This window comes from Ahaetulla prasina, chromosome 1, assembly GCF_028640845.1.
Source record: "Ahaetulla prasina isolate Xishuangbanna chromosome 1, ASM2864084v1, whole genome shotgun sequence".
Classification (NCBI taxonomy): Eukaryota; Metazoa; Chordata; class Lepidosauria; order Squamata; family Colubridae; genus Ahaetulla; species Ahaetulla prasina.
Window position 1 is genome coordinate 257,566,540 of NC_080539.1, and position 217,260 is coordinate 257,783,799.

A 217,260-nucleotide genomic window follows, 5' to 3' on the forward strand; every position below is an offset into this window, starting at 1 on the left:
TGCTTTACCTTCTTGCTATTTCTATAAATTACAATACTTCTTATTTAATTACTTTTTTAAATACTACATTCTACAGGATTACTTATATATAATGTTTTCTTCTTATACTGTTCTGCCTTAATTCCTCTGTCTGGAATATCTTCTGGTTTTTTTCTTCTGCGTTATTGGCCAGCATATAGAGTACTTGCAACTTTCTTTGCTGTGTGTTTCTTTTCCTTTGGATTATTCAGCTCCTTTTAAGGAAAAACAACTTCTTTTATTCAGCTGCTTTACTCTTTACTCTTTGTTGGTGGTTGCAGAGCTTCCCAAACACACATCTCCTTCTACAGCTGTTTCAAGGTTGCAGTTTTATTGGCAACTTTGCCATCAGGAAGGGGAGGAATTTGAACTCTGCTCAGATGGGAGGGGAAGAAGATAGTATAGGTGACTGCATCTTTTTTAAGCAGTCTGCTCTTCCAGGGGGAAAGAGCTCTAAATTGTTGAATGGTAAATTGATTATCATATGAACCATCAACTGGTGTCATCTCTTTAATGACTATGTACAGTAGATGCACCTCAAAGATGATCTGTCTCCAGTCTGATCCTTCAAGTTTATCAATGAAGTATACATCAGTACTGTAATGGAGGCCATCCACCTTGTTGCTGGATATCCTGTTTTTCTCTTTCCTGCCATTCTCAGTACTACAGACTTCTCCAGAGAGCTAAGTCTACACATAACATGCCCAAAATATAATAATTTGAGCCAAATTATTTGTGTCTTAAATCAGAATCCTGAATTTGATTTCTTGTACGATCTACCTGTTTAATTTCTAGGCAATTCATGATATTTTCAAGAGTCTTCTCTAAAAATAATGTTCAGAGGTGTCAATATTCTTTCTATCCTCTTCTTCAAAGTCCAATTTTCATTTCCATAAAATGTCACAGGGAAAATCGTCTGTACATTTCTGCTTTTGGTAGATATAGACATACCCTGACTTCTAAATAGCTTTCCCAAGGCCACTATTGCTCTCAACATCTACTGGAAATCATTGAGTAAGATTATCCACCAAACACCCTATTACAGTATATCTTTCAACCCCAGGCCAAAATGATAGCTCTATATAATTTTTCAAGCAAATCTATAGTGAATAATAATAGATACCTTTCCTGCACTCACCTTGTTTAGGGTAAATAAGTCGGTGCAGGGAGGTGGTGTCCCTCTGCCCGCCCGCCCCCCAAACCCTCTAAAACGTGATTCAGTTATGACACAGAAAATAAAATCTCCCAGTTGGAGAATGAATATGACTGATATCACAGCAGCACCTGTGGGGGATGGAGTGGGTCTGTCAAAATGGGAAAGGTGGCAGAGTATCAAAATGCTAGCAACAAGCTATTTTTTCTTCCCTGCTGACAAACAGCTGATTATGCCACCAAAGTTGGCTATTTGGCAGCTTGCTCCACAGATTTGAACAGGAGCAACTAGGAACAACCCAAAACCACCCCCTTCTGAGAAGAGGAATCTTGAAAATTGCAATTCTCAGTAAAGAGTGATTGGAGGATTGGACTTTTATCCTTTCTTTTCAACTGTTTGTTATTTTTAAACATACTTTGATTTAGACTGCACTTTTAAAAGTTTTACTTTTTGATTTATACTTTAATCAACTGGTTGAATGCTGACCTATCCTATAATCCTTTGCTGGATTTTAACATAAACTTTCTTTTGTTTTCTTACTGTTTACTTTGGAGTTCTAAATTACTTTCACTTTTGCTCCTCCGTGAGAGAATTCACCCCTGGAGAAGAATTAAAAGGGGAAAAAATTGAAATTTTCAAGATCCCTCTACTCAAAAAGTACACGATCCTCTGAGGATTGTCTTGGATTGTTCCTAGTTGCTCCTGTTCAGATCTGGGGAGCAAGCCACCTAAAAGCCATCTTTGGTGGCATAATCTTCTGTTTGTCAGCAGGGAAGGAAAATCCCTTTTTTGCTCTGCCTCCATCTTTGGGGAAGTCCCAGGATTGTGGTTATTTATTTATTTATCGAATTTATATTGCCATCTATTTGCACATGGCGATTGTGATCTCTGAAGGGAGGATATTTCATACAGCAGATAGATAGTGAAAGCTAACTAACTTGATTTATGCTTATGCTGGATTTTATTACAAGGACTTTGGTTTTACTAGCTTTTCTTTAAAAAAAACCTCGGGTCTTCTTTCTTTTCAACTTCTGATGGGAAAAATCCCTCTTTAATTACTTTTTATTCTGGGAAACTTTATCTCAACTTTTTTCTCTGGTTATTTTGTTATGGCCTCTGGTGGCTCAACAGACTAAGCAGTCTGTTATTAACACAGCTGCTTGCAATTACTGCAAGTTCAAGTTCCACCAGGCCCAAGGTTGACTCAGCCTTCCATCCTTTATAAGGTAGGTAAAATGAGGACCCAGATTGTTGGGGGCAATAAAAGTTGACTTTGTATATAATATACAAATGGATGAAGACTATTGCTTAACCCAATGTAAGCCACCCTGAGTCTTCGGAGAAGGGCGGGATATAAATTCAAATAAAAAAAATGGTATATCTGTTTCTTTTTTTCTTGAAAAAAACTGTTTGTGCTGTTGTCATATTTGGACTATATTAAAATGCAAACAACAACAAACTAAGGACTTTGAATACTATACATTTTATATCCTTTACAATGTCTACAAAAAAAGATAAAGCCCTTTGGGAAGCCTTCAAAAAAAAGAATGCTTATTAACACACAAACTCTATTTGAAAACTTCAGTAAAAGGTTTGATAGGTTAACAATGGTTTTGAATCAATCCCAGGATGACAGATGGCAGATCTGAAGAAAAAAGAGTTTGGTCTGAGAATTGCAGGCTTGATGGAGAAGGCTAAAAGGGGCACAAATACAAGAAACTCTGAGATGATGGAATTGATGATTGGTGGATTGGGCTTTTTGGGGAAAATGGATAGACTTTGGAGAATGGATTTATTATATTTAAACAAAAAACATTTGACAAGAAATACTGTTGTTGTTTTTTTTACAGAGAGACTCTCTAGACAATGGGCACTGCAAAGATATTTACAACAGAGCAGGGGTGAAATGCTACTGGTTCGGACCAGTTCGGATGAATGGTAGCACAGATTGGGGCTGGTTCGCAGAACTGGTAGCTATGGCTGGCTGGCTACGCCCCCGAACTGGTCCACGGCCCACAGTCCTGCCATGCTTGCCTGCGTTCCATGCTGCCTTCCTGGTGTCCCAGTGGCCAGCTTGCAAAGGCAGGCAAGCGGAAGGCCACATGGAAGGCAGGCAAGCATGGAAGGGCTGCGGGGAAGGAGCTAGCAGCTTACTCCCTTCCCCGCAGCCCTGCCATGCTTGCCTGCCTTCCATGCTGCCTTCCCAGTGGTCCCCCATGCCCACTTGCCTTCCGAGGTCAGTGTTCAGCTAACCCTAACACCCATGCCTTTGGGGGAGATGCAGCGGCTCTACCTTTGCCCGAAATGCCTCTCATGTCTTTTGGAAGCAATTGGGAGAAGTGGGAGGGGGGAGAGCAGCCAGCAAAGGCCAGGAAGACCCAGACGCCCCCTCCCTCCCTCCTCTCCCCCCCTTTCTTCAGTCTGGCTGGAAAGAAACAGGGCGTAGACAGCCGCTGCTGCGTTATTCTACCTCCTCTGCAAAACTGCTCCGCTCACCTCCAGCGCCCCAATGCAACACCCAAGGCTTGCACAGGGCAGACCATGGCAGCTGCAAGGCTGAGATGCTGACCATGCAAGGGGGGGGGAGAATGAAGACATCACACCAAGCAGCCCTCTTCCTCCTCTTCTCCTCTGCCAGCTTTGAGGCTGGGCAGGGCTCGGAGTGACAAGAAGGAAGACAAGGCAACCACAAGTTTCTCCTCCTCCTCCTCGAGGGGTTCATTGAGTTAGTTTTGCAAGCTTGCCCGAGGTTTGCAATTTTGCACGGCTTTTGGGGGTTTTTTGCAGCAAGCCCCCTTCTTCCTCCTCCTCCTCCGCAGCTCTAACGTGGATTTTTAATTCATGAGGAAGGAATAGAAACCCTTCCCATCCTACCTCAGGACCGATTAGTTTTTCTTGTCGCTCACAACAGGAATCCAACCTTTGCATAGAAGTAATCCTTAGAAGTAATCCAACTGGATGAGAAACATTGTAAAGGCATAATGGAATAGCAGTCTATCTCTCTTTCTCCAACTTATCAATTAAAATCCCTCTTCAAAAACAAAGGAAAACAAAAAAAGACGACAAAACTTTGCACATTAACTCCTCCTTTCTTTGTAAGGGTGTAGATAGGCCACATGTAGGCTAGATATTACCTGGGATGGAATGAGTCTGACATATTGTGAGATGCCACATTACCTTGGCATTACATTTGACTGAACATTACGCTTTAAAAGACATTGTTGCAATTTAAAACAAAAGATTTCCACCTGTAATAATATCCACCCATAATAATCTCAGAAAGCTGGCTGTAACTACTATTACTCTATGAAGGCTGCCCTTACATTGTGTTACTTGTTGAGAGAGTACAACCTGCCTCATTTGAGGCCAGTCTGCACACTCTGACACAAATGGGTGGATATATGCTGCATTGTTACTGAATGTCTGCACCCCATTCCACTTAACAAACTATATATGTTGGTGAAAATACCCTCCCCAGGTGTCAGAAGAAGTATGGCACAAGACATGGAATATAGAGAGTTGTTACATGATCTAGCACACCAGTGGTGGGTTGCTACCGGTTCGCACTGGTTCAGGAGAACCAGTAGTAAAAAAATTTAGTCGCTCGCAAAATCGGTAGTAATAGCTGGCTGGCCAGGCCCCCGAACCAGTCGCCGGTCACTCACCCCGGCTGCCATGTTCATTGCCACCATGTTCTTCACGCACGCGCATCCCATTGCCTTGCAAGTCCAATAGGATGCACATGTGCAAAGAACATGGCGGTGACGGCAGCAACTTTTTCTGCTGGTACTTTTTGGCGACATGTGGAGAAAGCAGCTTTCCAGCAGCAGCCGAAAACTCTGGTCACCTTGCCTTCCCGACTCTGGACCAGCCACTGAGGAAGGTAAGCAACTGAACAAAAAGACGGTGGGGGGGGGGGAAGAAGGCAGGTAAGGGGCCTGCCATGGGACCACTGGGAAGGACGCGTGAAAGACAGAAAAGCAATTAAATCCCCTGGCCATCGGAAAGGCAGCTAGTAGCCTATTCCCTTCCCTGCAGCCCTGCCATGCTTGTCCGCTGTCAATGCCTGCCACAGCAAAAGCCGTGCTGGAAAACTCCCTGAAAGTTCTGGGACAGCCCATCGTGGCTGCTACTAACTGCTGCGGCAAAAGCCGTGCAGGAAACATTCCTGGGACACCCCCCAGCCACTGCTACTGCCGACGCTGGGACACCCTGCTGCCACTACCACCGCTACTGCTGCTGCTGCTACTACCACCTTAGCCGCCACCACCGCTGCTGCCACTGCCGCCTCCACTGCCACTGGGCAGGAAAAATCCCCAGGAGCCGGGACACCCTGCCACTGATGCTGCCACTGCCACTGCTTGCTGCAGCAAAAGCTGCCCAGGAAAACTCCCTGGGAGTTCCAGGACAGCCCGTTGTGCCCGGCTGCTACCTGCTGCAGCAAAAGCCGTGCAGGAAAAGTTCACGGGACGCCCCCCCCTCTGCCACTACTGCCGCCGCTGCCAGGATGCCCCGCCACCGCTGCCACCGTTACTACCACCACTGCTGCCACTGCCACCACCATCACCTTAGTCACCGCTGCCGCTACCACTGCTGCTGCTGCCTCTACTGCCACCACTGCCAGACAAGAAAAGTCCCTGGGAGCCGGGAGACCCTGCTGCCGCTGCCACTGCCACCATGCAGGAAAAGTCCCCAGGAGCTGGGATGCCCTGCTGCCGCTGCTGCTGCCGCCGCTTGCCACAGCAAAAGCTACACAGCCTGAAGTTCCCATTTCGGTGGCTGCTGCTGCCGCCACCTAAAGCTCCCATTTTGGCCCCTGCCTGAAGTTCCCATTCTGGGTGCTGCCACCGCTGCTAGGCACTTTCTCTTGGGCCTCCTAGTCTCAGTCTCCTAGACTTTGAAGGAGAGAGGAAGGGAGAGGGAGAGAGAGAGACAGACAGAGAGAGAGAGAGAGAGAAAGAGAAAGAGAGAAAGAGAGAAGGAAAGAAAGAAAAAGAGAGAAAGAAAATGAGTGAAAGAGAAAAAAGAAAGAAAGAGGGAGAGACAAGAAAGAAAGAGAAAGAAAGAAAGAAAGAGGAAGGGAGAGAGAGAGAGAGAAAAGAATGAAAGAAAAAGAGACAAAGAAAAAGAGGAAGAGGAAGGGAGAGACAAGAAAGAGATAAAGAAAAAAGAAAGAGAAAGGAAGGGAGAGAGAGTAAGAAGAGGAAGGAAGGACCACAAACCTTGGCACTAGACGTGACTTCAAAAGACGCTTTGAAACAGGACAGCAGCCAAGGGCTGGAAGGGACCTTAGAGGCCATCTAATCCAGGCCCCTGCTCCAGCAGGAAACCTTACATCGTCTGGATTATTTTGGTGCTTCTAACAGAAAGTAAAATTGCCAGAAAGGAGGAGTTTACTAGGACAAGGCTGCCATGCAAAGGAAGGCAGAGATAGTCCTTGACTTATGACCAAAATTTTGGTTGCTAAGCAAGAGCATCGTTAAGTGAGTTTCACCACATTTTACTCAATCCATGATCTCTCCTGGCTCTAACAGTTATGTGCAAGTTAGGGAAGAAGATCTGAAGGTGTGTGTAATGTGTGTAAACTAAACAGAAGTTATAGTTAAATGTGTGGCAGAAAGTGGACTCTAGGTATGTTTTTCCAAATGTAGTAAGTGAGGTTGAATGTGTGTAGTTTTAGAAGAGGTGTGTGTGTGTGTACATACAGTATATATATATATATATATATAGTAGTAGGTAATGTATCTTTTTGTGTGCCTATACACGCTATACTATGTAATATGTATGTACACATATGGCATATATACGTAGGATTTAATAGTATATTTTGGATGTTCAGTAGTAGTAAATAAATAGACAGGGAAATTATAACTCGTTGAGACCTTTGAGGCAAGGAGAGGCCAGGCACCCTAACCTTTGACGTGAGTGACAGCAAGTTGGCCACACCCACCCAGTCACATGCCCACCAAGCCATGCCCACCCAGTCACATGCCCACCAAGCCACGCCCATAAAATAAGTCACACCCACAGAACTGGTTGTAAAAAAAATTAGAACCCATCCCTGCAGCAAACCCATTATTTGGCCCAAGTAACCCCTACAAAAAGATTGAAATCAAGAAGGATCATTTTAGATTATGCTAATGAGAATGTTACTACACTTCAAACAGAATAATCAAAAAGATGGAAACTTCAAATTAAATATCTTCATAATTGGATAGAAAAACTTGCATGGAGGTTCAGAGTAGGAATGGACATTTGGAAATGTTAAAATAGATTGTGACTGGTTTGGCTAGAACTGAAGACCACATGGAAAAATTAAGGTTTCTCCCAGAGAACAAGCATATTTACTGAGAATGTGGCAGTATTCAAACAATTATCCATCTTATATAATGCCCCCTGGGACTGACATGCACATAGAATAACTTGCTGATTGGGAAAATCCCTGCCATCAATGTGGCCAAGCATTGGGCTAAAAGTATATACATTTATGGTTTATTAACATTTTTAATCTTTTTAATTTAAACTAATAATTTTCCACTTTCTAGTTCCTGCATTTCTGACACGAGATTGTACTGGTGCATCCTAAAAGTAAACAGAAGAAGTCATAAAAAAGAATATTCTCCTCTACATTTCTAGGCAACAGTAAATTTCAGGTTCACAAAAGAGGTTCTCCCCCACCCCGCATCCTCAGGTAAGTGTCTTTAAGATTTGTTGCCTCACTCTTTTTTTAAAAAAAAACTCTTAAACCACAATCTGCAGTAAATGTAACTATTACAGAAAAGTGAAGACCCTTGTATCATGCTGGCCACATGACCATGGAAGCATCTTTAGACAATGCTGGCTTCCTCAGCTAAGAAACAGAGATGAGCAGTGTGTCAAGGTTCCAGAAAAACCTCTTCTGCATAAAAAAAACTCAGAAGCCATTGTCTTTCAGAGTTCTTTACTAGCATAAGGAAACTGGCACACGATGAGTGAAAATCCAAAACTGAACTTCTGGATTCTTTTTCCAGTTATACAAACCCCAAGAGTCCCACCCCCCTAACCCCTTTGCTGGTCACATGGTCCCACGTTCTCCCAGTTCATTCGAATATCTTCCCGCCACTCCTCCTGCAGATGTGAACACCATCCGACCTTGACCGCTTGAAGAATGTTACCATACCCCTCAACCTCCCTTCTTCCCCTCAGGGGAAAAATGTGGCAGCGTCTGGAACCCTAAAGCCTAGTATGGTTTCCAGGCCTGACACAGTGCCCCTTAAAATCAGACACGACTGGGCAGGGAAATCTTTATCTTTACCTATGCCTCATTTTTTCCCCCAAATTCCTAAACCACTATCTGGAATAAATGTAACCATAACAAAAATGTGAAGAGACACATGTATCACATTTTACTTGACCCAGTTTTAGAAGAAAGAACTTTTTCTTACATCTGGAATTTCTCCAAGCAGGGAACAAATCCTGTCATAGTTTTGTATATTTTATATTTTTGAAAACCCTAAGAGTTTCAGGCTCTCCATCAGCCTCTGCAAGGAAAGTTGGCAAACATACTAAAGGTAATGAGGGAAAAGACTACTGCAGAGTAGATTGGCTTCATGAGTTTTCCACCTCATTCTAGAACTACTCCCTCATCTATGCTTTACATCTACAAATCCAAACCAACTTTACCAGACATGATCAATTCATGCTGCCAATTCTGAATGGCAGAAATTTTCTCTCTACTGTGAGTAATTGGGCAGTAGGGATTATCTTCCTGTATTACCTAACATAATCTTCCTTTCTGAATTAGGTGGAGCAGTGGTTGTGTGGGTTCCTCTCAGGGTTTTTTGTATGGGGAGTGTTCAGCATTCACTACTCAGTCAGGATGGGAGTTCGCACCTGTCCCAACTAGTATTTGTCTTTATGCAAGCAGTAGGTCATACTCACCCTTCAGCTTTAGATAAGCCATGGGGATGACAATATGAGACTCTGTGGGGGTGGAAGATCTGTTAAAATATCTATCTCAATTTCCTAATAGAACTTAATGGATTCTAGAATGCACTTACAAATTTTGTTGCCTTATTTTTTGGTAAGATTTCTGAAATTGTATCCAATTTATGGAACACAGAAACTACCTAGTTGGTTGACCATTATTCCTAAATGCCCACTTTGGCACTCACAGAATCAAATCAGCATCTTGATTTACCATATTTTTTGGAGTATAAGACACACCTTTTTCCTCCTAAAAGTGGGTGAAAAATTAAGTGCATCTTATAGACCAAATACGGGCGTCCAAATGCTATGGATGGCCCATTTTGGGGCTCCCATGCCCTCAGCACATCACATTTTCACCCTCCCCGGCCCCAGAAGCACTGGGACTATTTTGGTAAAAATGGGCTGTGCAAAGCACTGCAGTGTGCTTCTGGGGGCCTGGAAGGGTGAGAACATGACACGTGGAAGGCCAAAAATGAGTGCATTTTTGGCAAAACCGGGCCCAAAACTATTTTTGTCTTGTTTTCCTCCTGTAAATTTAGGTGCATCTTATAGTCCGGTACATCTTAGTCCGAAAAATATGGTAATAGGAAATTGAAAGCAATGAGGTGGGTGAATGATCATTTGAGTATTACTTGAGGAAATCTCAAAACAAATCAGGATGAGGACAAAATAGAGTCTCTATTTTTCTGCCTCTACCATATTTTCATAGAGCAGGTCATGGCTGTTGTTTTATACTATTTGTCAGTTTATCACCCAGATAGGAGGAACCAGAAGAGTTGGTGATCTGCAGTGAGGAATTTGCATCAATTTTTATTGGTAAAATCAGTCAGATCCATATAAAATGTAACTTTTGTACAACAATAGAGTGGGATATGATGACATAATTTTGGTAACTGTATGTCCTTTTATGTTAAATTCCTTCTAGTTATGAAACATTAAATAACAAATAACACATTGATATTCATTCATTGTCCTATTTGCTGATTAAATAAGCCACTTTGGGATTGACTGCATGGTTAAGTAATTCATGCTACTTTGCATGCCATGATTCCCTTTCTTAAGAGGGAAAGCTATAAGAACATTCCTTTGACTTGGGAAAGCTAAAGATACCTGTAATTGTCCATTGTCATTACTCATAGTGATTGAGCAGATAGAATCCTTGCAAGTCTATTCAACCCTGGAAGATACTATCTGAATTGCTTTCAATTGAATCTGAGACTTCATATGGGACTAGAGTAGCCTGAATTGTCTTGATGGTTATCTTACCTTGAGTGGTGCTGCTCATTCTCTTGGATCTCTCAGTGGTTCTTAACATTCACTTACCATGATAACACTTGGATCAACTGACATCCCCTTTTCCTTCTATAGATCCTGAAGGTGGAATTGAGGGAATGTTCTTTGACATCTCAGGTGTTGCCCAATGCTGTTAAATTATAAGGCTCCATTTAGTTTTATTTCCTATTTAATATTAGCAATAGGACTTAGATTTATATACAGCTTCACAGTGCTTTACAGCCCTCTCTAAGCGGTTTACAGAGGCAACATATTGCCCCCAACAATCTGGGCCCTCATTTTACCGACCTCGGAAGGATGGAAGGCTGAGTCAACCTTGAGCCTGGTGAGATTCAAACTGCCAAATTGCAGGCAGCTGGCAGGCAGCAGAAGTAGCGCCACCACAGCTCCTAATATCTACCTCAAATTGTTGAGAATTGAAACTTGATTATGTTATTCCAATCAAATTTAACATTCCTTGGACAAAAGTGAACAAGGTGAAGTTAAATGCAGATACAGTAGTATACCAATACTTGTTAATTCATTCTGGAAGGCATGATAAGTACCAAACAATTTTTTCCCATAAGCGTTGTAGGAAATTAGCACCCATCCCCACCCCTAGAAAAAATGAAATATTCTAGGAAAGATTAAAAAGGCAGAATATTATATTTCCCTGGATGACAAATGGAGAAACATGCTTTTAAGGCAGGAATCAGATTCATTCTTAATAGCCCCCACCATTCTCAAAACCCACAGCAGATGTCAGCACTTAAGAGATAAAGAAACAGCTAGGTCTAATTCATAGGCAAATGCCCTCACCCATGATCCAACAAAGGTAGGATTAGCCCTAACTCACCACATGGCACCTGGAAAGATTACATCACCCAGCTCAAGCAAGCTTGGGACTCAGAAAAGCCTACAGAGTTGCCCCTGCATGGTCCCATGGGAGTCTGACAACCAATCAGAATACATGCTCAAATTCAAAAGCCCAGAGAGGATGTATAACTCAGGCATCTCTGCCCCCCCCCCTTTTTTTTTTCCTCTAACATCTTCAAGGCAGGTGATCCTGTCCAACATTAAAACCATCTTTCCAAACAACCTCCATGTTTCCAGTGTCTTTCTCCCCACTTGGAACTGAATCCAGATGGACATTTCTTCCAACAGCATGACCCTTTGTTTTGGCTGGAAAAGTCATGAGGCAATTGATGAGGCAAGCTCTAGCTTGTGCATTAAGTATCAAGCAAACAATGAGTTACAGAGACAAAATTTTCATGTCAAAATGCACCATGATGAGTTTCAAAGTAGTTGAGTACCAAGATATGACTGTATATAGATTGGGACTCAGTCTGGTGAGAGTAGTAAGGGTGGGGCTGTCCCTCAAATCACAACATATCACTGTCTATAGAAGATCTTCACTTTTCTATACATTCAACCTCTCTTAGTTCTTCAAATATCTCCAGTTCTTTTGGTGAGCTTTACTCAGTTACATGTTTGTTAGATTTATATGGTGCCTGCAAGAGCTCAAGATATCCAAGCAGCTTTTCAACTTTCAATTTTACTCCAAGAATTAATTTGTGAGCAAGATACACTAAGCAAGAAAAACTGATCTAAAGTCACCCAGTGAGTTTCCTTGGCTGAGAATTAGACTTGAACCTGAACCTCCCCAATAGCAATAGCACTTAGACAGTGCTTTACAGCCCTCTCTAAGTGGTTTATAGAGTCAGCATATTGCCCCCAACAATTTGGGTTCTCATTTTACCGATCTCGGGAGGATGGAAGGCTGAGTCAATCTTAAGCCTGGTGAGAATTGAACTGCTGAATTGCTGGCAGCCGGCAATCAGCAGAAGTAGTCTGCAGTACTGCGTTCTAACCACTGTACTACCACAGCTCTGTTTAACATCCAAGGTGCTACACCTCATTAGCTCAATACTCTCACTGGCTTATACTTTTTGTCCTGCCTCATCTATATGCTTCTAGCAAAAATAATCAGTGGGGAAAAAAGACTTAGAGATTTTTTTTTAAAAAAAAAAGAGAGGGAGGACATAATCTTTTTAGAAGGATTTTTATCATTCCAGATCTGAACTATATTAATAATTGAAACTGAAAAAATGCTGCAAGAACATTCTCACGATGGACTCATAATCTTTTATTGCTTATAACTTTGCTAGATATATTGTATCTATGTTTGGATGTACAGTTTAATTCCTAAGTTTAATTCCTAAATTGAGCACATTGAAAGTTTTCCTTAAGCAGACATACCATATTCACCTAACTAGGGCTAGGCTCATTTTGCCTAAGATCTTTCACAGATACTGCCTACACATAGGCTTTCTCAGACTTCTGGTTTTCTCTATTGACCCAACCCTTACCCTGCTTATGCCTTGGGCTATTGGTTGTGGCTTGCCTAATTGCATCCAGAGTTGTTTGGATTGTTATTTTATTGTGGATTAAATTGGTGGATTAAAGCAATTGCAGCCTGTCAAAGGTGTTTGGAAAGATGGCATTAAAAGTGATTCTGAGGGATTTAAAATTGGCCTTTGGGAAACATTTCAGAGAAGACTAATGAATTTGAAATTCCAAAGAAGAAGAGCAATGTTAAGTCGATGCAGCGAAAGATGTTGCATTCAATTTACAAAAATGAAGAGCTTAGTTGCCAGATATGAAATAAACATACAAAATTATTTCACTATATAAATAGAAACACACTGGAGTATATATATCTACTCACAACTTACTAATACTCTTGGGGTTTCCACATACATTTTTTCCCCTGATAAAAACAATCACTTGCACTCAGCTCATGTTTTCTTATGGGGGGGGGGGTTAGGTTTTCTCAGTTTATTTGGGGATAATTATTCAGGGGAGATACCAAAAATAGCTCCCCAAGGAAGTCAGACAGAAAGACATACTTGCTGACCACAGCCAATACAGGTGAACAGGCTTCTGGGTTTATTATTTTGTTCTAAGGGCTTGTCCTATTCAGGCATGGTTTTCTGTGAATGTTTCTTAATATCTTGGGAAGACACCTCCCCCTAGTGTAAAAAAGTATAATTTCAAGTCCTTGATGCTCTCTGAGCTTGCCTGTTTTCTTGCAGACTTTTCATCACCAAACTAGGTAACATCATCACTGGTAGAAGAGAGGGAGCCAGTAAGAACACTCCCACTAACACTGTATGTTAAACAGAGGCCAAACCCCTTTCCCATCTAGCACTGAGGATGTTACCTAGTTGGCTAATGAAATGTCTGCAAGAAAAACCCAAAAGTCCAGTTGCCTCTTGAAAAAAGCGCCTTTGCAACAACCATGACCAGGATGACTGAGAATCTCCATAGGTGTCTGCAAGAAATCCAAGCTCAGAGAGCACCAAGGACCCCCACAGTTCAATTCTGTGGGAATATATACAAATATTCTCTTCTATAAGTTCAGTGGTGGAGATTGAAAAACTGGGCACGCTGGGAAAGAGATAAAAAGAGGAAGTCTTGTATCACTTTTTAATATTAGGCCAGATATGATGCAAGGTGTGATGGATATTTCTAGGAATGCAGCCTGCGGAGGATAGCGAGTCCTAGAAAAGAGGTGGATATTTTTCTGCTCTGCTGAGGTACTGTTCCATAAAAGAGCATTATCTTCTTTTTAAGAGAATGTTGAAAGTGCAAGAACGAAGATGTCAATTTTCCCTCTCCTCCACATGAGAATTCAGAGTCAAAGTCAGTAATATTGAGGTCTAATTATCCCAAATAATTAACGTAGCAACCTCTGACACAGGAGAAAGAGGGCTAAGTAAATCAGTTCTGACTCAAGGCAAATTAGAGAATCAAGATTTGGAGCTAATTTGATTCAAGCTGTGAGGTGACAGCCAACAGAATTAAATCAAGATACTGTCAAGAGATAGAGATGCTGTTTAGTTATATATTATACTAGCTGGATACATATGCTTCGCTACTTATCACCATTTTTCACACTTACAGTCATTGTAGCATCCTCATAGTCTTGACAGACTCTCATTGCCATCATCACCAACAAAGTATATTTCGAGGATGAAGGCTGCTGCTGAGGCCCCGCCATGATAATCCCTATTCTGTGATAGACCTGCCCCTACATTTTGAATGTTGGCATAAAATTTCCATCCTTCACCTCTATGGCTCCAAAGGACCTCATTTTGAAGCATCCGTTGTACTTCCAGGCAGCAGAAAGGCAGTCTTTTCCCTTTAACTGGTGTTACAGTAGAAGGAACAGATTTGTCCGAACTGAGGAGGTCAGTGTAAGAAGTGATTTGGGGCTGGGACACTATGCAAGAGAAATTCGATTCACAATCCATTGGCTCAGTGGTGATCGGTGATTGAAACTCATAAGGGAATATCTCTCCCACCGCCTTGAGTTCGGAAGCAGTTCCAAAGGTGGAAGGTGTAGACATTTTGGTGAGGTTTAGTACTGTAAGGAGTCCCAGACCACTCCTGAGTGAAGGAGTGGAATGTCTGCCTGTTTGACCTGAGGTAATGGAATGTGAGGCATGTGGCAGTTGGAACTTTTCAGGTGGGGAGGGAGAGTAGCATGTCTAACTCCTTAGCATCAGAGTGTGTTAATATACTGTATATGATTATACTGTATATGAAATACTAACGATCTGATGGTCATTTCAAAAAATCCTTTCTTAGCGAACACCTAGAAGCCAACAGGAATGTACATGCCAAATTTCAAGTTTGTAGGCTTTACCATTCTGGAGATTTCGTGATGAATAAGTGGATTTTACTTTTTTATATATAGATAATCCCACTGTAACCCCAAACTTTTTAAAAAAAGGTCTGTTGGCTATAATGGAAAAGCTTTAAAACATCTGCAGTTGCTTCATTTTTCAGCAATACGGGATGAAAGATTCAGGAATGATAGACCATTCAAAAAACAGTAACCTTGCCATATATCTTTCAGGGTCATATATCTTTCAGGGTTTCATTGCAGTAAATTTTTGAAATATTCTCACACTGTATATCTTTCCCAGGATTGAGGAAAGGAAAAGGAGCTGCCAAATTTTCCAATGTACTGAACCAAGGCAGAAAGCATTCCAATTCAAGTTTTTAAAATCCCTCTTATATGTTTTTTATTTATTTATTAATTAAATGTATATGCTATCCATCTCACTGTCGAGCAACTTGTGGGGGGTGGCTTAGCTACTATTTGCTCATCTGTAGTAATATGTTGGCATGATAGGACAGTAGGGTTTGCTGGCTTCAATCAGTGATTATCTGGGTCAGTGGTGAAATATTATTACTGGTTCTCACTTTGTTACTATTTGTTACTACCGGGCGTGGCTTGGGGTGGGGTTAATGTGAATGGGTGGGCATAGCCAACTTTTTTTTTTTACTTTTAAAAGCATTTTTTCTACAACCTTTTCGGCCAAAGAGGTTGTAAAAAAATGCTTTTAAAAGGCTCTGCCGATCCCAGCTGAGTTGCCTGATCGTCAGAGGCTTTTGCTTTAAAAACTTTTTTTTTTGCCTTTAAAAGAAAAAAAAAAGCCTCTGACACTCAGGCAACTCAGCTGGGATCGTCACAGCCTTTTAAAAGCATTTTTACCACCTCTTCAGCCAAAGAGGTTGTAGAAAAAATGCTTTTTAAAGCCTCTGACGATCCCAGCTGAGCCACGCGATCATCAGAAGCTTTTTTTTTTAACTTTTAAAAGCATTTTTTCGGCCAAAGGAAACATAGTTCAGCTGGGCATGGGGGGGGGGGGGCGGGCAGGAATTTTTGCTACCGGTTCTCCGAGCCACCCGCCGCCACCGCTACCAGATCAGGTGATCCGGTCCAAACCGGGAGCATTTCACCCCTGATCTGGGTGACAGAAGGGCTGTTCACATTCTTGACTATTCATGAAGAGACAAGAAAGCAACCATCTTGCCATTAAGAGCAATGTAGTTGTACTGTCTCTGATTACTAGGTTTTATAAGATGTTTGGAGGGTTGACAGATTAAGAATCTGAAAGGGAAATGAAGCTTGGCTCATCATCACTGGCAAGACACATCACTGTGTCAGAAATATGGTTTGCGGGCAATACCCAAAGCTAGTTAGTTAGCTAGCAAAATACAATGAAATACACTGCTCCTGAGATAAAAGGGCCAAAATAAATTAGGCTGACCCAGAAAAAAAATAGTATTTGTGGTTTTACCACTTCTATTTTTAAAAACTGTAAACTTTTACTGTAAGACAGCACCTGCAGATGTTTGGCTAGTGTTTACTCAAGCATGGTCAAGAAACTTAATTCTGCCCCAACATGCAGAATTTTGAAGTAAGGTTTTATCAAAGAATGTAGAGCCTTACCCATTAAGACAGCCGACAGACAGCCTGAATTTCCAGTATATTGGTGACATTTGCACAGGAATATGTTATCTTATTATCATCCATGTTTTCCCAAAACAAGTTTCCTGGGAAATTTAATGAGGTGATACAACTCATTGGCTGGCTTCCCATGTCACTATCACAGATTTCAACATACCACTCATGACACACCTCTTCCACCCAGATTCATTATTTCTGAAAATGAATTTGTAACACTATCTTGTTTAAAATAACTTCTGGAATAATAGAAAGGGCTGCAAAGTGCTTCAAAAAACTGTCAAATCCATTGCAGTTTCCAGACTACTCCAAGTGGGCCTTTGATTTGATTCATGACATGTGGAGAGTGTGTGTGTGTGTACGTGTGTGTGTGTGTGTGTGTGTGTGTGTGTGTGTGAGAGAGAGAGAGAGAGAGAGAGAGAGAGAGAGAGAGAGAGAGAGAGAGAAACTGGCAAGATGATGATGGATGGGTCATTGTGATGCAAGCTTTTTGTATTTGCTTGTTTATAATGTTCTGTCTGCCATGTTGCAATTTTGACACACTCTTCCCTGAACACTCCTGATTTATGAATGTGATTTGCTAGGGTGATTCACCTAAAATTTGTTAATAATATTTTCAAAAATACAGCCTTAATGAGGAAAATACTGCAGAAAGAAAAAAAATCCAAGTATTTCTAAAAAGCACTAATGCTTACAATATAAGATGTGAATTATTTCCACACTGAGTTCCCCAACCAAGAAAGGAAATAAATGTATAGTCTTACATAACAATCTGAGGATTATTTTTGGAAGGCCTTGAGTTAAGGTTAAGTGAACTTGTTGGAGGTCATTTACAGTATTCGGTTTTTGGGGTTTCTTAAGATGTTGGCTATTTTTTGGTCTGTGCAGAAGGCTGTCTTGATGTTGTGTTTGTGGAGAATTTTGCTGATTTTATCTGTGGTGCCTTTGATGTACGGGAGGAGGCCGATGCCTTTGTCTTGTTCTGTGTCTTGGTTCTTGGGTGGTGTCTTTCTTTGTATTAGGTTGGTAATTGTGTTTCTTTGGAATCCATTGGAGATTAATACGTTTGTGAGAGTGTGTAATTCACTATGGAAATAGAAGGTAACAACCAACTCCCCTTTCTGGACATCCTAATCTACAAAAAACCCAATGGCTCCCTAGGACACACCATCTACCAGAAAAAAATACACACCAACCGCTACTTTCCTATCCCCAGGATTACGTCAACTTCCCGACCTCCGAACCTTCCACCGCGAGCTTAAGACACATCTATTTATCAGTGCAGGGCTGGCCTAGGGTTTGATTTTTTATAAATTTAATTTTAATGGGGTTTTGTATTTTAACTATAGTTTTAAATTTGGCCTAATGGAATAAGTTTTTTAAATGTTGTTTTAACATGTATATTATATTTATATTATATTTTATGTTTTATAAGGCTGTAAACCGCCCTGAGTCCTTTGGGAGATAGGGCGGTATAAAAGTTTGAATAATAAATAAAAATAAAATAAAATAAATACTTAAACACACAATCACATCACACCCTGCACAGATCAACTCCATAGCCAAGACTCTCATCTCCAGAACCAAATGCCTAGCTGACAAAGACCACCTGAAAACTGAATTACATACTCACAAATGCTGGCATCACCGGCTGCTGTGCTCTCCTCCAATCCCCACACAAAGCAAGCTGACACACACCAGGACCACATGACAAGACCTCGGACTCAGAGCCAAACCAAAACCTGGGATGCTGCATCATAGCCATCTGCTCAGGACATCACATCACAGAACTCCAGGGGCCACAACACCAAAGCTCAGGACATTACAACACAACCTACTACCCAGGATGTTACAGCACAAGACTCAGGAGGTCACATTCCCAGAACTCAAGACATTTCCAGGAAGCCCATTACCACTACAGGAGGTCACATTCCCAGAACTCAGGATGTTTCCACACAGCCCATTAACCAGGTTGTTACAACACAGACTAGGACCACACCCACACAGGATGCTACGAAACAGCCGACTAATCTGCAAACATCCACTCCACCTACTAATCCAAGATGCAACCACACAGCCAACCAACCCGCTTACAGCAACAAAGCCAACACTCCCCACCTCCCCACCAGTATTTATAGAGAGACGGCAGTTCTGACCACACTTTGCTTGCACAAGCACGAAGCCATAAGCACTAGCCTGAAGATGATGAGTGAGAGCTCGTCGAAACGTCGCCAAGATACTCTCAACCTTACACGGGAAAAGACCCGAATACGCCAAGACCTATACACACACAAACACACACATTCCTCCTCACACTGATGCTAATTTATATCATATAGAATAGAATAGAATAGAATAGAATAGAATTTTATTGGCCAAGTGTGATTGGACACACAAGGAATTTGTCTTGGTGCATATGCTCTCAGTGTACATAAAAGAAAAGATACGTTCATCAAGGTACAACATTTACAACACAATTGATGATCAATATATCAATATAAATCATAAGGATTGCCAGCAACAAGTTATAGTCATACAGTCATAAGTGGAAAGAGATTGGTGATGGGAACTATGAAACGATTAATAGTAGTGCAGATTCAGTAAATAGTCTGACAGTGTTGAGGGAATTATTTGTTTAGCAGAGTATCTCAGGGTACAAGATTTTGCATGATTTCCATCTCCCCTCAGGATCTGTGTGAATTTCCCTATTTTTACATAGTTATATCCTGTGTGCTGTTTTTATTTGTATAACCCACTAAGACATAGTTCTGACCTGTATTGGAATTTTCAGACTTTTTAGAAGTAGGCTTGATAGGATTGCTATCTGTGGTGAAAAAAAATGAAGGGTAAATACATCATGTGGCAATACTGCAACAGCTGTAAGTGCAAGAGCTGATTGTAAGTAATTTTTTTCAGCACTGTCGTAAATTCAAATAGTTGTTAAAGGAAGGTCATAAGTGGAGGACTGCCTGTAGAATTCTTTGACTTAAATTAAAAAGTCCCTTATCAGGTAAGGAAAACAAAATGATAGATCTGCTCATTTAGCTATCTGCTAAATGATAGCTTCAGTTAATTGCTTGGAACACTCTGTACAAAGAACCTTACAAGGGTAAGGGTAGATGGGTAGAAGGGTAGATGGGGTAAGGACAATAAGGGATTAACACAGTGGTGGGATTCTGCCGGTTCTAGGCGGTTCGGCCAAACCGTTTGTTAAATTGCCAGTTCGCCCCGTCTCTTGCCCCTCCCCTCCCCACCATTACTTACCAGTGTCTGTCAGCAGCCGTGTGGCGCTTGGATCGGGTGGCCAGCGAGGTGCTTTAATCGCTGGCTAGAGAGACGCTTGGATGCAGTCAGGCTTCGGTCAGTGGGCGCTTTAATTGCGTGGCGCTTGGATTGGGTGGACAGTGAGGTGCATGGATCCGATCCGACAGAAGCCTGACTGCATCCAAGCATCTCTCTAGCCAGCGATTAAAGCGCCTCACTGGCCACGTGGCCCTTCCTTTGCTCCTCCTCCTCCTCTTCTGCACCAATCGTGAGCAGAATTCCTGGGCTCACGTGATCCTTACTCGACTGAGGGGGGGGTAGGTGGGGGGGGCGTCTCTCCGCGCGCCGTGGTAGCCCCGGCCTCCCTCCCTTCCTCCCTGTCACGTGGTTTTTTGCAGCGTTACCGGTTTCCGGAACACATCACGGGGCGCGGGCCTGACACCTCCTGTGTCTTGCCCGTTTGAAACTTCGTTTCGAAACCAAAGCCAACCAAACCAACCGCACCGGGGGGGGAGTCACTGGGGGCCTGCAGGAGGAGGGGGCCAGTGAGTGATTTCCCCCCCACCAGGACTGTTGGGGAGGGGAGGGGGGATTTGGGAATGAGAGGCGGAGGGTGGGGCCTGGGAGTCTGCGGAGAGGGGCCTTTAAACCCGGAGATGTTTCTATGGGGATGAAGGGTGCTGGCTGTGGGGCTTCTGTGAGGGGGGAAGAAGCCCTTCCCCTGCATTTGCTTTGCCGGTTGTCACTTCAAAGGCGCTCAGTCTCCCTCATGTGGCTGGTGGCCTGCTAATCCTCCTTCCCCGGTCTGCCTGCATCCAAGCGACTCTCTAGCCAGCGATTAAAGCGCGGCCAGCGAGGAGCTTGGATCGGGTGGGCACCCACGCAGCGCCAGCCTACCCTACCCCATCTGGAGAAAGAGTGATGGAGAGAAAGAGGGGGCAGAAAATGATGAAGGAGAGAAAGAGAGATGAAGGATAGAAGGGGGAGAAAGATGAAGAAGAGAAAGGGGGAAGAAAGAGAAGGAGGGAGAAAGAGAGATTAAGGCGAGAAAGATGGAGAGAAAGATGAAGGAGAGAAAGAGATGAAGGATAGAAGGGGGAGAAAAGAGGACGAAGAGAAGGAAGAAAGATGGAGAGAAAGGGAAGGAGGAGAAAGAGAGATTAAGAGAGAAAGATGAAGGAAAGAAAGAGATGAAGGATAGAAGGGGAGAAAGATGAAGAAGAGAAAGGGGAGAAGAGAAGGAGGGAGAAAGAGATTAAGGAGAGAAAGATTGAGAGAGGGGAGAAAGATGAAGGAGAGAGAAAGAGGGAGGGAGAAAGAGATTAAAGAGAGAAAGAGAGAAAGGGGGAGAAAGAGATGGAGAGAAAGAGGGAGGGAGAATGGATTTGTTCTGGTAATTGGTTTAACAAGCATGGCACTGAAAAAGTGACTTATAACCGTTTTTCACACTTACGAACATTGTAGCAAACTGTCATTAGGGCAAAGAAGCTATGTTACATGACTACCTGGCCTCGCCCACCTGGTCACATGAAGCACCGCAGTTGTGACATGAGTGACATGGATATTAAAAATGCCGCAACAGGCATAAATGATGACCGGTCGTAAGTGTGAGGACTAGTCAAAAGTGTGAGAACCTGTCAGAAATCACTTTTTTCAGTCCTCTGGGAGAGGGCTGTAAAAAGTGATTTCTGATAGGTTCTGACACTTTTGAACAGACCTCGCATTTATGACCATCTTCACATTTATGCCTGTTGCAGCATTCTTAACCATGTCACTCATTTCACAACTGCTTCTCTTCACTACGGTTACAAGATAGGGTGCAAAATGTAAAATGTGAGGACAGTCGTAAGTGCGAGGACTGGTCAAAAGTGCAAGGACAGGTCAAAAATAACTTTTTCAGCTCTCTGAGTTGTCCCTTGCACATAGGGACTACCCAGAGGGCTGAAAAAAGTGATTTCTGGCAGGTTCTTGCACTTTTGACCAGTCCTCACACTTATGACCGGTCATCATTTATGCCTGTTTGCAGCATTTTGTGCATAGGAGGGCTGAAAAAGTTATTTTTGACCTGTCCTCATACTTTTGACCGGTCCTCACACCTACGACTGTCCTCACATTTTACATTTTGCACCCTATCTTGTAACCGTGGTGAAGAGAAGCAGTTGTGAAATGAGTGACATGGTTGCTAAAAATGCTGCAATGGGCATTAATGTGAGGATGGTCATAAGTGCGAGGACCGGTCAAAAGTGTGAGGACTGGTCAAAAGTGCGAGGATTGGTCAGAAATGACTTTTTTTAGCCCTCTGAGTAGTTTCTATGCCCATAGCCATGGCCACCCGGTCACATGACCAGCCAGCCACGCCCACCCAGTCACATGACCAGCCAGCCACGCCCACCCAGTCACATGACCAGCCAGCCACGCCCACCCAGTCACATGACCAGCTAGCCACACCCCAAAATAAGCCACACCCACAGAACCGGTTGTTAAAAAAATTGAACCCCACCACTGGATTAACATATAGGACTGGGAACTCAGTGGTTATTGAGATAGTAGAGCAATATTTCTCAGCCATGGCATCTTTAAGATATGTAGACTTCAATTCCCAGAATTCTCCAGCCAGCACACTATGAGTTGCAATTCTGGGAGTTGAAGTTCATGCATCTTAAAGTTTCCAAGAGTGAGAAACACTGGGCTAAAGAAATGTTGCAGCTTTAGATACAGTTTCTTTGAATCTTAAACTCAAGAGTGCCATTGCATCCATACCCATTATCACTTGTTTCACTTTATTGCCATGCATATTAGCATACATATATGGTAAATTAATCAAAATCTAATTAAATGTATATGCATATTAAATTATATTACAATTTCCCTAAATCTATAAAGAGAGAGTGCATCTGCTCTCCTTTGTAGACTTCTCCTTGCCTCCAGCACTGAACAATAAGACAATTTATGCTTCCTTGAAGATGTGCTGATGTTCACTTTAAAGAAACTTAAAAATAGTCCCACAATTGCATTTCCTTTTCCAATTTTCCCAACTATAGTCCTTTGACATAGGTTAAAAGAAAGTGATTCGTCTAAAGTCAACCAGTGAGCTTCCATGACAGAAAAGAGATTTAACTCTGGTTCTTATCCAACACCTTACCTACTGCCAGGTACAAGCAAGTAGACCACTTCCCTGAATAGCTAAAGCAATTCCTTTATTGTCGAAGACCTATTTACAAGGTCACCAAACTGACCGCCTTACCTTGGGAAATAGCAGAGGGTTTTTTGAGAGAATGGAGTTTGGAGTTCTTCTGCATGAGGTCAATTATTTGAAAAGCAGAGTCATATTCTGTCTTGAACTTCTACTCTGAAGTCTATCCTCACTCCTTCAATCTCTCTTCCTAAGTTATCTAACCATATACTTCAGCTATTAATTCAGAATAAAAGTGAAAAAACTAAGACATTCAGAACTATATGTCTTAAGTCAATTTGGGTGTATGTCAACTCATTTTGAAGTTGAAAGGAACTCTATAATATGATTGATTATAAGTCATCAAGTTGGTATTGATTCTTAGTAATAGTACAGATTCATCTTTAGCTGTACGTACTAACTGTTTCAATGGAAGGCAATTGTATCTTTTTACAATGGACTCTATGAAACTCATGACATTTCTTCCTATGCTAACTTTTTAATTTTTTTTCTATTTCAAAATAATAGCAATAGCACTTAGACTTATATACCACTTCATGGTGCTTTACAGACTTCTCTAAGTGGTTTACAGAGTCAGCATATTTCCCCCAACAATTTGGGTCCTCATTTTACTGACCTTGGAAGGATGGATGCAGAGTCAATCTTGAGCCGCTCAGAACTGAATTCCTGGAGTGAACAATGAGTTAGCCCTGCAGTATACTATTAATACCATAGTAGTTTTAACCGTTCAATAATATCTGATTCTTGGTGACAAGTGCTCTCCATACTATCCTGAAAAACACAGTTTCTTTCAGTTGCTAGATGTTCTTCTTTGTATCAGCTATGATAATATCAAGCCCAAGAGTTCTTTGCTTGCTGCTTCTTCTTGATCCACTAACATCAAAGCATTACTGATTCTTAGCAACCACATAGATTTCTTCACAACAATCTGTCCCTAACTTAGAATCTTTTAGGTCTTCTAATGGGGCACCCATCACACTGAAACCGAGTCCATCCACCTTGTTGCTCATCACCCTCTGGTTAGATCCTTCTCCAGAGAGCTAGATCTTCACATAATGTGTCTGAAGTAGGAAATTTTCAGATTGCAGAGATGGTCCGTATCATGCATGTTTCAACAATCCTTGACTCTGCTTCTGGAAGCTACTTTTTCTTTGCCTGTGCCTTAATCACATTTCTCATCTAAGACTCCATATTAATAGAATTTTTGCCAAATGATTTTTGTCTAACAAGATATTCACGTTTCCAGACCTTTACCAGCTCATCTACCTCCCCTTCTCTATCTCTGTGGGATAGAACAAACCCAAACCCTTATGAGGTATATACAAATTATCATTTTTGAGATGGACATCCCAAGAGCTCTGGAGCATCAACATCCCTGCCAATCAGTGGGCCAATTCAAGTCATTTTGAGGCAGAAAGCACCTGAAAATTAGTGTATATCTGAAACACATATTGAAGCATTTAGCACAATTATGACTACAGCTTGCAAGTAAAATGAGCAATGATTTTGGAGTCCCAATTTTCTTGGGTTTATTTCATTTATTTACCTGCTGGTCCTCCCCCCCACAATGTTTCATTTGTCTCCCTTTATGTCCCATGTGTTATTTTGTGTGCATAGTATTTGTTTACATATAGTAAAACATCAGGTGATTGTTTCAAGGATTCCACAAGGATTTTGTAGTACAGCTTGCCCAGCAGTAAGGACAAAGTGGGCTGTAATCCCATTAAAAAGTTTTCAGGAATTGCAGTTTTCAATATAAGAAAATAATGCCAGGTCCTGGTCTTAATTTAACTCAAAATGAATACTTGTTCTGTTAATAATAATGTTTTGTTTGACTATGGATGGGTTGCATATAGACCTGATGTGCAATCTGAGTCCCCATATACTGTATTCCTAGCAGACAGCCCTCCAGTCTCTGTTTAATCAACTCAAGTAAAGGACATTTCCCAAGACAATGAGTTCCACGCTTGAAGAGTATTTAAAATTTAGTTGGGTCAGAGAAAAATTTCCTTCTGTCCAATTAAATTCACTTTCTTTGCAAGTGAAACACTTTATTTCCCATCCAATCTTTTGAACAGTTCTACCAGACCTTTCATACAATAGGTGTTCAGATATGTGAAAACACCTGTCATGATTTCTCCATGCTTTTTAATACTATTTCTCATACATTTTTCCTTCTTTGACCTTTATCATTTTGGTTGGCCTCCTGTAGATCCACTCTAGTTTTTCAACATCCTTCCTAAGCTTTGTGCTTTTATTTGTTCATTTGTTGTTTTTCTTGGTTTGCTCTTCTTTTTCTCAGACTATTGCCTACATGCCACGTTGCTAAATTCAGCTGGAATCCATACATTTTACCCACAATATGTCTATGTCCTTCCTAAAATGTCCAGAGCTGGATACAATATTTAAGTGGATACAATATTTAGACCACTAAAAAATAGGGAAGTGGATGTCTTCATATATACAGTATTACTATGTATACGTCTACAAGTAATAAAGGAGAAATATGCAATATATTATTATGGTGCATATTATTTAATTACAGGTAGGCTCTGACTTACAACTATTTACTTAGCAACCACTGAGAAAAGTTACTTACAATCGATCCTCACACTTATGACCATCACAACATTCTTATGATCACAGATCAAAATTTGGGACCTTGGCAACCAGCATGTTTTTACACCTTTGCAGCATTCTAGGGTAAACTGACAAACATATCACTTAAATCAAAAAGAGCACAAGTATCTTTCATATTGCATTCCTACTGTGTTTTCCCAAAATAAGATCCTGTCTTATATTTTTTGAACCCCGAAATAAGTGCTTGGCCTTATTTTTGGGGGAGATCTTATTATTTTGAGGCGCATGGAGCAAGACAGGTTTTCTTGCTGTCTTATCTAATTTCCACCTCTGTCTCCCTAACCCTAACCTGAGGAAATGGCAGGGATCGGCTGTACATGCGCTTAAATATTTTCGGGGAGGGCTTATTTTCAAGGAGGGCTTATTTTCAGGGAGGGCTTATTTTAGCACATGTGCTCAAAAGCACGATTGGGCTTTTTTATTTTCGGGGAAACAGGGTATTAGCAGCTATGGAACTTATTAGGACTGGCTTCTCTATAATAAAGCAGCTTTCAATAATTCCATATCTTCCTTTTTCCCATTGTGAATTTAAGTTGCATGCAAAGTATTTTTCAGAACAAACCAATCTAATGGCTTACTAACAATTAATAAACTTGTCTATCAATCAGGAAATAGAAAACAGATTTTTTCTTCTTCTATCCATACCTCCCTTTTCATCAGGAAGTACCCCAAACCTAATGAATTGAGGAAAATCAAGGCAGTAGCAAGACAGTCTGATTATTTCTAAGATTGCTGCTTCCCATGCTTCCTGTACTATGTCAAATATTTGCATGGGTACAATGGGTGAATGCAGAAGCTGTCACTCTGCTGGTCCTGTGATGACTAAAATTCTTAGCTGCTTATACGAAGTGATCATCCCACATCATAGTGCTTCTGCTGATCGATGGCCAGAATGTTACCTAGAAACTGGATCATTACCTCCAAAGCCTGTCCTATCCTATCCATATGATCAGCTGTTGTCATTCCCCAAATCTGTTTCACATGAACCATGTTCTAAAGCATAGGGTGTAGCAACTATACATTCCAGGTAGGCAACACCTGGTTAACCAGAGTTCCTAATCAGATTTAGCAGTATCCTCGTACCTCCATCCTGGTCAAAGTAAGATAACATTCCTGTGGAGTAGAGAAAAAAATTCCTGTTTTTTCCCCAGATAGAGTCATAGCTCCAATGTGAGAAGCTAATTAGCTCCTCTGAGAAAAAATCTTATATTCTTCTAGCCAATTTCATTTCAAAGGAAGTGATTAAAGGTTATTTCAGTAAGAAGAAAACTGGGGGGTGGGGGGTGGAATCTAACACAAACTCAAAAAATAATGTCATCATTGCAATAAATATTAAAGTATACTTTGAAAATGCCAATTAAAAACTAAAATAGCTTCTGAGACCTTAAGGGCTTTAAATTTCTTAGCCAAGCATTCTGCTTTCTCCTTTATATGTGCATGCTAAAACAAGTTAAAAGAATGAACTGTTACAATTCATCATACACAATAATTGTCACTCTTGGGGCTTTGTATAACTTGCTTTGCAACCTTTAGGACAGGAAGTTGGATTATGTAATTCTCAACAGAAACAAGGAGATTAAAAACAATCAAGATTTGATCAAGGATACAGAAGTCATATTTAGACAATCAGGTATCTGACTGTCTGACTGTTACAAACACATTCTGATTGTGACTGTTATTACACCCTACTCCTATTTTTACACACACACCCTCAAAAAAAATCAATGAAACCTGTTACATCGAAGCAAGGAAGAGACAAGCGGTAGCTTTCAGCACTTTATTCAGCAGCAGGCAGAATATGAACCACTCGGCAGCAGCCGAGCCCGGCTCTTTATAGAGCGTGCATGAAAGCCAGCCACTGACAGTGCTTTAAATTTCCCACCGCTGAAACAACCAATCAACGGCAGATATGCAAATATCACCATGTACCTCCATACGTAACACAACCAGTGCAAGAGCCAGTTTAATTTAGTAGTTAAGATGTGGTGTATAAACCAAGAGGTGGTGACTTATAGTCACTCCTTAAGCAAATCAGCTTGATAATTTTGAACCAATCATTTTCTCTCAGCCAAACTCTCTTCACAGGGTGGTGTTGTGGGAAAAATAGGAAGAGGAAAGAGTAGTGGGTATGCTCTTCACTGACTTATTTATGGAAAAAACAGTAAAAGTGAGATTAAAAAAATATAAACAAAATCTTGCTGAAGAACTCACTCTTGTTGATAATCAAGACCATGTTAACTCACCTATAGATTGACCCTTAGGTAGCCTGTTCCATTAGCAGCTTTCCCTAGTTGACTGTCCAGTTGGGACCTTGTCCCTGGAATTGGAACAGGAAGAGGTAGGTCCTGGAGAGAATTTCTGGGAAATGTAGTCCTCATCAGTGGAAGTTAAATCAGAGTGCTGGGGAGTAGGGTGACAATATTGAGCAGCTCGGGGGGGGGGGAAGGACTGAGAGGGAATGAAAAGAATGAAACTCCTATGAGGAAAAGAGGCTGGACTCCTTCGGAAAGAGAGAGACATTGCCACCCCTAGGGAAGAGGATGGCTGTATGGCCTGGAGACTGTATGCTAGCTGCCATGAGAGATAGACTCGATAGTCCTCACAATGAACCTGCAGAGGACATGTTTATGAGGCAACAGAATTGGTGAAGGACCAAAAACGACAATCTCTGGGACATTTTTAGCTTGAGCAACAATGCTCATTGTAAGGTTTAATGTTTTATTTTACTTATGTTGCTTAATCTGATTTTATCTTAATGGCCATTATTTTTAATTAAAGCCGATAACTCCCTCCAAGGAGTATTGGTGTACCTGGGTCAGGTCAGGCTCATCACTGTGAAAGGGATAGAAGGACCCGATTGCCAATGACCCTTTCAGGGGAAGCACTACAAGTGGAGGCCCATCCAGGATTATTTCTACCCCTTTCCCAAGAGTGATGACCACACCCAGAGAAATGAGCCAGATAAGCAAAATGGACCACATCACTGTTACTAAATGGTATTAGAAACAAAATGTCCAGGTGGAATCGAGTGTAGCGATTGAATCGCTAGGGATGCCTGGATGGAAGAACAGATCCTCCAAGTGATGACGTTGGTTCCAGATCAGCAATTGTTCATATTGAACATGAAAATGGACCAAGATACCTCTCACTCTTTTGCACTATTAGAGTGGAGAGGAAAAATCCCAGCCTGTTTCTAGGACAGGAGCCTTCATCTAATGAATGTCAACCAGGGATGAAATCTAAATTTTTTTGCTACCTGTTCTGTGGGTGTGGCTTGGTGGGTGGGTGTGTCCTGTGACTAAGTGGGCGTGGCCAACTCAATGTTCCTCACAGCCATGCCCACTCAGTCACAACCCCCCCACCAAGCCACGCCCACAGAATCCAGTAGGAAAAAATATTATTATTATTATTATTATTATTATTATTATTATTATTATTATTATTATTATTATTATTATTATTATTAATTAAATTTCTATACCACCCTTCTCCCGAAGGACTCAGGGCGGTTTACAGCCAACATAAAACAGTATTTATAAATAAAATTAAAAGACAATATAAAAATCTAATTCAAATTGGCTAGCACCTATTAAAATTATTCAAAGAACAATAATAAAACCCCACTTAAAACAGTAGTACATTAGGCCAACCCTGCGCGATGAAATAAAAAAGTCTTGAGCTCGCGTCGGAAGGTCCGGAGGTCGGGGAGTAATCATAACCCCAGAGGAAGCTCATTCCAGAGGGTAGGTGCCCCCACAGAGAAGGCTCTCCCCCTGGGGGTCACCAGCCGGCATTGTTTGGCTGACGGCACCCTGAGGAGACCCTCCCTGTGGGAGCGCACAGGTCGATGGGAGGCCATCGGTGGCAGCAGGCGGTCCCGTAAATAGCCCGGTCCTGTGCCATGGAGCGCTTTAAAGGTGGTTATCAACACCTTGAATTGCACCCGGAAGACAACCGGCAACCAGTGTAGCCTACGCAGGAGGGGTGTTATATAGGAGCCATGAGTAGCTCCCTCTATCACCCGCGCAGCCGCATTCTGGGCCAGTTGGAGCCTCCGGGTGCCCTTCAAGGGGAGCCCCATGTAGAGAGCATTACAGTAGTCCAGGCGGGAAGTGACGAGGGCATGAGTGACCGTGCATAAGGAATCCCGGTCTATGAAGGGGCGCAGCTGGCGTATCAGGTGCACCTGATAAAAAGCTCCCCTGGCAACGGCCATCATGTGTTCTTCTAACTACAGCCGAGCATCCAGGAGAACGTCCAAGTTGCAGACCCTCTCCATAGGGGCCAATGACTCGGCTCCAACAGTCATTGATGGAACCAGCTGATTGTACCGGGACGCCGGCATCCACAGCCACTCAGTCTTGGAGGGATTGAGTCGGAGCCCGTTTCTCCCCATCCAAATTTCTATTCTGCCTTTTCCCTTTTTGTGAGATGCCTGCAGCTGCAGCCTCTCTGCCCGCTTGCCACCCACTCGCCACCTGTTCTCCCTTCATCTTGGGTCAGGGGCCGGGGCCCAGGGATGCGCCATTCCCCAAGGCCCTGGAGCCGCCACCTGCCTCAACGGGGTCGGGGAATGCACCATTCCCCAACTCTGGCCTTTCTCCGGAGCTGCTGCCCACTCACCACCCACTCGCCGCCTGCTCGCCTTCGCCTTTGGTCAGGGCGGGGCCCAGGGATGCGCCATTCCCCAAGGCCCTGGAGCCGCCACCTGCCTCAACGGGGTCGGGGAATGCACCATTCCCCAACTCTGGCCTTTCTCCGGAGCTGCTGCCCACTCACCACCCACTCGCCGCCTGCTCGCCCTTCGCCTTTGGTCAGGGGCCGGGGCCCAGGGATGCCCCATTCCCTGAGGCCACAGAGTCACCACCTGCTCGCCGCCTGCCTCAACCGGGTCGGGGAATGCACCATTCCCCGACACCAGCCTTGTCCCGGAGCTGCCGCCCGCTCTTCCTTCACCACACGGCATATACTTACTTTCCTCCAGCGGCTGGCTGCCAGGAAAGGCAAGCGTCCAAAAGTTACTGGAGTTGCTCTCCTTGAATATGCCACCTTGTTCTATGAGCTGGCTGCGCAAGCGCACACCCAACCTGCAGCTGATAAATAAATGAAATAAACGGTGTGCGCTTGCGCAGCCGGTGCATGGAACACGCAGCAATGGTGGCGGCATATTCAAGGAGAGGGATTCCAGTAACTTTTGGATGCTTGCCTTTCCTGGCAGCCAGCCGCTGGAAGAAAGTAAGTATACGCCACATGGCGAAGGAAGAGCGGGCGGCGGCTCCAAGGCAAGACTGGTGTTGGGGAATGGTGCATTCCCTCACCCGGTTGAGGCAGGCAGCAAGCAGGTGGTGGCTCCGGGGTCTCGGGGAATGAGGCATCCCTGGGCCCTGGGCGAACGGCGAAGGGCGAACGGATAGCAAGCGGGCAGTGAGTGGGCAGCAGCTCCGGGGAAAGGCCGGAGTCGGGGAATGGTGCATCATACTTCCATGCTTCAATTTAGAAGAGGTTCTTCAAAAAGCAGCACTTCATTAACTATGTCATAGAAAAAAGGCTGGCTCTTATATTTTCTGAAGCATGTTTTCAGAATTGATCCTGAAACACAACCCAGCCCTAATCTATACCTCTTCTACCACTATCAACTGTGCTATTACTATCAAGACACTAAGAGCTACAATTTGAAGGCCAACAATGGGGCAGCTCCCACTGCATTCAGATTGACGCTCCAACTCCTCCAATCCACATAACAGCTCATGACTAACCAGAACATTATAGTTCAAATGCTTCATTTAATTTTAAATGATGCAAAACTTAGGACAGTTCCTCCTTGATTCTCATGCTCACTGCACCATGATCAATCACAATCAGAATAGAGCTGGAAGGGACCTTGGAGGTCTTCTAGTACAACAACCTGCTCAAGCAGGAGGCCCTATAACATTTCAGACCAGTGACTGTCCAGTCTCTTCTTAAAAATTTCCAGTGATGAAGCACCCACAATAATTGAAGGCAAGCTGTTCCACTGGTTAATTGTCCTCACTGTTAGAAAGTTTCTCCTTAATTCCAGTTGCTTCTTTTCTTGATTAGTTTCCATACATTGTTTATTGTCCAGCTTCTCAAATGGAGGTTTCAGAGGCTGAAAAAAAGATCAGAAACAAAGTTTCAGAAAAAAAGCCCCCAAACAGAGCTTCAGAAAAAAAAGCCCCCAAACAGAGCTTCAGAAAAAAAAGCCCCAAACAGAGCTTCAGAGGCTTTTTTTCTGAAGCTGTTTTGGAAGCTTTCAGAGGCAGAAAAAAAAGCAAAAAAAAAAACACCAAGGCACAGAGCTCTCAACCAAAATTCACTTCTGGGAACAGCTGATTGGTGATATTCTGGGAGGCTAATCCACCTGCCAATCAGCTTTTTTCTTATTTTCCTCCCCAAAAATTAAGGCGCATCTTATACTCTGGCGCGTTTTATACTCAGAAAAATATGGTACTAGAATATTGCTGTGCTATAATGTCCCCCCCAATCCTTCTTTTCTCTAGACTAGCCAAACCCAAATCCTTCAACTGTTCTTCATATGTTTTAGTTCTGATTGTGTGGTTGAAAAACACACCTTTAAAAAACTAACTTTTATTGCTTATATTGTCTGTTGCTAAATATTAAAATCTCATGTCTGAAAAATTATTGCCTAGTGCAGACATTGTTGCAATACCCTAGTTGTGATGATGGCATAGTACATAAATTCACAAAAGTAAATCATTTATCAATAACCTTAATCCCAATCCATCTGGCAGAAAAAAAGCACAGGTCTGCCAAGCTAAGTAGACACAATCAATTGGTGTGTGAAATTGAGGGAGTGGAGACGTAAAACATTTTGGCTGGCAAAAACGAACATGACCTGTTTTATCCTAGTTTACTCTTGTATCAGGACAAAGTTGCTACTGCATTTTTGGGTATTCTTTATGCATTCAAAAGCTTATTCCTCACTCATCTACCCAGCTTCTCCAAAAGAGTCTTTAGAATGGTGGTTCCCAACGTGGGGCCCATGTCCCACGGGGGGGAGGGACAATTTGATTTTTAATGGGAGCAATTAAAAAATGAGCTATTAACTTAATTTTTGAAAGCCCACTAAATGTTCTTAAATATTTGTGATGAAACAGCTGTGTTTCATTTACCTATTGTTGTCTTCATTAAAATGCATTTCCTAGGGACTGGTCTGAAAAGCATATCCCAGCTGGGAGTAGGAGGGAGCAACTGCCAGCCAATTAGATATATTCCCACTAAAGATCCTGGGACTAACAGAGTCTCTCTCTCTCTCTCTCTCTCTCTCTCTCTCTCTCTCTCTCTCTCTCTCTCTCCTGTGGGCTTTGCTGCTGGGTGGTTGCAGTGAGAGCTGCTCTGTGGGGAGACAGAGTGGATGGCTGCTGGGGGAAGCCCAGCAGTGAAAATACAGAACCAAGACCCAAGTTTAAGTAAGAAATTGTTAGACTTACAGTTATTTTTAGTCTATGTTTTCCCAGGCGGTGGTTTACAAGGCTTTTCCTCTCATAGCAATCTGGGGCCTTGCCAAGCTTGTGTGATTCACCTCCACCTATTGAACTACCAAAGCATTTCCCCACTAAGCTGCAGATTCAAACCGAGTGAGTGAGTAGGTTAGAACCCCACTTTAGTTCATAACAATCTTATTATTCATAAATGAAGCTAAGAATGTTTTTTAAAATTTCCCTCTTTCTGCACCATCTTCTTTTTATAATTTCTTTTAGTAATTTGCATCATTTCATAAGTTTTTCTCACATTTATTTCTTTTAGTCACAACCCCTATGCATAAAATGAGTAGTGCAAGCAAGAAAAAAGTTTGCCAGTATTCACAAGAATATTTAAAACTTGGCTTCATACCCTCTATCTATGATGAATGGTCACTTTTCTGCCTCTTATGCCAACAACGCTTGACCAACAAATCAATGAAACGAGGTCATCTTGAGGTGCATTTGAAGGTGAAACACTGTGTGTACATACATTCAGATTAAAATTATTTCAAGTCTTTAAAGGAGAAGTTTGAAAAAAGATCAACAATAAAGACTGTTCACTGCACAAACTGTTATTGTCAGTTGTACTCTTGAGGCTAGTTATAACATTTCTTTATTCATTGCTAAATTTGAAAAAATCATACTATAGGGGAGGATTTAATTAAACCATCAATATCAGCATTTCTTAAAACAGTTCTGGAAAAAAATCACAAATATGTGAAAGCCATGCCACTCAGGAACAATACTGTTAGCAGAAGAATAGATGAAATGAGTGAAGATATTGAAACACAACTTCTTGAAAAGCTGAAATCAAGAAAATTCTCAGTACAAATGGATGAATCATCTCTGAGAGAAAATGAGGCCATATTGCTAACCTATGCAAGATATATTGATAAAGGTGAATTTGCTGAAGAAATGTTATTCTGAAAATCATTACAGAGCACCACATCCGCTACTGGTATATATAATAAGCTAAAAAATTACTTAGATGTCAATAATATATCAATGGAAAACATAAGATCTTGTGCTGCAGATGGTAGTCCTGTTATGATGGACAAGAAAAATGGCTGCTTAAAATTGATGAAAGATGAGAATCCAGAAATGCTTCTTGTGCACTGTGTTATTCATAGAGAGAACTTAGTGTCCAAAAATATTTCTCTGGTTTTTAATGAGGTACTAAAATCAGTTATCAATGCTATCAAAGCTAATGCCAAATAGAATAGAATAGAATAGAATTTTTCATTGGCCAAGTGTGATTGGACACACAAAGAATTTGTTTTGGTGCATATGCTCTCAGTGTACATAAAAGAAAAGAAAAAGAAAAAAAAATACCTTCATCAAAGGTACAACATTTACAACACAAATGATGGTCATAGGTTGCAATTCTTCTTCTAATGCCAAATGTGAGCGTCTTTTCAAGCAATTTTGTGAAGATAAAAATGCTGACCATGTGAGGCTTGTACTTCACAGTGAGGTAAGGTGTCAATCTCAAAGGGAAATTGTTTGAAAAGATTCATGGAACTGTTTGATGTTCTTAGTGACTTTTTAAGTGACAAGCCTGAAATGAAGCACCTGCTAACCTTTGATGGTAAAGCATTTGTATGTTATTTAGCAGATATCTTTGAAAAACTGAATATGTTGAATAAACAACTTCAACGAACAAATAAAACTCTTGTTGATGCAAAGGCTAAGATATTTGGCTTCATTACATTTATAAAGTTATGTCAAAACTTTGACATTTTTCATTGGCTAAAAAAATGTGAGGTGACTGATACTGCTGTACTTGTCATTGTGGATCATCTGAAAATATTGGCCAAAATATTGAGTGGTGAAATCTGAACTGGTTTGCTATCGCTGGCCATGCATGCGTGCCAAACGTGTGCTATGTGCACATGCACAGTCCACACCAAATGTGCACTATGCATGCATGACAGCATACACAGTACATGCCAAGAGGCTTGGGAAGGTAAGTAGAAGCGGGGGGAGGGGGGAAACAGTTGTGGCACATGATTTAGCTTCGCTAGAAAGCAAGATTTCCTGCTAAACCCCGCTGCACAGTTGATCCCCCTGCTTTTCTACTTACCTTCCCAAGCCTCCTTTTGACGCATGCTGCATGTGCACATGCGCAGTACATACCAAAAGGAGGCTTGGGAAGGTAACTAGAACAGCGAGGGGGGGATCAGCTGTGCTGTGCAATTTAGCTTTCCTAGAAAGCAGGATTTCCTGCTTTCTAGCAAAGCTAAACCCCTCACCACAGCTGATCTTCAGAAATACTGGTTTGGAGGAACTGGTAGCTTTTTTTAACTACCAGTTCACCCAAACTGTTATTTTTTATCACTACTGGTTCGCCAGAACCAGAGCGAACTGGTAGCCTTTCACCCCTGCTCTGATTTGAAAGAAAGATTTTCTGATTTAAAACAAATTGATTTTCCAACATGGGTAGTACAGCCAGTGCTGGTGGATCTATCTGATGTTTCAATGCAGTACCAAGAAGAACTCTTGGAAATGCAAAATGATGAGTCACTTAAAACCTTATTCAGTGTAAAAGGAGCGATGGCATGGCTTTGTGATGAGACAGAAACTAAATACCCAAATTCAACCTACTTTGCAAGAAAACTGCTATTACTGTTCCCATCTTCATATTTAGCCTAATGTGGCTTTAGTGCTGAATTTGCTACTGAAGAAAAGTGATTTGCTACTGAAGAAAAGAAATCAACTGGATGTCACTGACTGAGGAGACTTGAGAATGAAACTGATTAAATTGGAGTTTAATATAAAACCTCTCTGCAGCAGGCATCAAGCACTAGAATCTCACTAACGTAAGTAGATTAAAGCTGCAATGCTACATCAGTTTCCCGGGAGTAAGCCCCATTGAAGACAATGGTACTTACTTCTGAGTAGAAATGCATAGGATTGCATTGTAAATAAGATCTTGAGGTGAGCTCAGATCTTATTTTGAATATGTTAGGTACCTTTATTTTAATATGTATAGTAATTAATACAATCAAAGTATTACAGAAAAAGCTTTCATTAAAATTATTTTATATTTATGCATTTCAGTTCTCTATTATATGTTTTGAAACTTTATTTGCTGTTTTTTCATATCGCTTCATACTATTATTTTTTAACTTCCTCAGTACTTCTACTGTCTTTCGTTCTTTTATTTTTCTCTTTCATGGATGCCATGTTCTTTGGAACCTTGTTTAAACCAAGTTAATGGCCTTTTAGGCTTCCACTGCGTGAGTAGGAGTTCACTTTTTGAATAGTAAGAATTATATGTCATCGGTGGTGGTTGGCATCAGGATTTTAAAAATGCTTAGGTGGGGCATGGCCAAAAAAACATTGGGAGCCATTGGTTTAGAAAAATGGTAAACGTGGAGCATTAGCATTATTTTGCTTCATGTCACTTTTATGGAGGAGACAAAGGGATTTGTGTGTGTGTGTGTGTATGAATTCATAGAATTATTGGGTTGGAAGGGACTTAGGGGTCATTGAGTGCAACCCCCTGCTCAGCAAAGGATCCACTTGAACGTTCCTGAGCATCTAGCCTACATTAAAATGTTTCTAGTGAATAATTCACTACTTCACATGTCAACCTGTTCTACTGACTGAAAAGTTCTTCTTGATTTCTTGCCTGAACCTTCCTTCCTCATAATTTTAGTTCTGGTTCTGCTCTCTTCTGTGTGACAGCCCTTCAAATACAAGAAGAGTTACAAGAAGAGTTCTCCACTCCTCTGAATACAACAAAATACCTTATGCCACCAGACTTGAAATCTTGGGTTTAGAAAACTTAGAACTCCACCGCCTTCGACAGGACCTGTGTTTAACTCATAGAATCATCTATTGCAATGTCCTTCTTGTTGAAGACTACTTCAGCTTCAATCACAACAATACAAGAGCAAACAATAGATTTAAACTTAATGTTAACCGTTTCAATCTTGACTGCAGAAAATATGACTTCTGTAACAGAGTTATTAATACTTGGAACACACTACCTGACTCTGTGGTCTCTTCTCAAAATCCCCAAATCTTCAACCAAAAACTGTCTACTATTGACTTCACCCCATTCCTAAGAGGTCTGTAAGAGGCGTGCATAAGAGCACAAACGTGCCTACTGTTCCTGTCCTATTGTTTCCTTTCATTATATCCAATTAATATAGTTATTACATACTTATGCTTATATATACTACTATATTCTACTAAATATAGTTATTACATACTTATGCTTATATATACTACTAGATAAAGTAGAAAAATGTGGGTTAGACAGCATCACCACCAGATGGATTCATAACTGGCTGACCAACCGCACTCAATGTGTAGTCCTCAATGGAACTACATCCACATGGAGGGAAGTATGCAGTGGAGTACCCCAAGGCTCTGTTTTAGGCCCAGTACTCTTCAACATCTTCATCAATGACTTGGACGAGGGGATAGATGCAGAACTCATCAAATTTACAGATGACACCAAGCTGGCAGGAATAGCCAACACTCCAGAAGATAGGCTCAAGATACAGAAAGATCTTGACAGACTTGAACATTGGGCACTATCTAACAAAATGAAATTCAGCAGTGAAAAAAGTAAGGTTCTACATTTAGGCCAAAAAAAACAAAATGCACAGGTACCGGATATGTGGTACCTTGTTCAATAGTAGTAACTGTGAGAGGGATCTTGGAGTCCTAGTGGACAACCATTTAGATAAGGGCCAGCAGTGTGCAGCTGCTGCCAAAAAAGCCAACACAGTTCTGGGCTGCATAAACAGAGGGATAGAATCAAGATCACGTGAAGTGTTAATACCACTTTATAATGCCTTGGTAAGGCTACACTTGGAATATTGCATTCAGTTTTGGTGGCCATGATGTAAAAAGGATGTTGAGACTCTAGAAAGAGTGCAGAGAAGAGCAACAAAGATGATTAGGGGACTGGAGGCTAAAACATATGAAGAACGGTTGCAGGAACTCGGTATGCCTAGTTTAATGAAAAGAAGGACTAGGGGAGACATGATAGCAGTGTTCCAATATCTCAGGGGTTGCCACAAAGAAGAGGGAGTCAAACTATTCTCCAAAGCACCTGAGGGTAGAACAAGAAGCAATGGGTGGAAACTGATCAAAGTAAGAAGCAACTTAGAACTAAGGAGAAATTTCCTGACAGTTAGAACAATTAATCAGTGGAACAACTTGCCTGCAGAAGTTGTAAATGCTCCAACACTACACAGGCATCTGTTGTATAATCTGAGTTACATCTGTATTTGCAATAAAACACATTGCAATCTGTTCACCTAACAATTAAAACCAATGAATTGCAGTTAGTGCTCATATAATAGCTCAGAATCCGCAGATCAACTTATCTTGTAAGATAAGATCTGAAAATAACAAAGGAATGGTATGAATAGGTGTTGAAAATCATGATAATGCACATAAATGCTAGAGTTGCTATTTTGGATGTCCATCTATTAGGATGCAGACTTGAAGATTAGCTAAACAGTTCTATTTCTGTACAAATTTAGTTTAATATATTCAGAATAGACAAATATGAGAAAACAGTATGATGAAGATCTAGAAAAGAATATCTTGGGCTACACTAACTGAAGTATTGTGTCACATCAGAAAGTAATGATTTCAAAGTACCACATTTCAGTTATAGTCCTCTTCCCTTGATGGATGTAATTGCTAAGATTTTAACAGTGATTTGAGTCCATGGTTTACAGGTTGCTTTTTCAAAATTGTGCACCCAACTCAGGCTGGATTCATATGGTGCCATCAAAACGCCACAAGAGGACTCTTAACTCTAACTAAGCATTCATTATAATTCAAAATAAACAGAATTTAGATGTTATTATTTATTTCAATGCTGAGAAAAGTTTTAGTATGGTTATGTATAGATTTCTGGAACAGACTACTATTGCTCTAAATTTTCCAAAAGGTTGTACATTCTACACTATTTCCAGATCATGAATGTTTATGGATGTGTGTTGTCTCTTTGTCATGGGAAATACAACACCATAAGATTCTGCTTTCCATTCATAAACTCCTTTTACTTATATATTAAATTCATGTTTACAAATGTGTATTTATTACTAATCATAATCACTATGTGTACCCGCGTGCCTACCGTCCCTGTTCCTTTTTTTTACTTACTCTTTTCATGTATCCAAATTATGTTTATACTTTTACCTGTTATCTTATATGTGATTGACAAAATAATAAATAAATTTGAAAAAAATTACCATAGACACCTGCTTATTTTCCATCGCACATGTCTCCTTGGAACATATACACTATTAGAAAAATGATTAATAGATATGGTATAACATACTTATGAATTCAGGCCTCTGTTCTCTCTAAAATGAAGGGCTAAGATACTAATCAATGATGTTGAGCATATTATTTTGTGTTATGTACTATTTATCTCTGTTCTCTATATGTGTATCCAAATACTTCTCTGACATTTAATTAAATGGTCTTTGGGGGGGAAAGCCACATACAGCTTTGTAATGAGAAAAACATCTCTTAATTGGCTTCACACAGAGAAATCTATGGACGACAAAAGAGAGGATTGGTAGAACAGTGGCCTCATTTTCTGATTCCACAATCAGAAAGATTACAAATTGGGTGGCTCTAAATTGGGTGGTTGTACTAGATGATGCAATATATTTTCTACTGGATGCCATGTCCTCATATCATTCTCAAACATTAATCACCACAACGTATGCAAATTATATGTAATGAGAGAACAAGCAGAAGAACAAGCCACAGATGACAAGCACCTGGGTTTTCTTACCTCTTCTTTGTTCAATAGTCATGTTAGGATTCAATTTCTGATTATCTTCTTTAAAATCCACACACAAGCAAGAAAATATGCCCACATTGTTCCCCATAAAAGAGACTAAAATTCTTTATTGGGGAAGATTTGTCTCTTACTAAAATCTCTGTGGGCCAAATATTTTTCACTGTCATCTCAGCAAGCACATAGAAATCTGTAACAGAATCTCCCACTTTGTGTTGTCTCAGGACTTTTCCTGATTTGCACTTAGCTACAGCACAAACTTGCTTTGACATCATCTTTCTTCTGCTATGTCTGCTTGCTCTGCAGCCCATGAATGAAGCAACCACAAGTCACATGCCAGTCTTTTTTTTAAAAAAAGGTTTTGGGGTTTTATTTTTAAAATATACATCAATATCAATATATAAACAGTGCGACATCTGGGTATCATTCATAGAATAGAATAGAATAGAATTTTTATTGGCCAAGTGTGATTGGACACACAAGGAATTTGTCTTGGTGCATATGTTCTCAGTGTACATAAAAGAAAAGATACGTTCATCAAGGTACAACATTTACACACAATTGATGGTCAATATATCAATATAAATCATAAGGATTGCCAGCAACAAGTTATAGTCATACAGTCATAAATGGAAAGAGATTGGTGATGGGAACTATGAGAAGATTAATAGTAGTGCACTTGTCATTTTGGGACAAGTGGCAATAATGATATTAATAATACTTGTTACATTAATCAAATTTATGAAATCCTATTAATATACATGTTTGTTTTAAGGTAGTTGTTCAATATTTCAATGTTCCATTTTAATGCCAATCACAATATAATTTGAGCTTACATCAGTCACTATTATCTTTATTATCTTCTCCTTCTCATCTTCTTGCTTTATTTGCTGGTTTTTCTGTTCTGTCTTTTCTTTCATTTTTTTCCGTTGACTCCTCTCTTTTCTGAATTTTTGTTCTTCATTCATTATTAGTTGCAGGGTCTTTTTTATTTTCCCATTTATGCCATGCAATAGGTTCTTTATCTCCCTGTAATTCTTTGTCATAGTGTCCTTAATGCTTTGGAACATCAACCCCATTTCTTTTAAGATTTCACTTATTTCCTCCTGATGGATCATCTTGTCTTATTTTAGTAAGTCCTGCTTTTTCTCAATAGTCCAAATATATATTCAAGTCCAATGTTGCTCACCCAGGAAGTAAAATACTCATAGTTCTTTATATTCCAAGCTTATTCAGTCAGTTCCATTTAGATATCCCAGGAAGCTTTCCAAAAATCAAAAGTCACTTGACTTGACTTAAGAGTCTTCCTTATTCCCACATTTGAGTCTCCAGTAATCATAAAGTAGATAATTATAGAACAATAGGATTATAGATGACCACAGTCCTTCAGATGGATCTGGTTTATTTCTCTTATCACAAACTTTCCCAGGCTTGTAGGATTATGGTATATTTTCCATTCATCAGTAGGTGGCACCCTCAGCTTAGGTTTCAGCATTGGATAAATGTAACAAATAATTTAATCCAATTTTAATTAAATTTGTAGAAGCGAAGTCAGTTATTCAAGTAGGTAGTTCCAGCATTTTAAAATACCTTTCCAAAACAACGCCTACCCAGTTTGAAAGTCCAATTTTCTATGTTTTAAAAAGTCTTTAGTTTTTCTCCCCTTAGTTCTTTTCTTTCCGGTCTAAGGGTTTTCTCTATATAATTGTTTGCCGCTTTAACAAACAGTTCAAAGAGTCTCTTTTCCTGGATTTTCTCTTTTTTTTTCCTTTTTAAATTTAGGGTAAATAAAAAAGGAATCTTCTCACCCAGCTCCAGTCACTGTCCATCTTCACCACTTCTGCACTTTCTTTGCTGCCTCTGCTGTCCCAGCTTCTCGGCAGCCATAATGGTGCACCCGCGCAGGCACGATGCAAACCGGTAGTAAAGGTAAGTAGAACCCACCCCTGATTTACATCCTCCAAAATCCTTTAAACTTACTCTGACATAACAATTAATTAAAACTCATTTTAAATTGTAAAAAAACTACATCAAATTTAATTTACACTATGTAAACTTAATGATAACACTTATAGTTTAAAGGAAGCAATTCCATCATCGCTTGATTTAATCAACTCTTTTTCCAGGTCAATAAGAATGCTAAAAATGAACAAGGAAAAACAGTTAAGAGACCGATTTAGAATTCTATAAATATTGTTACAAGAACTTTCCCTATTTTGTAGTCTACTTTCCAGAGATTTTGACTTTCTGGAAAATAAACTTCCTCCTTTCAAGTAGCATCATCAGGGTCTTTTTCTTTTGCCGCTTCAAATCCAGACCAGATTTTACTTCCAACATACATTGCAAAACTTCAACTACCCCGCCTGGCCGGAAGCTGCTGCCACCTAGGAATCTTTAACCATCTACCCAGCCCTTCAAAGCAGCATAAGGCTTCCATAATCTGGAAAACCTCAGTCGCCCATCTGGCCAAGCAACACTTACAACTGCAGGGATGCTACAACTTCCCTCACCCAACTATCTCCCCCAATCTATTTGGCCACCCTGCCCACTAGCACTCAGTGATGGCAGCATCATGACAGTATAATGAATTAAGATGGCAAACCCTTCTGAAATTACATCAGTAAAAACCTCATCTTAATTTCCTTCCTTGTCCTACATGTTTCTTAAATCAGATATTGTATGCATTAAACTAAATAGCAGTTCTCTAGCTCTTTGCTGACCTCTTGTGTTCAATATAAAGATTCGATGAGAACAAAGAGCTAAATTGCTACTGCTGTTCCAATACTAGATCTCATATTTTTAAACTCTCAAAGAGCTACGTAGATTAAAAAAATATAGATCAGGTTTCAAAATTATAAATGTCAGATGGTTGCCAAGCACCTGAAATGAAATCACATGACCACAAGAGGGTGGTGCAACATTTTACCATGATTAGAAGTTCTGCACTGGCAGTAACTTTAACAATCATTAAGCGACTAGGCATAAATCAAGGACTCCACTCTCCAAACTCTTTTGGTTCAGAACTAAACCCCATGAAGTTGCACTGTAATTATTATTTAAGATATCTTCTATAGTACTGCACTCATCAGATGTTTGGGATTTTAACTCCCATAATCATCATGGCACAACATAGGAAAACAAACCCATCAGAACTAGATTCAGCAGTCCATCTGCATTTAAAAGACAAAGACCACTCTTTTGAAGACAGCAAAGTCCACATTTTGGACAGAGAGGACTGCTGGTTTGAAAGAGGGGTCAAAGAGTCCATCTATGTCAAAATTGAACAGCTCTCTCTCAACAGAGGAGGAGGGATATGACATAATCTATCTCCAATCTACAAAATGCAATGCTCGTGTGCCCCCATGCATGCACCCCACTCTCACATACATGTGCATATGGTGTCCCGCAGGCATCCTGCCCCATACGTATGCGTGCGTGGGGGCCCCACATGCACCCCCCCCCGCATGCATGCGTGGCCCAGGGGTGGGTTCTATTTACCTTTACTACCAGTTCACAACGGGAGTGCATGCACAGATCATTCATGATGACGTCCGGGGTGGGTGGACGGAGCCTCCCACCACTTTTACTACCAATTTGCAAAAAACGAACCAAACCAGGAACAACCTACCACGGGTGTAGCCCCCACGTATGCGACCTGCCCCGTGCATGCGTGGCAGAGACCTAAAGACCAGCTGGCCAGCGAGAGGTGCAAGCACATGCACAGCAGAGCTGAGCTGGGGTGACAGCTTGCATGCCCACAGAGTGGGCACTGTGTGGCACCTCTGGCACGTGTACCATAGGTTCGCCATCAGTCTTAGGCAGTGGTGGGATTCAGCCAGTTCGCACCACTTCAGGAGAAGCGGTTGTTAACTTTCTGAGCAGTTTGGCAAACTGGTTTTTGAAAGAAATCATTAGGGCAGAGAACCGGTTGTTAAATTACTTGAATCCCACCACTGGTCTTAGGAAATATATTTAGAATTGCAAACTTCATTGAATTGTGCTACTTTTGAATAAATATATAGGACTGTGCATTTAACTATTTCTGATTGTCCATTTTAATAACTGTTTTTTAATTTCAGTTTTTTGTTTTAATTTCATTTTTGTATTCCAGATGGATACACAAAATGCAAATTTTGTGTCTCTTTTTGGTCTCTTACTTTAGTGATTTAGTCTTAATCCAAAGTGAATTATTCACCCTACCATTACTTTTCAGATTAGGTTGATTTCACTTTTTTTTTCTTCTAATTTACCATTTTTTCTAGTTCTGGCTGGACATTTAAAAACAACAATAATCCTGTATTTATTATAAGCCTTTAAATACCAAGATTATATCTTGCATCTGCTGTTGGACATATCCCAGCCATATCACGATGCCAGCTGTGAAGCAGTACTGGAATATCAGCACGTTACAAATACCGAAAAACACCACTTCCTCTGCACTCTCATAAAACCAGCTTCTTTTTCTGTTTTCAGCACCAACTTGGAATACACACTTCTCCTGTGTGCTGGGTTTCCATCAACAACCTGCTTGCACTGTCCCCATTTCTCAGCTTGTATTTATGTCACCCTGCCAGTCCAAGAACAAGATCCTAGAATGAAGAAAAGCACAAAAATATAGACGTGCATGGTCACCTTAGTGATATTATTTGTTTGGTGGTGCAATATACTTTTTCATTTCTTGATTTCTCCCAGTATTGGAAGCCCTGGGTGAGAGAAACATCAGGTAAATAATATGGAATCTCCAAATGTTGAAAACAAAGTAGAAGAAATATGGATTTGTTTCTTAGCTGCGTTTTGTATCTGCTGATGCAGTTATATCTCATATCAGAATCCATTGCAACAGCTATTAAATTTATTTTCATGACCATTGCAAAACAGAGGTCAAGTGTAAAAAGCAGAAACAGAGCAATTCAACGAAAAGTATTAAGAAACTTTATTTATTTATGATACATCCAAGATCCAGAAGCAGAAAAGGAAAAAAATGTGTTGCTTGCAATGTTTATATTCATTAGGAAACATGCCAAAAGTTGAGCTGAGGCTCTTCAACATTCTGCTTCATTTACAAATTACTTTTAAGTTTTCTATGCCAGAAGCCTGTCAGGTCCATCTCAGATCTATCTTGTCTCTTCAACCTTCTTCCCTTGTTGAAGGCAGATTTTAGGATTTTGTGTTTTCTGTTCAAGATGATAAGCTTTGAACCAGATTTCACCCGCAACCTTCAAGGAACTGAAACAGAAAGTAACAGAAAGTAAGATTCTCTTCATTACCATGAGAGTTAAGTCTTACTTAGAAAAAGCATGCCTCAGATTCAAGCAGAGAAGTGAATTCAAGTGCAGTAATTTTTTTTTATTTGCATTTATATCCTGCCCTTCTCCGAAGACTCAGGGCGGCTTACACTATGTTAGCAATAGTCTTCATCCTATTTGTATATTTATATACAAAGTCAACTTATTGCCCCCAACAATCTGGGTCCTCATTTTACCTACCTTATAAAGGATGGAAGGCTGAGTCAGCCTTGGGCCTGGTGGGACTAGAACCTGCAGTAATTGCAAGCAGCTGTGTTAATAACAGACTGTCTTACCAGTCTGAGCCACAGAGGCCCAGACAAATTGAGGACAGAGAGAGTAGCGCAAAAATCTCTCAGTGAGTGATACTTCTCCTTTTAGGTATTTGACATGTCTTGGCAGTTATCTCTAGCTTGCGTTGATGCTTTATATGGACTTATACCATTATCATAAAGTAGCACTTTATCCAAGCACCCAAATTTCATAGTCATAGTGATAGGGAGAGAGCAAAGTCTGCCTACCTTTAGGAGGCCACCTGGGTGTGTAATTTTCATGCAAGCAAAATAGCCATTGCCTGTTTCTAGATTATTTTTGCAGTTTAACAATCTAGCTTGCATCCTTTTCTTGATGGCTTCTATCAAAATATTACCAACTTAGATGCTGCTTAACTTTTTTCAAGATCACCCAAGTACAGCTGAGTGCTGCCATCTGTGAAAGGTTCTTTGATGTTAACTGATAACCAATTATTTAATACTAACTAACTTTATGAAAGATGCAAAGGCCGGTGAATGGCGCAGGCTGGTAAGGCCTGTTATTAAGAACAGCCTGTTATTAAGAACACAAAGCCTGCAATTACTGCAGGTTCGAGCCCGGCCCAAGGTTGACTCAGCCTTCCATCCTTTATAAGGTAGGTAAAATGAGGACCCAGATTGTTGGGGGGGCAATAAGTTGACTTTGTAAAAATATACAAATAGAATGAGACTATTGCCTTATACACTGTAAGCCGCCCTGAGTCTTCGGAGAAGGGTGGGATATAAATGTAAACAAAAAAAACAAAAAAAAAATGCATGAGGTAGAACACATGCTTAATGACTAGCATCTCTCTCTTTCTGATATTAGGCTTATTTTTTATTCTTTTAAAGGATCTACATCCAAAATCTTTGTTCACAATAACTTTGCACACCAGATCTCTTTTGAAGCCTCTACCCAATGGACTTAGTGTTCAGTTGACATATTCACATGTATATAAGTATGTCTATATCATTGCATGTTCACCTTTCCCATGGCCTTACGAGCAAAACCATGTAGCTCCTTCATTTGATTTGCTGTTTGGCTAACTTTATATATTGAATGTCTCCTAGATCCCCAACTCCTCCTGATAGTCTTTGCAGTCTGATACTTACTGCACAATGTCAGCAAAGCCAGTGGAGAGAGGTTTTGACTGATATTCAATACCATGTTTGGCACACATTAATTTCACCAAAGGAGCCACCTTCCAAAAGTTGTGCCGAGGCATCGTAGGAAAGAGACTATAGGCAGAAAGGAAGGCAAAGAAGTTGTGATCCTTTACTATTTTTTTTTTACTACGAAGCAGTTTCGCACTGATAGCTTAAAATCTTATTGTCCTAAACAGTGGTGGGATTCAAGTAATTTAACAACCGGTTCTCTGCCCTAATGATTTCTTCCAACAACCAGCTTGCCAAACTGTTCAGAAAGTTAACAACCGGTTCTCCCGAAGTGGTGCGAACTGGCTGAATCCCACCACTGATCCTAAATCAATACTCACTGGTGCTCAATTTGAAAATTCAGGTGCCCTGTTACCCAGTCATTGAAGAAAGATTGATTCACATTGCATGTTGCCTGAAGCTGGGAGAAGAGAGAAAGACAAGTTTTAGTCCAGACATACTGTGAATGAAGGAAAAACAAGTAAATGTTCATGATTTATATTTATATTTGTCCATCATTTATATTCATATTCATGTTGGTTGGTTTGTATGTATGTATCGCAGGGGCAGGTTTCAAAACCTGTCATTACCGGTTCGCACCTGGGCACACACTCGCTTGCTCACATGTGCGATGCTTCTGCACATGCGCAGAAGCTTTTGCGCATGCACAGAAGCGTCATGATGGGTTGGCGGAGCCTCTCGCCACCGCCGCTACCGGTTCTCCCAATCCAGGGCAAATCGGTAGCAACCCATCACTGATATATTGGTATATAACTAGCATTTCTAGACAAATATATTGAATTTTGGAAATCTTAAATTATATTACCCTAATAGTAGAGTTTAAATACTCATTTGGTATCAACTCTGATAGTCATCAGTGTACAGTTTTGAAAACAGGGAGAATTAAAATGTAATTCTAGTAATATATTTATTTTTCATTTTGTGAAACATTTCTTTTCAACAGTTACTTTCAAATCTTCCCCTTACTTATTCCAAACTGAACCAAGTTGTCTGGTATGATTTGAACTCACAGGCCTCCTTTTCTTAAAAGAATGTCCTGATCTGAATGAAAACCTCATGCTGGGAATGGAAAAGAGAGAAATGATTCCTACACTACCCTGTTTCTCTTTTGGTTAGTGCTATTATCTTAAAATGAGGCCAAAGGATATTTGTTCCGCTCATCTCATTTCCATTTTTATAAAGTCCAAACAAAAGCAAGGAAAATCATAATCAATAGAAAATGCATGGAATTTCTAAACACACTTCAAACTTTTCTATGATAGGAAAAAAACTGTAAAAAAAATAATAATAGGTAAAAATAACTTCCAAAAAGTAATTCAGTTTTCATATATGCAAATTATAGTTGATCCTGTGGTAACTGGATTATTATGGATCTGTGAGTTATTGACATATAATAAAATTACACAGACGAGCTAAAGTTTAATCATGTACAGCCTACAATTTGATCTTTGAGTTCTCTGTTACCTGTGTAGAGAACCAATCCATGTTTTTATCACGATCAATGTGCATAGGAATATGACTCATCTGCGATATCCATGTAAATAGGATACTCTCAAGAACACTGAGAGACAGAAATGAGGCAAAGTCAGGCAAATGAGGCAAAGTGAAACTATATACAAATAAACCATTAAGTAGAATAGTGGAACAAATTTATTGGTTGGTTTGTTAGGCTTAGAATGCAAGTCATTTACTAGGCCTTTCTATGGAAACCAATACATTTCTAACACTCCCCCAGTGACAATGAATCCCTTCCAAACCAAAGATCAGGAACCCCAATCTTTCTGAGTTAGTGCACAAATTTGGAAGGTTGACTAGTTACCATGGAAACTGATCCCAAATGGAAATTACAGGGTGGCTTGGCTATATCCCAGATAGCTATATAATGACGTATGGTGACATATGACCCTCTTAGAAGAAGGCAAATTGATGAGGTTGTTCTTACTACTTTCTCCAGCCCTTCACGATACTCTTTATCATTTTTAAATGACTGTATAAACTCAACTTAAAGAAATAAAAGAGAATAGAAAGAATAAAAAGTGCAAGAAAAGTAAGAATATAATGAAAAGAAAAGAAATACATAAAGAGGTTACTTCCAACCTTCATCACAAAGTATAAACAAATTTAATAACTCTTCACCTTTTGTAAAATTAAAAACTTTTATCTCTTCATTCCATATCTTATCTATAAACAAATTGATAAAATATTATCCTTTTCAGTCCAGTGTCAGCAGAAAGTCCAAAAAGGATAGCTAATCTTATAATTTATCTTATTTTAACATTGATCAAATAAATCAACTTTATATTCCTTCCTTTTACTTAATATTTAGCTCAAAGTTCCCCAAACTTTCTGGCTTTGTGGACCGGCAGGGGGTCCTGCATGAGTGACCAGCAGGCTCATGCATGCCCTCATCCACTGCTCGCACAAGTGGGGATGCAATGCATGCATGAACACTTGCCTACCACTTCCACAGCCCACTTCCGAACAGCACAAGGTTCAGATGAAGACTCCTGCTTTAGCTCATTCAAATATTAGAATAAAATTTTATTTCTCTTCGTTTCTTTTTGTCCTGTCACACAAAATTATTCAAGGTTTTAACAAGACTCATCTTAAATTCCAGCTGGAAAAATTTATCCAGTTCATTATCTTTGTTTGTCATTTGTATTTCATTTTTTAAATGTAAAACCACTATCGGTTTCTTTTGAAGATCCAGTGCAACTTCCTTTTCTAAATTATTCTCTTAGCCTATCAGTTATGAATCCAGTTTCAATACTGTCTCCATCTTGTCAAAATTTGTTCTGAACGTGGCATTTCTTTGATAACATCCTTTGAATATAGTCTCTCCATTAAACCATAATCATTACTGATATTATTGATATCAATAGTAGTTGAGCTTGTCGATCGAAAGGTTGGCAGCTCGGCGGTTGGGATCCCTAGTGCTGCCATGTAACAGGGTGAGCTCCCGTTACTTGTCCCAGCTTCTGCCAACCTAGCAGTTTCAAAAGCACGTAAAAATGCAAGTAAAAAAAATAAGGACCACCTTTGGTGGGTAACAGCGTTCCGTGTGCCTTTAGTGTTGAGTCATGCCGGCCACATGACCATGGAGACGTCTTCAGACAGCGCTGGCTCTTCGGCTTTGAAACGGAGATGAGCACCGCCCCCTAGAGTCGGCAACAACTAGCACGTATGTGCAAGGGGAACCTTTACTTTCTAATTCAGTTCTACAAAAATCTCCTTCAGTGTTTTTATTTTCATGACATTTTTTACTATCTTGCAGGCCTTTACTGTATATCTTCCCTCTACTTAAAGTCTTTAGTCCCCTCTTCTGTCGAGTTTTTGAAATCATGAAATTATTTATCTATGTTATGTTCTGTAAAACCAAAACAGGGTCTATTTCTCATAAGAAGCTGTTTTTACTAACTTTATAATTAATTCCAAAATATTAGAGAAAAAGTTATAATATTCCAATTTTATCTGGACCATTAGTCCATCTGTAACTTTCTAAGATCAAAATCATTTTTAACTTTTGGCTGATTATTTTAGATTCTTTAAATTCTTAAGCTTATAATTAAAACTTTCTTCTGTACAGTATGAAAGGCAAATTTATCTAGCATTTTCAAACTTGTAATTCGAATAGCTTAGAATTAGTAAAATCAGCAATTTCTGAAAGCGATTAGAAAGTACTGTTTGCAAACTTAGTATTCTTTGAAAATCTCTGCTGCTATTGGGAGAAAGTTGGATAGTCCCTATTGTCTCCCTGTACTCAGACCTGTAGAAACCACTATCCTGTGAGGCAGGCAATTCCATATGGCACTTAGAACTGATGACTGCTTCACCTCATGGAGCTACATCAAGGCGGCAATTCATCTAAGGTTCACTCAGAATGAAGGACCTCTTTGATGCTTTGCATATATGTGGTGGTTGAATCACATAGGCAGATTGTAAAATGATCTATGCTGCAGTCAATAAGTGATGAATGCAAGTGCACCAGTCCTCAACAGAAGAAAATGAGTTAGGGTGTCCTAAAAATGAGGGGAACTTTTGGGGGTAAGTTCAGAACAGCCTTCCACAGCCTGGGCATTCAACTCAACTCCCAGAATTCCCCAGCCAACAAAACCATTACTGCCAATGGTAGAGTTGAAGCCCACACATAATGGAAGTGGACAAGTTTGAGAAAGGATAATCTAGAGAATAGTCAGGGTCTGTGAATTAATAGTGAATACACAAAGAAAATAGTACATATGATGAACAGTACTTCAAAAGAAAGAGGAATCCCAAAACACCCTTGAATCCCAATATGGGGTTGAAGGCAATAAAGAATCGGATAAAATATGCCAGAGTCCATGCCATTTCCTGTAGAATAGAAGAAAAGGAATGGAGATTAGAATAGCATCTTTCCTTGCTCCAAGTAGGCACCCTACATGGAATCTTATTGAGAACCAGATGTATATTTTCTGGAAACTCTACTCTGTTTACTGCCCATTTTTACAGAACCATTTTCTACCTTGGCTGCTTAAACAGATTTAACTGATTGAAAAGAGCTATAGAAAAATTAGATAAGACTGAGTTTGCTTGTTTTTTAAAAAAACTACAATATTTTGAGCTCACATCATTCCAGATAGTGATGGAGAAGGAGAGACGTTTCTTTGCATGTTGTTATAAGAGTTTTAATTAATTAATTAATTAATCAGGGAAGACAAGCTTTTTATATAGTGATTATCAATACACGAGACCATATGTGGTTGTAAGCACCAGTGTTGCTGTGTAAGTGGATCTGTTTGAGTTCATAAAAAAACATTATTTTCAGTAACTGATACATTTCTGTGATATCAGGGGAGAATGTTGAGATTTTGTTAGCTTTGATTATCTCACAAAATTTGAGCCATTTTTAATTAGAGCGCTTGACAATAGTGTATGCCAAATGTCCACTTTAAATAAGGCTGGAAAAGTCTCTTCTCCCATCTTCTTTATTAGAAAAAAATAAGTCCAACCCCCTTTCCAATCCCTCTAGATCAGTGATGAAATCCATTTTTTTTTACTACCAGTTCTGTGGGCATGGCTTGTTGGGCGTGGTGTAGCTTGATGGGTGTGGCAGGGGAAAGATACTGCAAAATCTCCATCCCCACCCCACTCTGGGGCCAGCCAGAGGTAGTATTTGCTGGTTCTCCGAACTGCTAAAAATTTCTGATACTGGTTCTCCAGAACCTGTCAGAACCTGCTGGATTTCACCCCTGCTCTGGATCAGCGGTCACCAACTGGTGGTCCGTGGACCACCGGTGGTTCCTGAGAAAATTTTGGTGGTCTGCAGAAAAATTATTTGCATTGTTTAATACTGCACTAAATCAGGGGTCCTCAAACTATGGCCCCTGGGCCAGATACATGCAATGAATGTTTGGGTTACTGCAGAAAGTCTCCCCCTTCGGGGACTTTTTGTGTGGGTCAGAGGGGGGCAGAAATTCCAACTTGGGGTCTGTTTCAGCCTCCTAGTGCAGGACTTTGGGCTAAGGCTGGAGGGAAGTGCCACTGGTGGCAAAGAGCCGGAGGGTCTTGTTGCAGTGGGACTGCCTCATGGCCAGGAACTAGCTGACCATTGCAGTCCGCTGAGCCTCCAAACACCGGTACCTGGCCTTGCACTCCCGCAGGTCTGCCCTCTGCTTGGAAAGCCTATGCTTGTAGTCCTGATTGAGGTGATTCTGCTGAGCCTCCTTCTTGGTCAGATCCAATTTGAACTGAGTCAGCTGTTATGCCAACTCTTTCTCATGGTGGCTGCTTAGCTCCAACAACTGCTTCCTGTTTGGGCCCTAAGGAGCCTGGGCAGGGAAGTGAGGAGTGGCTGGCAGGGAAGGGCTGAGTAGAGGCCAGTGAGGTGCCTTTCGATGTGAGTGACATCAAGTTGGCCATGCCCAGCCAGTCACATGACCACCTAGCCACGCCCACCCAGCTGGTCATTAGGCAGATCATAGTAGTGGTCCGTGGGATTTAAAATTATAAATTTAGTGGTCCCTGAGGTCCGAAAGGTTGGGGACCCCTGTTCTAGATCTTTTTAAAAAAGAAAGATGAACCATAGTTGTTCATCTTATATTATATTATAGTTGTATTCAAGCCACCATAAATCATTTTTGAATCAAAGCCCTCAAAATCATTACTTGAGAAAACTTGATTGTAATTCTTGTACATTCTTAGTTCAACCGACGTCATTGTCCAATTGCCCCTAAGTTTCCCCATCATGCCTTCTACATGTTTGTTTTCCCAGATAAAAATCTAATGCCTTTTTCATAAAAGGCCTTTTGATAGCCAGTAATAGTGATCTGGAAGCATTTTGGAATTGGGTGGCAATGACTTTCCCATTAACAATATCTCCATGCCAAGTTTTATATATGCCTAAAAATGGTCTGGTCTTTTCATATCCTCTTAAGGAAATAAAATTCTAAACCTAGAAACATACCATGGGGCAGGGATCTCAGTATTTTAATATTTGGCATGGATTATTTGTGTACTCACCCTCCAGAGTTTGCGCTGGAGTATAAAAAACAATGAGTAAACTTGAAAAGTTGGCACTACAATCAGTGGCAATGCTGTAGAAAGAAGAAAACAAGATGCATATAGCCATTAACTGTCCTTTCTAAACATAAAAGAAGCATCAACCACACTCCTCAAATGTTTCGTATTTAACATTTCATTTAACCATTATAATTGCACTTGAGAATCTCATCATCAAAAATAGATCAACCCCAAAACGTGTTCATGGTAGACGCTGCCTGGATTGTGCCACTCAAACTATTTGTGTTGGCTCCATTAGAACCAATTGACTAAAATACACTTGAATGAGCTAAAGGAAGCTCTGTTATTCCTCATGATAAATGGACAATACTATCTTAATCTATTCAGGTTTATTTAGAATAAACTCCTGGTAAATCCAGTGAGACCAGCTTTCAAGTGTTTATGTATTCATTTATAAGAGACAGCTTGTTAAACTGACCGTCTTGTAAAATACAACTCTGGGTGACTTACAACAATATAAAACCTAAAACTAGAGACTGGGCAAGCTATTAGTATACATAAAGAGAGCAAACTCCACTACCTTCTAGCACAGATGATGTTACCTAATTGGGTAATGAAATATCTGCAAGTAAACTACTGACCTCAGGGAGCACCAAGGACCCTCCACAGTTCTACCCTAAACTACAAATACTCTCTTCTATTGGAATCACCTGCATAAAAGGCATTTTTCCTTCAAAAGTGGGGAGGGGTTAATAGTCCAGAGTAAAAGAAGTCGTGGGGTTTTTTTACACTAGAAAAAGTTCATTTGCAGTTTAACAAGAGGTGGGGGGGAATAGATACTCACTGAAGAAAAAATACTTGTGCTGATAATTATAAGGCATGTATTTCTTTTTCTGCAAACCCAACTGTAAAAGAAAGTAAGTCATGAAAAAAACAAGTAATTTTCACTAGGTTATTATAACTTAAGGCTCCATTTCTATAACACCCTTTTCAGCTGCTCTGTAAAATAAATACTCAGGCAGGAAAAAAGAAAAAATCAGATGCACACACAGTAGTCACAATAATAGATTGTAATTGTGGTAGTTAGAATAGACTGCAGTCTTTATTTTCAGATGCACATGGCAGAGTGAGATAGCTTTTGAACTAAGCCCTGCAATATAAATATGGAAAGAGCATTCTTAAACATAGGTTTTTTTAGCCAGGAAAGGAAGCTGTCTCTTTTGGTAGCAGAAACACTAGATAAACTTTTATTATTCTTTCCATTAGCAGAAGGCCCCAAAGGAAAGCATTACTGATGGACCTGGATCTGACCTTTTCCCAATATCAGCACTTCAGCCACATCATCCTATAGCTGCCACAATTTATGTCCTGACTGGTTTCAGTAGGGGTGAATTAACAACAAAAGGGGAATCCAGAATCTCAGCTAAATAGGCAGCTTCTTCATTTTGAGATTTTTACTGACTGCCACATCCTCAGAACCTCACAACCATCAGAGATAAAACATTTTCTACCAGTATTTCTGCTTGTGAGGCATAAGTAATTCTATATTTTCTTTGTTTTAAGAAAGAGCCAAGGCAGAATATCCTTAGCAAATCTGAAACAATCCACTGAGATAATTCACACAATAATCAGCCCAATTCATAACATTAACCAGAGAAAGAGGAAACTGGAACAAACAAATAGATGCTTAAACTCCATACTACCCTCCATCTTCTATCCTACCTGAGCTGCCAGGATTTTTGGACAGGGAGAGAATTTGTTACTTTGCTTCCCCAACACACTTTCTTAGGATTGCATTTATGGCCATAAAACTTGCTGCTTTCCTCAGAATCCTTTTGTACATGATTGTTAAGTCACTCCAGTGAGATAATTCACCTAGTAATCCAATCCATAATATTTATCTATAGCTATGAGCTACAACAGGAGATCCAGTTAAGGCATCAGGCTAGAAACTGCAAGATCATGAGTTCCAGTCTCTCCTTAGATAAAGCCACCCTGACCTCAGCCTTAAAAAGGAAGGGTCCATATAGGGAAATACTCTTTCGTTGTGGCCACCTTGGGTGAATATTCTGTCCAGCCCTACTAATCTACTATCTCTATGAGATTTGTTTTATCAAATACTGCTAATAAATATAAATAATAAATCCAGAAGAATTATATTGTGTTCAACTCTAACCATTGACAATGAAATGGCTTAACAGTTTCTGCTCTGAATACTGATCTGAAAGGAGAGTGGCCAGGGTTCAGTAAAATATGTTGCCATCTAAGCAGTTGCTTCTTACCTCCACAGAAAGAGGTTCCCCTAATGACAAAACAACCGGATGGAATGAAACGTCTGGGTCCTTCTGGAAACAGTTGGGTTTAGCATGATGCTGGGAATGGTGCAAAGACCACCAATTAGCTGAAAGTCCCTGTAGAGGAATAATGAAAGAAAACATTCAGGCTCTTTTAAAAGATTACTTGACTGTTTTCTACCACAGCATTCTGCTTTGAAGGAGTAATATAGAGGAGATTCCATTGAACATTTGAATCAGATTTTCAAATAGGTTTGAGGTGTTGAATCAGCTGACTCTGAATTATCTTGGAGAGGTTCAAAACAGTTTGAAGATTAAGTGCCCTTTCTAGCTTTGAAGAATCTCAAGCAGTCATTGCATATATGGACAAAACTGGGGGGAATTTGAGTATTGTAATGAGTTCTCTGATATTAACATGAGTAGGTGACAAATGAGTTTTATCACCTTTCAGCACCCTGCCTGTCAAAGCACTGGAAGAGATGCTGCTCTGCTATTTGTGTATTTAGAGAGATTCATCTGTGGGGAGAAACAAAACAAAATAGAGACCTACATTTATTCTGCTCTGTCTCTCTCTTAACAAGTTTTGCTTTTTCTTGCCTCCAACCATTTTATTCTTATTTTTCTTTGACTCACCTGTAGTACAGTCCCTGTTAGTTTTGGGTCCGGTATTTTCCTTCCTTGTCACTGGTATTTAATCAGGCTTATTGATAAGGGAATTTTATCACTGGCATTTAATCAGACAAAGTTGTACCAAAAGCAGGTGAAAATAACACCTGGTATGCTCGTCTAATTTCACTGATAATGTTGATACGAAGATTTTAATAGCAGTGTTAGGAAATAGATTATAGCATTTGTTATTAAGAATGATCAAGCAGAGTGGAAAAAAAACTAGGCATGCAACAGATAATATAGGATTCATTGTAGATATAATAGACTTAAAATAAAAGTCAACTTGTAATCTCATTATTAGATGCTGAAAAACTTTTGATAAACTACACAAACAATACATGTTTATTATATTAAACAGATTTGAAAAATCCTTGGAATTCATTAAATGGATTAAGAATATCTACTTCTAAAGTAAATTTTAACAATGTTTTCTCCTACTTTCCCACTATTTAGAGAAACTAGACACAGATGTTCAGTTTTACCCTTGCTTTTTAATATCTACATTAATTAATACTTCAGTGTAATTATTGATATTTAATAACTTTTGGTTTGTGCTATTAGACAACATCGAAATATCTATGGAGTACTACATAACTCTGTTGAATACAAATGCCCACATTCTTTTGTTTATTTCTAAACCTCATACTGTTATTTTAGTATTGATGCAAAATAACAGAATATTCTATTGTCCAAATCAGAATTGATGCTAATAGGTAAAAAGTGGGTCACCCATTCACTAAATATCAATTCTATATTTGCATCAAATCCATTAAATAATTGGCATATGTATATACCAAAGGATACAACTTGTAATATAAATAAAATTGTGGGAGGGATGTTTCTTCAGATATCAATAGATGGGGGTCATTAAACCTTACCCTTTGGGGAAAAGGTGAACGCTCTCAAAATGTATGTTATTCCCAGATAAATTTATATTCTGAGAGGAATTCCAGTTTTAAAATCTGGGAAATATTTTCAGAAAATAAATTCCTTCTTTACAACATTTCTATGGAGTTCTTTGATTCTGAGAATATATTTACAGGAAATCCAAATTCTAATTAATGAGGCAGGATTCAGTTTTAAGAATCTGAAACTATCATGCTTACCTATTGTCAAATATTAAATAGTGAAAGTTAATAACTGGGGTCAATTTTCCAACTTGGGCAACCTTGGAATATACATATACAGCATATTTGGTTGGATGGACAGTATTAGGATATACTGCAAATATATAAAACTCTGGTACCTCTGAAAACAATTACATTATTTAGAAACTTATGGAATGAAATGTCTAATTTTAAAACACTATTTTTTCCATGCCATATTGACCTCTAATAGAATTCAAGGATGGCTGGACTTGGACTGCTTGTGGGAACATAATGGCTCCAGAATGATTCCTCTATTGACTCCACCCACCCCCAAACTCTAACTCTCTTTCTCATACAAAAACATTCTTCAGTCTTCTTTTTAAGTAGTCATAATAACACATACCGTATATACTCGAATATAAGCCGATCCGAGTATAAGCCGAGGTCCCCAATTTTACCCCAAAAACTGGGGTAAACTGGGGACTCGAGTATAAGCCGAGGGTGGGAAATGAGGCACCTACCGGTTGGGGAAACCCTCCCTCCCTCAGCTGAGAAGGCTGGCGGCTCCCCCGCCCCGCCCTCTCACTGCACCGGCAGGGCTTCCGTCCGGTAAAATGTGAAAAAAAGAAAAAAAAAAAACCTCGAGTATAAGCCGTATATACTCGAGTATAAGCCGAGGAGCTTTAAAAAAAAAAAAACTCGAGTATAAGCCGTATAGACCCGAGTATAAGCCGAGGGGAAGTTTTTCAGCACAAAAAACGTGCTGAAAAACTCGGCTTATACTCGAGTATATACGGTAACCTACTTTTTCTAATTAAATTTGACTAGTGTGTTTTCTGTTTTACTTCAGTATGACTGCTGTATAGACTCTTTGTTGGACAACTAAGAGACTGTGCTGCTCTTTTTTTCTTTCTTATTATTTCTGCCTTAAAACAGTAGAAGAGGAATGTTTCAAAATTTATATCAGAATTCTACAGAACTCTTTCAGTTTATTCATTCAAACTTTGCAGTGTTGATACCCTCAAAGTAGGGGTGAAATCCAGCAGGTTCTGACAGGTTCTGGAGAACCGGTAGTGGAAATTTTGAGTAGTTCAGAGAACCAGCAAATACCACCTCTGGCTGGTCTCAGAGTGGGGTGGGAATGGAAATTTTGTAATGTTCTTCCCACAGGAGTGGGGAGGGAATGGGGATTTTGCAGTGTCCTTCCCCTGGAGTGGGGTGGAAATGGAGATACAGTATCCTTCCCCTGCCATGCCCACCAAGCAACACCCACCAAGCAATACCACGCCCACCAAGCAACAACCACAGAACCTGTACTATAAAAATCTGAATTTCACCACTGCCTCAAAGGTATCTGTTATGTTATTTTCATTTTATTCTGTACCCCAAATGAAACAGTTATAGGCATTTTGATTCTTTCCCATTCAAGTCATAACTTTCTTGAATTTATTTAACATGATCTTGATCTCAGATCTCCTATATGAATCAGGTCTTGCCATCTTCAGATCTTAAATTGGAATTGGTTTTTGGTTAATTTGCACGTTCATCTTATTTATTACAAGTGAAATTTCATTTTTGGTCTGCAGTTAATAATGAGATGGACAAACAAATAGTTTGATTTAACATAAGAGAACTCTTTGTATTCTTTGAGTGGGAATGGGAAAATGAAAATCCCATTTGACACTTTTATTATAAATAACACAACACATTTGATATTTACTCATGAAATGTTTTCATGTATATTTGCAATATTCTATATTCTCTCCCTTCAATTCCATGGAAAATTCTAAGAACAATATACCTTACTTACCTTTAAATGGCACATCACAAATTCATGAAAAAGGTGGTTCCATTTTGAAGTGCTGAAGACTGAAAGATGTCCCAAATCATGTTGTAGCCAGCCTGCTTGAGACTAAAAGAAAAGGATGATTCACAACAGAAGGACCACCTTTTGTGTCACTCCTACAACTTATATCCAATGGTATTTGTAATAGCTATGCAAGAACTGCTGGGATAGATAAAATAAAGGTTCATTCATGCTAGGATTTTTTTTATTCAGTCAAAGGTTCAGCCGCCCAGAGAAACATTCCAAACAGGATAGGCACAAGAAAGCAATTCTACAATATAACCACAGATATATTCCAAGAACTTATTTGATATTTTGTGATAGACAGTGAGAAGACATGGTTGCTTTTTAATGCTCTGTTCTTGTTTCATTACTTACTGTCCTTCAGAATGGAAGGTTTGAGATATATGATGACATGGCATAACAGAACATAGAACAACAGAGTTGGAAGGGATCTTGCAGGTCTTCTAAGATAAATGGCTGTCTAGTCTCTTCCTAATAGCCTCCAATATCCTTCTTTTCCACAGAATCATTTGTTGGGCAAAACAGAAGTGGCTTTTTATGTAACTGAATTGCTTAGCCTTCTTCAACCTTTATTCCTCCAAACAATTGAATGCCACCTTCTGAAGGCCTGTGATAATTCAATATGTGTTATTTTCCTTATAAAGAAATTATTTTAATTTGGCTGAAAGACATTCTGCTGTAGAAAGCCAATCTAATGACAAATGCAATTTTGCCTAAAAATAAAGGCGAGAATATTACCTGAGCAAAAGTCAGCAACACTGTGGCAATAAGAAAAGACGTTATAGATATCCCAAAATACCACAACACAAACCAGCCAGCAGCATCCAGCAGTAAAATATGCAACAACATCAGGAAAAAGAAGAATTGGTTTGGCTTGAAGAGTCCCATCATTTTAACAGTGGACAGTAGTTCCCGAAAATCTTCTACTAATAATTTCTATGGGGAGAAAAATCAGAAAATTTGCAGATGTATTGATTTTATGGATACAGCATAGTTAGACAGTTAACATCAAGAACTCTTAGAGGAATTGCTCTCCAAAATTTTCTTTCCAAAATTTTTATAGGGGAATGAAGAGGAAAGCATGTGACCCCAACATTTGACAAATATTCTTTTAAAAATAGTAAATTGTAAATTGTAAATAGTAAAAATAGTGGAAGAAAGCAAATGAAAAATTGTTGCATAAATAAACTATTTTTCTTCTTAGTGACTGCTAGACAACTTACAGCTCATGTTTGGGACACTAGAAATCAATGTCTCTATCTGAATTTAATAATCTTGGCAAAAAGCACTAATGGGGAAACTGACAGAGAGAGAAATATGGCTGAAGATGATTTTATGGTATAGCTTGGTATAGTTTGGTGTAGCTTTATTGAATGTCCATAAGGTGGCACCACTTTATATACTCCTCCAATGCACATACTAATCTATGGTTGGAGAGTTATTAGTTTAAACAAAACCACTGAGTGTTGTGTTATTCAGTACTATTTTTATTTATATATTTATTGTAATATATTTGCACATTAAATTCATTTATAGAATACATTTGTACTATATTCCAACTTCATTAATATTTACTTAAATGTAATATTTTATTACTGTTATAAAATATGTAATTAATATGAATTAGTATTAATTATTATTCTGATTAAATATTTATGGAACTGTTATTGGGCTCTATTTACCTACTTTAATCACTTTATACAGCTGCCCTCTCAATGACTTTCATGAGGTTACATCATTAGATACCCATTAACCAGAAGTCCCACCACAGGTCATTCCCAAGCATGATCAATGCTGTTTCAGTGCTGTGCCCAGGTCTGAAACCTGACTGAAAAAGATCCAGATAAACCGTTTTCTCCAGACTCATTACAACCACCTGCTTAATAATCTTGAGAAGACAGGCTGGGATTAAGTGGAGGCTGAGGAAGGCAGCCTGAAAGAACTGAGCTTACTTGTCCAATCTTATGGCCCAGCTGCATTTTTAAAAGTACCTTGGATCTTGTTTGGCAAAATCAGATGGAAAATCATCTGATAGGACATAAAATGAGTTTGCTCTACATCTGGAGAATGAAAAGGGTAAAACTGTATATATTCACCCTACATTGGACACTAGCTGGATATGTCTTGTTGAAATGACAGAAGTTTCATCTTGTGGGGTTATTTGGGTTCAGTTTGAATCTGTGGAGCCTAAAGAACCAAACAGGGTTCTCTCCATGTTATGCTCACCTGTGGATTCAAGTCCTGCTTGCTTAGTGGAAGCAGACAGAAAGATGAGAGGAGGCTGAGTGTGAGTGATCACTCACACTCAGCCTCCTCTCATCTTTCTGTCTGCTTCCACTAAGCAAGCAGGACTCGAATCCACAGGTGAGCATAACATGGAGAGAACCCTGGGAACAATCAAGTGGGGCTTCAGGGCAATGAGGTGGGGAGTGGATTGGAATGGAATGGAGTGGCAGATATCAAGATCACTTCATAATTAAAAGTCTGCTGAAGGAAATGGACTTTTACTTTTTTTATAAATGCCAAGAGATTGGAGTGAAATACAAGGACAATGAAAAAAGACTGAGGAGCATCTTATAAAATCTCTTTTGTTGACCTTAATAATGAAAAAGGTGATCACTGAGTCAAGCCCTATAATATTTAAGATCTCAAAGGTTAGCACAATAAGCCACTTGTCAGGGTTCCAAGGAACATCCCCAACACCCTCTTTTCTGCTAAAGAGGTCTTAATTTTCTATCTCCAAACTTACATTTTTATCAGGCTCAAAGCTGGGCTGATCAGGTGCCAATTCCCCAATCAAAAGTGGTGCCATGTGCTTCCTTACTAGAGTCTTGTCAACATGAAATGCTGTGAACGGATCCTAATGCCAAAACATAAAGAAAAAAGATAATGAAATATTATAAGAATCAGCTTAAAGGCAACCTGGTAGAATACATGTTTTGGTTGATAGATAATATTTGATTTTTATCTTTCTTCTCTCTAATTCAAAGCATGACGGACATAATTCCCAGGAGGTGTTTGACCAAAGATATTGAGATATTTGCACTTTTATTTCAGAAATTGTCTCTGAGGTTTAGGATTAATTCTAAACTGTAATTATTCACAAAATGATTTTGGCTTCAAATTAAGTCTGGAATAACCGATGACAAAGAAACTGCAGTGTTTTGCAGAAAACATCAAAGACAGAAAAATATCACATAATTTAATTGTTTAATACTTTCTTTCTAAAAAGTAGCATCTGTAGTTTTCCTCAGCAATATGAACCAGTTTTACTGCTTTACTCTGCAGATAGAATTCTTGCTTTTCTGCTCTTATTTCAGTTTATTTATAGGTGGAACATGCACAACTTGCTTAGTTCTGCATTAACTTTTATTTAATTTTAAAAGTTGAGAAAAATTTATACTGCTTTTAAAAGATATTTATAGTAAGTATAAACCTAAAGAATGTAAAACTTTCAAAAATATAATATGTGGACCAACTAAACAAAAGACATTGAAAAAGCTGCTTAAGACTTTGAAAAATAAAGGAGAAATACAAAAAATAAATCAAAATAATGATCTGGATAATGACCTCTACAAAAGAGGTCTGCTAAAGACTTGAAGGAGCCTCTAGGATACAACAAGAACAAGCCTTCCTATAACTAAAGCCTGTTTACTGAGTCCCACTTAAGATGTTTCTTCTCTAGGCTAAACAGTTCAGTTTAACAATTCCTTCAACAACCACATCACTTTGTGGCTCCTGTTCCAACACGTTTGGATCTATCATAAAGTGTAGCTCCACAAACTGAACAAAGAGCAGAATAAATGGAATGCTTTGCAAACAACTGAGAAAGCCAAAGACTAGCAAAAAGGAGTCAATATGTGCTTCATATATTATAGAAAGACTTTTGAAAAGTGTTCAGAAAAATGGGAACCCCAGAATCTCATTGTCCTCATGAGAAACTTACATAGGAGTCAGGAAACCACAGTACAGGCAGAACATGGTAAAACAGACTGACTCTAGGTTAACAAAGAGGTACAAGGCTGTGTACTGCAGGAAGAAACATGAATAACCTATATTATGCAGATAGCCCTACCCTGAAGCTGAATATACAGAAAATCTGCAAGTTTTAAAAGAATAAAAGAATTTCTTTTAATAAAAGAAACTGTGATCACCCGAGTCTTCGCCTCGTCATCTGCCGCGCGCCTTACCGTGGCGTCCTGCCCTGCGTAGGAGCCGATGGTCCGAGAGCCCCCCGGGTGCCTCCTGTAGAACCGGCTGATGTCATAGACTTTCCTGTCAATCACCAGCCAGCGCTCCTGTGGCGGGTCTCCCTGGCCAGTGCGCAGCCCGATCTCTTCCCAGGTAAACCACCGCGAAGGGCAGGATAGCTCGGCCGCGGGATCAGCTTCCCTCCTCCTCCTCCTGACCGCGGTTTCGCTTTGTTGGGAAGCCATCTCCCCCGCCCCGACTGAGGCTTCAGGAACTTGGCACTGTCCTTTTCAGCACCATCGGGAGGGCGGACTGGGCGAATCCGAGCGAGGGAGTTTCCCACCTCTTCGCCTTCGATTGGCCGACAAGAGTTTCACTGGCGCTGCTCTCGTGGGACAAACGCAGACTGAGAAACTCCGAAAAAGGAACTCGGCCGAGCCGAAAATGTTCGGCTTTTCGAGTAGGAAGGAGAAGCTGGCTTCCGGCCGATGTGAGTCATAGTTTGAAAAATTGCTCTCCCCAGCTGGTAGTCATGGGACGGAAATCAGCTGTGCCAGTAATTGTTTATTTTGGAGAACAACTGAGGTGGGATTCTAAGAGTCATTATAGACTAGATGGCTTAGTGGCTAAGCTTGTCGATCAGAAAGGTCGGCAGTTCGGCGGTTCAAATCCCTAGTACAGGTCTGCGTGAGGAGGGGGTTGGACTAGATAACCTCCAAGGTCCCTTCCAACTCTGTTACTGTTACTATCTGCCTTCTCCCCACCCCTGGAATACCACAGGTTGAGAATTTCTACTCGTTATACAGAAAGGAGACTGACACAATCTGAAACAGCTTTCATTCGTTTAAGCATTATAGTGGCAAACAAAACACACATCTTACTGGTAGTCTGCAGGGAGTGGTGGGTGGGGTGAGCTGACGGAGAGGTATCACTAATAAACTACATTCCAATTTGATGGCATATAATCAGTACTCAATGTTTCTAAATCTTGATGCACAATGAACTTTCCCACAGCTTCCTTCTCTAAAAATCTGCTTTTTGGCAACCAGGTGGTTCATATGCAATAAGGCAACAATAAGTTGATACTGGTAAAGAATTGAGAGGATTCACTGCTTTGGCTTGAGAATGAAAATCTGACATCAGGACTTCCACAGTACCACTATCCCTGGGAATAGTGGTTCTCTGTGCTTTGGGAGACCTTAAACGTTTGCAGTATAATTAAATAAATAAAGCCTTACTTACTCCCTAAGTAAGAGATATTTACAAGCAATGGTTACTGAGTATTTTACTCCCATTTCCTTACCTGTCTTCCATTGGAAGGTAATAAATGGGCTGTTTGTAAAGGAAAAGAGAGCAGAAAAGAGGAAAGTCTGGAGACAACTGAGGTTTGTCAGGAAAGCTTTTCTAAGAGTAGGTTAAAAATCAACTCTTATAAAAAACCCTTGATAAAATAACAAGTTTATCCCAGACAGCCTATTTAAAAATATCAAAAAGTGAGTTTTCTCAAAGTGTATTTTCTAATTACTATTGTTTTATTTCTCATAATTACTTATTTCCGCATGGAAGACATCTGGTTTATTTGGATGTCTCATATGAGCCATATCCCTGCTCAAGTGAGAACAACTAGCCTTGTTGTGCAACCAAAACAATCTGGAACTGAACACACTCAAAACCGTAGAAATGGTGGTAGACTTTAGGAGAAACCCTTCCATACTTCCACCTCTCACAATACTAGACAACACAGTATCAACAGTAGAAACCTTTAAATTTCTAGGTTCTATCATATCGCAAGATCTAAAATGGACAGCTAACATCAAAAACATCATCAAAAAAAGACAACAAAGAATGTTCTTTCTGCGCCGACTCAGTAAGCTCAAACTGCCCAAGGAGCTGCTGATTCAGTTCTACAGAGGAATTATTGAGTCTGTCATTTGCACCTCTATAACTGGTTTGGTTCTGCAACCCAACAAGAAAGACACAGACTAATTAGAACTGCAGAAAAAATAATTGCTACCAACCTGCCTTCCATTGAGGACCTGTATACTGCACGAATCAAGAAGAGGGCCATGAAAATATTTACAGATCCCTCACAGGACATAAACTATTTCAACTCCTACCCTCAAAACGACGCTATAGAGCACTGCACACCAGAACAACTAGACACAAGAACAGTTTTTTCCCGAGGGCCATCACTCTGCTAAACAAATAATTCCCTCAACACTGTCAAACTATTTACTAAATCTGCACTACTATTAATCTTTTCATCGTTCCCATCACCAATCTCTTTCCACTTATGACTGTACGACTGTAACTTTGTTGCTGGCAATCCTTATGATTTATATTGATATATTGACCATCATTTGTGTTGTAAATGTTGTACCTTGATGAACGTATCTTTTCTTTTATGTACACTGAGAGCATATGCACCAAGACAAATTCCTTGTGTGTCCAATCACACTTGGCCAATAAAAAATTCTATTCTATTCTATTCTATTCTATTCTAATCTATTCTATTCTATTTCCATTTTTCTGCTTAGAGGCACCATCTTTCACTTAATCCATTAATGCTCGGGTCTTTAAATACAGCATTTTCATGACTGCCAACTAAGTTGTCTGGTCACCAAAACCATTGGGAAAGAGCCCTGATTCTTTGCCTGGATTAGCTCATTGCCTTACCAGCTAGAAAATGGGATTCTGTTGCAAAGGAAAAAGAAGGAGGAAGAAGGATTGAAGCAAATAATCCATGCAAGAAATTATTAAGGCATAGAAGAGATTCTTCAAGAAATGAAAAAAAAAATGAAGTACACTGAAAGATTTCAGCAGGAGGATGCTGAAGCTGATGCAGAACATAATGATGGGCTCATTAAAGCCTGACTTTGACTATGTCAGCAGCTTCTGATCTGATGCTAAAGCAGAAACATGAGTACCCAGCAGCAGTATAGTGCTTTGGTGTATTCATGGTGCTTCCACATACATAAAAGAATAGCCAGCATAACTAAGCTCACATGACAGGACGTATTAATTTGCCTAAAGCTATTGCCTAAATTAATACTAAATGCCAAGATTTTAGTAACACATTTCATCTTCCTGAGAACAAATTCCTTTGAAATCAGTGGGGGTCACTGCTAGGACCCCACTTTTCTGGGAATTCAAATTTAGCAGGCGCCCTTTGTTAGAGGGTTTGCTCAGCATTTACAGACTATTTGCATATATGCAAATATGCAGGTTGCTATTTATATAGCAGAATGATATTCTTCTCAATATCATTGTCTTGGATGCATAGTGCACGTTTAGCCCAACTATCAAAAATACCAGCTGTTCAGTTTCAGTTTATAGATTGAGGTCCATTGAGGACCTGTATACTGCACGAATCAAGAAGAGGGCCGTGAAAATATTTGCAGATCCCTCGCATCCTGGACATAAACTGTTTCAACTCCTACCCTCAAAACGACGCTATAGAGCACTGCACACTAGAACAACTAGACACAAGAACAATTTTTTCCCGAGGGCCATCACTCTGCTAAACAATAATTCCCTCAACACTGTCAGACTATTTACTGAATCTGCACTACTATTAATCTTCTCATAGTTCCCATCACCAATCTCTTTCCACTTATGACTGTATGACTATAACTTGTTGCTGGCAATCCTTATGATTTATATTGATATATTGATCATCAATTGTGTTGTAAATGTTGTACCTTGATGAACGTATCTTTTCTTTTAGGTACACTGAGAGCATATGCACCAAGACAAATTCCTTGTGTGTCCAATCACACTTGGCCAATAAAAAATTCTATTCTATTCTATTCTATTATCTATTTGTCATCATTTGCCAAAAGATGGCAAAAGGACAAAAGGCTGTTAGGTGAAAAGAAAGAGTGCAGTTGCCAATAACACTTTTGAGTGACATGCATACTTGGAAACTGAGTGATGTGCTGGAAGTTTCATCTTAAAAAACGTATGTAGGGATCAGACAAAAGCTACAATTTATTTCATTTCATTTACATTTACAAGTAGTCCTTGGGTTACAAGTGTAATGGCACCTGCCCTCTACGGTGGAAGGTCGAGAGATTAAATGAACTGCCTCAAACAATGACCAGTCATTACTGCTTTCTCCAGTGCATTTGCTAAACAAAGGAATGGAGTTATTAAGTGAAGCTGAGGGGTGGGGAGATCCTAGCGCAGGCACAAGCCCATTTGTTTCAAGCCTCTCAAGGCCTAACACACCCTGCATGCAGACCCACCACACAGTTGCCTGTTTTTCTAGGGGAAAACAATGGGGAAGGAAAGCCCTGCTTTCTGAACTGATCAGCTGGCCCCCTACCAACTGGCCATAAGGAGACGGCAAAGCGCAAAGCTGTCCTGCTTTTTGCCCGGCTTTGAGAAGTCAGCCCTTGCATAAAAGGCAGCTTCAGAATGAAATTCCCCAAATCTTTCCCTTGTTTAATTGCCTCCCTCCATCCGCCCCCCAAAGAAAGCTACATTTCTTTCCCCCAAAAAACTGGGAGGGGCAGACTTCCCTCCCTCTCCATTACCCCAATAAGGTGCTATAACTAAATTCTACTTCTGCATCTATACACCTTTTAAAAACCTTGCCTTGACTCCAGAGTGAAGAATAAAGGAATGCAGCAAGCAAGGAAATACTTCTGTAGCTTTTCCCCCTGAACTAATAAAAAGGTCATCTCCAAAAATTGTGCAACGAAATGCAAGCTTTGGCTGTTTGTCCAACTGCCTGTAGAAGGAGTCTACAGTCTGGCCTTTAAGGGCTCTAGGATTAAGTGTTACTTGTTACAGAAACTCCCTATGATAGGAAGCAATCATGGTTGGAAAGAAAGGGACTGATAGGAGGGCTTCTCCTGCTGTCTCTTTCTCCCTTAGCTCTCAACAACGAACAATGTTGATCATTCCTGATTCAATGACTGGTTCACTGGGCACCTGAACTTCAGATTGAGCATCAGTGAATATGAGCTAGAGAAGAAGCAAGGCCATAGAAATGTGTGTGGGAGGGGGAGGCCTTCAGGACAGTCATATATCACACATTGCTTATGTTAAGTAGGTCTGCCATGTTTTGGACCTAGCAAAACTTCTGGTATAGTCACCTGACACCCTCTTTTCTTCTTGCAGCCTTTTCCCCACCAGGCCTCGACACAATTACTACAAGGTGACTCCTCTGGTGGGATCTCTTTGTGTCAAGCATGGTGTTCACTACGAGTGCAAGCCCATCCTCACAGCTTTTGCAGATGCAGTAAGTTCACAGCTGAGGGAGGGTCCTCTTAGGCACTGGCTTACGAGAGTATGCTGCAGCCAGAAAGAGCACAAAAAGATTGCCTGATGAAGATGTTCTCACTGCCACCAATCCCCTTCTCTTTTCTCTTTCTGTAGCCACCTGAAAGAGTCTGGGCATCACTGGCAGGGGAAGGTAAAAGGGTGAAAGTTAGGTTAAAATTAAGAGAATAACTGGTGGCAAAAGGATAAAGTTGTCAGTGGTTCTCTTATTTACAATGATTAGACAGATATAAAGTAGACACAAGAATGTGTGGTTATGAACATTGTAAGACTAAATTTAAAACAGAACTATATATAAATGATAAAACACATTATTGCTAAAATGTATAAAATCTTATTCAAATTTAAAACAGAAAAAGAACAAGTGAATGAATGTATGACACTATGGGCTAAAAATAGATTTTAATATACAATGGGAACTATAGGAAAATATGTGGGTAAAAGTATTGAAATTTGCACTATGTTATAATCTTAAAGAGAATATTTATAAAAAGATGTATTATTGGTACATGTCACAAGAAAAATTATCTAGAAAGTATATAGGCACTTCAAATTTATATTGGAAATGTGAACAAGAAGAAGGAATATTTTGTCATGTTTTGGATTTATGAAGAAGCTAGAAAAAAAAGGGCCGTGGTGGCTCAAGGCTGTAAGAAGCCTGTTATTAAAACCAGCTGCCTGCAATTACTGCAGGTTCAAGCCCCACCAGGCCCAAGGTTGACTCAGCCTTCCATCCTTTATAAGGTAGGTAAAATGAGGACCCAGATTGTTGGGGGGGCAATAAGTTGACTTTGTAAATATACAAATAGAATGAGACTATTGCCTTACACACTGTAAGCCGCCCTGAGTCTTCGGAGAAGGGCGGGATATAAATGTAAACAAAAAAAACAAAAAAAAAATTCTAGATTCAAATACATGCACTGATTCAGAAAATTTTAAAGATTAATATACAATTAAGACCAGAGGTTATTCTTTTGGGACTGGTCGACAAACAACTGGGGAAAAAAGTTATTTATTTTTATTTTCATATATATGATAATTGCAGTGAGATTATTGTATGCACAAAGGTGGAAATATTCGACACTGCCCACAATGGAAAAATGATTGTTAAAGATGATGAAACTTTCCTAGATGGCTAAAATGGTTTTTTTGATTAGAGAAAACACGGCATGTAAATTTATTGCTGACTAGAAACCCATTATAGGATTATTATTTTTTGCACAAAACAGAAAAAAACAAACTTATGATTTACAATTTTGATGGTTAGACAGGATAGACAGGATAGGCAGATTAAAAAGAAGAGAGTGATGTAAATATAGAGTAAGGAGTACATTTATAATTACAGTTTGTACAGCTGTAAAATAGATCAGAAGGTAGAGTACTTCTTTGTATCTTTTTTCTTTTCTATTTTTCTTTTCTTTTTTCCCTTTTTTCCATTTTTCACTTGATTTTTCCTTTTTCTCTTCTTCCTTTATATAGTTTGTATTTTATAAACTAAAATATCATTTTTAGAAACTTTTAATAAAATTGTGTTTATGTATACTGACACAAACACACACATACTTTATGTCTTCATTCCCACCTGCCTACATTGCAACTTAAAGGGGAGGGGGAGGGGGGAGGAAGAGAAGATTTGTGGTATTATGGGTAGGGGGTACAAAAGAAGTTTGCTCCCCCCAGCAAGGACCCAAACTAAAGGATGTCCATTGGGAAATGCAAAAGTGAATGGAGCAATGAGCATCCAGAAGGGCTGAAGAAATACCTTGAGGGAAATGCCTTGACTTAATGGGCCATTGTTGGATCGACTGCAAGATAATACTCTATAAAAGGCCAATTGCTGACCAGCAGTGAGCATAGGAATTTGACAACCCAGGATGAAATGGCTGCACAGGACAGAGACCAGCTTCTGAAAGAAAGGGGCCGAACCAAGAGCTATAGGTTGGGGTTTTCCCTAAACTAGAATGAAAAGCTGCCCACCATTTGTTCAGAATGGTTTAAAACAGCTTGGGACAGAAAACAGGCAGTTTTATAGCAGAGCTTCAAACCCCAATGGAGGTGCATTTATAATGAATTGGGAATGAGGAGAAAATGTCATCATCTTTTATTGCATTCAAGAAGAGGACCGATGGCCCCTACTTTTGATGCACCAGGCAGCAAATGTGGATCTCCCTTAAAAAGTGAAATATCCTTCAGGTCCAGTTTAGCAATCATATGGAGGTTAGTTGCTGTTGTCTTCCTATTTAGGATGGGTGTGAAGGGACATCCCAGTCTATAACCTTGGGCTTCCCAGGTAATTCTCCTCTAACTACTAACCAGTTTTGACCATGTTTGCCTTGTCAAATCAGTCAAGGCCAGCTAAATACTACTACTCTCTCTAGTAACTAATAAATCAGCACAGAAAGACCTTATCGTGTCTTACTTTTTTCTTCTTCCTATTATTGCCTTCCTCCGTTATTGCCATAGCATCAGTATTTAACTTATAAATTCCTCAGGAAGCAACCTCATCTTTGCTCATTCTTTCTGAGCACGTTGTTTCATTGCCATTGTCTCTGTGCATGTCTATGGATATTCTTAATCATCCAGGTCATGGTTGCTTTAAAGGCATGCTTTTCTAAAAGACAACTGAACTTTCTTGGTGGTTGTTTTTTCTTTGAAAACATTCTTTGCAATCATCTGATTGGTAGCACTCTAAAGCTTGGTCAGTAGCTCTCTGAGAGATGGAACTGAGGCGAGTCTGTGAATGGAAGAATATAAATCCTTCTATTCCACCCCATTTGGTCAGAACTGACGAAGCTTCTTGAATGAGAAGTGAAACATTTTCAAGGAAAGAACCAAGAAACCCCAGTTGTCTTTTAAGGAAGCAATTTGAGACATTTCTGTGGGCACATTAGTTCAGAAAAACCCTAATGTGCAATATTAAATATATATATACTGAGTTGGCTTTATTAAAGTGCTGATTTTGCTTAATAGAAAATGCCATAGCTTCTTTAAAAAAAAGTTCAGAAATATTTCAGATCTGTTCTATGTATAGTTCCTGTCAAACAAGTCAAACTTGTCAAGTGATGGAATACAATGCTGTGTGTGTTTTCTGCTATAATGGTAACATAGTGTTATAGTCCTACTAGACTTGAAGGGGAGGAGGTCAGGGAGAGGGGTAGAGCTGCGGAGTTTTAGGGATAACAGACCTGGAGCAGGTGATTTTGGTTGTATTGAAGATCAGAACCAGCAAAAATCCAGACCTGCATCCTGCATCCATTGACAGCCTGTAAAGGACTTCAGCCTCTGAAGAAGTTCAGCCACTCTACCCGAAGCAGTGGCAGGTTTTAAAAGCATAACAGCAGAGTCTACACAAGCATAGTTCCCTTAGCTGTTCATTCATATGATTTAGCTTCCAGACATCCTCTTCATCTTTATTGTTCTTCTCTGCACTCTTTCTAGGGTCTCAGCATCTTCTTTGTATTGTGGTGCCCCGAACTGCATGAGGTATTCCAACTATGGCCTCACTAGTGTAATATAGTGTAGTATAGTATGAACTTGATGTATAGTTGATGCAGCCATTAGGGGTTGTTGTTTTTTTGGCAGCTGCAACACATTGCTGACTTATACTTAAACAATAGTCTAGGACACTTAGATCCCTCTCACAGGTACTACTGTTGAGCCAGGTACTGCCTATTCTGTACCTGTGTGTTTGGTTTTTCCTGCCTAAGTGCAGGACCTTACTTTTCCCACCACTGAATTGGATTTGTTGAATAAGGCCCAATGCTCAAGATGTCAAGATCCTTCTGAATCTTAAGACTATCTTCCAAAGTGTTAGTAATTCCCCCTACCTTGATTTGATGAGGCACCTTCAATCCCCTCAGATTCATTTCTTTCATAAGCCATGGTGTCGCAATAGTTAGAATGCCATATTGCAAGCTAATTCTGCCCATAGCCAAGAGTTAAATCCTGACCTGCTCAAGATAGACTCAGTTTTCCATCCTTCTGAGGTTGGTAAAATGAGGGCCCAGATTGTTGGAGACAATATGCTGACCTTTGTAAACCATTCAGAGAATGTTGTAAAGCACTACGGAGTGGAATGTAAGTTTAAGAACTATTGCTATTGCTATTCATTGGTTCCAAGGTCACAACTGCCAGCTCCTTCAGTACCCCGATATATACCCTGAGATCTCAACTTGTCCAAAGTGGATGGATATCTCTTATCAATTCCTTGCTTATTTTGATCTACAGTTCTGTTCTGTCTTCCACGGTGCTGGTTTTGATAGGTTGTACTATTTTTCTTTTTGCATAAAGACAGCTAGAGAGAAGGAACTCAGCAGTTCTGTTTTCTTTCTACTCCTTCTTGCCGTCTTCTCTGATTAGTGGACTGATTATTTCCCTGACTTTCTTCTTGTTCCTTACATAGTGAAAGAAACTTTTTTTTGGTTATTTTTTTAGCATTTGTTGCAAGTCTTCGCTTATTCCTTGCAGATTCGGATTATTTGCTAATATTCTGTTCTAGTTATGCGTCCCTCTTTCCATTTTTTATACTTGTCCTTTTTGTCCCTCAGTTTTTCAGAAAGCTCTTCATATAGCCATGCTGGTTTCATCTGGAATCTCTTGGGGTTTTTGTCTCTGTGGTATTGTTTTTGCTTGGGCCTTTATTATCTCATTTTTATTGTATCTCAAGAATCCTGGACTATTTTTCCCCTAGGATTTCTATCCATGGATTCTTCCCTATTTTCTCTCTTAGTTTGTTGAAGTCTAACTTGGTTTGGTCACCTGTGCCTGCATTATGGTTAATTCAAGTATGATATGTTCACTCTTCCACAAAGTTCTCATAACTTCCACTCCCTCAACCATTTCATCACTGTTAGTAAGAATCAAATCCAATGCAGCTGATCCTCTAGCTCCCTCCTCCATCTTTTGGATGATGAAGTTGTCAGCTAGCTAGGCATGTCAGAAGTCTGTTTGATCTCACCAGAAAGTTTGTTTCCCAGTCAATGTCAAGGTAATTAAAGTCCCCCATTACTGCAGTGGCATATTTCCTGCACACTGAACTGATTAGCAAAAAGTTCATCTATTTCCTTTGCTTGCTTGAATGGATGGCCTGTAGTACACACATATAGCAATGCCAGTTTTTTTCCTCTAGTATTCACCCAAATACTATACAAATCCTATAGGTAAAAGGGATTCCTCACTTCTAAAACATCTGTCTGAGTTTGCATATCTCTGGACAGTGGCAGTCATCCAATTAACTATCTTGCCTGCTGGCAACCAGCAGTGCTAGCACATAAAAAATATTTATATTGCAGCAGTGACAGATTGCTCAAACTAAGCAGCAATTAAATGGCATTTCCAAACAAGTTTGTAAAACATATGATAGACATTTAAACTATGACTTTGGAAAAGATTTCAAAATTGTTTTGAAATTCACGGAACAAATTGCTGAAGTAACTTAGAGCAGAAACTGTAACACCACAAGATCAAAGCAATGCAAAGTCACAGGAATTCACAGAACTCAGCTGTCAAACAAGCAAGAATACATCATGAGAATCTGGGGACCTCCACCCAAATCTTTCTGCTGCACGATCAGTATTTCTGCTGGCAGTTTGAGTGAGGATATCAGGAACCAATGCAGAGCAAAGTATGAAGCTATTCTTAATGCAGAATCCACTTGAGGATATCTGACATCTCATCCTTCATTTGAATACTTCTGGTGAAAAACTCACCACTTCATATAACAAGCTTTCTATTGACTAAGTCTACACAGCTGGAAAAATTCTTCTTGACAGCATATATGAACTTCCTTCCATGTAATTTTAACCTATCAGTTCTGGTCCTGGTCTCTGGGGCAATAGGACATGTCCACTCTTCTTCTGTATGACAGCCCTTCAAATACTTGGAGAGCTATCACATCTTCTGTAAGTTATCTTTTTTCCAGGCTGAAGATAGATATTCCTTTTACACATTTTCCCGTAGTGCTTGGTTTCCTGATCCTTCCCTACTTTGGTAGCCCTTCTCTGCACTTGCTTCAATTCTTATTGTCCTTTTTAAATTGAATTACCCAGAACTGGACACAATATTCCTAACATGATTATGTTTGTTTAGCTTCAAGGCAGTGAAGTAATTGACAACTGTACTACAGGGGTAATCTGTGTAATCCCCATATAAAGTGTTGCAATAAAACCCAGTACAATCCATCCATTTAACAACCGAAACAATATTTCCCTCAGTGCTCATTTAGTAGTATGGATCATTTAGTAGTATGGATCATTTAGTAGTGTGGATCAATTTATGCTACAATGTGCCCTACATGGGGCTATCCTTACAGAGTATCTGGAAGCTGCAGCTGGTGCGGTGCAGAATGCTAGCATGTAAGCTGTTCTGGGTGGCCCAAGGACTGTGTTATAACACCTCTGCTGCGTGAATGGAATTTGTTGTCAGTTTGCTTTCAGTTCAAGGTGTTGGTTATTATCTTTAAAGCCACTCATGGCATGGGACCAGTTACTCGAGAAGCTCTTTTACCCAAATTACCTCAGCTCATATTATCTCATCATGCTGAGAGGGTATTTTATGATCCCTTCAGTTAAAGAAATATGATTGGTGGGATCTAGGACGACAGCCTTCTCTGCCATTGCCCTACCCTATGGAACATTTTGCCCCTAGAGGTGATATTGATCCCCATTTTTCTGAGGAAGAGCATGAAGGGTTGGCTTTGTCAACTTGCATGAGAATCAAAGAGCAGCATACAACTTTGGGGGTGGTTGGTAGCCATTCTGGCTCAGGAATTCTGGGAGTTGAAGTCAAGAAGTCATAAAGTTTAAAGGTTTAGCCCTTCTGGAGAACAAAGTTGAATTCAGGCATAGAAAGTGGCCATAATAAATAAGCAATACCGAAAGATTTGTTTTAATTCTTCTCTTGCACCTCCAAAATGTAACAGCAGATTTGCCCAAAGACTAACAGCATTTATTTGCACTAATAATCAATAATGGCCATCAACATTCATTAGTCTCCTTTCACTAACTTGTCTTATACCCTTATAGAAGAGGCATGTGGATAATTATATTATGTTCTTTATCTTTTTATGTAAAGTACATCCAGGAATGTCAGGGATCCTCTTTTCCTCCCCATAGTTAAGCTTGCCTAACTATTCTCTAGTGCTTGTGAATTACATCCAGGAACTGACTGATTTCTATTAAAATAAATCATTGATTTATTTCCTTCATGTGCTGCTTTCGATCAAGGTTCTCAGCTCCTGTAATTTCCTTTGTTTCTTCCTTCTCCAAACTTCTCCAGTGCTAAGCTATGGCCCAGTTTGAATCTCTCCTACCAGGAGTTTCTATTCCCAGCTCGTGAATTTCTCTTTCCAGATTCTCTCCTTTCAACTGCTTCCACAAAACAGGCTCTTGTACTCCACAATGAATAGGCAACTAAGGTAGTGTTGTTGTTATTTTCTGCTAAATACCAAGTTTAGTGAAGTGGCAGTGAAAGCTGCTTTCTGATGCTGAAGGCTGGAGAATATGCATTTTTGAACAAACTTTCAGGTCAGCAGACAGAAAGGAGAGATGGTAGATGCACAAGTTAAAAAGGAAAACATGAGAATGTTTGGCACAGCAACACCAGGTTTCAGAATTCAGTTCACAAGGGTAATCTTCCCCTACTCAACCAGGCACTTGCTTTCTTCAATTGCAGAGGTGACGAGGATAGGAAAAACTGTCCCACAAGGGATGGTGTTTGGCTTCTACTTGTGCAAATAGGCATCCAACCAGAGTTGCCCCGATTCCTTGAGAGAGCTAGAAGAAAGAGTAGAAAAGAGGTAAAGCCAGCTCAGGCACTATGAAGAAGAAAGCAGCATTAACAGTGGAGCAAGTAAATGTGGGGTTTAAAACAATGAACAAATGTGAATGGTAAGATAAGAAATATAAGGATTCATCCAAGATGGAAGAACATGGACTGCAGAGAATTAAATTACAGGGATTAAGGCAGTACTATCTGCTGGAGAGAGCCACGGACTTATTTATGTACATAAACTCATCATGAAATGATACACAGCTAGTCCTCAACTTACAACAGCAATTGGGATCAGAATTTCTATCACCAAACAATATGGTTGTAAAGCACAACATTATCTAATTGCATCATTTGCCATGACAATCCTGGCAGTCCCCACTGCCTTCATTAAGTGAAGATTGCAGGTCATTAAGCAAGGATCTCGTGTGACTATAACTTGCGATTTCCTGCCAGCTTCCAACAAGTGAAGTAATGGGGAAACTGGTAGGAAATCCAAAGTCTCAGGCAGCTTGCAAGCAGGCCGGCAAGCAGATGGGTGTTATGGAGTGCAGCCGGGTGAGTGAGGGGACAGTACAGCATTGTGCAAGCAAGTGTGGCTGGGTGGGGGAAGGATGCTGTGACACCATGCAAGCACAGCCGGGTGAAGGGGGTTGCTACACAATTTGGGCAGGGAACACTGTAGGCAGTTGCGTGCTATAAAGTATAAGATCCCTGAGATCTCACTCTCTGTAGCAGGTTCCTCAGGAAAAAAAAGCAACAGAAAAAAGCAACAGAAGCAACTCGCAACCTTCCCTCCTAGGAATGATCACATGACTGTCAGATGCTGCAACTGTTATAAATGTGGACTGGTTGCCAAATGCCCAAATGACAATCACATGACCTGATGGTGGCGGGGGGTAGTGGGAGTTGCTGCAATGCTCAGAATTTCAAAGACTGTTTAAGTACTACGGTATTCGTTCAGCACAATCAGAGTTTTGAACATTTGCTAAATGAAGGATCATTAATCGAGGACTATCTGTACAGTGAAATAGAGGCTCGCATGTGCAAATAAACCATTCAGTGAATAAGCCATAACAGTGTTTTCATCACATTTTGAGGCTATAATTTTCAATAGTACAAGGGGAAAGATTTATACGATCTGAAGAGAAACCAGAGTATAAAGCTATACTTTTCAGTAGATTGAGTTCACACATTTGTTTGTGACTTGCGGGAACCATATGAGATTTCTTCATGTGCTTACATCGATTTGCATGCCATTCACCAGCCAAATATGCACGGGGTATCTTAGAACACCTTCATTTCCTTTCAATATGCTACCCCTACCAGTGCCATCTCAGAACTCTAAGACTTCCTCACAGACAATTGGAGGACCAAAGGTGGTGACAAATTAGCAGCTCCTATAACAAGCTCCTGACCTGTGACTGTCCTTATCCCTCTGACTCAGTCCTATAGCCTAAAAATGCCATCCGGAGAACCTGGACCAGCCCCAGTAATGATACTGGGGTCCAATACCTCCAATAAGGAGACAAACAGATGAAGGTTGACTATCTCCCCACCGCAGAGACAACACAAAACATGAGTAATGGATGTACAGTTTTAGGATCTCCTGAATCCCTCCTCAGCCTTCCAAAGCTACGGCCCAAGTACCCTCCAGAGAGGGAAGTAAGGGAGACAACCTCCTGAACAAGTCACATGCATTTCCCACAACCATATTACTCAACCTTTCCATGAGGTCTGTCTTTTGTCTGCAGAAATCTTCATAGTGCAAAATTTAAATCATACTGCAATTCAAGGCAGACAGCTTCCAACAAGCCCTTGATTTGCAAATCCTCTATGACAATCAGAGGGTTAAAATGGCAGCAGAAGCTGGCCCCGTGGGCATTTTGGCAACCTGTCCTACAATGTTAACAGGGCATCTAGAAGCAGCTAACTACTGCTGTGTTATAAAAAAGCAACTCCTCCTAGAACTTCATCCTATGGCAGACTCATCATATCCAACCTATCAGAGTCTTTAAGAATAAGGTAGCCTGTGACCTCATTACTGGAAAGTAACAAATGGTCCTGACTCTGTCATAAGAGCCATAAATATTTATGCAGCAGTAAATCTGCAGGCAGGTGTATGCCAGTAAATCTATGAGCCGTGTCAAGAGTGAAGAGCCAAAACACACTTTAAGAGAGGAAGTTAAATCTATAAAAATACAGAACACATTTTGAGAAACCTGAGAAAAAAACTAGCAGACATCAGAACAACAATTCTAACACACACACACACACACACACACACACAGAGTGCTGGTAGCAATATAGATGTCCAGCACCAACATCTGCCCTATTAAACTGCTTACCTTCTAAACCATCTCACGTTTGAGTCTCTTGTTTGACTCATACAAGAAAAAGCTGTCAGCACACTTCCTAACTAATAACAGTGAAAGTGACCCTGGCCCTGATTCAGGGGTGAAATCTACTTACCTTCCCTACCAGTTCGGAAGTGCACGCGCCACGCATGCACAGAGGATAAAAAACAGGTTACTTCCCACCGCCATCTCTACTGGTTCAGCCGAACTGGTCCGAACTGGTAGCATTTCACCCCTGCCCTGATTCCTTTGAGAGTTCCACACCAGCAGTAGTCAAAGAATCCAGATAACTTCAAGTCATGCCAAAAGAAACTGTCTTGTAAGCAAAATAAACTCCAGATTAGCAGGAGTTCATACTTCATAGAAAGTATGCTCTCATCTGCTTCCCAATCTGAGGGGACTTTCCTGCATTAAGAGAACCCGAAGCACAAAAGAAACAGCACACTTCACCTTTTCTTTCACTGGACAAGCCAAAGGACACTTCTGCTAAAGATCCTTGATTGCCAGATCCACATTTTGCTATCCATGCTGCAATAATTCTTCTATGTGTTGCACTAATTGCATCTAGCTACGACAAACAGACACTCTGCCTCCCCAGGGGATACTTAGCCAATGGGGGACCATCACACTATAGGTGGTTGATAGATTAGTAATGCATTCCACCACCACCTGCTCATCCTACTCTCTCCCTCCCATCTTTTAGTTATAGCTGATAATTTGTTTCTGTGTTGTTTGATTCTTTTTAACATTGTAAGCCACCCAGAGTCACCTCATAGTGAGATTAGTGGCAAACAAAGTTAATAAATAAATATAAATAAACAACACTTATCGTATCTAAACCGCCTCCCCTCAGTTCTCCTTGAAGGCTGATACAGGAAGTTTCCTAACCCAGTGAGACCATGTTCCTGTGACTCTGGACACACTGAAACAATAGAACATGTGCTGTTCCAGTGCCCATGTTACAGAGACATCTTACCATAATTGCATAAATGCCAGGTCACACAAGACAATTTATATCTGTGACCAACCTGTTTTATGACTGTCATGACTTGCGATTGTGATGAGTAGGCTACATTATGTTCATAAGTCAATTTACTTCCTCCTCTTCCTCTTCCTCTTCCTCTTCCTTATGGTTAAATGAATCAAGGCGACATCTGCCCGAGCTGATTCTGAATGTTATTTCATTTCTCTAGATTGAGTTTCAACTTCCTTTGTCTAGATAATAGTTCTTACATATTTCTGTCAATGTTATTTTCCTTAGTCTTTCCAAAAATGCATTCTCATCAGTGAAATTGCTTTGTCAAAAAAAGGTTTGATGTCGATGGAGATTTTCTATCATCCAGGTTATGGTTGTTACAAAGGTGCTTTTCCAAAAACCAATTGCATTTTCTGTTTTTTTTCTTTGAAAACGTTTCATTTCTCATCCAAGAAGCTGAAGAAGCTGAGAACTGAAGAAACTTCTTGGATGAGAAGTGAAACGTTTTCAAGGAAAAAAACAAGAAAGTCCAGTTGCTTTTTGGGAAAGCATCTTTGGGACAAAAAAGGTTCAACTTTGTTATAACAGCCAATGCTTACCATACAACATCTGCAAAGGCTGTGAATAAAGGCTTAGATTGATACTGGATGCCATGCTTCTCACAAATGGACTTCACCAAGGGGGTCACCTTGCAGTAATTATGTCGAGGCATGGTGGGAAAAAGGCTACATGAAAGAAAAGAGAGAGAGAGAGACCTGTAAGATGTCATGCAGTCTAGAGCTCCCCTTCTTATAACAATGAGATTAGCATACTTTCAAGCCCAACAACCTCTTCCCAATGGAGCTGAACAGAAAGGTTTAGAAGAAGCACCTAAGCAGAGTTCTGGCATCTCTTGCCTAGCTTGATTGAGTTCTTAAGCAAAAGAGGCAGAGATATATCTAAGATTGATTGCATACTGAGTTTTCCTTCTACGGCTATGTCTTGCCATTTTTTTCCCTTAACCATCTCCACAGATTATTGTAATGGGTCTTGTCAGGGTACAATGGCTGAAATATTGAACTATCTGAATGGAAAGCCTAGAATGAGGAGATCATAGCAAGCATCTATCATTGGCACAAGGAGGGTTAGAGGAAATCCGTCTCCTCTCCAAAAAGGGTGGATCGCACGACAGTGTGAAATATTCAAAATCTGAATGGTTATAAATTATGAGAGTTGATCTGCATGAACAACTTGCTACAGTGCAGAAAGGTCCAGAACTGTTTCCTCTCAATGAGAAATAATTAAGTATCTGTCATAACATCTGTTTCCTGCAATAGAAAAAAATGTGATTTCTAACCACGTTCATCTCTGTTGGAGCCTGGCAAGTCTGTATGTCTACTGACTGAGTCATATACAATTTTTATAAACCAGCCATTCATACTACTTCAAAACACTGAAGAGAAGAGCAGGAGAGGGTGCTGTATGTGAGGAAAGATCGTGTTGACAGAAGGCCTACCTGGTGAGAGAGGAGAAGGGCAGAAGGAAAGTATTGTCCCACTGAAGTATTCAGTTTTGTTGAGAGTAAACTGGTTATGATTTTAGGTCTGGGATATTAGGAAGAGTGAAAGATGGGGGAGTGGCAGTTTGATTTTACCTCAGGGAAAAATAAGGATGAATATTTGAAGAATAAGCAGGCAAAGGGTGATGGGACTTAAGGGTTAAAGAACAAAAAACAGGCTTTGTAGGAGAAAGTAGGAGGATTCACGTTAAGTTTTCAAGAAAGAGGGTAGAGGCAAGTTGTTCTAGGTAAAGCAACAATGAAAGATGTGAACGTCAACTAGATAGTCCTTGGATTGAGTCCGATGAATTATTAAAACACAGAATAATAGGGTTTGAAGATTTTTATTCTGTATAATACTTATGTTCCTCTTCATTTGGGATCCTATGTGAAACTTCAGAAAAGCTAATATGTGAAACTTCAGAAGACAAATATGGTGAGAACAACAGTGAAAGATGTAGCAAACACAATTATCAAGCAATATCCCCTTTATTTTCTAGGGTCTGGGTTATTTGAGACTGTGTCACCTTCTCCCCAAATTTCCATTTCCCCTAAGACAAATGTACTTACTGATGCTCAATTTGGAAGTTGAGGTGACCTGTAAACCAGTCGTTGAATAGGGACTGGTTTACGTTGCATGTTGCCTGAAGCTGAAAAGGGAAGAAAGAGAGGAATAAGCTCTAAGAATATATTGATTTTGTTTCTAGCTGGACATTTCCTGCAGCTCTCTCAATCTGTACTCTAAACAAGAAGAGAATTTTGTACTTTGAACTTAGAAATTCTTAGAACTCACTGACCTGCAAACAAGGTGTAATAGCATGGTTCACTTTATAAATATTCTGCTTATAATAGACTCTTAATTTGGCCATCAATTGCTCCCACAAGGAAAAGACAAGCTGAACAATTTACACCCATGGATGCTATCAAAACTATTACAAAACAAATATGCTTTCTCATTTGCAATCTGAACTGCAGAAAACCAATATGACTTCCAGGTTATGTCTGCAATGACTCTGATCATCTTATCCCTGGCAAAAAAACAAACAAACAAACAAAAAACAAATCCAAACATACAGCTTATTCCTTAAATGGTAAATCGTATTTCTTAATACAGCCTCTATAAGAGAATAGCAGGAAATCTCAACCAGACCTCAACCCCAAAAAACCTTCAAGGATATCTGCAGCTACCTAACTAGTCTTGTCCAATGTTTTAATCCCAGGGAACATCTTGATCTGCATGTCCAAATATTTGGAGGAGGAGGATTTTAAGGGGCAAAATCTATTTCATCATACCTCATATCTAAAAACTATCAAAGCTTGAGATCAGACAGTTCTTGCCTCACACCAGTCTTCTTCCTCAGAAGGAGAATTTCATTTTTGCCTTCTTCCACTCCATCTATTATATCACATTTATATATGAATAAGATATGTCACCTGAAATAAGGGTTGGGGAAGATGGGCAGCTCACCTGCATTGAAAGCCAGTCCATGTTCTTATCATAATCAATGGCCATTGGGATGTGGTTCATTTGTGTCACCCAGACAAACCAGTGACTTTCTATGATTCTATGCAGCAAAAATAAAAGTAGATTACAATTTTTGTAACCTACACAAAAGTACAAATCAAGCAGTTTGGAAGTAGCAAAGAAACACCAGAAGAAGAGCAGAATTAGGGGAAAATGCAACTAGAAGAAAATTAAACAAAAGCCAAATATGATATATATATATTTTTCTAGGAAAAAAATGAGCTACTGAAGAATTCATGATCATTATTATTCAGAGTAAAAGTGGCATATTAAGAACTTCTACTATTATTAATAATAATTATAACAATAATGTTGATTGTTAACAACTAGCAATAACCCTAACAATAATTTCCCATCTTTATTTTGTACAACTCAAAATGGTGAATGTGATGTTTCTCCTCTTATTTTTCCTACAATATCAACCCTGAAAGGTGAGTTGGGCTGAGAGAAAGTGATTGGTCCAAAGTCACCCAGCTGGCTTTCATGCCTAAGGGGGACCTGGAACTCACAATCTCTAGCTCAGCACCTTAATCATCACACCAAATTGGTTCTTTTTTTGATAGGAGAGAAAGAATTCCAGTTTTGGAGTTGTAGATTTCCCTGTAAACTATTCTCATGGAGAAAATCTATGTCGTCACAAGAATCAAAAACCACTTGAGGGCACATAATCCATCAACCTTCATGGTAAAAGTAGACTTGGGGTGTAGCCTATTTAGCATTTGTTCTCCACTGAGAAAATGTCACTATAATGGCTAGGAAAGTGTGAAGAGAAAACCCTGACCGTAACTCTGATTAAAAGAAAAAGAAAGGAGAAGACATATTCTTGTTGAGTTCAACTCTATATGAGTGTATACATGCCACATTTTGGTGATTTGATAAAAGGGATTTGACATTCTCTTCTTCCAGAAAGATTTTAAAACTTCCCGGTCTAACCAACAATTCTGAAACTTCCAGAGAAGTCTCCAATCCAAGTACTATAACCATGGCCAAAGCTGCTCGGAATCTTGGCCATTCCAAGATCAACTAAGGTTGACTAGATGTTGCCATCTGCTGAAAAGCAACTCTGAGAAGACTACAGATGCAAAAAAGCATTGTACATGAACATGCTCCATCCCGCAACATCCCCTCAGGGAAGGCTGAGGTATTGCATTCCTGGTCTGAATCAGAGTACTCAAGCAAGAGAGAAAGCAAAATTCTGGTTTTGGCTCTGAATATTGATGTATGTATTTGTTCAATTTGCCCCAATTGGTGTCCTCCCAACTGCGTGAGAATCAACGCTTAGACTGTCTTGGGAATTGCAGACCTTGAAAGCCAATACACATGGCTGCATAAGGCAGAAAGCTTTGCCTACAAGGACATTACATGGCAACCCAAAGAAATCAGGAAAAGTGTGGGATCAAATGGAACTCACCTGAGCAGGAGAAAGAGACCCAAGAGGCTCTTGAGATCTAGTAGAAATGAGTATGTTATGAAGAACCGAAGATAGAAGGTCACCATCCAAGCCAAATCCTGCCACAAAAAAAACAGAGAAATATTCTGTCAAATAGTATGGTGTAATCCCATATCAAAATGCATCTGCAGAATCCTAAAAACGCACCTACATTTTTGCTGTGGCTCCCTTTATTTTGCTACTATAGAAATGCAACCTCCTTTTGGGACCATAGTGGAAATACTACTTACCACCCAATTTTTGCGCTGAACAACGAAGTAGAAAACATACCACTGCAGGTAGAAAGGCACCAAAGCTGGTGGACCAACTAAGGAAGAATGCAAAGTTACATGTCTAAGTAAAATCAGCTCAAAGCAAAGTAGAATACTTGTAGCTCAAGGTTAAAGGGAGGGGTCCTTTGTGCTTTCTAAGCTTTGTTGTTTTCTTGCAGACATTTCATTATTCAAACTAGGTAACATCAGCAGTGCTGAGCTATAAATATTCTCCTGTATAGATATTCAATGATATAATTTTCTCTATTCCCTACCTACTGAATAAGAGGAGGGGGACTTTGTTAAGATTCCGATGTAATGGTCTCTTTCTTGCAAGCCAGAGGAGAATTACGCACTCACTCATTGGCTCTATCAGGAAGACCTAAGAACTGTTTTAATGGATCAAACCTCAGAGTCTCACATGCCCAACAGACGTAAAATAATGCTAATATTTTCCCCACAATAAGTAAGATGTCTGTAGCAATAGCACTTAGATTTATTTAACACTCCATAGTGCTTTACAGCACTCTCTAAGTGGTTTGCAAATGTCATTATATTGCCACAACAATCTAGGTTCTCATTTTACCAACCTCAAAAGGATAGAAGGCTGAAACAACATTGAGCCCCTCAGGATCAAACTCCTGGCTGCGGGCAGAGTTAGCTTGCAATACTGCATTCTAACCACTGTGCCACCAAGCTCCTGTAACCATGGAAATTCCATTTGGTTCACTATGGCTCAGTTCCATCATCATATGCATCTGCATCTACCATATTTTCAATTATTAAAAGGGGATATAGATAGTATTGAGCCAGGTGAACCAGGTCTGTGTTAACTCTGAGATACAAAGCTTCATTTGTCAGGTATGGTACTGTTTGCCATAGAGTATTAAAAATAATTTGATGGGTAGAGACAGTTGAGATTATAATAGGGTGACATGAAACAGCTATAATAATATTGTACACAGGCTGCAAAAAAGGTTTCCTAATGATACTTGACAGGAATATAACTAGATGACATTTTTTTTTACTGGAAAAGGTTATCCCCATATTTCCCAGATAAATAGGATTTCATTCTTCCTTCCAACCAATGGCAGCAAAACCACACCACACCCAAAAATATCTGGTTTCTTTAGTATCCTATGTGCCCTTAATAAGAATATGAATATCTCAGAAAGAAAATGATACTCACGGAGAAAGAAATATTTGTGCTGGTGGTTGTATGGCATGAACTTCTTTTTCTTTATGCCAAGCTGTGAATGGGGAGAAAGGTTCATAGCAAGTCAACGTTCAACAAATCATACCAGATAAATGCACAAACTTGACCTGGCAAAAATAAGTCCATCAATGACTCTCTACCATCCGTGCCAAGATTATTTCAGCCAAGGTTAAGGATATCTTAGCAGCAGCCCTGACCTATAAAAGATTGTACATATACAGTACATCAACACAACACAAATGAGATTCAAACCCACTATAAAAGCAATTGCAGTTTCTTCAGTAAATCCATCAGTTTTAAAAACCCAGATGCAATATGGTTTAGCAGTTGCTAATACATAGTACACCACTGGCTGAAGAGTAGAGGTAGGTAGAGAATACAAGAAGCTGTAATCTCTTGGTATACAAGAGGAGCTGGATCCTGTGTATCTGCACTCAGCCTGTATGACAAAGCCACACTCCCAGGAAAAGGAAGGAGCAACCAGATTAGCAAGCTGTCTCACAGGAAGGCAGCATGCAAAAGAATTGCATTGGCAACTTCCCCTATTGCCTTGGGAGCTCATGATTACTAAATATATATGTGGCTCCCAATAGGTGATATGTAGAAGATGGAAGAATATACACAAAAGAAAAAAAGAAAGGAGAGCAATCGTCAGCTTGGAAGGAAATGAGAATGGTTTATGGTTCTAGGTGGAAACAGTTAAAACCACATGATGAGTGAAACAGGAAACTAAGGGGGAAAATTGTTTTCTATCATGTTTAAGTCCCTCTTCTCTTCTCTTCTCTTCTCTTGTCTTCTCTTCTTTTCTCTTCTCTTCTCTTCCTCCTTGCCTTTATATTTCCATAAAGAGCACTGCAAAGATGTCATTAGTCTCCAAATGTTTTCCACCCAAAAGAAACTAAAACCAGTAAACTGTCCTGGTATTTTTCACCATTTGAAGAAAAGGGAAACACACCATAATCTTCAACTTTGCTTTATTTCTAATAAGGCTTATCCTGGCAAATAAGGTGACAGCTAACAACCAATGAGGTTCTTCTATGAAATCTGGCTAGCAAAAAAAAATTAATGGATGAAAGGAATCCCCAAGACAAAGAAAGAGTTCAAACTACTCTTGCATACCTAAGTAATCAAAGCAGTATGAGCCTAAAAGGAGGTACTGTGTGTGACTTTGTATGATTTCTTTCATCCATAATCTAGCCACTAAAAGAACTGGAATCCTTTAATAGGTTTTTGTTGCTGCTGCAACTGCTACTGTAGCTGTCGTCAAGGAAATTATGAATAATTCATTCAAGACAACACATTAAAAAGTGTAGTAACAAATCTATTCATACTTACTTGGGGATAAACACATACAGTGAAAACTTAAGAATAGTCCTTAAGTGGTTCATCTTACTCCAGCAGTTTGTTTCCGGCCAAGCAGATTTTTCTGAGGTGCCTCCAAGCAGCACATGGAGCTGGTCACTGCACCTGGTATGCCCCCACCCCACAACTGAGTGATAGCAAAAGCACCTAGACACCGCTTCATAGTGCTTTTACAGCCCTCTCTAAGCAGTTTACAGAGTCAGCATATTGCCTCCAACAATCTGGGTCCTCACATTCACTCTTCAATAAATTCGATCTTCAATACTAACAGACTAGTCTTCCATGAATGTAATCAATTCCCTTTTAAATCAAGGCTGTTAGTGTTGTGGCCTGCCAGCAGCCAGCAGAACTGGCAGCAAAGTCAGAAAATAAGGAAGTTGGGGAGGAACGTAGGCCAGTCCTGGAATCTGGGTAAGGTTCGGATGAGGGCTCTAACAGAGGCAGAGAGGGGGCCAAGGCCATCTAGTAGTTCTTTGGTGCCTCCGGAGTCTCCGAGACTGACATTAGCGGGGCAGAAGAACAGTGTGAGCCTGTTCCCAGTGTGCACATGTGCAGAACTGCCAGAAGACAGGAACAATTAAGAAAACAGGGTCAACTTGGGAGTAAGGCTTGGAGATGATTGGCCCCTCCCATAAGACATAAAAGAGAAGCGAAAAAGTTTGGCCTTGCCCTGCATTTGCCAATTAGTTTTCCGGCAGCATTCCAAGGGAGATAAGGTGAGTCTTTGTAAACACTCTCCTGATAAGACTGTTTGAGAAGCCTTTCAGACTGGGAATGACAATAATTTACAGCTGTTTGAATTAAAGAGGTTTGCTGGGATGAAAATTGTGCTGTTTACTTTCTAAGGAAGTCTAGGTCAGAACAGTCAGCTGCCATTATGCAGCCTTGTGATAGAAACTCTACAAGTTAATTATGAATTGTTCAAGGAAGTGCTTCTTTTGTCTGTTTTAAGCTTCCTTTCAAACAACATTACAGAATGACTGCTGGTCTTATTTTTTCAGAGAAGAAGAACATTTCTCTCTGTCTACATTCTCTCCACATTACACATGATTTTATATGTTCAGGCATGTTCCTTTTCAGTTGCCTTTTTCTAAGATAAGGTGTCCCCAACACAGGGGTGAAATGCTCCCAGCTCAGACCGGATCGCCTGATCCGATAGTGATGATGGGTGGTTTGGAGAACCGGTAGCAAAAATCCCTCCCTCCCCACATGCCCGGCTGAGTTGCGCGATCATCAGAGGTTTTTTTTTTTTACTTTTAAAAGCATTTTTTCTTTGGCTGAAAAAATGCTTTTAAAAGTAAAAAAAAAAGCCTCTGATGATCGCGCGGCTCAGCTGGAATAGTCAGAGACCTTTAAAAGCATTTTTTAACAACCTCTTCAGCCGAAGAGGTTGTAGAAAAAATGCTTTTAAAAGAAAAAAAAAGTTAGCCATGCCCACCCAGTCACATTACCACCACCATCAAGCCATGCCCACAGAACCGTTATTAACAAATTTTACATTTCACTACTGCCCCAACACTTTTGGTTTTTATTACCCTGTACAATTTAGAATAATGTGCAGCCTTGGCCATCTCACTACTTTCTGATTTTTAACCAATGATCAATCCAGCAAAAGAAAAGTCCTCTTATCTATAGCTGCTAGATTTGCCTCAAGGGGGCCTCTGTGGCTCAGGCTGCTAAGACAGTCTGTTATTAACACAGCTGCTTGCAATTACTGCAGGTTCTAGTCCCACCAGGCCCAAGGTTGACTCAGCCTTCCATCCTTTATAAGGTAGGTAAAATGAGGACCCAGATTGTTGGGGGCAATAAGTTGACTTTGTATATAAATATACAATAGAATGAAGACTATTGCTAACATAGTGTAAGCCGCCCTGAGTCTTCGGAGAAGGGCGGGATATAAATGCAAATTTTTTAAAAAAAGACTCTCTGATGAGAAATTTTCTTAAAGGGCTTTTTGCAAATCCAGGTTAATATCATGCTGACATTCTCAAAAAAATTCTAGAAGGTCAGGGAGGCAGGATTTACTCCCCCAGACGATTATTCTCAATATGAGAAGATACAGATGCATCTGTCTAAGAATTAGGTCCCCTTTCTGGGAACATTTCTTTGAAATGGTATCCTCCTTCCACAAGCCCTTCTTTCTTTGTCCCTGAAAGAAAAGAAGCTTTCCTCCTGGGAGTGAAGTGAGCCATTGCATTCCAAAAGGTCCTGTGTATGTACCTCTACAACTTTCATTTCAAAATTGCTCTCTGTGCACATAAAAACTCATGGCTCTGAAAATAAACCCATAACTTAAGCTCAAAGTACAAACAGTCATACGTCTGACTCTTTATGAAGTAATCTAGAAAGTACCTTCACCTCTGTGGTGTTCTATTTTTCTACCGAACTTTGACCTGAAGCAAAAAAAAATCATCCCGTTTGCCACTCAGATTTCTCAATATTTTCATTTATTTAAAGTCAGCTAGCCTTACTTCCATGAGATTTAAAACCTAGCCATTTAAAAAACATTTGAAGTCAACACACACTGTTAGTCTTTTTATTGTTTTAAAGCTGTAGTTTTGGCCAATATCAATTAGTATACTTAATCTTATCCACTATGTTTTTATGTCAAATATATACAAAAAAGGCCAGTGTTCACATAAATCTAGATAACTGTGCTTTTTTATTTGAAATTGTACGAAAATTTCTGAATCAATCTAAATGACAAAATAAGCCTCAACATCATTTAACCATGAACTCATGTAAAGAGGCCCAGGACAAAACTGAGTTTTTGAAGATTTCATTTTCCTTTCTAATTCATGTCACTATTGTCAGTTTTGGAAGACATTTTTGTTTTTTGCTTCTTAACTGCCACATATTTTAGCTGGGGAAGTTGGGAGGGGGTTGTTGTTGGAGCAGTAGAAAATTAGTCATAACAATATTCTGTATTCAAGGACATCCTGCATCTGATGGAGACTGCCTGAAGATTGTATCCAATTGAGTGTGAAGAGTTGATTGGATAATATGATGAACTTATGGGTGTGGGGCAGGGCTGTGAACTGTCAATTGGGTGTGGAAAACCTGGAAGCTTTCAGATTCGAGTTTTCCCAGCTGTGCCAACATGACATCTCTAATAAATTGGAACTCTGAGGAACCTCAACCTCAGAGCTTTATTTTGTTGGGGGTGTTCCTTGGAACCCTGACAACTATCCCAATGATGTAATTGATAATTTCCCCATTCCGTTAGATTCAAAAATACACAGTGGTAACAATTTCTGAAGATTTAAAAGTATGTGGGGGCTCCATTCAAGGATTGATGCTTCAGGATGCATGCAAAATTTCCCTCTTCACACAACATTCCCCAAATCTTCACAAGCCTCACCTCTACAGAGAGTATCTTTCCCAGGGCAAATAACAAAGGATGCATGTTGAGATCAGGATCCTTGCGAAAGCAGTTAGGCTTTGCATGATGCTGGAAATGCCAGTGATTCCACCAGCTGGCTGGTGCTCCCTGCAAAACAAGGCAAATGCAAGAGGCCTCTTCAGATATTTATTTCCTGACTAGGCACAGCAAAATCTGAGTGCAAGGGGCCCAATCGTTCTTGAGCCTCAATGCCATCACATGGCTAAGAGCAAAGCCCATTTTCATGAAACTCACCTTCAAATGTCCAATCACAAACTTGTGAATCCAATGGTTCCATTTAGACTTGCCAAAGACAGAAAGATGTCCAAAATCATGCTGCAGCCAACCGGCTTGGGCCTGGAAAACATTGTCATAGCTAGCATGACCACAATGCCATGACCGCACACAATACTTTACCATGTAACCTGTGAAGTCTTTGCTCCCAGAAGATTACACAGAGAGAAGGTTGAGGGGGGAGGAGAGAAAGAGAAGAGATCTGAGTAAAACAATAAACAAATTTAACAGGCAGATGGACTTAGATCTGAGGAGTTAAATCAGAGGTGTCAAATTCACATCGTCACCATTGCGTCATGTGATGTATCGGGACCTTTTCGCTAAACTGCTGTGGGCGTAGCCAGCACATGACGCATCTGGTTCGCAGGCCGGGAGTTTGCCAGCCCTGAGTTAAATCAAGTTTCATGAAAATGTAGATTCCAAAGGAAAAAAAAATACTAACATACTTGGAGGGAGCTTTCTTTGCATAGACAAGCATAGGATAATGGGCACAATTGTCCAAAATGGGAAGCCAAGGATGATCAAATGAAAAGAGCTATGATTACCATATTCGTTTATCTCGAGCAAGAAGCTGAATTAGAGATTAAGGATAATGCAAATAGATACCTCTCCTGACAGAGGTCAAAAGTTACCACAGCTCTTCAGGGGTTTTTTGAAGCTTCAAGCCTGGCTCTGTTTCATCTGATAACCAATTACCTGGACAGTCCCAAGTAGCAAAGCGGTGATGAGGAATGGCACCAAGGATGTTCCAAAATACCACATATTGAACCAGGCTGATACATCCAGCAGCAAGATGTGTAGAAGGGACAGGAGGAAGAAGAGATGATTGGAGTTCAGTAGTCCCAACTTTTCAACAGTGGCACGGAGCTCACGGAAGTCCTCCACAAGTTCTTTCTGTGAAAAACCATTATGTGATACTTCCTTTGTTCTGAAGGCAACTTTTTATTCAGAACTGGACAACCTAACACCTTTGGCTGTGGGCACCTCTAAAGACCACAATAGTACTCTGAAGCCTTTAAAGTCTTCCAAAAATTATGACCAAAATATAACAATAAAAGCCATACAAAGGGAAAATATTCAATATATGTTTGGCAAGCAATTGAATTGACTTTTACGTTAATAAAATTAAAGACAAATTTTGCTTTTGTCCTGGTGCTACTCGATATAGCTTAGAGTGATGCCACCCCTATTCCAGTTTCATAACAAAAGACTGTAATGCAGAGTCTGTGGCTATCTGTATGTTCATCTACGTACACTTTTTAGAAAGCCCATTCCTACTGAGATATCATTCCAAGTTAAATTTCTTTGCTCTGAAAGTCAGCACATGAATATATGTAACATTTTACATCTTAGACATTTAATATTTTTCACTCCAAACATCTCCTAGATCTTGTCCCCCTTTTGAGACTCTAACTGATCATTTTTGTTTTGTTCTGGTACTACACAATCTGTTCTCACCTGAAAACTGCCTCTTAACATATCCCACTTCTCCTTACAGTATATTTCTGTATTTCCCTTTTTTGGGCAGGCCACCAAAGGAAGGTATCTTTGACCTTGTTCCCAATTTTTTCCCCGCAGTTTCCTCATAGCATTAGCAAAGATCTCTTGCTCAAGGCAGTTCCCAGAAAAGCTTACATTTTTGTTGGGTTCAAAACTGGGCTGATCTGCTGCAAGCTCCCCAATGAATAAAGGCTTCAAGTATGTTCTCACTAGATTCTTGTCCAAATGGAATGCTGTGAAAGGATCCTGCAAAACCAAAACAGAACAAGGCAAAAATAATACGGCTGTGGGTCCGCGCAAAATGATCAGCAAGACAAGCTTTTGGTTTTCGTTTCAGAAGATCTCTCCTTTTTATTAAAGGAATCTAACCATAAACCTGGGGAAAAACGAAACTGAAGGAATCCATCCAACTCTTAAATCTGGAGCATATTTTATTATCTCTTGTTGAGTCAGTTGAATAAACATGGTTGTGGTGGTTAAAGATTTCCATTTTATTAGTTTCATTTAAGAAGCATACTATTTTTTCCTATTATAAATTGGCATTGTCCCCAAATGATTCACATGGTTGTCCAAACAGTTTCTCCTATAACCTTCACCTAAGTTCAAGTTTTAAAATTACCCAAAAAACCCACCAAAAACAATCTGGTTCTCCCTCCCTGCTATGCCTCATTTAATTTAAATTCTGTCTTGGTTTAATCATTTTAAGCATCTAGTCTTAAGCACTAGTTTCCAGCCAGCACATTGGTTCCAATGGCTTCTCCTTTTGATTTGAAATCATTTGCATTCATTTTGGCAGTTCCTGAAAGGAATCTGAATGGAAGCCAAGACAATTAAATCCCTAAGTTACACTGTTTGCTTTCGGCCGCTAGATGCTGCTATAGAAACCTGTTTTCCTGGATTATTGTATGTTGTATAAAGTGTCTATTCTCAAACAAAAGAACTTCAGACAGATAAAACACCTGCATAACAACTGATCAAATGAGTCAGTTTTATCACAAGCATCATGAATCAATAACATGATTTCATTATTTTTATGTAGATCCAAATATAGGCATACATACATAGATACATACATACATACATGAGGCATTGTTATTTTATGTCAAGGCTGATAGCCATCCAGTGCCTTTGACAATGAGTAAAACAAATGTATCTTCCTGCAACAATTAGCTTACTGACGACAGGAAACTTTAGTTATCATCAAGAATATATTCTGAATAACACTTTTTTTCTGACCACTGTATTCACAACACCTCCACCACTATCAAACTCTCTTATATTTGCAATAAATTGTCTCCTTCATCATTACTTCCTGGGCAATTCTTTCTACAAGTGAATGATAGAAATGAACTGAAAGGTGGGCTACACAAAAAATATTCCATGCTTTATGAAGTAGTATTGAGTCCATGAATATATGGGCCAGAATAATTTTTTTTTAATGTTTGAGAGTTTCATTGTTGCTGACAGCATTCCAAAACAACCCAACTCCAATTAAAAACTCTGAGACAAGCTTCATCTCAAAATCTTCATTTATTGGAATAGGTATACTGGCATATCTGGGGAAACCCAAATCTGAGAGTTCTGGGTTTTCCCTCAATAAACCAAAACCCCATATCCAGCCCCATATCCAGAGGCACCCATCAGTCCATCCCATGGCCCAATCACCATCTGTCCCAACTTGACACCACTGCAACCACTCCTCCTCCAGATGCAGGAGCACCATGACCTTGACCAAAAAGAAGAATGCTGTTATGTCTAACAAAACCCTCTATCAAATCCCCCCTCCTACTTTCCCAAGCACAAGAAGGTAGCAGCGTGGAAGCTTCCAAAGTTAATATGGCTTCCAAAGCTGACAGTTGCATTTGTACTCTCTCTAAGCTGCCAACATCCTACTGTACCATAGAGTAGATTTCTCTAGATATGTACCAAAGCCCAGAAAGGGCAGCTCAGGGCATGCTGACCTGCTGTTGTACATATTGGGCAATATTAGTCCTTTAATTGGTGTGGTGCCAAGAAAGGGCTTTAATCCTATTGTTGATACTGCAGCTCGGATCCCATCAGAGAAAAAAAAAACATCAAACCTTCCCTGGTAAAACTTATCTGAAGGGAGCGAGAGTGAGAGAGTGAGAAGACTGTCATTTCCTGGTCAGTTTTTTTAACTGGAAATGGAAAAGTGGGTGGGTCACAGCCAGAGCTGAAGACTGTGGTACCATAAGTTTCAACCAATCATTACAATGGTGGATGTAAAACCTGGTAATAATGTCTGAAATGAAGAGGAAGGAAGCAATGATGGGCAGATCATTTCCACAGCACTTTTTTTAGAATCACAGTGCTTTGTGTATTGGCAAGACACAAATGAGGGTCTGATGGTATACATTTTTTTCTTTTAAAAATAAGCTTGCTTTCTTTTCTTAGCATGCCAGTGAAAAAGGTCTTTTTTTTAAAAAAATGGAATTATTCCAATATTTGCTTTCTTTACATGAGCAGCTTTGTTTATTTATTTATTTATTTATTTATTTAATCATATTTATATACCGCCCTATCTCCCGAAGGACTCAGGGCGGTTCACAGGCGCTTAAAAACACATAAATACAGAGTAAAAACAATTAAAAAACTTATTTTAAAGCCCGTTAATTAAAATATACAAATAAAACCCAATTAAAACCCATAAATTTAAAATCTAGCTCAGTCCTGCACAATTAAATAAGTATGTTTTAAGCCCGCGGCGGAAGGTCCGAAGGTCCGGAAGCTGACGGAGTCCGGGGGGTAGTTCGTTCCAAAGGGTGGGAGCCCCCACAGAGAAGGCCCTTCCCCTGGGCGTCGCCAGACGACATTGCCTCGCTGACGGCACCCTGAGGAGACCCTCTCTGTGAGAGCGCACGGGTCGGTGAGAGGTATTCGGTAGCAGTAGGCGGTCCCGTAAATAACCCGGCCCAATGCCATGGAGCGCTTTAAAGGTGGTCACCAAGACCTTGAAGCGCACCCGGAAGGCCACAGGTAGCCAGTGCAGTCTGCGCAGGATGGGTGTTATACGGGAGCCACGAGGGGCTCCATCTATCACCCGCGCAGCCGCATTCTGGACTAACTGCAGCCTCCGGATGCCCTTCAAGGGGAGGCCCATGTAGAGAGCATTGCAGTAATCCAGGCGAGGCGTCACGAGTGCGTGGTGACCGTGCATAGGGCATCCCGGTCCAGAAAGGCGCAACTGGCGTACCAGGCGAACCTGGTAGAACGCTCTCCTGGAGACGGCCGTCAAATGGTCTTCTAGAGCCGGCCGTTCATCAGGGGGGACGCCTAAGTTGCGGACCCTCTCCATCGGGGCCAATGACTCGCCACCGATGGTCAGCCGCGGATTAAGCTGACTGTACCGGGATGCCGGCATCCACAGCCACTCTGTCTTGGCGGGATTGAGCTTGAGCCTGTTTCTCCCCATCCAGACCCGTCGGCCTCCAGACACCGGGACAGCACTTGATAACCGTTGGGGTGGTCCGGTGTAGAAAAGTACAGCTGGGTGTCATCCGCATACAGCTGGTACTTCACACGAAACCACTGATGATCTCACCCAGCGGCTTCATGTAGATGTTAAACAGAAGGCGAGAGGATCGACCCCGCGGCACCCCACAAGTGAGGCGCCTCGGGCCGACCTCTGCCCCTGTCAACACAGACTGCGACCGGTCGGAGAGATAGGAGGAGAACCACCGATAAACGGTGCCTCCCACTCCCAATCCCTCCAACGGCGCAGCAGGATACCATGGTCGATGGTATCGAAAGCCGCTGAGAGGTCTAATAGGACCAGGGCAGAGGAGCAACCCCTATCCTGGCCTCAGAGATCATCCACCAACGCGACCAAAGCCGTCTCCGTGCTGTAACCGGCCGGAAACCGGACTGGAGCAGGTCTAGATAGACAGTTTCATCCAGGTGCAAGGGAAACTGATATGCCACCATACTCTCTACAACCTTCGCCGCAGCGAAGGTTGGAGACCGGACGATAGTTACCTAAAACAGCGGGTCAGGAAGGCTTCTTAAGGAGGGCCTCACCACCGCCTCTTTCAGGGCGGCCGGGAAGACACCCTCCACCAAAGAAGCGATCGTAATCGCCTGGAGCCAGCCTCGTGTGACCTCCCGAGTGGCCAGCACCAGCCAGGAGGGGCACGGGTCCAGTAAACATGTGGTGGCATTCAGCCTCCCCAGCAACCTGTCCATGTCCTCAGGAGCCACAGGGTCAAACTCATCCCAAACAATATCGCCAAGACCACCCTCGAGCATCTCACCCGCATCACCGCAATCTTGGTCCAACCCATCCCGAAGCTGAACGATTTTATCGTATAGATAACCGTTAAACTCCTCAGCACGTCCCTGCAGCGGGTCATCCCGCTCCCCTGGTGTAGGAGGGAGCGAGTCACCCAAACAGGGCGGCTGGGCGGTTATCTGCCGATGCAATGAGGGAGGAGGCGAGCTACGCCTCGCTTCCTCAATGCCACTAGGTAAGTCCTAGTATAGGACTTCACTAGTGTCCGATCAGCTTCCGAACGGCTAGACCTCCAGGAACTCTCTAGGCGTCTTCTCCGGCGCTTCATCCCTCTCAGCTCCTCGGAGAACCAAGGAGCCGGTTGGGACCTGCGCCGGGTCAGAGGCCGCAAAGGCACGACACGGTCTAAGGCCCCCGTCGCGGCCCGCTCCCAGGCCGCCACAAGTTCCTCAGCCGAGCCGTGAGCCAGACCCTCAGGAAACGGCCCAAGCTCCGTCCGGAACCCGTCAGGGTCCATCAGGCGCCTGGGGCGGAACCAACGTGTCGGCTCCGCCTCCCTGCGGTGGTGAATGGCGGTCAGAAAGTCTAGGCGAAGAAGAGAGTGATCTGACCATGACAAAGGTTCGATGACTATTTCCTTTAAGTCCAGATCTCTCAACCACTGACCAGAGAGAAAAATCAGGTCCAGAGTGCCACCCCCAATGTGAGTAGGGCCATCAACTACTTGGGTCAGATCCAAGGCCGTCATGGAAGCCGTGAACTCCCGAGCTGCCGTCGATGATGAGCCGGAAGATGGCAAGTTAAAGTCCCCCATGACTAAAAGTCTGGGGGTCTCAACTGCCACCCCAGCCAGCATCTCCAGGAGCTCGGGCAGGGCAGCTGTCACGCAGCAAGGAGCCAGGTACGTGATCAGCAAGCCCATCTGACACCTACGACCCCATCTCACAAAGAGGGATTCACACCTGGCAATCTGAGGTACAGTGGTCTCCTCGGCTCTAGACTCTCTAATCACAACCGCCACCCCCACCCCTACCCTGGGCCTCGGCTGATGGAATGCACGGAAACCCGGCGGCACATCTCAATAAGGGGCACGCCCCCTTCAGTGCCCAACCAGGTCTCCGTAATGCCCATAAGGTCCGCGGAACCCCCCTGTATAAGATCACAAACAAGGGGGGCTTTGTTCACCACGGACCGAGCATTGCACAACATCAACCGAAGGCCCAGGCTCTGAGGATCCTGACCATCCGCGGAACGGGAGAAGTCCAAGGGGTCGGAGCGTGATCGCTTTGAGACATCGAGCACGCGCTCCCGGAACTTGATATGACCCCTCGCTTCCGCCATACCTGCCCCTCCCACTTACCGTGTCGATAGGACCACCCTCACAGATAGGAACAAACTCCTCCCCCATAACCTCCGAACCTGATAGTAAAAAACCGCCGCGAGCATGTGCAGGAACTGGCCCCCTACCCGACGGGTTACCCCCATTACCCGCCCCTACCCTCCCACCCCTTAAAAATTCCCTCTCTAAAAAACCCCACAAGCTCTTCTTTTTCGCATGCCACCTCTGTGGGTCCCAAGACCCGTCATGGAGGCCGGCCCTCGATAATGAGGAGGGCCATTCCTGCGAGGCGGGGGCACCTCGCAGGCGCAAGAGTTCACAAGCAGTATAATGCGTAGCAGCTGAGACTAAGAATCGGCAAAGTAGAGGCTCCATCTCCGAATGGCAAGATGATGACAGATGGTACTAGTCCAGAATGAAGGCAAACAAAGAATGGAACAGCAGTTAGCACCGAATGACAGTCTAGGTGGTATTCTGTCCGGTGCATAGTCCAAACATCCTGGAACCGGGGGTGAGGGGAAATGGCATTCCAGGCGCTGGCCACGTCTTCCTCCGTCCTCCTCTGTCCCCAAATAACTCCCTTGTCCCCCCCCAAGGGGTCCTAATAGGACCAAAAACGGCCATGGAAGTCTCAAAAAGGCCGAGGGGGGCATGGGTGATGTTAAAATAGTCACAGTCACAGACTGGTTGCAGGGGGCAACTCCGGGGTGCCTCCATCATCTCCCCGCAGTCCTCCAACAACCACCTCCAGACATGGCCAGGGGAAGAATCCTAACCACTCCAGAAGCCGGGTCTCCCCAGACCTCCCCCTCCAAGAGGCAAAGCCCATAAAAAAGGCTAAACCTCTCCGAGAGGCTGGGGGGTATGAAGGTTGCCAAGTCCACAGTCCGGCAGCAGGGAGAAAGCCAAGGAACCATGGCAGCAGGCAGATGGCAATAGGGGTGGATGAAATACCTCCGCAATCATCCAGGTTGTCCACATTGCAGAGGCTGAAGCCCAAAGGCTACACCCGAAAAGTCCGGAGTCCGCAGTCAGAAGAGGGCCGGGAGACGAGCCAGAGGCTAGAGGCCTGCCGGCCAGACGAATCGGCCGAAAAACGGCCGGAAAAAACGCCGACTCATCGCCCCACCTCCGAGCCTAAAGCATGGCCGCCAGAATCCACCGCTTGCCTACCCGGCCTCGTTCTCGGCAGCCACATGTGCGAGAGAGTCCAGAGACCTCTCATATGGCTGCCCGAGGTAAGATCTACCGGGCCGGGGGCAGCAAGCGGCTAAACGCGCGGCCGAGGCTTCGCCAACATCGGAGGGGCCTCTCGTCGCCGGAGCCGAGTCTTCAGAGCCGCGCCATCTTGCGCATGCGCAGAGCTGTTGCAAAGCTCATTTGTGGAACACACAATGTTTCAGATTACCCAAAAAGCATCGTGCTCCAGCTACGTTAAGACTAAAGTAGCTATTTCTCTCTAGTAAAATAAATTGTCTTAGATTATTAAGACAATTTGTGCACCTCTGAACAACATGGTTCGAGAGACTCGTATAGGCTTAGCTTTTGCTATGCTTGTGATGAATTAGGCCCATGAAGTGTTTCTCAGAAATACAGAGAGATGCTTTGCCTTAATATTTCTCAGAAATTCTGAGTGGTTGAAAAATTGTTGCAATGCAAAATCACAAGGACTTGGTTTTGATAATAGATTCACTGTGTGCACAAAAAAGTCTGAGTATCTCCAAGAGTCCAATTAAACATTAAATATTAAATGAAGACATGATTCTCCTCAGTTAGTAGGATTAAGGAAAATTGTAGATAGAGGTTTAAAATTAAATTTGAGCGAAAGATCCTACCAGTGAAGAGAAGACATCTAAATTAAGATGTGAATGAGAGCTCAGCACTGACTACTATCCTTAGCAAAATAGTTGGATTTTAAGTGCACATTAAAGTGAATGAAAATTTTAGCTTCCATTCTCAGAGGCAACAGTGAAATAAAAATCAATCCATACAGCATTCTAAAAATCAGTTATTCGTAGTTTTTTTATCTTCTGCACCATGAGCCAAATCCCCCTTACACAGCTACAAAATCTCTCCAACAGGTCACAACAAAAAACTGTTTTTCACTGTCATGTTTAGCCACAAAAGTATCAGAAAAGCTCAGAATGTTGCCAAGAAAATACACCAGCATTTACAAAGTTGTTCTCAAAGCTTTAAAAAAAGTGAAAATTATATCCTGTTTACTAATATAAAATACTACATCCAGACTTTCTACCAGGAATATCATGTTAATATATCCAGCCTGTTAATTAAAGAACCATTTACAGTACATGCCTGAACATGTCAAATATTCAAATAATATAACCTTCTGGAGATAGAATCCACACTGACCATTTTTGAGAAGAGCAAGGGGCCTTGATTTATAGTGAATGAGCCTATATGTATATATGGATACATATAAGGGCTGAGAAGTGGCTCACCAGGCTAATGCAGCCTGTTATTAACACACAGCTGCCTGCAATTACAATTACTGCAGGCTCAAGTCCCACCAGGCCCAAGGTTGACTCAGCCTTCCATCCTTTATAAGGTAGGTAAAATGAGGACCCAGATTGTTGCGGGGGGGCAATAAGTTGACTTTGTATATAAATATACAAATAGAATGAGACTATTGCCTTACACAATGTAAGCCGCCCTGAGTCTTCGGAGAAGGGCGGGATATAAATTCAAATTTTTAAAAAATGGATGTGGTCAAGATTTGGGGAGCTTTTTCCCAAGTTTAGGAAGTTTGATCTAGTGGTTAGTCCCACCTTAGGCATGAAAGCCAGCAGGTTGGCTTTGGGCAGATGACTCTCTCTCAGCCCAACCCACCTCATGGGATGGTTGCTGCTGGGGGGGGGGGAATAGGAGAAGGAAGGTGTGTTCAATATGTTTGTCACCTTATTTGTAAAAAAAAAAAAATAAAGATGAGATACAAATAAAAAATATAATAATTTTCCATTTGGTCTTTTTGAAGCATTGGGTGTATTGTAGGGCTTTGGTGTTTTCCGGCTCAAAATAATAAAAAGCCAAGTCACTCTTTTTCACAGTTGTGGTTCAATGGCCTCAGATCCCAGCAAAAAATAGGCTTGGTGAACTCATTTAGTCCTTTCCACATCTTGTGTGCAAACTTACAATGGCTTGTTTCACAAGCCCTGCATTCAAGAATCCTGATTGAGCATTATGTGGCAACCTGAAAGTGGGGAAGCAAAGCCAAAGACATTTTTGCAGAGACTTTTTGGGGGTGGAGAGGAGGAATAGAAGAGCACTGCTCAACGGTTAAAGCAATATGTCAGATCTGGATGCCATCTTTTGTTGGATCTTCAGGCCTGCCACAATTACTACTGTGGGAAACTGGGAGGGGGGATTGTATGGAGCAGGGTGATATATAGTCATAATAACATTCCTTTCTCAGAGAGTCAAGGACATCTCACCCTGCACCTGGATGGCTGGAACTGGGAGGCATCTCCAGTTGGGATGGTGCTTGGATTGAACCATGTGATGGATATGTGGGTGTTGGGCAGGGACTTGAACTTTCCTTTGGGTGGGGAAAACCTGGAAGCTTTCAGATTCGGGTTTTCCCAGATGTGCCAATATGACATCTCTAATAAAATGGAACTTTGAGGAAACTCAAGCCTCAGAGTTTTCTTTCATTGAGGGTGTTATTTGGAACCTTGACACAATGTTCGGCATGGAGGGCAACCTAAATTCAGATCTTGGAACCAGTCAATCCTAGAAGATCCCCACTGGAGAATTACTGCTGCCATTCTATTTGATAAAGTTGAGTTAGAAGGATCAGTGCTTTGCTTTAGGAAAAGGAGGAGCTTGTTAGGTGCCATTGCATAGATGAAAGACAACAAAGCTACCACTTGAAAACTTAGTCTCGCTCCTGGTAGTTGCTTTTTTCCTTAGTAAATCAAGGAAAAGGATTGCCTTTAGCTCATCCCAGACACATTCAGGCTTTTTTTATTGGCAAGAGGCCTTTTTTCAAGAGGAGACATACAAGGGTACAAGTTATTGCCTGCAGTCTGAAATGATACACCACAACCCAAGATCTTCTTCCTGATTATAAGGCACAGTTTGGTCCTTAGAAACAGAATGTTATGCACTTAGAACTATTAAAATTAGTTCCAGAGGCAACTGTTAGGGCTTCAAACAATTATGGGGTGTTTTGGGGTTTTTTGGCCTCTTAAGTGGCCAGCATTAGCCCGAGTATTACATATTAGCTTCCTATTAATTATTGTAAAATTACATGATAACTAAGCTTTTCCAAAATATCAGATGAGAAAAAATGTCAAATGGGGAAATATTCCTAGAAACAGTAACATCCAGATCAGAGGTGGGTTTTAGCGGGTTCTGACCAGTTCTGGAAAAGCGGTAGTGGAAATTCTGAGTAGTCCGGAGAACTGGTAGTAAAAATTCTGACTGGCCCCGCCCCCATCTATTCGCAGCCTCCCAAGTCCCAGCTGATTGGGAGGAAATGGGGATTTTGCAGTTCTTCACCCGCCAAGCCATGCCACGCCCACCAAGCCACACCCACAGAACCGGTGGTAAAAAAAATTGAAACCCACCACTGATCCAGATGCCCAAGCATAGAATGGGATGAATCTCCTTAAATATGATTCACTGGGGGAGAGGGGTGACCATTGTCTTGGTCTTATGAAGGCTAGTTGTTCGAAGAGTATGTGTGAGCCAGAGAAAATATTCTTGCTTTGCATGGCTAGGTTGAAAGTTTTCCACCTTATAATTTCTATATGTAAAGATGACAAAGCCTTCCTTGGACATATGTTCTAAAGCAGGGGTGTCAAACTCGATTTCATTGAGGGCCACATCAGGATTGTGTTTGACCTCAGAGGGCCAGGGTGGGTGTGGCCAGGGGTGGGTGTGGTCATGATGGGCGTGGTCATGGTGGGCACTTGACACAGGTTCAAAATGCGCTTTTTCCTTTCTCTTCTTTCTTTCCACAGTTCTTTACTATAACCATTTCCCTATCTCTTCTACCAGATATTATGGCCAAACATTTACTACTTATTCTTCATATTCCACTAAATTTTTTATTTCTAAACTTACCATATTTTTCAGACTATAAGACACTCCGGACTATAAGATGCACCTAGGTTTTGGGGAGGAAAACAAAGGAAAAAATCTGCCTCTGCCTCCCAGCAATTTTCCTCCTTGCAGCCAACAGCCTGGTCAGCTTCAGCACAGCTTGATTTAGCATGAGCAGCTGACTGGCAGTTGGATCGGCCTCCCGGAATACCACCTATCAGCTGTTCCAGGCAGCGGGGATCGACAACACCTTTCGCCGCCTCCATGTGCCCCATTTTTGGCCTCCATGCACCCCACTTTCAGCCTCCACATGCTCCATCTTTGACCTCTGCATGTACCATTTTCAGCTCGTTCCAGGAGGTGGGGATCGGGTCCACCACTACTTATCCCTGCCCCCTGGAATGGGCCAAAAATGGGGTGTGCAGACGCCAAAAATGGAGCGCATGGAGGCAACGATAGGCGGCGATGGCAATTCCCACAGCCTGGAACAGCCGATAGGCTGTATTCCGGAGGCAGATCCAACCACCAATCAGCTGCTAGTGCTAAATCAGGCTGTGCTGAAGCTGACCAGGCTGTTTGCTGTTTGCTGCAAGGAGGCAAATTTCTGGGAGGCAGAGGCTGAAGAGTGGGGGCTGGCAGGTGGGTGGGGCTTCGGCAACATTTGCTCTATAAGACACACAGACATTTCCATCCACTTTTGGGGGGGGAGTGCGTCTTATACACCAAAAAATACGGTATACCCTATTGTTTAATAGTAAATTGCTTTTCCAGGCAGAAAAGCTATTTATACTATTGTATTTTTATTATTCAACTAATAATAAAAATACAATAGCATAAATAACATGATAATACAAGACCTAACAGCAGAGGTACATTTCCAGGATAGTAAATAGAAATTATAGATACAGAATAGAATACAGAATATAGAACACAGAATAGATAGTTGATTGTACATTAAATGGACCTACAGTATGTAAAATCTGGCATTAAACTGAAATATTAACATAGGATTTTGCTTGTTTTCTATCCAGACCAGGCACTTACTTGAAGCCACATAATTGTAATCTAGCCTCCAGAAGCACTCTATCAGCCAAAAATGGGTTGTGTCGAGGCCCTGGGAGGCCTTCGTGCAGCCTGTTTTTGGCTGGCAGAGTACTGCTGGAGGTCATGGAGGCAAAAAAACAGGCCATGTGGGGGCTGCATGTGCCCCCCCTCCCCTGCAGCCCTTTTTGGCCAGCAGAGGCACCATGGGCTGGTCCTTTGATATTTCCAGGCCAGCCCCACAGGCCAGATTTAAGCACCCCGCGGGCCAGGTCTGGCCCATGGGCCTTGAGTTTGACACCCCTGCTCTAAAGCCTGGGTTCAAATATTTTTATTAGTTTATCAAAATATAAAATACAGAAATACAAAGGAAAATGAAAACAATGGGAAAATAGGGAGGAAGGGAAAAAGGAAAAAGGATAGAGTAAAGGGGAGGAAAAAAAGAAAAATCTTTTCTTTAATCAAAAAGTCAATTTAACCATTTCTGCTAACTCCATTCAAATTTTGCAGCTATTCATCCATTGTGGGAATTAAAGTACCCTGCCATTTTTATGCATACAGTATTCCTGCTGCTGTCACCATAGTATATAACATCAAAGTTCCATTTGTTCTTGGACATATATTCTAATACCTATGGTACCTATGGATGCTAACATGTGTGCTAACTCCTCCCCGGCATTTACCAGCAATATGTACTACTATTTTTTTCCTCATTGTTTTCATTTCATAACAGTTAGATGCTTTAAATTGTCAGGGTCAAGCATTATCTTTATTTCTAGGAATGACTCTGAGGCCACAAAACCCCCAGGCATTCCAAGAAAATAATAATGTGGGTGACCACAGTTGTTTCACCCTGTACCCAGAGAAAAGGTAGCTATCATAATAGATAGCATCTTGAGTGGTGGCAGGAAAAACCTCAGCATGTTACCTACTGATAATATGACTGACCACGCCCTCCATAGTAGTAGCCACTTTTGTGGAAGGGCCAATGCTACATTCTCTGAATTCTCAGTATTTCCACTGGCTGAAAATTGAATGGAGGTTCCTGGTCTAAGATGTTTGGGTGTTCTTAGAAAGAGCTAGAGATATCTTTATAGTCCTATTGCTCTACTTCTCTCAGTGAACATAGCCCAAGTGATTCATGCTTCAGCTACCTTGAAGGCTTGTAGGTGACAATAAGACTCCCTGCACATGGTCAGAGATCTACCACATTCAGAGAGCTACAACAGATCTGGGGCAAATTCCAGCAAAAATGTAGCTTCCAAACTGAACATCTTCCAGAAGTGATGGAATGAGGAGTGGAGGGGGAAAAACATAAAAGTCCTTTCAGGACCTTTACTATGTTGGTCAGTGTCTACTCAGTCATTTGTGTGGTTGCAAAAAATTATTTACTGTACCTCTGATCCAGGGATTGAGTTTTTGCTTTTGGCATAAGGAGGTAAATTTCTACATTCCACACATACACAGTCTTCTTTGTTCTTGTCCTTCTCATCTTACTTTTGATCATAAACATTCTACAGTGGAGGGAACATTCTAGCAATGATTTTCTTGGATTAGGGTCTATGGGAGTGAAAATATAGTACTGTACAAGCTTTCCTCAAGTCCAGGAAAACTCATGCCACATTAAAAAGTTTCCCTTACATGAACTTTTAAACAAGTTCTTTCATCCTGGTAATCATTCTATAACCCCGAATTTTTAGAAAGTCTCCAGTCTATTACCTTCCTTTGGATCACTGCTCACCTCAGAACTCGGTCATTAAGCCATTGTTCTTCTGAACATGTGCAGAGTGCTCTTTCTTTCACCACACAGAAGCTGCCATCAGCTCTTCTGCACTTGTTGCCAGAACAGAGGCTTACTGTGGCCCCTTCTCTAATTTTGATCCAAATAACAAATAGATCATAACACTTCATTTGTTAGGAGAGCAGGACAGCTCTGCCATACAAAGGACTTCAGCCTGGCTGGGTGGAGCCTTCCAACGTAATTCAAGGAAAGTGCAGACCACAGTGCTCTTCCTGGGAACACCTGTGCAGCATGGAGATAATTTCTAAGAATGCATAATGTGGACTGTGATACATTTAGCTCATTCATTTAGCTTCAGATACTCTGCTCTGCAGGTCCCAAAACATCTTGTCCCTGAAGCATCTCTCCATCCATGCTTCCAATCGAGCTCTCTGCAAGTGCTCTCCCAGCCTCCATCATCAAACCGGAGGATGCTCACAAAGGATCTCTGCTGCCCCGCCTCTCACGTTCCCTCCCAGGTCCCCGACAGCTCAGAGGGATCTCCTCCAGGCAGTCGTCCATCCTTCCTTCCTTCCTTCCCTCCCTCCCTCTCTTTCTCTTTCCTCCCTCTCACCGTGGCGTCTTGTCCAGCATAATGGCTGATCACGCGGGAACCCCCCGGATGCCTTTTGTGGAACTGGCTGATGTCGTAGACCTTCCTGTCAATCACCAGCCACCGCTCCGGCGCCCGGCTCGAGTAAGACTTGATCTCGTCCCACCTGAAGAACCGCGGAGAGGGATCCATCCCAGCAACATCAGCCTCAAAGGACCGAGAATGGTTCTCTCTCCCGCAGCCAGTGGTCCGGGCGGACTGAGCGCCGTCCCCTACCGAACGATCAGCCTGGGCCGGCCTCCAAGCCCGCCCCTCCGAGGCCCGATTGGACGGCCGCTTTCTCGGCCTTCGCACCGAAAAGGCCGCCAGATTTTGCCCCTGGAAGGCATCCCCCGCGGTAGCCGGGTGACTGCGCTCTGGGGGCTGGTTGCTTCGGTGGAACTACGCAGTGGCTTTTGTTTTCCCTGCTGCAGCGCTTCATTTCTCGTGAGACTACCGTAATATCTTCGTGGTCCTTTAAACAAAAAAAGTCGAATTTGGGCGCCTCCCCACATCCCCAACAGGTTCTCTTTTTAGGAAACGCCTTGCCTTCCATTTGATGCTTTTGTTTTTAGGAGGAAGAAAGTTGGCGCGGCCTTCCGAATTTAAGGCACGTTCTCCACCTGGTGCCTTTCAGGTCTGTTGGATGAGCCGTCCTATAATTCCCCAGCAGACAAGACCATTGATTAATGGTTCTTATTTCTGTTTTTCCCGAAAGCTCATCTACACCAAATGCCTATTTGACTATATTGTATATAGAGCATCTGTGCGGCCACTGTTAGACAACTAATTAGCCCCCACCACCCACCACCAAATCTGTGCATGGAAGCCAAGGCACTTCCAAGAGAGAATTAATATATATTATTAATGGAGAGATTATAACATGAATATGTGAACATACCTGGGGGCTTCCATTTCATTTTAGGGTATATGTGTATTGGGGTTGTATTATGTACATTGTTATATCATTATATATTACATTGTGTATTATGTACATTATACATAATACATTGTATGATGTATAGTGTACATAACACACAATGTACATGTGTATTGTGTACATCACAATAGTGTTGTGATACTGAGGCAATCCTCTCAAAACCACACATGTTGAAATAAATCACCCTGAAATCTACCCAAATTTCCACATAGATTCCTGGGCCTCTGTGGAAACGTTCCATTGGAATTGTGCAGTGTGTGAAACAAAGAGATCCTGATTTGTTATTGTCTGACAGTTCTCACTCACATCAATGTATACTCTTGATCTGAATGGAATCTTTTGTGGTGATGTTCAAACAGTAACAACACGTGGCATTTGTTCTCCGATGTCTATTGATGTCTTCATAGTTTTGCAGTAAAAAAAAAAATCTTTGAAATAAATACCATTCACCCGTTGACAAGATGATGTCATGCTGACAAAGATTTGGGGGGGGGGGAGTCCACTGCCAAATCGACAGTATCTGGTATTCTTCCCTGTGCAGTTACAATGAAGTTGGTTCAAAGTAGAGAGCGTGGTTTCTACTTATTAAAAAGGCTTATGTTTTTCCCCTTCAATTATGAGCACCACAGACACACACACCCATCATGTTGCTTATTTTCTGGGTAAACAAAAGTAAGTACATAAAGCAGAGAAAAGGGAACATAATAAGGAGGTGAGAAGAACTATTTGAATGGGTGGCTGGAAATGGCAAGTCTGTGTTTATGCCTAGACAGTCAAAGACAACTTGATACTAATTAAGAAAGCCTGCATGCAGAAAACAAAATCAAGATCCAAACTTGCTTTGGGATTTTAAATTAGAATAAGTAAATGAGTGTAGAGCCTGGAGGCGGAGTCAAAAGAGGAATCAGCCTAGAGTCTCTACGTTCCCACAAGTGGTCTAAGTCCAGAGATGAAATCCAGCAGGTTCTGACAGGTTCTGGAGAACCGGTAGCAGAAATTTTGAGTAGTTCAGAGAATCAGTAGCAGAAATTTTGAGTAATTTGGAAACCGGCAAATACTCTGGCTGGTCTCAGAGTGGGATGGGAATGGAGATTTTGCAATATCCTTCCCCCAGGAGTGGGGTGAAAATGGAGATTTTGCAGTATCCTTTCCCTGCCATGCCCACCAAAGCCACACCACGCCTACCAAGTCATACCCTCAGAACCGGTAGTAAAAAAAAATTGAAGTTCACCACTGTCTAAGTCCAACCCCTCTTGAATTCCATTAACCTTATCTAGCACCAAAATAGTGCTGACCATTAGTTGACTAGATTCTTGTGCATGGACATGAGCAATAAATCAGTTTAATTGGAACTTAATGTATGACTCTGGTCTTTTGCGCCTGACATTACAGTCTAAATTAGTAATCCAGATTCACTTTTAAAATATAGGGGGAAACCCCCAAAAGATGGTGGATAGCTCAAAGATCACATTAAACCCATTGGGAAGATAGCTTTGTAAAAAGAAGAGAAGTTAAAGAAGAAGATACAAATGATTGCATGGATGATGCACAGTACATTTTGAATGAATGAATGAATTATGCAAAGTTTGTTTGGAGCAACTCCATGCCAAACAATTGTTACAGTGCAAAGCTTTATGAACTATTTTAACTATCCGACTCTCTGCCAAGATATAATCACCCCAGAGAAAGGGCAAAACTCCCATATCTTTATAAGGAACAAGAATTCCACATTAACACCTGGAAACCCAGAAAGTTTTGCCTATGCAAAAGGTACATGAAGGGCTGTCAAAATGAAAAAGGGTAGGGATTTATTTCTGCCCTGCCTGAAGATACAGCAAGAACCACAGTATGTAAACTTTACACACAGAGATTCAAACTAAAAAAAAAAGGATAAATTCCTGAGTGGGAGAATTACAGTAGTTCTCATCTTACAGCATTTCTTTCAGTGACCATTCAAAGTTACAATGACACTAAGAAAAGGGACTTACAACCATTTTTCACACTTAACAACCGCTGCAGCATTCCCATGGTCACATGATCAAAATTTGGATGCTTGGCAACTGGTTCGTATTTATGATGGTTGCAGTGTCCCAAGGTCATGTAGATCACCTTTTGCAAGCTTCTGGCAAGCAAAGTCAATGGGGAAACCAGATTCACTTAACAACCGTGTTACTAACTTGACAGCTGCAATGATTCACTTAACAACTGTGCCAAGAAAACTTGTGAAATGAACTTTAAAAGCCAGAGGAGTTGTAACATTGATATCAGATAGGGTGTATTTCGAAAAACATCAGGTAATTTTGGATGAGGATGGAAGATATGTAATAATTGTGGGAAATCTTAATGAGGAAAAAGTGACATTTGTTAATTTATATTTACCGAATGAGAAACAAAGAGAATTTTTTGAAAAAATAACAAAAATTTTGGAGAATGAAAGTGTAGGGAAAGTAATTGTGGCTGGGGATTTTAACTTAATCAGAGATAAAATAGATAGTATTAACCCCACTCGCTGTGGAGGAGCAAATAAAATGGGGATTTTAAATAAGTGGATGCTTCGAAACGGTGTAGTGGATGTGCGGAGAGAGGTTAAAAGAACTGAAAGAGTATATACTTTTTTCTCTAAGATATATAATACATATTCCAGAACTGATTATATTTTTCTCTCTAAAGATTTGCTGAATAATGCGGATAAGTTAGATGTGGGAATCTTTAAAGATTCTGATTATGTAGAAGTTATGGTGGATTTAGATTTTAATTTTGAGAAAAAAAGAAATTATTGGAGATATGAAGAAAATGATATTTGAAATGATGGGGAAAGTAATAACATTGAGAGTGGAAACTAAATTATTGTTGGTAATTAAGGAAATAGAATTAACAAAATATGAAAAAGAATTGATTAGAATCATAATAGTTAGATATTGGAAATTAGATGTGATTTTTAGAATAGAAGAGTGGAATTCTGAAATGTGGAAATTAGCTCTAAATGATAAAATGACATGTGGTATTAAAATTAGAAGCGGTGTGTATAAAGAAGATATCTTCTGGAAAATTTGGAAACCATTTGTGGACTATGCGCTTGGAAAATTGGATGCCTCAGTACCTGTACCTTGAAACCGTGGATTTTGACAATTATGAGGACATATCCGAAGACCCAAATCTTCCTTTTTTTTTTTTTATGTATAGCACAAGGGTGGAATAAATGTATTTTCTTTTTTGTTTGTAACGTTATAAAAAAGTAATAATAAAAAAAAATTAATTAATTAAAAAAAAACTTGTGAAATGAGGCAAAACTCACTTAAAAATGCCTTACTTAGCAACAGAAAGTTTGGGCTCAATTGTGGTCGTAAGTTGAGGACTATCTGTATTAAGGGCAGTCTGCCTCCTGGAGTGGTGAGCCTCCACCATTAAAAATTCTCAAGCCAAGCCTAGACCAAGCTATTGGTTGACCAAGCAAAGCTGGCTGAGGAACTCTGGGAGTTGAAGTCCACAAGTCTTAAAAGAGCCAAGTTTGCAGGCCCCTGGTCTAGGACAATCTGAGAATTCCTTCTATGGGAAAGAGGTTGGACTAGAACAGGGGTCCCCAATCTTTCGGACCTCAGGGACCACTAATTTCATAATTTTAAAACTCTCAGACACTAATATGATCTGCCTAATGACTGGCTGAGTGGGTGTGGCTAGGTGGTCATGTGACTGGGTGGGCGTGGTCAACTTGCTGTCACTTGCATCGAGGGGCACCTCGCCGGTCTCTATTCACCCCTCCCCTCCCAGCCACTCCTCACCTGCCAGCTCGAGGTCCTTAGGGCCCCAACAGGAAGCAGTTGCTGGAGCTAAGCAGCCATCATGAGAAAAAGTTGGCAAAACAGCTGGCTCAGTTCAAATTGAACCTGGCTGAGAAAGAGGCTCAGTAGAAGCACCTCACTGAGTACTACGAGCATAGGCTTTCCAAGCAGAGGGAAGACTTGTGGGAGAGCAAGGCCAGGGGGCTGAGATGGTCAGCCAGTTCCAGGCCATGATACAGTCCCATTGGAACTAGGCCCACCTAGCTCTTCACCACCAGCAGTGCTTCCCTCCAGCCTTCGCCCAAAGTCCTACACCAGGAGACCCCAGGTCAGAATTTCTGCCCCACTCTGACCTGCACAAAAAGACCCTGAAGGGGGAGACTCTCTGCAGCAACACAAACGTTCATTGCACATATCTGGCCCAGGGATCGTAGTTTGAGGACCCCTGATTTAGTGCAAAATAAAAAAAATGCAAATAATTTTTCTGTGGACTACCAAAATTTTCTCACAAACCACCAGTTGGTGAGCACTGGACTAGAAGACCTCCAAGGTTTCTTCCAACCCAATGATTCTGTGCTTCTATATGATTCCATGTCTATAAAATAGAAATCTAATTTCCATTTAAATTCTATTTAAATTTCATTTCAGATTCCTGGAAAGATTGTTGCACCAAGCAAGGCAGGACAGTCTTTCTCTCACATTTCACTTCCACCTTGTAACTAAAAATAGTTACACCAGCCTCCACATGAGAATTTCTATAATAATCCCTTCTTTCAGCTAATTTCTAAAGGGAATCCTCTTCCAATAAATAGAAAACTGGTAGGTAAAAAATGCAGAAGAACTAGCACCTGGGAAAACTTCTGTATCACCTTGTTTCAGTCTGAAAGGAACAGGATCTGATGAGGAAAGGAGGCATGAAATTAGCCAAAGAGCTGGTTGAATTCTCCCCTCTTGGGTGGGATTATTCTTCAGCCATATTTAACTGGTTATGCAACATATAAAATTGTTCAATGTCCTTAAACCTTTTTGGAGGGTCTAGAGCAGGAGTCTCCAACCTTGACAACTTTAAGACTTGTGGACTTCAACTCCCAGAATGTAGCTTTGCTGGCTGAGGAATTCTGGGAGTTGAAATCCACAAGTCTTAAAGTTGTCAAGGTTGGAGACTCCTGGTTTAGAGCATGGATGCAAACTCGTTCACATAACGTGATGTATCGTGATGTATCTCAGTGTTTTTTGCCTTTGTGGAGCCAGGGTGGGCGTGGCCTGCATGTGACACATTTGGCCTGCGGGCTGCCAGTTTGACAGGCCTGGTCAAGTGCCCTGTGAGAGCCAGTTTAGTATAGTGGTTAAGGCACCAAGTTAAAAACTTAGGAGACCATAAATTCTAGTCCTAGCTTAGGCAGAACCCTGTTAGGTTCGGGAAGTAATGAGGCTGGAGACCAGGGTAGTGACAACAGCTCTTTAATGTAGGGTGAACCCAGCAACAGGCTGGGGGAAAAACCTCTCCTTTTATACAGTTCTGCTGGAGGTTTCGACCAATCAGCAACGTGCTGATTTCCCGCTCAAATATTTAAAGGTACAACACTAATACATAACACTCCTCCCCTCCCAGAAAACACTTGCCTCTATTTACATAAATATTTACATGTTATTTTTCGACGTAGTCACGCAAATAACCTGGGCGTCTCCTAGTCCTTTCTGACCTGCGCGGTTCAGTTCTGGGTGGTGTTTTGAGCTGGTCGGAGGGGCTGTTTTCTCCTCCCAGCACTTTCTCTGGGCCAACGGGCTCCGGATTATTGGCCGACTCTTTTTCTTGGCCATCGGGCCTTGGATTACTTTTTTCAATTTCCCTGCCGCTTCCCTCGGGAACCTGATGGCGTCGCTGGAACTCTGGGATCTCAGCTAAGTCTTGCGCCTCCCCCGGGTCATTGTTGGCTGTGGAATCAAATTGGTATTGATCATGATATGTGTCGTTTGGTTCAGTTTGGTCGGTTATTCGTTTCCTTAACTGGTCTATGTGGCGCCTCCACACTCTGTTGTCGGGTAGCTCTACCACGTATGATTTTGGGCCAGTTACTTTAATTATTTGTCCTGTGAGCCAACTAGGGCCGTCCCCATAGTTCCGAGCCCACACCGGGTCGCCTATGTTCATTTCCCTGGTCTTTTCTAGTTTTCCCTTGTAACCCTCTGGTGTGTAATGGGGATTCAAACGGTCCAGTGGGCACCGGAGTTTCCGTCCCATTAGCAATTCGGCTGGGCTTTTCCCGGTGGCCGTGCTTGGGGTTCTGTGCTGGATGGCTAGGAAAAAGTCTATTTTTGTTTGCCAGTCACCTGGCTTTAGCCTGGACAATGCCTCCTTAGCGCTCCGGACGGAACGCTCTGCAAGGCCATTCGACGCAGGGTGAAAAGGCGCAGAGAGGGCATGTCGGATGCCTTCCTCTGCCAGGTATTCTTCAAACTGGGCTGCCGTGAATTGAGGCCCATTGTCGGACACCAGAGTGTCCGGCAATCCGTGAGTTGCGAATAGGTGGCGCAGGGTTGCGATTACTGCTTCGGCCGTAGTGGATTTCATGAGTATGACCTCCAACCATTTAGAAAATGCATCCACAACTATTAGGAATGTTTGGCCGTGAAAGGGGCCAGCAAAATCAATGTGGATTCTTGACCAGGGCCCTTGGGGCTTTTCCCATTCTCTGACTGGGGCCGTTGGGGGTAGAGGTCTGGATTCTTGGCAAGCCTGACATTTCCCTACCCTCTCAGCAATCTCTGCGTCCATAAGTGGCCACCATACATAGCTTCTGGCTAACCCCTTCATCCTTACGATCCCTGGGTGACCCTCGTGGAGGAGGTCCAATACCTTTCCCCTTAACTTTTCAGGAATTATTACACGATCACCCCATAACAGACACCCCCCTTGAGCTGAGAGCTCATCTCGTTTTTTGACAAATTCTTTGAACCTTTCGCCCGGCGCAGCGGGCCACCCTCTCTGTACCCAACCGAGTACAGTCCTTAACACAATGTCCCGGTATGATGCCCGAGCCACTTCCTTAGATGTGACTGGGCCAGAGTCCAATGAGTCAATAAGTAGGATGGGTGTCCCTGGAGTGGGGTCTTCGGTCGCCCCAGGTAGTGGGCATCGGCTTAACGCGTCTGCGTGCCCCACTTCTTTTCCTGGTCGATGTTGCAGCTTGTACGAATAAGCGGCTAAGAATATAGTCCATCGGGTCAATCGCGGCGAAAGTGCCACAGGCGTTGGGCGTCGCCAGCCAGTATTCTAATAGCGGCCTGTGGTCAGTCACGATTTCGAAATTCCGCCCAAATACATACTCGTGGAATTTCTTGACCCCTGACACAATGGCTAGTGCTTCTTTGTCTAACTGGCTGTAGTTCCTCTCTGGGGAGGACATCGTTCTCGAATAGAACGCTATAGGGGCTTCTGTGCCGTTTGAAGTCTATGGCTGAGTACAGCCCCACCCCATAAGGAGGCGCAAACCAACACTAGGGGTAATGAGTCGTGATATTGGATGAGCAGGCTATCACTTGAGAGCAGGTTCTTTACTGCTTCAAAAGCCCTATTTTCTGACTTTCCCAAGACCAAACAGTATTTTTCCTAAGAGCCTATGCAGCGGTTCCATAGCAGTTGCTTTGTTCTTTAAAAGACCGTAAAAATTAACCAATCCAGGAATGCCTGCAGCTCTGCTTTGTTTTTGGGCGCTGGAGCCTTCTAATTGCCTTAACCTTGCTCTCAGTAGGGTGAATTCCTTTCTTGTCTATCCGTAGCCCAAGAAGTCGACGGATTCGACCCCGATCTGGCATTTGTTTGTCTTGACTTTTAACCCGGCTGTCCGGAAAATGCTCAAGACCTTTCTTAACCGCTCCCCCAGTTCCTCCATGTTTTCCCCTGAAATTAGGACATCATCGAAGTAAGGAACTACCCCTGGGAGCCCCTGCAGTAGTCGTTCCATCAGGTTTTGGAACAGCCCTGGTGCCACACTGACCCCAAATTGTAATCGGGTGCACTTGAAGGCACCCCTGTGCGTCTGTCGTTTGGGCTTTGGCTGTGCGGGCGTCTACTGGCAGTTGTTGGTAGGCTTGGGCCAAGTCTAACTTTGCAAAGACTTGCCCTTGCCCCAACGAGTGCAATAAGTGTTGCACTACGGGAACCGGGTAAGCGCTTTTCTGTAAGGCTTTGTTAAGCGTCGCCTTGTAGTCAGCGCAAATTCTAATTGACCCGTCCGGTTTTATGGGGGTGACGATTGGCGTCTCCCACCTTGCGTGATCGACTGGCACCAAGATCCCTTGATTAATGAGCTTATCCAGCTCCTTATCAATTTTTGGTTTTAGGGCAAAGGACTCTCCTCGCCTTAAGCCTAATGGGGGCTACCTGGGGGTCTAAGTTGAAGGAAATAGGGGTCCCTTTGTACTTGCCCAGGCAGTCCTTGAAGACATCTTCGAACTCGTTAAAGAGAATGTCTTTCAGGTTACAGTCACTTCGGTAGATGCCAGTCACTCCCATGCCCAGGGCACGAAACCAGTCTAGTCCCAACAGACTGGGCAGAGTTCCTTCGACGATCGTGATGGGCAGGGTCTTTTATGTGGACCATACTGACTCGGACGGAGGTGGTCCCTCGAACAGGGATGCGATTTCCCTGGTAGTCGTGCACTCGTAGCCGTTGTGCTTGCAGGTGGCGTTTCGCGACGGACGGCAGCGACCTCGCCAGAGTGTCCCAGGACATGATGGTGATCGCTGATCCCGTGTCTACTTCAAGCCTGCACCGCACTCCCTCTATCTTGGGCTTTGTGAAGATCTTCTTTTCCACTTTGGTTGAGGCGCGGCCTATAATGACAGTCGTTTGGTTAGACTTCGCGCCTTTCTTGTTTGAACCAATCGCGGGCCGCCTTTCCGGTTCCGCGTTCTGATTGGCCGATTTGAATTTTCGGCGGGAAGGTTGGGCCGCTCTGCAGACCTGAGCTAGGTGCCCTTTCTTCCCACACCGCCGGCATGTTGCGTCTTTAAACCTGCAGCGTTGGCGCTGGTGCTGCCCTCCGCAGCTTCCGCACTCGTCACGGTCCTCAATGTCGCGTTTCTCGGTCCGGCAGACCCCTTCCTCATCCTCGCCCTCACCGTCGGATTCGGACTGAATCTCCTCCTGGTGTACTGGCGTTGGCTTTGCGCTCGCCTTGGATTGAAGAGGCTTTTGCAGGGTCTCTGCTGCTTTAGTAGACATTTCGTGTGCTCTGGCTTCGTCCAGAGCGTTGGCTAGTGTCAGGTTGCTCTTGGCTAGCAGCCGTCGCCGTAGACGGATGTCCTTGACCCCTCGGACGAGTTGCTCGAGTAGCACCTCGTCTAGGTCTCGGTAGCCGCAGTCCTTGGACGCTCTTCTTAAAGCGGCCATGTAGTCACCGATGGACTCGCCCTCCATCTGTCTACGTTCTCCGAATTCAAACCGCTGCACGTATTTGGACGGCGTCGGTGCGAAATGGTTTTTCAGCAAAGTCTGCAGAGTCGGCCACGATACCGATTGTATCGGCGTTGGCTCTGCCAGGGCTTCCGCAATCTCGATGACCTCCGGCCCACAATGGCTTAAGAAGTAAGCCCGTTTGCGGTTATCAGGGATCCCCTGTAGTTCGTTGGCTTCTAGAAAGCTTTCGAAACGGGTCATATACGTTCCCCATTTCTCCTTGACCGGGTTGTACGGTGCGGGTGGCGTGTTTGCCATTTCTGCGTTTCTGCCCTGAGTTTGCTGGGTTCGGAACTATCGCGCTTCAGCTCGGTTCTGGTTCTCCTTAGCCTCGATATCCCACCCTCGTCGCCAATGTTAGGTTCGGGAAGTAATGAGGCTGGAGACCAGGGTAGTGACAACAGCTCTTTAATGTAGGGTGAACCCAGCAACAGGCTGGGGGAAAAACCTCTCCTTTTATACAGTTCTGCTGGAGGTTTCGACCAATCAGCAACGTGCTGATTTCCCGCTCAAATATTTAAAGGTACAACACTAATACATAACAAACCCTATCTAAATAACCTTGCACCAGTCATTTTCTCATCTGTAGGAAGAAGACAAATCAACTAGCTATAGCCATAGCACTTAGACTTGTATACCGCTTCATAGTGCTTTACAGCCCTCTTTAAGCAGTTTACAGAATCAGCCAATTGCCCCCAACAATCTGGGTCCTCATTTTACTGCCCTCAAAAGGATGGAAGGCTGAGTCAACCATGACCAGCTCAGAATTGAACTCCTGGAGTGAGCAGTGAGTAAGCCCTGCAGGACTGCATTCTAACCACTGTGTCACCACAGCTCTTACTATAGGGACCAGTCCAGGCAGCCATCACGAATCAACAGTTGCTCAAAGGAGGAAGAGGAGGAGGAGGTCTTCCATTTGCCATGTGCTTCTTTTAATGGCCATGTGCTTTTCAAATTGTTAAAGAGAAGTAAAAGAGTTACTCTGTCTTTTTTTAAATAGACTTTTTCTGTTCTTTGCAAAACTTCCCTTACAGTTTTTAATGAAATTAGCACCATTTGTTGACTATTTTAATTCTTCCAAATAAAGGAAATGATATCTTAAATTATATAGATAACTCTGAATTTCTGCAGGAGGCTTGAGCTGCAGGGGATTCTCTGTATTTTAAAAAAACAGCAAACCTGCCAGCATCTCTTTTCCTCATTCTTTTATCTTTTTGTTTCTTTTCAGTTTCTGCCCTACACTTTTTTATCCCTTTTCCTATTTGTAATTCTCATCTTATTTCTCCCACACACCACCCTCTCAGTTTCCATCTCTCCCCTTCTCTCCAGGATACAGAGCATTTATTTAAGCAGAGCAACTCCAGTCTGCACTGATTTCCCAAGCTGTTGCTACAATGTGTAACCTTTTGCCTAATTGCCACTGGCATCATGTTTAAAAGAAAATAGGGTGAATTAATTGGTATTCCCTTCTGTAGCCAAAGTTGAATGCCTCACAGAAAGATGTTATTTGGGATGCAACCAAAGCTGAAACTCAACTAAATGAGGTGAACTGGTCTTCTGCATGGTAATGCTCATAGCCTAAGAATACCTTTAAGCAATGGCAGGTTAGAGAGGTATAGGGTCATGAAGCACCAAAGTATCTGCTCTTGGTACAATCTGGCAATCATTGTGAGCTTTATGGCTAAATTCAATAGCAATAGCAATAGCACTTAAACTTGTATACTGCTTTACAGTGCTTTTACAGCCCTCTCTAAGCAGTTTACAGAGTCAGCATATTGCCCCCAACAATCTGGCTCTTCATTTTACCTACCTCGGAAGGATGGAAGGCTAAGGCAATCTTGAGCCTGCTGAGATTCGATCTGCCAAACTGCTGGCAGCTGGTGATCAGCAGAAGTAGCCTGCAGTACTGCACTCTAACCACTACACCACCGCGGTTCATTTCAACATAACTATCCTGGCATCCAATCTAGATGTTATTTTCAAGTTGGAAATCATTCTCCTAAATCTGGTGACATTGTTAACAAGGGTAAAAGATTTGCCTTTTCATCATGAATTATTGCTTGAATCACTGATTCCCAAACTCTGATTAGTTTCCCCCCCAACCCTTAAGAGTGTTGAAACAATAACTGCTCACCCTGTTATGCGGCATTAGGGATTCGAACCACTGAACTGCCTACCTTTCGATTGACAAGAACAATGTCTTAGCCATTGAGCCACTGTGTCCCCCCAGCAAATAAAAGCCTATAGTAATAACTGGGGGTGAGGGTGGGGGTGGAATGATGTTTGGTCTGCTATTAGGAAAAAAGGGCTTTATTATTATTTATACAAAATGACAGTATACACAGCAAACGAGATAACTATGCTGGATTTCGTATCACAGATCACTAGTCGAACACTTCCCAAGTGTTTAGGACTGCGTGATGTATCGGCAAATTATGCGAGCAGATCCCAGTAAGTTGTTGTTGTTGTTGTTGTTGTTGTTGTTGTTATTCATTGCACACTCAGCCAGATGGTCAGATTGGATCTGGCATTTTTGTCTGGCTACTGAGTCCTTCCCAAGGACCTGAGAGAGACATATGTGGATGTTTGATGGTGTTACAGATATGACTGAAGGATGTAAGCTGTTCCAAGTAAACCTGCCTTTTGCAATTGACTGATGGTGACTTGTAAATGCCAAAAGCGTCCCAAGTGGTGCTCCAATTGTTCAATTATTATTATAATTATTTATTATTGTATATAGAAGCATAGAATATTTATTTTAGTAATAAAAGCGATGCCAAAGTTGCCTTTTTATTGCACAATGTAAGAATCATATAGAAATCAATTGGCATTCTTGTAATGGGAGAAGGAAGAGGAACTAAAGTTCCCTAAACAGCAAATATCATAGACCTGTTCATATAAAGAATAACAACTGCTTAAATATTTCTTTCATTCTCTACTGTAGGTTCTAAGTGGCACGCATAAAGTTCCTGGCAGTCTTTCTCCAGATTCTTTATCCATCCCAAATCTCTTAAGCTTCACAAAGTGCCTCAGATTATATTCTGCACCTAAAACTGGCTGCATAATGCATATAATTGTTTATAATTTACAAAAGAGAAACAAAACAGAGAGATATAGGAAATAGATGAGCATAACTTTCAAGAACAGTGATTTTTGCATATTATTTTACTAAAATGGGATCTCTCTCTCGCTCTCTTTCTGACACCTGTGCATAGAAGAATAAAAGCTGATTATGGACAAGTATATTTCCTACGGGTCCTTGTATATTTGAATGGGAAACAAAGATTGTATTATATTGGGGAAAATGAAAAGACTATTTAGGAGCAGGAAAGGGTGAATCAGTTTCTTTGGCACGCATCTTTTCTGCAGTTATAAAAGATACATTTCAGAACAAGCAAATATAAGAATAAATTGTTGAAGCATTGAGCTATGATGAAGTAAGCCTACGTTCAAATCACTGAATGGCTAGTCACTTTCTTTCAGCTCAGTCTGCCAGGCAGCATAACTGTGAGGAGAAAATGAAAATTTGCTTATAGTAGCCACTTTGAGTTGGTGGAGGAAGCTTTCTATCCAGTCATCCAGTCATCTGTTCAGGCTGTGGGCTTTCTAGATGATGCTGAATTACAACTTCCAGACATCCACCGTGAGTGAAAGCAAGAGATTCTGGGACATAAGAGTGCAGTAAAAGCTGAAGGGTTGCTGATCCCCACCCCCTCTCTCTGACACACACACCAGTCTTGCAAACAAGCTGAAGCCTAGCCTAGGAAAAGACTCACTCATGATTATACAAACTTCTGTTCCAATAGCCATTGTGACTACAGATGTTTAAGGATGGGTCTCAGATGGCAGCTACCCTGTTCTATGTGCCAAATACCAGAAGAAACCCAGGTGTACAGGGGTTGCAGCAGCTGTTTACATCCTCCCAGCTTTGTGGATGGCATGCAGCTCAAAGGTCAGGAAATGTCTGCGCGACAAGAATAAAAATCCTGGCCAAGGGATACCCAATTTTCTTATTACAGCTATATGTGCTGTTCTGGGACCTGTCAGTCTCTCTCTATCTCTTTCTCTCTCTCTCTCTCTCCCTCTCCCTCCCTCCCTCCCTGCCTATCATTTCAAATTATATATCAAAAACATAATTATATGAACAAGCTAATTACTGTAAAGTTTGGATCAGTTAGCTAAAAGGATGACAGTTTTAGTTTAGTTTACTTTGTCATTGCACCTCGTACAACGACATTAAATGCCATCTTCAGTGTACATTGTAACTATAAAAATAAAACACAAACACACCTCCTTCACATTCTATACAATTGAATTAAAAATCCCTGATATTGCATTAATATTCCACTATACAGTAGAATTCAATATAGAATAGAATAGAATAGAATTTTATTGGCCAAGTGTGATTGGACACACAAGGAATTTGTCTTGGTGCATATGCTCTCAGTGTACATAAAAGAAAAGATACGTTCATCAAGGTACAACATTTAGTTCCTGCTCTGGGATAGAAGCTGACAGATGAGGTGGACAGAGAAAGCAGAAGATGTCTGCATCACAGCACCCCAAAGCAGCCTAAATGAACAGCTGATGACTTCACCATCTTCCACCTTTGGGAAATGTTGATTATCTCATATCCATCCCATCCCACAATCCCATCCTCATTTTTCCTTATCAAGAAATGAAACCGATCCTTCCCTCCCAAGGTTCAGGTGATGGAATCTTAGATAAGAAACTGATGTCATTGAATGATGCCTTGTTTTTAGTTGAAATCATGTGATGCTCATGGTTCTTTTTCATAAAAAACAACAATAACATCCTGTGACATTTGGGTAGCTGGCACCTGTGCAGAATACAACTGAATTAAGAATTGAAAAATGTCACCAGGGACACTGTGCTCTTACTCCAGATTTGCATCGTTTGGGTAAGGGCAAAATGAAAATCTCTACCATTAAAGCCTGCTGGCAAATTTGGGATCATTAGCCATTTAAAATAGGATCTGGCAATATTTTGTGGATTCACTCATACTTATAGGCTCTAAAACTCCTTCACAAACAAGGAAGGCGACCGGGTGGGACTTTTAAGTAAACTGGCATTTGGGAGGGAGTATTCGGCTCACCCAAAAATCCGATGAAGCTCAGTCCTGGCCGCGAAGCTGCCGGTTTGTTTTGGGGTGGGGTTTTTGTGTGTGTGGCTCCTCTGGCATTCGCTTAAGCATTCCGGGGAGATCGCTCAGTAATCTTAGAAATGAAATGAAATGTTCATTTCGTTTCCATTGCGTTTCATTTCATAGAAAATGAGAGGGCAGTAAAACGAGAGCATCAACGAGAGGGGGATGGGGGAAAGGCATCCTTTATATATATGGGAGAAACAAGCCGGGACTTCAAAGACGGCGTCAAATCTCTCTCCTCCTGCCGAAAAGAGCCTGACGGCACCCACCGCGCAGCATCTATTGGAAGGCAGCTCGGCCAATGCCGGATCGCGTCGCCCCATCTCGCTTCGTCTTCAAATGTAAGCCGAAGTTGGCCGGCCTTCACCTTCGAAAGATGGTCGCCAGCCAATGGCAGACCATCCGTTTGCCGGGGGAGAGCGGGGATTGGCGCGCCAGCTCTGCTGATACACCCTGGAAAGCTCCTTGATGTTTCCTGGAGCGGGGATGGAGAGGCGGAGGTGGCCCCGGCTGGCGTGGGGATTATAGGCGAAGGAAAATCCTCCGCCGCAGCCTAGGGGGCACTCCGAGCTGGCGGCGGAGCCGGGGAATCTCACATGCTTGGGAAGCAGGCAAGGTGGGGGAGAGGGAGAAAGAGACAAAGAGGGAGGAGGCGCAGAATTACGTCGGGGGGTTGGTGTGGTGGGGGAGAGGGAGGCTTAGAGCAGCCTTTTCTCTTTTCGGCCAGGCAGCTCCCCCGCAGGATCCAGAGAAAGACGGACGAGACGGACAAAGAGACCGAATCGCCCATGGGGAAAGGCGGGGAGCAAGGCGAAGAATGCGGCGGCGGCGAACGGGAGGCGCCGATCCCCTCCTATACTTGGGAGGAGATCCAGAAGCATAACCTGCGCACGGACAAGTGGTTGGTGATCGAACGGAAGGTGTACAATATCACCCAGTGGGTTAAAAGGCACCCGGGAGGAATCCGCGTGATCAGTCACTACGCCGGCGAAGATGCCACGGTAAGCGCTCGAGGAGGAGGCGGAGGAGGCTTCTTGCCTGGAGCAAATGGCTGCTGCCGCTGCCGCTGCTGTCCCTCGCCGGGGCTCCCTCTCTTTCTCTCACCTGCTGCTCTTAGAAACGCAGCCGCGGGGCTGGGAAATCGGTCGCGCCGGCTGGCGTGCTGTGTGGGGGACACGCCGGATGGGATTGCCCCAAACTGCGGGTGGGTGGGTGGAAGCTGCTTTGCTCTGCTGAGGGTTTGGAGTGGCCCGGAGTTTTTCGCCCCAAGAGTCCGGTAGCGCTGAGGGACAAAAGCGGCCGCTGGTAAAACCCATTTGGTCGCCCATTTCTTGCATCTTTTCTGCATCGAAGTGTTTAGTCCCGGGGTGACGCGAGGTCAGCACTACAAGTCGGCTTGCCTTTTCTGGGCCGGCAGTTGCTCCGGACTGGCTTGTTGCCTTGGATACCTTGGATTCCCACCCCCACCACCCAAATAACCCCCCCCCCGCGACTCCTTGCAATAATAGTAGCAGAGTTCTCTTCTTATAAAACCCAACCAAATTTTGGCAAAGTCTTTGCGAACCCGTTTGATTTCTAAAGCCACAAAAGCGCAGCCTAACCGGGCCTTGATCCAGGATCAAATGGAATCCGTGCTTTGTAGACCAAAGTCTGCAGAACAGCAGAGGCGCCCGACTGCTAAGGTAATCCAGCCAAGCCCCATTTTTGCAGGGTTCTTGTGACATTCCTTGAGGGCCCACCAAGGCACCAACTAACCAGGAGGAAAGGTAGAAGGGCTCATGGCTAACAGTAGAGCCGTCTCTAAGGGGGGTGAGGTGAAGGACAGGATCTCTGCATATGCTCAGAAGCATTGTTTTAATTTCACCTCCTATATCCTGAAACTAAATCCTGAGGATGTCTGAGAGGGGAACACCGTTAACATTCAGTAGTCCTGGATATGAAAGGCATTGACCCATTGCTATTTCTCAGTTCCTAAATATATTAGAGCTGACTTTTTTATTTAAGAGAGGCACTCTAGACAATGATCCTGTTCATTTGTGTCATCCTTTTTATGGTCTACAGCAAAGCCTGAGTAGCCAGAACATGCTTGTAGCTTAGTGAGTGGACTCATGCATTCATTTTACCACAACCATCACCTTTCCTTCTTCCTCTTCCTCCTCCTCCCTCCCTCCCTCCTCCTCCTCCTCCATATAGAGACCATTCCATTCCCAAACAGCTCCTTTTAAGTTTTTCCTCTACTTTCTCAACAAAGGAGCACATGTCTGAGCATGCTTTAAAGAATTAAGAAAACTTTTAGCCAGAAATGTGCTGTCAGCATTGGGATTTAGATTTGCCCACCATAAAGTTTTTGTGGAATGTTGTGTTGTTCCAGAACCCCATATCTTTTCAAAACAGTTGAATCTTCAAAGACTAAAATGATGGTGAGGAGAAGGGAGGATTTCAGAAGATGGAATCAAGGTCTTGTCAATTATCCCCTCCCCACAGTTTGCAATGGTGTCATATTAAATATATTGGTCCAGATAATCCACCAATCTGTAACTGTAGTTATCAAATTGCTTATACTACTTTATAGTTGTTCCACTTGTCTGTGGTATCAGCCTATGAAACACAGAGATTGGTTCTATTGTCTCTGTTGTTTCAAGCTACAGTGAAGGCTTCCTAAGGCAACATTTTTAAAAACTTGAAACACTGTGAGCTAAAAGGTCTGAGCTATGGAATTCTGTAGAACAAAAGGATTTTTTTTAAAAAACATACCGTCATTGCTTTCTATGGGATTCTAATTTGGGATGGAGAAGGAAGCAATTTTTCATCACTAGATGTCTCTAATAGACAACCCTTTGGGGCCTGGTCAGGATAAGAGTTTTAAAAATATTTTGCCCTTCAGAAGCCATAAGAGTTAATGTCCAATGATGCAAAGATGTCACTGGATGAGCATAAGCTAACAATTTAGGCCTGGGGATTGTGTGTTGAGGGGGAATCAAAGGATTCTTGGTTTTTTGTTTTTTGTTTTTGAAAGTGATAAGGGTAGAAATTGCTGCTGTTCTCTTACAGAATGATATTGCATCAAATGCTTTTGCAGGAAAAAAGCAAAACATGAATTATGGAAAACCAGTCTTTTGGGTATGTGATGGAGTCCACAAAATGTGGGCTTTTTAAGGCCAATGGTTCCACTCATAAACTATGGGGCAGTTGCTAATCCTATTTTCCCAATGATTTAGCAATCTCAAAGGGACAACTTTCACCTGCCTTTTGTCCTCTTTTTAAAGCAAACTCTACCCTATTGATACATTAAAATCTTCCTGCTTCTCTATCACACACAAATTCTAGAATCTAAGAACTATGCCATGCTTATATTTGTTAGAAAGAGATAAAATAGCTTTTAACTCCGTTTGAACCTTTTGTTAAGGAAAGTAAAATGAGCCTTGGCCTTTCTGCCTTCTACTCTTTTTCAAATGAAACTTTAACAACTTCATCATATTTATTTGTAAACACAAGTCACTCGTAAATAAGCCCCACTAATCCAATACTATAAGGCTTTTTATTAATTAAGTATGCTCAGAATTTCAGGCTAAAAATTGCTTCCAATTGGGAAGGGAAAGATTCTTCCCCACTCTTGCAGTTCTGACTCCAGTGTAACCATTTAGAACCCATTAGGAGTTGGGATGGAGGCTGCCAGAAGAGGATGACTGAAAATTGCCACCTTCTTCCTTCAGTTGGAAGATGCTTTCTAACAACGAACTGAATATTAATTAAAGCAGCCAATGGTACCCACACTTTTTCTGTAACTGTAGTTCTATCAAATCACCTTTGAGCTTCAGTGTCCTAAAATTAAAACAGCACTTTCCTGACATCAGATTTATTTCCTTTTTCCTCCTTGATGTTCAGGGGTCTCCTACTCACAAAAACAAATAGTCAAAGAAAGAAATGTGAGAGTTGACTCAAGGATAATCCAAATAATAACAGTGAATCTTAGCCGGATGTGTGAAAATGAGTAAGACATACAGTGAGCTTAGGGCCCATAATCAAGGTTGATTGGTAGCAGTGGAAATGCAAGCTGAAGTGCACAGGGAGAGTGTGACTCATTAAATATAATGGGAGGAGTCTCTTAGACAGGTGAGGAAGCAACAGACTTCTACTGATATTCAGCATTTAATAGAATCTGTATGACTGGTGCTAGTCATCTTTAAGGTCTAGGAGTACTAAGTATACCCTGCAGGCAACTTTATCAGCATGTGCTTGCAATATGGCTTGTCATAAACATGAAGTGTATGTAGTAGCAACAGCAGCTGCATGTTCTTAAATGGATTATGAAATACTAATAACGTTGCTTGCTTGTCACTTAAACTATGTGTGTAATCCAGGGATCCAAAGCTTAAAACAGATCCTTTGTATTCAGTGTTTTACAGTAGAAGTGGATTGTGGAAAAAACTGTTTTCCTTTTTAATGGGATTTAAAGAAAATAATCAAATGTGTAGGATTGGAACAATAATTCCTTTAAGCCCTGTTAGAAGCAAATTATGGTATATGCAAGTGCTAAAAAGCAGCAGAAATAGAGAATGCATTGGCTGAAGTTCCTAGAATAAATTCCTATCAATCTTCACAAACTCTTTAGTCCAGGGGTCTCCAACCTTGACAACTTTAAGACTTGTGGACTTAAACCTCCAGAATTCTGGAAGTTAATGTCCACAAGTCTTAAAGTTGCCAAGATTGGAGACCCCTGCTTTAGTCCACTAGCAAAAGATCCAGGTATTAGGCCCTAATGCTTACTTTTCAGGAACCTCATATTTTCTCTGGCTCTAAATGATGCTGTCCAGTAATCTTTTGCAAAGGCCATTCTGATCTGCTAAAGACTTGTTTCTTTTGCTGCTTGCCTGAGAATCTTTTATGTGAAGTTGCTGTGAACAATTCTCTGACTCAGCAGTGGGCCTCCACAGCTTCTTTCTGCCAAACTTCCAGTTTCCAGACAAGCTGTCCTGACATCTGTTTAAATGAAGAAGGGTCTATTCTGATTATACTAATCTTAGAAGAAAAAAGATTTTTTAAAAAGAAAATCTAAATGGAAGTGGGAGGGGCGATGTCTTGAAGAGAATATCTGTTTTGCACTTACTTACACTTCCAACATAATCCTTTCGCAGTTGAAATACGAATTCAGCCATGCAAATGACAAATCCAACTTTGTCTCCTGAATAATGATTATCAACCTTGTAGGGAAAATGGGGACTGGGAAAAATGGAACCCTCCTTTGCATGTACCCTTCGAAAATGAATCAGTACATCAAACAGTACAATGGCATTGATGGAGGATGCAGGTTTCTTGTTGTATCAACTAAAACAGTTCAGTGGGAAGTTGCTAGGACCACTTATATTTGGGCATGGCATGCAAGGGATCCCATATCCAATGTTGGCATCTCTAGCAAAAATAACCATGTAACAGGTCTGTAGAATCAATCCTCTCTTTTGAAGTGCTGCAGCTGATCAAAATGGGAGAAAGTCAGCTGCATAGACAATAAGCGGGTAGTACAGGTAGTCCTTGACCTGCAACCACACTTGGGGACCAGAATTTCTGTTGCTGAGCAAGACGGTTGTTATTGAGTTGCTCCTAGTTGCTTTTTTGCCCTAATTGTTAAGCGAATCACTGCAGTTGTTAAGTGAATGATGTGGTCATTAAGTTAAACTGGTTTCCCCCATTGACTTTACTTGTTGGAAGCTGGTTGGGAAGGTTGCAAATGGCGATCACGTGATCCCGGGGATGCTGCAACATTCCTAAGTACAAAGACTGTGCTGTTATAACTTCAAACGGTTGCTAAATGAATGGTTATGAGTCAAGGACTACCATTATAGCGTTTTTGTATTTCATTAGAAATGTGGTTTCTTCAGCTAATACAAAAAAGAATTTTTCTGCATTTCCCTTTGGTTGATCATTCAGCTTCCACAGAAGCCAATTATAATGTATGTTAAAAGCCTATTTGCAGAACATGAATGTAGTAATATTTTCCCATGGGTGTTCCTTAACAACTATTTTTACGACACATGAAAAGATAAAGACTCCCTTGAGTCTCCTGCTAATTACATGGACATATTACGGTGGTTTTCTTCAGCAACAGCCTCCAAATGATTTGTCATTGCCTTCTTTCATAGGGTTAACCATACTGGTGTGCAAATTGCCCGATGACTCCAGATGATTGCAGAGATGTAGAGAATTTCTTCATTACTGCCCCCAAGCAGTCAACCCTTTTTTAGTAGCCCCGAATTTTTTGTTTTATTTCATTTTTTCATTTTCAAATCCAGTCTATTGCCCTGGTGTTCCCTGATGGTTTCCTGTTCATGTACTAACTTACCAGTTCAGATCATGCATTTTGAAACCAGCTAGTGTTTGACACTGAGCTCTATAAAGAGAAGCACCCTGCCTGTAATAACAGGGGGGATATAGTCTGGCCATAATTAGCAGCTATTGATAGGCTTGCTTTTCATGAATGGTTTGATCTCCCTTTAAATCCAAGTTGGAAGTCATTTGCACATCCTGAAGTAATAAATTTAATTAAACGTCCTTAGGTTATGACAATCCCAAGATGTTCCCAAGATCTAGTACTCTTAAAGAGTAAAACTCTTTAGTAAATATATTCTCTGTATGATGTGTGTATGTATAAATGTATCCACATGTAGCCCACAGACATATATCCAATTGTTCCATATTCAGAGAAAATAGAGGGAAATTTGAGCTTCAGCAGGACTTCAACAAAAAATACTAAATAGAATAGAATAGAATAGAATTTTTTATTGGCCAAGTGTGATTGGACACACAAGGAATTTGTCTTGGTGCATATGTTCTCAGTGTACATAAAAGAAAAGATACCTTCATCAAGATACAACACTTACAACACTTAATGATAGTCATAGGGTACAAATTTAACACTTAATGATAGTCATAGGCTACAATTAAGCAATCAGGAAACAATCAATTACAGTATAAATCGTAAGGAGACAAGCAACAAAATTAGAGTCATAAGTGGAAGGAGATGGGTGATGGGGAACGATGAGAAGATTAATAGTAGTGCAGATTTAGTAAATAGTTCGACAGTGTTGAGGGAATTATTTGTTTAGCAGAGTGATGGTGTTCGGGGAAAAACTGTTCTTGTGTCTAGTTGTTTTGGTATGCAGTGCTGCTGCCTTCAAGAAAAGTGAAGGGGAGACGACTTTCATTTACCCTATAAAAGGTAGAGGGGGAAAAACCTTCAAATTCAACTCCTATGGAGAAAAAAACCCTTCAGTGTGATGTTGCTGCTGTTTCTGGAAGGAAAAAAATAGTTCAGCTTTCTCCAAAAAGACAATACAGAGTTACTCTTTCCTTCAAGTTATTGATCTGGTAAAAAGGAATAATTTTCCTCCAGATCGGTCCTTTCTTAAAAGCATTTCTCAAAACTAAATGATCAATAGGCTAATCCTTACCCGAAAGCTCATGACTCTTCAGCTATTTGATGATCTCTGTCATCCTAACCTTGTCCCTTTAGTTCTGCTCTAAAAAGAATAAAAAATAATGGAAGACTTTATTTTTAAAAAATCAGATATATTTTTTTAGTGTAGATTATTCAAGGGCTAGATTAGCAGACATGCATTTCTGTACATGAGGGAGAAATCCCATTTTAAAATAATTGATGCCAAATGTTCATAAAAAGGAAAGGTAAAGATTTCCCCTGCTCAGTCGTGTCCAACTCTGGGGTGCTCATCCCTACTTAGCTAAGGGAGCCAACTTTGACCAAAGATGCTTCCTTGAACATATGGCCAGTATAACTGTACAGTGAGGCACACACCTCATGGAACACTATTACCTTCCCACTGAAGTGCTACCTATTTATCTACTCACATTTGCATGTTTAGAACTGCTAGGTTGGCAGGAGCTGAGGCAAGAATGGGAGCTTACCCTGTCATATGTTACTTGGGCCACAAAATGCCAACTTTTCAATTGACAGCCCAGCATCTGAACAACTAGGTCAGTGATGGCTAACCTTTTTGCCATTACATGCCAGGGGGTGGGAGGGTCGCACGTGCGCGTGCCCACACCCATAATTCTATGCATCCTGCCACCGTGCATCCGCATATGACCCTGCCCCCCGCTCCTGCCACCTGATGGCCCAGTAAGCCCGTTTTTCTCTCTCATCTGGCTCCAAAGCCTTTCTAGGAGTCTGGGAGGGTGAAAACAGCCTCCCCCCCATAGAGGTCCTCCAGATGCCACAAACAGCCCATTTATCAACTTCTGGTGGGACCAAAAGTTGGCAAACAGGCCATTTTTGGCCTCCAGAGGACCCCCAGGGAGTATGGAAGACCATTTTTGCCCTCCCCAAACTCCTAGAGAAGCCCTGGAGGCTGGGGACAGCAAAAAATATGGGCCTTCCAGTGGCAAATGAGCCATTTTCGGCCTCTAAGAACCTTCCGGGGGATGTGGAAGGCCATTACCCCTAGAGAGGCTCTGGAGCCAGGTGAGAGAGAAAAACGGGCCTTCCCCCCCCCCACCGAGGCCCTCCAGAGGCAGGAAACAGCCTGTTTCCCTACTTCTGGTTGGTCCAAAAGGCCCCAAAATCAGTTGGCTGGCACACACATGTGCGCCGCAGCTAAGCTTGCATGCCCACTGATATGGCTATGCATGCCACCTGTGGCACATGTGCCATAGGTTCGCCATCGTAGCACTAGCCCATAACTGCATATAAAGAAACTTTACTTTGGGAAGGGGAATAACGAGGGAAGACAACTACAACCAGGTTTACGAACGAGAATTAAAAAATCATTCTACATCGTTTAACCATGTCTCGGCCTGTACTTTCTCACTTTTTTATAGGGGCAAAAAATTCCTAGTGAATAGTTGCAGTCAGGGAGAATCAGAAATTAATGTCAGAGATATAATGTAGATAAAGTCTCTTAGGATATCAATGCTTATCCATCTCTTCTTTTTTATTCTAGGATGCATTTTGGGCCTTTCATCCTGATATCACCTTTGTAAAGAAGTTTCTTAAGCCATTATTGATTGGAGAACTTGCTCCAGGAGAACCCAGCCAAGATAGAGGAAAGAATGTAAGTAAAAGATGGCTTCACTTTCTTTTACATAGGAAGACCAAAAAGAGCCTCAAGGAAGTAGTATCACATGACGCATCTGTAAGAGAGAAATGTAGAGAAGCATTGAGGTTAAGAATAGGGTAGCATGAAAATAAAGTGGAAAAGGGAGTAACAAAACATAGGCAAACTAAAGACCAAGATAAGATACTGATGAAATTGCAAGTGCTTTAAGTTGGGAATACATTGATGTCTCCTTGTCTAATATTAGTTGAACTCCTCTCAGGCAACAAAATATGCTAAAGAAAATCCATGCATAAAGTGTTTATATTAAGATATTTCACCCAATAGATTTGTGCAAATCTTTGAAGGGGTGCTTGGAACCAAATGTTGCTTCACTTTCTTCCTCTTCCTCTTCCTCTTGTTGTTCCTCTTCTTCTTCTTCTTCTTCCTCCTCTTCCTCCTGCTCTCCTCCCTGCCCCTCCTCCATAAAAGACAGTGCAAACTAAACTCAGAAAGGAAGAGGAAAATAAAGAATAGAAAGTGCAAGGGAAAAGAAAATAAGCAAAAAAGGGAGCAAAATAAGAGAAAGAGAAAAGAAATATTTAAAGAAATGACTTCCACTTTTTATCACAAGAATCACAAACAAATTTAGTAATTTTCAATCTCTAAGATTGCATACATGTATCTTTTCTTCCTATAACGCATCTCTTATCCATATGGAAATCCATAAATCAGGGCCAGCAAAATGTATGCAAAGGATTCACAGAATTTTATAGAAACATGACTTATTTTAATCTTGGTCAAAGAAACCAACTTTGTACTTCTCTACCAATTTTATCTTTAATTCAATTAGATGCTACCATAGGATTTAACATCTTGTTAGTTTTTTCAATCTCAATGGCTTCTTTGAGGCTTTAGCAAACCTCTTTTGTGAATCCAATAAAGCTTTGCCATCTCTGTCCTATAATCCACATCTTTTAAACTTTTCCAGTATTTCAACAACTTCTTTATAATATTTCTGCATTGAATGATGTTTATTTCAGCTCTTTATCTTGTAGATCTTCCAAGGTATTCTCTTTCATGTCTGTCATTTCTTTTTTAATATCCTTTGGACAGTCAATCCATAGAAGCAGACATCATTGCTGACATTGTAGTTGCTAGTTTCTGTCCCCGTTCTTCAAATATCTCCTGGAGTATTTCAAATACCATACCATTTTCTGTCATTTTGTTATTGCTGACCAATAACAAAAGCAATCCTGTCCCTCTCTTTCTTTTCTGTTTCTTTTTATGCCTGAAATCTTTAGTCCACTTTAGTGTAGAATATCTGAAATCATAAAGTTTCAAATTTCTATTTGAACATGGTAGATTAAAGAATTTGATTCCCATGAAAGTGATGTTTCTTTAAATATTTTCAAAATCTTATAGCAAAAATACTAATAATCCAAATTTGTGTGGTCCTTTAATTCATTTATAACTTTCTTGAATTAAAATTTTATTTAGTTTTTGCTGTTTATTTCAAATTCTTTACATTCTTAGGGCTTATAATTAATTTTTCTTTTTTTTCTTGAATGAAGGCAAACTCACCAGGTGGCTTTGCAAACTTATTATTTTGAAGATCTCTATCTCTATTGAAGACCTATGTTTGGATAGTTAAATAGGTAACTCATAAAAGTGATTAGAAAATGAGGTTAGTTCTTTAAAAATCTGCCCAGCTGTTGAAAGTATGATAATTCCGCTCTATTTCTCAGCATTAAGACACACAGGAAACAGCTACCCTGTGGGGATTTTATTTATTTATTAGATTTATTTGCCACCCATCTTGCCATGAGGAGACTCGGGAGAGTAGGGAAAGGCCAGCTGGAGGACTGCTCTCCTGTCCTTATCTGGAGAGGTTACATGGGACTCAACCAGTTTCAACTGGGAAACTGTGAGCATCCTAGAGACCAAGCTAAATCCAACAATGTTAGGCAATTCCTAGAAGTTTGGCATTCAGACAAGTCACTAGATAATTTATCATAAATAAACAGATAGAGCTAAGTTATACTGACATACCATTCAAAAGAGACAATAAAAAGGCTAAGATGGAAATAAAAAGACCTCTCCAACAACCAATGCCCAGATAAGCATTAACACTAGACAAGCAATCTTGCAGCAAACAATACCCCAATTGATACCTTAATCAAGGAACTACCAAGGAGAAAATCACATCCCCACTGAGAAGACAAGGTACTGTATATAAACAGGGAGCAAATCCCATACCCACGAGCAATGGTCTTACCCAGTTGGACAATGAAACATTGGTAAACAAACAAACAAGCACAGTGAACACAAAGATTCCACTCTGAGCTACGTATATTCTCTTCCATGAAACTGCTCTATTTCACAGTTTCTGGTCATGACCATGACATCATCTCTATTTGTTCAGAGATGTGCTAACTTGCTATCCCTCATCCAGAAGCCTGTCTTCTGAACTTCTGATGGTTTCAAAATTGGAAGTTCCAGTTGCAATACTAAAAGTGCAAGGACATTTGTCCATTCAAAATATGTGCAAAATTTTATTCCTGTATCTCAACTGTTGATTGAGGTTTTAAGATGATATGAAACACCTTAATGAAGACTCTTGTGTTGTCTTTGAAGTGTGAACTTTGCTGAAGCAACACTCAGACTCCCCACACAAGCCTAAGCATGCAGCTGATATTAGAAACCCTGGTACCAAGAAGGAGGAATAGTCAGGGATGCAAATATTCAGAGATTTTTCATCACTTCATATTCCACCTGCTAGAATTTTGCTCCCTACCTCCTCTCAATTAGCTGCTCATCAAACCAATCAGGTAGGTAGGTAGGTAGGTAGGTAGGTAGGTAGGTAGGTAGGTAGGTAGGTAGGTAGATAGATAGATAGATAGATAGATAGATAGATAGATAGATAGATAGATAGATAGATAGATAGATAGATAGATAGATAGATAGATAGATAGATAACTTAAAATGAAAAGCAAAAAAAAAACATTTTGGAAGGCACATAGGTGTGACTAGGATATATTGGGAATTCCTTATTCCCTGCATCTTTCTCAGGATTGAAGATTTAGATCTTCAAATCTAAAGTGCTCACAGTCCTCTCCCTTTTCCTTCTTCTTCACATGAGATCAGGTCTGGTTTTTCTGACTGCAAGCAACCTGTGCATGGCTCTTTAATAACCTGAAGCTTTTCTGAACTCTGACTTGGAAGGTAGCTTCACAGATATGTCCCTGACTCTTCTTTCTCATCTGTCCCTTGTCTCCCAGCCATTCAGAATCCCTCAACTCCCAGCTGTTCAAGCTATCAATTATTCAGCCCCTCTGCTTTGGTTGAGCAGTTGCCAGCAAAAGCCCTTCTGTTCCCTCTTTCTCTTTTTGGAGGTTACAATTAAAACAACAAGCCAATGTCTAAACATCACCCTGCAAATGCTCCATTAATGCTTTCAGTATTCCTTCTCAAACAAAGAGGGCGGTGATGCTTAAGTGGTATTAATTGGTTCCTATAGCCTACAGCTAGACGGAAATATTGAGAAGCATAAGGCCTATCATGTTATATCTCATTAAATTAGTTCTGACAATGGCCACAGCAGCCACCAGGATTTGCAATGGCAAAATACCTTGGTAGCCTCCAAACTTCATGATCAGGAACTCAAAGAATCTCAAAAGAGATTTTATTATTTATAGAGAGAAGACCTTGTGTAAAAGAGCTTCCCTAAATTTGTGCCATCTACATCTGAAGGGTGATACAACAGACGTGGCTAAGCAGCAAGATCCCTACTGCTCTGAACGCCAAACAGTTACCTGTCATGTCAAATTATTGAGCTTTCATTTAGCAGCCAACACTAAAGTCAACAAGAGTTTAAATAAAGAATAGAACTCTGTGTTCTGTGCATCCTTGGATCTAGAATGTAGCATTCTAAAAATCAGGGTGCATATAATATATTTCGTTGTGTTATGTTACATCATATCATATATCAATCATATCTCATATCATATTACGATAGCATTATATTTCTATTCCACCTGTATTATTTTTATAAATAACTCAAGGTGACAAACATACTCCTTTGTCCTCCTATTTTCCATTGTGAGGTGAATTGGGCTGAGAGAATATGACTGGGCCAAAGTCACCCAGCTAGTTTTCATGAGTAAGGCAGGACTAGAGTTCAGTCTCCTGGTTTCTAGCCTAGTGCCTTAACTACTAGACCAGGGCTGTCAAACTTCCAGCCCGTGGGTTGGATGCGTCATGCACTGGCCACGCCCACATGTGGTTTAGCAAAGGGGGAGGAAGTCCCGATATATCATGTGATGACTACGTGACGGCATGAGTGTGACACTAGACCACTTGCACTAGACCAATATTATTATTTTTTCTTCTGTTCGGTTTGTGTCCAATTCTCAGAACTGTTTGTTCAAGTCCCTGCAGTTTTCTTGGCAAGGTTTTTCAGAATTGGTTTGCCATTTTTCAGAAGTGGTTTCCTATGGCTGAGAGAGAGTGACTGACCCAAAATCACCCTGCCAGCTTTCATGCCTAAGGGAGACACACAGTCTGCTGGTTTCTAAATAGGAGGCTCAGCCTCTGTATGGTGTGATGTGGCATAGCATAGCATAGCATAGCATAGCATAGCGTAGCGTAGCGTAGCGTAGCATACCATACCATACCATACCATACTATACTATACTATACTACAGTGGTTCTCAACCTTTATAGTGCTGCGACCCCTTTAATACAATTCTCCACGATGTGGCGACCCCATCATCGCGGTGATAGGCAGCGATCTCAGCGCGCCTCAGCAGCCACAGAAGGGGAAAAAAAGTGGCAAACTTGTTTTTTTGAATTTATCGCACCTGAAGCCGTATTGGCTAACGATCTGAACTGCTTGCAATTGCCTTGAGGACGGAGGCATTAAAGCAGAGACTCCTCCCCTATTAAGTTTATCGCGCCTGAAGCCAGATTAGCCTAGCGATTGGGAGTGATTGCAGCTGGCTTGAGAGGGAGACATCAGAGCAAAGATTTCTCTCTTTTTTAATTCATCGCGCCTGAAGCCAAATTCGGCTAGTGATTTGAAGAGCCTGCAGCTGGCTTGTGGAGTCAACCATTGGAGCGCGATTCTTCGACTCGCAAGTATACTTCCCATATTTCCGATTGTCTTAGGCAACCCCTGGAAAATCGTCATTCGACCCCCAACGGAGTCACGACCCACAGGTTGAGAACCGCTGCTATACTATACTATTTAATGATTTTACAAGTTGATATGGTTATGAGAATTATACAGAAGTCTTGCTATGCAACCAAGCACTGAATCCATGGAGTTCAGCATTGGCCTGACAGAGCAGGGTTAGCAGGGTGAAGATTGTGTAGTGCTTAAAAGTGAAGCCGCCCAGTTGAGTATAAAACATCCAATATCTTGTTTTTTCTTCTGTTCAGTCTCAGCTAGTAGAAGATTTCCGTGCCCTGAGAAAGACAGCAGAGGACATGAAGCTATTCAAATCCAATCCTATATTTTTCTCCCTTTATTTGGCTCACATCCTTGTGATGGAAATTTTGGCTTGGTTAATGGTGTTATATTGTGGGACAAGTTGGAGCATAACCTTGGTACTTTCCATCATCCTCACAGTCTCTCAGGTGAGATTTTGTTTGCTAAATACTGAATGTTATCAATGGTTGGTCACAATGTTCATCTGTCATTGAATTCTTTAAATAAATGCACAAGTTACTTAAACTTCCAGGTGACTTGTGCTTTTTGGTGGGGAAAGTGAAAGAAATTATAATTCAAGAAACTAAAATCAATTAGTTATTATTCAAAAGATGATCTGTTCCCATTCCCAATATTTTTTTTTGCTCTCAGCCCAAATAGTTGCAATCTGTCTGCTTTTGACTTGCAAACTGATTGAATTTATACCCTTCCCCCCTTTTAAAATTGGTTTTTGCCAAGTAAAAGAAAATCCTACTAGGTCCCATCACTGCCCAGCCCAGGCCTAGAATAATGACAACCAAATATCCTGTGTTCCATATAATTGAATATTAATGACTGAAGATCAGCTTGCAAATGTTGTATAGAATGCCACTTGCACTATTTAATGTCTCATTTTAAGAACTGAAGGCCAGGAAGCAAGAGAGTCTGGGCAAAAGCATGAAACTGGAGGAGATGCAGAAACTGCAGAAGTGCTTCAGGGTAGAGAAAAAGGCAGTGACAAGCTGGTTAGGCACTGGATGGTGACTCCAGAGTGCAGAGTCAAATATTGTGGAAAAAATATTTAAATGGAAAAATATCTACAGGTAGTCTTTGACTTACAGCCATTCATTTAACAACTGCTACATCTGTATTTTTATAAAGTGACTTATGACCGGACCTTGCACTTATGACTATTTCAATATCTCCATAGTCACATGATTAAAATTCAGGCACTTGGCAACTGGCATGTATTTACAATGGTTGCTGAATCCCAGGGTCATGTGATCACCACTTGGGATCTTCCCAACTGGCTTTCAAGGAGCAAAGTCAATGGGAGAAGTCAGATTTGCTTAATGACTTTGTGATTCACATAATACCTGCAGTGATTTGTTTAACAAGTGTGACAAAAAGGTTGTAAGACTTAGGCTTACTTAACAACTGCCTTGCATAACAATGGAAATTCTGATCCCAATTGTGGTCATATATTGAGGATTTCCTGCATTTAGATTTTTTTTTCCGTTTGAACACAGATGCAATATTTGGAGAAGCATTATTGAATGTTGCTTACCAGATTGCTGTTAGCAACTTTCCAAACATCCTTCTCTCTAAAACAGTTGACAGGGACTGCTGTAGGTCTACGAAAAGTAACTTTGGGGACCATTTCTTTGGGTAATGAGCAGGCAATGTGGTCTTTGAATTCATTTTGTTTCAACCACGAAAGCGTACAAAACTCTGAGAGGAAAACATATATAAATACATGTGTTTTTGTATAAACCAAGAATGGGCAACCTTAATTTAATCAGTTGTCCCATTAATTAAAATGGAAGATAAGACGTATGATGTTACTGTATGGAGCAGAGACACAATTCTCCTCTCCTCTTTTTAGGGAAGGAATGAATTTTGTAGTTTTGTAGGTTTACTAAGCTCTGATTTTTGCAGTTCAAATTTAGGTGAAGAGATTAGATGTGCAGCTCATGGATAGTGAGATGCCCACTGTGCCATCTTAAAGGTATCTTTGCACTTCTTAATCCTTTTTTTTTCTTTCCAGGCCCAGGCTGGGTGGTTGCAGCATGACTTTGGACATCTCTCTGTATTTCAGAAGTCTGTATGGAACCATATAGTTCATAAGTTTGTGATTGGTCACTTGAAGGTAAGGCCTATGCCTTTCAAATTACAATAGAATGATCGCATCAAGATCTAATGAGGCTATGTTGCTCACTCTTTTCTGAAACAACTCTGGGCCTTCACATCATCATGATAGGAGGTACTCAGAGGAAATGAGCTTCCCAGCTCAGGAAAATTTAGAAAACCAGTTGATTATATTTCACTCTTAAATTCTAGCATCAAGTCTACCTGATTTGCTTCAGAGTAAGGAATGAGCAATCAGTTTTAGAAGGGTTTGTGTAGAGAATTGTATGTTGGTAACCAGCATTCATAGATCCTAAGCAGTATTAAAGAAGAAGCATACCTTTCTTTGCAATCATCATGTCATCATTTTAGCTAGATCCAACTTCATATCCCTTTGTATGGGAAGAATTTATAATCCAGAAACCAAAGCTGAAAGAGTTACTTGAGGATAAGTTAATTATAGTAATGGTCAATAAACTCTTGAAGGCACGACAAAACAGGGAACATGGCCAATAATGAGATGCTAAGAGCTGTAGTTACAAGGAAGGACATTCAGCTAAATATCAGGACAACTTCCTGATTGTACTAAAGAATTCATAGAACAGATGGCTACAACATGTGGTTCTTCTTGACTAGAGGCTTTTTGTCAGAAGATGCATGTTCTTCTCTCAGAGATGTTTTTAACAGATCCTGCACTGAGCAGAGGATAGATTAGATGACATTTATAGCTACTTCTCACTATATTTATATATATTTATATATCTATATATCTATATATCTATATATCTATATCTATATCTATATATATATATATATTTTCTGAGGTTTTCGCGGGTGTTTGTATGTAGGTCTTTGGTTATTCGGGTTTTCTCCCGCGTAAAATTGGAAGTGTCTTGGCGACGTTTCAACGAAGTCTCATTCGTCATCTTCAGGCTTCAGCTTCGTGCTTCTGGGAGCAATGTGTGATTGCAGCTGTTTCTTCCTTTTTAACTGCTAGTGGGGGTTTGAATTGACTGGGTGGGAGCTTGGCTGTGCTCTGATTGGATAGGGGTTTTTTGTGCTCTGATTGGCTGGGGGTGTGTCCTGTTTGGGTGGGGGCTTGGTTGTGCTCAGATTAGTCTGAGTTGCAGGGGGATTTGAGCTGGTGAGCTGCATTGCTGTTGTTTGGCTTCGTGTTCGTGGTCATGATACATCTTCATAGTGGGTGTCAGTCTGCTGCATGTATGGATTGGAGGGGTTTGAAATGGCTAATGTTGCAGCTGCAGTCTGGCTTCTGGTCCTTGGTCGTGCTTCATGATCAGTGTGGGTTTGGGTCTGCTTTCTGGATGGATGTGTGATGGTGACATCCTGTGTGGACCTCGTGAGTGTGGGTCTGGTGTCATTCCTTGTGTTAGGGACTCGTTTGTCAATAAGGGCGGGTTTGCAAATGGCTGGTAGGCGGGAGGTATCATCTCGTTTGTTCATGCTGTGTAGGCGTTTTTCTATCTCAATGGCTTCTCTGATTATTCTGTTGTTAAAGTGTTCAGTTTTGGCGATAGTTCTGGTCTTTTTAAAGTCAATATCGTGTCCTGTGGCTTTAAGGTGTTGGACCAGGGAAGAAGTTAGTTCCTCTTTTTTGACTGAGTTCTTGTGTTCTTCAATGCGTGCACTTATTCTTCTGTTGGTTTGTCCAATGTATGTGGTGGGGCAGGCGGTGCATGGGAGAAACAACTACAGCCCTATGCAGAATCCATCACCTCACACGTAAAAAACTCATTCCAGTTCATAGAGATCATAAAGAAACAAAACTTACAGCCCAGCGACCTACTCGTGAGCTTTGATGTCATATCCCTCTTCACCCAAGTGCCAATCAAAGAAGCCTTGACAGTTATCCAAAACAAATATAACCCCCCCCCCCCCGCACATCCTAGATCTGACCAACCACTGCCTATCTAACACATACTTCATCTATAATGGACAAAAATACAAACAAATAGAAGGAGCACCCATGGGATCACCCCTCTCACCTGTCATTGCCAACCTCTACATGGAACACTTTGAAACCCAAGCTCTAGAAAAATCTGACCACAAACCCAAACTCTGGCTCAGATACGTAGACAACACCTTCATAATCTGGCCACACGGGAAAGAAAAACTTGACAACTTCCTCACACACCTCAATAGCCTACACCCCAAAATACAGTTCACCATGGAAACAGAAGTTAACAACCAACTTCCCTTCCTAGATGTCTTAGTCTACAGGAAACCCAATGGCTCCCTAGGACACACCATCTACCAGAAGAAAACACACACTAACCGCTATCTGCACACACTCTCACACCACCACCCAGCACAGATCAACTCCGTAGCCAAGACACTCATCTCCAGAACAAAACGCTTAGCTGACGAACAACACCTAAAAACCGAACTACACACTCTCACAAACGTACTAACATCCAATGGATTCCAAAGAAATAAGATTACCAAACTAATCCAAAAAGAACCCCCCACTATAATCCAAGACAGGGAACAAGAAAACGGCACAGCCCTCCTCCCATATATAAAAGGCACCACAGACAGAATCAGCAAGATCCTCCACAAATACAACATCAAGACAGCATTCTGCACAAACCAAAAAATATCCACCATCCTAAGAAACCCCAAAGACAAAATTGAGTTAGAAAATCAAGGAGTATATGAAATCCCATGCACCGCCTGCCCCACCACATACATTGGACAAACCAACAGAAGAATAAGTGCACGCATTGAAGAACACAAGAACTCAGGCAAAAAAGAGGAACCAACTTCTTCCATGGTCCAACACCTTAAAGCCACAGGACACGATATTGACTTTAAAAAGACCAGAACTATCGCCAAAACTGAACACTTTAACAACAGAATAATCAGAGAAGCCATTGAGATAGAAAAACACCCACACAGCATGAACAAACGAGATGATACCTCCCGCCTACCAGCCATTTGGAAACCCGCCCTTATTGACAAACGAGTCCCTAACACGAGGAATGACACCAGACCCACACTCACGAGGTCCACACAGGATGTCACCACCACACATCCATCCAGAAAGCAGACCCAAACCCACACTGATCATGAAGCACGACCAAGGACCAGAAACCAGACCGCAGCTGCAACATTAGCCATTTCAAACCCCTCCAATCCATACATGCAGCAGACTGACACCCACTATGAAGATGTATCACGACCACGAACACGAAGCCAAACAACAGCAATGCAGCTCACCAGCTCAAATCCCCCTGCAACTCAGACTAATCTGAGCACAACCAAGCCCCCACCCAAACAGGACACACCCCCAGCCAATCAGAGCACAAAAAAACCCCCATCCAATCAGAGCACAGCCAAGCTCCCACCCAATCAATTCAACCCCCCACTAGCAGATAAAAAGGAAGAAACAGCTGCAATCACACATTGCTCCCAGAAGCACGAAGCTGAAGCCTGAAGATGACGAATGAGACTTCGTTGAAACGTCGCCAAGACACTTCCAATTTTATGCAGGAGAAAACCCGAATAACCAAAGACCTACATATCTATCTATCTATCTATCTATCTATCTATCTATCTATCTATCTATCTATCTATCTATCTATATATATATATATATATATATATATATATATAAAACGTATCTTTTCTTTTATGTACACTGAGAGCATATGCACCAAGACAAATTCCTTGTGTGTCCAATCAAACTTGGCCAATAAAATTCTATTCTATTCTATTCTATTCTATTCTATTCTATTCTATTCTATTCTATTCTATTCTATTCTATTCTATTCTATTCTACTTCCAGTGTGATTTTATGATAATACATGGAATGCACAAAATGAATAAACAGAAGTCATCTATTTTAAGCTGATTAGAAGAACACTTTGAACAGCTTTGTTTAAAAATCTCCATATAACACATTTAGCAATCACAATTGGGATTGGCAACTTGTTTAGAGTCTTTTTGCATAAACAAGTCAGTTGCTAAACAGGACTACCTATAACTATTCTGTAGAATTTGCAATCACAAACTAATGGTTACTATCTTCAATGGCTTTAAAGGAAATTAGTTCAATTTATAGAGGACAGCTTTAACAATGCAATTGGTCTATTAACTATTGTTTATAGATATTCTCTATAGGGGTCAGGTTAAATCTTCTGTAAGAAATACAGGATATGTATATCGAGTTGGAAGGAACATTTGCTGTTAAGTAGCAACAATGTGATGAATTCAGGCCCTCACTTTTAATGGAAGGAAGAAGTTTATTTTGTATTTAAATACCAATATAGTTAATAAATATATTAACTATATGCGTCAAATAAAACGTAATTTCTTGCTTCTCATAATTCTTTGAAAATTACAATATATACATGAGGAAAAATTATATATACAAAATCATATCATTTGGAAAACAAGCATTACAAAATGAGAAATAAAACACCATAAAGTAATGTAAGCAATCCAATTTTTTAAATACCAGAAAGAGAATACATTTTTAAGTCATTGTATAATTGATGAAGAATGGGTGTCCTTCCAACTTTGGAGTATTATATTTTGTAATCATGAAAGCATGCAGTATCTATTTCCATTGTCCTTCTGTTTCCAAGCCACTGGTATAGAATTGAAAAGAACATGGGGATCCACAAAAACAATAAGCCTTCTGGAACAAAAGTAATACATGAAACAACTTCTGTGCAAAAGGGAACCATTGTAACAAAAGAGCACATCATATGATTCAATGATGCATTTTGAGTACTTCTCCAAAAATTAGCTGAACCTATCAAATTCTTCCTTGCAAAGATATAAAATAATAATTAACCGTAACATAGTAAATGCCAATATTTCTTCTGTTCATGTTCATAGGCTGGCTGTTACCTGATTCCATGTCATCCCATATTTTTGCATATGTAATTCTAATTATTGTTATTTCTGCTTTATTATTGTGTAAAAACATGTTTAATCTTCTGGAAGATTTCTGCCTAACAGCCCATTTCTAAAGGACAAAAGATTAATAAAAGATATTATCTTTCTGCAATTTTAGTAGAAAGTTTATTTTTTATGTTGCAATAACAACCAGAAAATTGTCTTTTAATTCTATTGAGTGATCTAAAGTACCATATACATTCCACATTCTACTGTTGTGCCGTTCCATGCCATGCTTTTTTGGCAACTCTTAGCAAATGAGAGAAAATTCCTTATGTGGCAGTACTCCAAACATTTTCATACTTACATTTGACAGCTTGCTAAGCATTAGTTGGTTGCAGAAGATACTTTGAGGAATAAGGGACTCTATATTTCTTTCAGCTGGTTTCATAAATATTTATCATCTTGAATACAAACTATTACCTGTAATGAAAGAATTGTCCTGCTAAGGGACAACATCTCACTGATCTTGGCTAATCTGAAGAAAGGCTAAATGGCAGGGGTGAAATGCTCCCGGTTCGGACCAGATCGAGCGATCCGATAGTGATGGGGGCAGGTAGTTCCGAGAACCAGTAGCAAAAATCCCTGGCTCCCCCCCCTCCACTGCCCACGCCTTGCTGTTCTTCTTCTCTGTCCCTAAAGCGCTCGGTGGTGATATAGCTGCAAACGGCCGCGGCACTTCAAAGGGCCGCACTATAGCTGATCAGTGCTGTAGTATTTTTAAAGAAGGTAGACCGGGGCCTGTCAGTAAAAGGCAATTGGTAGACCGGGGTCTGTTTTTAAAGAAGGTAGACCGGGGCCTGTCAGTAAAAGGCAATTGGTAGACCGGGGTCTGTTTTTAAAGAAGGTAGACCAGGGCTTGTCAGTAAAAGGCTATTAGTAGACCGGGGCCTCCATTTTTAAAGAAAGTAGACTGGTGCCTCCCAAGTTTTGTATACTTTATTATTTTTATTATTTATTATTATTGACCATGCCCATTCAGTCACCTGACCACCAAGCCACACCCACCAATTAAGCCACGCCCACAGAACTGGTAGGGAAAATTTTTAGATTTCACCCCTGCTAAATGGGATCAGATTTGTATTGGATGAGAGACAACCAGCAAACCATAGGGTTGTAGAACTCAAAGAAATCAAAAGAATCTTAGAAACAAAGGAGAATTACTGTGTCATTGCCAAGAAAATCAAATGGTCTGTCTACAAAGTTATCAAGGGGAGGTCTTACATTTTTAATCCCCATCTTTGGTGGTATTCAAATGATGACCTTGACAGTACTTTAAAAAATGGATTCTCCATACATTTCTATAGGGTGCTTCAGCAAATTGGTGGAATCACCGGCACTTTCAGCACCATGCAAAGCCAAACATCTTCAAGAAAGATCCAGATGTGAACATGCTGCATCTCTTTGTGTTGGGAGATACCCAACCTGTGGAGGTAAGATGAAAAGATGTGAATTCAAGCGCCTCAGATCCAAAGAAAATCCCAGAGGCAGTAGAGACCCAGAAAAATGCAGCCCTCGAGGCAAAAAAATTAATTAATTAATAATTCCTTGTAGAAAAAGGAATACTACAGATGCTTGTGTTAACCAGTGTCTGTAACAAGTGTGCTCCCTCTTAGTCCTCATCTCTTGCTTTATCTGCATTACTCTGATGGGGTTTCTCAGAAAGACATATTGGAGAGCTTTATTATCAATTCCCTTTGGTGGCAAAACTTACAGCCATGATGCAATGCATCACTCTTTTTCAAAATCATAGTACTAGGACTGCTAGCTGAATAGAGAGCTGATTCAGAGAACTGCCTACCTCAGTAGGCATAGTTAAATAATTGATTCAGGTGATAAATTAGAAAAATAGGTAGGTAGGTAGGAAAGGCCACAATTTATGTCCAATATTGTATGTCACTAAACTAGCTGCTTTTCACTTAATGCTAAGGACAATCTATTGACAGAGGGATTCTTTTGAAGCAAAACTAGCATATACTTGTTTGCTTGTTTTCTGCTACGGTTTGTTTTTACTTTTTAAAATAAAATTGCTACCCAAATTCTATAGAAAAAAAAAGAAGCATTGAAGTCTGTCACATGATATTTCAATTCATTGATAAAGATTAATATACAGTACCAAGTTGCCTCTTATCTTTTGCTAAACTATGTTGAAAATCTCTTAACTACTTGGCAGGATGATATCCGAGTGACCAACTTTTCCTGAATCAAAAATTCTACTTCAGGATGGTTTGCTATCTAATTATATGGCATAGTAGAATTCAGAGATGCAAAATTTATTCTGCTGCTTCTTGAAAACCCAAATTCCAGTATCCATTACTTGGTGCAAAATAAGTACCCTAGAATTAAAGAGTTCAAAGTCCACAAAGTCCAAATCTCAAACTAAAACTTGTTCATAATTTTTTCCCCAATCTGGTTTCCCAGTGAGAATCAAAGAACCTTGCCCATTTACTGCAAATCCTGCAGCAATATATCAGAAGACCCAGTTAGATCTACTTTCAGTTTACACTTTCTCTAAGAAAGTTTCCTTTCCATATTCAACTTGAGATGGCTTATAAAATCCAGATGAGTTTTGCCTTGTGTAGGTCAGCAAAGAAAAGTAATGATATCATGTGGTTCTATAGAATGGCATATTTCCTATGGACAACGCTAAAAGAGTGTGCCCCTGTGATAGACATGTCCTTGAGAGACACTTTGCTCTTCTCCAGAACAAAAATGAACTTTAGCTAGGAAAATCAGAGAGCTTCCTGTCCTGATTCCAGTTGGAAACCTGGGCCATGGTTGCTACAGCAACTTTGAAAGTGCAATACATTCCATTGCCTATTAAGCAAATACTGCAATACAATCTAAAATATTTTTATATTGTAACTAAATTATCTGTTTGCCTCAGTGGGATGCTTCAGTAAAATGCTTTGATCAAAATATCCAATTAAAGCAGGTTCATAAATTAGCTTGGCATTTCGATTTATCTGAAGTGGGGAAGCCATGCCTCTGCTTTGATAGCTTCACTCTGCCATTTGCTGAGAAATGAAGCAGCCAGCTGAGGCAGATCAGCACCTTCTCAAAGTTTCAGGAGGTGGAGCTCATGACCTATGAAGTGTGGCTTTTAGTGTCAAAGCCAGTCAGGTCATGTGTTAGCCTTGTTTTCTTATAACAGCAATAGCAACAGCACTTAGACATATACACCGCTTTACAGTCTTTTACAGTCCTTTCTGAGCGGTTTACAGAATCAGCATATTGCCCCCAACAATTTGGGTCCTCATTTTACCCACTTTGGAAGGATGAGTCAACCTTGAGCCTGGTGAGATTTGAACTGCCAAATTGCAGGCAGCTGGCAGTCAGTAGAAATAACCCGCAGTACTGCACTCTAACCACTGCGCCACAGTGGCTCATAATGGGGAAAAAAAACTAATTCCCACTTTGTCCAATCTGCGATGAAGAAATGCAGATGTAGTGATTTAGTTTCTCTGAATATGAATATTTCCTTCTCTGTGTGCAGTCAGTGAATCTACTTTTCTTTCCTATTTGTCCCTTTGCTTTGTTATATGGAACATTTTTACCAGACTTAGACATAAGTAGCAAAATAAAAATGAGACCTTGGTCATATGCAGCTTTTCTCTTCCGTTGTCTAAGAATCCTTTTGATCATTCTTTCTAAAAAGTTACCTCTCCATTTCACGATGGTGAAGAACATTTTATCATCTTGCCTTTTACGGCAAATCTTTTGCAACAGGCTATATATTCTTTCTGACGCTATTTAACTTATAAAGGCTTACATGGCAAAGGGCCTGGTTACTTGAGGGATCACCAATGTCCCATAATATCCACCCAGTCAGGTCAATCTGGCAGGGTTGGCATGCTCCATTCGTCAATGAAGCGATATCATCTATCAGGACTCCAGATTAGCACCTTCTCTGTAGCAGCACCTGCCCTCTGGGCAAGGTTTTCCCAAAAATCCAAATGTTTTTTCTTTTTAATTATGCTGGTTTTGTACTGCTCTTTGTTGTTAACAATCGCAAACTATCTGGAGTTACTGGAAGTCAGACAGCATATAAATGATTATTACATTTAGTATTATCACTTAACAATAGTAATTGCGACCAGAATTTATGTTGCTAAGTGATGCTGTTGTAAAGACATCATGTGACTGTCACTTAGTGACGGCAGATCTGGCAGTCCCCAGTTACCATTATTAAGCAAGGACCACAAGTGTAGTTAAGCAAGCTTCTCACATACCGTATATACTCGAGTATAAGCCGAGTTTTTCAGCACGTTTTTTGTGCTGAAAAACGTCCCTCGGCTTATACTCGGGTCTATACGGCTTATACTCGAGTTGTTTTTTTTTTAAGCCCCTCGGCTTATACTCGAGTATATACGGCTTATACTCGAGTTTTTTTTTTTTTTAAGCCCCTCGGCTTATACTCGAGTATATACGGCTTATACTCGAGTTTTTTTTTCTTTTTTTCACATTTTACCGGACGGCGCGGGGAAGCCCTGCCGGTGCAGTGAGAGGGCGGGGCGGGGGAGCCGCCAGCCTTCTCAGCTGAGGGAGGGAGGGTTTCCCCAACCGGTAGGTGCCTCATTTCCCACCCTCGGCTTATACTCGAGTCCCCAGTTTACCCCAGTTTTTGGGGTAAAATTGGGGACCTCGGCTTATACTCGGATCGGCTTATATTCGAGTATATACGGTAATTGTGAGTTTTGATTTCATGCTGGCTTCCCCATTGACTTTGCTTGTAGGAAGCCAGCAGGAAAGGTCACAAATCATGATTATGTGATCACGGGATGTTGCAACAATTAGAAATTCAAGTCGGTTGCTAAGCACCCATACTGTAGTCATGTAATAGTCAGGTTGATGTGACAAGCAGAACTTCAAGGATCAGTTATAAGTACCATTCATTCAATGCTGTTTATATTATTATTTGTAAAACTGTATTATGGTAGCCACTAAACCTCAGTTCTTTGAAGCAACATAATGAAAAATATTGAAATCTGTGGAAGTCAGTTGAAATAGCACAAGGTATTTGTGCTATTCTAGTATTTAGATTTAGAAATGTGAATGTTTTAGTACTACAATACCTACAATTTTAAATAAGTATTGCCAATAGGTACAGCAAATTATGTCTGTATCAAAATTAATATATTTAATGTCATTGAAGTCTTGTTTTTTTCTGTTGTTCATCTAACATAATTTTAGTGGTATAGTACCAAATTAGTGTTTTATTGTCTTGAATAGTCAGCACTGAAAAGTTTCTGTCTTCTCCTTCAGTATGGAAAGAAGAAGCTGAAGTACTTCCCTTATAATCATCAACATGAATACTTCTTTTTGAGTAAGTATAGTGCTTTAAAGAGAAGGCAGAGCTGATATTTATTTCCTGCTTATTTTTCCATAAGTTGTCCCCAACACAGATATTGCAATCAGTTCACTGAAGTTTTCCCCTATGTGTTAAAACTGGTTTGTAAGTTAGAAGCCCTCTCTCTTTCTAAACTTTTTGGGATATGGACATATTTGCAAGTGCCAGAGCACAGTCCTGGGAATTGGCTAACTTCAAGATTACAAAATGGCCATCATGACAAGCACAAATTGCTGCTGGGCACAGGCAATGCATCTTGAATTTAAAATGTTTCACACTCACAATGGGGGAATGTGTTGTTCTGACCGCAGTCGAATGTTGAAAGATGCCTAACTTTGGAACACCTCCAGAATGATTGGAACAGCATTGAAAGATTTCCTGTAAAGTCAGAACAACTGTTTCTGATTTGGATGGAGCATTTTTTTTATTTTTTATTTATTTATTTACATTTATATCCTGCCCTTCTCCGAAGACTCAGGGTGGCTTACAGTGTGTAAGGCAATAGTCTCATTCTATTTGTATATTTACAAAGTCAACTTATTGCCCCCCCAACAATCTGGGTCCTCATTTTACCTACCTTATAAAGGATGGAAGGCTGAGTCAACCTTGGGCCTGGTGGGACTAGAACCTGCAGTAATTGCAGGCAGCTGTGTTTTAATAACAGGCTATCTTATAGCCTGAGCCACCACGGCCCTTTTGAACTGGAAACAGTATTTTAAGCTGTAAACATTTTAAAATTGAAATCAAAGTACAGTGAAACACCTATTGAGCACCCTCATGATTCTCTCAGCCAACTCACATCTTTCTTATTAACTTAATTTTACCCCAGTGTCTTTTTAAAGGCAGATGGACACACTTCCATCCCAGTTCAGAGCTGCACCACCTACCATGTTTATTATCTGAGGAGGGCTAGAGTAGTTATGCCAAGCATTCTTGTAACTAGTTGATGCTAGAGATTTATGTTGCTTTCTGCATTCTCATTTCCTTTTTATCCATTAAATAATATTTTAAAAATGAAAGAAGTGGACCAGGAGCCATGTGGTCAAGAGGGGAGATGTCTGTAGGCACATTGGTTCCCAGAGGGTGTCATGTTGGAAACACAAATCCTGATTATTTTAATAGTTTAAAATATTGGGCAAAACACAGACCCAAAACAGCATTTCTCATCACTGCCAACATCTATTTTTATGTTGTTTTTCAATCCCAGGACACCATTGTATGTTTTCTGTTGCCTGCTTTCCCTAATGCATGTTGTTTTGTTCACAGTTTTCCCACCTCTCCTTATTCCAGTCTATTTCCAAATGCAAATCTTCACAACAATGTTCAAACACAAGTTCTGGGTGGTAAGTGAAAAATTCCACATGGTTTCATTTCTCTGCATGAAATGAAAGTTCATCTGAAGAAGATCTCAGCTGAGGGGGTGAAGCCAGGTCTCTATCCATATTCTTTGGAAAAGAAATAATTGGTGGCCTAGAGATAAAAGACATAGCATTTACGATGTATAATGTTTTCCTTGTCTCCTAGGACCTGGCATGGGCCTTCAGCTACTATGTACGCTACTTTATCACCTACATCCCATTTTATGGATTACTTGGGTCCCTGCTTCTCCTCACCTTTGTCAGGTAGGGTTAGCTACTAAACCGTTTAAAAGGTACTTCTGCTGGCTTATTTATTTATTTATTTTTGAAATTTAAAAAGATTATTTATTGATTCAACACATTTAAAAAACCTTCCAAACTCGCTCATAGGTGACTCCCAGGCGGCTTGTAACATTTTCTTTAATTAAGATACACAGTTTAAGGAGGAGAGACATAAATTACACAGGAATTGGAGATGGGTAGGTTCTCTTTTTTAACAGCAGATCCTTTTTGCACTAATGAACGGTTTTTACACTTAAGAAATCTCTTTCTTGTGCAATTTTTGGATTTTCAATCGATGCTGAATGTTAAAATCCAGCATTTATCAGACTAGGGACAAACACTGGAGCAATGTTCAAACAAAAAAAGAAGAATAAAAAACTGGAATGTGTGGAGATGTTTGAGGAAAAGAAGAATGAGAATTATATTAGCTCTTCCTTGCTGCTCATCCTTCCTGTTGAGACTAGAATCTTCTCCAATGATATTTCCAGGTTACGATGTCATAGGGCAACATCCGAACTTTCATAAACCAGCTTCTGCTGGTTTCTAACAGTCTGAGAAGTTCAAGACCACATAAGTTATAGATTCATCTATTTCCGAACAAATCTGCCCAATGTTTGTGCACCAGAAGACCCACATTGTGACTGACTGATATAATTCCTCGCTTAATGATGGTAATTGGGACAGGGATCTCTGTTTCTAAGCAATGTGGCTGGTAAAGTATGACTTCACGTGACCATTCTGACTTACAAGGGCAGTAATGGCAGTCCCAGTTGTCATTGTTAGATGAATCCTGTGTGGTTGCAGCAACTCACGGGTATGCAATTGCCATTTGCAATCTCCTGCCAGCTTTCTCTTTGTCTTGGCTTGTTGGAAGCTGGCAATGAAGGTTGTAAATGGCAGTTATGTCACCGCAGGATGCTGCACTGTTGTAATTAGGAGCCAATTGTGAATGGTGATCATGTGATGAAGAGATGCTGCAATGGCTGCAACTATAAGGGCCTATCTTCTGTTCCCTTGTCCAGTGTCATTATAACTTTGGTGGTTGACTGAATTGTTGTTCAGGGAGGATGACATGTGCTTGTTTCTGCTCTAGGCAGGCATTACCTGCACTGCACTTTCCAGCAGTGGAGTATTTTGTTGGAATTTTCCCTCCTAGGACTTTCCTTGATTTTATCAATTGTTCTAATATATATATATACTTATCATTGATTTGATTTGAGTGACTGCTCATCTCATCATAGCAACTCTAAACAGCTAACAATGCATTAAAATACAATCCACAATAACATCAAAACAGTATTAATGTTAAGAGTTGCTTTGTGGAGTGAGATGAGTGACATATACATTTAATAAATAAATACCCTAGAAAGGCAGCTGATTGGTAAAAGCCAATCTACAATGAATTCAGAACCACAACTACACTGGCTTCAACTTACCTCCTGATCCCCAAAAAACATTCATGACTTCAACATTTTCCAGAAGCCTAGCAGAGTTGAGTTCAACCATATCTTGAAAGATAAGGTATTCCAAAACCTAGGTTTTACAGCATAAACATTAATCAATGCTGCTGAACAGATGGATGGAAATACAGTAGCTGTGGTGGCACAGTGGTTACAATGCAGTATTGCAGGCTACTTCTGCTGACTGACGGCTGCCTGCAATTTGGCAAATCAAACCTCACCAGGCTCAAGGTTGACTCAGCCTTCCAACCTTCTGAGGTCGGTAAAATGAGGACTCAGATTGTTGGGGGCAATAGGCTGACTCTGTAAACCTCTTAGAGAGGGCTGTAAAGCACTTTGAAGCTGTATATAAGTCTGAAGTGCTATAGCTATTGCTATTCCCACATATAACCCTTTCCCCACTGTGAATTGGACTCTAAAAACCTGTTTTTCCATCCAGAATTTAAGTTAGATGTTTTAGGGGGGTAGCTGAGGGTTAGTTGGTGGATGATGTAAATATATATTGCAATATATTGTTATTCAGATGATAACTATGCTGTTATATAATGTGTAATTTATCTGTGTGTCTATATATCTATGCTTGTCTTTTTTTTAAATCTTCTGAAGCCACCCAGACTAATTTTGAAGATGGGAGACTTAGAAATTTGACATATAAATCAATAAAATAAAGGCAAATGACACATTAGAGAACAATTGTATGCCTACAAAATGTGGGAAGTTCAAGACTGTTCAGACTGTTCTGACTTATTATTAAATTACTGGACAGAAACCTAATCTTTGACCCTTTTATTGGCCATAGTTTCTCTAGATTACAGCTTTTGAGCTCAATCCCCTCTCTCTTTCTTGTTCTTTAGGTTTATGGAAAGCCATTGGTTTGTTTGGGTTACTCAGATGAATCATATTCCAATGGAAATTGACAGTGAGAAGCACAGAGACTGGCTCAGCTCCCAGGTAAACTTTCTTTACTGAAATCTCATTCCTACCTGGCAATAAGTGTCACCAAGTCCAGGGGAGTTTCTGAGCAACTATGCTTGGGATCATCTGGTAGAGTACTGGGAATGTGTCCTATTGACTTTTATCTCGGGTTTGATGAAAGTAACAAAAATGTTCCTCCACGTCCATACTTCTTGTAAAGCAGACTATACCAGGTTAAGGATTTAATTTAGCAAATTTTAATTAAGCTAAATCCTTAGTCATCATTAATACTGCAAATATCAATTTAGTCTGGCATCTTGAGACAAAGGAACAATGGTTGACCTAATTTTTTAAAAACATGAAGCTGGCTATAATTCAGATCTACACTGTTTTGTTCCAAACGTTGTTTGAAACATCTTATTTCTTAATTTCCCGCCGTTTGCAATACCTCCCTATTTTGAAGAACTCAAAAAATTACCATTTTAGTCTGCAGTCATATTGCAGCATGTAATCGATTGTAGCATATCCTCAGTACTGTAATGGCAGACTTTACCAAAAAGAAAAAAATAATGAATTTGAACTTAATCTCTTTTCAACTTCAGATTTATTGGGATTCACAGTTTCCTTTCTTTCACAGCTGGTAGCTACTTGCAATATTGAGCAATCTATTTTCAATGACTGGTTCAGTGGACATCTGAACTTTCAAATAGAGCACCAGTAAGTATGCAATGTTTGTTTCTGAAGGAACGTTGGCAGTGAAAATACATGCACAAGATGTAATAGTCACCTTGGAGAAGCTGGAATAAGAAAAAAATGTTGGCTAACAGCAATAACCATAGAATTTCAGTATTCTACAAGCATATGTAATAATTATTAAATTTATATGCCACCCAGAGTCACTATACAGAGTGAGATGGGCAGCATATAAATTTAATAAATAAATAAAATGCAATGTACATAAAACTATTGTACAGGTAGTCCTCGATTTAAGATTGAGGCCAAAATTCTGTTGTTAAGTGAGTTTTGCCCCATTTTATGACCTTTCTTGCCACAGTTGTTAAGTGAATCACTGCACTTGTTCAGTTAGTAACACGGTTGTTAAGTGAATCTGGCTTCCCCGTTGATTTTGCTTGTCAAAAGGTTGCAAAAGATGATCACATGACCTTAGGACACAGCAACGGTCATAAGTATGAACTAGTTGCCAAGCATCTGAATTTTGATCATTTTGACCATTCCAGTGGTCTTCCATATAAAGCATCCAAATATCCCATCTAATTAAAAATGGAAAAGCTAACCTCCCCCCACCCCCTCACCCACAACAACAACAAAAAACGCACGGAGTTTTAAAACCCATTTTTCCAAACCTTTAAGCTATTGCTGCCTTCTGGAAAAATTTTAAAAAATCTTTCCTCACAGTTTCAGTTTAAAGTATATATAAATAATACAAGTGCATATATGAAGACCTGGATATATGGATAGGGAGAGAGAGAGAATGCAAAAGATGTTGGGCTCCAGCCAAGCTCACTGTAGTGCCTCAAACGGATGTACTCATCTCTTAGATGCTGCAGCAATACAGTCCATCATGTCGCTTCTGGATTCAGTTATCTCATCTGGCTGTTGAAAAGACTAGGCTCTATTTATTTCCATAGTGCATGGCATGTTCCCCAGAACTGCTGCTCCTGAGCTTTCCTCATGCTTTCTTTTTCTGTTTTATTTGAGCTTGTTTCCCACAATGCCACGCCACAACTACCACAAGATAGCACCGTTGGTAAAGTCCCTGTGTGCCAAGTATGAAGTTCCTTATGAAGAAAAACCTCTTCTGAGAGCATTTGCAGACATTGTTGGGTAAGAGATTGAATAGGGATTGTCATCTATTTTATCTTTTGGAGAGCACAGAGACACGAGTACAACTTCATAATGCCAGCCAGCACTATTTATATACTAATGGGTTACAGAAATGCTTAATCTGTATGCTGATAGATCTGGGAGTTCTCTGTCTTTGTTACAAGTGCTTGCTATAAATTCAAGCTTGGGAGAAAGCTCAGGGTCAGTTTACACCAGGGGTGTCCAAACTTGGTCCCTTTAAGACTTGTGGACTTCAACTCCCAGAGTTCCTCAGCCAGCTTTGCTGGCTGAGGGACTCTGGGAGTTGAAGTCCACAAGTCTTAAAGGGACCAAGTTTGGACACCCCTGGTTTACACAATCAGACTTCTGTTATACTATTGGAATCTCACACTTGTCTTCTTACTTTTTAGATCCCTAAAGAAATCTGGAGCACTGTGGTTGGATGCTTATCTCCATAAATGAAGCTGGATTTCGATGAAGAGAATGACTTAGCAAAGGGGAGGGCTGGGGAAAGGGGTAATATGTATTCTTCTTGTCTGATTTCAGTCTGTATATGTACACACATTTGGAAAGAAGTTTCCTGTACTGTATTGTCAAACTGAAGTTGAGGCAGATTGAGGGAACCTATTTTAAATCAGAAGGAATTTCAGATGTGTCAGATACTGGGAAAAAAAGAAAGAAAAGATTCAACACAGGGTAGCTCAGAAGGTTAGGACCTTTTAAAGAGAACAGACAAAGATGTGAAAGACGGAGAAAGTTAATCTTTGTATCTTCTCCTAAGTCTTGCTGTTATAGTTCCAGCTCTGTCTCTTACCCCAGGGGTTTTCAATTTCTTCAGGATTTTTTCAATTGAAAAAAAATTCAGAACCCAATTAAAATTTAAGCAAAGCAATGACTCATCATAAATACAAATATCCCTCCACAACAGGGTTGGGGTTTTTGAATGTCAGCCAAACAGCCCAACCCTTTCCACTGTACCATGGAAAAATTGCTGCAGGCAACCCTAGGCTGTGTTTGAGTGGGCTTTTTTCTTGCCCTTAGTCTCTCATGAAACTCCATGGTTCTATAAAACACAGTTTGAAAAAAGCTGACAGAGATTGTTGGGTTACAGGGAGTCCCAGCTCTCTATTTGATCCACATTAAATACAGGAAGCTTAACTGCTTCTTTCAAAGAATGAACTGTAAACAAATGTAAGAACTTATTCTCCTTAATAATGGTCGCACAAGAGAGGAGGAAAGGGTGAGATATGTTTAATCCAGAGAATAATATCTAAATTATCAGGTAAAACTGCTTACATTCCATCTAAGGGAACAAATCCCACACATTGATTATTATTTTTTTTAAGATCAAGTAACTAAGTATTATCAGAAATCTAATGGAACCTTTCTCCTTTTCCAAAATCGTCAGGTGAAAATGCTTACATTCTACTGTTTTTAAGAAATCAAATAAGAAAGCATTATTCTCAGTTTCCAGCACACACACGCATACACATAAACACACAAGCACAGCTCCAAAACATTTTCTCCGAATTTGGATAAAAATTTGCCAGGGATTTGCATATGCATATGTTTCTTGAATGTTCCCTACCTCTTCTTGTCATGCTGTTTAAAGAAAATATAATGTGCTTCATTTACACTGAGCCTCCTGGAGGTTAGTTCCAATTCTCTCTTCAATGAACCATTCAAATGCCTGTTTACACTGGATCAACCAGCCTAAACCAACTTTGGGCCATGTGTGTATCCCTAACTAGATTCCTAACTAAATAAGATATGCATGCTTGGTTCACCAGCCATTGCTGTAGACAGACAGCTGCACTTAACAGAATGGATTTTAGAATAAGCAAACAGGAAAGTCTATTTATCATTCTCCATGCCTAAACAGCTGATTAGTAACAACAATGGGCTATACATTTACATTTTTACACTAGGACCAGCAAGTTTGTGTTTGGCATCATTGCTCGGTTCAGTCACAATTTCTACAAGAACTGAGATAAAACAGAATCATGCTTACTTTAAACAGAAACTTTTAAAGATTTGCTTCAGGTTCTATGCATGGTAATTCTTAATTACTATTGTATATACAATTGCAGTCAAAATTACTGGCATTTTTCCCTCCTCTTAATTAGTCTCATCTTACAATAACTAATTCATTGGAGAATAGATTTTTTTAAAGAAACCATTTACAGTGCATGACCAATGTTTTAAAAAGACCAAAAGTAGACAAACTTTGTCAGACAGCGTGATATATAGATACTGCCTTAAACCTGGTCTGTTTTCCAAAATCAAAATAATACAAGCTCTCTCTCTAGTTTTATTCCTGATGTGGAATTCCAGAGGCCTTTTAAGAATTACTTTAATCACTTACAATTCATGACAACAGCTTGTCCTTTTATATATTGAGAGGACATTTGACTTTGTTTTCTGTGGTTGTATAGATAATTTCCTCTGTTAGTTTTGGTAATTAAAAGCATCCATATATGACATTTTTAAAAATCCCGAAACAAGACAATCACCCCCATCGCTTTATGGCATCAGAAGTTCAATTTCTAGAAGCAATCCAGCTGCAACTGATGTGTTTGCGGCCATTTTCTCTCATTTATTTCTTATCCCTGCTGAGAATTGTGATTCTCTCAGTACAGGCAATCCTTGCTTGCAGAGGATAAAAAAGTAGTCTGAATCAGTAGTGGGTTTCAATTTAGTTTGCTACCAGTTGCCTCGTGCGCACTCGTGTGCTTACGCATGCGCAGAAGCGTCCAGGTGGCTGGGTGGAGCCTCCCACCACTGCCGCTACCAGTTCAGCCAATCAGGGGCGAACCAGGAGCAACCCACCACTGGTCTGATTGATTACAAATATAGCTTATGACAGCAAACTAAAAAAAAATTGTCAAGTTTTTTAAAAGTAAAAACTAATAATTTAATTATGTAGCTCTTGACCATATGTGAAATTGTCCCAGTTCTGCTGGCACCTAGTTAGAATCTTAGACAGTTCGGGTAATTTGATCAGCCCTGAAACTCATTGTGTGTCTGTATTGAAAATAGTTGCCTTGGCTAAACATACGATATAGGTTTCTTGTGATTAAACCATTAATTAATTGAACATAATTACCTACCCACATGTACCACACTGAGCTTCTGGGAAAAAGCTAGTTTAAGAAATTAATAAGTCCACATGAATGTATTCCCCAGAAATGATTAAGACATTGTGATGGGCAAGGCAATATTTGGTGAGTCAGTTCTTGGACATTTCAGAACACTAAGAAGTGTTACCAAATAGAAGCTTTCAGAAATGTCAATTCAAGAATTTCAAAATTATAAATCAAGTGCACTAAATATATGTATGCTACTAGCAAAGAAATCCAACTGAATGATGAGCAGAAAGGCATTTAATTTCTGCTAATGAAATGTTGGACTCTCTTTTGCAATAGTTTCATTGAAAATTATATTATACAGATAAAACTAATGCAACTACATAGTACAGAAAGACATTTTAAAAATTTAAAAAGTGCATAAAAGGGGAAAGAAAAGAACAAAAACGATAAAAGAAAAAACCTCTCCCTGTATCCTCAGCAAGCATACTCAACAAGTTATCACTAATACAACCAAACATCTCTTCATTCCACACCTCACCCTGTTCTCCATAAGCCTGTCTCTAAAACAGGGCTCTCCAACCTTGGCAACTTTAAGACTTGTGGACTTCAACTTCCAGAATCCAGAATTCAGCAAAGCTGGCTGAGGAACTCTGGAAGTTGAAGTCCACAAGTCTTAAAGTTGCCAAGGCTGGAGACCCCTGCTCTAAAATGTCCATGTTAATCAGCGAAACCCAGTAAGCATTAGCAGAAATAAGTGTTACAAACTTATATCTAGTACACCCAATTTGAACTTGTTTGTATTTATATCTAGTTATATTTAAAAGACCCCCCCCCATTTGAATTTCCTCTATTCAAATAATCAAGAGTGTAGTCCCAGTTAAAAACAATTAAACATTACCAGAAATAACCATCATCATCCAGTCCCAATCAGAAAACCATTTAACCCCACCAGAAAGAACAATTCATTATTTTAATCTTGAGCAAATAAATTGAATTGTATTAATTCTTCTTTCTCCCAACCATCTTTGAATTCATCACAGAGTTCTAGCATCTGCTTTCTCATACTCTTTTTCTCTCTCCTCGCAAAATTCTTGTCATTTTTGTCAGGCCCCTTTTGTAATTCCAGTGTGACAACTCCAGCAAATGTTTTTTATAAATCCAATATAAGAAAATTATCCACATCACTCTTTTAATATTTTAAAAATCTTCATTCAATTTTAGTTTGTAAATCCATTGTTTTCATCCCTTTCTTATAGACTATTATTTTTTAAACCACCTGTAAGTCAATTTCAGTTTTATTCAATGGGATTTGTTCAATAATACCTTCTGATTCTATTATAGTAGCAATCTCCAACTTTTCTGGCTCTATGGACCGGCGGCATCAGTGATGGGGGGGAGATGGTTTCGTGTGTGTAAACTAATTTTATACATGTGCAAATGAAGCTTGGCGCTCTCCCCCATCACTTGCGCTGCACAGTTTTCCATGGGGCCTGGACCAGTATCAGTCCATGATCCAGGGGTTGGAGACATCTGTATTATAAACATAAATAACTCAAAGACTTCCTTCACTCTTTCATCAAAAATTTATTTTAAGGTAGCCATTGGGTTCCCTCTAGTGTTGAACTTTCAAAGTCATCTTATCAGTTTCAAAATATAAAAATGAGCATTTTCCCATGAGAGAGGATCCTTTCAATTTGATTCAAAGTCTTAAATCAAGTCATCTTGATCCCTTGACTTAACATTTTTTAAATCCAGCAATAATTATATTGCTGTATACTAAAAAATTTTTTACAAATCTTCAATGAGTTTTTTTAAAAAACAATTGAAGGAAACTCACCCGTAATTTCAGTAAAATTTGCCAGACTGAAAGTTCTCAATCTTATAAAAATAAAATTAAAAAAAACAGCAAATGGGAGAAAAATTAAATACAAAGTGATTAAGAGATGAACCTCAGTCAAACTTACGATCCATATTTAGACAATGTTAGCGGCTATAAGCACAAAGAAATCCAACAACTTACAATGAGTAGTCCACAAAATGGATGCATTTCCTGCTGTCTGATCACAAAAACAACCGTGTGGGGTACATGCAATTGCTGTACTTTGGAGATATGTTGGCAGCACAAAAGCATTTGGGTGCCATTTTCAACCGCAATATGTTTTTTCTAACACCAGTTTGTCATGATGTCTCACTGGAAGCTTGACATTTTGGGTTAACTCTCAAAAGAGTACATGTCAAATTGCAGTCAATTTTTTTCCTAATGCCTATTCGTTGCTTCTTGATTATTGGCAAGTAATGGAATTCCTACTTGCCACTATGCATATAACTACTACAAAGGTGGTTTTAACCTTAATTAGTCAAGATACTTCTTATTATGAATCTGAGAATCTCTGGTTCCAGAATTAGCAGAAACATTCCATATTTTTAACCTCTTTAGAACATAACATAGGGAGTGAGTAAACATTAAATTATGGATAACACAATATTTTGCCTTAATCCAGACTTTTCCTATCTGATGTCCTCCAGATGTTTGGAGCCAGAGCCTTTGAGCTTTCCTAGATTGGGATATGGGAGTTTTGAAGTTCTGGAGGGTAGCAGAGAAAGGCTGTCTTAATCTCTCAGGGCATGACCCAGCCAAAGTTAAATGTGAGCAGTTTAAGCACATAATTTAGCATTGACTCATATAAGTGTTGGCATTTGGCTTAGTCATGCCTGCCTAGTTCCATGAATGTACTTCATTTTCTTTGTTGCAACAGGAATGAGCACAAAAATAAAGGTCCTGTAGCATCTCTTATGCAGTCTTCCAATTGGACAGTTCACTTAATCTGAAGGCTTCTGATTTCTTTGTTGTTCTCTCGACCTTTTGTTCAAGAACAATTCATTTCTATCAGAACTTGCAGGAATTTCCTACAGTTTTGTTCCACTCCAGCCACCTTGCATTGCCTGGCTATTTTCTATTTGTTTAACTCAAGAGGAGCCCCAGAATGTTGGGATTTCAGCCTTCTCGATTCAATAGCTTTATTCTTACCAGGTTATTAATATATTTTTTTTTAAGTCTGTAAAACACCCTGCACTGCCAGCAGTTTTGGGGAAAGGCAGCTGCATCTATTAATAGCACCTCTAGGTAAGAATCATTGTTTAAAATAAACAGCAATGTTGCTGGGACAATCCACAAAAGAAGGGGCCAATACACAGTTGTACATAACAATTTTTTGCAAATATAACAGCCCCACTAGAATAAGATAGGCAGAGGAAAGGAAATGGTGTGGTAGTTACTTTTCCTTCCTTAACTAAAAAAACTCAATGGTTGCTTAAATTTTCTTGTTTGTGAAAAAACATTGAAGATAAATGGTAGAAATAAATTGAAATAAAATGGTAGCTTTTGCATTTGGAAGACAAGTCTCTTTTATTGTACGTGTTCTTGGGGATTAAAATACTTGGTTATCATATGCACACATTAAGTGGTACATCTATATGTCAATCCATATGATTATTAGCTCTAAATATTGGGTCTTGTGTTCAGTTTTCTAACCATTTTTTTCTCTTAAACTAATCTGAATCAATAGGTTCCAAAGGAGTTTGTGCTTTCTGTGGATTAGTGAAGCATCATAAAATATTTCACTAAGCAAATATAGGATCCAAGTCATGCAAAATATTTGTTCCACTCTACATTGCTCTGATCAGATTCTACCTGGAATACTTAGTTCTTATTCCATAGTTCAGAAAGGACATTGGCCAACTTCAGAGGAGGGCTACCAAAATGGTGAGGGATCTGGAAGATCAGTTAAAATTTTCTACATTTGTTTAGCCAATGGATCAGTCAACTGAGGGAAATTGTTGAATCTTCAAATATCTGAAGATTATCCACAGAATGAGTGAACTTATTTTTTATTGTCCCAGAAGATAGGCCCAAAATGAACAGGTTAAAATTATGAAGTAGGCAAGATTGATTGTATAAGCTTTCAGCCAAAGGAAAGCTGCCACATAATATAATGAGGTCATCAATGGATGTCTTCAGAGTGATGCTGGATTGTCGTCCCTCAGAAATATTCTACCTGATCCTGGTTTGAACAGGGGATTGGATTAATTACCTTCCAATTCTCTGGTTCTAAATTGATGAAATATATTTGCTTGTTTGACCAAATGGGTGCTTGGATGATTAAATAATGTAGAAATATATCCTTAAATTTCTTCTCCAACTAAATTATTTTATGAAGTTGTTTAAGTGTTGGACCATTGTATAAGCAATGAAGGAAGATGAAACTGCTATCTATCTGGATTGATATATATAGACAATACTTGTTCAGCTGAATTGGTTGTTTAGGCATAGCCCTGGCTATTCAGTACACCTGAGATGTAATTATATGAAGAGCTATGGCTAAAGAATTAGATGTATTTATCTATTTATTTATTTATTGTGTGTCACTCATCTTATCTAAAGGCGACTTAAAATTATACGTCAATGAACATATGTTATTTTATGCTGCTGTTCTACAACCATTTTCATATTCTTGGTTCACCCAGAAGATCTGATATCAGAAACTGGAAAATATATTTAGCTTTTTTTTAAAGGAAGGTATAAGTAATTTTACTGTTGCTTAAGGTAGGACTATACATTGTCTGAGTTTGAATAATTCCCTCAAGACAATAGAATAATGTAGCAGCATTACAAATATTCAAAAATTCAAATTAAAACATGCCTGATAGCTTCTGCTTGAACACATTTACAAACAGGAGCCAACCTTCTCATTAGATAATCTGTTTTAATGCGGCTGCGCGGGTTATTGAGGGAGCGGTTCGGAGCTCCCACGTAACACCTATCCTGCGCAGACTGCACTGGCTACCTGTTGTTTTCCGGGTGCGCTTCAAGGTATTGGTTACCACCTTTAAAGCGCTCCATGGCTTAGGACCGGGCTACTTACGGGACCGTCTACTGCCGGCCTCTATCTCCCAGCGTCCGGTGCGTTCCCACAGAGAGGGACTCCTCAGGGTGCCGTCAGCCAAACAGTGTCGACTGGCGGCCCCCAGGGGGAGGGCCTTCTCTGTGAGGGCTCCTACCCTGTGGAACGAGATTCCCCTCGGGCTTCGACAACTACCTGACCTTAGGACCTTTCGCCGCGAACTTAAAACCTATTTATTTTGTATGGCTGGACTGGCCTGATTTTAAATTCTAAATTTTAAATTTTAATTGAATTTTGATGGGTTTTAAATTTCTGTAATTTTATGGGGTGTAATGTTATTTTAAATTTTTTGGCAAATTTGAATCAGTTTTTTAAGGGTTGTTTTAATTATTGTGTATGTTTCTGTTTGTATTTTATTTGCCTGTTCACCGCCCTGAGTCCTTCGGGAGAAGGGCGGTATACAAATTAAAACATTATTATTATTATTTTAACATCAACTGCTTTTGCAGTTAGGATTCCTCCCCACCCACATATGCAATCAGAATATCTTCCTGTAACTTAAAATGCCTTGTTTTTTGGCCTTCACTCTAGAATAATAAAGCATAGGACATGATCTTTTGGCACTTTGTACTAACATATCTGCTTTTAGCCTCTTCACAATGAAACCTATTTCCCTCAGTTTTTCCCCCTAGGACTTAGTGTCCATCTTTGCTACCCTACCTGAACTCGTTTCTATTTATCTGCATCCTCAAAGTGTAGTGCACAGAACTGCACACAATACTTAAGATGGGGTTAACCAACACAGGAGAGAACAGTTACTTCACGTGACAAGTTGGAACCTTATTATTGTTATTATTTTGGTACTTATACACATCCAAGTTTGAGATCAAGAAATCATAAGACTGCCTGCACTTTATATAGTTCATACAGAATGGATTTGCCTCTGGTTAGAATTTATTTTAGATGCCATTATAGTTAAAGAATATTTATTTATTTATTTATTTATTTTTTCATATTATATACCGCCCTATCTCCCTAGGGACTCAGGGCGGTTCACAGGCAATTAAAATACATATAAATACAGACTAAAACAACGATTAAAAAACTTATTCTATAGCCAAATTATGAAAAACAGTATAAATAATAAAAACCCATTAAAACCAGTAAATTTAAAATCTAATCCAGTCCCGCGCAGATGAATAAGTGTGTTTTAAGCTCGCGACGAAATATTTGCCTCCAAGGATAGTAACTGCTATATTGGATTTTGTTTTCTGATTCTGTTAGGATAAGAAATGCTTCCTTAAGTTTCTTGGTTGATAAAAGAAGAAAAAGCAATTAAAAACAAGGAGGGTTTTTTCCCCTGATGAGGTGAAGTAGGGCAATTCCTAATTGACATTTCGACCAAGATGAACCTTTAAGATGATTAAATTACAGAAATAATCTCATTGTGGCAAGTAATGCTAAGATAGAAAGGCTGTTGCTGAGCTATATCATTACAATCTTTATATGGATGAAATGCACATATTTTATTAAGATTGCAAATACAATAACAGATGAAAAATCTACAGGTAATATTAACCCCATGACTTAAGCATGGACAAAAAACCATTTAGAAATAATTTAGATGCTTTGCTATTTCATTCTTCATTTGTAAGAGCAACCTTAGCTTGTCTGTGACAAAAGTCTAGTGTTTGGAATGGCACAATAGTGCCCATGGAACATCTACCTAGGAAGTGGACTAATAAACTGACTGCTTGAATAAAGGGAATTCAATTTTTTGTTTCTCAGAAAAACCACTCAAGTAATTTTGTTTATTCAATGGCACACTTGTATATGACTCTTTATGACCCTATCTAGAATCACTAAAACAGTGGACTTAGTCACTAGATAATTGCCCATCTGCTGACTATATTCTGGTATCATAACCTTTTACTTGTTTGAATAGAGGTATTTGTCTCTCCAAATAAGCTTTTACTTATTTTTTGTGTTTTATAAAGCTAAAGAGAGTGATGAGGGAAAAGAGAAAAAGAAAGACTTGCCTGGCAACATTCAAGCAGAAGGTTGAAATTATCGTTTTTTCAACTATAGTCTTAGCAGTGATTCTTGAATATATAGTGAAAATAAGTATCTTATTCATCTCTTTCAACCCACCTCACAGGGTTGTTGTTGTGGGGAAAATAGGAGAAGTAAGATATTAGGTATGTTTGCCATCTTGAGTTACTTACAAACTGATAAAGGAGGATAACATCTAATAATAAATAAATAACCCATTTATCTAGAATTTGTCCAACACATTTAAAAGGCATCAGGTTGAGGACTTATGCAACCTATATTTTTATTATGTCTTTTTGTGACTACACATTTGAGAACTCTTAATATTTCTGAGACCAAAAGAGCCTTAAAATAATATATAGAAAAATAAGCTTGGCACTCTTGTTATCAGAAGTTAATATAGTGGTTTAATTGCATTTGAAAAGATTGTGTTAGATGCATGAAATGACTTGTTTGGTGTTTGCAGGTATAGTGCAGCTCTCTGTAAACTTCATGTGTATGTATTCAAAGTTTTAAGTGGCATATCAAAACTGAATGAGATAATTTATCTTCAACATTAATCTTCCAGTCTGTACCTTAATGATCTGTACCTCAAATCTTCCTTCCTCAATGCTGTTGAAGATATGAATAGATTCTAAAGTAGGCAAGCTATGAAAAACAGGTCAGGCTATTCTTAGAGACAGATTTACATTAGGTTATAAAAAAGCACCGGGGAAGCTAGGATGAACTTTAATATGTGGTGAAAGTGGGCTGGATCAAAAGGAGGATGAAATAAGGGAATCATGAATAATGTTGCTAAATTTCAGCGCCTGGATCAGATACTACCCTGGAGCTCAGAAAGTGCAAATAAGAAAGGGATGGACTTTCAATGATGTGGTCATGGCTGTCATCTTTCTTGCCATTCACCTTGTGATAGCATTTCCTACTATTCCTAGCCGATGGTAATCATTGCTGAGAATTGTTGAAGTTGTATCCTAGCAATTTAAAAAAGACTGTCATCAGGGGCACCCATGGAGAATGTTGAAAAGAATGGCTGGTTCTTCTTGGCTGCCCTACCCCCAGCTGGAGACTCACTGATTACTTCTTCAAAAAAGCACTCTGAGGCCTTCAGCTACCCAAGGAACCAAAAGGGTTGATTTCCAAGATTTCCCTTTTCCCAGGGAAGTTTCTTCTGACTAAGAAAACATTCTAAGTACAAAACTGTGGAGAATCTGTAGTAGACCAGAAGGAAATGGTATTGGAGGCTAAAACATATGAAGAACGGTTGCAGGAACTCGGTATGTCTAGTTTAATGAAAAGAAGGACTAGGGGAGACATGATAGCAGTGTCCCAATATCTCAGGGGTTGCCACAAAGAAGAGGGAGTCAAACTATTCTCCAAAGCACCTGAGGATAGAACAAGAAGCAATGGGAGGAAACTAATCAAGGAGAGAAGCAACTTAGAACTAAGGAGAAATTTCCTGACAGTTAGAACAATTAATAAGTGGAACAACTTGCCTGCAGAAGTTGTGAATGCTCCAACACTGGAAATTTTTAAGAAAATGTTGGATAGCCATTTGTCTGAAATGGTGTAGTTTCCTGCCTGGGCAGGGGATTGGACTAGAAGACCTCCAAGGTCCCTTCCAACTCTGTTATTATTATGTTATGAAATGCTATAACCAAATCATCATGATTCCCCTGGAAGTTTTGTTTCAAGTCCAGAAAAATTAGAAACACACTTTTTTTGGGGGGGGGGACAAATGAGCAAATGTCCCTGGATTGTCTACAAAGTAAAAAATTACGATCAGGTTTTGCAAGGCTCACAACCTTTCTTTTATAGTGTTGAATGCCTTTTGTGTTTGAGAGCATATTAGGACTCCTACTACGAAATGGTTGCTATGGTAGGTATGGTCAATCTCAAAGTACCCATATACCTGAAAGTAAATCATTGAGACAGCTACCTACCCACTCTTAACCTTCCAAAATGCTTTATATCAGTCAAATTTAGACTGATATAGAAGAAATTTTTCCTTTGGCGGGTGGGCACAATTTCAAACAAAGCACCTAGACTGTGTAGAATCTAAGAGATGGAAATCATAATTAATGTAACCTTGCAAGTGCTTTGCATTACAGAAGCTTCATATTGTTACATTACAGAATCTTTTAAAAATGAAATGATGAACTCTAATAGAAGTGTTCACTGTCCTTTTATACTATGGCACTACATAGATTGTTTCCTAAAGACAGAGGTGGGCTGCACTTACTTTTAACAAAGGGTTAGCTGATTGTGAGTGCATGTGCCCCTTTGGGAGAGAAACGGAGCTTCAAACATGCTCCTAATCAACTCAGGCAGCTCTGGTGAGTACAGCAGAGGCGGCACGGATCACAATTGGGCCAGCCAACGAGACAGAAAGTTAGTTATAAATAGAAAGCATAGCACAAGGGCGGGAGGGGGGGCAGGCAGTGATCAGAGCTAAGGGTTCGCCCGAACCCTTGCAACCATGCAGCAGCCCACCACTGCCTAAAGAGTCTGCTCTAAAAAGATGACAAATGCAAGGCTACTGAGCCGGTAGTCCTTGATTTTTCTTCCTCCATCTCTTATCATCATCCTAAACTCATTTTTCCATAATTGGACTCCTTTGATGCCTAGAGATAGAAGAGCGGTGATTTAAAGGACTACAGACTGGATTCCAATAGGAGAACTCTGACTCAGCTCTTTGCTCAGCTGGGATGCTCACTACTATAGTGGCCTTTGCATCGGGCATCTAACCTACTTCACTTATTATTATGAAGATAAAATAAGAATGGAAAGGACAACATACACCACCTTGAGTTCCTTGAAAGAAGTGCACAATAACAATGTGTAAAATGGTCAGATTGTAAAATCCTGTTAACTGAACCAGGACATACCCTGTTGGAGTTTGCAAAATGTAGTACATTCCAATAAACAAAATCGAGAAAAAAAATTCCATTAAGAAGCAGTTTAAAAAATTGTATTTAACCATCCCCTTTTTAGGAGATATAGTACTAGACAGTAGGCACATAAAAGGTGATGTACAAGTAAGTCTTTGACTTATCACCATAACTGGGACCAGAATTTCCATTGCTAAGCAAGGAAGTTGGTAAGTGAATCATGCCCAGTTTATGCACTGTTTTTAAGCAAATCATTGCAGTTGCTATCTGAATTATGCAGTTTTTAAGTGAACCTGGCTTCCCTCATTGACTGCTTAACAGAAGCCAGCTAAGAAGGCTACAAATGGTGATTACATGACTCCGGGACTGTGCAATTGTCATAAATACATTTCAGTTGCCAAGTGAATTTTGATCATGTGACCATAGGGATGCTCCAACCATAATAAGCGTGAGGACTAACCAATTGTCTTTTTTCAGTACATTGTAACTTTGAATGGTCACTAAACAAATGGTTGTAAGTTGAGGTCTAACTTTATAAAAAGCATTGAGATTATTAATGACCAATATTCATCATGGCAGAAAAAGTTTATTCTCAATGAGTAGTTGGTGAAATGCAGAGGGGAGGATGGAAAGAAACAATAATTTCTGTCAATGTTTTCAGTCATTGAAAAGGTTTACATTTAGCTTTGCTGGCTGAGGGACTCTGAGAGTTGAAGTCCACAAGTCTTAAAGGGACCAAGGTTGGAGACCCCTGATATATATTATATTATTATATATTATATATTAAGGGGCGTGTATAAGGCACCAGCATGCCTACAGTTCCTGTCCTAATGTTCCCTTTGGTTGTATTCAATTTGTGTAGTTATTTCATGCTTATACTTATATATATTGTTGTGTTTGACAAAATAAATAATTTATATATATGTGTGTGTGTATGTATGTATGTATGTATGTATGTATGTATATCAGCAAGAGGCAGGATTCTTCCTGTACAAAGTCTTTCCCACCTACATGATATAATTGTTTGCTAAGGCAGACACTCTTTTGATCCTAGAGCTCAGCCAAAGAGAAACACATGGGGAGTGGGGAATAAAAATTAAAAAGAGATATTCTGTAGGAAGGCTAACCGTAGATTGGCATCAGATTCTTATATCCTCCACACAGGAGACCGTTCTATTTTAGAGGTGTTTTTTTTAATAAAGTTCATTTGTGTATCAAACTGATTCACATGCCAGAGAAGATGCGCCAATTTTTTCTCTCAAAGGTATGCAGTATCTGCATTTGGAAAAGTTCTTCTTTAGAGACTGTTGGTGTATCATTATAAAAATACATAATTGTCCCTAACAGTAGAATCCACATTTGATAGACTATGGGCTTTGAACTCTTACTTGGTTCCAGTTCACATATTTGGATGTTCTTTTATTAACAGATTTTGCTTCTTTCAAACATATCGCCCTTCACACCTTTGCCTGCTCTTGTAAATAGTTAACTTTCTTTTAACTAATATTTTCCACAAAAGTGCAGAGCAATAGGTGCTATGAACTGAGAAAGCATTATTCTAGCATTTGAAGAGATTTATATGACACATATTCTCGATTTAGAAACTGAAAACTCTGCATTTCAGTATCTGGTTTACCCACTTCAAGAGAAAATACAAGAGGATCTAATCTGGCTTGGTCGCCGGAAACAGAGGTTTTGTCTTCTGAGCTATTGTCACACAGGGAAGTTTACTGAGGATGGGCTCCAACATGAGTCCGAAAGCTCAGAAGACAAAACCTCTGGTCCTGGTGAACAGCCCAGATTGGATCCTGCAACATTATCCTGGGACATGTATATTCACCTTCATTTGTGAGTAAATGTAATGTCACGCAAGGCAAACTGATGTTTTACACAGTAGAAAGTATGTGTCGGGAGAGAAACAATATTACGAGTATATCTTGAGGCTCCTGGTTGAGTGAAAGAAAATAAAGATAAGCTTTATTTAGGAACTAATCAGGTGACAGAAAAAGCTTAGTTAGTTATCTATAGCTAAGGAACTCTTTTCCACTGTGGACAGAATGAGTCAGTTAAGTATCTGAATTGCATAGGTGAGAGTCGAAGAGGAAGGAGACTGAGAAAAAAGTAATGAAAGTGAAGAGTTTGTACATCTATTGGCCCTAATGGTCACTAGTGTTATTGGTGCAGTAGGCTAGTTCATATAAGACTGAACTCAGGGGTGGGCTTCAAAAATTTTAGCAAGGGGTTTTCTGCCCACTTGCTGAGTGGACATGGCCATGGTGGGCGTGGCCTAGTCAGCCTCCTGCACCACGGGGGAGGGGGGATTTGCCCTCCCCAGGCTCTAGAGGCTTTTTTCGAGTCTCCAGGAGGGCGAAAACAGCCTCCCCCAGGCTCGGGAGGCCCTCGGGAGGCCAGAAACAGGCCCATTTCCAGTACTTCCAGTAGGCCCGTTTCTGAACTTCCAGTAGGCCCGTTTTTCACCCTTCCCGAGCCTCCATGCACATCCTGCACTTACCTGCATCCAAAATGGGCCACATGGGGACTCCTCAGACGGAGGGGAGGGATGGGCGGGGCCAGCCAGGAGTGGATTTGGGAGTTCTCCGAACTGCACAGAATCTTAGCTAGAGGTTCTCCCAAACCCCTGCGAACCCCCAGCAGCGAACCCAACTGAATTCTTATAAAAAATGCTCCTCACTGATAAGGCATTGCCATAAGTAGTTTGTGAGTTGTTCTGATTCATGGTGTATTAAATTCCTTATCCAGTAGTTGTATGTATCTTGAATTCTTGTATGCAGTCACTCATGGGCATGTTTGTGGTTTGCTTTCCTAATGATTATTTATGTATTTTCTCAAGTTTAATTTAGCTACTGTAATTCCTCTTGTTGCCTTCTGTTCTCACTCACTCTCTCTTCCTCCCTCCTCCTTCTTTTGTCTACTTCTGATTTACTTTTTATTGTTGTTTCCTGTCTTTTCTACCAGATCTATTTTTGCGATGGTTTAATTCAGGGGTAAAATGCTCCCAGTTTGGACCGGATCGCCTGATCCAGTAGTGATGGCGGCAGGTGGTTCGGAGAACCGGTAGCAAAAATCCCTCCCCTCCCCACCCCAGCCCATGTCCAGCTGAGCCGCATGATCATCAGAGGTTTTTTTTACTTTCAAAAGCATTTTTTCTTCGGCCAAAAAATGCTTTTAAAAGTAAAAAAAAAAGCCTCTGATGATCGCGCAGCTCAGTTGGGTGCTAGCCAAAAAACGGGGGGCAGGGAGTCCATTTTTCCTTCCAGCAGGCTTCAGGGAAACTTCAGGGAAGCCTGCTGGGAGGGAAAATGGACTCTTCCCTCCACCCACCCCCCATTTTTTGGTTTGCCTAGCAGAGCCTGCTGGGAGGAAAAACAGGGTGTAGGGGGTTCGTTTTTCAGACAGAGAGAGAGAGAGAGAGAGGAAGGAAGGAAGGAAGGAAGGAAGGAAGGAAGGAAGGAAGGAAGGAAGGAAGGAAGGAAGGAAGGAAGGAAGGAAGGAGTACAAACCTGGCACTAGAGGCAACTTCAGAGGATAATCCAGGGCTGGAAGGGACCTGGAGGTCATCTAGTCCAACCCGGCTCCAGCAGGACATTGCTAGTGAGTTTCTGTCTTTTTTGTCCCCTAGTCACATAGCCACGCCCACCCAGTCACATGCCCCCCACCAAGCCATGCCCACAGAACCGATAGCAAAAAAAATTAGATTTCACCCCTAGTTTAATTGGAGTGGAATAAAGGGAATAAAACTCACTGTGGCAGGGGGGAGGAGTTAAAAATGGCACTGGGATTGAAGTCCTTTTTACAGAGTTTATCAATTAAATCATCCTCTTTCCATAAACCAACTAAGGAATGAATAGATGAGGATTATTTAGATCATAAGGCAACAACCGCAAATATTGTAGTAAAAGCCCTTATTTGTGCAATGCCATGAAATGGGACCTGCAAGCAGACACTGAAGACCAGTAACTTCAAGAGCTCTCTCCTCTATGTGAGGAATTTGGCTCCCAAGAGGGGGTTATTGCTATAACATCTATCCTGCAGCTTTTCTCTCTAAAACAGGGGTCTCCAACTTTGGCAACTTTAAGACTTGTGGACTTCAACTCCCCGAGTTCTGGGAGTTGAAATCCACAAGTCTTAAAGTTGCCAAGGTTGGAGACCCCTGCTCTAAAAGAATGACAACACAGATTTTAAAAGACAGACCATAATTGATTCCATCTATAGACAATGTTTACTGACAGCTCAAATTGTTATTTCTCACTGTGGCTTTGGGGTCTTTTTTCTGTGATGTTTTCAATAATTTTTATTTTAAGATCTTTATCAGGCCCAGCTTCCTTCAATGATTCAGGTACAATGATACTCTCTACTGTTTTGAGGTGGGTTTTTTTTAAATGATTTATAAAGAATTTTTACAGTGCAAATTTATGCTATAATCCTGTATATGAGTTCTTGAAGTACATCCCACTAAATTCAGACCAACAAATCAAATTATACGTGAATTCAGCCCTTGACTTGTTTTGCTCCTACTATAATTCAATAATTGGGTAAAGTAGCTTATTTTTCATTATTTTATTAATTTTTCATCAAGAAATAAAATGCAGATTCTTTATGATGGGCAGAGAAAAACCATCCTATATGATATGGAAATCTGTTACATGTTAAACTCTCCTTTCCCTTCCTTCAGGATTTCTCTGGGACCAAAGCTACTCAGCAACACAAAGTGTGGTTGAGCCATGAATTTAATTTAAAGTTAACTTAATTAACACTAAGTAATTAACACACTTAAAAATTAACTAATAAGTTAATTTTTACCTCAAAGTTTACAATATTCCAAGGAGCCTAAAATAGAAGGATGACAGACTGTGCTTAGTAGAGCATATTAGTCAAGAGGTAGGGAACACCTATGTTCAAATTCATCCTGATGTTGTTCACAGATCTCCTTTCCTTGATTTTAGGATTTGTGTTCCAGGAAGCAAAATTCTAGGCCAGAACATCAATCAAGGCCCAGTCCTAAAGAGAAAAATGCCTAATTGCATTTTGGGGTGTGTTCTGAATGACAGAGTCGTTTTCTACCTCAAATTATTCTCTTTCCTCCACACAAAGAGCTCTTGTTTTACTCATCCAGATAGCCAATGCCTGCTTACAAAGTGTGACACTTAAGTAATGCCACAGCAGAGTATTTGATGCAGTATTTTGAGCAGGCAAGCAGTTAATAGAAAAAGTAGTTAATCTGAACAGATTGTGCCTCTGACATTCTTCTAATCCAAAACAAGTCCATATCTGACCTGATAGTCAATGTGCATCTATTGGACCTAATGGTCTATGTGCATACTTCTTAAAGAAGGTTTCTACTGACTTAGCAGAACCCCTAAGCATAATCTTTGAAAAAGCTTTCACGACCAGCTCCCTTCCCAAACTTTGGTCACTAGCCACAGTCATCCCTGCCTTCAAAAAAGGAGACCCCAGCCTAGTTGAAAATTACAGACCAATCTCTTAATGCTGCGTCACCTGCAAAGTAATGGAATCAATCATCAACCAATCCATTACCCTCCACCTACTCTCTAATAAACAATTTGGTTTCAGAAAAAAATTATCCTGTAATTTACAACTTCTATACTGCAAAAACATATGGACTACAAATCTTGATCAAGGCAAAGCAATAGATGCAATTTACATTGACTTCTGTAAAGCTTTTGACTCTGTGGTAAATGACAAACTTCTCCTTAAACTAAAATCCTATGGCATCTCCGGACCCCTCCACAATTGGATAACAGTGTTCCTGTCAAACAGACAAGTGGTCAAAATAGGCAGTGGCCTATCAAATCCTGTTCCTGTCAATAGCGGCGTTCCCCAAGGCAGCGTTCTTGGACCAACACTCTTCATATTATACATTAATGATCTCATAAGCAATTGTGTTCTCTTCGCTGACATGTTAAACTATTTAACACTACCAACAATACAGCTACCCTTCAAAAAGACCTTGACTTTGTGTCGGAATGGTCAAAAATGTGGCAACTCCAAATCTCAACCAACAAATGCTCTGTCTTACACATTGGAAAAAAGAATCTGAAAACTAAATACAAACTCGATGGACACTATCTTATAGATGACCCCCACCCTGTTAAAGACCTTGGAGTTTTCATATCAAATGATCTAAGTGCCAAAGCCCACTGCAACTGCATAGCAAAAAAGGCTTTAAGATTTGTAAACTTAATCTTGCATAGCTTCTTCTCCAGAAACACTACACTACTAACCAGAGCATATAAAACATTTGCTAGACCAATTCTTGAATACAGCTCACCTGTCTGGAACCCATACCTCATTTTGGACATTAATATAACTGACCGTGTCCAGAAATATTTTACAAGAATTCTCCACTCCTCTGATCATAACAAAATACCTTATGCCACCAGACTTGAAAACCTGGGTTTAGAAAATTTAGAACTCCGCCACCTTCGACACGACCTGAGTTTAACTCATAGAATCATCTGTTACAACGTCCTTCCTATTGTAGACTACTTCAGCTTCAATCACAACAATACACGAGCACACAATAGATTTAAGCTTAATGTGAACCTCTCCAATCTTGATTGCAGAAAATATGATTTCAGAAACAGAGTTGTTAATGCCTGGAATGCACTACAAGAGACTCTGTGGTCTCTTCCCAAAATCCCCAAAGCTTTAACCAAAAACTATCTACTGTTGACCTCACCCCATTCCTGAGAGGTCTGTAAGGGGCGTACATAAGAGCACCAACATGCCTACCGTTCCTGTCCTGTTGTTTCCTTTGATTGTATTCAATTTCATATAGTTATCACATACTTATGATTATATATATGTTTATATATCGTATAGTTATTTCATTTTTATGCTTATATATAATGTTGTGACAAATAAATAAATAAATAAATAAATAAATAAATAAATAAATAAATATTTTAGGCTAAAATAAAGAATATGGTCAAGGTATTGTCATGACATACCTATGGGTACTGTTTCTACTTCGTTCCATGGTGGTTTGTCTTACTGTGAACTAACTATGCAAGCCAAAAGGGATTGTTTTGGGCTCTGGAACTAGGTGTCTTTGATGTCTCCATTTGAACAGTAAATGCATCCTTTCCATGGTTAATGTGTCATGATTCCAACTGATGGGTCATTCTGACCCCAATGGAGATACTGCTGACTTTTAGGCCAAGGCTCTTTTTGGGTGCAATTTTGAGTTCGTTATTTAGGTGATCTGAGTTGGGTCCTGGTGCTGGTGATTGTATGGAAAAATGTTTGCCATAATGATGTCTCTTTGGTAAGGCAGTAAAATTAATAGCAATTCAAACTCCAACACTAATATATACACAATCAATACTGCTTGTAAAGCCTTGTTTATTTTATCACTGGAATACATGCAGACTTCAAAAGAAATCAGTCCAATGGCAATAAGAACCAGCTTCATGTCAACACTGGAGTCTATTTATTAAATAGAAATCAGCATATCTTATTAGAATAGGAACACAGAAGAAAGGAAGAGATAATGATGCAACCAGAAGAAAGGAAGAGATAATGATGCAACCAGGAGAAAACCATTGCCTTATACATTGTAAGCCGCCCTGAGTCTTCGGAGAAGGGTGGGGTATAAATGTGAACCAAAAAAAAAAAAAGATTCAAAGCTGGTGTAATATACATTTTTTTAGGCAACCAATTCTTGTAATTTGGGAAAACTGGCAGCTAGCAAAGCCATCTTGATCTAATCATTTCCTTCATCTCTTATAGGACCAGATATTGATAAGTAAATAACAACAGTGCAAAACCTCCAGCCAATGTGACATAAATTGGAAGCCTTTGCAGTGAATTTGGTGTGAGAAATACTTTTTGCAGGTGAAATTTCAGAGGATATCCTTCTTCACAACAGTTCATTTTGTACTCAAAACAATGCTAAATCTCCTTTCAATGAACTAACTGGACTTTCTCATACGGCAGTCACCATTTCTACAAGGATCTCTTCAGTTGTCCTTCACCATCATTAATCATTTGCTTGCCTATCACAGTGCCTTAGTGCACCCTCCACCTTCTTGCTGTTTTCCAGATGAGCTGGACTAGAGTTCTCAGTTAACCCATCTGGAGGACACCAGGCTGTGGAAAGGTGATTGAATATCAAAATGCTCTGAGGCACATCCTTAATAGGTCAATTCCTGAACCACCTTGTAGGCGAAGTTGCAGAAGTCAATATGCTTGAAGCAAATGTTGCTAGAAACCATTTCACTTCTGGTTTTAGCTCAATAGAAAAGCAATCCGATACATGCTCACCACTGAGTATGAATAGATTTAAGGCCTGCTTTGACAATTTCATTCTGCAGTCTTTGCAAGATGCTTACATGACTAACTGCATCTCTGGCCCAAAAGATCGTTCGTTCTTCATATACTCACATAGTTCATCATTTTAGGTGTCTGAGAGGTGAGATTACAAAGGCAGAAATCTCTGTTGTAAAAGAAGCAATTCTAAAACTCTGGCTTATCCACAAGATGGATGCATCTTGGTGCAGGTGATGCACAGAAATCTTATAGCAGGAAAAGGGTGTGTTACTACTTGTTCTCCTGATTACGTAATTTCAACAGCATATTTCCCAAATACATCCTTCAAGAGAAGAGTTCCTGACTGCTGTGTCTTTAGCCCTCAAGTGGTACTATAAATGATTAGGATAGTACCCGGGGGATAGTGAACAACAAAGCAGTGGGGCATCTTCAGTTCCATTCCAACAACTTGGACAAGAAAATACTGTTTGATATGCAATACTATCAAACACTCCCAAGTCAATAACTTCCAGAAAACCCCAAAGAGTGCTTGCTATATTGCTCATAAACACAACATATTAGTGAAGCCAAGCTATTAATTTCACTTCTTAAACTGAAGAAAACATTACTTCCCCAAGAATGGAAATGGTAGGTTCCAATTCAGCTATTATAGGCAACTCTGTCAGACGTGGCTTCACATCGCATTCAGAACATAATCCCAACAGCCCCACCAATGTTGATAACCTCTAGGCACTGTGTCATGTTCTGGCTTCTTCCTCTTGTGATGATAAGTGCTGAAAATCTGGTAAAGTCCACACAGATCCAGGACGAGGGTGCAATCATAAGGAGACAAAAGGAAGCCACAATGTATGCAAAATTCTGCTGCCAACCAGGTATACATGCCCAATGGAACCAATGGAACAATCTCTTAGTAACATAGACTGAATTGATTGGCTGAATTCCTCCAAGCAGGAAACTCTGTTTGTAGAGGCTTTGTGAATTCATGGATTACCAACAAAACCCTGATTTTCATTGTCATTATTCATGGATGGAAACTGAAATAGCAAGTGCCTTCCGCAATCAGTAACCACCAACTAGATCACTCGGTCTGAAAGTAAGAGGGAATGGCTACGAAGGGAAATTATGTCTTTTAGGAAGCCTGTATCAGCTGTTCTCATCTCAGAAGTTTCAAAATATTATCCCAAAGGAAAAGCTGTTTCCTTCTTTAACCAAAGAAAATGAGAGGCATTTTCATTTTATTAACTCTCAACAGGTCATCTAGATATTTGAATTAAAAATTCAATATCAACTTTTAGTATACCCTAAAGTACAATAAAAAGAGAGATCCTCATCAATACTGTAGCATCAAAACTGAAGTTTCACTAATTAAATCCAAATAGCCCCCACTTTTTAAAAACTGCAGAATGTATGTACTTTCTAATGACTTGCTAGAAAATTCAGTCTCTGAGGTCAATCTTTGGATGTGAATAAAGAGGGGGAGGGAGGGCTTAAGTTTAGAAAATGCATAGCCAGATGCAAGCCTCTAAATGAGAACCAGGAGTACAGCAGAAATGTGGGCTAAGGAAGATCATGGCAATGGGTCCGTGACTAGTATGTTGAATGCAACTAAGCACAGTTGAAGAAGCCTTGAGAGAAACGATTTCAGGTGGGAAGAGCGTGTTCTAGAATGTCTGTGGTATAAAAAAGAAGTCTATCAGTTACGAGTGGCTAGCCATTAAATCATTTCCCCATCCTTCCATCGTGATTAGGGTTTTGATCAGAAGTGGCTTTAATATCAGCGTACAGAGTGTGGCAAAGGGTCCGTGAATCCCTCAAAGGAAAACCCTGAGCTACAATCAGAAACAAAAGCAAAACCTTTCCCGACTACTCTTTCAAGCTCTAAGAAATACTGGAGGAATCTGCACCTTGCGGCTCTCAAGGAAGGCCTTTTCAGCAGGTGCATGCCTTTGGAAAGCTGGAGCAGTAGTTTATCTATCTACCGATTATGCAGCAATGATCAACAGCACTTAAGATTTCAGAGTGGCAAGCAGATAATGAGCCCAAGGTCCAGCCGAGGCCTCAGGAATATGTTTTTATATATTTATATATGTGTGTATATAGAGTGGCTTTTAAGTAGAATATTACATACTGTCTGAGGAGGAATGCATAGAAAAAAGGAAGGAGTTCCAACATGGCCTCATTCCATAGTGCCAGAGAGCTCATATTCACTGGGTAAAAATGCCTAGAGTAGGTGCTCTCAAGAAACTGAAGCTGTCACTCAACAGAATGTGCTTCTTACATTTTCAATTAATATTGCTCCGTCTTGAATATGAGCAGACATTCTGTCATCAATTTTCTGGGTGTCCACAGAATAACTGAAAGCAAAAATCCTTCCTGATCATCATCTTCCATTTACATCTCGCTGGGATAGAAGCCCAGTTTAGCAATGGACATTTCCTTCCGAAGCCTCATGACTTCCCAATACATCAATTCCACTGTGGATCAAAGGAAAAGAGAGAGATTAAACAGAGAAGCAAATGAGAAATCATTGTAGCAGAAGGCAAATGTTTGTTTGCTTGATGCTAGCTTCCCCAATGTAGTGCTCTCCTGAGCAAAACACTCATCAGCTCAGCCAGCATGGCCAAATGATCAGGCGTCACGAGAATCATTTGAGGAATCTATCCCTCCTTGTTGGAAAAGCCACTTAATATTTTAGCAAGAAATCTTGATAAAATATGAAGGTAGAGGAATTGATGTGTTACATCTGTGTTCCACAAACACAAAAGCAAGATCCTTGCCCTACAATAATGGCTATTTCTCTATGGACCAAAAGGCGGGGGAGGGGGGGGAAGGGTGTTACTATTGTCCTTTGCTTAACAATATGATATTTTCTTTTTCCACCACCATCAGCCCTCCATTTTCTCAAATTACATTTCTGCTCTGGATTCAGATTTCTTTTATCCAAGCATCTTAGTTGGGGCTCTTCCTCCTGTTCACAAGATCATTCCTTCTACCCAGGACAACCATATATTTATCTTCTCACTGAATGGAAGGCATTTGTATGTTGAAAACCTACCCACTTTTAATTAATATGCTATCCTAAAAATGGTCCAAATTCTACAAAGTTCAAATCCCAACTTGGATCTTAACATCACATATACCTTCTTGAACTTATTTCTGGAGTTTGGGGTTTGGTTTTATGCACATGAACTTTTCAATCCATTACACATTAGATCAGGGGTCTCCAACCTTGGCAATTTTAAGCCTGGAGGACTTCAACTCCCAGAATACCCCAGCCAGCAAAGCTGGTTGGGGAATTCTGGGAGCTGAAGTCCTCCAGGCTTAAAGTTGCCAAGGTTGGTAACCCCTGCATTAGATTACCTAGAACTAGATTAGTTCAGGTAATGTAGCTGAACACATTAGTTCAGCTAGATTACCTTTCTTTTCTACCTGCTTTGGGTAACATTTACAAGGGCGGGAAATAATTGCCTCTGGAATGTTCCCTTATGAAATGTCCAAAATGCTTGGAATGATTTGGTGGTCCCATTTATAATCAAGTAAATTGGTTGTGCATCTTGTGAATTAGCTACAAAGGGAAAAGTCCAACTTCAACATCTCAAAGAGAGAAAAAGAGGGGAATTCTTACCATCTTGTCTCACCAGTCCCTGCTGGATGTACCGAATATAAGTGAAGAAGTTGCAGACAGCTGTAATCTGAAAGAGAGAATAAACATTACATCTGTTTATAAGCATATTTGGAAATATTTACAGACAACGTATATCATATTTTTTGCACTATAAGACGCTCTGGACAAATAAGACACACCTAGTTTTTGAGGAGGAAAACGAGAAAAAAAATCTGCCTCTGCCTCCCAGCATCCATCGGTATTCATCTGGCTAGCATCCTCGTAGCAAACAGCAAACAGCCTAGTCACCTTCAGCACGTTATCACAGCCTGATTTAGCACAAGCAGCTGATTGGTGGTTGGATCGGCCTCCTAGAATCCTGCTGATCAGCTGTTCCAGGCTGCGGGGATTGCCACCGCCCATCTTTGTTTCTTGTCAGATTGACATGCTGCAGGCAGAGGTGATAGCCTTGAAGACGCTAGTTTGCGGCAGCGATAGGCAGCAGCGGCAATCGGTGGCAGCGATTGGTGGTTGAGGGGATTGGGAGCAATTGCCGGAGGAGGTTGCCAGTGATAGGCGGTGGCGGCAACAATCCCCGCTGCCTGGAATGGGCCATAAACGGGATGCCTGGAGGCAAAAAACGATGGGCGGGGCTTTGGCAACATTCGCTCTATAAGATGCACAGATACTTCCACCCACTTTTTTTTTGGGGGGGGGAAGTGCATCTTATAATGCAAAAATACGGTATGTGAATAGCACAGACAATAGTAAACTCTTCTGTCTTTAAGATGATAGATTACTCTGTCGGCGTCAGATGCAAGATACCTAAAAAAGGCATGGAGCAAGGCAAAACAAATGCAAGCAAGCTGAACACAATTTTTCTGCATGTAATCACATTTATAGTGTCCAGATAAAGATTATATCATTTTCTGCTACGCACATTACTAATAAGAACTTACCCTGGCCCTGCAGGAAGGGGAAATGTAGTAATAATTCCCAGAATCCCCCAGTTTGATGCGATGCTTGCAGGCTCGGGACAGGCCGCTCAGAGCGCATTTCCTATAAAAAGGGAGGTGAGAGTAGAAAGAGTCTAGCAGGATGTTATCTAGAGGCTTTAACTAAAGGGAACAAAACACAAAATGCAAACCCAAGAAAAGACCTTCATTTTTGCATCCTAGCAATATTAAAGGGTTTCACAATATGTTGCCATTTATTTTTAGTTATTCTCTATACTATGAATTTATCCTGAAAGATATTAAGGCTATAAAGCTAAGCATAATTATTAGCATATAAGTTCAACTCAACTCAACCCAACTCAATTCAGTACAATTTACAATTTACAGCTTCTTAGAATGGATCGGGATTGTTATATCCTGGCTGGAGATCTTCCTATTCCATCAGCTAAACCTGTGAACGATCTAAACCAGTTTTTTTTAACTCCCAGAATTCCCCAGCATGCTTGTCTTTGTACAGCCTTCCTGCTTCTTGTTCTTCATCTTGGAGGCTAACCAGTGCTTCTGTTGAATCAAACTTTGTTGATTCAAACCTTGCTATTTGCAGCTTGTTTGAAAAGTGCATGTGGGGTATTCAGTCTCAAAACATATTGCTGCTATAGAGGTTGCAGAAAGTTTGGAATTTGGCCTTGCTAGAAATAAAAATATTAAGAAATGGAAAAATCATAAAGATGCATTTACAAATATTCTGCCTCCATTCGATCACCTCTTCCTATTCTATAGTAAATGAACTCAATTATCATTATGAAGATTAGCACTGTAGAATATTTGAATTTGTTGCATTTTGTCTTTCTTCCTTCTGTAAATTTATAAGTAATTTAATTTAAAAGGGGAAAAGAAAAGAAACTATTACTATTATCTGTAAATAAACCACCTGTAGGCAATTCAAAATTTCTTGCATTAAAATTTGACCTTTGAAAAAGTCCAGCTATAGGATTTGGGAAGTAACCAGCAACACAGAAAACCAAGTAAAGTTAATATTACAGGAGAAAGTTAACAGTTAGTAGACAAAAATATTCCTCTGGGATTATATACCCAGCAGTGCAGAAATAAAGATAAACCATTTCAAAGACAGTTGCAATTGAAGATTACCTATATGGTACGCTGTCAGCATCCTGAATGATTACAATTTATTTGATAGCACCAATTACAAAGCTGTTAGTAACAACTTGAGTTAGTAGCATATTAATAATGGAGTAAATACCGTTTCATTGGCTTAAAAAAAATAACTTACGTTATAATTTGGGACCGGAACCCACTGTGAGAAGAAATAAGAAGTTGAAACTAGTATTAGGCTAGCAATGACAATATTCATTCTTCTTGGACTAATGGCGGTGTGTGTGTGTAGAAAGCACAGCTCAAGCTGAGGGAAGATTAACATCTAAATTATTTAGGATACAATCCTATGAGGGGTCTTTGGAGTTCTCTGAGCTTGCTTGTTTTCTTGCAGATGTTTCATTACCCTAACTAGGTAATATCATCAGTGCACATCCTATACCTACCAAGAAAGCGACAAGAACAAACTCAGAGTAGCAGAATTCTAGATTGCACTATTCCTAAAGTTTAAATGGGGCAGAGAGTATATCTGTCTCAAGGATAAATTATTTCGAGCCCAGCAGACAGATCATACAACTTGGGTCTGAAGTAACCAAGTGCCCCTTCTTGTGGGCCACTTTGCACTGGTGCCAATGGGGGGGATTGCACAGCAGATGAACCACCTTAGCAGCCATGCACTCTAATGGGAGAAAGCAACTGGGCAACTCCAGGCAATTTAAATACTTTGCTCAGAGTTGTGTACAAATAGTAGAGATCAAATCATATTTTCTCACAAACAAAGTGGTGGTTGAGAATAGCCATCAACAATATTTAATCATATCTCTTAGGCTCCCTTAATGTCTGACTTCCATGCCTGGAAGATAAGCATCCCTTCAGTCAAGTTCTTACTTTGCACCAGCATAAAACAATTTTCACTTAGCTCCCAAGTTTGTAGTGTCTTTCTAGCTAAATTTAGGTCCATTAGAACTGCTGATTGTTGCTAATAATATTTATACTTTTATACATTCATGTAATCTGATTCTCCTATTACTGATCCCTTCTCTTCTTTTGCTTCCTCTTCTGATTTTTGTGGGCCAAGCAGAACAAATTGAAAGGAAGGATACACAACGGTGCAAAAAAACAAATTCTGTGAACAATCAAATAGAAGATCTTGTTTTGGAAAGGCAACTGGTAATGTAGCATGTTAAAAACTCAGGGTGCATCTGTGGAAGAAGAGGGGGAGTAAAAAAAAAAAAGGCAGCTGGAGAGCTGTTATGATCTTACTTTGGTCCACCGCATTCAATGGCTGCCACCTTCACTACCGGCAATGCCTGGGTAGCCACTGGTTCAATGGTAAGGGTGTTCTGCTCTACAGCTGCCTGAACCAGCTCCGAAAGCTGCAAAAAAGAAAACAAACATAAGGAATTCATATCAACAAGGAAGGAGCACATTCATCTCTCAGAAATCTCTGAACAACTCATCTTTAAACTGACTTCATGCTTTGTGAAGTCCAGGCAAGGGCCTACATCTTCATGGTAAATCCTCTTGAGAAAAGGACATGATTTATCCAATGTTGGAGACTCCTTCCAAGCCTGAAATTCTGCAAACAAGATGGAGTCCACCTGCAGCGACAGAAAACCACGAAACAGAGGTCTGTTGAAAAAAACTAGGGAGAGAAAAACATACACACATAGATACACAGGCATGAAGAAAGAAGTTGATATTCCTTTTCAAAAACTGGAATGTTCTTCTAGTGCAGTGTTGACGAACCTTTTTGACACCGAGTGCCGAAACAGGAGCGTGTGTGTGCGTGCACGTGCCGGAAGCCGGAAGCGCCACAGTCCTGTGTGCATGCGCGCGATGGGCTGCTGCTCTTCCGGTTTCCAGCGCATGCAGGAAACTGGAAGAGCAATTGCCCAGTGCACATGTATGCGCCGAGAAGATAATCTTCCGGTTTCATCAAAGACCAGCTGGTCTTTGCGCGTGCATGCACGCCAGAAACCGGAAGACCAAGTGGCCAGTGCGCATGCGCACTGGGCATCTGCTCTTCCGGTTTCTAGCACTCCCACGTGCATGCAGACCAGCTGGCCGGTGCAGACCAGAAGAGCAACGGGCGATGGCTTGCGTGCCTGGAGAGATGGTTCTGCATGCCACTTCCGGCATGCGTGCCATACTTTTACCATCATGGTTCTAGTGTATGTCCTATTCATTAGACAGATGATGAGGCAAGGAAGCAGAATGTGACTTATGCGCCTGCAATAGGCAGTTCTGCCTCCTGCTGTGGTTACTGCAGAAAGGGCACGACAGAGAGAGCATTATCATGAGACAATATATCCTCCATCAGTAGATTACAATAGTAGTACCCCAATAAGGTAACCAAAGGGAACATCAGTTATTAGTCTGTAAATATTTGAACATACAGGGGGCTCACATGCTCTATCAGAGGTGAAGATCAGCTCCCTTTTCTCCTTGGGGAAGCAGCCTCGCATGGACTGTGATCTGCACTCATACTCAAGCAGGATGTCAGTGAAAGAGGGCGGGGCCTCAGCAAAATCTCCTGCTTCTCTTTATGACAAATCAGTTACTTTCAACAGGTCCAGAAGAAGGGCAGGAAAACCTTAGACAGCTCAACTGTACATTCTCCTATAACTTTATTACTATTGACAACATGAATGTTAAGCTCTTCTAAACAAGTGATATGTATTTTAAATCCCAATCTCTGTTCCACTGAATAGGGAGATTACCGTGTGCAAAAAGGAATTCCCTTCCGATCCCAGCAAACAAGCATCCCTTCACCAGTTGAAAAAAAAATGAGTCTTTTCCAAAACACTGCATGGCTACTTGGTTGTGTTGAATAAGGGGCCAATTTCAAAAACAACTCATAGTTGAAGCATTCTATGTTCTGGAAGGTTCTGACTGTTACAAAAATAAGGCATGCTAGGTAGGAAAGGCGGGTTGCAATGAGTCTTTCTTCTAGCCATGTATCCATATGGCAGGGAGAAGACTCACAAGATCAGAGAGTCTTTTCAATTGCGGTGGCACCAAATGTATCTGTCAAGTAAGTAAGCCAAGATATAAATAAATAAATATTTAACCAAGCAAGTGAAAATGATCGGGCACCCATGATTTTGCATTAGCAGGCAGGCAGGGCCAACCGAGAAAACATACCTGCTTGGTTTTTGTAGCCATCCCTTAAGAATAAAAAATATTTTAAATATTCTGTGATGAATCGAATGCTGATTACTCCCAGAAAAGTCTACTGGTGCCTTTGGGGAACCCAATATGATTGCAGAGCCCTCTTCCAATTTTGCTTTTAGCAATTGCTAAACATTTGGGATTTCTGATTCCAAAACTGGACATAGTATACAGTGGTAGCCACTGACCATCCAGTCTTCCATAAATTTGTGAGTTCTCCTTTCCAAAGATAATAAGTTAGCAGCTCATATTTGATTTGTGGAAAAGAACTTCGGATTTCGGTTTCTCAACCTGGCCCACGGAACTGCCACAGCTATAGACGAGACCTTTGTTTTAAATCAGGAGTGGGGAACTATGGCCCTTTCAAGACTTGTGGACTTCAACTCCCAGAATTCCTGAGCCAGCCATGCTGCCTCAGGAATTCTGGGAGTGAAGTCCACAAGTCATAAAGGGGCTGTAGTTCCCCACTTCTGTTTTAAATAAAAGCAATTCTCAAAATCTTCAAACTTTGATACCTCCAGGTTCCTCTTTAAATAAAGGCAGTCCTCAAAACCCGGCAGTACCTCCAGGTTTTCAGAAAGCCACCAATCTCTTCCAGCATGTTCTCTTCCAAATGTTGGAGAGGGCTAGAAAGTTCCACAATAGAAGGCATAACCATGATAATCAGAAATAACTGAATGTCTGTGGAGATTCTCAATCATCCAGGTCATGGTTGTCCCAAAGGTGCTTTTTCAAGAGGCAACTGGACTTTTTGGTTTATCTTTGAAGACGTTTCGCTCAGAGCTAAAGAAGCTTCTCGGACGAGAAATGAAACGTCTTCAAAGAAAAACTAGAAAGTCCAGTTGCTTCTTGAAAAAACACCTTTGGGACAGAAATAAGTGACTGCCGACATCCCTAGCTGCATTTTTTTAAAAAAAAAAACTTATAAAAGGTTCCAATATTGGAATATTTTGAGGAACATTTTTTCTTACTCTCCTGTCCATACATATTTTTTAAAAGCACAGCACAAACACGCCAAGAACTATGAAAAGAATGTAGCAGTGAATGCAGCTTTCCAGCCCGAAGGAAAAGTCTCTACTGACAATGTACAAGCTTTGAGCTACAGGGACTGCTCACCAGGAAACCACCTCAGAGCACCATATGGGAGAAGGAGAAAAACATTTAGAGAGAAAAAAACGCATAAAAATGACTGTTAGTGTTAAAGAAAAAACTGAACAGGAGGAAGGTGTTAACAGCGCATCCAAAAAGTATTTCTTGTCCCCCAATCCTTCCTCAAGATCAGTGAAACCAGTCTCCACAGCCAGACTGATTGGGATTGCAACTACCCAGTTTTCCCGAAAATAAGACCTCCCCGGATAATAAGCCCAATCGAGCTTTTGAGCACATACACTAAAATACCCTCCCCCCCAAATAAGCCCTCCCTGAAAATATTTAAACGCATGCACAGCCGGTCCCCGCCATTTTCTCTAGTGAGGGTTAGGAATACAGAGCTGGAAATCAGGTAAGATGGCAAGTGGAGCCCCGTCTTGCACCACGTGCTGCAAAATAATCAGACCTCCTCGAAAATAAGGCCAAGTGCTTATTTCAGGGTTCACAAAAATATAAGACGGGGTCTTATTTTTGGGAAAACATGGTATTAAGATTTTTTTTAGCAGCTTTGATGTTGCGGTCTCACCCTTTCCGGCAACAACTGCTATGGACAGTGAATCTAAACAAGAAATGTGAGGGCACGGCTCTTTACTGTCTGTACAGAAGAAGTACAGCTTCCCTCAGATTTTATGACCATCTTCACCAGCAAATCTTGTTGGCACTGCTGTGAGCAAATATCTGAGCCTACCTTTTTAGTCGCAGAGCTATTCTACTTCACCCCACCCTAAGAGGTATTACCTGCCGCGAGAGAGAAGAGGAGAAAGGAGAGTCTGCTGCCAGGAACCGCCAGCCTGGCTCATAGGTGATGTGGATTGCCTTCGCAGGGACGATACAGAGCAGCAGGGAGAGGAGAGTGGGTACCCCAGACTTTAAGGAATGGGAGACCAAGACAGATAGGTGACAAGGGCAGAGAGAAGGGGGAAAGAGGAGAAAGACAAGGAGAGAAAGGAAAATGGTGTGAGAGGGACAGAAAGAAGACGACCTCAGTCACAAAAGACCTTGGGCACAAATACCCCACCCCAGAAGGTACATAAAGGTGGCCATCCTATCTAATCCAGATGCACTGGGACTGCAACTCACAGAATTCCCAAATTATCCTATATTGGGAACTCTGGTTCAACATGGCTAGAACCTACAAGACTTCTCGTGTTTGATTCCAGTTATATTTACGCTCATTCATGCCTAGCCATACATGATAATTACTGCTTATTTCTTTGACTCTGACTTAGTATATCAAAAGAACCCAGCCAGAATCAAGGAATTAATCAAAATAGGTCAATGAAAGTTTCCTCAACACTTCCTGCAATGAAGCAGGTTGTGTAAGTGCAAGATAAAACAGACTTTTCCATTAGATCCCTGGCTTTACTGCATTTCCCCATCACACACACAGCACAGCATGGCTGATAATATTTTGCTTCCTCCCAGGGCCTCAAGCTAGACGCAGATCGATCACATTTACCCACCTCTTTGAATTCGCTGTTGACTGACTCCTGGGGTGCACTCTGGCCAGCAACTGTGATTGCACTGGTGCTACTGGTGCTCTTGTTGCGTCCATGTCCCTTTCTGAAGGCTGTTTTGGTGGGGCTCTGAAGTTGTGGGTGCAACTCCCTATTTGGCGAGGAAGGAGTTGACGTTATAACTAGCGTCTTCAAGGCTGTCACCTCTGCCTGCAGCATGTCAATCTGACGAGAAACGAAGAGGCATCAGCAATGATCAGCAAAGGATTTGGTCCCAGAATTATGTCCAGGAGAATATTTAATGGCTCATGAAGCCAATCAGTCATGGCTCTTCTTTAAAGCAAACAGGAAGTTGAGTTCAGGAGCTACTAGCTTTATATCCTTTAAATTACATGTTTTTATTCTTATTTCCTTGCACAATCCCCAAATGTTAAGTATATAAGCTTTATAAAGATTTTCCCCTGTACGTCATAACTACCAAACGCACTAAATAGGAAAGGACACATACATATTTGCATATAATAGTTACCTACATATCTGGTTTTCTTGGTGCATAATTTTTATTTGTACAAATACTGGCAAATATAAAAATATTTATACAAATACTGGCTCGTGCAAAGGCGGCCACAGGTAGTCCTCAACTTACAACTGTTTGCTTAGTGACTGTTCAAAGTTACAACAGCACTGGAAAAGTGACTTATGACTGTTTTTCACCTACAACTGTTGCAGCATCCCCATGGTCATGTGATCAAAATTCAGATGCTTGTAACTGGCATGTATTTATGCTGGTTGCAGTGTCCTGGGATCTTTTGATCCCCTTTTGCGACCTTCCAACAAGCAGAGTCAATGGGGAATGAAGATTCACTTAACGACCGTGCTACTAACTTAACAACTGTAATGGTTCACTTAACAACTGTGGCAAGAAAAGTTGTAAAATGGTGCAAACTTACAACTGTCTCGTTTAGCAACAGAAATGGTGGTTGTAAGTCGAGGACTATCTCTATACCTCACATGGTTGGGTAAAGCATCGAACACAAAATCTTTCAGGTGATTTGCTTTAACTCTGCCAACAGATGGTGCTATAATCACATTACAATGGCAGCTTTTTTTCTGTAGATCAGAGCTACAAATTTTTCAAAAATCCTTAGCTGTGCCTCTTGAATTTTTGAATATACAAGAAGTTCGAGTTCAGCAAGTTCTTCTAAAGTTATCAAAAAAGGGATTGTGGAAGCTGAAGTATCAGTGATGTATCACTAATCTCTTGTCCCCTCTCCTGCACAAACTGGTTGAACAAGACACTTCAAATACCTGAAAGTTTCTCATGCTGGAAGCAAAGACATTTTCTGCTCCTCCAGAGAATGGGATGAAACCTAATTGGCTTCAGTTACTGTGGATAGTTTGGGGATGAAGATTAGGATAAAATGTTGACATTAAGAGATATCTCACAATGGATCCAACAGCTAGGCTTTATCCAGGTCCTTGAGGCAATGTATTTACTACATTATGCTTCTTGGTCCTTCTTTTTTTTCTGCATGGATTGTTTCTGAATGTATACTGGTAGTCCTCAACTTATGGCTATAATTCAGTGGGTAATTTCAGTCACAGGTTTTTGTTAAGCAAGTTGTGATGGTTGTTGTGATGGTTATTAATCACGTGGTTACATCCAATTTTAAGCAGCCATTAAGTGAATGCCATGGTAGTTGGTATGGTAGTTGGTATGGTAGTTGGTATGGTAGTTGGTATGGTAGGGACGTGGTGGCTCAGGGGCTAGGACGTTGAGCTTGTCGATTGAAAGGTCGGCAGCTCAGCGGTTCAAATCCCTAGTGCTGCCAGGTGAGCTCCCGTTACTTGTTCCAGCTTCTGCCAACCTAGCAGTTTCGAAAGCACGTAAAAATACAAGTAGAAAAAATAGGGACCACCTTGGTGGGAAGGTAACAGTGTTCCGTGCGCCTTTGGCGTTGAATCATGCCGGCCACATGACCACAGAGACGTCTTCGGACAGCGCTGGCTCTTCGGCTTTGAAACGGAGATGAGCACCGCCCCCCTAGAGTTGGCAACAACTAGCACGTATGTGCGAGGAGAACCTTTACCTTTACCTTATGGTAGTTAAGCAAACCCATCGTTCGTTATGGGTTGTTGTTGTTGTTTTACCTCAAACAGGAAACAAACACCAGTTTCCAGCAAAAATGTCATAAATCATGGTCAGGTGATCATAGAATGCTGCATGTGGCTATACATGCAGGCCAACTGATGTGCACCCAAAATGCAGTCATGTGAGGGTGGACATTTTAACTTCGAATCTAGGTGACAAATAGCCTTTTCAAGCAACCTGTTGTAAGTCGAGGACTTCCTGCAACTGCTAAATAGGTCTCCATTTCAGCAGGCAGAACATGTTTGTCTTATCTTTTCTTTGCCTTCTGAATACTCTCTGAACTCTTTCTGGTATCAAGCCATAGGGGTACACCTACAGTATTTATGGCCTTGCTCATGCCTACCCACTGCTCCCTTCCTTGGAAGCAAACCCCAGCAAACTCAGCAGGATGTGTTTCTGAACTGGAACTGCCAGAATTGCATGGAAAACATTTCCCAAAACATGTGAAATAACACGAGTTTTCAGACAGCTAGAGCCAAGTCTCCTGCTTCAGCAAAATTCAGGTCTTTTGACTTTAGAGGATTTCTCTTTTTGATTGCAGTGCATTTATGTTTAGCTGTTTGGTTTTTAGTTTTCTGACATTATTACAAACCCTACTGCATTCTTTTTATTGCTTTATCATCAAATTCCCATGAGCATTCACTGAGAGGAACCGTGTCCCACTGGCTCGGGCTTTGTTACAGTTATCAGCATGAAGGCAACAGGTTGACAACGCATTTGGAAAATACACCTCAGAATCACTTTTTTTTGTTGTTTTTGTTTTTGTTTACATTTATACCCCGCCCTTCTCCGAAGACTCAGGGCGGCTTACAGTGTATAAGGCAATAGTCTCATTCTATTTGTATATTTTTTACAAAGTCAACTTATTGCCCCCCCAACAATCTGGGTCCTCATTTTACCTACCTTATAAAGGATGGAAGGCTGAGTCAACCTTGGGCCGGGCTCGAACCTGCAGTAATTGCAGGCTTTTTGTGTTCTTAATAACAGGCTGTTCTTAATAACAGGCCTTACCAGCCTGCGCCATTCACCGGCCCTTTTTGTATGGTTCGATTCCTGCTCCTGTGCAACAGCTTGACTTGGACTACTCTGTCACGTAAAATGGTCTTTTTAACCTGTTGCCTCCAACCAGGAAGGAGAAAGGAGCCGCAATAGATATTCTACACTCAAGTGGCTCCGACTACCTTTACATCTGAAAGAAAAGCCTGCTCCAGAACTTCTGTATGCATGCATACACACACTCCCCACACAGTTGGGGAACTAGTACAAGCAGGTTTGCTATCCAGATCATGAGGGGAGCCCATATCTAAAAGCTTCCCTTTCAGTGTCAGGCTCATGGACTTTGGGATATGCTTAGTAGATATGGGCTTGTGGTCACCATGATCGTATGGATGAAGGCAATGTATGAAATGGATTTCTTCACCTTCCCTTGCGCCTCCCTCAGCTGCTTCTCTGAGGCCGCTTGCTTGGTGTTTGCCTCCCGAACCATCTTGTGGGCTTCCTACGGCAGATAGAATAAAACAATAGGACACTTTTGTCCAAGGCAATCAGGTTCTCAAAAATGACAAGAACAATTTTTAAAGAACATGGAATAGAGGCCCAACTGTCTTTTCCCAAACTGCCACCCATAAGAACCAACACAGACACACAGTGCACAGGGCACATTAAAATAAGGAATATTTAATCACATACAGCAGAAGAGCACAGTCTTTTTTGGGGGGATCAACGGTGACAGGCAAGTCTTGCAGAATGCAGAACTCTAACAGACTTCATGAGGAAAGGGTAATGTGGAAAATGAATGCTGCCAACATGGAAAGTTGGAATATTGAGATTAAATCGTGATTTTTAAAAACATTCCACCCAATTTCTTCTCCCCAAGCTTATTTTTTGCAATTTCTCTTCCATCTGCATATCTGTTACTTTTATGTACTACAAATTGGTGGCAGTTGTGCAGTTGTGGTTTACAATACCATAAAAAGCAGTGGAAAGGGCAGGTATGATAACCATACAGTACAAAACAGCATTTTTTTCCCCCTGCTGGAAACATGTACTGTATCTAAGGTAACACTTATTCTTCTCAGGGTCTTTTTCTTCTTGGCAATCAACATGCCATCAATACAGTTAGTCCTCAATTTACAACATTTCATTTAGTGACCGTTCAAAATTACAATGGCACTGAAAAAAGTGACTTATGACCATTATTCACACTTTTGACCATGGCAGCAGCATCCCAATGGTCATTTGATTTATATTTGGATACAACTGGTTCATATTTATGGTTGCAGTGTCCCGGGGTCATGTGATCACCTTTTGCAACCTTCCAACAAGCAAAGACAATGGGGAAGCCAGATTCACTTAACAAGCATATTACTAATTTAACAACTTCAGTGATTCACTTAATAAATGTGGCAAGAAAAATCATAAATGGGGCAAAACAAGAAATTTCTCAGTTAACAACATAAATTTTGGGCAAAATTATGGTTGTAAATTGAGGACTATCTATATTTTAAATATGAGATTTTTATTTAAAAAAAAACTGGACTGAGACGTATCTTTTATTTATCAGCTCTAAATGGGGCTTCCATAGAATACTTTGGAATTTTGAGAGGATAGGGCTGATATAAATCCTCTTAGCTGAAGGGTCACTGCCAATCCTAATTCACCAATATAAAAAAAATAGTTCCTCACATGATTCAGAGTGTACAGGCCACAAAGAGCTTTATGTTTGACTGGCAATTTTAAACTACTTTTATAATATGTGGAGTTCCTCCTGCATGTTTTACTTTTATTTTCACAATTTTCCTTGAGAATGTATTTGAAAGAGCAAAACATAATATTCTTAAAAGCAAACTAAAAATAAATAAAGCATTCTGTATTCAATTTACATTTGATATTCACCTGGAGCCATACAGGTGAATATTATTCACTTGCCTTATCCTGGTGTATCTTCAGTCAATATGATCTTGCAAACAGATGAGAACAAGCACCCCTCCACCACACACTTACATACAAGCAGTAGTCAGATATTGACTGCCCTAGTTAGCATTTGTTCAAACTTATGATAGTACTAGAAAATCGGTTTATCACTGGTCCTTCAACTTACAACAGTCGCAATGTGCTGTAGTTATGTAATTTCCATTTATAACCTTCACAGTCAGTTTCTGACAAGCAAAAGCAATGGGGAAGTCAACAGTAAGTTGCAAGATGGAGTCACATGACACTGTACTTAACAACCATAGGTGATTCACTTGATGTCCACAGTGGAGCCGATGCAAGTCAAGATGATATTTCACTTAAAGTTTGTGTCACCTTGCTACGGAGTTACCTGTCCCAAATTCCTTGTGTGTCCAATCACACTTGGCCAATAAAAATTCTATTCTATTCTATTCTATTCTATTCTATTCTATTCTATTCTATTCTATTCTATTCTATTCTATTCTATTCTATTCTATGCAGTTGTTAAGGAAGACTATCTGAATTAGATGTGGATTGCAGAACCCAACCTCTCTCAAGTTTGTTCAAAATTAGGGCGTATCCACTTAGATTATATTCCATTTCTCATTTTTCCAGCCTGAGTGAATTAGGCCTAGTTCTGTACCAATTTACAATTTTGATTTAAAAAAACACACACACATTTTGGTGTACATCTCCCCCCCTTTTGTTTTAGTTCCAAAGTGCATTGTAAAATTCAGATTTCAGCATTTCAGTTTACATGAGAATTCAGAAAGATCAAATTGGATAAATTCCCTGAAATATTGGAAATGAATAAATTCCTCACTCATCTCTAGCTAATGTTCAATGGCAAGAGAATGACTGCACACCCCTCTGACCCAAGGCCATGGATGAATAGCCTCATCCCCCAGAGAAAGGCTATGCCTCCATACAAAATGAGAAATTTCCATTCCTATGAGGACTACAACACATCAGGGTAATGAGACAGAAAATGCACCAGCTCAGATTCTGCTGACTTTAGGGAAAGAGAAATGGTTGCTCTGCTAACTGAGGAGAGAGTGCTCTTATGCAAACACCCAGTTCCTGTTGGTGCTGGCCTACATAATCAAAGAAACAACACAGTGTGGCTTTTGCTGGATCTAACTTCTTCCAGTGGAATATGAGCTTTACCGCTCCTACATAGTAAAGCTTTCCTGAATATATAAAGCACAGCTCTAGGAAATCACCTGGGTCAAAATGTTAATGATAAATTATTAAAACGTGCATAATCTGAAATAATACAATTTTTTTAAAAACCCAACTCTTCTTTCAACAAGTACGGCTTTCAAAGTCTTTCAGAGCATACTTTGTGGGTGAGAAGAGATGCATGGATCCTAGTGTCCAAAGAGATGTTTTCAAAGATGTACACCAATTACTTAAGCTCAACTTTGGATTTGGTTTCTAAAGGATCCATACCATTACCTTCAGAATTTGGATGCCAGGTTCGAGTTAAGAAAGTGCAGTACCTCAAATAAGCTTGCTGTCAGCTCTTCCAGTTCCTGCTCCAGCTGCTCCCTGACTTTGGAAAGTCTCTCACATTCTTCATCCTTCAACTTTAATTCCTGCAGAGAGAAAACACAAGAGATAATGACAGTCATTCTAAGAGAGAGGGAGGGAGGGAGGGAGAGAGAAAGAGAGAGAGGGAGGGAGGGCGAGAGAGAGATACAAGGACACACATACACCCACAAAGATCTATCATACACTAAAACTTATTGACAATTGTCTACCCCTATAAAACTGAAAGTAGTTTTACAAACCTCAACCAAAACTTTTAGTGGGCCTGCTTTGCCAAAAAAATCATATTAAGTGAAGGAGGCAATGGCAAAAGCTGGGCTTGGACATGTAGCTTAGAAAATATGGAACTCTGGCTTTGCTTTCCTACCTCTTCAACTTCAGATTGTCAAATATAAAAAAAGGCATAAAGAAAATAAACCCACTAAATAGCATACCATAATCTGGGCTTCCCTATGGGCAACCAAAGGCAATATGAGACTCTCAGCTGACTATACAAAGTCCTCAGCTGTGATCTAGAGCCAGATCATATGAGCAGGAAAGAGGGCAAAGAAAACCAGCTGTCAATCAGAGTCTGGAATGTAGAGAAGCAACAGACTGGAACTCTTGTTTGCCGAGACAGCACAATGTGGGAAGTGTGTCGTCCCAAATTCCAGTTCTGATCCAGTTTGTTATGGAAAACCCTAGTCTTGTTGCCAGTCTGTTCCGCAGTCCAAACTACATAGAAGCATTACAATGTAATGATTCCTGCTTCAAAAGGAACATATCATGATTTTTTGAATAGGAAGCAGTAAGGATTCTGTAAAAGCATAAGATTCGTGAAACCAAGTTAAGAAATAGACATTTGATCCAAGTTCTATTTAGAAAAATCACCAAAATCAGTAATATGAAATGGACTTAAATAATATATGTATGAATTTACGGAATATGAGGGGAATCATATGATACAGTAAAAACCTAGCAGAAAAAAAAATGGCATAACATAAATCATCTGGTTTTGTTTTAATTTCCTAATAGTATTCTAGCATTTTACCTGCTCAGCAACTGTCTACTTCATGAATTGATATGAAATAGCTTTGGACAGAATGGAATCAATGTAGCTCACAAACACCTAAAGACAAGCAGAGCGGCAGGACAAAATGTCAATTTCCTAATGCAGACGGACAAAAACTCAATATTTCTTGGCGAGCAATTCAGATGAAGTTTTTGGACCCACTGAGAGGCAACATCTGAGCATATGCGTTATGCTTGCCAACAGGCAGGTTTAGGACTAGTGGCCAAATTCTCCATCCCTTCTTAACCTCATGCTTACCTTCTGAGCTCTATGAAGCTCCTCCTTCAGGAACTCAGAGCCCTTCTCACGGATTTCTACCGAGGAGCTGCGCAAGCGGGAGACGTTCAGTTGTGCCACCGTCTGGGTCTCATCCCCACCGGCCAGGCCTTTGACAGAAGGCTCTGGGAGCTGTAACTCTTGCCCCCTGTTAGTTGCTGAAAGAGGCTTCCACTGACCCACCAGTAGCTGCTTTTGGAGCTGTGGCCTGGCCTCCTCAATATGGGTCTGGCTGTAAGAAAGAAACCAATACCTTCAGAATTAAAAAGAGGGAAACCCTGGGTCTATATATTTCTTATTTCCCCTCATGTATATTCCTCTCAAGGATGTCCCACATGAGTCCCATTACATAGTTACTTACACACACGCACACGGGGGGGGGGGGAGAGGGAGGGGAGTGAAGATGGAGAGACACAGCAAATCAAGCAGGCTGTTCCCTCTTTTAAAATAAAGAGTTTGTTTTCTGCCAGTGAGTTTTACAAATGGAATTGGCTATCACATGATAAGAAGGCTAGGCTGAAAATATTTCTCCAGGAAGCAATCTCTTCAGTGTTTTTTTCCTTCACTGAGAACATAAATGAGGCTATTGACAATTAGCTTTGGTGCACTGTTGCTCATCAAAAACATAGGTAAACTTGGTACAGCAGCACACAAGTAAGTATTTTGTCAGAATACAAAAGAAGGCAGCATTTACGTGATATCACCACTAGCATGTGTTGTTATTTTGGCATCTCCTGGTGCAGAAGAAGAGCTATAACCCACTTCGCACCATATACAACATGCTTTTCAAGCAGGACCTGAAACCTCCAAATTACAACTCAGTTCGATTATGGGAAATAAAATCACATTCAGAACTAAAGATGGCATCTCACCGGAATCAGCAGGACTTCAAACCCAATGCTACTCTGCCTTGGTGAGGTTCTCCCTGTTCCTTCCTTTCCAGATCCAAGCAGCTTCCAGATACCTGGACAGCACTCTGATAACATCTGGGGGAGAACGAGGGCAACATCATACACTACCTCTAACTGGGTCCCTCCAGGAGCTGTCTCTGTACTGAATCCAGGCCTGAAACCGGATTGCAACAGGTCCAAATAAACTGTTTCATTCAAGGCTTTTTGCATTTTCTCCACCATTTTCTCTTTCCTCAGCGAAAGTTGGAGACAGATCAGTAGTTTATTTAGTACTGTGTTTCCCCAAAAATAAGACCAGGTCTTATATTAATTTTTGCTCCAAAAGACGCATTAGGGCTTATTTTCTGGTTAGGTTTCTTTTGGGGAAATATGGTATTAAATGCATCCATTTAGCTGACAATCTTAACTGGGACTTATTTTTGGGGTAGGGCTTATATTACGAGTATCCTGAAAAATCATGCTAGGACTTATTTTCTGGTTGGGTCTTATTTTCGGGGAAACAATATATCTGAGTCAAGCAATGATTCCTTAAGAAGGGGCACAGCACTGTCTCCTTCAAAGAGGAAGGCAGCTCCTCTTCTCTCAAGGATTCATTCACCATGACTGAAACTCAGCTCTTCCTCACTCCAACCAGGAAGGAAAGAAGTCCAGATTACAGGGGACGGGGTTGATGTGGAAGTTGCTGCAGATGCCACTGGAAAGAAGATACATTGCCCTAATATACAGGTCAAAGAAACCTCACCCTTGCATAGTAATTAATTTTTATCTATTCCCACATTTGTGACAATAATTTTTCAAATTATACACAAACTTTTCCATGCACAAATAGATTTACATAGAATCTTTTGACTTCTACAATATAGCTGAACTTCAATTTCTATCAACCTCTCAAATTGCTTGGAGATTTTCTACTCCTACATTTTCAGTGGAAAGGCTTTTTTTTCTTCCAGTTATTGTTATGTGATATATATTTTTTTAAAAAAAAACACTTTCATAACTTAGACACAGCCAAAAATGGATTATAGTTCAATGTACTCTTCAGCTGACTATTAAAAAGATACAAGAGTAAAATCACAACAAAACTATCAACCAATCAGAGATCTTTTCACAGACTTTTGACTGACTTGGTAACATTACTGAGCATAGTTTTTCATGCATTCCATGCATATGCTTGGTTCCTGCTGAAGTTGAATATCAGAGGGCATTTGATATAAAAAAAACCCTTTTATTTTATTTGAAGACATTCTGAAGCTCAACATCAACAGGATACAAGGGCATGCAGACAGTTATGCAGACACACACACACACACACACACACAAACCACAATATAGAAACCAACCAAATCATTCCAACATAGATAACAATAACAGTCTTGATATATACAACTTCAAAAGTTTCAGCCATGCTTATGAATGAAACCAAGTGATGCATTCCCAAGCACCAACCTAGGTCAGACAGTGGCAACATTTCTGCCCTTGTTTTCCAGCATCAGAGCAGACTCCACAATGGCTCTTCAGTTCTGAGCCATGTGCTTCAATAAGGGCTTGTTTGTATTGGAGTGCCCTCTGCCATTCCATCCAGTCCAAGTGAGGAGTAGCAGTTCCACAACCAGCAGGGAAAAACTGGAAAAACTGAATGAAATGCAACCTATCACAAACCACAAAACAACAAACTTCTAGTACAGCACTCAATAACCACCCAGAACTTTCAAAACAATCCCACTCTCAATGCCGAGTTTTTGTTCCGAGTATAGAAAGAAACAAAACTCTTGAAGAATTGGATGTTTCTGTCATAATAATAATGTTTTGCATGTAGGAGGTCTGAGATTCAGTCCCTGGTTCCTCCAGACAGGACAAAGAGAGACTTCTGCCTAAAATCTTAAGAGACATTTTCAGTATTTCTTATCAATGGCCTAATAAAGTATAGCATTAAGGCAGCTGCTTATGTTTTGTATCTGTTCCACACACGCATCCCCAACAAATGTTGTGGTCCACCAGTGGCCTGCGGAGCTGGCAGCCGAGTCGGACAGTGAGGAGATTGGGGAGGAACATGGGCCAGTCCTGGAGTCTGGGGAAGGCTCGGACGAGGTCTTGCATCAGAGGCAGAGAAAGGGCCATTGGGAGGTACGTGCTGCCTCCGGAGCCTCCAGAGTAGGACCTCAGTGAGGCAGAGGAACAGGGGGATCCTGTTCCCAGTGCGCGCATGCACAGAGCTGCCAGAAGGCAAGAACAGTTAAAACAAAAGGGACAACTCAGGAGTAGGGCTTGGAGATGATTGGCCCCTCCCACAAGACTTAAAAGAGGAGCAAAGGCACGTGAGCCTTTGTAGGAAGCAACATTGTTAATTCTGTTCAGTTTAAAGTCTGAAGCTCTGTTTGATTTTGGACTCCGTGTGGCTTTGCCAATTAGGTCTTTGACTGCGTGACAAGGGAGATAAAGGTGGATGAAGCCTTATCCCGAAGGACTCTACAACTATTTGGGACTCATCTGTGAATGAACAGAATTCGCAGCTGTTGCAATAAAAGAGGTTTTTTGGGACTACTTGTGTATTTTACTGACTCAGAACAACACATGAACAGACATATTAATACAGAGAATGGGTGTTTCCTTTAGAGTTTCCAATGGCAATTCTTCAAATTCTGAAAAATGAGTGCTTCTTGGATGAGATGCAAAACGTTTTCAAGAAAAAAACCAAGGAAGTCCAAATCCAATTGCTTTTTGTAAAAGCACTTTTGGGACAACCAGGATCTGGATGATTGAGAATCTCCATAAACATTTCTACACTATCCCAGATTTCCTCATATAAAATGGAAAGAAAGGGGGAAGGGAGGAGGAGCCAGTAATAGCAGTAACAGCAGTAGATAGCTGTTTTCTTTCACAAGTTATAATGAATGCAAAGGTAAAGTAAATTGTGACGGAGCTTGGAGCCCTGGGCACCAGACACAGCATATTGCCTGGCTATGTGAATAACTGGATAACACCTAACTTCTATGTGTTTTATTTTTAATATTGTGTGGTTTATGTATTTTATTTGTTTTATTGTAAGCAGCCGAGAGTCACATACTGTAAATGTGAGATGATTAATGAATATATGAATAAATCGCTAAAAGGAGTCCTGGTGGCGCAGTGGTTAGAATGCAGTATTGCAGTCTAACTCTGTTCATAGCCTGGAATTCGATCCTGACCGGCTCAAAGTTGACTCAGCCTTCCATCCTTCCAAGGTCAGTAAAATGAGGACCCAGGTTGTTGGGGGCAATATGCTGACATTTCTAAAATGCTCAGAGGGTGCTGTAAAGCATTATGGAACAGTATATAAGTCTAAGTGCTATTGCTATTGCTAAAAGATCTCAGAACCACTGAAAATCCCTGTGTTTGTTTTAAAAGGATAAAGATCCTAAGCATAATAATTTTTACCTATAATTTATTTTTTAAAAAAAATATGCCACACACGAGAAGAATCACTGTGGAAAAGATCCAAACAAGAAATGACAGAAGTGTAGCCATTATCCAGACACCCCTGCGGATTAATCCTGGGAACAAAATTGCTCAAGTTTAGCCAACATTAGCCTATCGCCAAGATTTGATTACAACAAGCTTGGAAAAAAGATCAGGAGTAAATGATATATATATATTAAATATATATTTATTAAATAGCAATTAAATCAGATTGGTTCAAGTTCATGTGAAGCAAGAAACAAATAAAGGATATCTTTGCAAAAAACTTTGCAAAATAAGAATAAGATGTTTGATTTTGCAGTTCTTTTTTTTAATACTTCAATTTTGATTCCAAGTAAAATAGCACACTAGGCTGCCAACAGCCTGACTAGGAGCCTGATGGAAGCTACCCAGATCACACTGAGACACTGAGGCTCAACGTTTCTCAAAACGACCAAGTGAAGAGATGGATATTGATCCAGAACTTAAATAAATGGCATTTATTTAATTGGACCTGGCTTTTGGCTATGATTAAAGAGCCAGGGGCCTGTGCATCCTCTCCCCACCTTGAAGGCTGCTAAAGGACATATCAGCATCAATCCTAACCAAAGTTAAGAGATAGCATCAGGAGCTCTGCAATGGGGTATTGATGAGCTTCTGCACAAAGAATGTTCTTTCTGCGCCAACTCAGAAAACTCAAACTGCCCAAGGAGCTGCTGATCCAGTTCTACAGAGGAATTATTGAATCTGTCATTTGCACCTCTATAACCGTCTGGTTTGGTTCTGCAACCCAACAAGACAGACATAGACTTCAGAGGATAATTAGAACTGCAAATAAAACAATTGCTACCAACCTGCCTTCCATTGAGGACCTGTATACTGCACGAGTCAAAAAGAGGGTTGTGAAAATATTTACAGACCCCTCGCATCCTGGACATAAACTGTTTCAACTCCAACTTCCCGAACACCATCACTCTGCTATAAACAAATAATTCCCACAACACTGTCAAACTAGTTACTAATGCCGCATTACTCTTAATCTTCTCATCGTTCCTATCACCTATCTCCTCCCACTTATGACTGTTATGACTGTCACCTTGTTGCTGGTATCCTTAAGATTTATATTGACTGTTTCCCTATGACTATCATTAAGTGTTGTACCTTATTCTCCGAGAGCATATGCACCAAGACAAATTCCTTGTGTGTCCAATCATACTTGGCCAATAAAGAATTCTATTCTATTCTATTCTATTCTATTCTATTCTATTCTATTCTAATTCTAATTCTAATTCTAATTCTAATTCTAATTGTTATTCCATGAAATCAGCTTGCCTGAATTTTGCAAGTGCCCAAATGTCTATTTTTATTTCACAAAGCTATTGATATCAAATTCATTCCACAATGTGTAAGTACCTACTGGCCCATTTTTCAGCCCCTAAAACTTCTGCCAAGACTAAACAAATGAAATTTGCAGGCAATTTTCCAATTTCCAGCAGACCTGTTTGCCAACTTACTTTCTGAAAATGCTTTAAGCTTCCACTAGGCATAGTTTAGCCCCACGCCGGCTGCTGATGATATAATTCCCACGCCTCCTCCAAACTATTGCGAAAAGGAGGAAAAGGAGGCCTTGGTCGCAAAAATATTCCCCACCGCTGCATCAACTGTATATCAACTCTCTATTGTTAGATGTGAATTACCATTCCTGGAATCAAGGAAAGTCCCTCTCAGCATCAAAAACAATGTGCAGCAAAAGCTGGGAAGCTACTGACACGTCCTGTACCTGATTTTACATTGTTCTTTGCTCAGTGATCTAGAAAAAAGGGAAAACAAAGTGTTCTATGAAATTCTGTGGTTGGGATGAAAGCCCTCAAGTTCTTTGGAGGTCTGACTGCATATCTATTCCAGAACAGGTGGTTTTTTAAAAATAGATCATATTGAAAAGATCTGCAGAGGCAATCACTTCTGGAGGGAGAAAATGGGTCTCTAACGAAGTCTGTAAAAAAACAAGCATCAAAAAGAAAAAAGTTAGAGGAAAATATAATAATCCAAGTGTTTCTTTGATGCCTAGAAGAAAAAAGTTCCTTATCACAACTCTTAAAATCAACCAGAGAGAACTAAAATGCAGATGGGTAAAGAACATAGAAATCTGAAGGGAACAGCAATTCAGGTTGTCCTTAAGTTACGACTGAAACAGAGCCTGCCCATCAGAGTTATAACTCATGAACGTAGCAAAGCAGGCTGGTCATATAACCAACCCGATTTTATGATATTTTTGCAGTGGTCATTAAGCAAACAAGCTGATTATTAAGTAACCCAATGGTTCGTTATGGTGCAGTTTTGGTTTTCAGTAAAATTGATGCAAAATAGGTCAAGTGACTGCAGGATGCTGTGAACGGTTGTAAATCTTTGATAGTGAGCTAGGCGGCATTTAATTTTAATAAATAAAAGAAATGCGGCCTAATTGCTGAGTGCCCAAAATGCACTCATGTGACTTCAAGAGAGGAGGAAGCCATTGGAATTCTGAACTGGTTTCTTAAGTACTCCCAGGTAGGTCCATTAGGACTTTAACAGCCACTAAGCAATTGGTCATAAATTGAGGACTACCTGTACCATCTCTTTTAAACCCAATTTGAGACACTGAGTAACAAAAATGCCAAAAGATCTTCAAATGATGAAGAAAGATCTTCACCCCAAATCTTACACTTTATTCCCTGTTTTAATCTGGATCCCATCTTCTGGCTTATATACTGATTTATAACCTGGCCGAATAATCTGAGAAAGTAGAATACAGGGCAGGCACATCCAAACGAATCCTCTTTTTTTAAGAAAGTGAGTCACTTAAGTAGATCAGGGACTATTTAAAATTTAGGTAGGAAAATAATTAAGCATGGTGGGAAAAATGGTTAATAAATAAACAAGTCTCTCAGGAAGACTTAAAAACTAATTCCACCGGAAAAAGCTGAGCCCAACCCAGTTAGAAGTCACAGATTTGGAAAGCATTTTGGGCTTAGGCAAAAAGAAAAGAAAAGAAAAGAAAATCAGTGCAGGAGCATTAGACAATCTTATTTGATGCTGCTGTGCAGACAGTTCCCTAATCCCCCATATCCCTGCAGAAAATTGTATATTGGTGAGAAAGGATAGTAGATTTGCCTGACATCTAGTTTTCTATATGCAGAGATCTTTTTAATATGAAGAATCAAATCCCTCCTGCATTGTGGCATAGTAGAGCAAATCAAGCTATTCACACTATTCGTACTTTCCAGCTACCTTTTCTTTATTAACAAAGTGATGCTGTGATGATTATTATAAATATCTACTACAAATATCCTTAACTAATCATCATCTGTTGGATAACAAAAAAGATAACCTGTACAATATTGCAGACTGCCAGCATTAAACATTTTCATATGTTTTTTAGTTGCCTGGGGGGATTAATAGGGACAACAATATGCATTTACTTTAATGAAATGAATTATTAAAATAATTATTATATGCAATATCTGATTAATAGAAGTGTGCTAATAGGAAGATAGAAAATGGCTAAATGTACTTCTAGTGGCTGTAGAAGTCTCAGAATAAATTAGTTGATCATGAAAAAGAACTAAAAAGAGATATTAGCAATCCCAAATTTTATGCTGGGTTATGAAGCAGCCCAATTAGCAGAGTTAAAGGCCTGATTTAACAGTAATCAATAAAACCATTTGTTCAAAAATCAATTAAACAAGATATTAAGAATCTATTAGAAAGCCTTTTAGTATTCAGTAAAGTGGGGGAAGGAGAGAATGTGGGACAAAATTATTCCAACTCACATAGTAGAAATATGGGACTTAACTAGAGACACTTTTATTCCATACTAGATTTTGCCTTGGACTTAAAAACAATAATCTTTTATGAGTGTATTATAGACTTTATTGTCAGAATTAAAATATTCATCAACCAGTAGAACCAAGATAAACTAACATGTAAAGTGTATTTCAATATTTTAATGGAAAGATTAATGTCACTCTGATGGTATTAGCCCATTCCACCCACTCTGGCAGAATAGGCATGCTCCAGATCCTATCAGCCAAGGAATTTCAGCTGGTGGGGTCCAGAAAAAGAGTCTTTTCTGCCATAACTCCCAGCCACTGGAACATCATGCCCCCCAGGTGAGATCTGTTCCCACGCTTTTGACTTTCAGAATGGCCTTGAAGACACAGCCGTGCCAACTGGCCTGGGGCCTCAATGGGGGTATGGCAGGATGGATGTGGCTAATAGAGTAAATAATACCCTACCTGCTCCTTGTGCACAATTTGCTCCCTCATTCACTGCTGAGTTTTATTTTAATTGAATTTTAAATTTAAGATCCCCTATTGTTTTAATGTTCTATAATGTGTATTAATTGAATGTCTATAAGCTGTCTAGAATCTCCTCTAGCAAGGTGGATGACATACAACAACTTAAATAAATAAATAAAATAATAAGTGACAAAACAAAGCCTAACATAACTGAAACTTGGTATCCTGGTGAGAAAGTAATACTCTTATCCCGGGAAGGGGTTGCTTCTGTCCTAGCCAAAAAAATCCCTAAATGTTAAGGCTGCAGAATATGTGGCATGAGTGGAAGGGAGGTTGGGATGAAGACAGGCTGAGGAATAAGAATCAGTTACAAAAGATACCTGCATCAGATTTTCAGAAACTCTTCTCTTCAATCTCCCTATGTTACCACTGAGGGATCACCAATCCTCAAGAGAGGTTTGGGGCTGTTGTTGGAAGGAGAGGTGAAAAATTGCTTTCTACCAATACTTCTCTGGAACCAAACCAATAAATTCTTCCTGTTGCTATCTTATTTAAAGCCTTGAGAGGCTTCAAAAAAATTCTGCAGCAGCCACAATGTGGGAACTTCAATACATAAATATACTTACCCCACAGGGTGGTTGTTGTGGGAAAGGGAGGGAATGTTATGTACACTGCCTTGAGGTCCTGGAGGAAAAACAGGATATAAATCTACAAATAACTGAAATAACATTTTAAAAAATCTTCTGAAGTTGAAGGATGGTAGGACTTATTTTGTTTTTGTAGCTGGGAGCTGAATTTAACTGCTGTGAGCCATCTAGCATAGAATTGAATATATATGTCTAGAATAAAATAGATGATCTTTAAAAAGAAGAATTACATTATTTAAAAGAAGTGACTCAATAGAACTTCTTCAGGAAAAACAAACATTCTTTCCTTTTAAATTTATGGGAAGTTTACTAGATGGTCATCTATCACTAGTGGTCAACAGGCTGTCTTTTTAAATAATTGCAGAAGAAGCCTTCCATAATTTTTATGTTTTAGATAGAAGATTCTGCAAAGTAATATTTGTCCAAGAAATTTCATTATGATCAGTTTAATGTGCTGCATTAAAAACAAACAGAAAATTGAGCAGAAAAATACCAAATAACGTATGTTATTTATGCAACCGGCCCTGCATTCCAGTATGACGCCAGGTGACACTGGCAGAGTCTGATCTGCCCCTTAGAAACATAGAAATGAATCAGCAAGTCTTGGTTCCTGTGTGGCTAACAGATATCAAAGATAATGAGTCAGCATTTACAGCACATTTGAAAACATCCTTAGGTAGTTATTATTTTAGGGCTAGTTGGAACAGCAGAGGCCATAGCAGAACATAGAAAAACTATGTTTCATTTAGCCCATGGCACAATTGGGGATCTATATCTTGGCTTCTCAAGTTCAAGAGCTCCAAAATCTTTTTAAAACTGCTGATTTTCTCTTTCTATCATCACACATTCTGTAAAATGGACAGTTGGCTGTTCTGCTTCCATATATAACAGCTAATTAAAAACTTAACGCAGTGTGATGTGATGTGCAATGAAATTTCACTCACATTTGACATATACAGTTTACATGCAGAAGAAGGCAACCATTCGTTCACAAACAGAAACATCTGAACTTCTGCTTGCCTAGTTTAAAAGGAGCTCAGTCAGCAAGAGTTTCTTTAAAAACAACTGTCAGTTGAGCAAAATAGCTCAGCTCCTAAATCATTTCCCAGATCAGAGGAAGAAAGGAGTGAATTATATTAAAAGTCTTTCATTCCCACAAATACTACTTTATTGCCAATTTTCTGGAAATGCTTATGAACTGTTACTTACCTACTCTATTGAAATTGTAACTATGCTTGCATGCTTTCATAAGGAAAACAGACATTTACTAATCTTTCAAGGCTGGGCATTCTGTTAGAAAGAGTTGTTTAGTGACAACTCAGGAAAGATAAATGAGCAGCAATCAGAAAATTCCAAATTTACTGAGCCTTAATAAAATGTAAAAGTATCAACCTTTTTTATTTAAGGCAGCAAACTGAAGGTTTCCTGTTTTGGGTCGGTAGCTTATTTATGAAAATTCTGGGAATACAAAAAACTACTTTTCACAAATCCTTGGAAGACAGGAGCAAGTAGGAAAACCTTTATGTAACAAAAAGTAATAAATTTAACAAGTACTTTTACAAATACTTCTTTCCTTTCACTAATTTTCTTTCTTTTTTTCACTTTTTTATGCCAATTTCCCTCTTCCTACACCCAGTTTGGTGAAGCATTTAAGGCATCAGGCTAGAAACCAGGAGACCATGAGTTCTAGTCCTGCCTTAGGCACATAGCCAATTGGGTGTTCTTAGCCCAGTCACTTTCTCTCAATTCTAGGAAGGAGGTAAGAGCAAAGTACTGCTGAAAAACCTTGCCAAGAAAATTGCAAGATCCAAGTCTCTGAGAATCAGACACAATGGAACAAAAGAAAAACAATATTTTTCTAGCTTTGCCTTTTATGCTTAGCTCAAACTTCAAAGACTCACCGATTCACTATTGGTCCATCTAGCTCAATATCAACATCACTCCCTGCCCAAAACCAGATTCTCCTCAGGTCCATGGAGATTGCAACACGTAGGAATGAATCTCCAACTTCCTTATAAAAGACTTTCTATAGTCCTAAAGACTTTCTGTAGTCCTTTCTGAAGATGCTGAGAAATAAACTTGGGACATACTCTACTGTGTATGGAGATTCTCTATTACCCAGATCATGGCTGTCTCAAAGGTGCTTTTTCAAAAGGCAACTGGACTTTGTTTTTGCTTGAATATGTTTCACTTCTCATCCAATAAGCTTCATCAGTTCTGACTGTAAGATGGGGGTGGGGGGAATGGAAGGATTAGTTCTGGCCCCAAACCTTAAGAATTAGTCAGAGCTAATCCTTCTATTCCCCACCACTACCACCATCCAGTCAGAATTGATAAAGCTTCTTGAATGAGAAGCAAAACATCTCCAAGGAAAAACAAAGAAAGTCAGCTGCCTTTTGAAAAAACACCTTTGAGGTAGTCTACCAACATTAGATAAGAGGGGGGAAACTGCCTTTCTATAATGCCTATCTGCTGCAGTCATCAGTATAACTGATATTCTAATCTACACCATGTAGCAGGGATGAATGAACATGTCTTTAAATGCTCCCATATCCTGAATACATGCCGTCATGTACTGAACTTTCTCCTGGCTTTCAAAATGCATCATCTAAATACATTCAGGCCATTGCAATAAACTCATTCCCCATCTAAAGCCCACTCACAAGGCCAATCCTGGGAAATCAAAGACAAGTCCTGAACAGGTAAATAATTATTATTGCAGATCTAGCATTAATTTAGTGCTGGCAAAGACCAGCTTCTCCAAAGTCTAGAACTCTAACCATCTATATTACCCATATACACATTCAAGATTTAAAACTTATATCCTACTTTAACAATGTTAAAAATTGGCCACAGCTCTTTTCTCTGGTCTTTGCTGTCTGTTGTCCATTTTTTGCCGTAACTTATATAATAGTCCTTCCTGTTTCCTTCCTACTTTGCAGATGTCATTACTGACCTGCATGGAGTTAAATAGACTTTCAGCCATATCAATATCGAGGAATATTACACTGTCCAGTAATTTATTTTTTTGCTAACTCCAGCATTTTATGTTTATTTGAATTATTTGGAAATTGGAAGCAACCACACTGAAGATAAATTTCAAAAGCATTAATCAGTGCAGTTGCCACTGTTAGTCTGGATTAAAATTGCAATCTGGTCTTTATTTTGAAGAACAGTTGCCATTTAGCTGCTCTTTTTGTGAAGGAACTCCCCCACCCCAAATTTAAATGAAATTAACAAGGCAATATGATACAGTAAAGTATTGGGATAAATGTCAATGAGTATCATGAGTCATTTTCTTAGCATACTTTTAATTTGAAGCTGTCGAAGAGACAGTCCTCAGTCCAGGCTTCAAGGTTACAGATGCTCTTCTCTGCAACACTGAGCCCAAGTAGAAGGCCGCAATCCTCCATTCCAAGTGGTGAAGACCAACGTCTGTGCCTCATAAAGTCTCTTCACAATGGGAAGTTGTTAGCAAGATCTTTTTTTAAAATCTAATTCTGCCGAAACACGAGGAGGGGAGAGGGAAATGTGCCGGATCTGCACTTTTAGCAAAAGGCCCATTGAGTTCCCTGCAAAGCTGGTCTGACAGCGCAATTTCCTCTATGAAATGCCTTTGGATGATTTTTGGTAGAATTCTGCAAGGAATATGCCCAACAGAGAAAATGCAGAGCTTCTCTCTTCAATGAAAGAAATCCCTTCTGACACCAGAATAAAGAGATGAAATCTATGTTCCACTGTATAGTGATTTTTCCTCCTACGTACGGTATACCTGGAGAGAAATTATTAACTGAGAAACTACAAGACAACTTCATCATTTTTTCCTGTGCTTTCACACAGATTAGCTAAAGCTCTCTGAATACATACACATAGAAACAACACTGGCTATTAGCACAGAAATAACACTCATAAGGCTATTATGCTCCTGGCATTCTACTTTGCTTTAATGAGAAAATCAAGCCACTTCATGAAGTTCTCTTTGATTTCCATAATATTTCTCACATTGCAATACCACATCATTAAACCTGATACCACAATTCTGAATGGGAAATCCACTGACATTTTAACTAAAACTAGAAAGCTTTTTGGAACAAAATCTAAAGTGCTGGACAGTATATATAAAAATGTTTACACACAATCACTTTAGTAGGATTTCTGGCATAGGAATTCCTAAAATAACGTACATATTCCTTGGCAGCAGAGTCTACAATCACTGGCTGTCTCAAGATCTATATACACATCACTCATGTTCTTAGGACTTCAAAGGCACAGCAACAATTCAACCAAGGTAAACATGGTTCTGCATGTCCACTGCACATGCCAACACCAAAACAAGGAAGGAGAGTACAATTATCTTTTCTGCATCACATCTGAGTTGGTTCTTTACCTTTTCTAAGATAGTAAACAGACAAAAATAGATGCTAAAGAGCCAAAAGTGCTAGATTTAAAATTAGTCTTCCTAGTCTTTACCCCAAATAGTTTCAACCTGACTTTAATTCTTCCTTTACGGTCCTGAGCACAAAGATATGAATGTTTAATGTCAAGGATGTTTGTTCCTGGAAGCTAGCAATTAAGCTCTGCCCCATAAAGATGCCAATGTCAGACTTTTATTATGACATCCAGACAATGTCATCAGCCCACCTTTGATCTCCCATCGCTCTTTTTTTCAGTTCAAGGGGCTAACCTTTATTTATTTATTTATTTATTTATTTAATTTGATTTTTATACCGCCCTTCTCCCGAAGGACTCAGGGCGGTGCACAGGCAAAATAAAAACAACAATACAAATATACACAATTTAAATACCCTTAAAAAACTTATTCAAAATTAGCCTGATCTTAAAAATCATCATCAATTAAAACCCCATTAAAATTTAAAATTAGTCTTCCTAGTCTTTACCCCAAATAGTTTCAACCTGACTTTAATTCTTCCTTTACGGTCCTGAGCACAAAGATATGAATGTTTAATGTCAAGGATGTTTGTTCCTGGAAGCTAGCAATTAAGCTCTGCCCCATAAAGATGCCAATGTCAGACTTTTATTATGACATCCAGACAATGTCATCAGCCCACCTTTGATCTCCCATCGCTCTTTTTTTCAGTTCAAGGGGCTAACCTTTAGCTAACAGGCCGAAAAGAAGTAATGTATCCTTCTGCACGATGTGCAGAACTGGATCCCTGGGGGAGAGTGAGTTTGGATCTAAAGTGATAATTATCCATTCTAATGTACAGAACCATCAGTAAGCTGGACTCTGAGGCTCCACAAAAGAACACATGTCAACCAGTGGCTGAAACTACAACCAAGCACTTTAAAGTGTTGTACAACAATAGGTGGATGACCAGCAGAACGCTTACTTTCCATGTTGTTTGCTGGGTGGATGGGTAGTTGGTACAAGGAATAGGAAGCAATAGTGGCTGTGAGGTAATTAATGGGGACAAGGAAGAGGAAAAAGCAGAGGGAGTATGGCAGACAAATCAGGTAGCCAGATGGGTTTGGAGGCTTTCCAAATGTTTTCTGTTTCCCCAAAACCTGGAAATGCATCAACATTTCCATTCACACGCATGCATACATGCCTGCACACACACACACACATCTTGCTGTTGTCAGTCCTTGGACAGGTACCGTATTTCATACACCTGCACATATATCTTTGGGTATGTTTGTGCGGAATTTATGGGATTTCAGAATGCACCACTTCTGCCATTTTCAAACTTAGAGCTTTTCACTGGGACTGCATGCAGCAGAACCCCCAGCTAGATGGAGATTTTGCAGTTCTGGGAGTCCAAAGAGTGCAAACACCTCTGGAACTCATCAGAATATTCTGCTTTAGGGAGTAAAATTGGACCATTCCAATTGTAACTGACACCAGTTCAAACCTAGACTCCTCGCTGACCACGGTGCACAATTATTCCAATTTACACGCCAGCCGCGGAACTGTCTTGGAAGAGCTACTCCCCGGAATCCGACACACACACAAGTTCTTCTCCGTAAAATGCAAGCTAGCCAACAACGCACCCCCTCCCCTCTAGTCAGCTTCTCCCAGCCGGCGCTCGGGGACTCCTCTCTGGATCCCACCCCTGCCTCCGCACCGCTCAGCCGGGGCTCCCTGAACCTAGAAGCGGAGGCTCTTCCGCGGATGAGCTGCAAACGCAGATTACGAGAATTCAATCCTCCCGGAGGGGGGGAAAAAGACCGACAGGACAAAAGGCACGTCAAGTACCACTGTGCCCATCATCGCCACCCCAGTCGGAAATTGACTGCAGACTCAGGCTTCCTACCCAGTCCACATGCTGGCTTCGCGGCACTTCCAAAGGCGCCACCGCGCCGCGTGCCTCACAAGCAGGACAGGGTATCCATCGACCCTTCAGAGGCTGTGCAAGGACCCCGGTGATCGATCCGGAGCCGGCGGCCTGTCCCTTCCCCTTTCTTTTCTTCCCGGCTGCGCTGCGGCAGTCGCTAGACTATGGTGGAAGCCCTCCCAGCCAGCTGCTTGGCTGGCTCCGCAGCTGGGTGGGGGGGGGAAGGAGGAGGAGGAGGAGGAGAGCCGGGAAAGGCACGTGACCCCTCCGAAGCCTGTCCTCCCTCCCTTTGGCCATCGCTAGAATGCACGTGCACATCCCGGCTCGGCGGCGAGTCACATGACCCGCCCCCCATTCACTTCCATGCAGTGCCGTGGCTGAGCTTTGGATCTGGCGAGTCCCGGCGATGCTTCTTTTTGCCTTTGCTTGGCCGTTTTTCTTTTAGATTTGAGGATAAGGGTTTTACCTTCTGGTGAAGCCTGAACCCTGTTGCCTTCTTAGGTTTATGAGAGACCCGGTGGAAGATCTGCTAGAATTTTGGTTGTTTTTTTTCTGGAGTTGGGCGGGACAAAAATATAATAAATAAACAACTAATGTGAAAAGAAGTCGGCCTACTTTGATGGTAGATCGGCCCGGATTGATACAATATTGATTTTTTTTATCTGTGCTTTTCGGTGGAACTCGGTAAAAATTCTGGAAAGCCGCACCGTAGTTCCCTTACTGTTTAAATAAAAATTGGAGGGGGGGGGTTGGATCTGGTTCATTTGAATGTTGAAATAGTAGAGGGAAAGAGAAGGAGGCTAAAATTCAGTCTTCCTTTAAGCCATATTTAGAAAAACTCATAGTTAGCTTCAAACGCTGCCACAAAATGAGGGGTGGCCTTTCTTTTCCTAATTGTAGCACTTAATTACAGCATAAACTGCTTTAAAATGCCTCTGACTCTTCCAAAACAAATTAATCAGCTGCACTTTACACATGTTTCTTAAAGTAGCTCTCTAAATCAATCACCTTTCAATTGCTTTTTAAGTCAACATTAATGTATGAATTCAGAGTTCAGGCCTGTATTCTGAAGATTATCACCCATACTTGGAAGTTGGGAGCAAACTTTCTATTTTATCAGAAGCATACAGGAGTTCCACAGTCTTTGCAAGTTCTGGTTTTAAGTCTCCTACACTTCCTATCCTTGATTCAAACTGGTTGGAGAGGCTAGGGAAGCTCATGCATTTATCTTGTGTCATTGGCCCACATGTGTTCAGTTACTGAGCCCTGGCAGTGCAAAATAATATGGAACAGGTTACAGAGCTGACACCTGTCTCCATGAGGGTCTATAACCAACGCCCAAGAAAAGAAAGCATAATTTGATGATTGTTGCCCTCATAAATTCATGCCATAAATAAAAAGTACCACAATTCTCTGGTGATTGTCCTACTGCTGAAACCACTTACGAGTAGCAGTGTGATTATATTGCAAAAACACACCATTCACTTTTGAAGCATTTGAACTGCCAAGCAGATTATTTTCCCGTCCTTCCTAATAGTGACCAAAATCTGTTTATTTTGCTACCTAACTGGAAAGTGCTATATACGCCAATTGTGCTGTATTAATAATAATTAAATTGAAGATAATGCAGGATAATCTTACTTTTGCCCTTGAATGTTATAATATGGGATAATAAATAGTAAACAGGAGAGAGATTTGAGTGTACATGCAAAGGCTTGGAGGACACATACCAAGATGTCCTTGAAAGTCCTTTTGCCAGATGTCATTCCATGGAACACAAAGAAATAAAAACATTGGGCTGGCTATTCATGCAAAGTACTCTTGCATTTCTTTGCACATTTATCATGGAATTAACATCATAACTTCCATGTCGTATTTATGAATCTATCTTTTAAGAAATTTTATACAAGGTTTATTACCAGTACCCTCAGTCCTAAATTCTGTTCTAAAAAAAAGATTCAGATTGCCTTAGAACAAACATTAAAGTCATGGCAGTCAGTTTGCTAATTGGTATGGATAGAAATAACCCAGGGTTCATAATTATATATCTGTTCTATTCTTTCAATCTGAGAATTTACAGGGAAATGTGGACTGCCCCTTTGTTAGGTTCCCTCTTTTCCTCTTACTTTAAGATGCATTCATATGGTCCCTGGACTAGAATCTCAACAGCTTTAGGATTTTCAGATTTTCTGTTTCAAACTTGGAAACTTCCTTAAGCCATACTGAACTCAGTGGTATTTATTTCTATTTAAATGTCAATATAAAATTGAAATAGCAATAGTTCTGTTTCTAATTCTCAGTGGGATTTAGAACAAAGTCCCATTGAGTACAATGGATTCCCCACCCCCATGTAACGAAGTATAGAATGAAAGACTTTATAGGTAATCTTTGGTCACATTTTGGGTATGGGCAACCAGCCTGCATTTGTGGCCATTTACAATGCCCCACAGTCACATGACTCAATTTATTATTTTTTTTTCCAGAAACTGCTGTTTGCTTCTAGTTTCCAAGAAAAAAAAATGGCCATAATGAAAGAACAATAAGTTTGCTTAACGACTGTGGTGTTCACTGCAAAAAGGTTGTAAAATCAGGCCTGGCTGCATGATGTTCTCAGTTTCCCTTACACCTGGATGAAACTGTCTATCTAGACCCGTTCCAGTCCGGTTTCCGGCCCGGTTACAGCACTGAGATGGCTTTGGTCGCGTTGGTGGATGATCTCTGGAGGGCCAGGGATAGGGGTTGTTCCTCTGCCCTGGTCCTATTAGACCTCTCAGCGGCTTTTGATACCATCGACCATGGTATCCTGCTGCGCCGGTTGGAGGGGCTGGGAGTGGGAGGCACCGTTCATCAGTGGTTCTCCTCCTATCTCTCCGATTGATCGCAGACGGTGTTGACAGGGGGGCAGAGGTCGGCTCCGAGGCACCTCACTTGTGGGGTGCCGCAGGGGTCGATTCTCTCGCCCCTTCTGTTCAACATTTATATGAAGCCGCTGGGTGAGATCATCAGTGGCTTTGGTGTGAGGTACCAGCTGTACGCGGATGACACCCAGCTGTACTTTTCCACACCGGGCCACCCCAACGAAGCTATTGAAGTGCTGTCCCGGTGTCTGGAAGCCGTACGGGTCTGGATGGAGAGAAACAGGCTCAAGCTCAATCCCTCCAAGACAGAGTGGCTGTGGATGCCGGCATCCCGGTACAGTCAGCTGAGTCCACGGCTGACTGTTGGGAGGTGAGTCATTGGCCCCAATGGAGAGGGTGCGCAACTTGGGCGTCCTCCTGGATGAACGGCTGTCTTTTGAAGATCATTTGACGGCCGTCTCCAGGAGAGCTTTTTACCAGGTTCGCCTGGTGCGCCAGTTGCGCCCCTTTCTAGACCGGGATGCCCTATGCACGGTCACTCACGCCCTCGTGACGTCTCGCCTGGATTACTGCAATGCTCTCTACATGGGGCTCCCCTTGAAGGGCATCCGGAGACTGCAGTTAGTTCAGAATGCGGCTGCGCGGGTGATAGAGGGAGCCCCCCGTGGCTCCCGTGTGACACCTATCCTGCGCAGACTGCACTGGCTACCTGTGGCCTTCCGGGTGCGCTTCAAGGTTTTGGTAACCATCTTTAAAGCGCTCCATGGCATAGGGCCGGGTTACTTACGGGACCGCCTGCTGCTACCGAATACCTCTCACCGACCCGTGCGCTCTCACAGAGAGGGACTCCTCAGGGTGCCGTCAGCTAGGCAGTGTCGTCTGGCGACACCCAGGGGAAGGGCCTTCTCTGTGGGGGCTCCCACCCTCTGGAACAAACTCCCCCCAGGACTTCGTCAACTTCCAGACCTCCGAACCTTCCGTCGTGAGCTTAAAACACATTTATTCATTTGCGCAGGACTGGACTAGATTTTAAATTTATATTGATTTTAATTTGGTTTTAGTATTTATATCATTTTTAATTAATTTGGCTTTAGAATAAGTTTTTTAATTGTGATCTTAATTTGTATTTATATGTTTTTATTTGCCTGTGAACTGCCCCGAGTCCCTCGGGAGATAGGGCGGTATACAAATTTGATTAAATAAATAAATAAATAAATAAATAAATGTCCGGCTTTATGACTGCCATGACTGATGACTGTACTTGTCAAGCTCAATTATGAGCTTGACAAGTAAGTTGAGGACTATCTGTATATGTTTCTCTATGTTTTAAATGATGACTGTACACTGCCCATTGTACACCACCACCCAGAGTCATTTCTGGTGAGATAGGTGGCCATATAAATGTGATAACTAACCAACTACATTTCAGTCAGATATTTTATACACAGATAAATGTGTGTGATCAGTGCATGTGCCGTGTTTTCCCAAAAATAAGACCCTGTCTTATATTTTTTTGAACCCCGAAATAAGCGCTTGGCCTTATTTTCAGGAAGGTTTTATTATTTTGGGACGCATGGAGCAAGACGGGGCTCTTCTTGCTGTCTTACCTGATTTCCAACTCTGTCTTCCTAACCCTACCCAGAGGAAATGGCGGGAACCAGCTGTGCATGTGTTTAAATATTTTCGGGGAGGGCTTATTTTAGTGCATGTGCTCAAAAGCCCGAATGGGCTTATTATCAGGGGATGTCTTTTTATCGGGGGAAACAGGGCAACTATAGAGGTGTTTTCATCTTTCCTTTCCAAACTCTTCTCAATAGAAGAATCTCTAAAATAGGAGAGAAAGAAGAACTGCTTATTTGCAAATCTACTTTGCTCTTTTCTGTTTTTTTTTATTCCAGCAGCAGCAGCAGATACAGTGAACAAATGTTTCTCCTTTTTCTTTTGACATCATTATAAATATTTTGAAAGCTGTAAACTTAACATCTCCTGGGATTTCTTCCAGCAAGCAAAACATGCAAAGTTTACGCAAGTTCTGGTAATGAGATTTGCCTTGCAGATTTTGTTATTACTCTTGTAGCTCTGCCCACACTCTTTTTTGATTTGTCAACTTCCCACTTGAATTATTCCTGAAACTGGAATTATCAAATATTGCTCTGAATGGTCTCTGACCTTTCTCACAAGCCTGGCCATGAGTGTCTCATGCTCAGAACTGGAGGGCATCATTACACTAATCATCTATCCTAAGGTACAAGGCCATTTAGAGCAGGGGTCCCCAACTTTGGCAACTTTAAGCCTGGCGGACTCCAACTCACAGAATTCCCCAGCCAGTTTTGCTGGGAGTTGGAGTCCGCCAGGCTTAAAGTTGCCAAGATTGGAGACCCTTGATTTAGCGGTTCCCTGTACAATCTCTCTCTCTCAGTGGGTGATCCATGCCTGGATTGAAATATATGTTTAATTTAGGCATGAATTCAAAATGTGTATATGTCAGAGATGTTCTAGGGTGGAAGTTGGGAAAAAGGCCACGCCACTGGGATGGTTGGGGAAAATCAGTAGAAAGAGGGAGGGGCAGAATTGGGTGAATTAGACTTGAATTCAAGTGTGGCCACTAATGAGAGGCAAGGGGAAAGGAAAATGGAAAACGGACAGATGAGCTATTGGGTATGCCTTTGTTGAATTCAAGCATGGAAGGGAAAGGGAAGGAAGGCAGTGGGAAGAGTGAATATGGGCTGGCTCTCAATGCTAAAGAGGAGGTAAGAGAGGAATAAGAGGAACAAGCCTTTCTATGTTCTCTCCATAAGGCAGAGAGAGAGATTTTATCACAGCCAATGGACCAGGTTTCATTTGACTTAACTGTGACTCTGCTCATAATGGTTCCATCAACTTTCCAACACATTTTTGTTCCACCTGTTTTGTTTGGATAGGAGATTTCTGTGCACAGAAGCCAGAGGTCTCTTCCCCAAAGCACCAGATGTTTTGTGATATGGCACTTTCTGGAAGCAATACCTGAGCAAACCAGAGAAAGACATAATAAGAATATGAACATTAAGTTTAAGAAGTCCATTAAAAAGTTAATCTCTGATGGGCAGCTGGTACTTAGTTAACTTGACAGCCTGAGAACAGGAAAAGGTATCACCTCTGTAATGATGCTTTGAGAGACAGCAGTGGAGATGAATGAATATGACTTGCTATGCACATGACATGTTTTGGATGGTCTCCTGGAAATAAATAATCATATATGTGTAGAAAGCCCAAGCTTGGAGCAGGCTCTGAAGAAAAAGCACAAGAATTGGAGCAGGAAGTAGACAAGCTTCAACTCATCAGACAGCATAGATCCAATAAAGACACATTCAACAAGAACTGACAATGAAGCAGTTTCATTTCATAAAACAAATGAGTGTTTGTTTAATGAGTGGACAAGAGTGTCATCCAGAAACAACATAAAAGATAACTCTGCACTACTGGAATTCAGAAACAGATTTAATAGTCTTCCAAAAGAAAAAGCCTCTGGGCTTGCAAAGAAAAAAAAAAAGATGTTGCCGAACAGGAAATGAGATGGTGCCTCTTTGAAGGATCAAGCAGCATCTGGCAAAGAGACAGAATAGTTACAGTAATGAATGATTCAGTTCTATGAATAAATATGTGTTAACCAGACCTATCAGTTAAGTATGCTGCCTGACAGAAGGATGGATCAGAAATGTACCACAATGAATTTTAAGATTTATTAAGTTTATCGTTATCAAAAAATATTAATTAAAAGGAGGATGTGAAAGTTTATATTCCAGATGATTAATAGAGATAACATTAAGAGGATTAGCTAAGACTCAAGAAGATAGTAATACAATTCAAAATAATATTGAT

The 217,260-nt window shown here is 40.6% G+C and overlaps 4 protein-coding genes across 17 annotated transcripts; 1 reads left to right on the forward strand and 3 right to left on the reverse strand.

Annotated features, from left to right (window-relative positions):
* Nucleotides 1-45,028: 45,028 nt before the first annotated feature.
* Nucleotides 45,029-63,857, reverse strand: LOC131184402 (acyl-CoA (8-3)-desaturase-like). Of its 3 annotated transcripts, XM_058155619.1 has the most exons (12): nt 63,480-63,853; nt 62,039-62,149; nt 60,028-60,225; nt 59,230-59,331; nt 55,651-55,779; nt 54,213-54,273; nt 53,369-53,442; nt 51,123-51,220; nt 48,335-48,431; nt 47,191-47,270; nt 46,808-46,933; nt 45,029-45,345 (listed from the first exon to the last, which is right to left on the reverse strand). In XM_058155619.1, exons 1-12 carry the CDS (start codon nt 63,723-63,725, stop codon nt 45,234-45,236), a joined length of 1,434 nt encoding a protein of 477 aa, XP_058011602.1. In that variant the 5' UTR covers nt 63,726-63,853; the 3' UTR covers nt 45,029-45,233. The 3 variants fall into 3 exon arrangements, with proteins under 3 accessions (XP_058011602.1, XP_058011611.1, XP_058011619.1); XM_058155628.1 differs by lacking the exon at nt 46,808-46,933 and having other exon boundaries at nt 63,480-63,857; XM_058155636.1 differs by lacking the exon at nt 55,651-55,779 and having other exon boundaries at nt 63,480-63,855.
* On the forward strand, nt 63,856-154,794 carry LOC131184396 (acyl-CoA 6-desaturase-like). The gene is made up of 15 exons (XM_058155606.1): nt 63,856-63,970; nt 68,608-68,728; nt 121,923-122,140; nt 122,527-122,800; nt 130,751-130,861; nt 136,286-136,483; nt 138,082-138,183; nt 144,395-144,520; nt 148,353-148,413; nt 149,704-149,780; nt 149,962-150,059; nt 152,392-152,488; nt 153,090-153,169; nt 154,172-154,297; nt 154,708-154,794. Exons 3-15 carry the CDS (start codon nt 121,965-121,967, stop codon nt 154,757-154,759), a joined length of 1,578 nt encoding a protein of 525 aa, XP_058011589.1. The 5' UTR covers nt 63,856-63,970; nt 68,608-68,728; nt 121,923-121,964; the 3' UTR covers nt 154,760-154,794.
* On the reverse strand, nt 75,645-107,036 carry LOC131184433 (acyl-CoA (8-3)-desaturase-like). Its single transcript, XM_058155678.1, has 12 exons — nt 106,434-107,036; nt 92,522-92,632; nt 91,583-91,780; nt 90,848-90,949; nt 90,572-90,700; nt 85,822-85,882; nt 84,612-84,688; nt 84,343-84,440; nt 82,875-82,971; nt 81,977-82,056; nt 80,469-80,594; nt 75,645-76,541 (listed from the first exon to the last, which is right to left on the reverse strand). The coding sequence occupies exons 1-12, from the start codon at nt 106,602-106,604 to the stop codon at nt 76,490-76,492; spliced, it is 1,302 nt and encodes a 433-aa protein (XP_058011661.1). The 5' UTR covers nt 106,605-107,036; the 3' UTR covers nt 75,645-76,489.
* A 19,808-nt stretch (nt 154,795-174,602) lies between the features above and the next one.
* On the reverse strand, nt 174,603-210,771 carry RAB3IL1 (RAB3A interacting protein like 1). 12 transcript variants are annotated; one of them, XM_058155765.1, is made up of 14 exons: nt 210,524-210,769; nt 201,022-201,134; nt 194,961-195,210; nt 194,682-194,759; nt 193,603-193,698; nt 190,569-190,646; nt 187,003-187,221; nt 186,278-186,406; nt 182,689-182,817; nt 182,480-182,592; nt 181,395-181,418; nt 180,107-180,206; nt 179,169-179,235; nt 174,603-178,017 (listed from the first exon to the last, which is right to left on the reverse strand). In XM_058155765.1, exons 6-14 carry the CDS (start codon nt 190,632-190,634, stop codon nt 177,935-177,937), a joined length of 930 nt encoding a protein of 309 aa, XP_058011748.1. In that variant the 5' UTR covers nt 190,635-190,646; nt 193,603-193,698; nt 194,682-194,759; nt 194,961-195,210; nt 201,022-201,134; nt 210,524-210,769; the 3' UTR covers nt 174,603-177,934. The 12 variants fall into 12 exon arrangements, 10 of the variants coding, with proteins under 10 accessions (XP_058011748.1, XP_058011756.1, XP_058011673.1 ...); XR_009151978.1 differs by lacking the exons at nt 194,682-194,759; nt 201,022-201,134 and having other exon boundaries at nt 174,603-176,324; nt 177,822-178,017; nt 210,524-210,768; XR_009151975.1 differs by lacking the exons at nt 194,682-194,759; nt 201,022-201,134 and having other exon boundaries at nt 174,603-177,213; nt 177,822-178,017; nt 210,524-210,768.
* Between the last annotated feature and the right edge of the window lie 6,489 nt (nt 210,772-217,260).

Excerpts from the sequence above, each read along its gene's own strand:
- LOC131184396 (XM_058155606.1), top strand. The coding sequence starts at position 121,965 with ATGGGGGAAAGGCATCCTTTATATATATGGGAGAAACAAGCCGGGACT. Across the intron at positions 149,781-149,961 it reads TCAAACACAAGTTCTGGGTG|GACCTGGCATGGGCCTTCAG; the intron begins GTAAGTGAAAAA and ends CTTGTCTCCTAG. Across the intron at positions 152,489-153,089 it reads GAGACTGGCTCAGCTCCCAG|CTGGTAGCTACTTGCAATAT; the intron begins GTAAACTTTCTT and ends TTTCTTTCACAG.
- RAB3IL1 (XM_058155690.1), bottom strand. Across the intron at positions 193,699-194,960 it reads AGCTTCATAGAGCTCAGAAG|GAATTAAAGTTGAAGGATGA; the intron begins GTAAGCATGAGG and ends TTCTCTCTGCAG. Across the intron at positions 182,818-186,277 it reads CCTCTTCTCTCTCGCGGCAG|GTGGACTCCATCTTGTTTGC; the intron begins GTAATACCTCTT and ends CTGTCGCTGCAG.
- LOC131184433 (XM_058155678.1), bottom strand. The coding sequence starts at position 106,604 with ATGGATCCCTCTCCGCGGTTCTTCAGGTGGGACGAGATCAAGTCTTAC. Across the intron at positions 90,950-91,582 it reads TGCTACTTGGGACTGTCCAG|GCCCAAGCCGGTTGGCTGCA; the intron begins GTAATTGGTTAT and ends AATGTTTTCCAG. Across the intron at positions 80,595-81,976 it reads AACTTCCAAATTGAGCATCA|CCTTTTTCCCACCATGCCTC; the intron begins GTAAGTACATTT and ends TCTTTCATGTAG.
- LOC131184402 (XM_058155619.1), bottom strand. The coding sequence starts at position 63,725 with ATGGCTTCCCAACAAAGCGAAACCGCGGTCAGGAGGAGGAGGAGGGAA. Across the intron at positions 59,332-60,027 it reads TGTTGCTGACTTTTGCTCAG|TCTCAAGCAGGCTGGCTACA; the intron begins GTAATATTCTCG and ends CTTTTCTTTTAG. Across the intron at positions 54,274-55,650 it reads GGGAACCTCTTTCTGTGGAG|TTGGGTTTGCAGAAAAAGAA; the intron begins GTAAGAAGCAAC and ends TTTCTTTTACAG.